We start from the raw sequence: 231375 nt of genomic DNA, 5'->3' as shown, positions 1-231375 counted from the left end.
ATGAATGGACAGAGTGTGCAGCTACCTCAAAAGGGGGGGGATACAACCTGCAGTCCTTGTAAGACTCCTAAGGGCATTTCTGACAATACCAGCTCCCCTGCCCCAGCCTTTCAATAAACAAAAGCAAAAATAACAAAAGAATCCATTTTCTCCTTTCCAGTTTTGCAATAAAACTAGATACATGGCTACAGAGCACTCCCTTGCTTTGCAGTTTTGCATGATTTTAAGACCTGTGCATAATTTGTGGGCAATTGAGAGGTAGACCAGCCCATAACAGGAACCACCCCCAAAGGTTTCATCTCTCTGATGGAAAAGCAGGGAGAGACCCAACCTCTTTTTGGAAGTGAGGGAAGGGAAGTTGGACAAAAACAACAACCTCAGACAGGCCAAGCATGTGGTCAGCAGGAAAACAACTGAAACACTGCAAGGGAGAGCATGCAGCCAAAGAGCAAACTGGGAGATAGCAAAACAGTCTCCCCCATTGCGCATGCAGCTTAGAGTTAATCAGCCACGTCTTTGGCTAAAGCTTCCAGGACTGCAAAAAGAGATGTGTGTGCAGAGCCATTGATACTTTTTTTGAGCCCTGGCTGTGGGAGAACATATGACTAGATGGCTGGAAAGAGCGGGGGGGGGGGGGGAGAGAGACAGAGATCGAGAAGGCTCTTGCAAACTCTGGGAAGAAAAAAATGAAACCTCAACTTTTAGTGGGCTGCAGTGGCTGTAGCAATAATTGCAGCCTTCAAAGAAAGAGGAAAAGAAAGAATGAGGGTAGGGGGAATGATCAAAACCAGGCTGTTATCTTGCCCTTAAAGCTATACATGTAAGGAATTTTAGATGCTACATGTTCAAGTAGCAAGAAAGGGGGAGGGAGCAAGAAGGGAGAAACTGCCAGGGTCTGCAAGAGAAGTCATTGTCCTCAAATACAAGGTCAGAGAGGTTCATCTCTTGGTCACAATAGGGAGGGGGCAGCACCATCAGGACAGAGACCTACTAATGGAACCTCCCTATGCAGGAGCATTCTACCATAGTCTTTTGAACCACAATTCCTAGCTTTTAAACAAACCAATATTATCACCATTATCAACTAGCAACTGAATCATTAACTTAGATGTGCTAAGAGCATTTGCATCCCACAATATTGCATTTTTTAAAGTGCTCGCATAACTTACTGTAAATTATAAATATAAGAAGATGAAGCCTGTAGATCTAGAAATGTATTTCCTATTCCCTGGCTGAGACCTGGGAACTTTGATATATTAATTAGAGGGACGCAGTACACAAAAGTTTAGCAGAAGCACCCCTCTTAAAAAATATTTTCAAAACTATATTTTGAGAAGGGACTCTATTTCAATTAGAAGAGCATTCAGTTTGGACTCAAGAGGTCATAGGTGCAGAAGAAAAGGGTAGCAAGGGTCTGGCAGAAGGATCTCCAAGGCACAGCTTGGAAAGGAATCTTGAAACCTGAACACCCATGGCTGCCAGACATCGTTGATGGGGTTTGGGGTTTGGCTTGGGATAAGGGCAGCTTCCTCTAATTTCTAAGACCCTAAAGAGGCTTGTAATCACAGCTTGGCTGTTATAAAGACGAGAAAAAGGCTCACACCTGCCAGCCACAGAGACAACCTTCCAACCCATCAGAACCATCATGCCAAGCTGTCATATCAAACCGTTCTAAGAAACTTCAGTGTTTTCAAAGTCATTTCCTCCTTAAAATGAAACAAAACAAACTGCAAACTCTTTGCTAAATCTTAGGACGTTCAAAAGCTTGGACGTATGTGACCGTTAGCAAAATGGCGTACCTGAGATAGCAATGACCTCCCAGTCAGGCCCTGTGAGGTGAGCGGCTGCTCTGACAGGTGGACTATTCCAGGCACTTCAGTGGCATGGCAGCTGCGGTGGAGGAGTAAGATCCTCACCCAGATTCTTGTGGACTGACGGCTCTGCTCAGCTGCAAAACATGATTTATGCAGCTCGGTCTGTGAGGTCTCCATGGGGGACTCTCGCCTGCTCTGATGCCTTGATCAGGATTCGAGATCCTAATGTGGTTCAATGCAGTCCATGTTTTGCTCTTCCTCTCCCATGTGGCTCTGTTTTTAAATATATATAAATAAAAACAGAATCAATGATTCTGGCCTACTCATGTATGTTTCATACATATACCAGGAGGACTTAAGCTTACTTAAAAAGGTCTTGTGGTCTGGTGCTGAATGAGCCTCAATGGAACCTCCATGCTCAGGAGCAGTTTAGCTGTATGTTCCAGGTTGCCAGGGTAGGGTATTGCCTACAAGTTCTGTTTGTTTGCTTCATGGAGGAAAGTGGCTGGCTATAAGCAGACTCTCTTTGTACGGGCCCTAAGCTCACACTTTTGGCCTGTTGCCAGGGTTGCTGTCATGCTAGTGCAAGGCTATTGTGCCAGCAAGTGCACATTTTCAGGGTAGTGCAAGGGTCTTAAGCTGGGACTCGAGAAATCAAGCCCCCTTCCAGGGACCAAGAAAGCCGAGCCTTCCCTGAGGTGTAAAATTCACTTCGGTGTTATTTTCTCTCTGCTTCGCCTGCCTCAGATGGTGGTTGTGAAGATCGAGTGAATAAGAGGAGACTTAAATGTTCAACTCACTGTAGGAAAGGTGATATTTAAACATGACAAATGAATAACTCAATAAATTCCCAGAGCCGGGTAAAAGGTCGTCCTTTGGACAATAGCCACCCAGGATCTCTCCTGCCTGGGAGATTTTTGCAGTTGTCCTCTGAAAAAGTACCTTCCTCGGACCAACACCATTTGCTCCATTACCTGGACCCATATGGGTGTGAATTAGGAAGGCAGGAAATATACTTGGGCTGGTTGATGGAAGGCGGCAGAGGTTATTCAGTCGGAGAACTCGAACAGAAGAGGTCCATGTGTCTGGAGCAATGGATATTCCACACACATACACACACCAACTTTTTCTTAGTAAAACTGAAAAGGGCCATTTGCCAAAGAAAGAGAGTTTAATGGAGCACATTTCTGTAGTCTTGTCAAAAGCTTGAAAAGAAATTGGTACCATGCGGAGGATGAACAGACGCCTTCTCAGGCATGGAAGGAAAGAGAAGGGTATTTGGGAACATGTAATCCAAAGGTTTCTGTGCTCCTTCTGGACTTATTATCTTCCTCTGTCTTTGCGGAATGACTTTCCAACACTGCCACCAGTTACCTATGCAACGGAGGGACTGGAAAGGCTGGCTCGTTCTGGGTGGAAGGACCCTCTAGAGTTAAAATGAACAGCAGTGAACAAGATGTAGAAATCTGGCTTAGGTGTCGCTTTCTGACAGCTTGCGTAGGAGCAGATCTGTAGGAGGTGGCCGCGTGTGTGCCTTATGCAAAGCAGCAGCACGGCCACCTGGCTAGTAGATGCCCGGTGACTCATAGCCTTGTTCTGGGCATGAGACTGCAGCCAGCGCTGCCCTAGAGGGAGGTTTGGTTTGGGTCCAGCAAAGCTGTTCCGGAGGTCTGCTCCGATGGGATGGAAGCAATTGAGCGGCATTCGGATAGTCCGGAGCCTGGAAATCTCCAGTCTTAGGTCGGGGGCCTCTCTGGGCGAGACGGCACAGGGGGATGTGGGCAGTTCTATCCCAGGGGCACCCCCTTCAGGCACGATCAGGAGATCCAGTTCGATAATGCAGTACAGCCCCAAGCTTGGAAACATGATTTTTTCTGGCTTTAGGACTGCAGGAGTGGTGGCAGGAGAAAGAGGCAGGAAATATCTGCTTGGCCAGTTGGTGAAGGGGTGGGCAAAACAGAACCGGTGGGCTGACTGTGGCCCCAGAGACATTTCTGGGGTCCAGGACACCCAAAAAGAACCCCCTCCGAAAAGAAACATTTGCTTTCCTACTCCTGGAAGTAATATAAGACAAGTCATCTGTTCTCCAAAATTCAGAATCAGAACTGGCCACCTGGGCACTTCCAGTCTTGCAAAACCTAATTATCCCCCCCCTCCCACCCATATTTCCTTTTCCCAGATCCAGATCTGCCCCAATGGGGTTGCTGGGCAGGGTGAGAAATTGCTCCCCTCCCTTGAACTGTTGGCCATTCCTGTCTCAGAGGCTCTATAAAGGAAGACCCTTTTTTTCTCAGGCTGGGGAGCGCAAGGACCCTTTTGTAGACATTACTTAGCCATGGTGTGCCCTGGAAGAATCTGAGTTGCCCTGCCAGGAGGCATTTGCCCATGGCATTAAATGCCAGAAGGCCTTTCCCCTTTCGGAGCTGGTGGAAAGGTGACACAAGAGGGCGACTCCCCTGCACCTTTAGGACACTTGTGGGGTAGATGAATCCCTTCCACTCTGTGTTGTTACAAAGGAAAATTTGCTGAATAAATTCCTCTCTGCCTCTTCCAAGCTGCAGGCATTCCTTCCACCAGCTTCTAAAGAGGGTGTGCTCGTCAACAGACATAAAAGGAGTCTGTTTGTTTCTTAAACAACCAAGAATATTTGAAGATTGATCCAAATATGTTTGGCTTCTGGTTTTTAATTCTTGTTTAAAATTATATGCCACCTTTCCTGCTGTGAGCTCAAGGCAGTCTCTCCCCATCCCTGATTTTGTTCTCACGACAACCCTGCAAGGAAGGAAGGGAGCTTCCTTGGGCTTGAGGGAGAGAGTGAAACGGGGCATCAACATCACCCAGTGGGGATAAGAATCCAACTGAAACCCCAGTCCATCGCTCTGACTGATTAGATTAGATTTGATTAGGAGATGATAACGCGTTATTATCATATTAGTGCCATGCTTGCAACATCAGCTTGCCTCTCGGTTCCCTCCCTGTAAGGGAAGCATCAAACAAAAAGCAAGTTACAATTTGCAGCTTTGGAAGCTGTGAAAGATATCAAGGGTTATTACGCCTCCTTTACTGCTTAAATTAGCTCTGCTTCTAACGGCAAAGCTCCCCATCACATCCATGTTGGGCCTGCTGGCAGTTTGACATAATCGAAGAGGCACAGCATGAGACGAAAAAGGAACAGGGATGGAAGAAGAAAGAAAGCACTAAGGAGCACTTCCTACGTGGGCTCATGGGCAAAGGTGATCCTGCTGGCTGCAGGATCCAGTAGCCACTGGGTAAGGAGAAGAAAACGCTCTCGGAATTGGCAGTAGGGGTGGGAGGTAAGGGGTCGAGACCTAGATTCCAGTTCACTGGCAGTTCCAGCTTTCATCCTAGAGTACCTACAGACACCGTGACCATCAGCCGATAATGAACGCGACAAAGAAGTTCCAAAAAGGCTCAAGGGTCTCTCTGAGGAATGGCTCTGCACAGTATTCCCATTTATAGCATTTGGCGTGAACATGCCACAAGTTTATTCAGCTTGAATGGACTAAAACGGATTCAAAGCTGGGTCTCTCTCCCTCTGCTGAAAGGGGGAAAAGAATGTTGAGCTGCATCTGGCCGCAGGGGTTGCAAAGCATTTTGGACAAGCTCTCCCGCATGATGATTTTTAAAGAAACAAAAACAAAAATAAGTGTTGCTTCGTTGTGCGGCTTCTGGCAAGCAGAAAGGGGGAGGGGGAGAAAAAGCGTTGGGGGGGGAGTTCAGTTGCCCCTGAAGTGCTGACCTAAAATGAACTTAAAAGTTTTTCTTTGGTAAATTCAAAGGGAAGGCATCTGGATGTGTGTGTGTGTGTGTGTGTGTGTGTGTGTGTGTGTGTTAGACTAGCATTGTTTCTGTATATGAGAGGGAGGGGGAGAGCCTGAATCACTCTCAGAATAGTGTACAATATATGCAAATTTAAGTACTTTACTGTGTTCGTGTTCTTAAGATCCACTACACAAAGATCACCATGAAAGCAGTTGTAGCCTTTACCTGTTCTTGTTCTGTGGTGGGAAGAACGACTTTCTGCATATGCTCATGAGCTCTTAAGCGCATCCCAAGGGGATGCAAGTCATCAAGTTACTGCCTCGTGAGATACAGTTCCTGCATCAATGAGAGCAGGATAAAGTGAGGGAAAGGACAGCAGACCAGAGAGCATAAAAGCAAGTGTATTTGCTTGCACACCTCATATTTCAGAAAGCCCTGCCCTGCCTGAAACTTCTCCCTTAGGAAGCCATCTCTAAAAGGGCTTCTGTCACCAGGGTTAGGATACTTTTCTCCTGCACTGTCTCCAAATGAAATTCCTGAAGCCGTAAGCTTTTTAGCTACTGTACATACATAGTTCCTGAGCAATTATTTCTATTCAACAGCCAAAATCTCAGCACTGGCCTGCTGCACCTTGCTAGTCTGACAGGGATATCAAAGACCTGAGTCTCAAGCTTGTTGTTTTATTAAGAGTCTATTTATTAATGACAAAACCCCCCAATATTGTTCCTATTTGTGCCTCTGGTGTACAGATGGAGAATGTACAGACCCCCCAAATGCAGTCGCTAAGCTGCAGTACTGCAGTGAAGAATCTGCTCACAACCTGAGTTCTGTCCTGGGTTCAAGTAGCTGGCTCAAGGCTGACGTGGCCCTCCATCCTCCCAAAGAGAGTAAATTGAGTACCCAGCTTGTGGTGAGCGAGGAGCAATATGTAGCCTGCGTAATTACATTGTAAACCACCTAGAGAGTGTTTTAAGTGCTATGGGACAGTATAAAAGCAGCAAGCTTTGCTTTTATCCTGCACTGCTGCTCATTCAAACCAAGGCTAATGGGAGTTGTAGTCTAATCATGTCTAAGCCATTCATTTTCCAGCCTGTCTCTAATAAGATTTTTTGTGTGTGAAGGATAAGTGACTGTATAATTCACCAACAAACAACCCAGCTCTACTGCTGCAATGCCAGATCAACCCTCCCCTGCCCCATTTCAATATTTTGGGACAGATTTAAAGTGGTTACATTTTATTAATAGATCCTCCCTGTAAGATCTAGCACTTAAGATGAATTGGTGAGAAGCAGGCCTCTCATTTAAAGCTCCCTTTTATCTCAGAGGCGGGGGAGTATGTCATTCTCACTTAGTATTCCTTCCAGGAGATTCATCTATCCTTATTTTATGTTTGGGTGTGATTTCTCTTTCTCTCTCTCTCCACTTCCAGTTTTAATGGCTTGAAAAGCCAAAACAAAAGAATCTTCCATTATGAGCTGCCAGTTCGTTGCCAAGCTGACACACTCTGTGTCTTCAAAACCATTTCCCCCTGACAATAATGGTGGCGAGAGATTCCTGGAGCACAAGAGTGTGCAAAAACAGTAAGGAACTAATGTTGCTGTCCCTCTCTGTTCCCTCTCCTTCGCGAATAAATTACACAGCAAAAAAAGTTGTTTGTGGTTTCTGAAGCATTTTATATTTATTTATTTATTTATTTATTTATTCATTCATTCATTCATTCATTCATTCATTCATTCATTTGATTTTTACCCCACCCCTCTAGACAACGTCTACTCGGGTAAAGTTCAGCTGATCAAGGCAAGGGGGGATAGATTCTGCTGTGATGCTAGTAGATTCCGGTGAACCTGGCCTAATAACTCAAATCTAACGGATCTAGTCTTCGTGAAAGTTATCAAACAGTCAAACAGCAAGGACTCACATCTGGCTTTAAGGCTTTAAAAGCTTTTGGATTTCATTTTTGCTCATTTTAGAGTGGCTGTGTGTCTTTTTTTACAGATTGCATTCCTCAGTTGGGGAGTATTGAGAAGGCAGTCCTCTTTTTGAAGGTGTTTTCTATTTGAAAGGCTGTGTCCAGCTCAAGTCTGGCTTAAAGACCAAGAATCATAAGGAGGAGGAAAATCAAGAGGCCTTGACTTTGCCCATTCATGTGCCGGAGCACTTGGCCAGATGTAGACTCAGCAAGTACACTACAGTAGCGTACCTGGGCACTGCCTCCCCCTATGCTGTAATTCCATTTAAATTCACTGACTTTTAATTCAGTTGCATTTTAATGTTATAACATTTCACACTTTCATCTGTATCTCTTTTTAAACCATCTTGCAAACCAGTTATAATGTTGGGACAGAAAAAGGGAAGACAGCTTTAAAAAAAAAAAGAGAGAGAGAGAATCACATCAAATTGGCCAATCAGCTACTAAAATAAAACTTAAGGAAGGGGGGCTAAGAGGATGTTGATAGTTTCAATCGTTTATATTTTTATTATTTTATTATTTTTATTATATTTTAAGCAGGAAGAGAGCACCAGAGGAAATCATGCCACAATCCTGCTAAAAATATGGAAGAGGCTTCAGCTCCCTCTAGTGGTCCACTTAAACTTTGTCAATATGCTCAAGCCAGCAGAGGTTCAAAGAGGAGCAGAAAATGTATCTCGTATAAAAACTGGTGGCAGGAAGTGAAAAGCTGCGTTGAAAAGCAATAATATCCGGAAGCAGAAAAAGATTTTAGTGCTCCAAAAGAAGTTCAGGTAGAAGCTCTCGCAAACCATGATGCATTTGCCTAAATTTTTATAATCCTCCTCCTCCTCATCATCACCTTAGAACTGCAGAACTATAAGTCACCCTATGGATCTTCGAGGCCAACCCATATCGAGGAGGCACAGTGGGGAATCGAACTCTTAACCCCTAAACCACTGAGCTATCCAGCAGTTTAAGGCCCTTCTTTGGAAATTCACTCAGCTATTGGACTTAAGTGCTGGCGGACACAAAATCTTTTCCAAATGGCCTTAGGCCACAAGTCCATCGCATTTGACATCCTGTCTGCAACAGTGGCCAGTCAGATCATTGCTGGTCCTTGGCCCCTGGCCTCTCATGGTCAACAGAAGCGTGCTCTTGAAGATGGAGGTTTCATTTTCCCCATCATGAGCAGGACATACTGTACCAACATGTGGCAGCTTCCAAAGAAAACAGTTATGCTTGTCTTGCAATAGTTCCACAGTATTCTTATTCTTGTTTAATTTTATTATTGTTTAAGTTTTCACAACAACAACAACCTAAAGGAAATGAAACAGAATATACTCAAATGATAAATATCAAGAAGTGAGAAAATAACTGGCAACCTTAACCTACCATGGCCACAGGGTTTATGAATACAACTTGTAAACTGGCAAGCAATTTAAATACACAAAGTAATTTTACTTTCTCTCTCCACACAGCATTTTAGGAAGTTTCTTTTTATTTAAAAAAAAAAATCCAATAACTGGTTCATAGCAAATGTTCACCCAAGACAAATCATGTGAATCAGAAAAACAGGAAGATCTTCCACTTAACCCACAGAAAAGGCAAATGTTGCAGAAAATATTTTAAACATTTTTGCTCTGATTGTTTTTGCCGAAGAGAGCAGGGAAGAGAAACGGCTGAGAAGCGTTGGTTTTATTTGGTGTTGTCGAAGAATGCTCCTGAAAAACAACCGTAGATTCAGGGACGCTTGTTCTTTCTAACTGGGCCGCTTTATCATTTCAGAAACATTCACATCGAGTCTTGCAAAAACCTCCGTAAAACAGATACCAACAAACCGCAAATAACTGAATGTTACAAAATAGCAGCAATGCACTATGCAACCATAAAGCCATCACACCACAAAACCAGGGGCGAAGAAAGGAAAGGGTTGAAGGCAGAAGCTTATAGATTATTTTTGAAGTCAACTTTTCCTCTTTAGCCACTAGATGGTGTGGCAGAAGTGAAATTGTAAATTTTGGGGACTCCGCCCCTGGAATCAACAGCTGAATGGTGAATCCACACACATGTAAACCCTAGCTATTTAACAGACCTACTCTGATTGGAGCACCAAGAAAACTGATAATTTGAGAATTTCAAAAGATAAAAAACATCCCCATTTCCGTCTATAAAATACCAGCTGTTCTGCCATTCTAAAGCTAAACGGGACCACTCACATTGGGAGAACCTCAGAGATGGTTCGAAACAAGTCACTCTGGATGTGTCCAGCTGGGGATGGGCCAGGCTCTACACAAAGGCGTTTTAGAAAAAGCCTTGGGGAACAAGACATTCTGCTTTTTATCTTGTGCAGTTTGGACTCCTGGACAGGTTACGAAACTCTTTGAACAGCCTTCCACAGGGTGCTTGATTATCTCTTCTTGAAGGCAAGTTTAAACAATTCTAGGGCCTTTTATAGTTGTTTGCTTAGTTATAGCCATGTTAGTTCATGCAAGCGGTTCAACATGAAACACAAAACAAATCAAACGCAGTAAAAGGGGTTGTGGCACCTTGAAGACTAGCAGCTATATTTTCATGGAAGCATTCCATTTGTGGAACATAGTCTACTTCATCAGACATAAGAATCAGAATACAGAGACTACATGGTAAAGCGAGGCTCTCAGATAAAGGTACAACGGTGTTTGGTTGCATTTCACACCTAATAATCATGGTAGAAGACCCCTCTTTGGTATTCAGTTATTTTGAAGCTTGGTTCTGTAAACAGCAACAATGATTAAATGAAATACCAACAGAAAAAATGGTAATGTACAGAAGGACAGACTTTACCTTTGAACCTTATTCTGAAAAGGTGAGTCTAGTTAGTTCATAAGGAAAATAACAGTAGATAACAACATAATTGTCACACTTTGCAATGACTGAAGAAACTTTGACTGATATTTAGCCCATTGAGATGGGTATCCAGCATGTGTATACCTATAATTTCATCTGCTTCCCTTGGATTCTTCCTCTCTAATTTTTTTTGGTCTCCAAGAAAAATCCAGAGGCAAACAGTTGAGATAAAAGATATACACATGCTGGACACCCATCCCAAATGGATTAAACATTAGCCAAAGTTTCATAAAGACAAGCTTTATGGTTTCAGTGCTTTTAGGTGAGAAGTTATTTTGCAACTGATATTTTAACCATTTTTGGGAGCTTGATTTAAAAGATACTTATGGTAAGCTTGCAAAAATACAGCCCCTGCCAGGAAGGGCATACATGTTGCTTCTGTTTTCCTTAATTAACTCCACATTTAAACAATGTATTTTAAAGACTGCATATGTATATATATTTGAAACACAGTATCCAACAACCAGTGGAACTTTAGGGAGGGGATCAATCAGCCAAAGGAGGCACAGGGGCTACAGCTGTGCACCCATTTAGCAGACAACCCAGAGAAGTGATGCCCGAATCCAAGGAGCAGTGGCATGCCAATTACCCCCGTCTAAAGGAGACCTGTCCAAAATAAAAGAGAAGAGTGCTCTCAGCAAGTGGATTCATCTTGCCTTCCTAGAAGTGCGCTGATGGCTGAGCAAGAGTCCCTCCTTGAATTGCTGCTTCTGCCCTTTGAACAATCACGAGGACAACTTCTAAGTGCTTGGCTTCTTCCCTGATTCCCCGAATGGGCATAAAGTCCCTCCATGTGCTTTTTCTCACTTTGTTTCTGCCCTGTGTCCTCATACACACATGTTCTCCCATGTTAGGAAGTGGCCACCTTCACAGCTGTTCACAACCCTGGCAATAACAGGCATGGAGGGCAGGCCCTCTTTCCTTCCTGTGTAACCCTCTGACCTCCACTACATGCAGCTGTTAAACACCAAGGCATAACACCCACCCACCCAAAAGTCCAGGAGGGATTTGCAGAAAAGGTAAGTGAGTTTGCGGTTTTTCATGTTTTATAGGCAGGTTGGGAGGAAGGCTTTTCAAGCAAGTATATAACGCACGGGTGACTCAGTGGTGGCGTCGGCAGTGCTCCCGAAGTGAATTTGCTCTTAGTAACAACTTGTTTCTATTTTGGGAGATAGCAAATCTTGGATATCTCTTCTCTTCCAGACTGCTGGCAGGGAAAGAACACTTACCCTAACAAATAATTACATATGTTGTGGGCTATAAAGAACAACAGCCTTGATTTTTAATGCAATCATCCTATCAAGATGCTTGCAGAAGAGCAGTTGCATTAGCCTGTCATAGCAAAAACAACCCAGAGTCTTGTGGCAGCTTGAAGGCTACCACCTTTTGTTTGGCACCAGATGTTTACAGGCAGCAGCCTCACTTCATCAGATGCACAGAATATAGCCTCATGTATATACAGTCCTAGAGGGCACAGTAGTTTATGCATTTATGCCACAACAGAAGAGCTTTTCTACTGAGATTGTGCAAACACTCGTTCCAAATAGACATTTAGGATGTGACAAGAGTATTGATTGTTTTTGGTAATGAGAGAATAAGTTCCTCCTGTTGTTTGTCCCGGCACTTAGGGGATAAACTGCCTGTTTGTAAAGGCTTATTTATTTATTTATTTATTTATTTATTCATTCATTCATTCATTCATTCATTCATTCATTCATTCATTCATTCATTCATTCATGTATTTATTTATTTATTTGTGTGTGCGTGTATGTGTACGTACGCACGCACGCACGCACGCACGCATGCACGCACGTACGTACGTACGTATGTATGTATGCATGCATGCATGCATGTATGCATGTATGTATGCATGCATGCATGTATGCATGTATGTATGCATGTATGCATGTATGTATGTGTTTGTGTTTATTTATTTATTTAAAACATGTTTACCCTGTCTTTCTCCTTGAAAAAGGACCCAAGGCAGCTTACAACACTGAAGACAATATTTATAGTTGAAAACAATTAGTGTACAATTGTGATTAACCTCTTTAAAAGACAATATTTAAAGCTAAGAACAATGAGTATAAAGAGGTGTCTTATGTCATTATAAGGCAATATTAAGGCTAAGAACAACGAAGCCTCGCCTCATGATCCTAACACCCCAGCCGGCTCATAATGGGAGACAGAGTCTTTTGAGATAGCTCAGAGCCAGGCCATTTAGGGCTTTGTAGGTTAAAACCAGCACTTTGAATTGTGTCTGGAAACTGATCTATTAAGACATGGGAGGCAAGAGCCAGCATTTCATGGTTTTGCCTAATCACGCCTGACTACCTTATAAGGAACAGCTAATACTAGCCTCAAGCTAATAGCAATGGACTGTTTGCTGCCAGAGACTGTGCTTTCCAAGGAAAAGGACCCTGGCTCAAGATCTAGGCAGCCCTGTGAGCAGAAGAGGGGGAAAGGGCTGCTGCTGAGCATCCAGAGAACTGAAAAATGAGTGGTTCTAGCACCCTGAATGTGCCCGGTCATTCTCTTCTGATTTCACAAGCTAAGATGGGTTGTGCCTGATTAGTACTTGGAGGCGAGACCACCAGGGAACAACGGGAGCTGTACTGGGGAGGAGGGCAGAACGTACTGGTAAAGCACCTGCTTTGTGTGCTCAGATTTCCAGGTCCAGTCCTTGGCACCTGCATTTATGAATGAAGTTGTATACATTAAATAAATGAACAATAAATTGGGAATAAAAGCCCACCTCAAATCCAGTTTGACAAAATGGGACTAGATGGTTCGGTGATGTGATTCAGAGCATAAGGCAGCTTCCTATTGAGCAAGGGGTAGCTTAACAATAAATGAGAAGGGGAGGGATACACTCTCTATACGGAGGACCTTATCCCACCCTGTCTTCTATGAATTTGTGGTGATTCTGAGATTTTGCCTGAAGATCCTCCTGAAACAAAACGAAATGTTTCACAGGCTGTGCCTTGTGGCACCAAGTTCTACACCGTAGTTTTGCACTACTCCACCACTTTCTTGCCCCAGTCAATTTGTCAGGTAAAACTCTGCAGTCTGTCCTCTTCCAAGAGACCAGAAAGAGGAATCTCTCCCTTGGTCTTTCCATGATATTAACTTGGAAAGGACAGGGACTGGTTCAAAGGATGTCCCCCAAATGCCCAGCCATGGCAAACGAGGATGATTTTGGATTATTGATTATCAGGAAAGGACTGTGCTATGTACAAAGAGAGATGTTTCAACGGAGGATCGAGAGAGAGAGAGAGAGAGAGAGAGAGAGAGAGAGAGAGAGAGAGGCCTTTTGTACAACTCAGAAGGAGGAAAAGTAAGAAACAAAAGAGTCAGAAAAGCTAAGAAGCCCCTGAGGGCCTGGCTGAACTTGCGCAGAACACTCCACCCAGGTTTGGGAGATCCTACAGCTGAGCCTTCCAAACGAGTTGACACCAGCCTGCCTCCAAGGCCTAAAGAGGTTTCCCAAGACCTGGGGCTTCAATAGCCGGAACGAACGTCTCTAACGAATGTTGGTTGTTGTGCCCTTCCCCACCCCTCCCAAGATCCAAAGATGTTCCAAGAAATCAGGCATGCCCTGGGGAATCTCAAGTCTCTTTTCCTCTCTCCTTTATTTTTTATTTTAAAGACTGTCCCCGTTAAGCGCTAGTTAGGAAAGTACTGGCCCTCGTTACGCACACAGGGCTGGGGCACTGGACGTTTCCTCTGGACCCTGGGCTGTATTGTTGTTTTTGGAGGCGCTGCCTTAAAACAACAGCTCATTTTGCTGTGGACTGGAGTAGGAAAAGGGTAGGTGGGGATGTGTAGCAACAGCAGCAGCAGCAAACACAGCTTTTGTTTCCGCGCTTCCTGGCGCAGAGAAGTGGTTCTACAGAGATCTGAGTGGAGCCAAGATGAGGTTGCAAGCCTAATGATAATAACATAATACAATGCGTTGGCTCAGAAATGCATTTAGCGAAGGAAGTTAATTGTTGAGTAAGACTAATATAGAAGGAAGAAAATCTACCACTGATGCTTGTAGAGCAAAAGATCAAGGCTGAGAGCCCCGATTTCTGGGTATAAGTATCATGTCTTCAGTAGGCTTGCAAGGGGGTCTTTGTAAAAAGCTCTCCTCTCAGTCTCTGGTCTTCCCCCCTCTGCAAATACGTGAGTGGCGATGCAGACCTGCTTGCCTCACAAGGTTGCTGTAAAAGATGACAGAGGTCAGGTCTGCAGTGTCCTTAGAGCTCTCCGTACAAACAATAAAGGCTTTTTGTCCTTATTAGAGAAAAGACTATTAATGTGTTTTATGAACCCTTTGGGACAAACAAAAGGTGTTTCTGAAGGAGGGCTCTGTCTGCGTGCACATATTGTAGTCAAGTATGAGAAGCTCAACCAAAGAGGGGTCAGCCCTTATATGTGTCAGGAACGCATACCCTTAGAATTATTGTATCATAGAACTATAGGGTTGGAAGGGGCAATTAGGGTCATCATCCAGTCTAACCCGCTTTCAGGACCACCAATCTCCTGCTCAAGCGTCCCTGACCGATGACCTCCAGCCCTGCCCGAGGCTGAGAAACACAAGAAGAATGAAAAAATGGCCCCATGTTCCTAAACTTTGCCTATTTCAAAAACCAGGGGTTGGAATTAAAGCAGCGGTAGCCGATGCCCAATAATGAGGAGTGCAGTTAGAAGAGGGAGAACCAGCTACACCTTATTTTTTAAAAAACCAATCCTTCTTATTAACTCCTCCAAAGTACAGTAAATACATCATATAAGTACACAAGCACCCTCCCATTTTCAGGTTTGTTTTTTTGAAGATTAGATTGGTCCAAGCAGGAGGACCACTCCCAGTTAAGAGAGAAAGGAGACCTGCTTTACTAGGCATGGAGCAGCGGAAAGGGAAATCTTCAAGAAGGAATAGCAACAGGAGAAAGAACAAGCTCAGCATTGATAGCAGAGGGGAAAGGCCCTGTGTCCATGGACAGGCTGGAGAGGCCGAGCAACCCTCAACAAAGCCCCTTATGAAGACAAGGAGCAGGATGTGTAAGGATCAAGTGATGGCCTTCAAAATCACTTTTGAAAAAGGAAAGGATAGCTCCCCCGTTCTAGCAAGGTTTTCTAATGTTTTCCGAAGAAATCCAAAGCCCTTTAAAGAGAAAAATGTAATGTCGGGGCATGAGTGGAAATAAACTCTTATGATCAGTCGAGGATGATATTTATTATATGTGAGGATGGCCCCCTCAGGGGAGCTGCTTGTTGTGGCAGCAACATTTTAAGGACATGTTCAAGGGAGAGAGGATGGGATTGAGATCGGAGCTTCAGAAGTCACCGTTTAAAAGCAATTAATTCCCACATAGGTATCTGTAAACAATCAAACAAAAAACAAACAAAAAAAACCACACCACACCCCATTCCATTCCTCCGTGCAGTATTGTTGCTTTCTATTATAGCGGGGATTAATAAAACACAAAATATGACCCATTTCCTCTAAAAATGTCTCCCAAGCTCTAGTCCAACACTCTCTCCTACACCACAGTGGGTTAAAGGGCAAAAAGGAGACCCTAGCCTTCTGTTTCAGACCAAGTATGTACTGTATGTCAGCTCATTTTTGGATATGGGGCCATCAAACACGTCAACTTAGGAAGAAAAGGATGGCAAACCCTTCCAACTGTAATGAGGAAGACAACCAACCAAGACCCATCATTTCCCAGCAAGTCACAAAGAGCAAACAATAGCTCTTCAACCATTGTTCCTTCTAAGCAACAGCTATGCTCTGGCCACTGAGTAGACTATGCCCATCCCAAGGGGCAGTAGGAAGCATGAGATACATACATAAATACGTAGTTTATTCATTTCTTTAGCTAAAATATTTTACCCCACCTTTCTCCTTAAGAATGACCCAAGGTGGCTTACAAGATTAAAAATTAAAAAAACAGTATATAAATACTAAAAAGGACCAAACAGATATCACACTAAAGAACAATTAAAAACAAAACAAAACACAAAATACACATTAAAAGTAGTAAGGCTACTTTAAAAGCCCCACTCAAGCAGCCAGTTACAGAGGGAAAGCCTGCTTGAAGAGAAAAGTCTTCGCCTGCTTGCAGAACGACAGCAAAGATGGGGGCAGCCTGGCCTCCAGTGGGAGGGAGTTCCAGAGTCTGGGAACAGCCACAGAGAAGGCTTTCGTGTCCCTACCACCTGTGGTGGGACTGACAGAAACGTGACCCTTATTAAACAGGCTCATAGAAGGAGATGCAGTCTTTTAGATAGCTTGGACCCAAGCCATTTAGGGTTTTATAGGTTAAAACCAGCCCTTTGAATTGTGTTCGGAAATAAATTGGCAGCCATTGGAACAGGGTGGGGTGGACGTTATGTGATCCTTGTGGACAGCCTCAGTTAATTGCCTAGCAGCTGTGTTTTAGACCCAGTGAAGTTTCCAAATACTTATAAACAAACAAATAAATTCTCCAGGGCTGGATCCATACTCTGCCTTGCCTCCATGACGGCAGAAGTGAGACGAATGCTTGGAAACAAACAAATGCTTGTAATTAGTTTTTTCCCCCCCGCAAGAAAGGTGCAACTCTGGTACATTCAGGCTGTAACTTCATGAAGGAGAAACCTCCTTTCTGTCCTGGTCTATATGTACCTTCCCAGTTACTGTTCTGACTCATGTGGCATGACTTCAAAATGTCGGAGGAGAAATATCGCACATTGAACATCGGGTGCCCTATGTGCTTTCTTGCAGGGGTTGAACCATGACAGGCAGATGGGATTTTGCACCATAGCCCAGTGACTTATAGCATTCTGGTTTTTGAAGACACTAAAAAGTTTAGGTCCTTTTAAGAAACAGGAATGTAAGGAGAGGCTTTTATAATATGTTTATTACTCGCCTTATCTGCCAGTGATAAAAGTGGATTACATATCTACCAGAAATACAGTACACCTTTATGATTATCACATAAAAACAGTTCAGTAAAGCAAAGTCCAACTACTCCCATGCAATGCTACTCAGAAAGAAATTCCAACAGCTTCCTTGCCCTTAATCCTAAAGGCTCCAAAGAAGAGTCCTAACCAGGATTTATTTAATAATTCAAATTTATTTCCACACCTGTCTTGCTGATTCTTTGACACTCGAAGGAATGGAAAAGATTCAGCAAGGATCTGAAAACAATTCAGGGGTTCACGCATACTTATTTAGTCTTGATGAGCAAGTGAATTTACAAGGTGCTGCGTTCAGCACTTTTCTGAAAAGACAAGTGTTTTTGTCACTTTCAAATTCTGTATTTGAAGGATGGTGTTGTTGTTCTTCCAACAAAGAAGCAGGAAGCTTAACTTCTGGGGTTCTGGTGAGCAGAAGCAGAAGCAGGTTCAAATTACAAAGAAAGGGATTTTCCTTGGCAAAAAAAAAACACTTCCTGGTGGGCTACCGCCTGGTCTTCCATGGAAGAAACCAGGGCAGAAGATGGCAGACTTTCTTCTTCAGAGGCTTTTAAATGCAAGCTAGGTGGCCGTTCATCAGGGTGGGTGGGTGTGTTTTAACTGTATATAGTGTTGCCTGAATCAGCAGGAAGCTGAACTAGAAACTAGTTATTGTTTTGATTTGGATTATTTTTTTTGTCTGCCTCCCAACTCTCACATTCTATGCCAACTTTCCAGATGACGACCTGAAATTGATTTTTCTTTTTCGCAGGGTGGGGTGTGGGGGTGAGGGAAGCGTTCTTACCAACTGGACAGCAACTTCTGATCAAATGGAGAGTAACTTAACTCCGAAACTCATCAGCTAATTTGCATTCACATTTTTTGAAACTCAGGCCTAAAGCAGGATCAGAGGTCACTTCGGCCCGCCAGAGGCAGCTCAACAGCGGCTCCTGGCTCATTCTCCCATGCCTTGGTAGTGGCTGGTGGGAGTTGCAGTCAACATCTGGAATTCTACATAGGGAAAGAATTTAAGCAGGGGGGCAGAATTTCCCATTTAAAAAAAAAACAGGCCTCTGTAATCATAGTCCAGCACTCTGTCCTCTTGTTCCCCAGGTATCCTTGGACTACAACTCCCAGCTGATGGTGAAGGCTTCTGGGAGATGTAGCCCAATAACACCTGGGGACGTAAGGTTGGGAACCACTGCTCTATACCACACCGATTCTTGATTACTTTATCAATCATAATAATCATGCACTATCAAGTCAATTCTGACTTTTGGCAATCCTCAGAGTTTTCCAGATAGTAAATCGTCAGAAATGGTTTACTATTCCCTTCTTCTGGGGTTGCCCGGGAGCGGGCAGCTTGCCCCAAAGCACAGGTCTCTTTACCTGAGAGCAGGGAATTCAACTCCCAACCTCTGGCTCCAAAACCAGATACCTAAACCATTGAGCTAATAGCCAAACTAAAAGTGTGGATGCTTTTAAGGACACTGAACCCTCCATCTGCCAGGTCTTACATCTTGAGGGACAAAGAGAGCAAGCATCTTCTCAAATACCTACACACTTGTTTTGTCCCTCCAGTAGGTCTAAGAAAAATATCACCACTGCCCTCCCTCCAATGGATTTTGACACGTGTTTATGGCCAACACAGGCACCTTGGCTATTTTATAGGTATTCTATTATGATTTCTATTATTTTAAAAACATATGGAGAGAAAAAAGAGAGAAAATGTAGTTGGGAGACACAAGAGGGCTTCAAATACAAGAAGGCATCATCTGGAAGATTTTATTACATGGCGCAAGGAAGAAATGAGTGAGGACAGCCGCCTTCTCACCTCAAAGCACTCAAGCTTGAAGAAAAAACTGAACAATCTGGAAGGGAAACAAAAATTCATTCCATTTCTCTTTTCGAACATCCAGCAACAGATACTCCCTCCCTCCCTCCCATATACACACACACACACAAAGCATCATCCCCCCCCCCCCCCCGGTCAAAACAGTATTTTCCTTCAGGAAGGAAAAGGCTCCACCTTCAAAACTATGTTTTTCCCCTCATCTCCGCTGCACCAATTGAAAAGCGATGGGCTCGTTCTTTGAGAGCAAAAACAAGGAAACGTGGCAAGCGGCAGCAGAAGCAGCAAGACGCGCAGCTACCACCGCCTAAGACAGAAGAGAAAAAAAATAAGGATCGCTCCTGGTTTTCTTCCTTCCACCGGTTTTCTGTCTCCCCCATCCACCCAGGTTGCCGATTTTTTTTAAAAAAAGCTCTGCCCTTCTTGTGGTTCTGTGGGCAGGGAGTCGCTCAGGATGCAGGATCCAGAAGAATCCCGCTTGGGAACAACAGGACGGGGCTTCGTTTTGACAGAAAGCGCTGGAATGGTCTCCTTTTATGCGAGTCCTGCCTAGTTCAGCAGAACATCAGCTGTGCAGGTTAACACATTTTTTTCCCTCCCCAGCTCCAGTTTTCCAACCCAGGTCTGGCAATACGGGTAAGTGCGTGCTTCGGCTTGTAAAAATTCTCCAGCTCACCCTTTCGAGGGAAGAAATGTCATATATATATATGATATACAAACTCGCACACATTAAATAAATATATTAAGTTGCTATGATCATGGTTGCTGCCGCTTTTAGTCGTTATAATTTCTCCTCCGTCGTTCTGCTAGTATTCAAAGCAGCTTGCAAACGTCATAAAAGAGAATTAAAAGTAGCAAGCGATGAAACCGTTACAGTCAGGTGGAAAATAGATTAAGTCATGCACATATAATGTGTCATTCTACTGAGTCATCCTATCAATATTCAAATATTTCCACTTTTAGTTAAAGTATGATTGTGTGCGCGTGCAAAATATACATCCAGTGTGTGAAGTTTTACTCTCGTGTTGCCCTTAAAAGCGTTTCAAAACTTGTCCAAAGACAGGTGTGTGTGTGTGTGTGTGTGTTTGCCCTTTAGCCATACAATATGATGCTTTTAAGAGATGTTTATCATGATGTATGTATTTCTTTATTTTAGTTCTAAGTTCCTTTCTGGTCAATTTTCTTTGATTCAAAAGAGCACTGGCTTCTTTATTTCTTTTTTTCAAGAAAGACTGTTGCATTGGTTATGTGAAATACAGTGGTGCCTCCCAAGACAAATGCCTTGCAGGACAAAAAAAACCTCGCAAGACAAATGGTTTCGCCAATGAGGTTGATGACTCGCAAGACAAATGTTCCTATGGCCGTGGTTCGCAAGAAGAATGTTTTCCGTTTTTTGTTCCTGCCTCATGTTTGCTGATTTTTAAATGTTTTTTCTATGATGTTTAAATAGTTAAAGTTTTTTGACTGAAATTTTTAAAATTATCTGCACAATACGTATGGCTTTAAAGAGCGCTTAATGAACCCTTTGTAAACCAAACTTGACTTTGTTCTGACTTTTTTCTTTGCCCATAGGAACGCATTAATTAGATTTCAATGCAATTCTATGGGAAAACGCATTTCGCAAGACAAATTTTTCGCAAGGCAGCATTAACCGCGGAACAAATTAAATTTGTCTTGCGAGGCATCACTGTAGTTTGTAGTGGCTGCTGATAAGTTTCTGCCAAAATAGCAGTTTCTCAGGGAAAAAATGAATTTGAGGAAGTAGATTGATTTCCTTAAGAATATTAAAACACATAGGACGGAGTGATAGGGACTGCTATAGATACATTTTCCATCTCTGGAGACTATTGTCTCCAGAAAACAGAAAATAAATGTATTTTATTTCATGTGAATATTTTTCTATGACGCTTTTTCCTTTCCAAGGAGCTCAGGCCCAATTATCTTTCAGACTCTCAACAACCCTGTAAAAAAGGCTAAATTGAAAGCTAGCAACCTCCACAGACTATCCTTAAGAGATGTGTAACTAATAAGACAGGAATTAAAAGTCATGTTTTCCAGTACTGTACTAGCTATTGGCTTTATCGCTAATACCTCGGTGGGTTGGGGGGAGCTATAGCAAAATGCTTCTTGCTTACGGACTTGGGTTGCAAGATTGTGGACCAAACTACAGTACTGCCTTGCAAGTTCCTTCCCTCGTCATTTGGGAAGCCTTAACTATATATATATTAATATATATTCTAATATATATTAATATATATTAGTATATATTAATATATTTAAAAAAATCAGGCTCCCCAAATGATAGGAGAAGGAACTTGCAAGGCAAGTTTCTTTAAATATATATCTTTAAATATAGCTCTCTCTCCCACCTGTTGCAAAAGTTATGAAAGGACAAAAGCAGAAAAGGCTGTGTTATGAGTTCTCTTTGTGTCAGGAATCTATCAGAAATGTAAGGCTGGAGAAGTGGGGCATGTGCACCCTTAGTACTTCTCCCCTTGCCAGGATAAGACAGGCCAAGCGGGCGAATGAGGAGAAGTGTGATCATGGTGCTTTTGTTCCACTCCTTGAGGTCTGCATGCCAAAAAAATAAGAGTGACCGTTCTCCCTTCTCTGTCCTTCCCCAGGGCTCTGCCTTTGTGACCTCTTTTTTGTGAGTGCTCATAAACTCGTCTGTTTTATGGGCAGCCAGCTTGTCTCCTCTCTCAGTTCACTACGAATCAAAAGTAAAACCTTAATAGCCTTGTCATGCACGCCGATTTGTTTCTTGGCTCCGTTCAACATAGGGGACTGGAATCTTTAATGGCCTAAAAGCTTGGAACCACAACATCTTCAGAATTTATTGTTTGTTACATTTTTAGCCCACTGTTCGTTGGGCGAGCTTTTGGTTGACATGCATGGTCCTCATCATCCCAACCTTTTCCTCACAGCTATCCTGCGAGGTTAGGCCTGAATGAGAAATTGCAACTGATCCAAGTTCCCTCTTGGCGTTTTATGAGTGGCCATTATCACATCACCTAGTCTCTCCATGGATTAGCCTGCCTGATGCCTGCGTTTTGCTTTCAAGTGTCCCCAAGTCTTGCGCACAGTGCGAGGCAATGTTAAAAACTAAACAGGCCCTTGAAAACCAAATTATATACGGACTAGAAAACAAAAACAAAGCCATTTGTTACCCTACCGCCTTGTGTCGTGAATAAACACAGCAGTGGAAATAAAAGTTTGTCTTAGACTGTAGACAGGGAAGGGAAATGATTGCTTAGCAAAATTCTAAGCAAATGAAGATTTTTGTCACCAGGAGTGTAAAACACGAGGAAGGTGGTAGGTAGGCTAGCAGCATCCTGTATGAAGTATTTCCAACAAAAAATATAGCAATGGAGCAGGGCCTCTGAGAATATATGTAATGTTTGGGAGGTTTTGATGGGTACAGAGACCCAGAAGGCAATGCATTCAAGTGACGTGAAATGGGCAAAAGAAAGGAGGGGGGGTGTATTGGTTGCAATGTTAGATTAGGACTCAGGAGACTGGGTTAAAACCCTCTCATGGAGTCATGAAACATACTGGGTGGTACTGGTGATCTATCTCTCCCTCTCTCTCCTACCTTGACCTACCTCACAGGATCATTGTGAGGACAACAGGAGAGTCACAGGCCATGTCTTGAGCTGCTGGCTAGGGAGTTAGAAGAAATGTAACATATAAATAAGTACAGTATATTGAATGTGGCACTTGGGGAGTCTTCCCTGGAAACAAAGGAGAGAGCCAGCTGTGCTGCACATTTTTGTTTGCAAGCTTGGATAGCATCTAAGGGCCTGGTGTGACTCAGAGGTATCGAAGCACGACAACAAGTGCCTTTTCACATATGGGACACCAGCTCTAGCCCTACCTAGGAGGTATAAGAGCTGAGCTTTTCAGAAGGGCGTGTAGAGGAAAGTACAGGACGTTGGCTGCTCTTAAGAACCTACCTTAATAGCCCTCAAGCAGGTTTAGGCTCAAGTCTTCTCTCTCTTGTTTAGATCATTGATTGGTGCTGGGAAATTGCAGGTGCATTTTTGTGTGTGTCCCTTTCTAAGACTGTGTGGAGTTTGTACTGCTTTATAATGGTTGTTTCTGGGGGGGGGGCTTGCATTTTTATATTGTTGTACAATGATTGTTAGTGGCCTTGTTGGGAAAGGGGAAACTTTCTGGCCTACCCAGGGATGTGTGTATGTGAGGAGGAAGTAAGGTAATGCTTAACATACAGCAGAAAAGGTGGATGTGCATTGCCAAAAGAAAAAAGAAAACAATCCTCTGAGAGATGATAGCAAATTTCATAAAGCACTGTAGTCCTGGCTAATTTATGGGTAGAGATGCAAAACCAGGAACAGTTTTTATAATCTAAGTATGATTACAATACATCTTTCCTGAATGGGGAAGAGAGCATCCGGGTGACCTTTGTGTCTTGTTATGAATCTGCTGCCCAGGTGCTGTTTACAGTGGAGGATGAGCAAGTTCCAAGCCTCTGAACCCTAACCCCTACCCCTTCTTGGTCTTTATGACAGAATGGGACTATACAGCTGGTCAAATAGGGGATGCTTCCAAAGAAGTAACCGCCTTTAGGCCACTAAAAGAGGCTACAGAGCTGCCTTAGAGAAGCATCCCCAGCTTACTTCACTACATTGAGACACATTTGTCACCTTCTGGACCATTTCCTGTGTTAGGAAAGCTTCTTTTGAAGTCTTTTGTAATCCCTCTTTACTACAATGAGTAAGGAATCCTTTTTATGTACTTGTTGACCTAGGTCCTTGTGAGCATGGTCTTTTGGCATCTTTGCAGAAAGACAACCTGCAAATACTGGAAATCAATCCCTATATCATGTTTTCTCTAATCTGCATGTGGAAAACGGTTGCCATAATGCCCCAATCAAACACAAAACAAACTTGGTGTTTGGGGGGGGGGGAACATAGGAAAAAGTCTTGCTGGCAGTGACAGCCCCTCAATTTTCCGTAACAATGGACCAAGCGAGATGTCTTTATAGAAAAGAAATTACTAAAAGCCAGAAGCAACCTGAGATGAACTCCTAGGAAGAAGGAAGCAACACAAAATGATTTATGAGAGATTTATATATGTCTCAACCACCGAGGCACCAGCTACAGCAATCCTGCCCTCTGGATCCTTATTAATTTATGAGACATATCCTTACCAAAGATAACAGTTAAAAAACAAGGTTGATGGGTTACATATTCTGCCTACGGCAATTTGCAAACTGTAAAATTTGGGCCAGTAAAAGACTTTCAGCCTACACGCCACCTCGCAGGGCTGTTGTGGGAAAACTGTTGGAAGGAACAGAGCCACGTAGAGTGCTTTGAGCATCCCCGGAGAAAAGGCTGGCATAAATACAACAAACATCAAGAATATAAGTGAAACGTACGCCTATAACCCTTTGTTTGTTAAATCTCAAAGAAGTCTATCTTTAAAAAGACCTTCAAAAAGAGTCTAGGAGGATTCCAGAGTTACTAATTCTATTATTCATTCCTGCTCTCATGTTTTCAGGAACTGTCCAGCATGCAAAAAAAAACTAAAGAGATTCTACTTCTTTCAGTACGGAGATAGAACGACCAAGGGTGGGGCTTCACCTGTTGGATTTCTCCAATGATGCCCCTGCACAGGAGCTGAGGTGGGAGAGGAGATGGCAACCTTGAACAGATCGCATTGTTAAAATATTAATAGGGTGGAAGGAGAGAGATGGCACAGCCTGAGGGCAAATTATTGTTCTGCATGCTCTTGGGCATGAGTCTGATTCAAGCTGAGACCCTGCCCCTCTTGGCATAGCTGCTGCCTTATGAACAGAGGAGCTGTGCAGATGATGGATTCATAACGGAGAGAAATCAAGCCGCAGGGGAAAGAGAGGAGCCAGAAAAATCACACTCCTATTTTTTTCTGGGAAAGGAAGCCCTTTAAAAGCGCTACACTCTGCTATACTTTGGGAAGGTGTAAACTAGCTTCCTTCAACCATGCCCCTTCTGGGTATGATGGACTGCAAGGCCCACCATCCATAACCAGCAGTGGCCAGGGTTGGTGGACATCGTAGTCCATCACATTTGAAAGATGTGTGATTGTGGGAGGCTGCCTTAGAGTAAAGACAGCCTCCCTCAGGCTGAAATATAGCTTTAGGCTCTGAGGTTGCCAACACCTTATCCCACCTAGCTGCCTTGTGCTTTGTCACCTGTAGCACCCCCCCCCCGTGTGCCTCAAGGGGTGGAATGTAGCTTTTCAGGTTAGCAACGTCTGCAGATACTGTACTGTCTTTTTACCCGTTGCCTGACCAATCCGTCCAGTTCTGTACCCAAAACAACAACAAAAAAGGCAAAAAAGAGGTCACTACAAATGAACAACACACTCCTTTTTTTGAGAGAGAGATGGAGATGTATTTCTCTCTTCACCTGGTGCGTCCCTCTAAGGACAATAGAACTAGACCTGGCTTGCCTTTGAAAAGCGAAGGAAAACAAAGAACATCAGCTGGGGACAGGTCTGATTAAGGCTAGAACCACAGCAGTGGTGTGGGTGTGGATTTAACCCTTCCTTCCCTTGCTATAATTCTGAGGAATATCTCAGCTCTGAACCAGATCCTTGCTCTGAGATGGACAGGTCAGAGGGAGCGTATCTCTCTCTCTCACACACAAACACAATTACAAAAGAGGGTGCTAATTTGCACAAAATTGCATAGGCTGATTTAAATGGACAGATGCAAAACTGAAAAATTATTTGTAGGGTTTAAGCAGAATTACAATCCATGTCATTCAAGCCAGGGAGACTGTGACCCAGGAGGGCTTTGTGCTCCTGCTGCTGAACATTTATGTTACACCATTCTAGCAGTTGGATAGCACTTCAGGGCTCATGGCATCATCCTAAAGAATCTTGAGTTTTCCAGCAGTTGTCAGAGAGGTCACTGGGTTTGCTGCAGCATGTACATTGAAAACAAAAGGAAAAAGAAAAACGGGTCTGGTGGTGCCTTCAAAGGTTTGTTTCAGTGTGACCTTTTTTTTGGGGGGGGGGGGGAAGAAGCAAAATCCTCTTAGACCCATGATTTGGGAAGAACTAAGAATTGCCTGCTGTAGTTCCAGGGAATCCACTGGGCCTCTGTAGCAGAAAGGTTCCCAAAGGACACATCCTAATATTCTGTATTTTGGAGCTGTGGTGACTAAATTGGGGTCAAACTGCTACCAGTCTTTAGTGGGGATCATTTCCAGGCACTGCTTGTGGTGGGTGGTCAGCAACAAAGTCTCCCCTCTCCCCCCCCCCGCTTCTTCTTTGAACCAAATTTGGACTAGCAGCCCTCTGAATAAATGGCACCTTTCAAAAGAGGACACCTCCCTTGCTGCACTATGAATAGAGAGGGTGGTGCTTTATCTGAGCCAGTGGTTCCCAGCCTTGAGTAAATTTGACTGCAACAGGCTTCCTTAATCCTAATCCAGTACTCTACCCTCTGGGTCCCCAGGTGTCCTTAGACTGCACCTCCCAGAAACCTCTGACCAGCACAGCTGGCGGTGCAGGCTTCTGGGGATTGTAGTCCAAGAACACCTCGGTTACCCAATGGTTGGGAACCGTTGAACTAAGCAAACCCTAGTCGGGAGGTACAATAAATACCTGTTTTGAAGGTGGGGCTTCCATCTTGACCAGAACTGAAGAGGAAAGCCTCTGTACCTATTGCGAACCAGGAAATCATTTGTTCTCCCCCCTCTAGCAGTTGCTGTTTATGTACCTTGGGACAACAATCTGGGCTCTTTTAAATGCAGGGATGGCATTTGATATGAAATGTAGTTTAGCCATTGAATAGACATGGTGTGAGATTTCTGAGCCATCATCTACACTCCCCCCCCCCCAAGTATGTTCCATAAATAGTAAGGTTGCCGACTTTAAAAAAAGGCAGAATAGTTTTGTGTCATTAAGACCAGCTGGAGATGCAGGAACGAGGCCGAGGGAAGCTTTCCCTTCTCTTAGCCATTCCCATCAGATAGTCTTCCATTACGTACGCAGGACCGGAGCCAATGACAGAGATCTGATCACGTGGGCAGAGATGTTGACGGAACGAAAAGAGACCCCCCTCAAAATAGAACATTTCTCTGTTTCACAGAAAGAGATGCAGGAGGTGGAAGTCAAGGTGATGGACAGCAATGACTCTGAGCACTAGAAGACCTTGGAAAAGTTTCTTTTTAATTTCGGGGTGACTATAAGTCCCAGAATCCTTTGTGGCTAACTGGCTATGCTAACTGGCGTATTCTGAGAATGGTTTTTTTTTTTTTTTTTTAAGTAACATTTCCAACCTCTGGGTAGCTCCTGTCTTATTTCAGGCTTTGCTGGGTGAGTTTCTCCTGTTCTGTTTTGAAAGTGATGCCAGCTTTCCAACTTCACCTTCAAACACTATAGCTTTGCCTTTAACTACCTGTGGAGCGGGGATTATAGAGGGAGGTGTTATCAAGGATCTCGGCTTGCATATGTTTTGAACTATGTGCCGCACACCAAGCATGTGTGGAGAGATAAAAGCTGATCCACAGGGTCTGCCCTCTTTCTGTGCATGTGAATGGCTGAGGCTTTCACACATGCGGTGGTGTGGAACTGCCATACTTTCTGAGCCATCAGACACCCCCAGGCCCACTCCTGATGACTCACGCAGAGAGAAATTTTTTTGCCAAAAAACAGGCCTTCAGAGACTCTCTCACTCTATGCTCTTCTTTTGGCTGCCTACCGTAAATGCCTGGGCTATCTCAGAGCCATCATCTTTTGACTGCAGGAGAGACTTCCAAGCAGTTTTGGCTGCAGTTCCCACCATTCCTCCCCATATTGGCTGTGCAACAAGGGGATTCTGGGTACTGTAGTCTAAAGCAGGAAATTTTCCCAGCTGTGGTATGTGGCTTCAGTAGTTAGGAGTGTTCTGTATCACGGCCGAGTGACTTGTAGCATCCTGATTATTATTATTTAGGTGATTAGAAAGTATCTATTTTAATTTACTTTTGAATAATAAGAAATTAATTAATTACTTTTTCGAAACCTGCAAGTAGCAAGTAACTTCTTTCATTGGGGTCTTGGAATGGTTACTGTAACCAATTACTTTTAAATCTGCTTTCCTGAGCTCTGATGAGTGCTAAAATTGCTGAATTTTTTTGTTTTTATCGTTACTCTTTTCTTATAGAGCAAAAAAGGCCAGTTACTTTAGCCTGCACCTGGAGATCGAGTAATTGATGTTGACATCTCAAGTGATAAGACCCCCACAATCAGCAAGAGGTAAAGTGTTTGCTTGGAATCGTAATAGCTTTTAGACACAAGAACAAGGACCTAAGATGGTTCAGAAAGGAGTCAAGCTTAGCAGCAAACCAAATATTTTGACCAACAGGCCATATCCAGTCATTCTCTCGCTTTCTCTTTGTAAAAGTTACAATCCTGTACATGCTTATTAGAGCCACCACCCCAAACCAACCACCTTCTAGAATTATATTTGTATATCTGTGTTGTTGTTATGGGCCATCAAGTTGCCCCTGACTTTTGGCAACGCCATAAAGGAACAACCTCAAAAATGTCCTGTTCTTAACAATGCTGCTCAGTTCTTGTAAACTCAAGCCTGTGGTTCCTTTAGGGAGCTAACCCGTCTCATTTTTCATCTTCCTGTTTTCCTCCTGCCTTCCACCTTTCCCAGCATTATGGTCTTTTCCAGAAAATCATGCATTCTCATGACATATCCAAAGTGGGACAGCCCTCAGATTTAACATGTTTCCTTCCAGGGGTAGTTCAGGCTTGATTTAATCTAAGACCCACTTGTGCATTCTGTATCTATACGGCCACCAAAAACTAGCTCTCAGGCTGGGCAGGTTTTAAAACTGGCTTTTAAATTCATTTTTCATCTGACCTTTAAAATGGCTGTTTTATTGCAAATTAAAAAGACATTCCCAGTGGGCAAAAGAGCAGTTAACAAATTACTTCTAATCAGTAACTAATAAACGTTGGATGCTCCCATGACGGAATTGCATCTCAGCCCAGAACCAGGTTATGGTCCCTGATCTCAGTTCAGTAAACTGTCATTGATTTCTTCTTTTTCCTGCTAAGGATGACACTCTCCAGGGGGAAGACAACATTATTATGGATTTTCTTCCTTGTGGTCTTATCGCTGGCAGTTTTTGCATACCTGGACAGGTAAGAAAGAAAGGGGAACCTGATCTTCTGGAAATCTCCTGGAATTAACTGTTCATGCAAAAAAACAAAACCAAACCTCCAGTGTATGTGGAGGGGAAGAAGGCGAAATTAAAAGAATGGAAATTTTCATTTAAAAAAGCAAAAGCAAAATGTGCTGCTTATATGCCACCCCATAGTGCTTAAAGCACTCTCTGGGTGATGTACAAGTTAATTATGTAGGCCCCAACCTTGGGCCTCCAGACGTTCTTGGACTTCAACTCCCAGAAATCCTGGCCAGCAGAGGTGGTGGTGGTGAAGGCTTCTGGGAGTTGTAGTCCTAGAACATCTGGAGGCCCAAGGTTGGGGACCACTGATGTAGCCTACGTACATATTGCCCCCCTCCTCCCATGAGCTGGATACCCATTTTGCTGGCTGGAAAGGATGGACCACTGAGTAAACCTTGAGCTGGCTACCTGCAATTAAATCCTGGGTTGTGAGCAGAGTTTGGCTACAGTAGAGCAGTTTAACCACTGTGTTACATTAAGAAAACCTCCTGGGAACTTGGAAGAGTTAATGTTTGAACTACACTGTTTCCCATCATCCCCCTCAGCTAGCCTAGCGTTCCAAGCTCAGGTTCAGACCAAAGCTTCCCATAGTTGCACAGACTACTTTTAACAGATATTATACATTTACAGAAAACATTCTGTGTGAGTAATCTCAAAAAACGCTCTCCTCTCTCTGAGCTGTCAGGAAACGGTGAGGTTGCCCTACTCTGGTTTCAGAGAAAATGCATGTGACTATAAAATGTGCAGTATTGGTAGAGATGTAATATCTTCCAACATGGCCTGATGAAGGGGACTTGTCCACAAAAGCTCACGTTAAAAATTATAAAAGTTAATCTTTAAGGTGCCACCATGTATTTATTTTCCAACATGCATGGACTACTGAAACCAGTAGCATTGGATGGGTTGTTCATACCTTTTTGATCAATCAGAATGTCCCATTGTGCTTGTTTTGGTATGGGTGGACTTAGCTTCACTAAGGAAAGGAGGGGCAGAAACACAAATGGAGCCTTTGTCTTGTGCCAGAGCTGAGGTTTCTTGAGTGAATCGGTGGTGGTGGAGAATGCTTGTGGGGGCTACGGCCTCAGCCACATCCCTCCTACCAATGGCTAAAGAGATGGCTTGATGGTGTTTGGTTGTATTGAGCTGATATTCAGGGGCACTCTTCACCTCAAAGGTGTTGACAGTGTAGAGCTGTCAGGAATCGTGAGTAACTGTTGACAGATAAATCCTCTATGAATTTATGAGATGTACTCATAAAGCCATCTGTGAAGTTGATCATGCAATCTTCTCTAATCAGAATTTGAATCTGTAGTGCGCTCTCTCTCTCTCTCTCTTTATCTATCTATCTCTCTCTCTCTCTCTCTCACACACACACACACACACACACACACCACACACATCCTGCTTAATCATGTGGATCCAAGCATGGATCTATTGGTTTTCTTGCAGCGGGTGTGGGGTGGGGTGGGGTGGGGTAGGGTAACAAGTCAATCCACTTGTTAAGAAAAGTAGTACAGCATGAAAAATAAAACCCATTAAGCTGCTATTTTGTTTGTTCCTCTCTCAATAGGGACAGAACGTTAACATGGATGTACAATGCTAGGTAAGCCACTGAGGTTAATTTTGCCTACTCCCTCTGTGGTAAGCAGAGAGGAGGGAAGCTTTTGGTCTCACGATTATCTGCTCCGACATGTGGCGCCTCTCAGGCAGAGCTTGGAAAAGGTTCTTTTTCAGACGACAACACCTAGAACCCACCCACCCCAGCCTACCTAAGAACTGCAGGTTTCCTATTTAACATATTGAGCCATTAGATCCACTTTGCCTCTTGAATACAGTCTGTGCTAAGCATTTTTTTTTGCCCTATTCACAAAATGCCAGGGTTCCTGTACATGGTGCATACTTGGCATTAACAGAGGCTCTGGCAAGGGTGGGGATGGGGAAAAGGCCAATGAATCAAACCTAGCAGGGCAGGATCTCGTAGCAAGCTGGGAATTGTCGTCTTTTTTTTTTTAAGAGATGAAACCTTTCCAGCTGATGCTGTGTCACAAGAGAAGAAAAACATCCGCTGCTGTTCCTCTGCAAAGACAATGCTGTTCTGTGGGTGGTTCCTCTTAACCCTAACCCTCCCATAATATACCGTTCCAGTGAGGAGGTGCACAGAGTTCAGCATGTCTTTCTCTAGATTTTTCAGGGAGGTAACCCTGTTCGTCTGTTTCAGCACGTTTTATATATATATTTAAAAACAAACAAAGAAACCCAAAGTATTCGGGGAGAGGTTTGTCTGCCCTTTCTCCCTTCAAGTCTTCAGCTTTTGTGGCTCTTTGTGCACTTGAAAACTCTACCCTTTTGCTCCTAACCTTAACCTTCTCCCTGTCTCAAGTGGAAAAATCTGTGGAGGGAGGGATTTTTTGGGGAGGCAGGCAGAGAGCTGGAAAGAAGGGAAAAGGGGGAATTTTTGTTCTGTGGACAGTTTTCATTTTTTAAGGAATAATGGGTATGTGAGGGTAGACATAGAATGCGAAGTTTGCATCACAGCTAGATGAGATACCCATGATTGCAGAGCGTAGGGGCTGTTGTGACATCTGTCATGCTCCGCCAGTGGTCAACTTGGGGCGCTTACACTGTATGTTGTCACTTCCTCTCCTCTGCAGGGCCTAACCGACCCATAGGCAAGTAAGGTGGCTGCCTTGAGCAGCTGACTTTGGGTGGGGTGAGTGGGCAGGAAGTGGTTAGTTCTTTACTCTGTGTGTGTGTGTGTGTGTGTTTGTTTTATACTAGAGATGGCAAGAGGAACTGGTTCGATTCTTCTGCCTTTTATGACAAAGTAACATGCCTGGTTTTAGAGTCTATGGGCCTTGATCTGTGGACATATATGCTCTCCCACACACTACATGTTGGTCCTCCTCAGGTAGCAAAATGCCTTAGGCTGCCTTTTGGACTACATCTCCCAGAATCCAAGATTTTGCTATAGCTGTGCTGTCAGTGGTGGTGGTGGAGCATCTGTAGTGCATAAAAGGAACCTTCTACTGCTGGGGGGCTTCATTCATGGGATGGTTGAAGGGTTCAGATTACATTGCTGTCCATTTCTGTGCTTCGCATTATTTCTTCCATGTGATGCTTTTGGGTCCCCTACCCTTCCTCCCACAAGAAAGAAAAGGCGTAATAGTTGCAGAGTACCTTTTGGTGCATAAGATAAGGAGTCATCTATCTAAGAGTGGCACCATGGGTCTGACCATTGATCCATTTTGCCAAGGGCCATTCTGTTTGACCAGGAAAATAACTCTCTGGGTGTTCCCAGACTAAAATTCCCTTGTAACGGAGAACTTCCAGTGACTCACCCTGAAAGCTTCTATTTGCGAAAGAACTAAAGGAGAGAGAGAGAGGGAGGGAGGGAGAAAATGAGGGGGGAGTGTGTGCCATTGAGATAGCTTATACCATCTTTTACAAGAGCCACTGTGATGTGATGATTAAAGGGCTTGACTGAACCTTAGAAGATCTGAGATCTAGCTAGTGTCTTTTTCTCTTTGTCTCCGCCTGACCTACCTCGCAGGGTTCTTCTGTGGATAAAAATTGGGAGGAAAAGAAACATGTACACTGTCTTGGCTTCATGGAGAAAAAGTGGGACGTATGCTACAATTCGTAATCATTGTCTTCATTATTCTGTACAGGAGCCTGAAGATTGCCCAGTTGAAAAACCAGACATATAAGTGGCTGGCTGTCCCCGATTGGTCTGGCTCAAGGTAAAACGACTTGCATAAAGGTTCAGATAAAACTGCAAGCCTGAATTCTAAAGCAGCCAGACTTGCAGGTGGAAAGAGAAGTAAACAGGAGCAGAGACCGGTTGCCCTGCATATTTGCACTGATGTGCAAGGCAGTTGACCAAATGTGTTTATTTTCTTGCTCTATCATCTTCTGCATACTTTCACTTCACTTATACCAGGGCCCAGCACCAAGTCTGAAAGGCAGTTCTTGGGGAGGGAACCCTGTACATTTGTTGGCCTCAAGAGAAGACCAAGATATATAGATAAACACATTTCTGAGAAAAAGCATTTACGCTGACAAAATGAAGCTATTAACCATAAGCAGTATTTTCCCCCCACACTTAAAAAAAATGCAATCGCTAGCACTGCAATTGCACTGTTTAAATTAGTGGCCAATTAGCCGCTTCCCGTTCCACAGTGACCAGCCTGGTGGTCAGTTTCTGTTCATAAAAAAGAGACATTTTTTCTTTGCTAAAGAAGGAAGGGATCAATTGTCACAGCTGCTAGAAAAGGGAAATTAGGAGGCTCTTTATTAAAGAATGTTATGCAAGGGAAATTATTTTGCTTCTTCCCTTGCATAATTATTTTGCTTCTTTATTATTTAATTTATTTTTGCCATCTTGTATCATATTATGTTGTTGTTATCTTATACAGCTATTGTTTTTATGAATTTTTTTATTAAGTTGCCAGAGTAGACTTCGGTCTAGATGGGTGGGATAGTAAGTAAGTAAGTAAGTAAGTAAGTAAGTAAGTAAGTAAGTAAGTAAGTAAGTAAATAAATAAATAAATAAATAAATAAATAAATAAATAAATAAATAAATAAATAAATAAATAAATAAATAAATGTTAAGCTTTGCAGGACAATCCAGTGCTATGTTCAGTGTCATGGGAAACCACTGCAACCACTTTTGTCCATTTGGGAAAGTGGATCTTACTTTCTGAGGATTACAGCTCCCATCATCCCCAACATGCATAGTAGCCACAATCTGTGGCGCTTGGCAGATTCTGAGAGGCTGCCTTCAAAAGCCGTAACGTCTATGAGCAGAAGCACCTTTTTCATTTTAAGCAGGAAGTTCTGCCAGGCTACAGTTTCCTGTTGTGCTTTTTTTTTTCTTTTTGCAGACAAAAATATGCAAATAAGGAACCCAAAGGGCTCTTGATGACAGACTGGTTTGACCCAAGGTAAGAAATGCACTGGGGGGGGGGTCTAGTGGGGAGGTGAAGGGGGTGAGGGGAGAGAAAGCACTTTCAATGCAAAATCATGAACCTCAGCTGCATGTTCAGAAGGAGACCATTCAATTCTATTAACTCCCTTTGAAATCTAGTGGTATAGTTAAAGAGAAGGAGTCACAGAAACTTAGAACTGTATGGTCATGAGGGTCCCCCCAAAGGTCATTTAGTCTGGCCCTTGCTGATGCAGGAAATGTGTAGCTGAAGCAGCCCTGACAGATGACCCTCTCTATGTGTTTAAGAATTGGAAACAAAGGAGAATGTGGTGACAAGACCATCTCTAGTTCTTCTAATCTTCCACAGTCCAGACCAACACCTGAAACTGCCCTACTTCTGCCCCCACCCTCACCCCTTTTGGAAATCATGCAACGAAAGCCATTTACAGACTGAAAGTAATCCACTACAGTATGCAGCTCCGGAGAGGAAGGCCACTCTCCCAGTGGCCAAGTATAGGTTCAGGCAGTTGCAAGCTCATAAGTAGAGTAGACTGCCCTCTACCCTGCAGGTTTCATTCCTAAGTTATGGTTGTCTCTATCAGCTGTTAACAGACCTGTTCACTAAAATGTGGTGTTGCAAAAACAAACCCCACCCCACCCCAAAAAACTGCAGAAAGTTACTTTTAAGGAGGAAACAGCTACAGTAGAGTTCTGAGCTTCCACCACCAAACTTAGTTTACTGTTGTAAGTGTTAAAAAGTCTTCACTCTCTCACATTTAAAAAATCAGTCTCTCAGGAGCTGAACCGTGGGCTTCTATGGACAAATCTGTCAGTTTCTCCAACTTGCAACTTAAAAAAAAAAACAGCTCAAGTCCTTTCCATCCTTGGTGCAACCTTATTTATTTTTTCAAAATAATGGTTGAGAACTTACTTTGGGTTACCATGGTGTGTCCTGCTTTGTTTCATATTGTTAAGTCAGATTTGTTCAGATTACGACTTTGCATATCATATCTACCATTTAAAGGTCTGTGATGACCAAAGTGAATTTCTCATCCATCCATCCATTCATTCCAAATAAGAAGACATTTTCAAATTCACACAAGCCCCGCCCAACTTTCCACTGAGGCTGTGTTAAGTATTTTTCACTTGTGCATCTTAAAACTTTGTGCCAAATGGGGATTACAGAGTGAGTGGTACTTTGGGAGCTAGGCACCTAGATGTACAACGTCTATCTGCCTGAGAAAAGTCTGAAGAGTTAGTCATTCATGACAAGCTAGTTTTTGATCTTCTTCCCATACTCCTAGTTCCAGTCTACAAACCATGAACTGAAGACTTCCCCATGACTACCCCTTTTATGCTGGGTGTTGGGTGCAAGCTTGAGGAAGTCCAACTAGAGCACTAGCAATCCTGTATTGAGAAATCCTCTCTCACGAAAAAGTCCCTGGAGCACATAGCATGAGAGGTAAAAAGTCACGTCATCATGTCTTGCAACTCCCTAGACAGTTTATAGTGGTATATTCAGGATGCAACATCCCGAATTCTTGCCCAGCCTATTGCTTTAGAAGAAGAACTTCCTACAAATGGTTCATACAGTTTGCATGTTGCATTATTCATGCAAGAGGAAGTTCCAGGCTAATGAAAATAAATAAATAAATAAATGTGAGGTTGGGTTTTTCATTATTAATGCGGTTTGTTCAGTTTATTAAGAACATCAGAAAGAACTGGCTGCATCAGATGGAATGTTCTTTTAGTCCAGCCAGTGCACAATTATCTGTCCAAACAGGGCCAGCCAGATACTCCGGAGAAGACTTCAGACTTCTTAAACAGTGCTCTGTTATCCTTGTCCCGACTGCTTAAGAGTATATACTGCCTCTAAACATGGAGGTCTAAGGGCTGTCAGCGATTCAGGGGCTACTCTGACTTTTCCATTTCATTCACCAAAGAATCTTTTCTGGTTTTGCTACAATAAACCCAGTTTCTGTGTTTTAACTGCCTATCATAAGTGGAATTGTTTATTTTATTTTTTTTTTACATTCTCTGCCTGGAAAACCCTGGAAAGGGTCGCCACAGGTCAGAAATTACTTGACAGCACATGATGATGATGATGATATTTATTTTTTTCCATTTTGTATACTGCCCTTGTATGATAAGATTAAGGGCAGCACAAAATCCCCCATTAAATAAATAATGCATTCAAAATTATATGCAAAGAGCATCTGGTGTCATTCTGTGCCAGGAACAGGTGCCCATTCTTGTCCTTACAGAGCTGAGAGGAAAGTAGGAGGCGTGGCACTTGGACGAGCTGGTTTTGGAGCCCAGTTCTGAAGTATTTATATTCCCTCTGTGTGTGTATGTGTGTGTGTGTTTGTGTCTATGGAAGATCTAACTTCTACTGGAAGACGAGGGGGCTCTAAATAGCTTGCTAAAATTAAATGCAGGCAAGGGTAGCCGGAAAAAAATGTTTTTAATGGAGGATGTTTTTGGAACATCTGGTTCCACTTAGAATAATGTATGACAGAAGTTTTGTGTTTCCTGCTCCTCACCAAATAAATGTTTTAACATGATTTTGGACTGCTGTGCCCAAGGCTTCAATTCAGAAAAAGAGCCTCTGCCCGTGCCTAACTGGACACATATACACCCTCTCTCGAGGAGTGCATCTTGACCGTTGGCAAAGAAAGGGTGATATTTATGGGCATTTACTATGGGACATTTGAGGGACCTGATGCTTGGAATAAGTTGGAAAGACCATTCAAACTAGCAAAAGGAAAGATGTTTATGATAGGAATTACTTTTCGCTCCATAAGACCTTTCCATAAGACACACCAATTTTTTAGGAGAAGAAAACAGGAAAATATAATCTGTTTTCTTCGCTCCATAAGACGCACAGACTTTCCATCCCCCTGTTTTGTGGGGGAAAAGTGTGTCTTATGGTGTGAAAAATACAGTACATCTTGAGATTGAAAGATATGGCGGGGATGATACTGTTAGCTACATCCCTTGGAAGGGAAGCGGAAAGAAAGAGAGAAAAAGTTGAGACCTAGAGTCAAACTAGATCATAAGAAGATTTTTGTATACTCTGCAGTTAGCCTATGTGCCTTACAACAAGGTTTTTTCAAAGATACTAGCCTCAGCCATCAGGCTTGCAAAATAAGTTCATGCTTAACTTCCAATGACTAACCAGAAAACAAAGTACTGCTAAGTGCAAACTAAGACACTGTTTCAGGGGAGCACCGATTCTAAGTAAATGTTAAGCATAATCTGTGGTTTGATCCTGAAAGAAAAAGAGGAAGGAAAGTCATTCTGGGAACATCAGTTTAGATCAAGAAGCCTGACGATGTATCCGATGTATCCGTAGGCAAGAATCCACACAACTTGCTCATGCATTCTCTCTCATTGCTGCTCCTTCAGGCATGTCATTCCTTGTGCCGGCGTGCATGGTTGCACTTTATTTCCAACAATGATTTCATCACACACGGGCCCAGTAGCCACATCTTTTGGCCCCTGAGCATCCTTAAATTCCAGCCACTCCTTAAATACTCAGAGTGATGCTTTGTGAGGAGCGAGGGGTGAGGGAATTTTTTTAAAACTTTCTTTCCAGCTCCCTGTTTTTCTTTTTCTTTTTTCTTTTCTTTCTCCACCTGGACTTCTCTGGAGTTCAAGAAAGAAAGAAACTTGAAACTCCACAGAACTGGTAAACATGTGGTGTTATCACCCGGTTCACATCATCTCAGGAGACAAACCAAATATAACCCTCAATGTTTACAGGAAGTCTCAAAGCAGATCTTCTGATCAAACTACCTGTGAAACTTTCCTACAGTACTGGTTGTTAGAAACATGACATGTTGTTTCAAAAGAAATGAAAGCAGCTTGGGCCCACTAAATAAAAGTATTGTTATGAATATGGTCATACCCGGAAGATATCTGTAAGCCTTTTCTTTAAAAGTAATAGATACAACCCAAAGCAGCAGCACCTCTTCCAAAGCCTGGGGATATGAGTCATAATTAAGCACAAGTAACGAACTTGACCAACCCTCTTCTATACACTAATGGTTCAAACATGTAGATAAGGGACTCTAATGAAAAACTATCTCTCTTTTCCTGCTGATAGCAAAGACATTATTTCACCTGGTATGCGTGGTAGCCTTGACAATGCAGGCTTGGTGCCAACGCCTTGCAAAGGGGACCAAGAGTTGTAAAGTATAGCACCAGGAATTTTTACTCTTTTTTTTGGAGGGGGGGGACTACAACTGTTGGGGGATTTGGGGAAGTGACATCCAAATAAAGAGCAATGTTTCAATGCTCTGGTCGAGCTAGGAGGGAAGGCTGACCATGAAGCCAGTCTCTTGCTAGATGGGTCACGCGGTTGTGCTTATGGCACAGGAGCTGTGAGGCAGTAAGAAACCAACAGTGATTTTGTGGTTAGGAAAGTCATGAGAACCAGGTGTGTTGTAATAGCTTACATCTTTGCCCAACCCTGGGGCCCTTCCGAGGCTGCTGGGTGACAATTGCCATCATCCCCAGCCATGCTGGGCAAATATTAACAATAATCATGTGCTATCAAGTGCACCCTGACTTATAATGACCCTTTCCAGGCTTTCCTAGATAGAGAATACAGACGCCATTCGTCATTCCCTTCTTCTGAGGGAGCCCTGGAACTGTGCAGCTTGTCCAAGGACGCTAAAGCTGGCTCTTCTCACAGGAAGCTCCGTGGGGAATGGAACTCCCAACCTCTGCCTCTTAAACCAGGGCGCAACAGCTGCCTTAAAGCCTAAGAATGTAACCTTTTAAAAACAGGTCCTGGCCAGGCTGGCTCAAATGTAGGCTCTGCCAGTTGCCATCTGCCGGGCACAGGGGGAAATGCAAGTTTAGGAGAAGGAGTACTATCCTCGATTTATACCAGAAAGGAGCCGTTTCTAATCTGTTGCAGCAGAAAAACAACACAGGAACCTTGCAACGGGTTTCAAACTAACAAAGTTTTACAGTATTTGGCACCAGTGCCCCTTCTGCATTATTTCCACCATTAACCTCATGTTGAATGTGTTAAAAAGTGCCAAAAAGTAATGTTAGTTTTGTTAGTTTATTTAAAGATATTTATTGGATTATTTATAAGGTTGATGGATCTGCACTCTGTTTGGCTGCTGTTTACATCTTAGCTCTTGGGTTTGTGAAATGGGGTTTCCCATCCCTTCCTGTCCCTGAAAAGCCCCTTTTATCCCTGAAGTAGGCTGGAGTAGTAACTAAATGGAAAATTGAACCTGGACTTCTCTCCAGTCCAACCTCTGGACTGGATGTCTCTCTCTGCCTCTGGAAGGTCCTCCCCAGGTATCTTTGACTCCTTCCTGTGCTGATATCCTTTTGGCATAAGGAACCATCTTTTAAATAGACTGTTCTATGGTTTAGACCTGTTTAATGCTCTTGGATGTATGGGTGGGCTTTTTAAATCTTCTTCTACATATGATTGTAGTAAATAGTATAATTTTTCTCCTTGCTAAACTGTCTTGAGAATAGGTTGAAAACTGTGAGACACAAATTAGAATGACAATGAAGGCTATCTGATTGAAATGAGCTACAGCCTGCAAACGGTTATTGCTTGTTTTTAGTCTTCAGGCAGCCCCAGTCCTTTTGTTATTTCTGTTGGGACAGGTAAATACAACAACCCCTTCCTCTGGAAAAATGAGGATTCTTATGATTTTATGATGTTCAGGCAAGAGAGAAGGTGAACACGTCCTATGCTTAGAGTAGGCCTTTGGCTGGATTTTTACCGTGTTGCACACCAAGCTTTTCTCTGTTTCGTTGCAGTGGGCGAACGGATTACCCAACCCTGACGTCTTGGTCGGCTCCCATCATCTGGGAGGGAACTTTCAAGAAATCGGTCTTGGATTTCCACTATAAGCAGCGCCGAATCACCGTCGGTTTGACAGTTTTTGCCATCGGGAAGTAAGTGCCGCCGAACAGCCTAGGTCCAGTATACCTTCTTCTCATGAGCAAGTTCCCCTCTGTTCTGCAGGGCTTACTCCCCCGTAAGGATCTGGTGGAACAGAGCCATAGGCCTTACTGCTAGTTCCACCTAAAACAGGTCTATTTACTCCATTGGTGAACAGTGAGTCAAGACAAACACGAATTTCATTGATTCTGTGGGTCTCTTCTAGCTGAGACAAGACTACTATGGTACCGTTTGCGCTCAGGCACTTACCTTGGTGGCTCCAGATATCTGCCGACTCTTGAGGGGGGTCACCTTCATGATGTGTCTCTGAATAATCTTCTGCTCTTCACCTGCTTGGTGCCGACCAGCCTGCCTCTTCTTCCTCTCTCTTTCTCCATAGGAAGCAGGCAGATCCATATATCAGTCTTTCTGCTGCAACAGAATAATGTCAGAATTTGCCCACTGCCTCTCTGCATGAGTCACAGTACTGGCTTTGCCTTATCAACCTTTGTTAGTGGGGAAACTAATTGTTAAGTATTTCTCTCTGTAGCAGTTACAGCAAGGATACCGGGGCAGATCCTGCATAAGGATTCCCATGGGAGTCCTCACTCTTGACTTATTTTTTAATCTAATGAGCAAGCATGACTATTCTTCAGTGCGACATGCCAGAAACTCTTGTGATGCCTTAAAATCTTGTTAGAGTTTTTTTAAAAATAGTGCTGCCCTAAAAATGAAAATGGCCTTTTAAAGTATGCCTTAGAGAGAGATGCATTAAAAGTGAAAGTACAATTGGAAAGTGATCTGTGAAGATAATTTACATTACAAAACCAAAACACCTTACGAAATCAAAACAACCAGTTGTTTTGGTATACAAAGTAACTGATAAGATAACAAAGTAGCAATTCCTTGAGTTTCATGCCAGTTTTTACAGTGAAAAAAGTAAACGATACGTTATATGAACAAAGACAGTAACAGAAGAAAAAGAAAAAGAAAAAGTAATTTTAATTGCCGCTTGAGTAGTGTTTACCATTAATATTAATTAACAAAGAAATACTGCAAATTGGTTGTGTAAACCTGTATTAAACAAATGAAAATAGCCATATATTCTATAATAGAAGTATTTACAGGATAGTGGAGAAAAAAGGAGAAAAAAATGAACGTTATTTTAAGCACTTTGTTTCGTGATAAGTATGTAGAGAAGAAAAACAAAGGTGCCATTTGGTTTATAAGGCTTTAGCCTCATTATTAATAGCAAGTGAGTTTTGAAAAGAGTATGAAATTATATATATTCTGTTATATTGATGAAAATAACGTGCAATTGTATTGTACTGTCCCACATATTGTATTGTCAGTGTATTATGTCAGTCTAGCCAAGGGAGGGGGAATTTTACTCCAACCTTGAAGGCTAGGCACTGGGCTTTTAAACAGCAAGCCAAGCCAGGAGCTTGCCAAGCCTAGTTTTTGAGATGCAGGAAACTGGGAGGAGAGAGGCTTGAGATAAGAAGCCTCCTGACTAAATAAGCACACATCAGAAAAATGGTGATTCGTTTCGAATCATGATTCATGAAGGCTGACAAACCACAAACAATGAATTTATGATTTTTTTCTAACAAACCGATTCGTTGATTCATTTTTTTAAACTTTAAAATCCTATAAAATGCCCCCCAGCACCTAGAGAAACCGAAGTTGCAGGGAAGCTTCCCCTGACTCAACCTCCGAGTTTGGTGAAGTTTAGATTTCGGACATCCAAGTTATAAACCCACACATTGGGCCCTAGAGGAAAATTGTCCCCAAGAATCTAGAGTCACCAAAATCACAGGGAAGCTTCCTCATCTCTCTTCTATAATTCTTCCAAGTTTGGTGAAGATTGGGTTTTGGACACCCGAGTTATACACCCACAAAGTGGGTCCTCCCCAGGAAAATGCCCTTTAGAAGCTGGCTTGAGGAAACTCAATCTTCACCCAAATTTGGAGGGATTGTAGAAAAGAGTCAGGGAAAGCTTCTCTGCAATTTTGGTGTCTCTAGGTGCTGGGGTGTGTGTGCATTTTATAGCCCAGCAAATCAAAAATTGCTAAAAATTCATTGATTTGTATTCACTGGGGCATTGATTCATATTAATACGAATGAACATATTAGTGGTTTTTGAACAAATTTAGTGATTCCTTTTTTAATTCATGCCCGTCTCTACTCCTGACCTTAAACATGTAGGCTTCCTATTGGTTGAAAAGTATAAACTCTGACAAAGTTTGTTTTGAAAAAATGACGTTTTACAAGAATATAAATACAGAGTTCTCTCCCAGAACTATAAAATTGAGAAGCATTATTTTCTGAAGGGAGTGGAGAGTCTGAGAGCAGCCAGGAGATAACCATGGGAACAACATAGCCATTTATTCCAACAGGCAAAGGGCTTATTGAGGAAATATTTTTCTGTGTTAACAACAGGCTTAGCACTGAATACTGTTTTTCACTTTGTATTTTCTTATTATAAGAACTCTGATGTTCTTTAATGTATTTTAAAGAAAGCTTTTAAAGCTTTTGGAGTTATACTGGTTTTTACTTTTAAATGAAATATTATAGAGATGTATTCTCTGCTTTTATAAGCTATGGGCTCCTATATTTTAATACTTTTGTATTTTGAGACAAACATGACTGAAGTTCTTGTCTGGATTTTGCATAGCTATAACCTTACAACTCAGATGTATCTTTTGACTTAAGTATTTGTCCACAGCTTAAGTTCAGTTTTTGTGATTTTTCAATATTTTAAGCCTACAGTCTTTGTGTAACTGTATGGTTTTTGGATTGAAATATATGTGCTTCCAGTTTTTCCTTCACAACTGTCTTTGATTATTTTTTTTTTTTTTGGACTTGCTGCTTTTAAATATGGAAACTAGAAATGATGTAAATAAATAGAATGTGTACAGAATTAACAGGTTCTGGAGTTGCCTGGAATTATTGCAACAGTGAAGACACATATAATGAGTTACTCAGATGAATTGCAAGATCTGAATTCTGATTTCATTCTGGTATTCACCCTTTACTGGGATAATGTCAGCTGTGACAAATCATAGGCTCTCTTCTCTTTGCCTGGGAGGTCTATACATTTCTGTGGGACTCCTGGGGGGGTCAGTTATCCTAATCTGGTTCTGACACTTTAAAGTTTTACATGACATAGGCTTTCACACACTATAGCAACCCCTTTTCACCAGCCGTAGCAGCTTGCAGTTCACAAAAGCTTCTGCCAAGTAAAATGCATTAGTCTTCAATATGCCATAAGTCTCTTTGTAGCAGAAATATTGGTGTAAAAATAGTAGCAGTGGGTTGGAAATCCAGAATTGTATTGGTGAGCACTGAGGGATCCTGGCTAAAGCATACTTTAGGTTCCTCCAAAAATAAAAATAAGGATATGGTAGGAAAGATGCTGTTTAAATGCTCCCATGTCTTTTCTTCCCACCCATTCCCACACCACCCCCTGCTTCTCAAGGTACCTGGACAAATACTTGAAGAACTTCTTACTGTCTGCAGAAACCTACTTCATGGCCGGCCACAACGTGATCTTCTACATCATGGTGGATGACCTCTCGAAATTGCCACAGTTCAAGCTGGGCCCTTTGCGGACGCTGAAGACCTTCCAGGTCAAACGGGAGAGCCGGTGGCAAGACATCAGCATGATGCGGATGAAGGTGATTGCCGATCTGATTGAGAGCCACATCCGCCACGAGGTGGACTTCCTGTTCTGCATGGACGTGGACCAGCTCTTCCATAGTGAGTATGGGGTGGAAACCCTGGACGAGTCTGTGGCTCAGCTCCATGCCTGGTTTTACAAGGCAGACCGAGATTCTTTCACTTATGAGAGGAACCCCGATTCGGCTGCATACATCCCTTATGGAGAGGGAGACTATTACTACCATGGGGCTGTGTTTGGGGGAACCCCGCTGCACCTCCTGAACCTCACCAGGCAATGCTATGAAACCATAAAAGAAGACAAAGAGCGGGGTTTGGAGGCCGTGTGGCACGACGAAAGCCACTTGAACAAATATTTCCTCCTCCACAAACCAACCAAAATATTATCCCCCGAGTATTGTTGGGATTACAAAATCGGAATCCCCTACGACATCCAAAATATAAAGTTATCCTGGATGCCAAAAGAATACGAAGCGGTGAGAAATAATTCCTGACTTGCAAAGAACCGGAGGTGCCGATAGGTTTGCTTCAGTTGAGAACCCGTTCCTTTCCAGGTCCGTGGTCTGTGCGGAGCAGAAATCAGCTACTGCCAAAATGTTTTCATTCGATAAACTGAAAGGTTCTCCTGTTCTCTCCTTAAAGAAAGAAAGAAAAGAAAAAAAGAAAAGTAATAGCTTTTTTTACAAGCTTGTACAAGCTTGATGTTAACAGAGTAATGTGTGGAAAGAACTGCCTGGTCTTTACACTGATCAGCTCTTGGACATTTAATCTCAGGAAATTGTGTTGATTGGGATGTTTGTGGAATTAAAACTGGTGTGCCACTTTATGGCCCACCTACAGTGGTGGTGGTATGGGCACATCAGCGTGGCCTGTGCTGGCCCAGAATGGCCACCGTGGCCCTCCTGTCAGAGGGGGGGGCTGGCAAACGAGAGAGGAGAGAGATGGCAGGCAGCCTGGGAGTGGTAGCCTCAAGCAGGCAGATGGGACCCCCATGAATGGAGAGAGGCTGATGACACTCACAAAATGTTGTAGCTGATGGAAGACTTCAGCAGAGGCTCTTAATCTTGTCCTGCATCCTGCCTGCTTGAGCTACCTGGTTTTCCACCCAAAACAAATGCACTTGATCTACCTAGAAAACTCTGGCAAAGGTGTTTCTAATTTCAGAATTGTGTTCATGTTCGTCGCTTGAAGGTCTGCAAACCACTTCTCCCCCTCCCCCATTGTTTGAAAACACACCGTCTTGCACACACACCACGTTCATTTCCTGAAAGAGCACTCCTTTCGTTACTTATAGCGCTGTTCTTTGGTTTTAGCTTCTATATGCCTCGCCCCCACCCCAACATTGTTTCATAAATTTTCCTTTTGCTGCTGCCTCCGACCAGGGCACCTTTAGCTGTTTAGTGCCTGCCATGCTATTTTCCCCACCCTGTTCGAGAAAAAAGGTGTTGTTTTCCTTGGGACAGTGTGGTGTGTGAAAAATGGGTAGTTTTCCAATTCATCGAGTCAGGGTGGTGTGCCGGTTGGACTAGGGCTCAGGAAACCCGGGTTCAAGCCCCCACTCAGCAAGGAAACTCAGTGGGTGACCTTGGGCTAGTGGTACTCTCTCAGACTGAGCTACCTCACAGGGTTGGTGTGAGGATGAAGTGGGAAGGGGAGCTCGCTGAAAGAGAGGCCATATATAAACACGATAAATACACGCCCTGTGGCCCCAACTGACTGACTTGGGGGACTCTGGGATTTGTAGTCCAACTAACTTCCCTCAGGTCTGGTCCATGTACTGTATTCTAAAGTTGCCCAACCTGGCTACCTACAGCTCTCCACTGCCAAAAGTGGGTTTTTCTAGTTGCTTTCTTTCTGATGGATTTTAGAGGAAATAATACGTCTTCCACCTTGCTGTGTCTTTTCCTCTGAGGGCACCTGAAGAGGCAAATACTTGTGCTCTTTTCGTGGAGCCTTAAATATTTCCCTAATTGTTGTCATGGATGCCCTGGTGGAGCCTCCATCTTCAGTGGCAGTCAACCTCCAAAGGGCTTTCCCCCTGCACTTCATGGCTTGCTGACTAAAATCCAGCGGTTGTCTTCAGTTCTTGGAGGGAAACCTCAGGATTTGCAGAGAATAAATGAAATTTTATGGGTTCCCCTCCATAAGATACAAATTCAGGAGGAGACACTCATATTTGATCCCCCCCCGTCAAAAATTTTTATAAATAAAGCAAAATCCAAAACTGAAGGTGCAAAAATAACCCCCTTCCTCACATATGGATCTGTCCTGCTGCCTTAAAATGCCACCTATGAGTAATATCTGAGGTAAAAATTTCTGTGGGGTGTATAATAAGACACTTTCACGCCCTTCAGAAACAGCTGTGGGGAAAATGTATTTTCTGTGGCAATAATTTTAGATTTTCCTCTCCTTTCCCCTCAAGAACGGGGGAGGGGAAAGGGAGGGATGTGTCGCTTCATGAAGGAGCCAAAATGATTAATTCATTATTTCTCCCCACCACCACCCTCTGAGGAGAATTTTAGACCCTCTCCTGCCTCAGAGACATAAAAGGATGAGCCTTTTTGACGAGGAGAGATTTTACATTATTATTTTTTTTTAAAAAACAGCACCTCAAAGGGCTTTTGCCAAAATTCGTGTCTCAACCCATTCAACAAATATCCTTCAGAAGCCCCATCAAGGAAATAAAGGAGGAAAAATGGAGTGGGTTTCTGCCATTTTCACTGGGGTGGGCTGGATTCTCCCCTTCCCATAGAAATTAGCAGGTGGTGGTGGTGGTGGTTTTAATAAAGTTTGGGAAATTTGTTCTCCCCCCCCCCTTCCCTGAGGCAAATATTCAGACACATCTGCCCCTCTCAGGATCAAGGAGGAGAAATGGAGGCATCCGCCTGAGAGATTTCCTGCCCCCTCCCCTCCCCCATCCTCTTTTATCTAATTTTTTGCATTTAAAAAATAGCAAATTTCCCCTTGCAAACCTATTTTCCTGATAAGCAAATTAGGATTCCCAAGCTGTCAACCTCATAGTCTATAAATACCTCAATAAGTCACAATTTCCCTTAATTTAGCCTTAGGGGAAAAGGGGGCTATATACTCCGACCAGGGATTTTGGACTACAGCTCCCATCATCCTTCGCCCTTGGCCAGGCTGTCTGGGAGATGTTGATGGGAAGAGATTCCTGGCCCACACTGTATCTAGGTTTTTTTCTTTTTCTTTTGAAACTGTTTTAAAAGCATTCAAAGGGATTCTGTTTCAATGGCTTTACACCTGTTTATCGCTGGTCCCCAGAGCTTTTGAGGCAGGGCCAGAGCTAAATATTTTTAGTAACTGAAATTGGCTTCGAAAGGAGGCGTAAGATGGAAGGGACGGGCAGAGTTTCCCATAAGTTACTTCTTTGGACCACGGCCCGGGGAGGGGGGGGGGATCTGAAAACCAAACCACCTTATTTTCAACCTTATTTTCAGAAACTTGTTTGCATGCTTACTTCAACCCACTTCCAGACTGCGTCATGAGACTTTTTTTTGTCTTCCCACACAGAAAACAAATATGATTTTTTGTGTGTGTGTGTGCGTGCCCTTCCTCCCCAGACAGAGAGTAGGCAATTTTGGACCGATTTATCTCATGTTCACCTGCATTCACTGTGGTTTGCTGTGCATATATAGCTTTCAAACAACACATGGTTTTAGTCAGACGTATTTTTCAAAGACGCAAATGGTTTTATGCATTCCCCCCCTTTTTTTCATTTACACCCCCTCAGAGGGAAAGGGGTATGTTGTCCTGTTGCTGGTCTCTGGAGGTGCAAAGTGGATATTTTTATAAGGAAGTTTAAAGCCAACATATATTTTTCCCCCCAGTTCTTGGTGACAAAATACGTACATAAGAACATTCCTGTTATGGGAAAACACAGAATTTAGCGGGGGGGGGGGGATTCTAACCAGAGTTCAAACATGTTCAATATTACTTTGAATTGCAGTTGCAGTTCAAAGGTTGTCAAAAATAATCATTTCCTAGGAGCACCATGGGCGAGGCTTTGCCTTTTCAATGGCTCTCAAGGCACGTGACCTGTTCGTACCTTCCTTCTTGTCCACCTGGACAGGAAGAAGCTTTTGCATGGTAATCCATAGAAGGGGCTTTCCTCCTTCCAGAAAAGCCACGGACCCATCGCCCTTTGCAGTCATGGCCCCTTTGCAATGGCAACGTTGCAGAAAGGGTAAATGTTTCTGGGCTTTTCATTTCCCCTTTACAGCTGCCAGACTCTTGTGGTCAGCATAGGTGCTGGCCGTGCTTCCTAGAGGATACTGGGAGTTGTAGTCCAAAAAAACCACATCCTCCCTCTCCGCTAAGATACATTTCACATTTCCTGTGGCACGCAATGTTCACTGCTCTTTTGTGGTGTTCCTATAATTCTTTTTGGGCTGTGGGGGTCCTACTTAGTTAGGCACATTTTACACCACAAGCTTATTGCATTTTATTCTATAATTATTTTTGGATGACTAAAAATGGAATTCTGTTTCTTTTCCTTCCTTTTTTTTTAAAAAAAAAGCACCTAACAGTAAACAAATGATTTTTTTGTTAACCTATAATGTTGCCAGTGATGCTGAGAAAATAAATAAAAGTCCTTATTTTGTTTATCTTACTGGGATCGCATGGATTTGTGGAAGGGGGCGGTGACGGGGAGGCCATGCTAAAGGATGAGATTCGAATTTCTGTCCCTAGCAAAAGGTTTGGAGGTTTAGAGCTAGGAGAGCAGAGCGGAGTTTAATTCAGAGGCAGGTCCTGGGGTTTTTGAACAGGCTTAACCCGAACAAAAGGTCGCCGCCATTGCTGAACTTTCTCTGCTCCGTCCCTGATGGCACAAGGACTTGAGCAGCACCCGGCCGCCCACCATGCTCGACACTTCTGTGCTACACAGTTTCGCAACAACGCGGACGGACAAAGGTAGCTTTTGAAACTCGGCAATGCCAGTGTCTGTCTGGACAAAGATGGACAGCGATGAATCAATGGGAGAAATGAAGGGGAAAGAAAAACCCTGGTCCTTCTCCAATGGCTTTCTGGAAAGACAGGACTTGCTTTTTCCTTCTTCTTTTGACACGACACCGGCTGGGCTTTGCCTGCAATTAATTTGACTCAATGAAGGGATCCGTTGCTGGGAATCGGAGAACAAGCTTGGTATCCCCTTATCCGCCCCTGGTTTTCTGCAAACTGCCACGACCTGGTATGAACCGCATCTGCCTGTTTAAACCCAGGCCCAGCGAGAGAAACGATTTTGAAGGGTAAAGGAAACGCCTTTATTGTTCTACTGTGTTTCATTTACGGTATCTCCTTCTATACCCTTACTGCTCCTTAATTTTGTCTCAGCATTGAGAATTTCTGAGCTAAATCCAATGATTTGCCCAAACACGATTAAGCTCATTGTACCCATGTGGAATGGTAAGTCAAAACTGATTCAGTGGGTCAGTTCTGTTCAGGATTAGGAACTGAATTTAGGGCTCAAAGATTTAGAAGGGATTGCAGCCCTCTTACTTTCTCATCTTCCATTGCCTCTGTTTCTTCCTCTATGGTCCTCAAAAGCTGGCAGTTGGCAAGGTAGTGTCAGAAGCCTGTTTTTTTTTTTTTTAATTATGACAAGGGAATTCTGGGACTTATAGTCACCCACCCCATATACAAGGGTTCTGGCATAGCTTAGCATGAGAAAGATGCCACCCAGAGGATGCTTTGAACTGCCTGTTGCAGTGATGCATAAGAAGTTCAAATGCAAGGTGTTCACTGGGCAGGAACCTTTCATACATAGGACCCGACAATGAGGGAGAACGAGTTTCGTACAGGGTTTGCCTTGCTGTGGTTCCTCTAAGGCTTTGCTCCGCCGCACAATTGTACATAGATCTATAGAAAGATTTGCGCTGCCTTTTCAAAACATTCTACTCCTGGCCTCTTTGCCATACTGTGGCAGCTGGAGGATCTGCACACTGCACCGGTTTCTGTTCCGATCACCAACAAGAGAAAGGGAACTGGACCAAATTAAAGGACAAAGAGAGAGATTAAGAGAAAGAGAGAGAGAGAGAGAGAGAGAGAGAGACAGCTCTTGGAGATGGAGGTTTCATTTCTCCAGCTTGCCCAGACAGCAACACACTTCCATTTCCATGGACTTGTCTAACCCCCTTTTGTAGCCAGCAGCCTTTACTGCTTCAAGTGGAGGTGAGTTCCCTAAGTAAATTCTGTACCAGAGGGAAGCAACAGTGGCTTTTTAAAATTGGTCTTGGATCTTCTGCCCAGCAGTTCAATGGAATGGGTCTGACTTCTCATGTCAGGCAAGGGGAAGAGAACATGCTCCTATCTGTACACAATTTTATCAGCCTTTGATGACGGAGTGCAAAGATTTCACATGTCATTTATTAATTTTTAGAGATGTCAGGTGGAATTATTATTACTTTTATTATTCTTCTTAGCCTTGGGCCACAGGAACCACAGAAATAAAGTCACGTTAGGCTAGCTGCTCAGTTCTGGGGTTTAGAACCTGGCCAGTAGGAGGTGCAACACTTCTAAAACCTTCTCCTAATAAACCCACCACCTCATGCACGGCATGGCAAGGAATGCATACCAGTTGCCCATGCTTTGCTCTCCAGTTACATCCGAGGAAGCAAGGGGTGCTTTGTGATGGCATCGTACCACCCTCTGAGCTTGCTTCATTACACTGGCTGCTGCCCACAGGGGAACAGGAACAATTTAGGGTGCAGTTACTCTTCTAATGTTTAGTTTAGTTTTGAGCCTAAAACTCCAGCAGCATATTCAAGTGGCCTCCCATTAAATCTGCCCATCAGCTCAGGTAGTGCAGGATCATTATCACTGACTGGCAGCACCTCTCTAGAGGTTTAAGTAGGAGTTCTTTTCCTTTAAAACAAAGTCTCTAGTCCTCATGGACTAATTAAGTAGGGACACAGGGAAGTTCCTTCTCCTGGGTTAGACCAAAAGCTGCTCAATCCACATCCTGTGATGTCATGCCACTGAACTGGAATACTTCCTGCATATACAGCAGGTTACAGCTGGACCGAGAACAGGGGATCTTGAGACTTAAGAGAGGTCATGTCACAGGTTGGTTATGACCAAAAAGTGTTCTAGAGTGGGGTGGCAGGGAGAAAGAGGGAGCAGAGCTGCTTATTTTGGCTGCCTTGTGCCTGTTATAAGGCCAGGCTCCAACCTCAGAAACAGAGGGAGAAGATTCCTTCAGTCCCACCCAAGGGAAGCCTGGCGCTGCCATTAAGCAGTAGCCTTCCTGCTTTGCCTCTCCCCTGCTGCTGGTTCTTCCCCTTTGAGAGAGACCATGCTTAGCCATCATAACAAAGGTGTCAACAGAGAGAGAGAGAGAGAGAGAGAGAGAGAGAGAGAGAGAGAGAGAGAGATGACACTGCATTAGCTCCCACATGTTCTGCAGAAAGAAATATTTTCCTCCATTTGCTGTTCGCCAGCTGGTAGGATGGACCTGGCAGAGAAATCATCAGCAGGACCCAGGGGACTACAAACAGCAAGACAGGCTGCTAAAGCATGTTGGCTAGGGACAATGGCAGGTTTATCTTTCTCGTGCAGCACCCAGCTTGGCTCACTGGCTTGAGTCATCGCAACGTATTTCCTTGGCAAGCGCTTGTACAGCAAGCAGAGGAAACATTCCTCCCAGGCCGGCGTGCTTGCTGCTTCCTCCTCTGTAAGAACCTGAAGCCAGATAAATGTTGTTTTCTCCGCCTTTAGGAGAGTTTGCAGTGGGCTGGGGTTGGAAGCTGGCTGGGCATGAAGTTGTTCCATCTTCCACGGTACAAATCTGGTGGAGGTGTGGGAGCAGGGAAAGGCACCCTTGGCACATTCTCTTGAAGGCCCTTCTCCCCACCTCTCACCCCTTCGTTCTGAGATACACAAGTCCATTTACAGTCCAGCGGCCACTGGTTGCTTCAACCTGGAGACTGGTTTTCTGTGGCGGACTCTAGATGCTCTGCCGTGTCTTCCAGTTCTTCCAGGACCTCCGAGAATGATGGACGCTTGAAGGCTTCCACCTGGAGCAGGAAGGGAAAATGAACAGGAGAAGAAAGCCATGATTGTTGCCACCTTGAGCTTCGAGGCGGAAATGCAAGATAGCAATGCAATAAATACAAGAAAATAAACATATGGACACTATGGCTTAAGCAAGGAGCCTATTGACAACACAGCATGTGTCCAGCAGGGGGTGTGTGGAACCAAGTCAGAAAACGGTCTGGAAACCCAGAAACAGATTGGAGGAATTGAGTGCATTAAGAGGAGATTTTTAATATCGGAACAAAGGTCACAAATGAGTGGAGCAAGCCTGTTTTCTGCCTTTCCAAGGGTAGAACCCAAACAACAAGAAAGGCGATCCTAATTAAACATTAGAAGGATCCTTCTGACAGGAAGGGCTGTGTGACCACTTCAGAAAATGGTGGTGGATTCACCCTCCCTGGAGGTTTTCAAACAGAGGTCGGATGGTCAGCTGCTAGGGATGCTTTCGCTTTGGCTGTCTTGCATCCCCAATGGGTCAGACTAGAGGACCCTTGGAGATCCCTTCCAACTCTACCATTGCACCATACCGTGAGACAGAAGCCGCAAGGCCATCATGCAACCGCAACAGATTCGAGAAATTAATTGTGCATTTTGTACAATGCCTCGTCTGTCCTGAATCTAACGCCAGTCCATTTAATCAGAGGCTCAGAAGCAGGAGCGAGTCCTTACCCTGCAGCAGCTGGCGGCCAAATCCAAAACTCGCTTAGGACATTCACCAATCAGGTCTTGGAAGGCCACCACGTCTAGGCCATAATCCTGGTGGAGATATACAGAAGAGATGAATCTTCTCCACCCAGTTCAAAACAAATAAATACATACATAAATAAATATATACATAAATATCAAATGGACACAGAAAGGCAGAGCGTTATTCTGAGTCCATGCAAATCATGTCCCTCTGTTGCTCTGTGCCCCAGATCCTGTACTCCCCTCTCCCCTAGGGTTTAGGACCCTGATACCTAACCCCCCTGAGTTCCCCAAATGGCCACTCCACCTTCCTATGGCACCAGTATCTGGGGTTCCATACAGTCTGCTTTCTCTGTCAAAAAGGTCAAAACACCTGTCCTAGGACTAGCAGAGAGAGGAGGAAGTTAAACTATGCCAATATCCTTGACTCCACTTCTTTTCCTCTTGACTCCACCTTCAACAGGAATGTGGTCCCTGAGATTGCCTCTGGAATTCCAGCCAGCCATTGCGCTGAAAGAGGTTCTCTACCGTTGCTTGAAAAAAACTGCTCTGTACAACCTGGACATTCAACATCTTGCAAAAGTGTGTGTGGGGGGGAAAGAGAATTTGGAGTGACCTGAGTCCGGGGCAGCACCTCAGGGTCAGCCGGGATCCTCCCCAGAATCTCGCACAAGACGATGCCAAAGGAGAAGACATCCACCTGCAGGGGAAAGGAGCCAAACATTAGCTGGGGGGGGGCGAGACTGAGCAGCAGAGGGAGAAAACAGTTGTCCAGGCTGACGTAATAAAAACACAAAGCAGCACAAGGAATGGAAGCTGGGAAACCTGATAGCCCACACCCTCCTTGGTCTGCACCTGTTGACTGGAAAGACACCATGTTCGCTGAAAAACAGAACTGAGATCCAGCAGCGTTCAAGAAATGGAAGCCAAATTTTTCAGTTGCCCTTCCCCCTTAAAAAAAAATACAGCATAAGCAAAAATATGGGTGTGGGTGTTTTTTAAAAAAATCAGCAGTGGGGTTTTTCCAGATTTGAGGTAACTTTAATCCTTTAGTTCCACATAATACGTGGAACAAATCTGCATTACTGCTACAAATAATTAATCATAATTACTTTTAACTAAAGTTAGTTTTGAAGGCATTCTTAGTGGACTGTGATGGGAGCTCCTGAAGTTACTGTATATGCCATTTTCTTGCTGATCTCAAGAATATTTTAAAGAAACAGACGTAACAAAACACAGTGACCAATTGGGTGAGTTACTCGTGGGGCACAGTTAAAAACTGGAACTACATGGTGGCAACGGATTACTTTTGAACACTGTAGTAAGTAATGGGAAGCAACTTTTCCAGCCATTCTTTTTACCATTTAAATGGATTCAAGCTTGCAGTTTTAGCGGGGGGGGGGGGGGAATTCTGACTTGAGTCACACTGGGATGTGCAGAAAAATTGTCAAATTTTATACATTTTGCAGTGAGCCAAGTTTAACTCGGGTAAAAAGGACCAGCAAGGACTTTGCATCAGAAGGCTCTTAGGAGAAGGACAGGCCGTACCTTCCGGTCGTAGGGTTCCCCTCGTAACATCTCGGGAGCCATCCAGAAGGCCGAGCCCACCAGAGAAAGCTTCCTCTCTGGATCTTTGGTCGACGGCTCCGTCACTTCTTTGGCCAAGCCAAAGTCTGTCACCACAGCCTCTCGTCCTCGTGGGGTCACTCGAATGAGGCAGTTCTGAAATGCCGTTGAAGACACATTTTTATACATGGATGTGTGAGCTTCCTGAATTCCCATGGTAGGATTCTAGGCGTTGTAGTAAAAATCTAATGTTTCCAGGCAATGCATGGTATCTGCCTAATTCCCCCACCCCACCCCCTTTTCAAAGCACCCAGGCAAACAGAACTCAGGACAGTGCGTTCTGTAAGTAAATTAGGGTGCTGTTTCTTGTGATTGGCCCACTTGTTTCCTGCTTGTGATCCTTGAGATCCCATATTAAGAGACTTCCCGAAAGACAGAGAGAGACAAAATCCACAGGCCAAAAATCCCATTAAGTGCTAACAAGCGTTAACGAGCATCTGCTTCTCCTCTAAGTGGCTTGGCACAATGACGACCCTGCCGTTCAGTTCATGAGCTCTGCCTTCGGGAAGCTAGTGGAGTAAACGACACTCTCCGGAAGAAACATCTCCCGTGAGAAGCCGGGCTGCTGGAGTTTGGACGATAAACCCACGCGCCCCCCCCCCCCAAGGAAACCTTCCACGTGCATTGATTTTGCACAGCTTCTTTGAGGAGTAACAGCTTTGCTGGATCAAAGGCCTAGCTCACAAGGGTGTTGTGGGGAGACGGCATGGAGGAAAAGAGGCCTGTGGAAGTCACCATAGGAAAGGCAGGATATAAATGTGACAACTGAATAAAAATCCCTCCCCACTTGTGTGCCCCTGGTAGATTTGAGATAAACTGCCACTGGCCACAGAGGTTCTATCTGGGCTATGAAGGACGCCAGGGAAACCCTGCTGGATCTTCTTGTCTGGCATCCTGCTACCTACAGGGCCAACCAGATTCCTCTGTGAAGCTAATCAGCTGGAAAACATCCTTCCCTTGTTCCCACCGCTCCCACCGCTCCCTGATGGCTTAACAGAGACAGACTGCTGCTTTCTGTGGAGAATCCCTCTGGCCTACTTTGGAGTTGAGGTCCCGGTGGTAGATGTTCTTGGAGTGCAGGTAGACCATCCCTCGGGTGATGTCCGAAGCAAGCTCCACTTTCTCCTTACAGCTGAGAGAGACATCTTTGCAAGACAAGAGTTCTTCTAAGCATCCGCCATTCACATACTGGGAGACAGAAAAGAGAAGATGCTTGGCAAGACCATTCCGCGAAGGGCACAGCCTATGCCTGGGCGAAGGCCACCGACCCCACCCCTCAAGAACGGCAGCTTCCACTACCCACCCACTCCCGCCAGACGTCCATCCAAAGTCAGTTAGAAGAAGGTGCTGTCTTGCTGGCTCTCAGCAACAAGGGAGCCCAAGACCACCAGATGAATCTGGTGGGAAGCAATCGGCCATTCCCCCTTCCCCTAGTTAATAAATTTCTCAATTAACACTCTTTGGAAAAAAAGCTCAAAATCTTGGAGATTCTGTTTGGAGGCAGAAGTTCATCATAGGATATGTGTGTGTGTGTGTGTGTGTGTGTGTGTGTGTGTGTGTGTGTGTGTGTGTGTGTGTGTGTGTGTGTGTGTGTGTGTGTGTGTGTGTGTGTGTGTGTGTGTGTGTGTGTGTGTGTGTGTGTGTGTGTGTGTGTGTAAAATGATGACTAAAGGCACATCTTTTTTTCCAAGGTTTATGACATTAAAAGCAACCACAGCTAAATCGTTCCTTACCTCCAGAATTGGGTATAACTTGTCATCCTTCACACAGATTCCAAGATACCTTTTTTCAAACAAGAGACCAAGAAATATTTATTATAGTTTTTCTGCCTAGTGAAGTTTCCATCAAAACTAAATTAAAACATTCTTTTTTAAAACAGAAAGAAAAAGAGAGTATGTAAGAAATTCTAGGAATCAGCATTCTTTAAAGGGAGCTTGCTAAATCTGAGAGGGTTTGGAGGAAGTCATACCATCCATATATCTCTTTGAAGGGCCAGTCTTTCTACCTGGTTTGCAGCAGCTCATGGTCTCCCCACCCCGGAGGAGACTCACCTGACAATGTTGGGGTGGGAGAGCTTCTGGAGCAAGCTGATCTCCCGCACAATCCCTTCCTGGTCCGCGTCGTTCTTGTAGATCTTCACCACCATCGCTTTGCTCCCAGCGCTTGGAGCTACCTGCAAGGAGCACAGAAGTAAGAGCACACCTCATCAGATAAAGACATCCGTGCTCCGATCCAGGACCAGGTCAACTGCCAACCGTTCTGCTCGCTTTTCCAGACCCACAGGTTGCCCTTTACCTAAACCCCCCTGGGGAGTGGAAGACTGCCTCCAGGAGAGCAGGCCAAAAAGGGGAAAAGAACTTTGTGTCAGGAGGATGCAGTACAGGGTGAGACAAGGAAACAAGAAAAGGAAAAAGATGAGGGAAAGCCTATTGTCAATATCCTCAACCAACCCATAATGGCCCATCCATTCCCTGCCATCACATTACTACTCCAAGACCTTTTCCTATCCAAAAACTCACTGCCTCGCTTTTTTCTTGCACAGGGCAGACCCTACTGGGTAGCAGGTGACATGTCAGGAAGTGCCAAGGGATTAAAGGGTGTGTGTGTGTGGGGGGAACAGACAGAGGCAGGGAAAATATGTTATCTGAATGGAGCAGCATTAAAGTGTTGCTACGAGAGGCAAAGGGCACCAGACAGGCTTCATAATTCAGCAATTTTGTGACTTCCACACGTTGATAAGCTTCTCCTCCACGTCTTTAATAATCTCCTTTCAAAACTATCTAAGTTGGCCAATGTTACAACATTGAGGCAATACACTGCGTGAAGTTGTACTTTTATGCAGGGGCCTGTATTTTTCTAATCTGTATACGGGGGTGGGGTGGGGTGGATATTGTTTTAAGAAGCAGTGGAGCCACCCACACCCACCCCGCCACCAAGGATATCCTCTCCTTCATAGCTCTTGTGACGCCCAGGAAGTTCAGAGCAAAAGGAAACCAACTGGTACATGTTGGGTCCTTCCGTCAACAGCCACTGTTTGTTTAAACTCCGCTTTCTGTATTGCTGCCACTGGCTCTAAATGATTAAAAAAAACTGACTTGGAAATTGTGTTGAAGCACACACCAGCTAGAGACCTCTCCACTGAAGGTCCCTGAGCTGGCGTGAAGGACACCATGTAAACGCCAAAGCTTGGAGAAGTCACTCGTTGGGCTATAAACCCCAAGACCCCTGAGCCCTGGGCTGTAAGGGGCTTGGAGTTCTGTGTGGCCTCTCCATCTCTTCCCGGTGTCAGCGAGATGAGCCTGCAGGAAGCTGCCTGTCTCTTGTGACCGTGGCAGGTCTAAATTCCATCCAATTAACCTTCCTTAACTGGAAGAAAACATTATCCATTAGGCAGCTGGAACAGTTCCAGTTCTACAGCACAGCTGCCGCAAGGCTGGCTCACATTCAGAGTTTCAACGTATCCGTAGGATGGGATGTCTATACTGTAAAACAGAATACACTGCTTGTGAGGAATAGTAACTTCTCCGGATTGCAAAGATTTGTACCTTCAGAGGCATCTGATCGTGAGCTGGCGTCTTTCTGAAAAAGTAACTAAATCACAAGGTAGAAACATATCAAGTCTCTCCCAGTATCACCTTTAATGGCAACTGAGTGGCAGCTGTCAAGACTATCAAAACATTGGATTAATCAACTAGAGTTTTAATTGATCAATCCATGGGATGGACAATATTTTGATCAACGGAGCTGTGTGTTATTCCAGGTACCTTTATTTCAGTTCTAGGACAGGGAACAAACATGCTGAAGAAGGTCTCTGTGAAAACAGGGAGGCAGCATTTATCCATGTATTTACGAAGCGGTGCGTCATCTTTTTTAAAAGGCGAGTAACCTTTTTGAAAAGGCGGCTCTACTGAAGAGGCAGTAATAGGCGCATGTTAATATGATTTAGATGAAGACCTGAAAGACCTCCTAGTCACTGTGCTGCAGGCCTTTTCATTGATAAACGGCCCCTATTTATCACTCATGTGGGAGAGCCTGACCTTCATCTTTTTCTCTTCTCCTTTGACTGAGATCACTCTTCACTCCAGGCCTCTGCCACCTTCCTTGCTTGGGAAAACAGATTGATTGCCACAGCTCAGCTGTTCCGGTGCCATAAAACAGACATTATGGCACTCCTAATGCATGGGGAATGGCGAAGTAACCTTTGTAAACAGAAGCCCCCGCCACACCCGGTTCCTGCAAGGCAGCCTTCCCTGTTTTGAAAGCCTTGTGTTTAATTCCTCCCCTCCCTTCTTCTTCTTTTGTCCCCCAATTTTTGGTTAGCTCCCTTTCCACCGGCATAGTCCTGGCAGCCGCTGGCTCTTGGCCGACTCCTTTTGTACTGGATGGCTGAACATCATCAAGGCTCCCGCCTGGGGCGTGGAGAGTTAGAAGTCACCAAGAATTTAGACCAAACCAGTTTTAAGCTTTGTAAAGCAAAAGGTTGATGGAAGGAGCCTCAAATAGGCATAAACATCTCCCTTAATTCTTCTCTCCCTCTGGCAAATTATGCAGAAATACTTTTGGGTGGGGCGGGGGGGATAAGCAGGTCTGTGTGCGCGCACACACTAGGTTGAATTACAAACACTGAATTAAACATCTAGAACTTGGGTTGCATGAGAGGTTTTCTAGGTCAGACACACCCAAAGCTGGCTGGCTCCTTCTTTCCCTCCACCACGTGTCTCGGACAACATCTCCCATTCCCTTCTTTGCCACCACATCTGGAGAGCATCAGGGTAGGGGAGGTTGACTTGTGTTGACTTATCAACACAGATCTGAAACCTGTGGGTGGGGACCCTTGTGTGTGGCTACACATCAGGGGGTGGGATGTACCAGGAGCCAAAGCAAGCAGAGGGAGCCCGCTTTCAGACTGGGATGGGTGTGTATGGGTGGGTGTGCAAAAGCATGAGGTCAGCCTCCTTGCAGCACAAGCACATCCTAGTGACGGATGAGGCCAAAGGCATAAAGGGGCATCAAAAGCACCAGAATCTTTCTACTCAAGAGTTTTCACTGCTCCCATAACTAAAAGCCACAAGAAACTTATTTCCAGCTTCCACAAGGGCTGGGGGGGGCACGTCTTTGGTCAGCTGGTCTCAGAGCCGGCCTTCGTTTTTAAGCTGCTTGTGGCTGGTGGGCTTAAAAAACCAAAACCGATGCAGCCAACCTGAAACCTTTTCCCCTCCTTGCTGCCATTTCTGAGGCAGACAACCAGCACAATTCCATTTCTTGGAAACGAAAGAAAAGAAAACCATCACATAATAGATGGATAAAAAAAAAGGTCACCTTGCAAAGATACTCTCAGAGCAGCCAACTGAGGCTGGAAAACACTGCTGTGCCTCATCCCAGCTGCATGCCAGGCTTCAGTCCACTATTTGGCTTTGCTTTCAGACGGCACTGTAAACTCTTTTTATTTTTATTATTTTTTAAAAGCAAAACTGCAGGCAAAACTCCTTTGCCAAAACTCACCAGTGCAGCAAACTTACTGTAATAAAAAAATCCCTGCCAAGTGCTGTTCTCCTGACAGCAGAAACTCTCTCTCTCTCTCTCTCTCTCTGTGTGTGTGTGTGTGTGTGTGTGAGAGAGAGAGAGAGAGGGGGGGGAGTGTTTCCCTCTTCAGGATTGGTGCTGGTTTCTTCTGGGCCGACGGGAACCCCTATCCTAAAGAAACAGGGCTTGAACCCAAAGGCAGATCTGCTGATAACTGGAGCGACTTGGCTGGTGTTGTAACAAGGAAAACAAGACTGAATCAATGAACTCCCCCCCCAACCGGTGGCTGATGACGTATTATCTCACCTGTTGCTTTTGGACAAGAACAAAAGGGATTTACGCACTTGCCGAGGCCGGCCCCAAAGACAGAGGAGGACAGCAAGACAGAGGATACAGCAGCCAGACTCTAAGCAAGCCTTTCCTGGTCTGGTGCCCTCTAAATGCCAGCTGAAGATTACAGTAGTGCTACACTCTTGGTGAACCACGTGGCACCAAACCTGGAAGGTTCCCCATAGCTAGCCGGCTCCGACGATACATCAAATCCCTGTTTATTTTAACCTCAAGGCCCTGGCCCAGCCTCTGTGTGTGTGTGTGTGTGTGTGTGTGTGTGTGTGTGTGTGTGTGTGTGTGTGTGTGTGTGTGTGTGTGTGTGTGTGTGTGTGTGTGTGTGTGTGTGTGTGTGTGTGTGTGTGTGTGTGTGTGTGTGTGTGTGTGTGTGTGTGTGCGCGCGCGCGCGCGCGCGCTTTGAAATGGCACATGGAATGGGGGGGGCAAAAGAGAAAGGCAGAGACTGAGAAGGTAGAGAGGATGGCCTGGAAACCAGCACACCATCTGCCACGGACGGGGTGGGAGTGGGGAACACACCAAGGGCTCCCAATGCAAGCAGGAGGTCCTAGTTTTTATGGCTGGTCTGCCTCACTTTGGATGCTAACCTTGTGCTTTTGTCCAGGAAGACCCACGACAGAGTCTTACCCGTTGGTTTCTGCGAGCCGTTAAGACTCCAGACCGACATGCTGGGTGGAGCAAAGAGCTAAGAGAACCCAGTGTCTCAGTTTGAGGAGACACTCAAAAAGAGGACTCCCCTCTGGCAGCCCTTTAAGCGGAGAACTGCCCTCTGTCCGAGTAAGTGAGAGGCCACCTGAAAACCTCTGGAGAGTCACCCGCTCCTCACCCTGCCCCACAGCTTACAAGTCACTATCCTCAAGGCTACCAGAAATGAGGGGATGTGGGCTCTGACTTGCAAAATAGCCCCCCCCCCCGATGCCGTACCTTGTACACTCTGGAGAAGAAGCCGCTCCCGATCAGTTCGGCGTCAAAGTTCTCCCAGAATTCCAGCCTTCTGACCGCCGTGCGCAGCCTCTGCCACCGGTCATCCTGGCAGTAGGCGTCCGGCGCCTCCTTGTAATAGGTGGGGGGACTTGACAGCTCTGGGGAGACCAGCCCCATTTCGCACATGGTAGGGACGGGGGCTGCCAAGAGAACGAGAACGAGAGAGCAGGTTTCGTTGCTGGCTCCGAAAGAACGAGGCAGAGCTGAGGATGGGGTGAAGGGGGACCAGACCCAAAGAGGCTGGCCGTTTTCATTCTCAAATCACAGAGAGTGAACTGAGGCCGAGAGGCAAAATTTCACCCAGGCCAAACAAGGCGTCTGCAGCAGCACAGAGGCAGAGCTGAGTAGCAGCTTTCCATGGAGAGGGTTTATTTAAAAAAATCAAATAAATAAAAAAAATGAAATGCTTGGTGTTTCCCGCCATCCCAGAATACAACCCATGCAGGGCACAGCAATTTCTAGCAGATGCTGCAGGAGACACTCAAGGGAATACGTGAGGGAAGAAGAGCCAAAAGCGACAGGTGTCTTTTGAGCCAAGGGCTGGGAGAATCACTTTGGTGAAGTACAGTGCCCATCATCCTCAGCCAGGACGGATTCACGCTCCCAAAAGGGTTAATGTTTTCCAAGCTGAGGTTCAGGCACCTTCTTCTGCCATGGACTGATTTTGCCAAAAGACAGTGCCATAAAAGCCCACAGGTCCCCAGAGTTTCAGCATGGAAACCAACGCGCTCAAGCACGAAGGCTTGGCCTCCAGACATTTGACAGGGAATATCTGTCATTCCTTGCTCCTTTGAACCCTTTCCCACGTTCAGTCCTTGAGTGCAAACCTTCAATGAGCCCTTTGTATGGAAGGGCGTTTATACCACCCTCCCCCATCTCCCTCTCTGCCATTAAGAGACAAACCCATTAACATCAGGGCAGGGGCAGAGACCGGTCTTTATAAATTGGAGAGATTCTTTGTCCCAAGTACTAGCTGATGCCAGGACTCGGTGGCAGAAGAGAGAGAGAGAGAGAGACAGAAAGAAAATGAAAGCAGAGAAGAACTTCCTGAAAACGATCAAGTTTACTGCGTGCCTCTGGAAGTACACTCTGGTTCCTCTGTTTAAGCCCATTGTTAAGCGAGACCTTTGTGTGCATTTATCTTGCTGGTAAATGGAATTTTAAAAGGGTTTGGGGAGTGGGGGGAGAGAGGCATCCCAGTCTCCCAGTTTAACACGACAAGAATGCATTGCTTGCATCCAGACAAACAGAGAAAACAAGGAGGACCAACAACCAGGAGGCAAAATGTCAGCTTTTAAGAGATGCTTTTGCTGATTTTTCTTTTTCCATCTGGGACACTCTTTGTGTTGACATTTTTCTCTCACAAATGATGAATTATTCTCTTTTTTTTTTCCAGAAAGCAAGCATTGGGCAGTCTGAATAAACATGCAGTATGATGGCTGGGGTGTTTGGGGGTTATGTATGGATATACTTGGGTCCAGTCCTAGCAACATTTAAATCTCTGATAGTGATTTTTATGCAGAGATTTGAACAGCATCCCTATTCTTCTCCCAGTGAGGCAGGTAAAGAACCACCTAAACCAATGGCTCCCAACCTGGGGTCCCCAGATGTTCTTGGACTGCAACTCCCAGAAGCCTCCACCACTAGCTGTGCTGGCCAGGGATTTCTGGGAATTGCAATCCAAGGACATCTGGGGACCCACGGTTGTGAAGCACAGACCTCAGCGACTCTTCAAATGACTCTTCTTCTTCTCTTCTCCCCCCACCAATTAAAAAAAATTTAAAAACTTAGCCGTCTCATCCTTTCTTCTTCTCTTTCCCTGAAAGGCTGAGCAAAATTTCCATGAAACAGGCGAAGGGCATCCGCATTCCTCTTGAGTCCCCCTCACCAGTTTGAGTGCATCACTTCTTCTGCTTTTGCTAAAACTAGCAAAAGAGGTTGGGCAATTTGGGGGCTCTTGAGAATCCCCTGGACTGCAAGGAGAACAAACCTATCCATTCTGAAGGAAATCAATCCTGAGTGCTCACTGGAAGGACAGATCCTGAAGCTGAGGCTCCAGTACTTTGGCCATCTAATGAGAAGAAAAGACTCCCTGGAAAAGACCCTGATGTTGGGAAAGTGTGATGGCAAGAGGAGAAGGGGACGACCGAGGATGAGATGGCTGGACAGTGTCTGCGAAGCAACCAACATGAACCTGACACAACTCCGGGAGGCAGTAGAAGACAGGAGGGCCTGGCGTGCTCTGGTCCATGGGGTCACGAACAGTCGGACACGACTAAACGCACACACAATTTGGGGGCGGACAAAATTCCACAAAAACTGGTGTGCTGCCTCCATCAGGGCAGGGGCCTCTGCATGAGACACGGCTGTTGAAATAGGCAACTGGGAGGTCCTCACACCTCTGCCTCTCCTTCACTCCCTCTGCCCACACTCTGAGGCTATAAGAAAGCTCATAATGGAATTATGTGTGGGGTTTTTTTTGGGGGGGGGGAGAGAATAGCAAGCTTGTTTCTCTTAAAAACAACCCTCTGGGTTCCAGTGATTTCTGGAATCAATACAGGAGATCTTGTCTGGTTGCTAGGAAACGGCATGCATTCTTGCTAGAATCGCAGGCGGGCTGGGGAGGCGGGGGTCGGAAGGCTGTCTAACACACCCTCCCAAGTGGGAGGCAAGGGCCCCCATCCGCTAGTCTCCATCACAACCCAGACCTGGACGTGGACACATGCCTCAACACGCAGCTACATCAGAGGAAGGGGACTTCAACCCAATCCAGCACGGACTCCTCCTACTAGCTGTTCCGGACTAGCGCAGGATTCCTCCCCCGAGAGCCACAACAAAGCTGAGCGAGCACTTGGCAAACTCGAACAAGCCCTGGCAGCCGGAGGAGAAGGCTTTCTGCCCTGACCGACCGGAAGCCTCGTAGCCAAACCCGGGTCCCCGCCCTTTGGAGACTCACCAAAAGAGAGAAGAATTGAGGTCATGTTATTTTCAGCATCTGTGCCCATAAAACAAGAAGTCAAGAGAGCAAAACCCACCCAAGGTGAGACACCTGGCTGCATTTAGGAATAAACCCAGAAATGACAACAGGGGCAAGACAGTTGTGTTTCCATCCTGCTGTCCATGGGGCAGATTTGGAGAACAGGCCTTCAAGGAACTGAAAACCTATCACTTAACAGGGAAACAATGCGGGTAGGGACAGAGTCAGGTGTAAAAAAAGAAAAGAAAACCACCACCACCACCCCAAGTCCTAATAACTCATCCCACTTAAGACTACTCTTGTGTCTCCTTAGTGCTCCAGGTACCACCGGTCAAAAACCTCTGGAATGGGGACCTATGCCTCCCTCTGGACCAACGAAGGTCCAAATGGCTGGATGCCACCTTTCATATCACAACTCAAGACATTTCCTTGATGGATGTTGGGAGGGAAGGGAAAGAAGATTGCATGAAGTCAGCTTGTGATCTTTATCCACCTGTGTCTGCTTGCTTTTAAAAAGGGGGAGAAAGATGCTGTTGAGGGTTTCCCCTTTCCTAGGAAACCAACCTAGCCCAGGCTGGAGGCTTTTAAAACCATGAATATCTTACCTGGTGGAGGGAGGTGGTAAAGAGAGTCCATGCCAGCAGAATCTTTCATCTTCACCCCATCCCTGCCTTACTGGAGGCAAAACCACTGGTCCAGAAGGAAGCGCATATGCGGAGACTTAATGCCTGGCCACTACCCTGACGCATCCTCTCTCTTTCCACGGGCCTGGAGGTCACCCCCAAGCTGCCCCACGGTATCGGGACCTCCCCTCCTACTCCTTTGCAGGCAAGCGCTGGGGCTCCAACCGCATCCCGGGTCCTCCTCCCCCCGACGCTCCTTCGGAGCCGCTGAGCGGAGGGAAAGGGCTCCTTCCGACCCGGGCTCCAAGGCAGTCAGTCTGCCTGCCTGGGGGCTTCCCCCTCACCTGTTGCCGCCGCCGCCGCCGTGCGCCCTCGCTCGCTCGCTCCCGGGGCCGCCAGGAAAGGCAACTGGCTCCGGAGTGCCGGCGCATCCGCTGCCCGGCGCGGGTCCCTCGGCTCCTCTTCCCCCGCCGGTTTCTGGCCGGCCGGGGAGCGCCCGTGCGTAAAGGCGCAGGAAGAGCCGCCGCCGCCGCCGCCTTCGCCGCCGCCACCGGCTCTCCAGGCGCTCTGCGAGGCAAGCGGCGCCCTCCCTGCCTTGCCTTCGGCTCCCGGGGCGGGAGGCGAGGTGGGAGCCGGGCCGGCGGCCGACGCTCAGCGCCGCCCTCCGGGCAGAGACAGGAGCCCCGCGCCAGCCCCCGGGGACGCCGCAGCCGGGGCGGGAAGGGGGGGAACCATTCAGAGCGGCAGAGGCGGAGGCGCCTGCCTTGGATGCGCAGCCGGGGGGGGGGCGGCGGGCTGGTCGCTCACCAGAACACCTCCGCAAAGCCTCCATGGCCAAAGGCAGTCTATCTTCAAAAGCCACGCGCCATCAGAGTTCGGGAGAACTCCCAGGCACAGGATTCTGGGCGCAAAATTCCTAAGTTCTGCTTCTCCATCCTGTTTCAGCTAGCTCCGTGACCTGTTGAATTCCTACCTGAAACCCAGATGTGGAAGGGCTTTGGAGAATAGGAAGACAAGACTCCAAAGGAAGACGGGCCCTGTGTGATGCTTTCAGATGTGGCTAGACAGCAATTCCCATTACCCCCTCACTCTTAGCTATGTTGGTCTAAGGCAGATGGGTGTTGTAGTGCTTGCCCACGCTGGCTGAACCATTAACTGGAAGGGAAATCTATCTGCAATTCCGGTCAGTTCAACACAACTGGCTTCAGTAGTAAAAGCAGAATTTGGAAAAGTTCTGGCCACGCTAACTGGGGATTCTGGGAGTTGTTGTCCGAGAATACAGCTTTCCTAGATTCTCCTATAGCTCACTTCCATTGGCCAAAAACTGAGTCAAGAGAGCTTGTTAATAATCAGCCAAGGAAATTGATTAGAAACATAAGATACAATATAGATTGAATAATAAAACGTGTCTACCTTCAAGAACATGGAAATGCGCTTTTCTTGTGCAACCAAATGCTGCCCTAAAATTGATTATTAACTGCTATTTTTAGATACTGTAGTTGAGTGGAAGCTCAGTTCAGCAATTATGGGCTGGCTTCCGTCATAGTTGAAATAGCATATCTCCTGCCCACATCTTCCCCATTCTTAAGTGCGTGGAGAGAGAGAGAAAAATCATTAACTTGAAAACCATTTCACAGAAAACAAGGAGTTAGGTAAGTGGGCTGCTGGAGGGGGCTTGGCAGCTCCTGAGCCACTTCCCTTCCTGCTGACCAATGTTATTTTACTTCGCCATTTCAGCTGTGGTATTCTATGAATGGGGTGCTGTTTAAGTTGCCAGCATACATTTCGGATTGAATAAGAGGAAGAAGGACCTTGTTGAATCTTGTAGATTGCTGTCATACCCAAAATTTAACTGTTTGGCAGCTTCACCATTTCTCTATATCTGTGAAGATTATCAGTCATCAGTGAGGTTATCTGGAAGATGAGTCATAGTAAATGGACTTCTTATTGGGCTGAAACGTGGATAAGTAGTGAAGCATTTCAACCTAATAAGTCCAGTTGCCATGACTCAACTTCCAGATACCATTTCTCTGGTATTTATAACCTGCTTAGATTCAAAAACTGCAAAGTAGAGCACAGCAATAATAAAGCAATGATTTACAATACACAAACAGAGGATGCAATGCAAAAGGACATTAACATGCAATATTTGTGTCATCCTGGAGATAAATGCTAGTTTCGGCTATATGAAAAAGAGCTAAATAAACAAGAAGGCTTTCAACAGACGCCTAAAACTAAAAAATGTAAATGCCAGCTGAATTTGAAATATGATAAGATAACTAAAGAATTGATTGCCAATTTATTAACAGCAGCTAGATTAATAATAGCTAGGCAATGGAAATCAAAATCTGAATTTCGAATGGATGAATGGTATAATGAAATATGGAATATAGCTATAAATGATAAGCCAACTTGTAATTTAAAGGTTAAAAAAGGAGATTTGAAAAAGAATAATTGTTATATATATGGGACAGATTTTTTGAATATGTATTAACAAGAGGAAAAGGGAAAGTTCCAAATCAAGAATCAATGCAGTTCTGGAGAAGAGCACAATAATAGAAGAAGCATATATATGGAGGAGGAGGAAGATTGTTGCAAGAGGTCCTGACTATGGTGATGGAGAACACAGTTAATTTGTATTTTGGTTTATGTATTTTATGTTTATGTTATAGTTAAATAAATCAAAGATTTTTAAAAAGCCCAGTTGCCATGACTCAACTTCCAGATACCATTTCTCTAGTATTTATAACCTGCTTAGATTCAAAAACTGCAAAGTAGAGCACAGCAATAATAAAGCAATGATTTACAATACGCAAACAGAGGATGCAATGCAAAAAGACATTAACATGCAATATTTCTGTCGTCCTGGAGATAAATGCTAGTTCCGTCTATATGAAAAAGAGCTAAATAAACAAGAAGGCTTTCAACAGATGAAAAATGTAAATGCCAGCTGAATTTGCGAGGGAAGGGCATTCCACAGAGTGGGCCCTGAGCTTGGACACATCACTACAAGTCCCAGAATCCCCCATGCTGCTTCCATGCATTTGGGACTGAACAAGAAAAAAAGCAAGTGGGGTGGGGGAACCTGCTGGAGCCTAAGGGATTTCGGGAGTGGTATGTAGTCCAAAATCAGGTTTCCAACCTCCGGGTGGGTGTCATAAAAACAATCCAAGAGGCTGCCTTTGTTTGCTTGCTGCTTTTCTCCCAGATTTTAGAATCCAGGCAGCAATTTGTAAAACTGGTGGAAAAACAGCTGAATCCCAGTAAAGACTCAAGCACAACAGGAAGTTAATGTGTTCAAAAATGCTACATACAGTTATGCACGAAGATGACAACATGGTCCCCTTTAATTAATGGATTAAAGGGGACCCCTTTAATTAATTAATTAATTATATCTGCCTACCTAGCTAGCTTTCCTCCTAGATAAAAATAAAAAATAAAATAAAATACCTACCTAGCTTTTCTCCTAGGGATGCCAGGCAGCCTTCCATGGAGCTTCCAACCTCTCAATTTCTTGGGGGGGGGGGTGTTGTTTTCAGGCCTTGAACTCGCCTGGGCGCGGGCTGTGACAAGGCTGGGGACCCCCCACCCCCCCCCACCCCAACCCGCCCACCATGAGGGACCTCCATGGAGAATGGGCAAAGCCTGGGGGCTGCTGGCGAGGCATCAGGACGTCCCCCCCCCGGGCAAGGGTGGGCACTTTTTTCCCCACCAAGAGGCTTCCTCAGAGCTTAGAAGACTGAGGGAAGGCTGGGAACTTTTCCAGGCCCTGAACTCAAAGCCTCAGCTGATTGGAAGCAGGAATAAACCGAAGAAGGGGCCACTTGAGCATGTGTGGAGTGCCTTTTGTTAAGGATATAGTGATGAGGGGGGCCTGCCTCTGAGCATGTGAAGAGTGGAACCCTCCCGGGGGGCGGGGGAGCGAGCGTTCTCCGAGGCAGGCCAAAATGGCGCCGCTCCCGTAACTATGGCGACGGCCGCCCAGGCCTGCCCCCGCCTCCTTTCGCGGGAGAGCACGTGACAGCTCCCCCCCTCAGCCGGGGGCCGGCTGAGCTCACGTGACCGGCCCCCTTTAGAATTCGCCGCGGGAGAACCGGCTCCGGGGGTGAAATGGTTGCCATAGAAACGGGGGCTCTACCCCGCCGCCTCTTCTTCTTCCTCCTCCTCGCCCTGTGGCTGCTGGCGGTGGCCGCCGAGGGATCGCCCGCAGGTTTGCGCAGAGCTTGGCCTCTCCCATCGGGAGGGGAGGGGAGAGGAGAGGGCAGACTTTAAAAAAAAATTTAAAATAAAATAAAAATTGGACTACAACTCCTATTATCCCCCAGCCAGTAGGGTCCCCGATCCTAGGAGATGCAGTTCCCCAAAAGCACCTTTTGCAGTGGGTGGGGGTCGTTGGACCAGAAGGAGACTCTGGCTGGGTAGCATGCTTCCCACCACTGAATAGCATCATCGTCTCTTAGGCTTGAAAGTGCCACGAGATTTATTGTTTATTTTACTGCAACAGGTACAGACTTAACACAAGCACCCTGTTAATCAATAACATTTTTTTACAACACCCCCCCATCCCCAAGCTGCTATTTGCAAACTGGCTTTAAAAACATAACTGCTCTCCCACTTAAACTTGCAATGAAAATATACATTGCATTTCATGGTTTGCCTAACAATATAAACACTGGCCTAGGAAGCAAGGTAATTGCAGGAAGCGAAGGGAGTGAAATGCAATTTATATTTTGGGGTGGGGGAAAAAAGGTAAAAGACCACTCCTTAGTGTAAGGAGAGTGAGGAACTGAACTTGGTGTGTTTGCCCAGTTAAGTGTTGGCCTTTATTTGGCTGCTTTTACTTTAAGGGGAAAAAGGATATTGTCCTCTTAAACTTCACTCCAAGCTTTAAAAATGTACTTCTTTCCCTCAGGTGACAGAACACCCCAACCGGTTTTTCAAGAGAAGTATTTCGAGCAGTGGTTGGACCACTTCAATTTTGAAAGCTATGGCAACAAAACCTTTCCCCAGAGGTATCTCATCACAGGTACGCTGTCCGTTGGAAGCAAGGAGGGGGGGAGAAAGATGCATTGACTTATAGAACGTAAGATATCGTCTGGATCAGATCAAGGATCTTGTGAGAGCAGAGACCACATTTCTACAGAGGTCGACGTAGTGCCTCTGAAAATCCCCACCAGCTGCAAAGAAGTCCCAGGAGGTCTCTATGTTCCTCGGAGTCAGTGGTTCTTAACTTTTCGTATCTTTCTCACCAGTCATGTTGTCAAAGAACGGGAGACCCATCACCACCCTGCTTTCCTCCCAAATGGACATTGATAAGTTTTATGTAGCATTGGTTGCAGCCGCTGGACTGAGTTCTCATAAAGCGCTTCTGCTGTCTCTTTCATGCACAGATAAATTCTGGGAAAAGGGAAGGGGACCCGTCTTTTTCTACACCGGGAACGAAGGAGACGTGTGGGGCTTTGCTCAGAACTGCGGCTTCATCCTGGAGCTGGCCGAGGAGCAGAAGGCCTTGGTGGTCTTTGCCGAGCATGTGAGTGGTTTTGTCGACCTTGTATGGTCAAGGGCATCCTGTGGCCTCTTTGATGTGGGATACGTCGGCATGACATGTGTCCTGTGCTTCTTCTGTACCTGGTTTTGCAGAGGTATTATGGGAAGTCGCGTCCGTTCGGAGCTGCTTCGCTGGAAGGAAAAAACGCCGGGCTGCTGAGCGTTGAGCAAGCCCTTGCTGACTATGCTGGGCTCATCACCGAGCTGAAGAAGCAGTACGGAGCAAGGGACTCACCTGTCATCACTTTTGGAGGCAGGTGAGTTGTGTTTTTGGGGAATCAAAGGCCAAAAAGTTAGCGAGAGGGAACCCCTGGCTGTTCTCTTTCATCTGAGCAAGAAAGCAGCTCTGCGGAGTCTCTCCCCCTGGTAAGAACTACGGCCCACTTCTGTCCCTCTTTTTTCCCTCCCTGCAGTTATGGGGGAATGCTGAGCGCCTACATGAGAATGAAGTATCCCAACCTTGTAGTGGGCGCACTGGCGGCCAGTGCCCCTGTGCTGTCCGTGGCTGGGATCGGAGAGTCCAACCAATTCTTCAAGGACGTCACGGTGGTAAGTGGATGTTTTGGTTGGCTCTGTTGCCTCTTGGATGCCAGAAATCCCACGTTTCCCCCACTTGCCGCTGGTTTTCCTTCGGAGTTGTGGATAGCAACAAGATTTTCTTTTCAGGCAGCCATCCTCTCCTTTAACTGGCCGCTCTCGATCTACAAGAAAAGAGAGTTGGTGTTTGTATGGAAGAAGCTTCCTCCCCCACTTCCCTATTCCTTTGATCGATGCGCTGGTAAAATTAGCCCACTTCAGAATGCTGAGGGGGGGGAGGTTGATTGGCAAGTGTAAGTAAATTACAGTGGGGAAAGTGGCCATTTAGTGGATGAAATCAAAATAGCTGACGCAGGATCGTTTATATTCATCGGTGAGGCTGAGAAGTCACCCTGGCCTCCCTCCTTCCTTTGGTGGGTTTTCGTTGAAGGAGGGACTTGGCCTTTTTCTTTCAGGATTTTCAGAACTACAGCCCAGATTGTGCCCAGGCTGTGAGGGATGCGTTCCGGCAAATCAAAGACCTGCTCCTGGATGGAGGTAAAGTGCATGCACGCACACGTACACACCTCTGTTGCGAAGCACCCTTCTGAACAAGTGGGGTTTTGTGTTTGGAGCTCATGGGACTGCTCTTGTAGGCATCCTTCAGTCTCAGGAGACTACGGTAACGTGTTCTGAATAGAGGACTTGGAACAGGGTCTAGTTTGGCTGAGAAGGCCAATTCATGAGTGAACATCCCTTCCACATTGAGGACAAATCCAATCTGTCCCCTGTCCAGCTCCCCAGTTTTGCTGCTTTCGGGACTGCCTCTTTGCCTCAGCCTGCTGGACAAGGGTTGCTTCAAATTGGGAGAGGCCGTGATGCACCGCCTGCCTCCAGGCTGAACGCTCAGATGTCAAGGTTACCCATCTGTTGAGGTCCATTCCTAAGGCCTTCAGATGCTGCTTGCTTGCAGATGTCCTTGTGGTCTCCCTCTGGGGCAATTTCCTTGCACTCATTCTCCATACAGGAGATATTTTAATCTAGACTGCTCTAGATTAAAGCCATTGCTCTACTGCTTTATCTAGGAAAGTGACGTTCTGGAGGGTTCACAGAGGACCGTATTAAGAATCTTAATGCTGAGTCTGATAGCTTAAATGAGGACAAGAGGGAAGCTGTGGAACAGATGTCAGATTTCGCCTCCAGGGAGTTGAAACAAAAGCTACTCCTCATTTGAAGAAATCTTCCCAGTGCAATCGTGTGCATCCTTACCAAGAAGTAGACCTACTGGGTCCAAGGGGGCTGACTCCATGTTAAGTGTGTGTCTCTAGGGAGGGTAGACTTACAGACCTAAGTCCAAGGGGGACAGCCGCTGAGTGAGCACGACCTGGATCACGCTGTGTCTTTCCTTCCTTTTTTTGCTCCCACATCCAGCTTACGAGCAAATCGGCAGCAAGATGTCTACCTGCCAGAAGCTTTCCTCGGAAGCCGATGTCTATCAGCTCTTTGAATTTGTCCGGAACGCCTTCACCATGATCGCCATGATGGACTATCCTTACAAGAGTGATTTCATGGGCCACTTTCCAGCGAACCCTGTCAAGGTAGGAGGGTGGGAGAGCTCAGGTGCCTTCAGCTGTGTGTGTGTGTGTGTGTGTGTGTGTGTGTGTATGAAAAGCCCCCTCCCGGCTCCCCCCTCCAGGCCCCCACACCCTTGCCCACATTCAGCTCTTCACTGCTGCCTCAGGCACCCGTTCTCCCGAAGACCCTCCTACCAGTTTTGGGTTGCCCTTTGCATCCCCAAGAACCTAACCCAGCGGGGCCTCTGTGTGTGAACCCAGGTCGGCTGTGAACTGATTCTGGCAGACAAGGACCGGATCCGAGGCTTGGCGGCTCTGAGCGGTGAGTAGGAAGCCCGCATCAAAGGCTGCATCTCCTCCCCAGCTTTGGGTTTGACCCTAAGCTCACCCGTGTTTAACGATGATGGGGGCTGCTTCCCGATGATCTGTCAAAGGTTCTCAACCTTTAGCACTCCCGGTGTTTTGGGTTTCAAGCTTTAGGAAACCCCGCTCAGCCTGGAAGCGTTGAAGTCCAAAGCAGCAGGAGATGCCGAGGCCGAGAACTGCTGGGACTGTTGGTAGCGTCTAGATTTTCATTATAAGACTAGTGGGAGGAAAGCTGTGCCATGAAAATCACAATGGAGAGGGCCCAGAACAGCTTCCTTAAGAGGAAGAGAGAAGTGTGCAAAAAAACCCTTTCCCGATCCTTGGGAATTGGGGTTGAAAATGTCCGGTTCTGCTATACAGAATCCCGTTCTGCGCTGGAAGTCCAGAACGATTCCAGGGGTGCAAGTATTGCTTTAGTACCATTTCACAAACAGCCATAAACTTGTGGTTTTTAAACAAGAAACAGCTTCAGAAGAGGGACTGGGAACAAGGATGATGGCTCAAGTCCCCTCTCACGTGGTCCCCCCTCGTGCTCAACGGCAGCTTTTCCCAGGAGCAATTTACACCCAGCTGGTCTGAAAACTGATAGTTAAAATACATTGGCTACGTACGTCCCCATCAGATGCCTTGGCTGGTGCTTGAAGCCTCCCTCCCTCCTGAGGGAACGTGCGTGCTGGTGATGAAGAGGTTGAGGGTGGACGTCTTCTTGATGGTGACTGAAGCCTCTTCCCTCTCCTCCTGCTGTTCACCCGTGATCCAGCAGGGCAGCCGCGTGAAGCAGGAGGCGTGGTCTGCCAAGGCCACCGGAAGGGAGCCCGCCTTCTCCCACACCTTCTCGCCCGGGTCGCAGATGAAGACGCCGTCCTCTTTCGTCCTCCGTTGCAGGGCTCCCCCGCCTGTGATGTACATTTGCAGCCGGTGAACGGCAAGGCCAAACTGGCAGAGGTCAAAGGCCGAGAGGTGGAGCAGGGCCCACTGATCAGTGGCCGGGCAGTAGAACTCGGTCTGGTTGACAGGGACCCACTCCCCAGCCTGGAAAGGAATCAACAGCACAGACGGTCAGCGGGCCGAATCCAGCCCTTGTTCGATGAAGCTCAGCAGCCTTCAAAAGTCAAGTTGCCTAAGGAGCGAGCCCCTTGTATGAAAACGGGATGGGGGAAAGGAGCTTGGTTGCTAGAATCGAGAGGATCTCATAGACTACAGAGACCCTGAACAGTTGGCCTGCGGCCATCGTTTTTGTCTTGAAGACTATCCAAATTCCAACCTACGTTTGTCAGAGCCCTTCCGCCGACACAGAAGATTCGGTCCCCGACGGTTGCCATCCCGTGGTCGCACCGGGCAAAGGTCATCGGCCGGTTCTTGATCCACCGGCGCAGGCGAGAGAGGTAGCTGTATGTCTCGCATGTGGTCTTGCTGGCTGAGAAACCCCCTGATGCAAAACAGGAAGAAAAAGAGGGCGGGCAGGGTCAGATCTGCGCGCTTGCCTTCTTGGGGGTCTTTTCCCTAGATGCTACGAAGTAAAGGAATGGAAAGTATCGCATGTGCCACTAAGCTAAAAGTTCCCATGATGAAAAATCAGGTGGTGGTCGTGAAAATAAAAGTTGGGGAAAATCCAACAGCCCAAAGACCGGATGCCGGCTCTGCGGTGACCAACGGGCAGAACCAAAACGTACCTGCTGGTTTTAGCTTACAGCCCTCTCTGCTTCTAAGACTTAAGGCACGCATTTCAGTCTTTTAAGGGATGCGGAGGGAAATCTGTGAGAAAGCTAGGAAGCCAGTAAATGATGGTGTCACGGGGAAGGGGAGAGCCCTCGGCGGGAGCCAAAAGTGCCAGATTGGGCGGTAGATGTCAGCGGCTGTTGATGGGCTAGGAGTGGGTGCACCTGGCGGCCCACTCTGCAAGGCGGGAGGTGGTGGTAAAAGTGTTCTCCCCCAACAAGGCAGCCTCTAGGCCAGGTGGAAGCGGCTCCCTCACCTGCCACGTAGAGGATCCCCTTGTGGCTGGCCCCCGCATGGTCAGCCACGGGCGCAGGGAAGGGCGGGAGGGTCCTCCATTCGTTGTCCACGGGCTGGTACTCCTCCGCTGTGTCCGTGAGGGTCCCCAACAGCGCTCCTCCCCCCACGGCCACCAGGCGGTCGTTCAGCGCCCCCGCGTGGAAGCGCGTCCGTCGTCCCTGCATGCTTGCTACTTGCAGCCAAGCGTTCTGCCGAGGATCGAACCGGAACACCTGAACCCGGGAGAGTGAAGGGTGTGTGTGTTAAGGATTGTCATGCAGCAGAATTTATTTAAAGAGGAAGCAGATTCCTTGGCGAGAAATCTGTTCCTCTTCTCTCCCCCCCCCCCCAGCCCTGTGCCTTTGATACCAAAAATGGCTAACTCTACATGGGCTGTAGTAATAGTGTACTGAACCCCTTTCAAGTGAGGGTCGGCTTGTGCACGTCCTAGCCACTGTGGACTTCTCTTAAAAGGTTTGCCATGGTGCTCACCTTGTTGGAAGGGCACTGTCCTGTAGGATCAAACCTCTCCTGGCCGCCCAGCACAAAGACAAAGTCTCGGAGCACAGCCACGCAGTGGTTGTACACCGGCCCGTGGAGCTTCCCAATCCTCTTCCACGAACGGCCACTCGGATCGGCCGCCCAGACGTCGTCACGGAGGGCGTTGTCTGCGGACCTGCCGCCGAGGACGAGCAAGGAATCTGCGCCGGCACGGACCTGCGTCCTCTCACTTTGAAGTACCGGCTGCGCGTACGGCTGGGAGTGATAATCCAAGGCCTCCAGAAGGTACCGCCGGCAAGCAGGGTCCGTCTTCATGAGAGACACGTTCTGTACAAACTTCTGCAGATCTCGGAGGGGTATAAGGGGAAACCGGATATGTTGCAAGACAGCAGCTGCGTCCTTCAAGCGTGTGCTGTCGTGGTGCAGCCAGCACACTCCTGCGTGGAACAGCTCCCGCTCCGTCAGATTTCCGACCTCAGCCCCATCTAGGATCTGGCACAGAGTCGCCTCGTCTAGCTCTCTCAGCCGGGCCGAATCTGCCAGGATTTCGCTGCCGTGCCTCCTGACGCAGCGCAACGCTTTCTCCACCAGCTCTTTGGGCCCGAGACGCCTGGAGACGTGGAGGATCTCCAGGCAGCTGCGCGGATTCAAGCCATCCTCCAGAAACCGGAAGCAGAGGGTCATCACCTCCCGAACGAGCAGCCCCTCGGCCGCCCTGAAGGTCTCCTCAAGCGTCGGGAGAGTCAGCTCCAGTCGGTTGGAGTAGAGGAAAGAGAGGACATTACGCAGACCCCGCGCCGTGACGCCAACCAGCTTGACTGGAGCGTCGGGGCCCGCGCCGTCGCCCTCGAGGAAGCGCATCTTGCAGTAGCTGCTGGCTGCAGCCAAGACGGCCTTGTGCGCCGGGAAAGAGACCTGCTCCGCTTCCAGGGTCACGTCACAGAGCACGTTCTGTGAGCGCAGGCTCTCGAGTCCTTCCAGGAGCCTCGGTAGGTAGGTGTCGGAGGCAAGACTCTGGCCCTGGGGCCAAACCGGGTCGCCCAGGGACATCCTTCCAGATGCAAGTGCGTGGTAGTCCTGGGGGCGGTGGTGGTGTTTCAAGCTCACCACGAGTGTCAGGGACTCCCTTTCAAGTCTAGAGGCATTGCTGTTGAATTTGGAAACGGAGTTTTTCCAGCCGCCACCACTAGCTGGACTGGACGGGTTTGTGTTTGGCCTGCTGTGTTTCTTCTTTCCCCCGGGCAACTAGGGAGAGCAGATCAGCTGATGTGTCATTTCCAAGACACCCCCGTCCTCCCCGGGGCCTATTCATGTCCACAACCGGTGCAAGTGCCTGCTCAGCTTCCCGGTCACGCTTGAAGGGGGTTTGTGGCACGGCCAGGTCACAAGCCCGGGCTTGCCTCTTGTTCTTTCAGAATCCTCGTTGCCTCGGGAGCCGAGGATTCTGACGGTGTCGGTGCCGAGACAGGCTGGATTAGGTTATGAGCAGCAGCTAGGGGGCAGCACAGGAAGGATCGGACTTGGCTTTCAGCTCTAGTGTCAAAAGAATTTGCAAAAAGATATGGCTTTTTATACCTTACAGCTCCTGCAACCCTTTCCCCAGCCATCGCGGCCACTGGGGGATTTTCGGAGGGGGTGGTGGCTTTTTAAATCAGTGATGGGATTTGTATTCCAAGATCCCAGTGGAGGGATCCGGGCTTGTGAGATGGAACAAACCCATCATCCTGCTCTCCTGCTCCTTGCGCTGTCTTTGAAGTCAGCCGTTCCTTTCTCGTTCCTTTCTGGAGAAACAGGCTGGCTGTCAGTACCGAAATCACCCGTGTCCCTCTCTGCTTTGTTTGCCTAGGATTGTTCTACAACGCCACAGGGGCGGCTCCGTGTTTTGACATCTACAAGCAGTACCGGAAGTGTGCCGACCCGACCGGCTGTGGTACCGGCTTGGACGCGGAGGCGTGGGATTATCAGGTCTGTTTTTGGGATTGGGGGGAGAAGGATGGGATTTAATCAGAGCAGCCCTTTGGGCCATTAAGAGTGCTGTGGCATCAGGTAGCAGGGAGTGGCTTAAGATATGTGCTGCATGAAGAAGCTCAGAGCTGGTGGGGCTTCACCGCTTAGGGGCTATGAATCTTTATGGAGTCCCCTTCTCCTGCTCCTCGGTGGAACCTCCCTCTGCTGCAGCATCCAGACAGACTCCAAGAGACAGAACATTAGATCCACGTGAAGGAGACAGAGCCTCACCTCTCTGTGGCAACCGAGACCCTTCCTCCTGCGTTTTTTCCAGGCTTGCACCGAGATCAACTTGACGTTCGATAGCAACAACGTGACCGACATGTTCCCAGAAATCCCCTTCCCCGAGGCTGCCCGCGAGGATTACTGTTTCCGCAGATGGGGGGTTCGCCCCCGGCCATCGTGGCTGCGGACCAGCTTCTGGGGGGACGGTGAGCCGTGGTGTCTCTTTTCTTGGTTTGCGCTCTCTCTTGGAGCGGGGACCACAGCTGGCTAGTAGCCCGGAGCCCTCCGAGCCAATCCTGGCCAACTCCTTGGTCCGGATCCGGAGGGCAGAGAAGGGCTTTGAAGAAAGAACAAGGCCAGTCAGCCTGGCAATTCTGCACTCATTTTCCAGCTGCACCTGAAAAATTCTGCACTCATTTTCCAGCTGGCCATTGAGGCGTTTTCTGTCCAGCTCAGACGATCATCCAACTCTTTTTTTTATGTTGTCAGATCTGGCGGCTGCAAGCAACATCATCTTTTCCAACGGAGACCTGGATCCCTGGGCTGGTGGAGGGGTAAGGTTTCTCAACCGATGCGTGCCGAGAGGCCCTTGCTCCTGGCCTGTTCACTAGACCCTTTCTCATCGCCCAGCTTCCATGCAGCAGTCCCCAAACTTTTTGGGGCTGCAGACTGGCTGTGGGGAGTGAGCTCCATGCACGGGGGGGCGGGGGCACATCATGCTCATGTGATGTGTGTGTTGTGCTCGTATGCATGTGTGCGAGTGCAACACACCTGCTGTGCGGGGGATGGAGATCCGTATTTGCGGCCCAGTTCTGGCAAGCCCATGAACCGGCACCAGGCTGCGGACTGGGGGTTGACGACCCCTGCTTTAAAGGGCTTCTGAAAATTCAACTTTCCGACATGTCTTGGCAGGTTAGAAAGAACCTGAGCCCCTCGGTGATTGCCATCATGATTAAAGGAGGCGCCCATCACTTGGACCTCCGGTAGGTATCATAGAAATCAGGAGGGGCAGGAGAGGCAGGGCTAACCCCCTGTGGGGGGTGGGGCTGAGATTGAAGGGTGCAAAGGAACAGATCCCTTCCCTGCCTCCAGAGAGGCCAGGATTCTTTTCTTCTCCACAAGAATGCTAAACACACCTTTATCATCTTCGCCTCCTTCTTTTCCCATGTAAAGATACTGCAGCATTTCAGCAGGTAGCTGGATAGCTAAGAGAGCCTCCGTGTTCAGAGGCAGGCTACCTTGGAGCACCATGTGTTGCGGGCAGACATTTTGAAGAAGAGGAAAGGCTGTCACTTGGGTGTCATTTTTGTGTGTGTGTGTTTCCCACTGTGGGGAACAGGGCACCCACCTGCACGTCCCTTTCTATCTGGAGTCCAGCAACGCTCCTCTTCTTAAGGGCTGAGCCTCCTGCCTTATCATCACTCCCATCTCCTCCAGCAAGACCAGATCTCTTAGACTGCAGATCCCCTCGCTTCTCGATTCCAAAACGTGACCTCTTCTCTGAGTTGGGGTGGTTGCTCGCCTGTAAAGGAGGGGGTGACCTTCGCAAACCCCCCACCCCCACCCGCTATGCATGCACTCCATACAGCCTGATGTTTCCACAGTGGCTCCAACCCAGCAGATCCGCCCTCGGCCATAGAGGCTCGCCTGCAAGAAGCACAGATCATCCTTGGCTGGGTAAGATCCACCCGCACCAAGAAAGGCTCCCCGGGAACTCTCCAGGGAAGGATTCCCCATCACCATCCAGCCAGCCTTTAACAAGACGCACCAGTGCCAGCGTTTTTGTGCCTAAACTAGCCGGATGTCCCACCGTCTGCCCGCCATGAGAACTGGGTCGTGTCCTGTCCAGGCAGTGACGCTTCTGTGAGTCCCAGTGAAAATAAAAACTGGAAAAGACCTTCTTGAAAGCTGCCTCCTGCTTGGTGTGGGTTTTCTGAGGGGTTGCGAAAACAAGCAGCCCCTTTGGCTTGCTAGAGTCTGGGGTTACAGCTCTTGTCTTTACAGAGATCAGCGTTCCCGGGTCATAAAAGGCAGACGCCTAGAATACTGATGAGAAACAAACAATAACAAAACGCACAAGGTCATAGCTTATCATTCAAGTTAAACTAAAGTGGGAAAAGAGGTGAAAAATCATTCTGAAGAGAGAGACCCGTCAATACCACTTGGCATTTGGGCCCTGGCTCAGCCTTGGGGGAGTTTTTCATCAGAATCGGGAAGAATAAATCTAGGGTGCTTACCCCCCACCCAGAAGGCACCGCTTTTATGGTATTCACAAGGGGCCAAAATGGTGTTCTTAGCCACAGCTGTCGGTCTGGAGGGATCTCGGCTCTGCTTGGACGGGAGACCATAGGGATCTCCAGGTTGGCCTAGGAAGAAATCCAGTGGCTGCTGGCTGGGCGGACCCAGAGGTATCTCTCATTGCTCTTAAAAAAGTGAGCCAGTCATCTCTCCCCAGTAGGCTGAGGCCAGGCCAAGGGGAGGGCTTTACTCTTGCACTGCCAGCATCTTGAGTTAAGCAAATGACTCCTGCACATCCTGGTCAGAGCCTGGCTGATTTTGGCACATCAAGCTAAGCCCGTCTTGGCGCCCCCGCCCAGAGATCAATCAGTGCACAAGCACGATGAAGCAAGAGAGGACACTGGGTATCAAAATAAATTACAGGTTTATTAAAGTGGAATAGAACTCTGCACATTCGCTCCCGAGTAATACAAGAGGGGATCTGACTTGATTTCGTCTTCTAAATCTTGCAAAGGTGAGGTACACTTGAAAAATCTCTTGCACATTCGCAAAGGAACTTGTGGTGTATTCGCTTTTGAACAAATCAAACCCACCGGATAAAAGGCCAAGGAGGAGTCAGGGTTCAGGAGGAAAGGAGGTTGGGTTTTGTTTTGTTTTTAAAGCAGTTCTGCAAGAGAAGCAGGTGGGGTTGCTGGGGAGCAATACAGTGAGCTTCTGTCACCGCAGAGGAGCAAACGTAGCAGCGTGAGATGGTGGGGGCTGTGAAAGGTCTCTTCCTGTCCCCCCTCCTGCCAAGTATCCAAAGAGCTCCTTGTTGCTCAGTTTTTGTGCCATTGTTTTCAACAGAAGAGCAGAAGCTAAGAGATGCTTCTTCCCCCCCCCCCGGGAGAAAACACAGGAGGGTCAACCCACAAGGTTCAGGGGCTGTGCTAACCTAAGACGTGTCCTTAGGACTTGATGCCACATGTCTACCCCATCCTCAAGTGCAGAAAATGAAATGCTTGTAGACGTGCCAAGCGATGCAGGGCTAGGCAGCCGGAAAGCTTCCCGTGCTTGAAAAAAGGGAACAGGAAAGGAAGCAGAACGAACAAGCAAGGCTTAACCATTGCAGGGAAGACACAGCGGACGTCCCTGTCCAAGCCAGACGCGTGAGGAGGGGGCTCAGGATTTTGCACCCCTCAAAAACCATTCTGCAAATGGAGGGGGGGCCGTTTAGCTTTGAGCCTCGGGGAAGGAGGAAGAGACTCGCCTGCACGCCTGCCTCCCTGCGAGCCTCTTGAGCCGTGCCCTGGCTTCTGCCAGCAGCTTGGAAAATGACTTTTTGGACATAAGCTCCCGGAAATGGGCACTGCTGGCAGGAGCACCCGGAGATTTTACTGAGGCTTGGCTTCCGCCCGCCTGCAGATGGAAACCCCTGCTTCTGTGCTCCAGCAGCTGCCCACCCTGCTTCCCTTTGGACGCAGAAGGCACCGGTTCAAACGAAAGCGTAGGCCTCCCAGCAACAGGGCAATTGTCCAGCTTAGAGAGTATGGCTTTTAAATTCCAGAGGGCAAAGTACACAGCTTGGGGAGGGGGGGGTGAGGGAGGAAAGGAAGGGGAAACAGAAGACACAGAAAACCACTCTTTGTTCCATTGATGCTTTTGTGGCCCCGTCAAACCAGCCGGGGTACAAAGAGATATCGGTCGAAAGAAAAGGGCATGCAAGGCGTTTCTCTGAAAGTCCACAGTTACAGGAGGAGGAGGACGCGGAGCGTACATAATCATTAGAACTTCTATTGCACTTCGGACACTTGTAGGCTCTTCCCCCCCGAATCCTAACCACACTGCGGCAAGGCAGAGCCAGCGTCACTATCCCTGTGCTTCTTGGGAGGAGGGAAGAATTGCCATGACTGATCATGTTGGCAGCAGGGACGACCAGACCCCGGTGGGCTTTGGGGGTTCACCATTCCACCAGCCCTAGGTACCATGTGCTCGTGGACGGCTCAAGCAGCCACGCCAACCTTGTCAGCTCCAAAAGCTTGACTTTTTGGATATCAAGGCTGAAGATGCTCTCAGACAAAAGGCATCTTTGATGACCTGCCGTGCCAGAGTGACAGTGTCCACCCTACGGGGGGGGGGTCCCTGAAAATAAGGGATAGGCAGCTTCCAGTTGCCCCATGTCCACCCGAGCACAGCTCTCTGATGTGGCTCCCCCACTTTGCAAGAGGCTGAGTCTACGCCAACATCCTGCTGATTCCCAAGCCCCCTCCCCCCCGCTCCCCATTTATTTAAAAACCGCGTCCTACCCCAGTGGTCCCAATACACGTTTGATGGGCGGCCCAACTTCACAAATAGAAAGGACGCAGGCTGAGAAAATCCACAACAAGCTACAAAAAGGCGTGAGTAAAAGAGGCCAGCGCCTCCCCCCTTGGAGGCTGTGCCCCCTCCTGCTCAAGGAGGGCTTCCCCTTGGCAGCGACACAAACGAAGAGCTAGACGAGGAGGAGAAAACACAAGAGCTCACAAGCAGGACATCAGAAGTGGGAGGAGGAAGCCCGGCTATGCAGGCAGAAGCGCCTGGAGACAGAAAAGCACAGACAGACAAGACGGATGGACTTTTTGGAAAGGGATCCTCTGAAGAACCCGACGGAAGTGACTGTACGAGGAGGGAAGGCCGCCCAACCAAAAGGTCCAGACACAAAGTTTTAGGGAGAAGGAAAAACCAGCCGCCACTCGTGTTCTTCCTGCAGCCCCGTTATTGCACACAGCTCTGTTACCAGTTCCGACTAACCGTACAAGATGAGCACCAGCACATCACAAAAACATCCGAGACGAATTCCGTTACACAGCCACGTAACAACCAGCAAACCTGCCACATCCTTCAAATTACTCCCCACCACCACCATCAAATCCTCAACATCTCGGCTCACTTCGATCAACGGAGAGCTCGCCCCCCCCCTCCTTGGGCGTTGGCAGGCCTTTTAAAAGACACCAGGCTGTTCTCTTGAGTCCTTATACCTCCAGGTCTATATAAGGCTGCCTGAGGGGAAATGGATCGGTGCCCTGAACGAATTCGTTCTCCGACACAGGCATGACTGACTCTCCTGCGGAGAAAATGCCTCTTTGACCCCATCACAGAAACGGGACGCACAAAATGCTCGAGACACAAGACAAAAACTCTCCTTTAGAGAGAGCGAGAGAGAAGATCTAGCTGGATCAACACAATACAATGGCAAAGCCAGCCACCTCATTCATTTCAGACATGAGTCCTGATCCGGAGGAGGAAACGGTGGTGACCTATCATTATTCCGGTCTCCGGTGACCTCAGGAAGCAGCTTTCAGTCCAATTACCTGAGCCAAAACATTATTTATATTATACGTAGAGAAAATCCTTTGTAAATAGCCTTCCCTCTGTTTTTTCTTTGAGGGAATAGGAATCTTCACATTGTCTTCCTGCATTTCTGCAGACGTGTAAAGGGCAGCCAGGTTGCAGTGGGGAGAGAAATACACAGCTATATCGCAGCACACCTACGCTGCTCCCCACCCAAACCAGCAACTTCGACACTTGGCGTCCCTACGACGCACAACCGGTGACAAACCCCCACACCATTTTTTTTAAGATGGCTCCGTCAAAACTGAGACACCACCCAGAGGTAACACTGCTTAAAAGGGGAGACATTTTTCGTTGCTGCTGTTCTGCCGGTGGCAAAGGCCATCAGCAATCCCGTGGAGAGCCTACGTTTTAAACTAAGGGAACCTGCGGGCCGCTCCTCTTTTGCCTCAACCATCCAGAAACGGCGCAGGAACATCTGACAGAATCATGCACTCATGGATCCGGGGACGTCTGGGCTGGCTTTGCCAAGAGGAGGGCTTTGACGTGGGCTAAAGCTGCCACCACACAGTGGATCTCGCTGGGGCTCCTACCTTCTCCTCTCTGCCAGTGAAGGCTTGGCCCAGCCATTAACTACTGCTTGCCCAGCTCTGTCATGGGCATCTGTGTCCTGGTGAGGAGGGGGAGGTGAGACCTGTGCGTGAGTGTGTGTGTGTGCACAGATTCCAGGCTGAAGATTTCCCCTGAAGTAATCCAGGCTCCCTTTCTGATTAATTTCTGACTGGCAAGGAGAGATACCGTACTATTCTACACAGCCCAACAGGTGGAGACACGATTTGAGACTGGCCATGGGGTGGATGGACCTCAGCTGCCATTTATGCCGATGGCCAGATAGGAAAAGGGTGAGCCTCCGTGTTGAAGACGTATCTGTCGAGGTTTATCAAGTTCACGTCGTCCGAGAAGAGCAAGAAAAGGTACTTGAGGGTCTCTCCCAGGAAGAAGCTCTCCATCTTGTCTCTTGGCTCAGGGTTGCTGGGGTTCTGGACGTTGTTGATGGACGTGTAGCCGCCCGTTGAGACCTGGAAAGGAGAGTCCGAGGAGCAGAGATGTGTGTGAACAACAACACAGGAAGGGAAATGCTCCTTGTGCATGTAACTAGACTGTGCACATGTCAATACAGTGGTGGCTCGCTTAACTGTGATAATCCGTTCCAGGAAAATTGCCGTTAAGCAAAAACATCGTAATGCGAAAAAAAACCCCACTGAAACCAATGCATTCCAATGGGGTCAAAACTCACACTCCAGCGAAGATCCTCCACAGGGCAGCCGTTTTCGCTGCCTGTCTTGCGAGGAATCCATCCCAGAAAACAGCAGGGAGCCATTTTGTTTACCCAGCGGCCATTTTGAAACCTCCAATCAGCTGTTTTAAAATCGTCATTTTGCGAAGAATCGGTTCCCGAAGCAGGGAACCGATCATCACAAAGCGGAAAAGCCCCGTTTAGACCATCATTTTGGCAATCGCAATTGCGATCGCAAAAAGATCGTCATAATGCGGTTTCGTCGTAATGCGCGGCAATCGTAAAGCGAGGCACCACTGTATAAAGAGCTCCCCTTCTGTTGGAAAGTTCCATTAGTTCCCTTATCACTTGGTTTCAATTGTTGCACCTGACTGCCATGGTTCGATGTGAACCACTTGGAAAAGCTAATGTGAGCTGGAAAAGTGCATGAAAGTGTAAGCGAGAAAGGAAAAGAGAGAGAGACTTCTAAGGTAGACTGACTCTAACCTGGAGGTTCCACTTGGCTAGGACTAAGCAGCAGTGGAATAAGTAACTATCCTTTTCATTGCTGATTTAGTCAACACACAAACACACGCACTATCTCCACCCTGGAGTACTCCTGCCAGGTGGGAAAGGACAGGAAAGCCGAGAGGACTTTCCCCCGGCAGCCCCGAGGCCAGTTTTACCCGTGTGTATTGATTGAAGCTTTGCAGGATCTCCCAGCCCCAGTCCTGGTACTTCTTATCGCCCGTGAATCGATACAGGTAGAAAAGGCTCTCCACGGTCTCAGGGCGCAGGAGGTTATGTCGGTCTGCAGTCTGGAGACAGGGAGAAAGAAGGTGAGACCTGGAGAGGACACCAGAAGCAGCACCTTGGGCCAAATCTTGAGCCCAGCACAGGTTCTGCCCACCCATCTCCAGGCCCCTTCTTCCAGTCTTGAGTGCACCTGCTGAAGGGCTCACCTTTATCTCGATATCCTTCCGGCCCTTCTGCGCGTGCATGTTGAAGTGGACAATCTCCGGGCTCAGGCCTGTCTCGACCTGGGCGTACATCTGATAGCAGGTTTCGGCCAGCTCTGCCGCCAAGGTCATGTGATCCGCCGGAAGCCCGTTGTGGGCCCCCAAAGCCAGGGCTCCCGGCAAGAAGCAGACCAGGTGATCCTGCGCAAGGGCAGACAGAAAAGGGCTTGGCAAGGGGCCTTTTCGTGTTGACTCCTCGGCTGAGGCGGAGCCTCCGCTCTTTTGGTGCAGAACCTCAGATTTTGGGAAACACACACGGACGCACACCCCGGCTGTACAATCCATTCACATTGGGCACTGCTAGGCAAACCTGCTCAGCTTCTGGTGCTTGTTTGCTGCCCTGCCCTCAGTACCCTGCAGGCAGGCTTTGCTGAACAAGGTAAGGGCATACATGATCTCAGAACCATGATAGAGATTTTTTAAAAGGAAGGGGAGCGTAGAGGAACAGTGCAGACAAACCTCAGCCCCATCTTTTCCCCACGGCTTTCTCCCTGTCCCAGTCCCCTACCCCATACCTTTAAAAAAATGGAGCCTACCATTTTATTACTGAAGCGACCATGGGCCAGCTCCCCAACAAACGTCAGCCCTTTGGGCTGGGATTTCCGGAGAAGGTGCATCTTCACCCCTTCGATGCCCTTGACGTAGTCCTCCAGAAGCCTGCCATTCAAAAAAACGCAGGTGGTTAAGACCGCTTTTTTTTTTACATTCGCCCTCAGTGCTTAGCAGAAGTCAGGGACGCTATGGTTCCGGAAAAAAAATGCGCGCTTTCGAATGCCACGGCGCTTATGGCCTCAGGTCAGGTTCTATGTCCTGGGAGATCTCCTCGCATCTCTCCTCGCAGAGATCCCAGCATTAAAAGGCAACTTTAGTTTGCTTCACGGGCAGGGTGTTTCAGCTCACTTCATGACCTACCATTTTGTCGTGTCTATTCCCAACCTGAACATTTCATCACCTAAGACACGGCACTCTTGCCTTGCACGCTTTCATCCTCCTCCCTGCGTGAATCTGTTTAACCAACGCCAGGACGTCCTTCTTGCCTCCCAACCACCAACACCCCCCCCCCCGTAAAATGTTCACTGCAAACCTAAGTATCAACATCTGCAGTCTGATAATTACACATTTCTATTCTACCTCCGCCTCCTCGCCTGTTCCAGCATGGGGTATAAATAACGGGTGTGTACTCAAGCTCGGCTCTGTCTGACTCACAAACCAGGCTGAAAGCTACGTGGCCTTAAAAGTGCCAAAGGATGAGAGGGACCATTGCGACCCACACTTGGTTATTTCGCCGCCCTGCCTTTACACCACCTAGCATGCCTGTGGCAAAAGGCTGAGACACAGAGGGTGGGGAGGGGGGGGACGGCTCCTTTAGGAAGCCACAGGAAGTGCCCCCTCCAACCCGCTCCCCCAGGGTTAAGTTCAATCTGTCAACTTCTAGAAAGGCAAAGGTTGGGGGCAGAGGGGGAGCAGAGAGAAGCCCACTGACTCGTCTTCCTTCTTGCCTCCCTGGATCCACTGCTTCAGCAAGTACTCGTAGTAGCTGTCTGCGCGGGCGCCGAGCGTGTAGACACCCAGGTGGGTGAACTGCCCGCTGTTGGTGTTGATAAACATGGGCACCAGGCCGTCGTTCTTGCCGGCAAGAGTGTGGACGTGTTTCATCACCCGGTCGACAGCATCCTGCGGGGGCAAAGAGAACAAACAGGAGAGTCTCTTGGGGGGGGCACTACCCTCCTCCGAGGGAAAAACCACAAAGCGGGCAAGCCAAGCATCAGTTTCCGAGTTTCAAAATCATGTAACACAACATCAACAACTGTTCTGCCCTGGGTTTGTCCTGGGAACACCAGCTGGGCCCTCTCAGCCTTTGAGGGCCATCCTCCCCCTCTTTTGATTTGACCCCGGTGAGAGGGCCCTGAGAGGCAGGCCGTCTTTGAAACAGGAGGACCCCATTAGCAAGGATGTCAAACGGACTCTGGCGAGGCATCTTTCTCCTTAGGATCAGTCGTGGAGGGCTCTTGTGGTTACCCCTCCCATAAAAGGTGGGTGAGCAAAAGATAAAGGGACTTTTTCTTCTTCATCATCATCATCATCTTCAAGCTGCAGAGCTGGAGGGGAGACCCTATGGATCATCAAGAGGCCCCATGGGGGAATCAAACCCCTAACTTCTGGCTCTGCAGCCAGATGCCTTAAACCACTGAGCTATCCAGCAGTTCTCCTGGGGGTGGCTCCACGGTTTGGGAATGGCTTACAACAGGCTAGGTGGAGGGCTTCCCGAAAACTTTGCACGGTTGCTTCCTGAACTACATCTCCCAGAATCCCCCATCCTGTAGTAAAAAAAAAGAAGATAACTTTTTTAGGCTGTTTTCACTTGGGACAGTCCAGCCTACTTTGAACCATCCACGAGCCATTAAGAGGAGCCTTTATGGCTGGACAGTGCATGTCTGAGGCTAATGCTTCAGCTGCTTGGAGGCCTGAGGGCTGCGCGAGAGGGCAGCACACCGGAGGAGGAGAGTCGAGAGTTGAGCGGGGGCTCCACCCCCAGGAATACCTTGTATTTCGCTTCCCCTGTCAGTCGCGAGAGCTCTCTGAACTCCAGCTGGATGCTGGTCACTTCGGCCACAGTGCTGTCGGAGGTCCATCGGGGCGGGTGGGCCGTGCCCCGGCCAATGTTGACATCTGAAAAGGGAATCTTCGAAGGGGTGTTGAAGGCCGGCATGAGCCTGCTCCCGATGTCTTTCTAAACAGCCAGGAAGGTGCGACATGATGGGGTGAGGAGGAGAAGGAGGAGGAAGGAGCGAGAGGGAAGCAGAGGCAAGAACAGTGTTTAGAAACTGTGAGAAAGAATGACAACAATTACAAGCTCTTCTAAGACTGATCTCAGTGCTTCATGCGGGGCGGGGGGGAGGTCTGTCCCACACACTCGTTCACACAAATTAGCTTCCAAGCTTTCCAACTTAGCATTGTACTTTTCCAGGAAATGTTTTCCAAAGGGGGGAAAAAAACACAACCATCCTTGCATTATAAAAGATTCTGGGGCATGCTTCAGGTCAGTGAGGCCAAACCCGCTGAATCTTTCCGTGACTCTACGTGCGTTGAAGAATGCATGCAAAACATGGCGGGAGATGGGTGGGGGTTGGCCCGCCCTCGCTTCGAGGAAAACCCTCTTCTCCCATCCTTACAAGGTGCTGAGAAAGACTTCCTGGTGAGTCTCTGATGATCTGGGAAACAGTTGTGCTGGAAACAGGGTTTTCGGGGAAAGCGAACCCTATCGTAGGACCACGATTAAGCAAGGATCACTTACAGCTTTTTCGAGGAATAGACTGTCCCCCGATAAGTGGTAGGTGCTCAGCAGGCCCCCCAGGATGCGAATGGCACTCTCAAAGAGGTTGACGTCCACGTTCTTATCAAACCTGAGCTCGGTGGCGACCCACTTCCTGGCGTCCTCAAACTCTATTGTCAGGGAAGAAAGCTAGAGATTAACAGCGCACCCTCGTTTTACGTTTTTTGTTTTGGTGGGGCTTGGAGGAGACTCCAGAAAGCGTGCATTCCTGTGACACACAAGGAATGAGCGATGGGGAGAGAAGAGGAAGAATGTCTGAAAGTTCAGCACTTGTGAGAACAGGCGGGAGGGAGATGGTTTAGGCAGGAAAAGCTTTGTTGACATGGTAGCGCGCGAAGGGCTGGTCCTGAAACAACTGCCAGGAGGAGAGGAACTTCCTGAGCAGAAGAGGTGCAGGGCAGAAAAAGAAGCCCTCCTGATGAACTGAGGCAGCTCATGGCCAGTAAAGCCTCCAGCGGGAAGTGGGCCCACCCTGGACAGATTTAGCACCCTGGGAGCTGAAACAGGTGTCCTTCTCTGCCTCCCAGCTATGGAAGGATAAGAGACAGGGCCTTTCTCTGTGGTGGCCCCTGAACTGTGGAAGCACCAGGAGGAGGACACTTTAGCCTCCACCGGAGAAGTCACCAGGAGAACAGTGGAAACGCATCCCAAAGCGACAATCAGAGAGAAAGCCAGGCAGACCTTCCTTCAAGCCTAGGATCCACATGGTGTCCAGGGCGTCGATGATGGTCAGTCCCAGGCCGAACCACTCGTTGAAGGACTTGGAGATGGGCTTCAGCTCATCGTGGCCCCACGCGAACTCCTTGTACCCTTTCCAGGCATGGCGGAAAGCCTCGATCACAGCCACCTGGCGCTCGTTCAGGGGCACTAAGAACAGGAGACCAGAGTTTGGCCTTGGCAGGGCAGTGACGCTGATCCCCCAAGGGGCCCTCTGGACATCAGTTTAGCCCCAAAGGGAGGAGGATCACCGTGTGTCTTTGCTAAAGGGGGGGAGGAGAAAGGAAGCCCAAATGAGCACACCCACCAACGTATCTGGACTCAATGGGTGCCTCCGACATGCATCCATCTGCTGCTCTTTTTTTTTTACTTTCGCTATCTAATTATTGAAATATTTCTAACCATGCTACACTGCAGGATTTTAGGGCAAGGCACAAAGGATAACAAAATGTGAAAAGAATCTAAAACAACAGGAAACATTTGGGAAAGAGTCTAGAACAACTCCAAAGTTCAGCAGTAGCACTCTAAAAAGAAAGGGCCCTAGAACTAAACAGCTGAGGGGTTAAAAAAAAACTACCACTTTCCAGATGCATGGAACTACCTCTCCCATCATAGTCAGTCTGTGTTGCTTGGGGGATGATGGGCTCTATAGTCCATTCAGATTGGCTGCCCAGTGGGGATAAGAATCTGCCTCACGGAAGCTGAACGCAGAGGGAAAGGGAAGAGGGAGAGGCGTTGGCATGCAGGCCCCACCCTCACCTGGCTCTTTCTGGTCTTCAGGTTCCACCAGGATAGGCTTGCCAGGATCCTTCCCTTGGTGGGAAGGCGGCTCCGGGCTCTGATCAGGCTCAATCATGGCTCCTCTCCAGCTGCAAAAGGGGAATGGCTCCAGTCAGACCGACATTCGTTACACCGGCTGGCCGGAGATGTGGAATCTGGCTTTTTTTTTCTCTCCCAAGCTTTGAGCTTTGCAGAGCTGCTCCTCAAACAGAAGAGGAGAACTCTGCAAGGGTTTAAATCTTGCCCAAACTTTAAAATCTCTTCCCCACTTTGGGAAAATCTGAACCTCTTTCAGCCCCCACTACCTGATGACAGGCTTCTCCGTTTTGAGTCCCTTATCGGTCTGGCCAGGCCGTTCCTCAGCGTCAACCGCTCTGTCTTCTGACTGCACCCTCGTCTCTCTCTGGGGGGCTCTGATCTGCAGGTTAGGAGGCCCCCACCGGACAGGAGGAAGCCTTGGAGGTTTCTGAGGAAAGGAAGAACGACAAAAAAGCCTGTCTGCAAAAGCAGGATTTGATCAAGTAGACTCATTTAAAGAGCCACACGCTTCCTTGCTTTAATAGGGAAAAATGGCAGGCAAGCAAGGAACACACCGTTTTTTTTCTCGCCCCCACCCTTACTTTTAGAGTGCCAGGTCCCTAGCTAACAGATAATCTGCTCAAAAGACCCCCACCGTGTGCCCCCCCCCGGTTCCTAATACTGGCTAGGGGATCTGGGGTGCCCCAGTAAAAAATGCTTCCAAGACTCAAGTGAGAGAGTCGGCAAAACAAGGGATGTCAAAACAAGGCGCCCAGCACATGAAATAAGAGGAAAGCTCCCTTCTGCCAACCATGCAGGGGAAAGATTCCGTTTTATATTCTGACTCCCAGGGCACGGCCCTTTGCTAGTCCAGGGGCTTCCTTATTTCTGGGAGAGTAAAAGCCGCGCGAGTCTATTGTGGTGAAACCAACGAGGAGACCAGTAGGTTCCTTCAGGACCAAAACTTTTTATAGGGCACTGCAAGACTTTTCGTTGAACTTGCTGGAGGATCAGCGTTTATTAGAAAAAAACGGTTTCCCTTCTACAAGGAAAACTGGGAAGATGTTAACTCATCAGTAATAAGGAGCAGGCAGTGGATAAGGAACAGCGTCATGCAGCAGGCAAACGTCCTGATCTAACAAATGGTAGTAACTAAAGCCCTCGTGGAGGCAGGGGGAGCAATTACTTGAAGCGAGACGTCTCCCGGGTTGGTGTCGGCTTTTTGGGGTATGGGGAGAATGGCCTGGTTTGCCGGATTCAACCCGGGGATCTCCAAGTCGGCCTTCAGTCCCTCCATAGATCTGTTGCTGGTACCTGTGGGGAGAAAAACACCAGCGGTGAACACTACCTGATGCAATGCCATGAAATTAGAGGCAGAGTGTGCGTAAGGAGCTCATCCACGGACTGACAGTCATGGGCTTTGAGAAGGGAGAAGGGGAGGGGAGGGAGCCACTGGAATCAAAAGGGTTGACTTTTCTATCAAATGGTTCTGTTTCCAGCACCCCAAAACTGGCAGCCAGGGATATATGCTTGAGAGCTTTGATACAATCCAGCCTGAAAAACTGGGGCCAGCGTTAGTAGTTTAACTTGTATGGCAATAACAGAAAGCCTCCTGAAGCGGATGGAAGTGGGTGCCCTAAATTTCATGGTGCTGATTCCACTTTCCCTCATTGCTGGTTCAGCACCCCTCTTATTGATATATGAAGCCACCTATCAGAAAGGCCCAGGAGAAGTCTCTGTCCCGAGGGGCTTCCATTAAGTACTACAGGCTGCCTTCCTATACCTGGCAGTGAGACCCACTGAACTCTACAGGGCTTCCTTCTGCACAAACATTACACAGAGAACTGGGCGCTGTTAGTGCTTTGAAAACCACCAGCGACTCCAGGCCTTTGGTAATAACGGCAGCACACGAAAAGAGACCTACTTTTCCAGGGTTCGGCCATGTTCGCGTAAGTGATGACTCCGCAGACGGCCAGGAAGGCAAACGTGAAGAGGATCACACTCCGCTGGAGACGGGACAGCTGCTTCCATTTCTGACAACGAAACAACATCGTACCAAATATCTTTAGTCTGTCAGGTGAAACACACCGATACACGAGAGGTGGCTGTCATGAGCTCTCACAAGCTGTTGCTCAAAGCTGCCAGGCTGGTACTCCGTTTCTCTTCTCGCAGGCCAGATACGAGAGGCAGGAAGACGTGTTCCGCTCTGATAATTTACACAGCGTTTCTTTAACATACGTGGCATTTTACAGCACGCGCGCACACACACACACAAAACCCTGCCAGAAAGGATTTAGCTGCTTGGGAGGCTGAGAAAGAAAAGAGGGCAAGCCAGCACATCTACAGACACTGCGAATGCGGTGCATTGGGGGGACGATGATCAGGAACAAAGGAGGGCATTGGGAGGGGGGAAGCATAAAAGACTTCAGGTTGGATCAGACTGCTGGTCCTGTTCTCTCTCCCCATGTTCAGCAAGACATCCTCAGGTTGCTCACAAGCAGATCAAGAAGCCAAACTGACCTTATTGTAGGATGTCTCAGAACTTGGTAGCTGACAGGTAAACTGCATTTGGTTGGGGAGGCTCAACACACACAGCCAGCATAACTACTGATGGACTGGTAGGTTTTATACAGGAACACAAAGGGCATGATTCAGCTCAGCAGTAAATAGACCATTTTAAATGCAACAGAGGCAGACTAAAGGGGACCTTTTAAATCCCAAAATGGACTTTGTTTTGTTCCTCTGAAGCCTGTGTTCATTCTCAGCCCTTGGTTCTTGTGCTTGGAATGTAGACGTTATACTGACCCTTATCTCTTGAGAATTGAGGTGTGCCAAAGGTTCAAATGCCGGTGGCCGAAAATGAAAGACCTTAGAACAGTACTTAAAAACAACAACAACACACACACCTCTGTTGATCCTACAAGCCTGAAAATCTACCCAAGCCTTCTGTAGGCTCAAGGAACACAACAGTCATATCTGAGACACCTACACACACAGAGAGAGACACACACACACAGAGAGAGAGAGAGAGAGAGAGAGAGAGAGCAGTTGCCTTGTACTCTCGGTGCTGCCAGCCTTCGCTCCTGCCTTAATAACAACAATAATTTAAAGAAAAGCGTGACTGTTCTTACGCACTGCCTGATTCATCCGTTCTGTCCCCAGGCCTCCCTGCGACTCTGCCCACTCCTCCGCGATTGTGGCTCAGAGGCGGTCCCCAAAGCAAACAGCCGCCACTTAGCTGCTGCTCGGTGTTTCGACTTTTCGAGGGGGCGAGGAGGCCTGCCGTCTCCCTTGGGGAGGGTTTGCGGGGGGAGGCGAAAGAGAGGCGCAGCATCTGACCCTTTGAGAGGGGGACGCACCTGCTGCCGCGGAGGGTGTACACAAGCTGCCTGCGGAGCAAACCTTTTGCCTCTCGCCTCCCTCGCTTTCTCTGGCCCCCTTTCAAAGCCGTCCAAGCTGGCAGCCATCGCCCGCTCTTGAAGCCCTGCTGTGGGAAGGATTTCCGATGATTTGTCCCAAATAGGCCACAGGCAGGATGGCTACCTCTGAGTATGGATAGCTGGGGAGCAGCATCCACAGCTTTTCCATGCTGCCTGTGAGACAGTGGGTCAGCTGCTATGGGGAACAGGATCCAGACCATACAGAGGACCCTCGTCCTCATCCAACAGGATCATCCTGCATTCTGACTTGCTGTGAGGAGGCAGTGTAGAACAGAAATCTCCATGTTCAGAGCCCTCTGCCTGCAGAGACCAGGCAGGTGCTGGGGGCAAATATTGAGAATCAATGTGGTGTAGGACTTAAGGGGCTGACCTGAGACTTGGGAGGTCCAGCTTCCCAATTCCACTACACTACAAAGTTTCAACTGGGTAGTCTACCTTGCAGGGCTCGTCTTGCGAGACAAAATTGGGGAGAAATCAGACCATATACACACCACCCTGGCCTTGCTGGAGGAGGAAAAGTCAAGGATAAAGGCAACGAATCATGAATAAAACAAAGGGGGCAGAATTGTGAAAGGCAGCAGCCTAAAACTGGCAAGGTGCAACCAGCTGTTTCAAGGATGGGAGGTTTAGGGCTTTGCCCTCGATGGGAAACACAGTCCCAAAACATCTGGAAAGCCCCAGGCATCTAAATTTAAACTCAGGGCTTATGGCTTGAAAACCATTCCGACAGATGTTATTTTTGTTTCGTTTTGAATCAAAGAAGAACACTGTTGTTTGTTTTTGTCTTGTGTTTTCTGTCCCTATTCTCTGAGTAACAGTCAAAAATAAAAACCCCTTTATGTGTGTCATCCATAATGTCACCATTTTAAAGGAACAACACACCTTTAGCCCAGTGTCAGCAAGCACAATAATAACAAACCTCACCAACAACAAAACTCCAAAGCATTCATTCAGCCGGCTGTTGCGGCTTTCCAGGTGCATCAGAAGGCGGGAACACAACAGGTACAGCTTTTCAAGAACTGTAAGGCGGGGGCAAGGGCTGCGATCCAACGGGTACAGCTTTTGCAGAAACTTCATAGACATGTAACAGGGTAAGAACCCAACGGCTGCAACTTTTATAGGGGCCCACGAGGGCAGTGACTCAACAGGCACAGCAATTTCAATGCCCAGCCAGGCAGCAACCCAACAGGTGGAGCAGGAGGGCAATGCAACAGGAGGGGCAATGCAATGGCCAGGGAGGGCTGGAGCAGCCTCCTTGGGTGCCCTTTGAGAACTCCAACACCCATAATCCCCTCAAGGCTTGGAGGGGGGGAATTTCAACCTGCCCCTTCCCACCCTCCCAAAGCCCCTTCCTGCCAGAATGGCTGCACTTCCCACCCCCGCCTGCAGAGGGCGCGCCCTCCCTTCTTGCCTCTCCCGCAAGGGGGCGCAGGCGCGCCGCTCTACCCCTCCTCCTCCCCCCGACTCGCTCACCCGCAGGCAGGAGCGCCTCCGCCAGGCCTTGCCGTTGTTGTAGCCGCCGCCGCCGCCGCCGCCTCCCGCCGCCTCGAAGCCTCCGGCGGGGCTCAGCGTCACCGAGATGAAGTCCCGGCGAGCGGACGGCAGGAGCGGCTGAGGAGGAGGCGGCGGCGCGGCGGCAGCAGCAGGAGGCGGCGGCGAAGCCGAGTACATGGCGGCGGGCAACAGTCCCTCAGGAGCCTCCGCGGCGAGCTTCCCCTCCTCCTCCGGCCGCCATGATTCTTCCTCGCTCCCGCCCTGGGCATAGAGAGGAGGGAGCAGAGCGGCTGCTTCCGCAGGACCCGTGCGCTCTCTCTCCCTCTCCGGGGAGACTTTGTAGGGCCCGCCCTAGCAACAGCGCCTGTTTTAGGCCTCGCTTAGCAACGGGCAGAAGGGCGCAAATAAATTCAATGAAACGAGGATGGAGCAGCGTAAAAAATGTATAAATAAAAGTTGAATTATTTCAGCAGTGATTACTGATTGCACCCCCACCCTCAGGCCTCCTTATACAGAAAGGGGCATACATACCTGAATAAATGAATAAACATGTATGTGTGTGTGCTTTTATTTATTTATTTATTTATTTATTAAATTTAGACAATTCAACTATGTGTGTGTATATTGCTGTCCTTTTATAACAGTCTTATATACACACTGAGTTGCAACCCAGATATTTTCGGGGCTCCGTGGCTGTAAAATTAATATGGTCGTATCATTAAAACCCAGCAGCAGGGCTGAATAAAGCAAAGCAATGTGACTTCCTTTACAGTGCAATCACAAAATGGATGGACCTGACATCTTAAGTCTTTTTCGGAGGACTGGACCCAAGTGTGCTCCTCTTGCACACACTACTGGGGCAACGCAGCTCAGAGCATGGAATGGCGTCCAGAATCTGCTCTCTAGGAAACTCCACTTGGGAAGCTAGGTGCCTCTTCTTCCAAAAAACCAGCTGCCATCAAATTATTGCACACACAGACAAAAAGAGCATGCAACACGCACCCTGCATTAATTAGCTGGTGGGCAGAGCCCCTCTGCACAGCAAAACATGCACAAAACACCAACCTTACTTTTAAAAGCACTTTAATGTGTCAAAATGATGAACACGGAAGATAGAATCATCCATGCTTTTCCAGCATTATCCGATACTAGCAAAAGGCACTTGCGAGAAAGAGAGATAAAGGGGGGAGGATGAGGGGGGGTCATAGTCCAAGATTCCTTCAAGGTCCCAGCTGGGAAAAGAAGATTCCCTTGTATGGCCGCTGGCAGGTCGTTATCTTGGTTAACTATTTCTAGTTTCATCCACAAGCCTTCTGGTTATAATGCAAAGAATGCTAATTAGACAGACCCCGGCAGAAAGACCTCATTCCTATCTAGCTATGTTGCAAACCCTCACCCGCCATACACAAAAAGAGTTAGGCAGAATTAAGACTTTGGCTTCGTATTACTGTAAACATAATCAGTTCCTTCTGCTGGTTATCAGACCACCCATCTCCATTATTTTCTCCGTTTGTTTAAATAAATGGAGGCCCATCTTCCCAGCCAGTCCACCTTCGTTCATGCTTGTCTGAGCGCTTCGGCTTGGCTTTCGTCGAGAAGAAGTGGCGACTGGACTTCTTTGGCATTCAGGTATTGTTCGAGATCCTGGAGAAAGAAAGAAATGATTATGTCAATTCACAGGGCAAGAGGGAGGCAACTTATTGTAGCGCTTTAAAGACAAACAGATTTATTTCATTGTGACCTTTGGTGGATCAAAGTGGACTTCTACAGACACTGGAATGCCAATACATGACCTGTATATTTAAACATCACCCGCAAGTCCTGATGACAAGACAAATAACAGGTCAAGTGGCACTGGTGTGTTAACACAGGAATGAAAGTCACAGAACTGTACATTAGCAGGCCCTAAACATTTCTAATTTCTTTGGAAATCTTTTATTAGAGAATGTTCCCACTGATAAAATGTCCATCCATCCATCCATCCATCCATCCATCCATCCATCCATCCATCCATCCATCCATCCATCCATCCAAAGATTCAATACATAAATCTGTGGGTACTCTCACCTCCCCAAAGTAGGAGACTAGAGGTGAAATCTCACACACGGCAGGCGGTTCTTCATCTCCGGATAAACTAAAGAGAAAAAGAAAAATGCAATGAGCTTTTATCAGCAGGCATGCTGTGTGCTATCTGTAGCACCAGAGCACGTGAAAAGAGTTCTCCCCACAACGCTCAAGAACCTGCCACCAGGTCCAGCATATCTGAGACAGAAAGGGATGCTGGATCAGGGACGATCTCCCATCTAACTCAGAACCCCCAAATCTCTGTGTTCTGTTATTTGACTTTAAAGCGTTTATGCCATGACTGCTTAAAGGGAAAAAAGGATTTGGAAGGGAGCTTTAGAGCTTAGTCATATATTTAGGACAGAGGTCACGGAGCAATTGTAAGACCAACTAGTGTTTACTTTTCTTGCACTTTTGTGTGTCCAAAACTCCGGCACATATAATTCTAGAAACTCATTTGTGGCAAGATTAAAGGAGAAACGACTAGAGATACAAACAGACCCTGGTAGACAGACAGACGGCAACACAGCACACTGAAAATCCAGTGAGCAAAAAGCTGGGCAAAACGTGGCCCTGAAGATAATGCTGGATTGCAAGTCCCATCAGCCCCAGCCAACGGTTATGAACGCTGGGTGTTGTAGTCTAGCAACCTCACGAGAGTCACACTTTTCCAACCATCGTATTCACCTCCGGGCTTCTTGGCTGGACTACGTTTCCCACCATCCCTTGGGCCATGTCCAGGATTGTCATACCCACCTCTGTATCTCAGGAATCGGATGGCCTTGGCTGTCCATGAACCTGGCCCCTGCCTTCTGGGCCCAACGGTAGTGCTGGGAGAGGAGGGATCGCCTTGCAGTGGTGGGGGTGTCCTTGCTGGCTGGGTCCGCGTTTTTAAGAGGGGAAAATTCCTCCTCTCTCAGAACTTCAAAGGCAACAAAGTTCCTGCCACCAAAGGGGAAAATGCTAATTGAAAACAGCAATATGCACAAATCTTATACCGAGGGCAGGATACCCGGTTGGGCCCAGGAGCTGAATTTAATTTTAGGGGAAAAAATTGGGGGGGGGGGGAGAGGAAGGAATGTACTGATGGTGGCTTGAGTTTAAGGAGAAAAGGATGGGACCCAAAATATTGACCTATTTTAGCTTAAACCAAGTCCTGCTGGCAATACGGAAGATGCATTTCAGACCTTAAGGGCAGAAGCCAACAAAGAAGGAGCGTTACGGGAAAAGGGGGCATGGGCAGTCTGTACAAGCTCAGAGGGCTGTGCTTGAACCCCCGGCTGGAAGGTTCCTACCCAAGTCCTATGCATACGAGAGGAAACCATCAAGACAACGGTACATTTTGGAATACAGAGAAAGCTAACGTGGTAGCACTCGGCCCTATTAGCTGCTCTGTGTGATCCGCCTCCTTCCAAATTAGTGGGATTCCTCAGATCAGCAACCCCATGGAAAGAGCTGTTTCCAAAAGGGGATGATGTCAATCTCCATCATCCTTGATTTTCAGCCACATCCACAGGGGCCGATGGGAATCAGGATCTGACAACACAGTGCCCCCCCCCGAAAGCCTCCCCCACCTTGGTTCTAAAACCCACCCCACCAAACGAACAGAAAAAGAAATTATTTTGCAAAAGAATCAAGAAGAGACAGGGGAAATAAGAGAAGACACATGTGCCACTAACTTAGAAAACTGGAACACATCAAACACAAACTTCTCCAGCTTTATCCCATTGGGTTTCAGCGGGTTTACCCGATTGCCCACCTCGTCCACAAAGGGCACCTTCTTGATGGCCAGGTGGGATTTCAGCTGAGGCTCAAATTTCCTGCCGGGAGGGAATGGAAGAGCCATCAGCAAAAACATGGAACTTTTATAACCTTTTAGGGGCTTCTTAGGCAAGAAGGTGTCTGACTGCCAGGGTGTTTTTTGCTGGTACACATATGGGGAGACATGTTAGACTACATCTCCCATGATCCTTCACCCACTGGCTGGGGGATTGTAGGAGGTGTAGTCCAGAAAACTAAGGGCTCTGAGTATTCCATGCACAGAAGGGCCTTCCAACCTACGAAGGGGTCACGTGATTCCTACAAACTGGCTTGTCATCTTTATTTTTGGCAAATTGCTGGATGCTTCCTGGAAATATTTTGAGGATGATTTGAGCGATGCTATCACGGGTGTAGATTGTTTTGAAGTAACTTGAAGTAACCTTTTTATTTTTTTACCTTTCTACCACATTTTAAGGCAGGCTTTGGTCTTATGGGACCTCATGAGAGCAGCAGGGGGGGCTTACTGTGATGAAACCATCGGGCGCTAGAAATCAATCAAAAATCTTTGACGGCTGCTTTTTTTCTAATTGCATTTTTAGCAGACACTTCTGCAGCTTTATCTGTACATAATTTGTGATGTGTGATTTATATATAAAAAGTTAAATGCTAGCTGCTCCAGGTTCTCATGAGGAAATCAAATCAATATATCTCAGTTAAACCCACGAATTGTGATCATCTACAGTCACAATATATGTATAAAGTTAAATGTATATAAAGTTAAATGCTAGCTGCTCCAGGAAATCAAATCAATCACCCTCATTCTCCTTCACGGTCCTTCTGCCCCAGGTTCAGACACAGTATATACAACAGCCTAGACATTAAACAGAAGAGAAGCTACAGGGGTTGTGGATGATGACATTCTGAGTTGCAATTCCCAAAAAACTTTTTCAAACTTTTCCTGGGACTAGAAAAAAAAGTCCATTTTTAAGCTCCTGACCACAGAGATCCGGTGTATGTTTCAAATGCAGGGTTAAGACCCTTTTCAAAATCATGTTCTCATCTAATGTATCCCCTTCTCCCCACTTCTGCATCACTCTCAAATCCAGCCATTCTAAGCCCAGAAACCAGAACCGAACAGGAGAAGCTAGGACAGGTGGCAAGGGGACTTACTCTGCTATGGTCTGTAGGAAGTCCAAGGTAAAGAAATGGTTGCAGATATTACCCGCGCTGTACGTCAAGCGGCCGTCTGGATTCCGCATCTCTGCCACTTCCGAGGGGATCTCGCTGTACTCCACCACCTGGTACACTCCATCGACACTACACACCACCCCAACGGGCTCGGTTGGGTAGGCCTTCTCCACTACCTATAGACACAAAATTCGGGAGGTCGAGTCCCAGATGGGATGAGACGCTCAAACATAAAAAAAGGAAGGACCAAGAGAGAGAGTTCGATCTGCAATGTTTGCATACTACAGTGGTGCCTCGCTTAACGCGTGCCTTGCTCAACGATGAATTCGCATAACGATGGCCTTTGCTGGAAATTTTGCCGCCTCACCTAACGATGTTTCCTATGGGGGATTTTCACATAACGATGTTTGGGACCTTGCTTCACTTAACGATGACAGTTTTAGGTCCCCTGTTTCGCTTAACGTTTTTTTTTTGACAGCCCTGTTTTCGCTATTTTAAAAATATTCTAAAATGTATAAAACTGTTTTAAATGCTTGGAATCCTTAGTGCACCTAATAAAACCTTCATTAAAGTAATTTGGCTTCATTCTGAGTCTTTTTGAATTTTTGGTGATTTTTTTTCACCATTGAAATGAATTGAATAAGCTCCTATTGAAACGGATTAACCAGTTTTCAGTTCATTCCTATGGGAAATGGTGTTTCGCTTAGCGATGTTTTCACATACCAATGTTTTTAATGGAACCAATTAACATCGTTATGCGAGGCACCACTGTATGTTGAATCAAAGTCTATGCAATAGATCCCAGAAACGGTGCACCTTCTGTTAACTTTTGTAACTATATCTCTGCTGTTTCGGTACATTAATTACCAAGTGTTTGTCATCTATCATCCCGCCTGCCTGCCTTCTGGGGCAGTGCCCGGTGCTGCCCAAATTAAACAGGTTTCCCATTATAATCTTCATTTTCACGAGAGCATGAAACCTGTTTGAAATAGGTTGGGTTGTATCTGCCGGGCCAAAGTGTGGCCAATGGGAGTTGTAGTCCAACCCACGGAGAGAGGCTGCAGGTTCAGATTGCCTTCCCTCTTCCAGCACCCTCCTGGCCTGGCTGAAAGGAGATCACGGGCTCCCAACCTCCATTTTCTGTCCCCATTCACCTTAGCACCGCAGTCGGCCCCTTTTGAGACGCAAAAACCAACGAAGACTGGGTCCGCCATTTTGACGAGGATGTTGTCCACGCAGTAGACGTGGATGTACCGGATGCCACGACGCTCCATGTCTTCTAGGATCTTGTTGTCTGCCAGGGCGCGATACAAACCACCGTTCCCATCTGCGGCACAACAAGGAAAAAGCGAGACAGAAAAAACGCCTTTGGCGGAAAGCTTGGACATCGCAAATGAATAAATAAACAAATGCTGGCGATTGAAAACATGGCTTGATGTCTCTTTGGCTACGATTTTCACCCAAATACTGTACTCCGAAACGTGTCAACCAGATGCTGCCAGGAAGCAGGGCTGAAGAGCAAAGCGCTGTTACTCTTTCCGGCGCATGCCCACGCCCAGCCCCCCGGTGCCACGGAAGGTCCAGACCCCCAGGGGAAGCCGGAGGGTTACCTGGGGCCATGGCCAGCTTGCCCTTCCCGTCCAGGATGGCCTTTCCGTCGAAGGTCACGGCCGGGAGCATCCGCTGCTCAAACAGGACCACGTCCGACTTGGCCAGGTGAAAATAGTCGTGGTCCCGAAAGAACGCCTCGGTCGGCCCCAGCGTGAACTCACTCGTCATGATGTACCTGGAGGCCGCAAAGCTGTCGTTACTTCCGGCAGTGTCCTTCTTTCATTTTTAGGACACCGTCCTAAAGCTTGGAGGTGGGACAGCAGAAGGTCACATAATTCCGGGAAAGTCTGTGGCGCTTTGACCCGGCGAGGCCTGGTTGTGCCAAGCAACTGCTGTCGACCCAGGTGGGCACCCACTGAGACCTTCAGGGGAAAATGCCCCACCTCACCCCCAGCCCTGCACTGGGCTCTCTTTCCAAGCCCTCGCCATCAGCTTCAGCCCCCCCCCAGGGCCACACGCCACCCACCAGGGGACTTTACACGACGTGCCGAATTTCTCGCCGGCCAGCTGCGCCACGCGGCGAATCCGCTCCGCCTGGAGCTGGTAGAGGGTCTTGCGGCTGGGCAGCCCCACATCGTACATGCCCTTTGGGTACGGCACGCCCAAGCGGGTGCCTTGCCCGCCGGCCAGGAGGAGCACCGCCACCTTGCCCTGGGAAATCTGGCGGAGGCCTGGAAGAAAAGCAGAGAAGGGTTTCGCCAGGGTTCGAAACCGTCAGGGAAAAGAAAGTCCTAAGCATAGGACCCTGGCCTGAGAAAAATCAATTAAAGCCAGTAATATCGGCTAGCTCCTTTTTAGGAATGTCAAGGCATGGGGTAGACTGCGCTGCTCCGGGAGGTTCCACCACTGGAAGTAGAGCCAAGGAGGTTCCACCACTAAAAATAGGGGGGCTGCTGCTGCTGCTGGGGGGGGGGGGTTGTCAGGGGTTCCCTTTATCTCTGATCTCCCCCCCCCCCCGGCCTCGCTCACCTTCCTCCTCCCAGCGCTCCAGGGTGGCGGGTTCGCTCCGGGCCACGCTGCCGAAGAACTCGGGCGGGACGGGCTGGAGGCGCCCGGCCAACCCCTCCGGGTGGCCGCCAGCCTCCTCCTCCTCCTGCTGCTCCCGGGCGTAGGTCTGGGCCGCTCGCCGACAATGCGCCCCCAGCTCCTCGGCGCCCAGCGCCCGCAGCGTCTCCGCCAGCGCCGCCCGTTCCGCCGGCTCCAACTGGGGCCAGAAGCGCAACAAGTGGGACTGCCCGGCCCGCGCCAAGCCCGCCCGCAGCTCCGGCTCGTCGTCCAGCGGGGCCATCGCCCGGGGGCTAGGAGTCGCCCAAAAGTGGCGAGCAGGAAAAAACACAACCAGAGAGGGGAGGGAAGGAGAAGCCAGAGGCGCTCCCCCGACGCCGGCTGGAGAGCGCGCAAGGCTCCCTCCCACGTTCCTTCCTTCCTGCTTAAGAGGCTTCTGGATCGCGGAGGATCGCAGCTGGCCCGTCGCCTCTTCTCCACCCCCCTCGCTGGTTGGCCTCCGCCTCTTCCTCCTCCTCCTCCGCGTTCAGACGTGCGCCCGCCTCTCCCGGGGACACGCGCTCCTCTGCCCGGCCCCCGCTTGCTTCCCTTCGCCCGGACAAAGAAGGAGCCGAAGCGAGGCGGAGCGGGAGTCGGGAAAGGCGGGGCGGATGATCTTCACCCCCACCCCACTCCTAACCCCATTGCGATGTCCTGCACGCGTCTTAGGCTGCCCCCCTCCCTGCTCACGGGTCATCCTTGTCCTGAGAAAGGACGTAAAGAAACCCCCCCCCCCAGGAGCTTATCCTGCTCAAAACCTCCAGGTCTTTCTTCCCAAGAACCGGATAGATATTTTTGTTGCAGCCACCTTTTTTAAACACCCAAGCTGTTTCATGCAGCCCCCCCCCCAAAGATGGGCTTTTTGCTCCCACCCCTCTTTTCTGCAGGAAGGATCTGTGTTGATCAGCTGTTTTTCTCCCCCCCCCCCTTCTAGCACAAGCCAGGTGAAAACCTTTCAGAAACACTTTAGAGAATTAATCCCGTTGAAAGCCAGATTTGAAAAACAGCTTTAATAAAACAGGCCAGGTAGGGAAAAAAAAGATACTGTTTTAACTGCCAGGTGGAGACACCGGGATTATAAAGTGCTGGGTTCAGGAAACCAGGCTCGAATCCATGGAAATTCATGGGGCAGAGTGGAACAGGCAAAACTACCCTTTAAATATTCCATTTATCTTTAATTCCCTGTTTGGGTCACTATAATTCATTTCCACCTTGGCAGCACATAACTTTACCCATGCACACAGATACAGATGTGCACACTTTTATAAAAGTGGCTAACAAACAGTTAAGTATTTAACCCGAATGCTTCAGCTTCCGCCTTTTTCAGCTGGTCTGGTAAAAGTACAGTTTCCTGGTGGTTTTCCAGCTGCTTTGATTGGGCGACCGAAGGAACTACAATCAGAAAGGTTTTGTTGAAATACTTTGGGTTTTTAAGTCACTCTCATAAATTTATATATGCACATGGTACAGACATAAGTATGTATATCATGGCCATTGTTTAGAACTGTGGATGAACCTTCTTGGTTATTTTTTTAAATGGTGGATTGAAGAAGAAGAAGAATTGCAATAAAATACTGTATTGGAATTTGCCATGGTTAATTATTGTCACCAATCAAAAGAAGGCCAGAAATGCTTACTAGAAAAGGGAGAGCTTAGCTTTATTCAGTGATTTGAAAAAAAAACTTTTTAAAAAGTTTTTAAAAAACAAAAAGGGGTTTGGTATTCTTTGGTTTTGTGTTGTAAGCCGCCTTGGGTCCCCTTCAGGTGAAAGGCGGAGTGCAGATATTTTAAATAAAATGAATAAATAAGAATTCCTTTTTTTAAAGACAGAACTTCGGAAAGTTAGTTCTTGGACCACACACCTCCCACCGCGCTCCCGGCCGCGAATGTCCTCTGAGGAGGCCTTTTGGGGGGGATACTGGGAGTTGTAGTCCGAAACACCCATTTTCCCCTAGCTGCGCGGTGCTTAAGAATTCCTTCGCCGCGGGGATTTGGTGGAAACGGAGCGGCGAGGAGGAGCAGGAGGAGAAAAATCAAACCGGCTGGCGGGGCGCCTCGGCCAATGGGCTCCGAGAGCTCTCCCCGACGGGCCAATAGGGTTCGAGCGGCGCTGACGTCACGGCCGGGGGGGAGCCCCCATTCAAGCCTTTGGAACGTTCGGCGAACTTTACTATTTTTGCTCCCGGATTGTTTCCGCTCCGAATTTTTGCATCGGTTTTGCAGCGCTCGCGGGGGGGGGGCTCTTCCGATGGCGCCGCAGCGCAGCGGGGAGGGCCGCCCGCTGCCTCCCGCCGCCCCCGTCGAGGAGGGCTTGCCCCGGGCTTTCTTGCAGAGCCTGCGGACCCTTTTCGACATCCTAGACGACCGGCGGCGGGGCTACGTCCACCTGCGCGAGATCGAGTCCCGGTGGCTCCAGCACGGCCCCCCCGAAGCCAAGGGGGAGCTGCCCTGGGGGGTCTTGGAGGGCCTCCGCCGGGCCGCCCCGGCCAGCGGCTACCTCACCTTCGAGAGGTTCGTCCTGGGCTTGAGAAGTTCGCTCCTCAGCCCGGAGAAAGGCAGTCCCAGGGGGGCGGCGACGGCTCCGCACCCCGCCGCAGCCCCCCTTTCCAAAAGTCGAGGGGAGATCAGGGGCCCCGATCCGGAGAGGGTTGCTGGTAGAGGCGGCGCGGGCGCTGCTTCTCGTAGCCTCGAGAAGATCTCCGTCGAGGGAACGCAGGACCCGATCCAGAGCAAGCGAGCCGGTGAGGAGGAGGCTGGAGATTAGAGTAGACCTGCCCCCGCCCCCCAACCTCACTTTGTGTAAGGGGCGACTCACTAGCTGCAGGCACTTAAGCTGCTCTCCTCTGCTTGGGGTTATCATTGGGTTTTGCCCCTAGTTTGATTTGAATGCATTCATGTGTTGCTTTGTAGACAGCACCTCTGAGCGCATGCAGAGTCCCCTTTTTCATCCCTGCCCACCTGCTCTAATAAAGCAAGGCCAGGCATTGCTTATTTGTTTAAAGTACCATTGTACCGTATTTCTGACTGGCCCTATAGCAGCAGAGCTGAGGCTGACAAACCATCAGGATTTTTTTACTCAAGAGATAAAGCTTTGATTTCCTTAATAAAACTTGTTCCTCTTAAACAGGAAGAATGCCATCCTCCTGGGTTCCTTCTCTGCCCCCAGAGCATCCGTGAGGTCCCTCTAATTGGGTCGTTTCTCCTTTAGCACCTCTGCACATCCTCGGATCTCTGTGTTAGCATTAAACTGGCCACAAGTGGTTCAGTGTATGCCAGTGTAAACCTAATGCTTCTCTTCCTCACTACCCACAGATTTCATGCAGGGCTTGGGGTGGGGGAGAAGAGGATTGGAAAAAGATTGGAGGAAAGTTCCAGAAACCATATTTCCTTTGAGGGAGTTTATTTATCTAAAAACAGATTCAAGTTTCTAGTCCTTGTGGAGAACCAACAACCAACTTATGCCTCGATAGAGCATTATGTGAGGTCACTTTGGTTGGAGTGGGGAATCCGTTGGGGTTTCTGGAAGATTGAGGTTTTTGTCTTGAGTAAATTGCCAGTCTTACCAGATGACCTAGCACCTGGGTCTCAACCTGTCCTACCTCACAGGGGTGTTGTGAAGAGAAACTAGGGAAGAGAAAAAGCACAACCCCAACCTTGAAGGAGGTGTACGCTGTACATAAACACTGTTCTTTGTGCTATCCCCTGAGAGATTTGAGGGTCGTAATCTTAAAAATGAACTTTTCCAAGCTGTAGGGTGGAGCACGTGTTGTCACGCTCCTGCTGGTGGGCCGGGTGAGACACTGGGCTTCTGTCTGATCCGTCAGGGCTTCTGCTCCATCTACAGCAACTGATTCCTGTGGGATCCGGAAGGCGGCAGGATGGTCGCAAAATGAGGGCGCGACGAAGGCCGCAGCAATGGAAGCACGGAGGCAGCCCCGGAGCCGAGGTGAACACCGGAGGCACACCATCACCAACGGTGTAGACTACAGTGTGGTACGGAAATCTCGTGTGACGCTCGGGGGTGGGTGTCCATGTGTGAAGGTCTGGCGTCTCACCTTTTGCTCCATGACCTTCATGATCCTTGAAGTCACTGGAGAGGAAGATAATGGCATCCATCAATTGGTTCTTGCAGGAAGTCCCTCTTGAGCTGACACAGAAAATATGTGACTACCTAACGCCACCTGGTCCATTGTTATAGCTCAGTGAGGACTAGAAGCTTGGATCTCCTGTTGTATGCTTTTTTAAAAAAAATTGTGGGGTGGATTTTTCTGGAGGCTTTCTGGCAACATTTGTGCAAGGACCAGAGATGGCGGAGAAAGAGAGGAGGGGGAATTGTAGAACCAAATGAACCCTCGAAAACCGTAGTCTAAGAAAAGGATTTCTTCCAGCCTGTAATCTGTGCAGCTATGGGGAAACGGCAGACTTTGAAGCCCCACTTTCAGCTTTATTGGAAATTGAATCAAAGCGCTTGGTTTCAGGCTCGTAAAATACGTTACGGCAGTGCAAAGCAGCAATTAGAGAGGGGTTTGGCTTGGTGAGGGTGGCTGGAATGGAACCTCTTTGTCCAAGAGCAGTCTACCTGTGAAAGGGCAAGCTTCTGTGAGGAGGTGGCCGTGTGGAGAGCAAGGCCTGTTGTCTTCGTGGCCCCTTTGTTGCTGGGGGGCCCTGCCTCTGTGGGGTGAAGTTTTGATAGGCAGGCGGGCATTGACCCCATGTTCTGTCTCGGCAGCTGAAGCAGATGAAGGAGGTAGAGAAGGCGAAGGACGTCCTCCTGCAGGGGCTGGAGCTGGTGGATCGGGCCCGAGAGTGGTATCACCAGCAATTCCACCTCCTCCAGGAGCACCAGAAGCAACTGGGCAGAAGCAAGACTCCCGGCGTGAGTTCCTGTTATTTGCTTGTCCAAGGTTTCTGTCTAGGCAGGTGACTCCGTTGCTTGACCCAAGAGTGCTGTGACGCCCGGAAGGATAGCACATTTTCTTGGGCGCAAGCTTTCAGGAACCACAGCCCACCTCTGCAGAAGGAGCAGCGTGGGCTGCAGTCCATGGAAGCTTGTGCCGAATAAACATGTAAAGGCAAATCTTTTTTTAAAAAAATTATTTTATTTTATTTTATTTTGGTAACTTAATTCTGCTCATCCTGGGGAGCAGTGCTCAGCCTGCGCTCCTATATTTTTCTTTTCTTCTCCCAGGACTTGCTAGCAGATGGAAGCCACCTCAGCCACCTCCTGCCCAAACTCCAAGACCTGAACCGCTGCCTCTCCGAGCTGCTGTCTCTTTCAGCAAAGGTGAGACCCAAACGCCACCCTGGCCAGGTAGGCCGGTTGCCCTGCAGACGTAAAGGTGGGGAAGCTGGGAAGGTAGCAAGGAGATCATCCTGATGCCCACTTCTCTGTCAAAACAGTTCGCAGTATTACAGCTCTACTGGGCAGTATGATTGTTTTTGTTACTTAATTGGGATGCATTTTTTTGCCATGCGGTTTATGTTCGGTAGCATCTGAATCCAACTGCCATATTTTTCTGTGCATAAGACTATAGTTTTGTCTAAAATCTCTAGACTAAAAATTGAGGGTCGTCTTATACACTGAAGTAAGGTGAGGAGAGAACAAAAACAAGTGGAGGGGAAAGCAGGGATCAAAGCGATCCTGCAGGGCTTTGATCCCTGCTTTCCCCTACACTTGCTAAGCCCCCACTTATATTTCTTAATTTGGGGTTAGAAAAGTGGGGGGCGTGTTATACATGGCAGCGTCTTATACACAGAAAAATACGGTAAACAGAAAATATGTGAGGGCTTTGCAAGGGAGGCTGCTAAGGGGCTTGGGTATGGCAGCCTTTTTATTTGTGAGTCTATAAGGACTAGAAACTTGAATCTGTTTTGAAATAAATAAACTGAGCTTGGACTTCCAGTTAGCTACTGCTAGTGGCAGTTTCTGTGAATGCCTGCTGCTGTTTGGGGGTCTTCCCCCACCAGCCCTAGAAGAGGCTGGCTTTAATTCTCTCTCTCTCTTTTCCCCTCTCCGAACAGCCGCTGAGCCCGTGTCCTCCGGCCACAAAAGGCCCCACGCCGGCCACCACAACCTCCCCTCCTCTTTCTGGGCCACAGCAGACCATCAATATGCTGAAGGAGCAGAACTGGCTCCTCACCAAGGTGAGCAGGGAGGGAGAATCAGATTCCGTCTGCCTTCTGTTTTTTTTTTTTTAGGGGATTCTGGGAAATGTAGTCCAGCAAATAAGCTGACTCCTATAGGCTGGTCAGCAGGGGAGGAGAGGATTCCGAGTCTGATGCGTTGAATTTCTATCCCACCTTTCTTTCCGTGATCTCAAGAAGGCTCTTTTGTATTCTTCCAATAATTGGGACTCAAGGCGGCTCATGATATGATTTTTTTAAAAAAAATCTGATGTAGTTAAAAATACAAATTGTGTTTTCATCTTGTGGGTTTGTTTGTTTTTTAGACAGGGAATTATTTGTCCCACAGTGCGATCAGTAAAATAAATTACAGTGGTGCCTCGCATTACGATGTTAATTCGTTCCAGCGAAATCGCTGTAGAACGAAAACGTAATGCGAAAAGAAAAAAAACCATTGAAACGCATTAAAACCCGTTTAATGCGTTCCAAAGGGCTGTAAACTCACCATCCAGCGAAGATCCTCCATAGGGCGGCCGTTTTCGTTGCCTGTGCAGTGAGGAATCTGTCCCAGAAAACAGCGGGGGGGGGCATTTTGTTTACCCGGCGGCTATTTTGAAACCGCCGATCAGCTGTTGGAAAATCGTCGTTTTGCGAAGACTCGGTTCCTGAAGCAGGGAACCGATCATCGCAAAGCGAAATTCCCCCATAGGAAACATTGTTTTGCGATCGCAAAAAGTTCATCGTAATGCGGTTTCGTCATTAAATGGGGCAATCGTAAAGTGAGGCACCACTGTATCGTGTTAAAAGAAGTGCCAGATTAAAATTGTTTAAAAGCACAAGACAGGGGGAGTAGGATAACTTTTGCTTCAGGCTCATTGCCGTCTAAAAAGAAAAAAAGGAACTTTTTCCAGCTCCGAAAGCCATCTAGTGTATTTCCAAGAAATGGGAAAGGGAGGATGAGATTTACAGCCAGCGCTGGGTTATTAACCCAGCTTTTCCTTCCCTCTGCAGGAAGTAACAGAGAAAAGCGACCGGATCACCCAGCTGGAACAAGAAAAATCCACTCTGATCAAGCAGTTGTTTGAAGCGCGAGCACAGAGCAACCGGGAGGCCAGTCAGCTGGATTCCACCTTCATCTAGGGGGGGCAGAGTTTCGGCTCTGCACCGGGGCGGGGTGGGGAGCATTTTGTGCAGAGGACAACAGCACCCCCCTTCCCAAAAAACTGTGGCGATGGCTCTTGGAGAATCTCGAAAGCATTAGGTTTTTCACTCGACTTTTGCACGCCAAGGGTGGGTCGCCGAACATTCTTAGACCTTTTGGGGTCCACGAAGGACCGAAGCTGTAAAGGAGGAGGCTGCGCTCTGCTCCCCACCCTCCCAATTGGCCAGAGAAGGAATGTGAAGCCGAGCTCTGCATTTTCCCGGACGCCCCCCCCCCCCCGTGTGCCATGCACAGAAGTTTGATGCCAGTTTGATGATGTCGCTAGTGCTTTCTTACAGAGGGAGCTCTTGGTTCCTGACTTGCCCTTTGATGCCCTTCCAGGACGCCCTGCGTTTGCGGGGGGGGGGACACTGCAAAGCAGCTCCTGTCTGCCCCTCGGGAAAAGCCGCTCCTCCAGCAAGGAAGGCGCATAACGGCATTTACCTCTGGCGTGCTTGCCCCCTACCCGTGACACTCCACAGATGCTCGAGCATCCCACATTTCAGAGAACTTCCAAGGTTGTGACAGATGTCCAGGAAGGGCTCTTACTTTTCCTTTTTTGTGGGGGGGGGGCTCACATGTGACCCATCGTTGATTAAGAAGAGGGTGCCTCTAAGCCTATGCGGTCCTCATTACTTGCTGTTCAACTTCCCCACACCCGCTTCAAAAACTTGGAACAGCTGTCCTGGATGTGGAATTGTGTCTTTTATCTGATTAGAGATCACAGCATATGATGCTCCCAGGCAACATGCAGGCGAGGGGGGGGCTCATTTTCCATATTTGCAGTGCGGTATAGTGTTTTCTTTTTAAATTCCCTGCCGCCACCAGAGGGCAGTGTGAGACCAACCTTCGGGGAGGGGGGGCTCCTTTTTCTTCCTGCTGTGGGTCCAGAGCACTCGGAGGGTGCTGTGCATCCTAGCCCGGTACAGATTCTGTCTCCTGAAGAATGCTCTTTCTCCCTCCCATGCCACACATTTCCCAGGCTCTGGGGATGAAGAACAGAACTGTCCGTCGGCTGTATCCCCAACAATGGGGTCTCGGCTGTCTCTTCCCTCCTCCTTCCGCTTCTAATCCATTCATGACCCCCCTCCTTGTGCGATCCTAGGCTTGGTTTGTTTGGGGTCTTCCTGATGGACCTCGCCATTCATTCTGCAATGGCTACAGTGGCTGATCCTTTCACACTCCCAATATTTGGAATGTTTGTGAACATTCCATGGCGTCATAGCTTGTCTATGGCAGTGAATGGGCTCAGAGACAACTACCAGTGGGTAGATAGGTAGGTGTGTGTGTATGTATGTATCTTGTTGTTTACTTTTATAACGGTGGTTCCTTTACTTTTGTATTTTCTAGGTACGATGTTGGGTGTATAGGGTACAGGCTCGTAGCTTGCGGCATATGTATTTTTCAGAGAACCTAAAGAGTAACTTTCTGTTACTTTTAAATAACAAGGAACTGAAAATGTAACTTTCCGTCCATTGCAACAATAGTAACTCACAACTAGTATGTGTGTGGGGGGAACTAGAACTGAAATTTAACTACCTGTTTTTAAAAAGGAATGGAGGTTTTAAGGGCTTCCTTCATCCCAGGGAGGAGGCTAATTTAATCCCTGAGATGTTTTTAGGAAGCCCCACATCCTGTTTCCCACCCCCAAGAGCCCCCTATACTGACAATGCCAGCCTCATAGGTACGCTGTAGAAAGTTGTGTGTGTCAGTGGCTGCTTCAAAATGGGCCTTTGTTTCCCTTCCAGATTTTTTTGGTACGAAATGGTTGTCGCCATGTTTACTTGAATTTTTTTTTTATCTGGACGATGTCTGGAAAGAGCTGCTTGGATACCTCTCTCCTCTTTCCATCATCTCCGAGGGGCCTTTTGCGGGCATTGATCCCCCCTGCCTTCAAGACGTTTACAACTGAACTCCTGTCGGTAGCTTTCGCCTTGTGTGTAGCTTTTCCCAAATGTTGTCTGACGTTTGCCCCCCCTTTTTTATACTTGTAAACATTTTCTGTTGACGGAGGAGCCTTCCCCTCCCCAAAAATTAAAAAACAACTCTGAAACAAGCCAGAAATCAGCTGCTTCGTTGAATTATTATCATAATGTATTTTTTTAAAAAAAACAGGTGCACCATGCGCCTTAAGACACTCAGAAACAGCTGTGCTGTCCGGGGCAGATGGGAACTGGAGTGCAATGTCAGGGAGGCCACGTTGCTTTCTACTGGGATAAACCCATTGTGCAAAATTAATAACGGGATGAAAGCTGGGTTTGAGCAAGATATTGAGAGAAAGAGGCATAACACATGTTTCGGGAGCTCAAAAAGGAACTGAGGGGTGAAAAGTCTGAGCAGATCTCGTTTTTCTGCATCGCCTGCAAAAGCAAGTAGTTTTTTTTTTCCAAAGCACGAACGTCGTTTGGCGCCGCCTCCACTTAAGGCAGCTTGCCGGCACTGCCTCCTTTCCCACCTTTCTGCCCCAACAAGCTCTTTCTTGGCATGGGCAAAGGAGCTGCCAGCCCACAACCCAGAGACCGGATCTCTCTGCCAAGAACAGCTTCTTTTCTTTCAATGTCTGGCACTCCTAAATCCGTGTCTTATTTTGCCTTTCTGGCAGCAGGGCTCTGTCTTAGAGTGGGGGGGGGGGATCACAAACAAATAAAGCATTTGCGTAAAAGACGCCGGCTTCCCTTCCCTGCCTCAAGTAGAGTTGGGTGATCCGTTCTCTGCAATAGTTGTTTTCCCCCCCCCATTAGAACGACAAACAGGATTCAGCCGTTTCTGTCCTGCAAAACCGTTGTCATAAGCATCGACCTCCGGTCCATGCAGATGATTGCTCCAGCTAGGCCAGGATAGTCTGGGCCAGATTCCCCAGCCTCCTGATGTTTTGGACTACAACTCCCATCATGCACAGACAATGCAGGCATCCCGCCCTAGAGTGTGATTCCGTTTCATCCTTGCAGGAAAGCCAGCCCAGGACAGGGTGGAGGAGTTAAGAAACAGAGACGTGCGTCTTCATTTTTCTTCTTTATCTCCTTTTTTGTTTTGGTGGAGGAAACACGACTTGTCCTCTGAACTTTGGACCGCACAGGATGTCCCTGGGCTTACCTGGGCTTCTAATCCGACCGAGCTGTGGAGCCAAAAAGGTTTTGGCTCAAGAATGCTTCCGCCTTCCATCGGAGCGGGCAAGGAAAACACAAAGCAGGGACCTCTTGTGACTGGTTTTGCCGCTTTCCGCTGAAATCTCTCCCGTTTTTTTGGCACCAGGGCTGTGCCACCCGGGGCCGCCCCAAGAATCTCTGCTGCCTGAGGCAGAGGGCAAGAGGGACCCAGAGTGGCGTGTCCCCCTGTGTACGTCACAAGGATGAAGAATCGGTCTTTCTTCCTCCCCTGAACAGGGTTTTGTTTTCGAACTCAGTGCTTTGAAGTCTCTTCTCCATTTTCCACTCAAGGGCTTTGAAGTTCCCTTTTGGGTTGGACGGAGAAAACCTTTCCTTGCCCCTGGGGTTTTCACTTCCTCTGTGGATCGCCCCCGTTTTTTTGTTTTGCTGTAACCACAAGGCGTTCCTCCTGATGGTGTGACTCATGGGCTTCTCATCCCCCCCTCAAGAATGGGCATTTCATTGCCTCTGATGCTCAGCATTTATTTTATTTATTTGAAATATTTCTATTCCGACTTTCTCCTTTAAAAAAAAAAAAAGGGTCCAGGCACTCCAGCAGAAGCCCAATTGCAGTGGGGTGAAAAATACCTTCAAGAAATGCCATCTAGGACCTGCTCCCCCAAATCTGATTTTCTGTTCCATGCCATGTTTGAAATTTCTTCTGCATGGCCCACCTCTTCCTCTTTTGAGCCACACGGCTGGGCAGAGGGGAGAGGAAGCATCAGAAAACTTTTTTCCTTTTGAAAGGATCACCCACATCGTCCAGTGCGGTTGACTCTCAGGCCACAGAGATTATAAGACTGTGGCTCTAAGACCCTTTGGAGGAAAATCGGCTCTTAAGCTAGACAGGAAAAAAAGCTGACAGGAAAAAAACATGGATTTGTTTGAAATGTTGGCCCCAAAGGAAAGCTTGGTTAGAGACCCTGGACTGTCAGAAAGACAAACCAGTGGGTTCTACATCAAATCAAGCTTGAACTTTCTCTGGAGGCAAAAAAAGGATGAAACGGAGGCTGTGCACCTCACGAGAAGGCAGGATTCTCTGGAAAAGGCAATCATTCTGGGAAAAATGGGAGGCAGCAGGAAAAGAGGAAGACCCAATAATACAAGATGGACCGACTCCCTCAAGGAAGCCACAGGCTAGAGCTCGTCAGAGCTGAGCAGGGCGATTGAGGACACGACATTTTGGAGATCCCTCATTCATGGGGTCATCATGAGCTCGGGGCCACTGCACAGAAGGAGAACCAGGCTCTTTATAGTGGCATATACGTTGTCAACAAAGGCGAGATGTAATTTGGACACCCAACCCCTAAGGGTTTTCCATGAAATGAATAATTGCAGAACTCTAGAAGATCAATCTATTTAGCTAATAAACAGCGTCCATTCATCTTTAAAACCCAACACTGAATGTACGAGTTTATTGGGGCTGTTTTTGTCAACGGCTTCGCCCGTCCCTTTTGATCTGCTTCGTTCTTTATTCGTGATCGTGAGCATCAACACACACACACACAAACACACAAGGACTTTGCCAGCCTTGTCAGGACAGATCGTTTTGTTCTTCCAGAAGAGCCGGGTGTGGCGCAAACAGACCTCCTCGTCCTCCCCCCTCTCTTGGCCCGGTTGGGCAAATCCTCACCGCGTTGACAATGGCTGAGCTCAAGCCATCATCCTCCCTCCCAGCGCCTGCGTTCCAAGGCTCTTCAATCTGTTTACAATGAAAACAAATAAGCACAAGGATCCAGGCTGGGGAGCCTTGCCTAGCCCAGAGGTGGGTGAAGCTATGCGGTCAGACTACAAACCCCATCATCCCCAGAAAGGCCTGCCAGTCACTGAAAACAGCACTGCTGGCATCCTCTTTTCTTTGCAAGCAACTCCCCCATCTTCTTATTTTTGCACCTCCTCTAGCTATTTCTCCATTCTGCTCTCGTCTGCCTCCGAAATCAAGGTCAGGAGAGTATAAATATTTCAAAGGAGACTCGGCTTTTTGCTGATGAAATCGCAGGCAGGCCATCTTCGCCGGGGAGGCTGCCGAACGAGACCGGACGGGTGCACTGTGATTTTTTCACGAGCTAATTGCCTATGGATAGCAGCCCCGGAGTTTTGAAGACTTGAGTTCTCATGCCTGGGAGGTAATGAATTTGGCAGCCAACCTGCAGACTTCGGAGAGACACTGTAGCCTTCATCAGCCGCTGGCTGCTAATGCTCCAGTCCTTTCCAGCACATTTACAGCTGCTGGAACGGTACAACTGTCTGTTTGTTTGTTTATTCAAAATATCTCTAAGTGGCTTTTTTAAATCAGTTTATGATACACTCAATTTAATAGGCACTATAAATATGCAGGCATAATCTCGGTCAAAGAAATGGGCTAGCTTTGCTCTGCAGAGTCCTACCTCTGGACCTGTCTCTCCTCTCGCAGCCCATTCCCCCCACTAAGACCCCCCCAAAATAAACTTTTGGGGGCAGCCGATGAAGAATTCAGTGTGACTCAAAAACCTGCGCATTGGAGTACCGAGTGTTTTCACGCATCAAGACCCAGGCCCTCGGGGTGCGAGAACCGATTCTCCTGTTAAACCTCAGCACGCCTTATAAAGAAAAATAAACATCTCCACGCCCTAAAAAAGTTCTCTCTTAAAAATCCAGCTGTGCCGAAGCAAACCGCTGATCTTTGCTTTGAGGTGGAAGCGGAGCAGCTGGTGTGGAAAGGGACAGTTCCAAAAGCATGCACTTTCCGTGTGAGAAGGAGAAGCAGAATCCATCCCAGGGAAATCCTCCTGGCAGCTTTATTTTCCCTAAGGTGTTGGAAGAATGCTGTTAAGCCAGAGTTGGCTCAATTATTTTTTTTTCTCCGTTTCCCCCTCTGGACTCTTCCTGCATTCTCTCTCTCCTGCATGTTGTTAACTCTTCTCCTTCTTCCACGCTAGATACTTTGCACATGCTCTGGGTCCAGAATCCCCCTCATTGCCTTGACACGCTTTGTGGGCCACGCTGCGGCCAGGAACCACATGTCCCAGCCTTCCTCGCCCGCTGGGGTTGATGGAGGTTGTAGTCCGACAAGAGAGCAACCCACCTTCTGATCCTGATCCTGCATTACTAGGGACTGCAGGCAAGCCCTGCTTTCCATGCCCCTCCCGGCTTCTCTGATAGACTTTTTCTGGCCATGGAGGTTCTGCTGAGCCATCAAAGAACCAAAGTTTGGCTGAAGAGACCCTTAAGTTTCCTGCTTATCTTATTTAACCTGATTTATCCCCCTTCCAACACCAGGAGCACCGCCCTTAAACATCTGGGCGGCTTGGCCGGAGTTAGCCGTGACCTCAGGTTTTCTGAAACGTGGATCCCTCCGCTTGAATCTCTGGGCTTCGAATGCGTCCATGGATTTTATAGATCTGTCACAATGGTTTGAGTTTCAGCATTTCCTCTTCTTTGGCTTAGCCTCTCAAGACCTCTCTATCCCCCAGCAAGATTTGGGAAATGATCTACCACTCGCTTATGGTGTTGGTTCGTTGAACACCCCCTGTCTCTCACAGTGCCGGATCCAACCCAACCCCTCTCTGCCTGCTCCAGCATTTGGGTCTTGGGGGGGCGCATCCAGATGCCCAAACAGGAGGTTCACCAACCAGAATCTTGTGGGCAACAGTGTGTAAACCGTCCAGACTTTGCGCAGCCTGTGGACCTGATCCACTTCCTTCAAGAAGGAATCTGAGCCACATTGGGGGCCACGAAGAAGTTAAGCTCCCCAAACTTTGATCAGGGGGGTCACACGACCTCTTTCCAAGTCTGGATCCCAGACTCTTTGCCCCAATTTTTTAAAAAAAAAAATCAGTAAAAATAATTTAACCTACAGCGATGATTAAATGATCCTTTAGATTTCTGTCTGTCTGTCTCTAGATCTATTTGCGTGGGGTTGATTTTAGGCTGATCTGTGTTGACTTGATTCGTGATAACAAAGAAGCCCCACAAATGGAGGGTCAGATTTTGGGGACCACCACGATGTGCCACGCCTAGGGAAGTCGGGGGGTCCCTGGAAACGAACCGGCACTGACCACTGTTGGGGAAAAGCACATGGGAGGCAAATGGACATACCGGTAGATGATGATCCCATCAGCCATTCTTCCATGCTTACAATGATGCTCGGTGGGCGGAGCGACAGGAACATCTCTGGACACCCTTCAAACAAACTGTGCTGAGTTTGGGGCTGTTTTTGCTGCCAGGCCCCCCTGCGCCAGATGGCCTGTCTGTTTTCTGTGCAGTGGGACAGGGAGAGCCATTGTCTCCCAGCCCGGTCTGGCTGGACCCTCAGGACCTTTGGCTGGGGTAAAATGCCAGCCGTGGGACACACTGCCCAAGTTCGGAAAAGGTCTTCCTCCTTGGCTGCCGACCAGTTCTTTCCACCCCATGCAAGACTTCAGGGACGCTATTTGGCTGGTGCATTAATTGTGGAAGACCAAGGAAAGAGACCAAGTTGATAAAGAGACATGGCTATAATTAGTGACTTCATTAGACACCAAACCCCACCGGAAAGGGGGAGCGGTGAAGGGTTATTGAGTATTTTCAAAGGGTTTTCTGTTCTCTCTTACCAGTTGGGTGGTATGAGGTCTCTAAGTGTTGCTTATTCCAGCTGAAACACAGAAAAAGAAAATTTCAACATTGTTGCATGGAAAGTCAAAAGACTCTCAATCCGCAGGCTTTAAGACAATCATAAAGTTCCATGGGAAGTAATACCCTATGCACCCAAAAGCTTTTTTTTTTGGTGGGGGGGACCCCTTCCATTCCAGATTTCCCTGCCCTTCTAAAATCATAGGGGGAGGCGATAACGAAGGCCCAATCTTCATTAGTCACAGCCCCTTCCTCATGGAATCCTTTTCCTAAGTGAAAAGGATAGGAAATCAAGAGCTAAAAGGGCCCAGGCTCCCTCTCTCCAAATCTGGCCATGGAGGCGGGCGGGGGATCATGGGCATTGTAGTCTAGGAAATCAACACAGCCCTAGCCAATGAAAACTCAGCTGACTGGGATTTGTTTGATGGTGTGGTCCTCTTTTCTAGAATCTATCCCTTGCTTCAAAATACGTTCTTTAAATGTCTTTAGGTTTTTAGTCTTTTGCACACACACACAAAAAAGACACAAAATGATCTATGCCCTTATGGTCACAACACTTTGGAGATTTTCATGGAACGTAAAAATGCCCACGAACGATGAGGTTGGGTCGCTGTTGAGCGTTTCGGATCTGCTTTTCCTCTTTTTTTAAAAAAACCCACAGTATTGGGCCAGTTCCTAAAAGTTACTTCATAGAAAAAAAATTTTTGTCTTAGAACAGCCGCTTGGGGAGGGTGGATTTCGGAGAACACATCTGGTCAGGGGAGGTCAGTGGAATAAAACTGAATTTCCCGAAGCCTAGTTTAACCGGGGACAAAAGGGGCTTGGTTGGGGGGGGATGGTGAATTTTATGGGGACCCTCATTGGCAGCGGTTGTAGAAGAAGCCTGGAGCCCTGGAAGGTTGAAGCCAAATCCGGTGGATGATGCCTCTCGGGGGCCACAAGAGGCTCGGTTGGTGTGATCTCTCTGGGTTTCTGTTCCAGGACTGAGACCCCCCCTCCTTTCCCGATCTGGGGGGGAGGCAGCCTTCCAATTTGGCTTAGGCTAGAATCGGCTTTGCGGAAGCCTCTCTCTTCCACACCCCCCCCCCCAGCAGCGTCATGGAAAGATCCGACCCGCTTCGCTTTCCCTTTTTCGTCCCCCCCCTCCCTGCCCGCCCCAGGGACGCTTCCTCTTTTCAAGGAGGAGGATGATGACATTCCCTGGCGGCGCTCGACGCCCACCCGCTTCCGAAGAAGGTCCTTGTCTTGCCAGCGCCCACCCGGGGCATCCTTTACAGGGTCCGTCCCTCGCACCTGGCTGGGTCCGCCTCTTGCCCGCCCGCCTGCCCGGCCACCTCCCCTCCTTGGCGGGGGTCTTGCGCCTTCAGCCTTGGATGGGGTAGACTTCTCCCGCGCGGGGAGGCTCGGCGCGCCCTGCAGGCTCCTCCCCCCGCAGTTTCCGAGGAGGAAGGCGGCAGGATTCCTCTCCGGAGCTGATTTGCCTGGAGGAGGAGGAGGAGGAGGAGGCGTTGCTCACCTGCACCAGCGGCGGATCAGCCCCTTTGCGACGAGTCACCTCGGGGCCAGGAAGGGAGGCGGAATCCCTTCGGATCTGTCCCGGCTGCGGTGCGGCAAAGCCCGGCGGCGATCCTCCCGGCGGGGGCGGCCAGGATGGGGAGCGGCTCCGCCAAGAAGGTGGCCGCGGTGCTGGGCGCGCTCTGCCTGGCCGCCGTGGCCGGCCTCCTCCTCCTCTGCCTGCCCACCAAAGACCTCCGCGACCCCCCCTCCTTCAAGGTAAGCCGGCCCGCCACCCGTCCTGCGCCCCGCGCCGGTTGAGACCCCCCTCCCTCTAAGGCTCGGGACCGGGGGGGGGTCTGCGTGGGTCTTTGGCGTGTCCGTGGGGAAAATCTTTGGGTCCCCTAAGATTTCCCGCAGAATCTCCGGCTTTGGACTACAAGTCCCAAAATCCCCTGACTAGCCGGGGATTCTGGGAGTTGTGATCCAAGGAATAGTTTGAGGCGTGCTGGTTAGAGGGGGGAAGGACGGAATTAGGCACGGGAAAACTCCCCCCCCTTTTTTTAAACGCTCCTTCCTTCGTCTTGGCCCCCCATCCACCCAGGAAAGGCAACGGGAGGGTTAGGGTTGACCGGAAAGTGGGAAGTCCAGAAGCTAGTCCTCATTAAGGCAGCAAAACCTCCAGGGTGATCAGCGTCCCTCTCAGCCTCGGGGAAAAAAAATCTCCGCCAGCATGAGCTACCTCGCAGGACTGTCGTCATTCTGCAGCTCGAAGGGAATGGGGGAGAGGCAGGCACCGTGGACTCGTCGGGAAGAAGCTGGAGGAGGGAATGAAGAACCGTTAGGGGCACCCCTAAGCATGTGCAGAGGGCCTTAGGTTGCAGGCTGGGCGGCTGGAGGGTTGGAGGCAGTAGGGCAGAGAAAACTGGGTCTGAGTGGACATCACAATTCATCCTCTTCCCCTTCATTTGTCAGTTTGGCCCTGAAATACTTTGCTTCCAGGAAGGTATAAAAAGCAGCATCTGGGCATGGACAGAGGGCTTTTTACGTCCAATTTGGATTGCCTCCAGGATTCTCTGCCCGTCTGGGGCTTCTCCGCAGAAAACTGCCCAAATACACCTGGGGCTTTTTTTTTACCCTCAAAGACCAGAAAGCTAGAGAAAGCATTCCCCCCCCCCATGATGATAATTTATTGGAGGTAGACTGCCCTTCAGTAGGGAGGCTCCACTTGGTCTGAGCCACAAAGCATGACATGAAGGAAAAACAAAGGAGGATATGGATCCCCCGCAGAGTTTAAAAATAAGTTCCTCCCCAGCAAGGACATTAGGAGAGGAAGAGAGGGGTGATTTCCTCAAATCCGAGAATAGAAAGGCTTTTGACTCCTGGGTCAAGGGGCTAGCCCTCATTCCTTTCCTCTCCTTCTCTGCCCTGGCAACCTGATTTTATGAGCCTCTGTTGTGTTGGGGCCTCTTTAAGGAATAACAGCCTTTAAACCATTCCAAAAGTGGTTCTTTTAGAAACACCCAATTAGAAAGCATTAGTTAAATTTAAAAACAACAAGCCACCAAAGCATTTTAAGTGCCAGAGGGCACTTGAATTTTCCCCTGGAGTTTCGTCCTTGCATGAAGGGCAGAGGAGTTACAGAAACGGCCCTTCCAGACCCATGCTGGGCTGGAAGACATGGTTTCCATGCTCCTGCTTGCAAACCTCTGTTGTGGGGCAGCCTTTCCCAGCTTGGACTAAAACTCCCATCCTCCCCAGCAAACCCAGATGGAGCCAAAAGGCCAGAAGTGATTGGGAGCGCCCCATTGTGATGCTCTTATCTTCACCCCATTGTGATGCTCTTATCTTCTGATTCATGCCTATGGGGCTTCAGAGATAGCCCTCGCCCCTGATCTAATTTACGGGTAATCTTGTCTTCATTGTGGTGAAATACTTAAGTTTCTGATGAACGGGAGAGATTGTTCTCCTGATCCTTTTCTGGTCTCCCACAACCGTTCTGTTTCCTTGGGGCTTAATCTGAAATCCAACCCCAGTCCCTGGATCCTGTTTCCGGCGCTGAGACTCCTCAGCACAGCTGTTGGGATGGACCCATTTCCCATAAAAATGCGTTCTGTATCACTTTGAAACGTCCTAATACAAGCTGTCCAAAAATACTAATTATACTATTTCTGAATCCTGAAGATTCTTGTTCTTGAATGCGAGAATACGGGTTTCGTTCTGTTTTTTTTTTGTGAAACTCTTCTCCCTTTGCTTCATTAGTGCATCATTTCTCACTGAACGCAGACTCTTAAAAAGTTGGGAGGGCACCTTAAAGGTTATCTAGTCAACCCCCATTGACTGCCACTGTTTGGGACATCATGAAACAAATAAACAAACAATGACGAAAGAAGCAAGGTCTGTTTCTCCACTTCCTTTTCTTGAGTGCCTTTCAGGTTTCGATTCAGTCTCCCCTGCCATTTTGGAAGGTTTGAGGGTGGATGATCATGGTAATATTCGTAGTTCACCCGACGCTTAACGAAGCAAAACATTAACTTTCTTTAATGGCAAAGAGAAAACACGATTAACTTGTCCAGAAACAGTTCTGTAGGGCTTAGTCCAGCCCACCCCGTGTTATTTTCACAACACCTTCATAAGGTATGTCAGGTGAGGAGCTCACGGACCCAAATCACGCAGCTTTCTAGGCCAAGCGGTGGGATTTGAACCCAGGTCTTCCGACTCCTCGTTCAGCTCTCAAACCGCTACAGCGCCATGGCTCCCATCTGTTTCATGTTCACAAAAAGTGTGGGGCTGGAACAGTACCTGGGGAGACAAGGCATCGTTTGGCCCAATAGGGAATGCCCTCTGAGTCATCACCGTGGTCGGATCTGCTTCCAAACCCACGACTTCTCGTTCCCTGCCATAAATGTTTAGGTGGATGCAGGTTAAACATTAAGAACGCCGGCTGCAGGGCGGCCCCGGAAGGAGTCTGCGGACGGACGTTGTGAAAGATCCTTCCTTACTGGTGGTTATTTTCTTCTTTCCTTTTTAACATCTGTCCACGACAGATAACACAACCTGGAATTTAAGAAAACATCCTTCCCTCTGCTGGAGACCAGGAGGGGAAAGAGAGAGAGCAAAATGGCCAGCGCTTTCTTAATGTCTTGTCATTTTTAGGTTGTTTCTGCTGACTAAAAAACATGGCTGTCGAGGCGGGCCAAATTCAGCCTGCGGGAGGGCCAGAATCGCCCATAAGGCCGCAGGTTGCCGACCTCTGCCGTGCAAAACCTTCTAATGACTTGGGGGTTTCAATAGAGTCTGTTTTGGGGCCATCTTGCAACTGCCTGTTCCCCATCTGGATGTTCTTCCGAATCTTAAGAGCCCTCTGCTTTCTCTTATTCCCTTTCCTTGAATTACGATTCCTGTCACTGGGGAGTTACATAAACGTCAGCCGTTCTTCTTTTCTTGACTCTCGGTTGGAACGCTCCCCGGCTGTCCTGGGAAGCATCCAGGTCTAACATCATGTCCATCTCCCATCTCTGCCTGCTTCAAGACAAGAAAACAACGCCGGCGCTGGAATCCTCTCGTTTTAAAAAAACCGTTTACCCCACATTTTTCATATTTACTCTAGAAGAGGGGTAGAAAGACTCAGTGATGGGAAAAGTTGCTGTCTTAAAAACCACAGCTCCCCCCCCCACAAAAAAAACACCCAGTCACTATGTTTTTCTGGCTCAATGCCCAAAATCGGATGAGAGTATTAATAGCCCATAATATGCAAGCAATTTTTTAAAAAAAATTAGGGTAAATTAAATCTGCACAAAAGAGCCTGCTGGCTTTGGGGGAACTCTGGACCTCATCATTAGGCTCAAGGACTCTCTTACCATATTTGATCCCACCACATCCCTGCACATGGCTGGCCCCAGGCTATCCTGTCCGTTTCCTGATCTACCAGGTTTCTGCCTGACACTGGCCTGCCCCCCTCCACTCCTGCCCCAAATGCTGCCTCTCTTCCTTGCCTCCTGTTCCATCTTCAACACTGCACTGAATTTTAGACTGGAAGCTGCTTGGGGCAGGGACCTAGCCTCTGGCACTTTCTTTTAATGAGCCATACAAAGGGCTGGAGTTACCAGGTAGAAGTAATAGCAGCCATCATGATGGATAAGAGTTGGGGTTAAATCAGGGCAGAGACTGCCGGCATAATTCTGGGAAACCTGCTATTGTTCACAAACTCTGCTCGGCTCCTGGCAGAACGGAAACCGGGAGGGAGGAGAGAGAGAGAGAGAGAAAGAGAGAGAGAGAGAGAGAGCGAGAGAGCTGCCTCCTTCAAAACAGGGCCCACAATTAGTTTGAAGGACAAACCCAGGACTCTGGAGACCCGAGTTCGAATTCTCTCTTGGCCATGACACTTCCAGAAGCTCCACCCACTGAGGAGTTTATTCCCTGTGTCTCTGCGCGCAGTGTGTTCTGGCCGTGCCAAATCTATGTACTCCTTTTGTCCAGCGTGTGAAACCCGGCTTTTGTCCTGTGCATCTGCTGGCTTCCAGCAGGTCGCAGCGACGGAATCCTCAGCAACATTCCACCTGGTGCAGCTGGATGCCTCAGCAGTTGACACAGAGAGGAGTGAAAATTGAATTTGGGAAGTGGTGGAGGATTCAGAACAATCTAGCCGAGATATCTATTTATCGCTTCCCTTGTTCTCCCGTTGCTAGGAAGCAGGAAACAGAGGGTGCCCTTGTGCGCAGGGCTGGTTTCGTGGGGGGCCTCCTTGGCAACGGGTCGAGCCCTGTGGATGCTGGAGCAGCGAGAGAATCCTGGCGCCTGCTCGGTTCAGGAATGGTTCAAGTCGGAGTAAATTCCCAGAAAGAGCTTGAGTGCCCCTCCCTCCTTTCCTTAGGAACAGATCCTGGACTGATAAACGCTGAGATGGGTGTTCTCTCCCCAAGGCTGTCCCCAATCAATCTGTTGCCTGAGGCAGGTCAGCAAACTGGGGGGGGGGAGGCTCCTCTTTGCTGCCTCCTTTCCCCATTCTAGCCAGGTCATTTTGATTGCAGAGGCAGAACAATCAAAATGACTTTTCTCCTTGCTATTGAAAAATGCAAGCAAAAAAAGGGGGAAATCATGATTTCCTGAGCACCCACTCCAAACCTCCCCCCCCCCGGACTTCCTGGTCTGCCCTGGGGCACTGGCTGGCTCTCTCTCTCTCTCTCTCTCTCTCTCTCTCTCTCTCTGCAGGGGCTTGGCCTCCCCATGCATCTCAATGAGTCACGGTGGAGGTTTAGAGCTGAGTTCCTTAACAAAATACGCTAAATAAGGACATTCTCTGAAAGGGAAACAAGCGAGAGAGCAAAGCTGGCAGATGCTGGCTTCGCCGTCCTTTGCTTCTGTCTTCTTTCTCAGCTGAGCAGAAATATGCTTTCAGAGGCAGAGGGCCAGAAGATGCAGGTTGGGGGTTCGTGTGTGTGTGCGCGCGCGTGGGCGGGGGTGTTCGGTTGTTTTTCCAGAACAATTAATGGTTTGCAGATGCCTTCCTCCCCCCACCCTCCACCCTTCCCCATCCCAGGATCCTTTCGACAGGAGATCTGAGGCTGATCTAGGCAGTGTGGTGCAATGGTGGGCGTTGGGGAGACGGAGACTCAAAAGATCCGAGTTCGAGACACCCCTTGGCCTCCTGCAAAACAAGTCGGAATTTTGTCTGATTCTGGAGTTTGGGAGTTCGTGGGCATGTCTTCAGCTTTCCCCCTGCAGAGATGGCCCCTTGCTTGGATTTCTTTCTTTTTCTATTTTGAAAAAAAAAAAACGACTTCTGCTTTTTCATAGCATTTACTGGGAGGAATGAAGTAGGTGGAGGGGGGATATTTGTGTGTTTGTAGGTGCGCACATGTGTTGGTCACCGATGCAGACAGTGTGAAGGGGGCTCTTTCTGGCTCGTTGTTGTTGTTTAGTCATTAAGTCGTGTGTCCGACTTTTCGTGACCCCATGGACCAGAGCATGCCAGGCCCTCCTGTCTTCCACTGCCTCCCGGAGTTGGGTCAAAGTCATGTTGGTCGCTTCGGTGACCCTGTCCAACCATCTCGTCCTCTGTCGTCCCCTTCTCCTCTTGCCTTCACACTTTCCCAACATTAGGGTCTTTTCCAGGGAGTCTTCCCTTCTCATGAGATGGCCAAAGTCTTGGAGCCTCAGCTGCAGGATCTGTCCTTCCAGTGAGCACTCAGGCTTGATTTCCTGGCTCTTTAGCCCCCAATTCTGTTTATGGAAAAAATGTGCGAGTGTTGGTTGGCTGTGCATCGGTTGCTAACTATTCCCATGGGAACCAGTCTTGGAAAACAGAAGGAGAAAAGATGGGAAGGCGACAGCAGGAACAGGGTTGTGACAGATGCGTGGAGGGAGGCGGGCGAGCTGATCCAAACAGGATGATTTTAGAACCGATTTGAGCTTGTAAAGTGACTGTGCAGCTTCTCTCATCAGTTTGATAGAACAGGCGCAGGCAGCCAGACGTACACACAGCCCACGTCGACGGCTGTTCATCATCCTCACCTTGGTATGAACTGCCCTGGAAGGGGCTAAGAGGTTTGGACGTGTGACGCTTACTTGGCTGAATTCATTCCCTCTTTTCCATCGGGCATCTCTGAGACATGGAAGAGCAATTGTTCCATCCCGTGCGATTTCTCCCCTCCATTGCAAGAGGAAGACAAGCGCTTTTCTCCTCTGCTGGTTTTGTGCAAAACTGTCTTTGGGAAGCTAAGCATGCACACGTACACAGAGGAAGACTGGAGGATCAACTTTTTAAAAAAGAGAGATGACCACACGCTTCTTCTAAAGGCCAAATCTCCGTGGAACAAGGCGCCAAGGGCGTCGCTTGGTGCCATGTGCAGGACCTTTTGCTCGGCTTTTGCAAAAAATGGTTCTGTGGCAGGTGCTTAAACAATTCTTGAGACCCCAGAAAATATGTCACAGGCGTGGAGAAAATCCTTGTAGTTGCTCACTCTTGTGCAGGAGGCGGTGACCAGCAGGATTTTACAAGATAGCACATCTCGCCTCTGGCGGGAACTTGTTGCCACTGTCCACGTGCCACTAATGCAGGGGCCCTCCTCGAAGGCTATGGAATGTTTGCAAACATTCCTTCTGCTCCTTCCCAGAATGCTGGCCAACAAGTGGAACACCTGTAGCTTTGGCAGGTGGCGGGTCTTCTCAAGTGAGAGGTGGATGTGACCTGATGCAGGAGCCCTCTAGAAGAAGGCTTTTTGACAGAAAAGCCATTTTTTAGTTCCAAAAACGAAAAAGAAAAAACTTAACTTTCAAAATAATCCTTCTGTTTCGTTTGGTTAAACTGATCCATTAGCCTATTTTTGTTCTAAACTTTTAAAAAAAAACTTGACGGTTGTTGCGGATGTTCTTTATTTTGTTATTGGTATTCTTGAAATCATTGCTCTTTTCTGCATCATCATCATTAAAGGTAAAGGTAAAGGTTCCCCTTGACATTTAGTCCAGTCGTGTCTGACTCCAGGGCGCGGTGCTCATCCCCGTTTCCAAGCCATAGAGCCAGCATTTGTCCGTAGACTGTTTCCGTGGTCATGTGGCCGGCGCGACTAGACATGGAACGCCATTACCTTCCCATCGTGGTGGTACCTATTTATCTACTCACATTTACATGCTTTTGAACGGCTAGGTTGGCAGGAGCTGGGACAAGCGATGGGAGCTCCCTCCTTGATGAGGTGAGGTGGTACCTAGAAGGTCACGAAGCCCTGGCCTCACTTTGCAAACCATCTCTGCCTTTGCCTTTCTCAACAGGAGCACATTTTATTTTTTAAAAACCCAGTATCAAGCCTTGCATCTCTTCCTTGGCAAGGAAAATAGAGTCAAAACAGGCTCACGTGGGAAACAAAACTTTCTGGGGACAGGGATCTGTCATGGAATTGCTTGAGGCTGGAGTGGGTGGGGGTTATAGCCAATGCCCACCCCTTTCTTCCAACCAGGCAGGCAGGCAGGAAAGATCTATTTATAGCGTGTGGCTGGTGAAGCCATAGATGGTCAAACAGGGGATCAGGGTGTTTGGGAATCCCGTTCGCCTTTCCCAGGGCTGTGCTTTGCCCGGGGGCCCTCTGCCTCCCCCACCCAGGTGACCCTGTCTGCCACGTATCCTGCAATGCACAAAGTTCCTTGAACTTAGACAAACGACCTTGATAACCCCATAGAAGAATCCAGGGCTTGCAACATCCTGTTTTTTTAAAAAATAAAATTAGAAAGGAGAGAGAGGTGCAGGTTTGGCTCCCTTGAGCGCTGGATCTGATCTCAGATAGGGGAGGGTGCCTTCAGCCCAGGTGTGGAAGCCCTCCGGACATGGAGAGCCTTTTTCGGGCCCTGGCCCAGGAAAAAGGGGGTTCAGCCTTCCTTCCTGCCCCAAAATTCCGCCACCTACAAGCCGGGCTTTTCTGCTCCGCTTCTCCGAGTGGGCGCAGACTGGGCCCACGCGCCCGTTCGCTGGGAAAATGTCAGAAGCTTCCGAGACGCCGAGCGCTGCCTACACTTATTGCCATTTAAAAAGTTTTTATGGGAACGTAGGAACTGGCGTGTCGGATGCAACGAGGAGCAATTAAAAACTGACTTGTATGTACATTTTAACAAACCAATTCCGTCTGGTGGGCTGGAACCGTCTGTCATTCCAGGGGCCTTAACGAGCGATAGATTTATCAAGGGAGGCTGCCTGACAGGAAAGCAGGAGAGCTAGGCTTTACCACCAACCCCCCCTCAGCTCCTGCCGCACCTTCGCAGCGACCCTGCGAGGTGGTTTTGTCGGCGATGGACGACATCTCTTTACTCACAGTTACTCTCGTCAGTTTAAAGTTCGGTTCTTGAATGGTCCAGAAGGCTCCCTGTTTAGACCCGAAACAGTCCCTAATCTGGGGACTACAACTCCCACCATCCCCAGACACATTGGCCGGATGATGGGAATTGTAGTTTTAAAGAAAAAGTTGGGGGGGAAAGACCGCGGTCGCCGGGATCTCTCTCGGCGCAATTGCCCGATCTCAGTGACTTTTCTAAACTAACTCTCCTTCCCCCACCCCACCTCTTCCCCTTCTTCTTTCCTCCCCACCCTGATTTCTGTCTTCCCCAAGCGCAGTATGGAATTGTTCTGGATGCGGGCTCTTCCCACACGGCCATGTTTGTGTACAAATGGCCGGCCGACAAGGAAAACGACACCGGGATCGTCAGCCAGCATAGCATGTGCGACGTCAAAGGTAAGGGCCGGATTGTCCTTCTGGCATTCGTTCCCTCTCACACACACCCTCAAGCACATCAGTTCTGTCTTACCATTAGCAGAACATAGGTTCCAGGGGGAGAAGAGCCCATGGCGGCCTGCCACAACAACCCTGCAGGCGGGCAGAGGATCAACCCGAGCCCTCTGTTGCTTGCAAACTTGGCTGGTTTGTCCAGCTCAGCTCTCCGGTGTGGCCAAGCGCCGCCTGAACGTGGAGGACCTTAGAGCTGAGCTGACGAGGCGCTTGGGTTTACCTGAGGTCCCCTAGTCCACGAAGGAGCGAGTGCGAATCAGGGCCAAGGTTGCTTAAAGAGCAAAAGGACTGACCATCTGCAGAGGGGCAAAGGAAGTCAACTTTATTATAGGGTCTCCATTTAGGACACGGCCGTTGCATAACGAGGTCCTCTTGCTTGCTGCTTTCGATGGAGGAATTTGTGATGGGTCTAATGGGGATAGAGAGTGGAGCCATCTTTTAGAGCCTTGGTTTCCACCTTAAAAACAGCCAGGTAGGCCTAACTATCAGGTTCTACCAGTCCCTTTAAAGAAAACAAATGTGGCTTTCCTTCCCCATCCCCCAAATCCGTATGAGAGAACAGCGACTCATGACACGAGGGCCACTCGTTAGTAATCTTTTAAGCTGGTCCATTCCTCAAGTTTGGACCTGACTCAAAAGCATCTGGAGAGGAGAGCAATCTGCAAATGGCCGAAGCTGTTTGGCGAGAAGAGAACAGGGACTCACAAAGAGGTGCGACAGGCCACCTCCTCCGTGCAGCTGAACTTTTCCTAACCACAAAAACATCTGCACTCTTTCCTTGGGCCAAGTGGAGAGCGGCTGGTTCACATCCTATTGTCACCCCGCCTCTTTGATCCAGATTTTGGGCCATGGCCGTGCCCTCTGAACAAAGGAGGTTTGCCAATCCCACGTTTTATTTTTCTCCACTACCGTGTGTCATGCAAAAGAAAAGGCCTTTCTCTCACCCGGTTTTGAACCCGCTGTGCCAGCTTAAAAGAGAGGCTGGCGCGCCCTCCCCTACCGAGCTGGCATGAGTTGGGCATCGCTGCACAAATGCGCCAGGTGTTGCTGTTTTGAAAACCTGCAAAGAATAGGTTGAAAGGAGACGGACGGTTTGCCGTCATGGGCAGTTGGGTGCCCACCCCAAACTGGCAAAAGGCCTCGGGATCTGGTCTGTGCCTCCCCCGGGGCATGTTTAAATGAGCTTTCTCTTGGCGGTTTCCTTCTGCCTCAGCTGCAGCAGTTGGCTTATCCAGCAAGGAATCAGGACGTGGGGCAGCCCCACCCCCGGAAAACCAGAATAAAACTAAGGGTCGTTATCTGCACCTCTTCCGATTATTCCCTACGCGGCTGGCTGGGGGTGATGGGCGTTGGAATCCGTGCGGTGATGGTGATGTCTTTCCTTTTGGGTCTGCAGGGGGAGGCATCTCAAGCTACTCCGATAACCCCCCGGCTGCCGGCGAGAGTTTGAAGACATGTCTGGACCAGGCGCTGAGAGACGTCCCGAAGGAAAGGCACGCGGCCACCCCTCTCTACCTCGGAGCCACGGCTGGCATGCGGCTGCTCAAGTGAGGTTTCGTACTGGCCTGGCCCTGCCTCGCTTCGTTTTCCAAAATTGTTGGAATTATTGGCTTGTCCTTTGACCCGGTGTCGTAGCTGTCCCTTCTCGTTGACGGAACCCACTTTTTTGTAAGAGGGAGGTTCGGGTCCCATGTCGTACAAACACTGCATTCTGCCCCAAAGCCACTTGAATGTGTGCTACTGTGGTAGGATGCTGGACTAGGTCTTGGAGAGACCTGGGTTCAAATCGGAGCCATGAAACCCATTCCAAACCAGTAAACCATTTCCCGCAAGCAGGATATGAGAGGCAGAGCCCTCACTGGTCAGAAACCTGGCCTTTGGACTATTTTGGGATGGGAGGGATTCTGAGATTTGTAGTCCAAACCCTGACATTTCCAAGCACTTTGTTTCTACTGCCTGGCATTCAGAGACAGACTGCTCTTGAAAGTGGAAGTTCTACCCGAGTTAACCCAATTTTGGTGGCAACAGCTAACTTGGTTAAAATGCTGTTTCTTATTTCTTGCGCAGTCACACCAGCCCCCAGGTTTCGGACGACGTCTTCAGAGCCGTGACCTCGACGCTGAAGCAGTACCCTTTCGACTTCCGGGGTGCACGGATCCTGAGCGGAGAGGACGAGGGTGTCTTCGGCTGGGTCACTGCCAACTACCTTCTGGAGAACTTTATTAAGGTAGGAGACTCAATGGGCCGCCATCTGCCAGAGGCAGTGACCCCAGTCTTTAGTACGTTATACCCGATAAACCCTAAGAACATTCTATTTTAATGGCTACTTAGGGGAATATGAATCTTTTAGCACTGGGTAAAATCTGTCCAAGAGTTGGCACACTTCCATAAGACGATGTCCCAGGGAAGAGGTTATAGGCAACTCCCAGAAGGCCGGATCTTGCTCCAGGGCCTGAGGTTTCCCACCCCTTCTTTACCCACCAGACCCTACTACCTGCTTTTACACCTCGCTTAACATTACAGTGCTGCCTCGCTAGACAATGACAATCCATTCTACTGAAATCGCTGTCTAGCGAAATCATGGTCTAGCGAAAAGCAAATCGTCGTCTAGCGAAAATCGGTTTGCGAAGCAGGGACCAAACATTGTCGAGCAAAATTCCCCCATAGGAGTCACTGTTTTGCGAATTGCTATAGCGATCGCAAAAAGTCAATGTCTAGCGAAAAAACTGTCATGCGGGGTAACTGTCTAGCGAGGTTCCACTGTCCGTAGCCCTGCGATTCTGGTGGAATCTTCCGCTGTGCCCCACTCCTGCCCGCCCTGAAGCTACAGCTCCTCCTGTGTTGTTCCCGGGTCAGTAAGGCAACCTTTAAAAAAACCCAAATGGCCAGAAAGCCTTTTAAAAATACTGTACAAAGGGCTTTCCAGGAAGGGGAGGCTGTGGTTAATCCTGGGGCTCGGGGGGGGGAGGAAAAGATGTTACTCCCTTACCTTTGATCGCTCTAGCTTTTGAGTGCCAGCTTTTCTGAATGGCCAGGTTCTTGGTACCCAAAGGCATGAGAGAGAAAGAGAGAGACAGAGAGAGAGAATGATTTGGGCTGCTGTATTGTGGGATTCATTCCAGCATCTCAAGATGCAGCTCCTCTCCAATGTTAATGGGTTGGCACGATGCCTCGGAAAACAGCTTGGAAAAGTTCCTTTTTGAGTTCTCTTTTGACCACGGCTCCCAAAATGCTTCTTGGCTCAGATAGGAAGAGCTGGAGACGGGGAGGGATGTTGTCCAGACAAAAGGCCGTCAATAACAGCCATCATCCTCTTGGCAAGGCAGCGTAAGAGAAATTGTGGAAAGGGCGGTGGCTGATTGCCACTCCTCTACAAGGTGCGGGTTGTGTGTCCCTGGGCATGCACAAAGAGCAGGGCCTCTGAACGGCTGGATAGCTCAGTGGTTGAGGTCTCTGACTGTGGAGCCAGAGGTTGGGAGTTTGAATCCCCCTCTGGGCCTCCTTGACAGGGGCTGGACCCAGTGATCCATAAGAGTCCCTTCCAGCATTGCAGTGCTAAGAAGATGATGATGTTGATTTAGGTGCTGTGAAAAAGGGAAAAAACAAATCCACAGGGGTGCAATTGACCCTGAACTGTAGTTTGAGTCACCGTTGGTAGCTGCTGGTGTCCAGGTCTCACTGGCATAGCTGATGCTGAAGGATGATGGGAGTTTGGCATAGCTGATGCTGAGGGATGATGGGAGTTGTAATGCCACATCTCCAGGGCCGCCAGGTCTGACATGCCTGGCTCCCGGGGGCCACCGCTGACCCTTCCCTCTCTGTTTTCCACATCCCGTTCTCCTCGTCCAGTACGGGTGGATCGGGCAGTGGATCCGGCCCAAGAGGAACACCCTGGGGGCTATGGATCTCGGGGGAGCCTCCACCCAGATCACCTTCGAGACCCGGGAGGAGATCGAGAGCCGCCCGGCCAACGAGGTGACCTTGAGGCTGTACGGCCAGACCTACAAAGTCTACACCCACAGCTTCCTCTGCTACGGCCGGGACCAGATCCTCAAGAGGCTGCTCTCCAAGGTGCTGAAGGTGAGGAAAGGGGCCAAGCTGGGCGTGGAGGAGGCCTTCCGGGCGGGTTTGGCCAAAGGGCCCACACATTTCAGTGGAGGTGCAACCAGAGAGGGCTTTATCCCTGGGGGAGGGTCCTCCAACCTCAACGTTGGGGCCCAAGTATGGTGGACGGGCACCCCGTTGCATTGCTCCCCAATCAACTTTGCAAGGAAGAGAAGGGTTGAGCTGAGTTCAAGCGAAACAGGCTGGGTTTTACGTGGTCCAGTAAACATCCTTCCCCCCCCTCAACACCCCCCCATAGGCAGAAGGCTACACCCTGAAGGTGGACAATCCCTGTTGGCCGAAAGGCTACCGGCAGAACTTCACCATGGAAAGTATCTACAACTCCCCCTGCACGGCTTCCGAGAAGCCCACCAACTATTTCTCCACCGCCATGGTGAACATGAGCGGCTCCGGCGACCCGTCCCAATGCCGTCGGCACGTCGCCAGCCTCTTCCAGTTCACGGACTGTCCGTACACCCGCTGCTCCTTTGACAGAGTCTTCCAGCCAAATATCGCGGGACACTTTATCGTGAGTAAAATGGAGGCACTCAGAATTTGGTGACCGGATCGCAAAGGGTGTGTTTGTGTGTGTGTTGCCGATCTTTGAGTCTGGGCATGAGAGACTTATTTTCAGATTCTGGAATATGTGAAATCTGAGTGGAAACGCGGGTCTCTGGGCATGTGCAGAATGCAAGCCAAGGTAATTCTTCTGAGCCAGATGTGGCACATCAGGAGCTTAAGAGAAGATGTTTCTGTTTTGGATAGCAGGGGTCGGCAACTTGAGGGGATCTGTAGCCATGTTTTGGCCCCCAGCACACAGCAGAGGCTGGAAGTGACACAATAATGACTCCAAACATTTAGATTTTGGAAAAATTAATCAAAATGGGATGATGGAGTTCAACATGCTTTCCTGCCCTCGGATGGCAAAGCTAGGAGACCTACCGCCCCATGATGGAGATGCTCCTGTAGTGTTGAATCCATCTGGGGGAAGCACATGCCTCCATCGTTAATTAATTAAGCTTTTGTTGTGTTTGCAGAGCTCGGAAAATAGTGCTGTCGCTAAAATGTTTAGTAACAACTAAGTCACAAGGCCCATTAATTCTTATTGAAAAGACTGCTAACATTTGGTAATTAAAATAATGTGTGCCAAAATTGTTGATGTTTCTAACGCAGGATAGGGTGACGCATTCATTTTCTAACAAATTATTTCCAAGCCTTACATTTTGTTTCACTTAGCAAAAACAGTCATTGATCTGGCCGTCTACTTCGTTGGCCCTTGAATAATGGGCAAAGAGAACCCTCCCCCCATTACCTCCTCTCTAGACCTGTTCCCAAAATTATCATCTTTTTCCATGTATAAGATGCTCCCCTGTATAAAACACCCCCCACTTTTCTAACCCAAAATTAAGACATCTAAGTGGGGCTTAGCAAGTGTAGGGGGAAAGGGATCAAAGCACTGCAGGATCGCTTTGATCCCTGCTTTCCCCTCCACTTGTTTTTGTTCTCTCCTCCGCTTACTTCTGTGTATAAGACAACCCTCAATTTTTATTCTAAAGATTTTAGACAAAAGTATAGTCTTATACACCAATAAATGTGGTTTTTATTTACTTCGGTTAAAGATTTTTTTTACATGATGGAGGGAGAGAATGCCTCCATAAGCAGAGAGACATGCATGCATGGTGGATGTGAATCAAGGTTTCTGCAGCGGTTTGGCCTGAGGAGGAAGCAGATTGCAACTTCCCTCTTCCCCAGTGGAAAGAGCTGATGGGAGTTGTAATCCGTGAGACTGGCACCAGATTGAGGGGGCTGGCTGTAGTGCAATGGGGGAAAAGGTCAGTTCATTGGCATCCCCTGCCCACCTCACCTCCTCTTCCTCCTTTCTCAGGCCTTCTCGGCTTTTTTCTACACCGTGGATTTCATCCAGTCGGTGATGAAGAGACACGTGGCCACCCTGAGGGACCTCGAGGCAGCGGTGGAGGAGCTGTGCAACGCAACATGGACCGAGGTGGGTTGTTCCTTCCCTCCACGCAGAGATCTGCGTGACTACGTTGGAACGGCAATTATTATTGATACTGTATTGGTTCCAGAGATTGCATTATTTTTTTTCCAAGAGAATCTCCCCATCGCCAGCCTTCCTGGGGGTTCTGGGAATTGTAGTCCGCCAGCAGCTTTTGTGGGGTGCAGCGATTCTGCAACTCAAGGGGTGAACATAAGCACGAGACTGTTTCAGATCAGGATGCAGAACGCACTCTAGTGGGCTGCAGGTGGGGCATCTCTACCCTCAAATATTTAGGAAGATGTGCCATGAGAAAAGAGCATTTTTCAGACAGGTCAGCCCCCTTTTCCTTGCTTTTTGACCCAAACCTTATTATATGGCCCAAGGGAATGGAAACAGGAGACTAACTCAATCAGCTGAATTGTGGCTTGGAGTAAATACAGGGTGCTTTGAATCCAAGCAGGAAATAAGTGCTTTCTTGCGTTCTCTCCATTTTCCCTTCTCTCTCTCCGTTCCCTTCTATAAATCCAGCTGTACCAGAAAGCACCGAATCTGGAGAAGCGGCTGTCCGATTACTGCCCAACGGCCACCTTCATCTACCTCCTCCTTCAGCAGGGCTATCAATTTAATGCCACCACCTTCCCCAACATTGCCTTCCAGAAGAAGGTAAAAAAAACGGGTTTGATCTGGGGCTGAAATGGGGGAGGCAGCTGTGTGTCGGGAGGGGGGGGGCGCTCTGTCCATCCCAGGGCTAGATTTCAACTTTAGAAAAGTTCTCTGGTGTCTTGAGTTCTGTTGGGTATTTTTCATCTCTTGCGCTCCCTGCCTGAAGCTGAAAAGTATCCCCATTGTTTGGAGTGGGTGAAAAAACTCTATCACTATACAGTGGTGCCCCGCTGGACGATTACCCCACTTGACGACGATTCCGCTTAACGATGAACCCCAGTGGGTTGGGTTTGGATCCTGGGTGGAAGTGAGTGGCGGAGAATGGAGGAAGCTCCCTGTTTTGCCTTCTTATGAGCCTCTCTCACCATCTTGTCTCTACAGGCAGGGGACACATCTATCGGCTGGGCCCTCGGATATATGCTCAACCTCACCAACATGATTCCGGCCGAAGCGACCGGTTTCCGGAAGGGCACGGAGTACGGCCCCTGGATCGGCCTCGTTCTCCTCTTTGTCAGCATCTTCCTGGTTTCTCTGGTGACTCTCGTGTGCCTGCTGAGGCCTTCGAAGGGACGAGGAGTGATGTAACGGCAGTACGAGAATGGAGGCTGGCTGCGTTTGCCTGAGAATGGGGGGGAGGGAGAGAGGGGCAAAGTCCCTCCACTCCCCTGTTGTATCCCATCATCCTCAGTGGTGCCACTTCGCAGCTCGACTTCTCCTTGTGGGTCCTCGGCTTGGCTCCTCTGCGGAGCTCACACCTCATTGCCCCGTGGGGCAATACCTTGAAATAAGAGGGGGAATCGCTCAAAGAACAGACACCACACAACGCTCTGTAAAGCATTGGGAAGAAGCCGTGGATCCTCGAAATTTGTGGTCCTCTCTGGACTTTGTCTTCTGTCTCTCGCCTTCTCAAAGTGATCAGCAAATATCTCGTTCGGCAGAAAAGTTTTGTCTCGTTGTGCGGAAAAAAATCGTGGATGTCCACAACAATTCTGTTTTTGTGCATCTGTTGCCAAAACAGATAGAGATACTGGGATTGTTCATGGTGGGGGCTTTGCTTTGAGTGTCAAGAGGCGGGCGCAGCTACTTACAGGGTTGACAGCGTCTTGGCCAATGGCCACCTTCACAAGTAAACAGAGGTGCCTTTAAAAAAATAATAATAATTGAAGACTGGTTGCTTCAGGTAAAAAAGATCAGGCTGATTGGGCCAGGGTGGTGTATGTGTTTCCAAATTATATTGGATATTCAGGCACAGAGTGGGAGGGAAGGAATACATTGAATTGGCATTCAATTTGGTGTTGATCTAATTTGACTCAGTCGCTGAATCGTGAGTCATCATTTACGGAAACCCTCTTAGGTGTTTAACTGGGATTTTGGGTGGGATCCAGGACATTGTTTTCCCCTTGAAGCCTCCCAGATCGCTCTCTATCTTATCTGTATTTCCCATCCTCGCCCGAAAACCAATTTACTTTGACCTCGTGGGTCCAACATTTAATCTCTTCTTTGGACGTTGAGTCATGGCAACTGGACTTCTCCCTTATTAAGTTGAAATGTTTTGCTACTCCTCTGAGTAGCTTCTTCGGTCTGAGGAGAGTTGGCAGGAGGTCCCTGATTATCTCCTCCACTTTAGTTTCACTTCTCCCTGGTCTGAATAGGCTCCTTAGAAGGACAAAGGACTGGGTGGTGAGGGATAATCTCACTTCTGCAGTCCTTCTCCACTCATTGTCATGGGTCATTAAGGGTCGTTAACGGTGGCCTTTCTGCTGTATGTGGTCCTGATCTTTCTGGGGAGGGATGAAAGGGGAGCTTGATCCATAGGAGACAGCTTGGATCTAAGGCCTCCACCCCTGTTGAGTGAGGGATTTCCTATATGCGCATGGATGGCCTCCCTGACCCCTCTCTCAAACCAACAACCTTCTCGGTCCAAAATGAGTCCATCTTGGTCATCCAAATGAAGGAACGCTGCCGATTGTGGTCCTGATCCATTGCCCCTCCTGTGCTGGGCCATTCTCCAGTTGAGCGGCTGTTTGGTTTCTCCAATGTAGACCTTCGAACACTGCCCTTTGCATTGGACTGCATATACAGTGGTGCCTCACTTAACAACGTTAATTCATTCCAGTGAAATCGCTGTAGAGTGAAAACGTCGTAAAGCGAAAATTAAAAACCCATTGAAACTCATTAAAACCCAGTTAATGCGTTCCAATGGGCTAAAAACTCACCGTCCAGTGAAGATCCTCCATATGGCAGCCATTTTCGGTGCCTGTATAGCGAGGAATCCGTCCCTAAGCACAGTTGGGAGCCATTTTGAGCACCGGCCATTTTGAAAACCCGACGATCAGCTGTTTTGATCATCGTAATGTGAAGAATCGGTTCCCGAAGCAGGGAACCGATCTTCGCAAAGCGAAAAAAGACCCATTTAAAACATTGTTTTGCGAGCGCAATTGCGATCGCAAAAACATCGTCGTGAACCGGATTCGTCGTAATGCAGGGTAATCGTTAAGTGGGGCACAACTTTACGCTATTCCTCCTGTTGTGTTTTGGTGTCTGGTCTTTTGAGTGGACACCAATATCTCTTATTGTAGAAGGGATCTCAGCCCCATCATTTCCCCCAGGAGACAAAGGACATCACCCCCCTTTCCCCAGAATTTTATTGAATAGTAATAAAAAATTGCTCAGAAAAGTTAGCTTTTTGGACTGTTCTCGGTTCTTTATTAAGATGGATCATGCTCAGAGGTAGCTCTCACAATTCAACACGGATCCAGAAGTGAATGGGGACAAATTATAACCCATCCTAATCCAGCTAAAAAAAAAAGATGGGGGTCCCCTTCTGGCAGAAGGAGCTGAAGCACGCTGGCATTTTGGGGTCCACTCCGAAAGGTGTCTGAAAATGGATCCAGGCCTTGAGCTTAGCTTACCTTCACCTCAACGCACATACCTAGTAGTACATTTGAAGGGACATCCTGGGGAATTTACTTCTGAGTAGACCACACAGGCTTTCATTGTGGGTAGCCCCATTCCTGCTCTCCCTGAACTCCGGGGTATCAACCTTTTCCTTGGGAAGGAGCTCTGAAAATGTAATTTCAGGAGATTTTGGGGGAAACCCATGGAAAAAAAGGGGGGTGGAATAATAACGAATTCTCCTGGAATTTTTCTTGGCCAAACTTTGGAATTGGGAGAAATGGGTGGGAGGTGTGGGGGGGGGGGAAGGCCTGTAAATGTGCCAAGTGGAATTGAAATGTATATATTTTCTCATAGATATCTGTGTTTTTGATCTGATTTTCCTTGCATTTTCTTTAATTTCTACACACCCGCTGCCACATCTCTTTGATGCTCTGTTTATATTCTTCAAACTGTGTGCGCCTGTACAATGGGCTTCCTCCCCCTCCTACTATTGGACTTTTTGGGGGGAGAGATTATGATGCTTGGCTTTAAAAAATAAAATATGCCATGTGGATATACCAACGTTTGGTTTGTGTGTGTGTGTGTGGTTTTTGCAAAGGGGGACGGCTGGGCGTTGTGGTTTGCCCAGGGATGAAATAAAGGAGAAGTTCGTAAAGTGAATTTAATCATCTCAGATTCAAAGACGTTCACATTAGAAAGGGGAATGAAAACGGATCCTTGTGGTGCTGATGGCGTAAGGGTGATGAGGAGATGAGTCGGGGGGGCTCTCCATCACCCAAAAAGTTATTTTGCCATCTCCCCAAAGGGGTGTCCCACATTTCCTGCGCGTGAAAAAAGACTAAGAGACCCCCCATGGACATTTCGTCGTTTTGCGAGCCTGGAGCAGCGGGCTAGTGCTGAGCCTATGGCTGTGAAACAGGGACAAGCAGCTTCCCCCCCCCCAAAAAAAATCATAACTGGGGTAACTATAGCAAAGTCACTTTTCTTGTTTCTGCTAGACTGGAAGTAGTTTAATTCGGCCTCAGGATGGCGCCCTTTCGCAGGGGAAAAGAGAGGATGGCGGAACGACCACAAGATCGGATACTGGGGGTTCTATTTGGAAGGGGATCTCTCCCTATTCCTGCGCAAGAGCTCCCCCCCCTCTTTAGGGCGCGCAATTTGTGCATTGCTATATCGGAAAATGACCAAAGCTTGGTGCACACCCACCTACCTATACATTGATTTCTTTTTTTTTAGCTCACCTAATCAAACGGAATAAGAAGAATAAAAATGTAGCCACTGGCCAGCTTCAAAAGGATCCGTTTTTGCTTTATTATTATTATTATTATTATTATTATTATTATTATTATTATTATTATTATTATTATTATTATTATCATCATCATCATCATCATCATCATCATCATCATCATCATCATCATCATCATCATCATGATTATTCAAATCCTCCAAAGCTGGCACAGAAATTCTGGATAAGCTGCGGAGTGGGCGCACAAAGAGGCGCAGAGGCGGCGCGCAGGCGCAGTCGCCCGCCTCCTCCTCCTCCTCCGCCGCCGCCTCCAGCGCACCTGCTGCGCCCGGGCGGCCAGGTGGGCGTCGCGGGGCGGGGCCTGTCCCGGCAGGGCTCCCTCCCCATTGGCCAGCCCCCCTCCCCGACTGGCCCCGCCCCGCCGGGCCTCGGCCCCGCCCCTCCCCTCCGCCCGCGCTGCCTCCCAGCGCCTCCGCGCAGCCCCCGCGCAGCAGCCCCAGCAGCTGCCGCATCTTTTTCTCGCCGCCGCGGCGATGCTGCAGGGCCTTCCTCCGGGCCGCCGCCGATGAAGGATGAGCGCCGCGCCCCGGCCCCGGCTCCCGCGCCCGCTGCTGCTCCTCCTGCTCCTGCCCTGCGCGGGGGGCCTCCTCCTGGCCAGCCCCCTCGGTAAGAGAGAGAGAGAGAGAGAGACCCCCCCCAGAACCCCAACCCTGCAGGGTAGGACGGCCCTCCAGCCCCAAAGAAGAGCCAGATCTGGGCTCTCCCCAACTGGATCGCCCTCCTTTCTTTGCTCCCCCTGCACTCCTCCAAACTGGCCAAGCTTAGACCAGCCCCCCCCCACGGGGCTCTCTTAATCCGGATTCGCTCCTGTTCCTTTCCCTCCATCTCTCTCTTCCCCCCCCCCTTCCTCCTTTTCCTAGCGGGTCCTTCCCCCGCTCATCATCCCTCTCTCTCCCCGGTGAGCCCCCTCGCTTTTCCTTCCCTCCGCTGCCATCTTTTCCCCCTTGGGTCATCATCATCCTCTCTTCGAAAATCCGCTTTAGCCCGGCCACCTCCTCTTCCGATCTTCGTCCTGAAGCCTTTCGGCGCCGGGCTGGGGGGGGGGTCAGCCCCACCGCGGGGCCAAGCCTCGCTTGGGGGGGGTATTGATGCCTCCCGCGCATCGGGTGGCCCCCCTTTTACGCACCAACTTTGATCCTTGGCGGGGGGGGGGGTCCGTGTCTCCTGCACCCCAGAAACCCCCTTTGCAAGTTCTCCATAGTTATTCCTGACCCCCCACCCCCGCAAAAGGACCACCACTTTTCCCTTACACCCCAGATTCAGGGAACCCCTCCTTACCTGTCCTCCCTCTTCTCTCTCCTCCACCAGCAGCCTTGATGTCTGTTAAATGTCCTTCCTGGGCTATGCTTTCCTCTCTCTCCTTTTATTCTTCACCCCCCCTCCCTCGATCCTATATAATGCCCTGACTTTGCTTTGATCTGCTTCTCCTCCTTCTGGACCCTCTTCCATCCAGCGCCCCCCCCCTTCCCCGTTTCTTCCATGACATCATTCCTGGGAGCCTCCTGGATGTGCCACTTCTTCGGGGCCTTTCCCTTCCTTTCTCTCTCACCGAAGAAAAACAACAACGGTAGGGAAGGGTTGATGATGGATGATAATGGGGCAGGGGGATCGGCACCCACCCATGGGGGGAGATCGATCGGTCGGGTGGAGGGAGAGAAGGAGAGCCAAGCTGTCCGCCACATGAGAGTTCGGGGTGATGGTACACCCCTTCTTTCACAGTCCTTGGGGGTTTATCTTGGTTTTTATTTTTAAAGGATCGGTTTATTTTAATTTTTAGTCCTTTTCCAGAGTTGGGGAAGCCAAAGGCGCAGAGGGCAGGCCTCTGCCCCAAGGAGCATCCAGTTGGTATAAAAGGAATGCGTTCTTGGGGTTTGCGTGGCTGAATTTCTGACTGTAAAAATAAGAGTTAGGTCAGCAGTCTAGGATCGCCTCTCTTTCTTACACCGTTTTAGAAGGGGAAGGGGAAGCATCCAGGAGGACACCCCAGCCCCCCCCCCCAAACAGGGAGACCTCCCTCACACTCCCTCCCTCCTCCATCTTAATGTTTGCAATCCTGGCCAATTTCCCGAGAGGCTACTGGCCGTGGGCCGTGTCAATATGTGGTATGTGGATCATGACCACAGCATAACTCAAGGAAGTCTGTTGGACGTGCAAGGCCCTGTGTCATATTTTGGTGTCCAGCTTCATGGATTTCTGAAGCACTTCTGCTGACCCTCTCCCCACCGTGCTCCTGGGGAAGGAGGGCCGTGATCCATGAAAATTCACGTTGGAATAACTCAGTCTTCAAGAATCTTAATTTTGGTCACCCACGGACTTGGTGGCGACCTCTTGAGAATAATAATCTTAGATTTGCAGAACCGGAAGGGACCCCTAAGGATCATCTAGTCCAGCCCCTATCAAGGAGGCCCCGTGGGGGGAATTGAACCCCCAACCTCTGGCTTCCCAGCCAGAGAGGCCCAACACACCGAGCTATTCAGCAATTCTAGAACTGAACTGAGGTTTCTGCCTTTATTGTTGATTTTTATTTTGAAAAGTCCTCTTCCGAAGCAGATGGAAAAGTTACTCCTCTTTTTATCCTCGGCAGTTTCATGTCACGGTGGTTTTGGGACTGGGTGGTGGATTCTTTTTCCCCCCCGTCTCATTTCAGCCCCCCACCAGAGATCGGAAGCCCCCCCACTGCTACCGTGACTTTGATGGTGGCGCTCTTGTTAATGTACAGTTTTATCTTGCCCATGAAAACAGACCCGTTTCTCAATTAGCTTTACTGCAGAGCATGGGGAATCCCTGGCTAATCCTGTCCTGCTTTATATTGCTGGTATTTCACCGTGCTTGTTTTAAAATAAGAGTTCCTCCTGTCCTTTTAAAAAACCTTTTCCCCAAACCAGACCCACAAAATGGTTTTATTGACTATAGTTCAGCAGCTGAATCTCTGGTCATGCCTCAGATTGTGCCAGCCATCATATACGAGCAAAGATAGAGAGGGGTGTCTCATCTCCTCTTCCCCAAGCTGGCAGTCTTCAGGTTGAACTACAAGGCCTATTATCCCCAACACTGGACCCTGCTTGGTGGGGAAGGAGATGATGGGAACTGCCCTTCATCAGGAGAGTAGCCCTTTTGAGGAGGCCGTGGGGGAAAAAGGTTGGAAAATTATCCAGTCTTGGGGGGGGTGTTGTCGGTCGTGCCTCTGTGTGAGTCTATGATCTGGACATTTCAAGAGAAGGAGGTGGTTGCAAGGGGCAGGGAGGGGGGAAGCTTGGGAGGAAACATGTCATCATCCCTGCCTTGAACGGAGTTTGAAAATCTAGCCTCACCGCGCAAGAAGAGAGCGGTAGAGTTACATTCTCCCTGCGTTTTCATCCGATATAGGGAACGACATCATCCAGAGACACCCCGTTCACCCTCGGTCAGTGACGCATTTTGGATGGGTTGCTTTGAGTTTGCAGGACCCGGTCATGGTTCCAGGAACTCCTCTATCACCTCACAACGGGGCGGTCTGGAAACAGAGCCGCAATTAATAAATAATAAGCTTTTTGCCCTTCGGCTGCTGGCACTACGGGGCCGGCTGTGACTTTCACCTGAGCAGGTGCTATTTTGACGCTCTCTTCCAAGATTTCTTTGCTGGGTCATTGGTTGGCCGGGAAAAGCCAAAGGGTTTGGGGCTACATCCCCTGGCCTCGCTCCATTCAGGGTGGCAGAAATAGCCAGGGGACTACGCTGTCCAGGAAAGGTTTAAGCAGGGAAGGAGGTGGATGTGGCCCCTGCTAAATGGTGTTTTTTCTCCAGTGTGTACCCTTGATGTTGGTTCCACCCTGCCAGGACATTGATGCCTTGACTCCATCATGACCAAGGCATACCTTAAAAAAAAAAAAACAGCTTGCAGAATTAAAATCTGGAAAGGCTTATTTATGGCTGAGAGACCCTTGAAGTTGGCGGCGAGCTAAAAACCAGGTAGCTACCCTCTTCCAAAAATGCCGACGGAGACATGCTTGGATTTGGCTAGTCTGAGAGTTGAGTATGCCTCTGGTGTCTTTTTGGGTGTCTTCAAGCGACTTAGAAAAGCGACTTTTGGGGTACAGCCGCTGTTCTCGGCATCTCCTGCCAGCCTGCCACCCACGTGGCTTTTTATGTGGTGGGGGCGCATCTGTTGTCTTCTCTCCCCCTGGGGCTGTGTACTCTCCGCGTTGGAAAGAAAGCAGAATTTTGACTCGAGGAGCGCAGAATTCTGTGCTTGCCGGAGGTCTGATGCCCATCTGGCGTCTTTATTTTGCATTTAAAATGGGCTTTTGTTGTGGGGAGGGGAGGAAGGAACCAAGCCTTTGACCCCCTTCAGCTCACTGACTGCTCCTAAAGTTTCAGAGGGATCTTGGCAGCCCTAAAAGAAGGGTGATCCCGGTGCTGTGGCATCTGGTCACTGGTCACAGAGGGGTATGGTCAATTTCGTCTCCTGCCCATCTCTCTCTCTCTCTGTCTCTCTCTGTCTCTCTCTCTCTCTCTCTGTGTCTTCTGGAAGAGGCCACGTGGCCACCCTCGTTGCAAAGGGCTGTTGGCTTCATAACGAAGGAAGCATCACTCATTCTTGAGAGCCTCACTCGGCTTGCGTGCCGCTCAACACTCTTTTTGACTGGGTGATCCCCCCCATCCTTTGGGGTTCCCTCGTTTCCAGCAGATCTTTAACCTCCTTTGCCAGGGTGTCAGGGTGTCCCCCATGGAAGATGTGGATTGGGCTGCCCGGCAGGCGTTTTGCAAGTTGGGAGTGGCCGTGTGGAGCGTGTGCGTGCGCCCTCGGGTGACACCGCGCCTTGGTGCAAAGTGTCGTGGCTTCAGGCGTGGGAGGCTCCGGCCACAGCTTTAGCCGGAGGACTGTCGGGTGAACCCGGTTGCTGCAGAGATGCTTTGCGAACAGGCCAATCCTGGTTTGCTTCCCGCACAGCGGGGGCTCCTGTCTGTTTCTGTTGTTTCGGAATCCTTAGAGGAGAAATGGCGATTGCGTTATTTTATTTTTATGAACTGCGTTTTGAATCCTGCTCGCTAAAAAGGGTACTCAACACAGCTAATAGATGACACCTACGGGAAACTTTAAAATTATTGATTGTTGATTTTTTTAAAAAAAAGGACCGGCTCATACAGAAGATGATGATACAGTTTGAAGACCTAGTGTAAAAAATTAGGAATATAACACGATACGGATATTTCAGATAAGGTGGCTAAGCGTACGACTCTAAAGCTGCATTTCTGATCTCTGGATCTAAATTGGTGGTGGGGAAAAACGGTGTGATCAAGAGTAAAAAGCATTCTATAACAAAACGTATTTTCCACCAGGGTGGCTGCTGCTTGAGACGGTGCTGTTTAAACATAGCGGGAGAGGAAATGAAAGTTGTCCCAAGAAAGAGAGACGTTTCTCTGTGTTTCTGACATTAAAGTGTCGTCTAACCTGCTTTTCCTGAATGTGTCTCACGGGAGGTCAGAGGTCCGTGTTCCAAAACATCGCAGACGTATGTACAATTAACACAATCGGAGAGGGCAGGGAGGCTGTGTTAGCATTATTTTCAGAAATTTTCAATGCCCCTAGTTCAATGTTTGGCTGTCGGCTTGTCTGTTTCCTGATCGCTCTTGGTTATCTGGCAAAGAGCAGCCTGGAGGAAATATCAGGGCTCCTTTCCCAAGAACAAGGGAAGGCCTGTAAATCAAACAAACGGAAGGAAAACATCTCCAGGTGCCGTGGAGGAGAGAAAGATAAAACCGGGAGCGGTTTCAAGTCCTGATTCTCCCCCTACCCCAGTTTTTACATTAGAGACAAGTTTTCTCTCATAGAGAAGAAAGAACCCGGAAAGTTTCTTCCCATTGAAGTACAGTCATGCCCCGCTTTACGATTGCCCTGCATTACGACAAAACCGAATTACGATGACGTTTTTGCAATCGCAAAACGGTCTGCATAGGCTTTTTTCGCTTTGCGATGATTCTTCGCAAAACGACGATTTTCCTACAGCTGATCGGCGGTTTCAAAATGACTGCCGGGTAAATAAAATGGCTCCCCGCTGTTTTCTGGGACAGATTCCTCGCAAGACAGCCACCTAAAATGGCCGCCCTATGGAGGATCTTCGCTGGATGGTGAGTTTTAAGCCCATTGGAACGCATTAAATGGGTTTTAATGTGTTTCAATGGGTTTTTTATTTTCGCATTACGACGTTTTTGTTCTACAGCGATTTCGCTGGAACGAATTAACGTCGTAATGCGAGGCACCACTGTAAATATGGAAACATTTAAGTTTAAACAGCACCATCTCAAGCATGCCATTTGGTTTCCCAGGTGGATCCAGGCTTAGCAAATTTAATGCAGAAGAAGGCTTTGGGGACCAGCTCTGAAAAGCTTCCTCCCTTCATAACCTTGCAAGTTTTTAAGACGCCCCCGAATTCGTCATTTTTGCTGCAAGAGATTAACTGGATGACTTTTGGGGAATCATTTCTTTAAAAATTAAAGTTCCTTCCCACGTCTTCCATCCGCCCTGGATCGATGGAGAAAATCTTGGTGGGAAGGATGGGAATCCGGGTACGGAAGGACGACAGATCAAGCATCCTGGAAAAATTGATTTCAGGCAGGGCAGGTGAAGAATAATATGCAGAAAGGGCATCCCAGCCTGTGAAAAAGAAGACTGAATACTTTTTGCTGTCTTTCCAACATGAAATTGACCATACGAGGGTGACATTGACAAAGCAGTTGGAAGATTTAAGATCCTTTGTTCCTATGGGGCAGATGCAACCATAAACCATGATTTTGCACTGAAGGAATTAAATAATCTAACAATGGCTTGATTTTAACTGCTTACTTTGTCAAATTGGTGCTAAGGAAAGCGGAGAGGATCTCTTCTAGATCCTACCCTTCCTGTTGCTTCTCTGTTCTCTCTCTTTCACGCACACAGGCATCGCCTTACTCTTGGCACAGCGGCCGGCCGGTTCTTTCCTAATAATCCTTTAAGCAGGCTAAACAGACGCCTCGCTTGGAGGTCTCCCCCCCCCCCACAATCCTGGCTTCTCTGCAAACCGGTTCTAATCCGGAGCGGAGGGTTATCTCGTAAATCCCTGCATCCTGGTGCTTGCTTTCGAGAGGCCAGACGGCTGTGTTTCTAGGACGGGTCTGTAATCCCAGGAATGGCAAAGGCCACCCACCACTGCCACCGTTTCCCAGTCTTCGAGAGACAGTGTTGAGACTGGTCCTTTCAGGAAAGGAGCAGACAGATATTCTTGCGACTCCTTGAGAAGGGGACAGAATTTAACCTCACGCTTTTCTGAAGTGTGTGTGTGTGTGTAAGGGTGATGTAAATATTTAATTATTGTTATTATTACTACCGTATTTTCCGTGTATAAGACATCCCCATGTATAAGACACCCCCACTTTTATAATCCAAAATTTTAAGAAATCTAAATGGGGCTTAGCAAGTGCAAGGGGAAAGGGATCAAAGCACTGTAGGATCGCTTTGATCCCTGCTTTCCCCTCCACTTGTTTTTGTTCTCTCCTCAGCTTACGTCCGCGTATAAGACAACCCTCAATTTTTAGTGTAAAGATTTTGGACAAAAGTATAGTCTTAATACATGGAAAAATATGATAATTGTACCCCCGCCTATGTTTCCAGGCACATGATAAAACCAGAAGACCTGGAATGGGGAGGAAAAAGGGGACTCCTTTTTTCTTGAATGTTTTCATTTCCCCCCCCCCCAGACCTTCACTCCTCTACCCCTATGTACACTAAATCCTGCAAGATTGAGAGATTTACTTCACTGTTTTATTGCAACGGGGGATTTGAATGTGAATCTTGCTTGCTTACTTCTCTTTTCTGGGCTGCATCCAGACCTGAAAAACTTATTTTTAAATATGAAATAGTGGTGGTCCAATAACGGCTGGTTTTCCTCGTGGCCGGTGTGGCTGTCTGCACTGCACAGTTATGGCCGTTGGAGGTTGTGTTAACCACTGTAGCGGCTTCCACTCTGCAATCCTGGGGTTTGTAGTCTGGTGAATTTCAACCCTCTCTCTGCTATGGTTCAGGGAGAGCCCAACTGAAGCTTTTGAGCATCTCAAGTCCTTCCTGGAACTACAGCTCCCAGGATTCCATGGGACACACAGCTGTGGCAGATAAAGTGATGGGTGACTTTGTAAAGCAGAGAATCCCAAGAACTCCATCCAGACCCAAATTCCCGAGCTTCCAGAGGTTGGAGTCAAAAATAGCACCCAGCTGTAATGTAGAGACTCTCCCAAAGTTTATTTCACAGGGATGCAGATGTCCCTGAGAGATTTACTTCAGCTGGTTCTAGACTACCGCGCCCAGGGTTCCCTGGGCAGCTTGGGGGATTCTGGGCATTGTAGTCCAGAAACACAAATCTGCACAATCCTAGCTTTCTTCTTGCGTTCTCTTAAAACCATTTGCCTCTTCCTTCCTTCCTTCCTTCCTTCCTTCCTTCCTTCCTTCCTTCCTTCCTTCCTTCCTTCCTTCCTTCCTTCCTTCCTTCCTTCCTTCCTTCCTTCCTTCCTTCCTTCCTTCCTTCCTTCCTTCCTTCTATCCATCATCAGCTCCTTCCTTCCTTCCTTCAATCCATCATCAGCTCCTTCCTTCCTTCCTTCAATCCATCACCTACCTTCCTTCCTTCCTTCCTTCCTTCCTTCCTTCCTTCCTTCCTTCCTTCCTTCCTTCCTTCCTTCCTTCCTTCCTTCCTTCCTTCCTTCCTTCCTTCCTTCCTTCCTTCCTTCCTTCCTTCCTTCCTTCTATCCATCATCAGCTCCTTCCTTCCTTCCTTCAATCCATCATCAGCTCCTTCCTTCCTTCCTTCAATCCATCATCACCTTCCTTCCTTCCTTCCTTCCTTCCTTCCTTCCTTCCTTCCTTCCTTCCTTCCTCCCTCCCTCCCTCCCTCCCTCCCTCCCTAGCCTGGACTACAGCCTCCATCATCCTCAGCTGCCATGGCTCTTGAGTCGAGGGAGGGGAGGCGTCTTCAGAGGCTGCAAAGCCCCTGGCTTGGTACCATCTGCAAAGTTGCCTCCCTGCTCCTCATCATCCTATCTCCCTTTTAGTTAAGAGGAGCCCTCCTGGATGGCCAACAGCTGCTAATGGGATAACGGACAGTGAATGGGAAGCAGGACGCCTGTCCTTAGCCATTTCCCTCTATCTCTGGGGCCCGTAATGAGGAAAAAGAGAAACACAGAGAGAGTTATGGACACAATGGGACTTGTCGGTGAGGGCAGGGTATTGCGCTCAAGTGTGTGTGTGTGTCTGGGTGGATTCGCACACAAGCCGGAGTGTAAACAGTGTCCTGAGCTTAAGCAAATATTGACTCGGACGGAGCTACAATGCTGTAAAGGGAGCCAGGAACATAACCTTGGAAGCAGCTGAGAGCTTCTCGCCACAGCGGCAGGCTTAAAAATAGACACACAAAGGCCTGGTGCTTTGCTCCCGGAACAGAGCCCATAAGCAGTAGGTGAAGTAGAGCTTCCATGTTCCTAAGCAGTGTATCTGAGAACCGTGTTCCTTTCTGGGAAATCTAGCCCAATAAGGGGGGGATAGTTTTCAGCGAGCTGTTAAGAGCCAGATTCAGCCTGATCAGTTTAACAGTGGCTTTTAAAGTGGCGATACGTGAAACCTGCAACAAAATATTGCAGCATTATGAAGTACTTGCTCAACGTTTTTGGCCAAGCCTGGCCCCACCCCAATTTTTATTTTAATTATGCAAATGTTGGCGTTCTCTTCAACTTCTGTGACGCTTCCTTCTTGACTGCCGAAGCCACCTGAGCGTCAGAGACAAAGAGGAGAGGATGGCTGAATGGAACCGCCACATTCAAATGGAATAAACGTGGAAAATGTAAAAGGGAGGGAGGGAACAGAGGGTTTCGAGAACACACACCAATGTAAATACACAGTGTTCTTCCCTTGAATTGGTAGCGTGGTTGGAAACATTTTGGACTCCAGAAACCAGAATCCCCCCCATTCAAGACAGCCAGACTGGCTGGGGCATGCCAGGTTTTGAAAAAAAGGAAAAAATGTTCCCACCTCCGTTTTCTAAGTTCATTGACACTGTCCAAAGAGCCAGCTTCCTTGGAAATCCTGAAGGTTACCTCGAGATCTCTGTGTTGTTTTTCTCTTCCTTCGGGGCCGCCATGACTTGCATGGCGAGGGCCATCAATAATTCAAGGCGGCTGACGCCCTCCTTGGCAAGCAGGCGGAGGCTTAAAAGGGGAGCCTTTCCGTGGCTTGCAAAGGACAAGGAGTGCCTGCCTGCTCATCGCGATCTGCCAGCTCATCATTCTTTATAGGGCAAGAGCCCTTTCAACCTCTGGGCCCGCCAGCTGTTTTGGACTACAACTCCCATAGCCCCCAGTGGTTGGGGATTCTGTGCCCTGGAGTGCAAAGCCACTGGAAACGTGAAGCACGGCTTTATAAGGACGTTTATAGCAGGAGAAAAACCCTGTCGGATCAAGCCAACAGCTTGCGTTGTCTAGAGGTCTCCTCTGTTTTGTGTCCCAGCGGCCAGCCTTTAAATGCGTACTGCTCCTAAACATGCAGGTTCTACCACTCATTTTGGCTAGCCGCCATCCGTAAGACCCAGCTTCAATGCGTTTGTCCGATCTTTGCTTTCAGGCAGGGGTGGCCGGTCTGTGGCCCTCCAGATGTTTTGGGACTGGAACCCTCCAGGTCTGTCATGATGGGCGAGGATGCATGAGGGGATGAGGGGTTCTGGAGTCCCAACACATTGGGAAGGCTGCATTTGACGCCCTGTGCTTCACACTCCGTAAGGTGCAGTTGGTTGCGAGATACAAGAGGCTTAAAATTGCTCTCTTTTTGAGCTTTTTGAGAGGTGGAAAGGGTCCGGGTGAGCCACCCTGAGCTTTCAGTGGGCCTTTTCTCGATCCACCGAGCTCTCCGCCCTCAGGATTATTTCTCTGGTTATGCTAACCCAGGAGAGAGAACCTCTGTGTGTGTTTGTGTGTGTGTTTTTAAAAAGCGGTTGTGGACCTTCCTTATGGCGCTGGACAAAGCCATAATCTCCTCTGGGCCCTAGCAATTTCCTGGGTTCATTTTTCCGGTCCTGCTGTGCAGATGCATACATGCGTAGAAATAATTTTTTTTAAAAAGCCTGCTGTATTTCTGGTTTTGGAAAGCAGCATCCCTGTGTGTGTTTGTGCCTATTTTTCAAAGTTGGTTATTTTAGTTCATCTCTGTCTCCTGAAACGGAGGGACCTTAAGCCTCTGGATTTGGGGGGGACACCCCAGCAAAGCGCAAAAATCAGTGCATAGGTGCCGGGTGAGAATCCTGCATGCGAATGAATGTACCAGCCCTCGTGCAGAGGTCTTCTTTCCAAGATCCGGCCCCTGGAGGTCCACAGAGGGGGCTGGAGACCCTGTCCTTGGTTGGCGTGCAGGAGTTCTGGATTTGGCCCCTCTCAATGCCGGCGCCGAAACTCAGCTGGCCCGAGACCAAGGATGAAGGGCGAAACCGAATTAGAGCAGGAGCGGGAGGGTTTGCCAGGCCCGGCTGCCCACACGGAAAGCTGTCGGCTTTGGAGCCTCCTTGGCTGCCTCCAGAAATAGAGCCGTCTCCCCTGCCCTTCTAGCGGTGCTGAGACGGTGCTGAGCGTGAGATGGATTCCGCCCGCATCCATTATTCAAAAGGCGGGGACGCTCTGCCCCGTCTCTGAAGTGCAGGCTGCGCGGATGAAAGGATGTCTGGGGCTTGCACATATCTGGGGCAGGAACAGCAGTGAGGCTGAGGTGCCCGACTCCCCCCTCCTGTCGTAATGCGTGTGTACACGTGGCTGGAGGAGATTGGGTTCGTCTCTGTCCGTGGTCAGCAAAAGTGAGGCGTAATATTCTCCCCTCCATCTCATAGAGACAGTAAGAGTTGGCTTCCTCCTCTTTCCCACGTTTATACTCTTTCCTGAGTTAAAGCTGGGTTTTTCCCCCATTATTCTTACAACAGCCCTGTGAAAGGAGACTAGGGGGGGGAGAAAAAGAGAGTCGAGGCCAAGGTCATCCGGTCAGGGCCTGTCTTGTCAAGAACAGGGCTGCCAGAGGCCCCCCTCGGAATCTGTTTTGACCCCCTCCTTGGGGTGCAACCCAAAGTTTCAGCCTTGACGGAATCCTGTGGCAGGGAGTTCCGCCGGAGCCCTCTGTGGAAAGAAGCCCTTTCTCCTGTGGAATCCACTGCCCACCAGTTTCTCCACCTGACCCTGAGCTCTGGTGTTATATATCGGGACCAGTGGGGTATGTGTGTGTGTTGAATTCCTATTCACTGGCTTCAAAGCGGCTTCGTCCCTCCTCTGTTGGGTGATTTTTCTCTTCTTTGCAAATATCTCCAGCTTGTTTGCAGGGTTCTGGCTGGCCAGGCAGCTCCCTTGGCGATAAGCTGGCAGGGTGGCCTCTTGCTTTGTTTCCCCGGCTTGCTTTTGGGTGCTGACGTGGCCCGGTTGACGTGGCATCTGCCGGATTCCTGGCGGCTTTATCCTCTCCTCACCCGGACTGTTTTCCCCATGCTTTCCCGGTCCTGCCAAATCAAAGCAAGGCAGTTAATCCCACGGGATAGAAATGTCATGAAGGTATTCCTCTTCGATCCCACCTTTCATCGTGAGCACCACCGGGGGGGTGGGGAGCACTTACCCCACCTCCTCCACCCCCTACTGTCTCCTCAACAGCCCTGCGGGGCAGACCAGGCTGAGAGAGTGCCACTGCTCCCGCAGTCCGAAAACTTTGTGGCTGGGTCAGGATTTGAATCCAGGACTTCTGAGCGCTAACCGTGATATCACAGTTCTTGTTAGCTGGGAGTTTGCTGCTTCTGTTATGTGTATATGTGTGTTCGAGGAAGACAGATCCTTGGACCTCTTGAGAAGTAGATAGGGTGGGGAGGTTTTGCCCCGGCCCCCTCCCTCCCTCCGACGGAGGCCTCTGGAGCCACATAAGAGCTTCAGCCGGCTTTCTGGAGGGCATTAAAGCTCTTAGCGGTTCCGGCTTCACCCTCCCCTTCCTCCCCAGCATCCTGGTTATCCGTCGCAGTGATTATATAAGCCCCTTGGAAAGGCAGGCAAGCCGCTCCGAAAGAACCCTTTTTGCCGGTTGCCGGAAGATGGCCATATGCCAAGGGGCCCTGCCCTGTCTTGGTAACCCCCCCCCCCAAGAAGCCGGCCAGTCGGGGAAGGAAACCCTCCCTGTTTCACTACAGTATCTGGTCTGCAGAGGTAGAAACCTCAGTGGGAAAGCTTTAATGTTTATTATTCTAGTTCATAGGTTCTTAACCTGTGGTCCACGGACCGCCGGGGGGGTCCCCAAATGTCCTCACAGGGGGTCCCCGAAGGCGTGAAGAAATGTGATGATCTTTCGCCGTGAAAACAGAGAGAAAGAATGAAAGCCAGCCGGCGAGCAAGGACAGGAAGCGCAGAGCAAAAACTTGACTTCCCACGCTTTTCTAACCTCCCGCCTCCATGAAAAACGAACCCAAGTAAAAATCGGTTATGAAAATAACCGTTTGACAGCAAATATCGCTTTCCTGTTTCTGCACATGGTGAGAACGTCCAAGTGAACGACGCGGCGTGGCTGAGAGACGGTGCGTGACCTTTCTTGCTCATGCGCCGACGATCAAAAGCTGCGGGAAGAGAGAGTCGGAGTCAGTCAGTGTCAGTGCGAGGGACCGTTTGGATGGACTTCGCGATCGTGTGTCTTCTTCAGTTTCTCCCAATAAAACCATTGGGTTATGACAGGGCAAAGTGACTTTTCAGTATCATCGCAGCATCGCAGCGAACTTCGTAACAATGCATTTTGGCTGAGCCTCTGGGTGGGTCTTCGGCTGAATCTGAAAATGTGAAAGAACTGATGCTCTCTTCCTGCCTCATTACAACAGCCCTTTGAGGTAGGCCAGGCTGAGAACCCAGATCGTCGGTGGTCTAAATAATTACATTAGCCTGTCGTATCTTCTTTCTCTTGTGCTGTTTTGTGGCCCTCAAAGCAGCAGGACTGCCAGCTGACAATTCCCTATCCTCAAATGGGCCGGATCCAGACCTGCGTAGTTTCAGAGCCTTTGCTGCTTCACATCCCCAGCTCTTCCTCAATGAATGGGTAGTGTGACTAAATGTGGGGGAGAAACCTGTTTGCCAGTAAGGGCTCTTAATTCCTCTAATTAGGACGTTAAAACGTTCCTGTTTACGAAATCTCGGGGATGCTAGCAAATCTGTTCTCGGCTCCCTTCCCGCCGGGAGACTTTAATTCCCAGGCGTATGGATGTGAGTTTAAGGGCTCAACAAGTAGCCGTACCTTGTGGTGGGTGCCGGAGGCCGAGCAAACCTTAATCAGAATCTTAATTAGGCTGATAAAGCTCTCTACTGGCTCATAAATCCAAATTAGCGGGGCATTGCCATACTTGCCAAGGGAAACCCAACTCTTTTGAACTCAAGGCTCTGAGAAATGAAGTCGAGTCCGTCATTGTAGAAAGTTATGCTGTAACCATTGAACACCCACCTCTTCCCAGCTTCATGAGCATGACCAGTTTGAATTATCTCTCTTTAGAGGATGATTTTGCTAGCTCCTGTCCAAAATCTGCTTGGTTGCAGCTTCCTTCTTGAGGTTATTTTGCAGATTTAAAAAAAAATCGGTTGGCTTCTCTGTCGCCTTTCCCCTCCCCCTGAGTGGGGTGGAGTAACCTAAGAAGGCTGACAAATTATTAAAAAGAAGTTCAACCAAAAAGTAACCACACAACTGTAAAAAACTAAGTCACAACATTAACAAAAAACATCTGACAACGTTAAAAGGCTGCTGATTTCAAAGCACAAAAAGTGTGCGTACACATCAGGCTCATTTCTCTGTGTCCCGGTGGAGGTGGTGGACTCTGAATCATTTCCACACCAGCCGGGGAAATCTTGACCTTCCTCCGATTTTTCTCTTTTTCCTGTTTCATCTCTGAGCACCAATGTTCTCTCGGATGCGCGCCAGGCGTTTCCATGAGCCGTTTTAATGTTATTTGCAAAACTAATTAACTCCCTCTGCAATGGAGTCCCCCCTCCCTTTCCCAGTTATCTCTGGACAAGATGTAAGGGGAGGTCTTGGCAGAACCAAACCGTGGACAGATTAACAGCCGAGTCGGATGAATGTGGAGGCTAGGAATCACAACAAATATTTTCCTGCTGCTCTTGTTTCGTAGCGCCTTTCTAAAGTGGCGCTCTTTAGATCAGGAGTAAGGAGCCACCTGGGGCCAATCCAGATTCAGGACAACCCCAAAAGGCTCTCGCCTCCGTGATATCATCGTTAGGCGGTTTCCTAGCTTTTCTACATATATTTTCCCATTATATCGGGGGGGGGGGGGGACCAAAACAGCTATCTAGCCAGCCTTTTTAAAGAACCACCTTTGCTAATTTTTTACGGTCCGGAAGTTATCAAAGTTTGGAGCCAGCCGTGCTGTAAGCTTTGATCGTTATGCTCCTCTTTTAAGTCTTCACAATGTTCTTCTTAAATGCTTTCTGATCACTCATCAGCCCCCAACAGGCCTGTTTCTTTCCCCCCATCCCACGGCCTGTGGCACGCAGGGCAGGATAATGATATGGGCGGCTCGTGTCCTGCTTGTTTGCTTTCCAGGTGGGGGTGACCGGCATTTAGCAAACACTTCCTGGAAAGAATCAGAGGAAAGACAGCTTTAGGCGATCTTTGAATTGCGCCTTCTGCTGTCTCTGTGTTGCTGGTGCAGCGTCGGGTTGACGTCCAACAGGCAAAGTTGCAGGACGTCGTTAAGTGACAGCTGGGATGGAGATGACCCCTATGGTACTTGGTGGTGGAAATATAGGTTGTAGCCCTGGTAACTGGAAGATGATCTGATCTTCTGGGCCTGCGCTCTCCAGGAGAACGCTGCATGGAGTGACTCAGACCACGGAAAGACCATGAAGCGTAGGAGGGCCACTGAACGAGGGGTGGTTGAGTATGTGATGATATGGATTTTTATAAAACTATGCCTGGTGCAGAAAAACTGGGCAGACTCCTGCCCCCTTGGAAGCTGAGCATGGGATTGTTGGGCAGAAAATAAAGGAGTAACTGGGAAAAAGGATTCTGGGGCAAAGGAGACACATGCACTTGTGGAACTCCCTGCCACTGGATGAGGGGAGGTGGCTTTTTAAAAAGGAGAGGGAACTGCTGAAGGGGGGTACAGGAGAGGCTGGAGGAAGCCCCTTTATGTTCTCCTGGTGGGCTTCTGAGAGGAGCCCGTTGGCTGCTGTGGAGAATGGGTATCGGAGTTGATGGAGATGTGGGTTTTTGCAACTCTGCAGTCTTGCAAAACATCCTGATGTTTTTTCCCTTTTTTGTGTTTGCTCTGAACAGATTCATGTCCCCGGAGCTTGGACTGCACCCTTCAGAGGCGAGAGTTTTGCCCCCCAGGTTCTCACTCCTGCGGCCCTTGCCTCTCTGCGTTTGTGGAAGATGAGCAAGGCAACTGCATCTTCCGGAAGCAGACCCCTGGCGGTACGTGCGTTGATGCCTTCCACCCATTTGGTCCCTCGTGTATCTATGGCATTTTTTTACTCAACATCTCTCTTCTCCCACATCCAAATCTCTTTTCATAAAATCTGGAGAATTGGGGTCTCTCTTTTAAACCAGAGTGCCTGCTCCCCCCAACTCCAGGAGCCTTGCTTTGATTTTTTTTAAAGGATGAGAATGAGATATGTGTCCCCCCCCTCCAAAAATGAGGAGGGGACCCCCGGTTACTTCTGATTAGAGATAGGAAAGCCTGGGGGGGAAAGCCATGGAAAAATTGGGGGGGGGGGAAACCAGATTTTCCACCCCAATTATTTTCCAAAACTGTTCCCCCCCCCGAAAAAAGTGGAAAAAAACCCATTGTGGAATAGGTTCTTTTACAATGAAAAATAATATGTATGTGACATGGTATTCAAACTACAGTGGTGCCTCGCTTAACGATTACCTCATTAAACGATGAAACTGCTTGACGAAGTTTTTGCAATTGCAAAATGATGTTTTAATGGTAAAAATCGCTTAACAATGATTGGTTCCCTGCTTTGGGAACCGATTTTTCGCTAAACGACGATTTCAGCTGATCGGCGGCTCTAAAATGGCCGTCCGCTGTGCAAAATGGCTCCCCGCTGTGTTTTCAGGACGGATTCTTCGCTTTACAGGCACCGAAAATGGCCACCCTATGGAGGATCTTTGCTGAGGCATTTAGCCCATTGGAACGCATTGAACCGGTTTCAATGCATTTCAGTGGGCTGAAATGCATTGACGAGGATTTCGCTTAACAGCGATTTCAACAGAACGAATTATCCTCATCAAGCGAGGCACCACTGTATATAACATGACCTTAATGAAAGACTTCTGAGACTTTATGTATTTAAGTTCTCTCTAGAGACGTAACATTTCCAGCAATTTCCTTTTTTTCCAGAAAAGGATTTTTCCCTCTCCCTCTGAAAAAAAAATATGGAAATTTTGGGGGAATTTTACATACTGACTTCTGATTAGGGCGAGAGAGGATGAATGTGGTGGGCGCATTGGTTTTCGGTCCGCACCCGTTTTGCAAGGCGAGGTGCACCGCTTGCCTGCAGCATAGCTTTGCACAGAGCGAGGGCTCTTGAGTGGCAGATGGGAAGGTTATATAACAGTTGTGGCTGCAGAGGGACTGGTCTTGGGGTCGCATTACAGTCACCAAAAGATTATCTGCTAGGAATGGTGTGTCTTTTTTCCCCCTCTTTAACACCACAAATGCCACGCTGTTCACGCACAGCAATCTGGAGCTCTTGACCAGGTCCCCAGCACCCCTGCGACATTTTCCCAGACTTAAATTTTGCAAACTGCAAAGCCAGCTCCTGGCTTTTAAAAAGTCTTAAACGTTTTCTGTCCCTACGATCTGGATCGATTTTTGGCATTTCTCTGCTGGGAAACAGAAGTGCTGCTTCATGATGTAAAAAGAGAGAAAGATTGAGAGGGGGGGGGGAGATTATAAATCCGGTTTGTATTCATTGCACCCTATCCGGCGCTGCATTATTAAAGACATTTTTCATGTCCCGAACAATAAAACACAGGGAAAGCCGGCAGGGTCATGAAATATTAACTTCCAGAAATGTTTAGGCGGCTGGGATGTTTCCAGAGAAAATCACAATGATGCTCACGATGGATCAGGTCGTGTTGGAGCTGAAGGCGAAAGGAAAGACTAGATAGGTTTCTAAGATAAGGTATGCATAACCTCTGGTGTCTTTTTCAGGGCGATCCGCTGTTCCCAACTTAGACGAAGAAATTGACTTAGTGGCAGGCGCCATCGCGCACCAGAACGACGCTCATCTACGCCTCGCTCAGGATGGTACGGACGCCCTTGGATTGTAAATTTCTCCCTTCCTGCTCAAAAGGGACGTGTTACTGAAAACTCACTGGCTTCATTTTAAGGCTGGTGGCGCCATTTATGCGGCGGCCAGCTTCTGCCAGAGTGTGGAAATTATTTATATATAAACAACAACAACACGCCGCCCTAATTCACGCCATTTTCCGGCAACCAGCTTAAAATTCGTCCTTCTAAACCATTAAAACTCCAAACAAGATTGTTCTACCCTATTAACTTGCTTCGCCGCTGTCAATCATTCTGCGAGAAATTCTGATGTTTATTTTAAGGGATGGGTCAATGAATGAGCAATGAATTCAATTTCTTACCGTTTAAAGATCAAGAAACGAAATTGGTCTTCCGTAGTTTAATTTTAGCAACATCAGCCGCCACCTTCTGGCCAGGGTGCCGTTAAAACACGGCTGAGAGAATGAACCCTATGAAATCGGAGATGCCCACATCTTTCCTAAAATAATGCTTATTATTTTAAGGAGTTAAAAGAGGGGAAATTGAAATTGTGATGTTTCTACATACAAGCCTTCCTCTTTAAGATCTAGATTCCCCGCCCACCCCTTATTTTCTTGCCTCCTTTATATATATGTCATGAATTAGGTGACATCATTTTTTATTTAAAAAAAACTTTTAGTTGTAGTCTACATTATTTAGCCTGTAACTCCGCTTCTCTCCTCTCTGACCTCTTACTCTGAAAAGAAGCCCCAGCCCTTACTAGCCCGCACTCCAGGGTCGGCGTGTCAAAGGCAGAATCCTCGCAGAGAAGCCGTGCGGGGCACTCGGAGGCCACCCCGCGAACAGAGACCGTCCAACGCTCTCCTGTGGAGTCCCCACACATGTCTTCAAATGATGCCCTTATCCTAGGTAAGTTTTTTTTTCCATCCTCATGACAGCATCCCTGTGAGGTAGGCAAGGCTGAGGTCCTGAAGTCACCCCATTGAGTTTCATGGTGGAGTAGGAGGATTTGAACACAGTTCTCCTAAGTCCTGGTTCAGCACCCTAACCACACTGGGGTCTTAGACTTAAAAGTACAGTGGTGCCCCGCATAGCGACGTTAATCTGCCCTGCATGCGTTCCTATGGGGAAAAAACTCACCGGTAAGCAAAGATTCCCCCATCCGGCTGCCATTTCCGCTGCCCGGTAAGCGAGGGCAGGGCATGAAAACGCTGCGGGCGGCCATTTTGCTGATCCGGCGGCCATTTTGCTGATCCGGCGGCCATTTTGGAACCGCCGATCAGCTGTTTTCTATACATCGCAATGCAAAGATCGGTAAGCAAAACGCTTACCGATCATCGCAATGCGATGTTTAGCCTAACTAAACATCGCAATGCGATCGCATTAGCGATCGCAAAAAACGCGTCGCTATGCGGATTCGTTGTTAAATGGTGTGCTCGTTAAACGAGGCACCACTGTATGCTTTAAATCGCTGTTGTCCCTTGGAAGGAGCTGTTGCTTTCTCCCCCACTGAGGTAGTGGGTGTGGGGGACACTGATATCCTGGGCTAAAGGGGTGCTCCCGGTTTTTCGTGTGAACTTTAAAGGAGACACCCACAAGGCTGAACCTCCCGTCAGCTGCTTCCTGCCAAAGGATCGTAGAGGAGAGGCCTGTGACAAGCTTGCTAGCCCTGATGAGCAACTTGAAGAAGTTACCTTTTGGGGGGACTCCCGTTCCCAGAATCCCCCACGCCAGTGTGCGGACCCCACTGGCTTCTAAATCAAGCCCAGCAGAGCAAATACCTGCCGAAGGACCCCCCCCCCCAAAAAAACCTCCACTCCCAGTGGGCAGGTCGTTCCAGGGGGAACGTGGCTGACCGTCTTTTTCCGCCTGCTTCGGGCTCTTTTCTTGCAGGCATGATTGTCGTCTGCACGGCGGCAGGCATCGCGGCTCTGGTGGTGGCGGCCGTTTGCTGGTGCAGGTAAACTCGGGGGGGGGGAAGATCTCTGTTTTGGGGTGGGGGTGGGCAGGGGAAGGCCCAGAGGCTGCACGCCAGCCATTCCCAGATGCTGCCGCCTTTCCAAGGAACACCCATGTTTAAGAGCAGTCTATCTCTAAATACCCAATGCTGGGGACATGCAGCAAGGAGGCCATGCCCCGTTTGCGGTTTAAGCAGGGGCACCTGGCTGTCCGAACTGTCAGAAGCAAGATCCTGAGGTAGAGGAACTCTTGACGTGATCGAAGAGGCTGTTCTCGTGTGTTTGATTTTCCTTTTATTTTCCCTCGCCCTGGCAGGCTGCAGAAGGAAATCAGGCTCGCTCAGAAGGCCGACTACCCGTCTCATAAGCTTCCGGGCCCTCCGCCGTACGACAAGATCTCAGTACGTCATTTCTCCTTACATGCACGTTGGTGTTTATGGGCTCTGTATTTCCCTACCTTTAACGGGAAGAGGCAATTCCCAACCCTAGTGCTGTGATAAAAAATTACCTTTATGCCTAGACGTAAACCATGGGTGGGGGACTAGAGCCCTTGAGCTGGATCCGGCCACTCTAGATGCCTGCCAGGGAAGGAAAGCCTTACTTGGTGTCTAGATACCACCCACAGGGCAACTCCTTGCTTCTGAGCCCATTGCATCTCTGATTCCCATCCCATGAGAGTGGGTGCACCAACCTTTCCTTCTCCCTCCTCCTCTCTCTTTCCTCTAAAGCCTGGAGATAAAAAGTTGGCTCAGAGCGCTCAGATGTATCACTACCAACACCAGAAGCAACAGATGCTCTCCATGGAGAAGTGAGTAACTTATTTTTTTGGGATGTGTGTGTGCTTTTATTCAGTGTTTCTCCTTTCATCTCCATTTCCTCTATCGTGGCAGCCACAAAAAGCTTTAGTCCTGCAACAGAGTGTTGCACCGCTAAGAGGTCCCATAGCCAGCCCTGACTTAAACACGGTGCCTGTACAAATGGCCAAGGGGAAGGTAGACAACAGGTTGTTGTAACCATGTACAGTAGGACTGCCATAATGGCGGTTCAGCTTATCAACAGTCTGAAAAGATTAAAAATATTAAAAGAAAAACAGAAATAGGTATTTCCACAATGTAGTTATCAGAACTGGCCACTAGAGGGAGCCAGAGACAGTGTTATGTCTGGAGTTCAGTATTATCCATGGTTTTCAGCATCCGCAGGGAGGTGTGGAACCAATCCCTCGCGGATAGATGAGTCCTACTCTGTTGCAATCTCACTGGGAGGAAAGAGGGTCAAATACTCTGAACTTGGAAGCTGTGTGTAGTCAGTATGTTGTGAGCTTCCATCTTATCATCATCAAAGTGGGTGAACCTTTCCGCCTCTGTACCGCTTTCTAGGCAAAAAGAAGAGGCCAAAGCTCCTGAATCGGCGTCATCGGATGAAGAAAACGAGGATGGAGACTTCACAGTGTATGAATGCCCTGGGTTGGCTCCAGTACGTTATTTATTCATTATTTTCTCATTTTTATTGTAACTGTTCCAGCCCTCTGCGCTCCTCAAAGGCTGTGTCCTTTTCCTGCCCAATTTTTGCCAGTGACTCTTACCTTGCCTATTTTATTTTATTTTTATGTCCTTTCCACACCCCGTCACGTCATTTCTACGGCTGCCTTTCTCTGCTCAAGAGACTCCGGGCGGCTCTCAGTTTGTTAAAACACATCAGACTTAAAAAGACAAAAAATAGACAAGTAAAAAAGAGAGAGAGAGAGAAATGAATATAAAAACGGATCATGCAAATGATCCGTTTAAGGAGCCGTGGATGCACACTCGGCTCTCCGTTGCGGTGGCTCGGCTTCTCCCACGTCCTCACTCTTTCTCTTTTGAACCCCTTCCCCTTTTCCCATCATCCCCACGTCGGGGGGGCTGATGGGTCGAGATTGGCTCTAAGCATCGCAGTGTCTTGTGTATGTAGATTTTAACGTGGTGGCTTCCCCACCGGACGAGCGGAGCGGCACTTTTTGCAACACCCAGCGTCAGTGCTGATGGTTTTCTCCTTTCTCTGTTCTTTCCCCTCCCGCCTGCTTCTCTCGCCCTCCCTTTGCCCCGAAAACGCCCCTTTGGGCTCAACTCCAGACGGGGGAGATGGAAGTCAAGAACCCCCTCTTCGACGACGCCTCGTTGCGCCCTCCGCCACCCCAGCTGCATCCGTGACTGTGGCCGGCTTGGCCACGCCGTAGACTCTCGATGCCAAAACGCCGCACTTCGGAACGCCCCTCGCGCCAACCTTCTGCACACACACACACACACCCTTGGAAGGAGGAGCGCCCGCTGCACCCCGCCCGGAGGCTGGACTGTCGTGTTCTTCACCCGCAGCATCATTATTTCCCGAATAAAACACCACCTTCTTAGGCTTTTGGCCGCCTCCCCTTGCGCGCCAGCATCGTCTTCGGCTTGGTTTTGATGCTTCTCGCCCGTTCCAAGGGCCAGACACCTGGATATCTTTTTCAAGGGAGGGGGGACTTGGGATGGGTGGTGGGAGAGGGAGGGAAGGAAGGGGCCCAGAGTTTTGCTCGGTGTCCTTCTTTGGCGGCCTCTCCCCACGCCCCCCACGTTCATCACAACGCCGGACAGTAAAGCAAAAATCGAAATCGGGTTGGCTCCGTTTGGAAGCTTTGCTTTCAATCCAGCGCTGTTTATTTTTCCACCAAATGAGGAAAAAATAACACATTAAAACTGGAACACAGGAGTGACAGGGGAAGGGGGTTCACCGATTCCTCCCCCCAAAAATTTATAGCCTTTCCATGTAATGCAGCTGGACCTGAACTGCTCGGTCCAAAGTCTCGCTTCCTCCCCCCTTCAAACTGCTCCTTTGTAAAAGCGTGCCCATTTTTTACAGCTGGGTGGGAGAGCAAAGTGAGGGGGGAGAAAAGTGGAATTTCTAGCCGGTGAAAGCCGAGGGAAGCATCGCGCAGAAGGGGGCACTGTTTCACCCACTGTTTCTTCCCCTTAAAAAATCTTGAAAATTGTCGTTTGGCTTTGTTTCGAGTAAACGAAGTGGATTTAACTGGGAGGGGTGGGAGACACCCCTGCCTCCCCCCCCCACAGGTTTGGAGAATTTTGCTTCTGGGTTATAGAGATCCCGGAATCCCTGAAACAGCTTTGGAATTCTTAAAAATATAGCCCGCCCGCCCCTCTGCCAACAATATTTCCAAGATCAAGGTAGATCAGAGCTTAAAAACTACAATACAGTGTCCAGGCAGGGGGTAACCCTGACCCCAAGGTGTACTTATGAGGCACAATACATTAAAAAAAAATCAAAGATGGTCCATTTGACAATTCTTTTTTTCTCCCATATGATTTTTTTTGGTCCCCGACCACTTTTCCTTCTGGTTTTGGAAACTGCTCTTTTGAGTGTTTCACAACAGACCTGCAAGGTTAGACCCCTGTTTCCAAATAAGAATTCGCCCCCGCCCCCCCAGTGTCAGGAGTCTGCGGAACTCGAACCCAGATCTTGCAGGTGGGAGCCCACGTTTTTTTTTTTAAAATCCAAGCCGGGTGGGCATGAGTAAACGAATCGGTTCTCCCGGCCTTGGATACTTGAGTGGGTATTTTACTGTTTGAACTTTGAGCCTCTTCGGCCCGACCCGAATCTCTCAAATCTTGGTAGAACCGTGATTTCCCCCCCCCCCGCCTTTCCTGGCTGCCAGTCACAAAACCCCTTACCCCAAAATTTGTTTGGGGGGTGGGATGAGCCCATGGAGAACTCTGTAGGTCTACGATTCCTTATTTTTTTTTCTCTTTTCGTTGCGGTCTGCTACACGTCACTCCCCCCCCCCCGCATAACGATTCTTGTATGGACTCTCTTTAGTATTCCTCCACAAGGAGCAAACTTTTATTAAACGACCAAATTTCAAACTTGACTTGTGACTCCTTTTTTTTATTTTTATCCCTCCAGACTCTGAAACCTCGAACATGGCAACTGGGCCTGCCAGAGGTCTTGCGCCGGGATTCCCATGATGCTTTAACATGCTGGTTGGGGGTGATGGGTACTGTAGTTCACCTGTCCTTGTCAGGGTGCGGTGGATTGCTGGAAAAACAAGTACCTCTCTGATGCTCAGGTTCAGCCCATTGCAAAATACCTGGAAGTAGGAGATCCCCCTTTGAAATATTTGTGGGTGGAATTTGGGAGCGATATACAGTGACGATAATCCGTTCCACTGAAATCGCTGTTTAGCGAAATCATTGTCTAGCGAAAAAGATTTCCCCATTGGAATGCATTGAAACCTGTTTAATGCATTCCAATGGGGAAGAATCGTCGTTGTCTAGCGAAGATCGGCCATAGGAAAGCCGCTTTGCGAACTGCCAATCAGCTGTTTAAATTGCTGTCTTGCGAAGCTTAGGTCCAAAAAACACCTGTTTTGCGAGGACGGAGGGAGCTGTCAAAACCGTCATCTAGCGAAAATCAGTTTGCGAAGCAGGGACCAAATATTGTCCAGAGAAATTTCCCCATAGGAATCACTGTTTTGCGAATCGCTATAGCGATTGCAAAAAGTCAATGTCTAGCGAAAAAACTGTCATGCGGGGTAACTGTCTAGCGAGACACCACTGTAAAAGGTGGGGAATCAAGGGGAGAATTCAGACCGCTGGGGTGGGTGTGTTCCTGAGCCCCATTATTTCTCGCCGGTTTAATTCTCATGCTCCCCACCCCACCCCGAGAGAGAGAAATCCTCAATTCTTCCAACGCTCAGTCATTATCTGCGGCTCTATCAGAACCAGCCCGAGGGCACCGTGTTTTTCTCGCAGATGGGTAGCATGGTTTTTTTTTGGCATTCAGGGTCTGGAGCAAACATTTCTGGGGATGATTCATTTCTTACTTTCCGTTCCTGACAAGCCGAATGCGCTGAGATTTCTTGATATGACGAGGTTTCAGGGCGAGGGAGATTCTGAACGAGCCAACCTGGTGCCTTCATGTGCCATGATTTATTCATGACTCCTTTTATCCATCCCAGCTTCCCTCCAGCGCACTCGAGGCGGGGTAACGTTGACGCTCCTCCTCACGACAACCCTGCGAGGTAGGCCAGGCCAAGAAGAAGAAGAAGAGAGCGACCGGCTCAAGGTTACTTCTGGGACAGGTGGCGGACGGATCTGCCTCTTCCGTGTTCCAGCCTGTGGCGCTAACCACTAGGCTACAACTTGCTCCTGTCAGTATTTGCATGGATGCATTTCAAGTATTCGAAGAGCACATTTGTGAGTCCAGCAATGTCGACAACAGCCTGGCAGTGTAGGCTGGTGCGTTGGTCAGTTGTGCGTGTCCCGTTGATTGGTTCATTTGCCACCGTAATCATTTATTTAGTACTGTCTAAGTAGACCAGGAGCGAGCAGTGAATTGGCTTTCTGCATGTTGTTGAGCCACAAGTCCCATCATCCCTCATGACTGGCCAGCCTGATGGGAATTGGAGTCCAGCAGCCTCTGAAAGGACTCCTAGATCTGATGGAGAGGCGGGCTTTACAAACACAATTAGCACCAAAAGGCTTGAACTGACTACAAAACCCATGGTGCTGTGGGACCTCGGAGAGGTCCTGCTCTCCTCCCCAAAAGCAGGTGGACTGTAGGTGGACCACCGAGCGTCGGGGTGGCTTTTTACGAAAACACTTTGGATCTAAATGAAGATTACAGCCACTCTCTGGAAATTTTAAATTTTTAGAAGTGTGTAAGAGAGAGAGTGCATGGGGGGGGGTCCTCCCTTTCCGGCCCACATCTTCACAGCCCTGAAAGCTTCTGTTGCATAAACAGGAAGGGCAATGGGGGGCCTTGATGCCAGGCTGGCAGAGCAGGCTGGCTTCCTCTCCCTCCCCCCCCCGCCTGGCAGCAACGAGGGGCAGATTTATTGCTCTGATTAGCTTTATCTGGAGCATCTTGGCTTCTGGCTGAGCCCGCGAGCCTCCATCCACGCTTAATCTCACCTCTGAGCTAGCCGGGCCCTGGCATCGCCTTCCGACCCATGCTTGCCCGCCTTTGCAACTGTAAGCTCTTTGGGGCAGGTTCTGGGCAAGGCAGCGTTGGCCCTGGGGGCTGAAATTAAGACGGTGCCAATGTTTGCTGCCGGAAAAGGGGCGCCAACCCACAGGCCTCGGGGTGCGTGTGCGCATGCCGCCTCCCAACGGCTCCTTGCCACAGAAAAGGGAGCCTAAGACAGGTATGCGCAGGGGCTGCGTCACCCACTGAGATGCAGCCGTGTGCGCGCGCTCCCAAATGGCACGGTGCCCCTGCCGCGGACGGGGAGGGGATGAATTTGCACCTCGTGGCCTGAGTCCAGTTTGGAATCTGGAGGCTGGTTGACATCCGACAGATGTTGTGGGTTCGAGAGAGGTGATTGCAAGCAGAGATGGGAAGGGGTGTCTGCGTGTTTGTGTCTCCATCTCTCCTATGCCTTCCCCCATGATCCTAGATGGTAGGAGAAGAGGGTTTAAAATTGAGATTGGCGAATAGATAAGCTCTAAAAAAATTTAATGCTGCCAGGAACAACTTTGGAAAGCAAGCGAGTGTCATTTCTGGAACCCCCTCTGGGCTTTCCCGAAGACCCACCTCGAGCGCAGGCCTCCGGAGAGGTGGCAGCGCTGACGAGAACCCCAAAGGAAGTGGTTTGCCTCGGGCATCATCATCATCAGAGGAGGAGGTGGCGGAGAAGAAGGAAGGGGCCTTTTTCCTGCCCGAGAGAGGAGGAGGAGGGAGAGGTGACGTGGTAGATTGTAACCCACAGTGGGGCCGGTTGCAAAATAAATCAGGGGATTTATTTTGGGCTGCTTGGGGAGCAAAGGTGGGTCTCCCCTCGCTGGTGGATATTTGGGTCTCACCATCGAATTGCAAAGGCGTAGAACCGCTCTCTTGCTTCTGGTTAGTCTCCCAGCCCACCTGAACACCTAATCCCAGAACCAGCTCTTCAAATCAGGATAAACTTTTCCTCGGGGCAGGTGGGGGTACCGCCGGCAGATGGTGCAGAAACGCTCCCGCCAGTCGTCGTACAGCTTGACGCGATAGCGCCGCTTCCACGCGAAGTAACGCCGGTAGTGGCTCTCGTTCATGTGGGCCAGGAAGCCGGCCAGGTCCTCCACGGAGCCAAAATCTCGGACGTGGATGAAGGCCTCGGCCGGGATGAATTCCTCGTAGTTGGCCCGGGGCGGCCCCAGGACGATGGGCACGGCCCCCGCGAGGAGGCTGTTGCGCCAAAGCTTCTCGGTGATGTAGTCCCGGTGGATGGAGTTCTCGAAGGCGAGGTAGAACTTGTACCGGGCGATGGTCGGCAACAGGCAGCCCGGGCAGAGCGGTTTCTTGCTCGCCTTGCCGTACACGTCGATCCGGAGGTGCCGGGAGAGATTCAGGGCCAGCTGCGCTCTCTCCTGGTGATGATGGAAGTTGCTGATGACCCAGGCCACCAAGCCGGTCTTCTCCGGGATGTCCACCTTGTCGTCCGGCGTGCGAGGGACGAGTTCGCCATAAGGGACGAAGATGTCAGAGTCGCGCCTGTAGGTCATGACCCAGTCCCATTCTGTCCCGTTCCAGCCGCTTAAAGCATCGGAGTGGCTGGGGGACTCCAGGGAGACCCACACCCACTTCTGCCCGGGATTGCCCTTTGCCCTTGGCAGATGGGCCCTGTCCTTCTGAAGCTCCCGGTGATGGAACGCCACCACGTCCGCGTCACCGTACAAGCGGCGGTCTCCGGTCAAGTGGCACCCCTCAATCTGGTACCTTGTGGCACAGAGGTCGCCGGTGAGGTTCAGAGGCCGCCCCTGGGGCCAGTCCCAAATCAAGACCGTCAGGGGCGGCTCCCGGGGTCGCCCAACGCTGTCCAGCCACTGACCGAGGAAAACCACGTTCCAGAGCACGGCAAAGAGAACCGCCGTGCCCACAAACCTCTTCACCGGGCTGGCGACCATCCTCCAGAGAGCGGGCCACTCCTCGCTCCGTCCCCAGCAAGATCAGCTGATTCGAATTCGGGACCCAGGCTTGGGGTTTCTTCGTTTCTCTCTCGGAGCAGCTGTAGGAAGAGAGAAGCAAGAGAGAAGACAGTGAGCCTCCACCTCGGAAGTGGGGAACCAGCATTGCGCAAGGCGATGGGGTTTTGTCAGGTTTGGGTTGCTCTGAGAACTTCGATGAGGCAAAACTGGATTCCTTCTCCTTTTTTGTTTCTAAACTACAACCCCCAGAATCCTTCAGCCAGCCGGAAAGCCACCCTGGGCTCAAGGATGCAAAGAGGCTCTTTTGCAAAGAATGAGCAACGAACCCACATCTCCCTCTTGCAACAGACATGAGGCCTCACGCATGTATTGCAGCGTTCCCTTGGGCGGCTGGACATCTATTTCGTCAGAGGCATGAAATGCAACAGCCGAGGGCGTTCCATTTCATATATGCATTTTTTTTTTGTTCCATGCAAGCATTTAGGGGTCGCTTTCTGGAAGCAGAGAGCTGCCTCTTTGTTCACCGATGGGCAAAGCAAAAGCAATCCGGTCGTGTTTAAGCAAAAGACCGACGCAAACGTATTTTCGCAAAGCAAACGGGGGCATCGTGAAGCAAATCTCGAGACGAGCGAAAATAAAAAGCCATCTGTTGCAGTGTTACTTCCAGTCACTCACTTCTCTAAAAAAATTTTATGTCAAAACACTGCCCGGAGAGGATTGGCTGGAGGCTGGCTCTGGGTGGGTGGGTGAGGGTTGTAGCCTCTGAGCAGCGAATATTTGCACCCTCACAAAACTCTTGGGTCAAAGCCCCCTCTGGGCAGCCTAACCTGCCCTATTTATGCCTCTGGTCCTACTCTTGCAGATTTGTTCTTGATCAGTTCTCGGCTTGAACGTCATAAGGAAATTCAAGGTTTCTCTGGAAAGGTCAGACTTATGCCCAGGGCTTCTGGCAACCTACATGGATTTTGCAAAGACTAGCCGGCCTGAGGGGATGCTGATGAAAGGCAGGCAAGGCCCGGGCAGAAAAAGTGAGAGGTCGAAACTGCCCCCCCACCCCGTTTTTTGGGGAGCCAGGGTTTGGACATGCAGCCCACTTTTTATTTTTTATTTTTAAGAAAAAAAGGTGAATTGCATGTTTGCTTAATGGAATACAGAGGAATAAAAACGAGCTCATTGTGCATTAACAACAGCACGGCACTATTAAAACATCAAGGAAACCCAACTCAACACAATCTATAAAACGGAGTAGAATACATAAATAAAAACGTAAAGGAACCAACAATCGCTCTGTCTTTGCTTGCACCGTTTAAGGCATGTCGGTGGTGAGATCAAGAAGTTTTGCTATAGACGTAGGAGTAAAAATAAGGGGAGTAGGGGAACATGGAAAAAGAAATCATTGCTTCTTTTCCAGGTCTGGTTAGTAAACAAGAGATGAATCAGAGAACAGGGTGTGTGTATGCAAAATGCTGGTGGTTTAGGCATCTGGTTGGGAGTTCGATTCCCACCAGTGCCCCATTCAAAGGGCTGGACTCAATGATCCCTTAGGGTCCCCCTTCCAGTTCTGCCGTTCGAAAATTATTTGGGTGAGAAAAATGGGGGAAATGCAGAGCTCATAAGGAGAGAAAAGTAGGGGAAGGGATTGACTGGAATATTCCTGCAGCAGCAGAAATAAATAATACATAAAATAAGTGTATTTCATTTCCATGTCTGCACTAGATTGTTGAGTTTTGTGTTTCTGGGTTTTTTTTTTTTTTTAAATACTACTAGCCCAGAATTTTACACAATGTTTGAGTCATGGAAGTTTCAGAAACACAACATCATAATACATAACACGAAAGAAAGAAAGAAAGAAAGAAAGAAAGAAAGAAAGAAAGAAAGAAAGAAAGAAAGAAAGAAAGAAAGAAAGAAAGAAAGAAAGAAAGAAAGAAAGAAAGAAAGAAAGAAAGAAAGAAAGAAAGAAAGAAAAACTCCCTCCGTGAATCAAATCTTGCTTTATAGCTGGAAAAAAAAAGTTTAAAAAAAAGACAAAAACAGGATGGCACCATAAAGACTAATTTATATAAAGTCCACTTCATGAGACACAAGAGAAGGAGATATAACATGGCAAATATTTATACGTGGCATCAAAGTACAGAAATCAAAAGGCAGGGATCGGGCTGGGTTGGTAAGAAAGTCAGAGTGTGTTAAACCTTGTGATGACAGCATCTTTGATACGCAGGTCCTTAAAAAACAAAGACTGCTTAAAATTCTGGGCAAGAATTACTTTTGTGGCTTTTAATAAAACAACCTAGCAGAGGCACGCAAGTGAAATGTTGCTTTTATTTTATTTACAACGTTTTGCCCTGCCTTTCTCCTCAAAGGAGTCTCTCACCTCAACAAACGACAATATTCAAAGTGACAACTAATAGGTATAAAAATATTTAAAAGGATCAAACACTATCCTAAAAACAGCAAGCAACATCAAAAACATATTCACAGTTTGGGCTAATCAGTGCTTAAAAGACAAGCTGGAATTTTTTTTAAAACGTCTTGATCTTTTTTGGAAAGATGCCGTTTCCTTTGCTTGAAATGATTATTATTGGCATATTTATGAAAGAAAACATTCTCTGAAAACCATTTTTTTTAAAAAAACTTGTAGCAAACTTACCTTGTGGTCTTCTGTTTCCTCCTGGAAACGATGGCATTAACCCCTGAGGATTTCTGGATTTGTCGTCCTTTTATTTTATTTTATTTTATTTTATTTTGGGGGGCAGGAGAGCGGCAAACGACGGAACAGCACCTGCGGTTGCTCTCTCTCAATTCTTCTTCTACTTTGGTCAAAACTTTATCACCAGCTTTTTTCACACTGGCTATACAGCTGTTTCCTGCAAATCTGTGTTGGTTTTTTTAAGTGCACCTTTTTTTTGATATACTTTTGCTCAAAGCTAGGATGAAAAAAAATCTTACCTTCCTCCCACCCCCGATAGAATTTGCCAAATTTCCCAGATATCACAAAATAATTAAATTTAATTATTTAATTAAACAAAAGAACACTTCCGAACTCTTATTCTGGTTGGCACCTGATTTGGAAAGCCCCATCAAGTGCTAATAAAGCAACTGAATAGATGTGGTAGATTAAAAATGAGGGTGTTCTGTTTTTTGTGGGTTTTTTTTTTTAAATTTGAAGATGAGAGAGAAGTCAAGGTGAGGTGGTTTCTTCCTCCCCACTTCTCCTCTTCCACACTGCTAGAAGCAATGTGTGCTGTGGATGCAGGAAGGAGCTTCTTCAGAAGATTCAGTTTTTAAAAAAATGCTGTCTTCGAGGGGGGAAATTGTTTTGCCTGCGGAACTCCTTGCCACAAGATGGCATGATGGCTACCTGCTCAGAGGGCTTGGGCAAGGGAGATTAATTGTGCTGTAGAACTGCTAAAATAATTTTATTTCTTTATTTAGACCATCATTGGGGGCAAAAGTTTAGATAAAACAAGTTTTCTGTTTTTTGGAACCACCAGATCCCAGAATCCTTCAAGCTAGCCAGGTCCCGGGGCAGGTTGGTACCGTGGCCATTTCTAATTCCACCCCCACCCCACGTGGCCCCCAAAGCAGTGAGGTGGGCTCAGTTTCATAACCATCAGACTCTGTACAACAATGGGAAATTCGTTCCTCCAGCCCCCCACTTAAAAAGTTCCTTTTGCCAAGAGCCTGCAGTTCACCTAGTTTACCCCCAGGGGGCGCCCTGAGACCAGGCATTGCTCAAGCAGGGAGGGGGAAGCTGGGTTTCTTAAAGCCAGGGAAAGTGGATGTAGATTCCTTGTTTTCTGCACACAGAGATGGTAATTATAGTAATATAATGGTTAATTCCAGTTTCACCCTGATCTTGCCAACCTGTGTATGTTGGGCATGATCAGCCTGGAATGTTAAAGCTCTACACAGGGCTTTTCAGGAAAGTGGCTCATAGTCCAGGAAAACCAACAGGTGTAAACCTGCAAGTCTTCAAGGATGCAAGGAGAAAATTCCTTAAAGTCTTGGGTCCTCTCTATAAGATAACAAGGCTGATGATGGGATCAGCATCATTCTGGGCCTAGAACACTGGCATTCGAAGGATGAAGTCCTGGAAGCCGTCCACCATTCACCATAGGGGTGTGTGTCACCCTCCCCCCCCCCCAGAGGGTGGGCATCATCCTTTCCTGCATAAGAATCCTAGCCTGGATCTTTTCTGGTCTGGTCCACCCATTCTGACAAGCCTCTCAGCTTCCCTGGGGGTTTGGAATCACAGACTTGACTGTCCCATTTTGTATCTCCGCGAAGCTGCTTCTTTTCCCAGGTGGGGAAGAAAATTTTAAAAAGCCAGCCGGGGGCACTTTTTAGGTGAAACACCCCCCATCTACAAAGGAACTTTGAATCAGAATAAATTTTTGTACTACAACACCCAGCATCCTGCCCCAGGCACCTAGTGGGGACTACAACACCCAGCATCCTGTCCCAGGCACCTAGTGGGGGATTCGGGGGTGTCGTCATTTCAAAAATAAAATACAACTCAAAGCTGCTGCTTCAAGAACCACAGGTGGGTCCAGCCCATATAACAAAGCAAGCAAAGTCATTCAATCTTGTGCTCCTCCCCCCCCCCAAAAAAAACGCTTTGGGAATCCAAAAATTAATTGTTTCAAATTGTCCGTTTCCTATTGCCTTGGTCAAACCTTGGAGGCGGGCCCAGGGATCTTCCGAAAGGCTGGCCAGGAGATATTTCAAATATAAATGAATCCCACGAATCAATGAGATGAACCGATGCTGCTTCGGGCTGATCCATGCGGACTAGCGCCTTGAGGCTGAAAGAAGGTTCTTGGGATCGGCAGAGAGGGGGGACTGGGGTGGTGGTGATGGTGGCTTCTTTTAGCCCAAGGGAGAGAACTAGGGCTGGGCGAGAAGCGGATATGGGGGGGTATGTGCCATGATGGTGGAGGGTGGGGGAAGAAGCCCGCTTGGGGGCGCCGGCACCCCGATCTTCTCCCCAGCCCCCCAAAATCCCAGCCAGCTGCCTCTTTAAGAGTCCGGGGCCGGCCTGGGCGAGGGAGGCGGGCGGAGAGCGGAGCGGAGGCTGGCGCTGGGAGACGAGCCGATGCAGTACCGGGAGAAGGAGGGAGGATCGCCAGGCAGGCAGAGGTGCGTCCGGTCGAGCCGGTGGCGGAGGAAGACCGACCCCCCTTCTTGGGTCGGTTACGCACCGGGGAAGGCGGACCAACCCGGCTTTCTTTTTGGAAGACCAGCCCCTTTGGCTCCGGCTTTGCGCCGGATCGGGACCGAGCCGGCCTCCTTGCCTGCCCGCCCGAGGGCGCCGGCAACGCGGAGGGGCGTCTCTAATTGCCCGCCCGCCTGCTTTTCTCGCCGCAAAGGGTGCGAGCCAGCCGGGGCGAGGATTTGGAGCGGAGACCGGCTTTTGGCCCCGGGTGGGGGCTGGAGGGAGATGCAGGAAGCCAGCTCGCTCTAGGCCGAGCTCCTCCTTCCCTCTGCCCATAGCTTCTCCTTCTCCCCCCCCCCAGCCAACATCCTCCCCCCCTCCAGATGCTTTGCCGCTGATGCATCGCCGGATCCGGCAAAAAGGATGGGTTTCAAGATGGGTTTTTTGCACCAGCTCTACCTTCTCCTCTGGAAAAACGTCACCCTCAAGCGACGGAGCCCGGTTAGTGCCTTTATGGGAAGGATGATTGGGGGGGGGGAGAGGAGATCTGGGTCTGTGTTGCCCCCAACCCCCGTGGAAAATGGGATTTCCGATTTTTTCAGATGCAGAAAATAACGGAGCGATTGCAGAATCTGGCTTGGATGATTTGAACAAGGGTTGTTCTGAGTCTTGCCAAAGGGGAGAGGAGGGCCAGGTGGGGGGCTATCTTTTTGGTGGGGGCTGGAGCGGGGATCGGGCCCTATTCCTTTGATCTGGATCCTTTCCTTTCCCTCCCACCCCTAATGCAGCATCTCCCAGTAGAAGATGCTAGGTGAGCAGCTCAGATTTGCTGGGGGTCCTCTCTTTCAAAAGGGCGGGGGGGAGGGAGAGGAAAGCCCCCTCCCTTTTATACAAGGGGGGGCAAATTAGAGGTGATCGCCCCCCTCCAATTACCCAGCAGTAATTGATGTAAAGATGAAACTCTTCCCCCCCCCCGCATTAAATGGTCCATAGGTTGCAAGGAAGATGTGTCTAAATCTTTCAGCAGTTTTTGTGCAATTAAAGACCCCCCCCTTTAAAAAAATTAGATAAGTGGGAAGTGGTGCTGAAGGAATTCGAGAAAGGCTTTCTCTCGATTTGGGGGGTGGTGGATGAGGAAAGATGCCGCCTCCCTTTCCGGCGGCGAGTTGTTATTGTTGTGGGTGTCGGTGTCTGTTGTGTTGTTCGTGGGTGAAATATTAAAAAAAAGGGGGGGGGGAAAGCAGCTTGCCACTCCAAAGCTCCCTCCTACGTCAGCCGAACACTTTCCCCCCCCCAGATCTGGTTAGATTTATGCATTCCAGCTGGCTTCCGAGTGCAAGATCCGCAAAGAGGGGTTTTTGGAAAAAGAGTATCCATCTGTGCCAGATTGGTTGGAGCAGGTGGCTGCCCTGTCCAGGGGCCGGACGGACACACACATACACACACACACACACACAGAGAGAGAGAGAGAGAGAGAGAGAGAGTACATCTGATTTCTACTTTCCGAGCAGGTGCCCAATGGGCAACAGGTTCAAAATGAAGGCCCTTGCTTCATAAGAGGCAGTGGAGGTTTTTAGCCGGTGGAACTGCTGGCCCCATGATACTAAGGCTGTGTTGGCTGGTTTGGAATTCCGCCTACGGATTTTCCTGTATCTCCCCCCCCTTTCCCCATTATGCTCATGAAAATCCTGTGTGGAGGTCTTACATCTAATGTGCAAGCCTCCGAGGAAGTTTTAGATGAATATGGAGGAGATGGAAGCTCTCTGCGGCGGCTCCTTGTGTAGCTGCCAAGTCTGCCTCATTTTTTAAGAAGGATATTTATCAATTCCAGAGTATCCAGCACAGCTCTTTAACAAGGACAGTTTTCAGTTAATTTAATGACATGGGTGGGTGGGTGAGGAGAGAGGCTGAATTCTCATTTCCCACAAGCAGGTAAAGCTGCCCGGAGCCTTGTTGCATCTGGAACCTTGTGATACTGGTTGCCTCCCTTTCCAAAGTCTTAATACCTTCATCGTTGTGCTCCGACAGTGTGCGTCATAACTTAGAAGGCTGGGTGGAAGCTGAGAAAAGATTTGGATCCTGTTTTTGCTGGACCGGGTTTACGATCGGGGAACCACTGAGTGGCGGAACTCATTGCCACAGGATTTTGTGATTACGTCCTACTGAGAGCCAATTTTGAAACTCAAGGGCCTGTGCTTTCATAACACCCTTTTGACCACCGGCCAGAAGCTGAACAGGAGATCTGGGCACCGAGGAAAAAGTGGGAAGCCAAAGAGGTGGGTTCCTTATGACCCACACAGATGTCTGGGCGATAAAAGGACTTTGCCGGGATAAACACCAAGCAGCTGCTGGTGATGATGCATCTAACCCTTTCTTAGAAAAATAGCAAAATTTCCAATTCAGGGTTTAAGAGTGAGGCTATAACAAATAACTAAACTTTCCACATTAAAATGGATATTAAAATAAGTGAGAACGCTGATGCCCGACGGCGGTGCTCAAAAACTTCAGATTTGCAGAGGCGTTGGGGGGGGGCAAAAAAAAAATAAGATTTATGCCGAGAAGGGCCGACTGGCTCCCTCCAGATCAGAGATGTGAATCGTACATTGATTCCCGGGGTGAGAATGAAATGAAATTAAAGGTTTTCTCTCTGCTGGGTAAAACTGCATGAGTTTTGGCCTCTGTTTCCTATTCCAGGGCTGCTGGTGTGTGTTTTAGTGAAAAATTCATGGAAGTGTTTTTTTGTGCGTGCACCCATAAATTTGTAATTTCTCCAAGAAAAACGATTTTGCAAAAAAAAAAATGGTCTAGTTATCTTTACAGTCTGCCTTGATGGGCTGAGCCCTCCGTTCATCCCAAGGGCGATGGAAATGGTGATTATTTGTTCACATCTGTATTCCAGAGGTTGTGGGCCGGTCTCCTGCAGAGACTCAGCCGGCATCCGCAGGGCTGGAAGGACTGGTGGTCCATTCACAGCTGGAGGGCCGGACATCCCTCCATCCAAGCAATGACCCCCCCCAAATTAGTTTTTTTAAAAAAGATTGTTATAAGGAGGTTCTCTAAAAGGTGCAGATCCCCGTCTGCTTAAGGCACAAGACAGCCCAGTGTTTCGAGGGGCAAAGTTAGGACACGGATGCATTGGGAATTTTGGGGAGGGGGGCCGACCAGAGAGGGGCGATCCTCCATGGCGCGGGATGAGTTCCCCAGCTCTTTGGCCTGACACCCACTCTCCTGCGCCACCCTCTCCACCTGCCAAAGCGTTTGACCCCCTCTTCTCCGCCAAACCCCTTCTCCAGCTGTGGCTCGGTTCGTGAGCGGGGGCCACAGCTTGCACCGGTGTCTTGCACGCATCCTGGCGCTCTGTGTCGGCCCCTCCCCGCGCTGATCTTTATGTGGGTCAGGTCCGTCTCTCTCTCTTTGAATGCCTCTGAGACTCTTATTTCTGCTTCTTGGGCTTTGCTGAGCTCCAGGAGGGGAGGAGAGGGAGAGATAAACAGACAGAGACAGAGCTGCAGGAAAGGGTGGACGTGGGTCACCCCGTTCTCCCCCACCCTAGATTTCTCTCTGTTTTGGCCCCCGACACTCGGCCACACGTTTGTTGGGGTTAATTCTGCAAAGTTGCTGGACTCTCCCACCCGCCCTCCTCTGGAAATCTGCCATCTCCTGGTCTTGCAACTGGTCTGAAACTTACACTATGGCGCTATTTTAGTTCTCCACCCTCTTTATGCCTTTGGTTCCAACCACTAGGGACTGCTCTCACCCACCCCAAAATCCAGAGCTTAGGCAAGACAATGGGTGCGTTGAGTCCCCAGTTTGGCCTCTGGCTTTGCAATCAGTTTTCTCATCCCTTTCCCCCCCCAGATGTTTACACAAAGAGTGGAAAGCGGTGCCGCCTCCCACTACAGCTCCCATCATCCCCAAACATCAAAGCGAGCCGCAAGGCATCATGGGAGTTGCAGTCTGACCACATCCAGACCATGCAATTTTGCTTGGCTGTCGACGGGGAAGCTGGAAAGAGTGTCTCTGAGAAAGGCACTCTGTGCATGCACAGAGGCACTGTTCCTGCTTTCTGGCCAGTAGGAAAGATACCCTACTGGCCGTTCTTCTCTTGGCTTCTCTCCTCATCCTTTCCTGCGTGGACGTGAAGTCCTGCCCGCTGTCTTAGCTTGACCTTCTTACCGGCTGCACCAGCTTTCTCTGCAAGAAGCATTTCTCCCCCCCCTTCCGTTATTTTTCTATTTAATTTATGTGCATTATAATGAAGGAATAGCGCAGGATATTTCCAGGACTCTCAAGATGTAAGACTTTGGGATTAACACTGCAGAAGCCTTTTGAGTATTTGAAGAAGAAAAAAACTTGCATAATTTGAATGGAGGGTGAAGGCCTGCCTGGAAGCCGGGACGAAATCTTGATTTTGATGCCGGGATGGTAAGGAGAATGTGTCCCTGTGCATACACAGAGTTCTTTTCCCTCAAGTGGGGATCATGTCTCGTGAAGATTTCTCGCTCCTGAAATTTTATAGAAATGGGAGAAAGGACCCAAAAGGTCCACCCCATGCTTTTGTAGAAAAGCCACACGCTTCACTTCTGACAGGGGAGCGTCCAGCCTCTCTCTCTTTAAAGCCTAAGTCTGTCTCTGCCTTCTTATGCTTCGACTTCACTTGGGCCGGTGGAACTACAGGAGACAAGTTCTTTCCCAGCTCCGTAGCTTTTCTAAGGTGGGTAGCCATGTCAAGCGAGGAAAGCTGCCACGTTTTGTAGGTGGACATCCACCTTTTCAGACGCGCCTGAGGGAGTGATATGTGGCCCAGAAAAAAAGCTTAAGGGTGGCGCAAAATCCCTGGATACATGTTATGTGCGTGCTCCTGCTGTTTTTCCAAGCAAACCCACGCCACCCTGCTGCAGAGCCGTGGGTTTAAATTTTGATGGGGCTACAGATGCTGAACCCAGAACTGTCCCCGATGCATCCTTTGGTTCCCCCTCTTCCAATTTTTCAAAAACGAAGATGTGTCGCTGGCTTCTTCCCGCTTCTTCTCCTCTGCAGACAAAGCCGGGTTTGTTTTCCGGGCGGCGCAAAGCCCCCCATGGCAAATTCTTAGCCTGGCAGAGTTTGCAGGGCGGCTGGCGTGGGCCATCCAGGGCTTGTGTTTGTTCTGTGGGTTTTTAATTTTCACCATCTGTCTTAAAGCCGTTACGAGCTTCTCTTTGCGGCCGCTGCTGAGCTAATTGTTATTAAGGTACACACCGTTCCTTAACCGTGGGATGAGAAGTCATGCTTCTCAACCCCCCTTTCCCCCCCCTCTGTCTGGAGAAAGCAGCTGTTCTCGGTTTTAACTTTAGCGAGAACGAAGGAAGGGAGAAACAGGGCAAATTATGGGTGCAGGATCAAGATATCTGGATTTTTGGATTAGCTCATTCCTCTCCAAACGTCACTGCAGTCTTCACGATAACCTAAGATTTGGGGTCCGTGGAACTCTGTTGCCATGTGAAGCGTTTTGGAGTTGCTTGGTCTGGAATGCGCAGTTAAGAGCCATTATCTCTACAAAACACCCGTTTCCCAAGGAAGACATGAATGGCCCGAACTGCTTTGTCGGGAGAACCAACGCACTAGCTATACGTTTGGAGACTCCCTGGGTGACACAGTGATAGAGACTTCCACAATAAGCCTTTTTGTCTGGAACGTCTATAGCCTTGAGAAGACCATCTTGATACACTGGCTTTCTACATGCAAGGCGGTCTGTCTGTTTCTCTCTCTTTCTAAAGTTTTGGTATGAAGGGGCATTGCATGATACCTTGGCATTTTCCGCTCAGTTTGGACTTTGCTCCGGCTACTTACTTTCTCCTTTCACACAACAAAAGGATTAGTTAAGCGCACACACAAAAAGCAAAAATGCCACTGTTTCTTTTTTCCTTTTCTTTAGAGTATCTTGATTGGGTTTACTTGCAGGGCCAGGAACCTCTGATTTAGCTCCAGGAGAGAACAGGGGGCATCGGGTGGGTGCTTCCTGGCTTAATGCCACCCTTCCTGCAAATTAATCCTCTCCTCTCCGCCTGCCTTCCAGATGTGGGAACGTGGGACTTACAGCTGATAGCATTAGGAGGTACAAAATGATGCCCAGCTGGCAGTGGAGACTGTGGGCGTTGGTCTGGAGAAAGGAGGTGCCACCCTCCATCGCCAGGGAGTTTTTACAAGGGGACACGACCATCTGTATACCAGGGAGGGATGGCGAGAGGGCACGCAATCCGGGTGAAAAGACATGCCAGCGTTGCATAGAAAAAAAAAACATCAGCTGCCCACAAACCTGTTTATATTCGTTCTGAATTACTCGAAATCTTTGGTGCAGGGTGGGAAATTAGGAGTGGATCATTAATTTAAAAACGGGAAGTGTTTCCGGTTGGAGAAAGGGTGCTCACTTGTCATGATCTGAATAGGGGGGTGGAATGGCCATGTTAGTTAAGAGACTTGGCTTGCATCTCAGAGATTAATATGTTTAATTGGGCTTGAGATGCACCAACAGTGGGTTCCAGATAGTTGCCGGGCAATACCTATATGTTTTATCTGACCTTTTTTTGTTTTGGAAAAACTTCTCATTTCCTTTTGCATTTGAACCCATCTGTAACTTCTTTCCCTCTAGGAAATAGGCTCACCTCTCGCCCCATTAGAAGGGTGTGTATGTGTGTGCGTTTAGGACACAGTGCATGGGAAGCAAAAGGCAAATGAACCAGGAACGCACAAATCAGAAAATGTCTCGAATTTCCAAGAACATCCATCTGGCTGCTGAGCTGCAGGTGGACTTTGACCTCATGTATGGCTTAAAAAAACCGGAACAAAAGGGTAAAAAACACCCATTGCTTTTAACGTCCTGCCTTCAGTCAATAAACAGGCGAAATTGTTGGTGTTGCAAAGCATGGAAACAGGGTGGCGGATTGAGGTTTTTGGAGTGGGGGGAGGGAACTAAATCCAAACTGGTCCTCATCCTGCACCCTTTCCTTCCTCACTTTTGTGCTGTGTTTCTATGGGGCTCTGAAAAACCAGCTCATCGCTATGTGGGTCACTTCGGCCGATGCGTGTTGTTGTTGTTGTGTGTGGGGTTTTATTGAGGGGGGGGAAAGGAAGGGAGTCGAGGGGGGAGGATGGACAGCCACAAAATGGTGTATCTGCCTCTTGCCATGCGAAACCTGTTTCTGTTGCTATGGAAACGTGGCCAAGAAAATCTTCTTTATAAGGCCGGGCCTGGGTTTTTGCTGTGGGAGAGGCAGAAAGGAAAAAAAGGGGGGCAGAAGGAGGGCAGATGGGGGTGGGAGTGGGAGAGGCAATGGGGGGGGAGAGTGATGGAGGTTGGAGTTGGCCCCTCATTGGGTCTGCTGGCATCACAGGGCCGTGTTTTGATCCACGGACATCATCACAACAATCCCTGGTCCAGCTTACCCAATCTATGTGCAACAATATTTTCATTTTGGGGGGGTGTGTGCATGTGTACAGTATCCGTTGTTTTGTTCCATTCCCAAGCAATGTGCCCTTTTTACCTGCAATTTCCCAAATATCCGGGAGTGCCAGCCAGATTTCCTTGCCTTTTGAGTGTCGAATGATTAAAATGCTCATCGGCTCGCTTAAAAGGCTGCACCCCACGCGATCAAGCGCTCGGACCTGTTCGGTTCCCCCTCAGAGTTTGGGAGGCCGTGGTCCCCCCCCTCCGATCTCCGGTGGGCGATTGAGGCTAACGCCTGCCCTGCTCTGATGTTTAGGCCGTGGGTCTCAAAGCCTTGTCGTGCTGCGTGGCTGGATGTTAAGAGCACCCCTCGGCCGTGCCCACCTGTCGAAAACACCCCCCCAAAATTTCCAAGGGTCTAGCCACCACCGGCAGCCAGCTAAAGTGTAGAGGGCTGTGATTTTTTTTTCCCCATTTATGCCCTTCTGCGCTTGCAAATCTGGCCCGTCTGGCGACTTCCTAGCACGGACGTCATGCCTGGCCTTCCGTCCCTGGCATTTTATGCACAAGGGAATGTGGGTTGGAAAAAAAAATGAAAGAAATTGTATTTGGATGACGAGGCTACGAGGTATAGTGGAGAAGGCCCCTTAACAGCTTTTGGTTTGCCTGACTTAGACACGGCCCGTTTCCCCCCTCTCCAAAATCCCACGTGGCCCGCCTTACAGGTGTGTTGTTGGCACTGCCTTGGGAGCCTCCCTGGGTCCTCCCCACCCTCCCCAAAAAGCAACAGTGAAAATAGCGATGACGTCTCCGGTTTCTCAAAGCGAAAAAAGAGGGCTGGCCGGCCCCAAGCCGAGCTTGGCACGGACTGGCAGAGAAGCTGGCAAGCGACGTGGGTGTTAAATGTTTCGTGGTGACAAAGTGCCGATTGTTGTTAGAAGGAGGGAGGGGGGAAACAGAGAGAGCTTGCACGGGTAAACAAGGAGGCGTGCAATATATGGGACAACAGCAGTGAAACCTAAGCTGGGGGTGGTTGCAAGGCGAAAGGGCCCCTCCCGAGGGCCAGCGTTTACGCGGGAGGAGAGAACGAGGAAGGGATGAGCCCGTGGCTGGCACGTGGGCCGGGTGAAGGGTTAGGCGCACTGTGCTTGCAGGAGAAATGTGGTCTTGGTTCTCCTCCTTTCCTGCCTAAATCTCTTTCTGGGGTTTAAGGTATTGAGTCTGAAAGGCTTAGAGGGACCGGCCCTGGGCAGAATCGGTGCAGGAGAAAGATGCCCGCATTTGCTTTTCCTGCATATATGGCTAGCCGGGCATTAAGACGTTTTCCTAAGCCAGGCAGAAGTCATTTGGGGTGATTTTTTTCCAGCTGCATGGCTGTAGGAAGGGCCAAGACTTGAACCCGGTGCCACGGATGCAGAGAAATGTCCGGGGTTCCTCGGCATTGAGAAATTAAAATGCGGTTTGCTTGGTGGCAGCGAGGAAGCATCCTGCTCCCCCCCCCCCGCTTATGTTTGCCTCGGAGTACCAGCAGCCGGTCTCAAGGGCACTGAGAAAGGTGGGGAACGGCTTTGAGCACAATAAATAAAGATTTATTGTGTTAGAAGGCGGTTTGATTTCCAGCGCTCTGCGTGGCAGCATGAGACGGGCGTAGGAGAATGTGCCAAGTCATCTCGGCAACGTGACCCTACAGAGTCGAGATCTGCCTTTTTCTCTTAAAAAAAGCTGAATGATGTGAGCACCTCTAAAGAAGAGCGCCTCGTTCTTTTTCTCTCTTGCTGACGGTCGTTTCTACAAACACAAGCTGGTTCTTTTTTTCTCTGTCACGTCCGCTTCTGGCCGGCCCCAAAATCTGACCCATTTTTTTTAAACCTGGGAGCTGTATCCTGTCGGTTTCAGGACCCATGGTTTAGAAAACCCCAGAGATTTGAAAATAAGGGAGGGAGAGACAGACAGACAGACGCCAAGGGGATAGAACAGTGTAAAGATCTAGAAAGTGCAAATTTATCACCGTTTCTGGGGGGGCGAGGGACAATCAGTAAAGCTGCATCATTGACCAAAAGGGTGCATCTGGTTCATAGACGGTCAGCCAGGCTGGCCTAAGGCAGGGAGGGCATTTTTTCTGCATAGCTGCGCTTGACCTTTCCGGGCAGACATCGTCCAGCGCTGGCTTGAACTTTCGAGACGCGTTTCCACATGCCTGGGGTGTCTGGCGGAGCAAGTGCGGGTCCCTCTGCACCATCTGTGGCCAGCCAGGAAAAAAAAAAAACTCAGGCGTGTGATGCCCACCACGGATGCCCTTTGGCTCTCTCAGGGCACCGTGCCTGTAACCAATATAGCAATTCTTGGCTGGTCGGAGTCGTGGTGGGTGGGAAAATTATCCGGCTGGAGCGTTAGCCTCAGAGGTCCCATTTTTCCGGAGGTTAACAAGGACCTTGTTGGTCGGTGCCCCTGGCTGATTGATGGCACAGCGGTGCCCTGAGTTTGTGACAGTTGGCAGCAGATGGTGAGACCCCCACCTAGTTCAGCCCTGGTGGGGGTCTCACTCGGGAGGACCTGGGGGTGTCGATCGGGAAAGCTTTGAATGGGGAGAAGGTCTTAAAAATCATCCGTTCCGGGAACTCTCATTATCCTAGATGGAGATGCTTTCCTCGGATCCCTCCGTAACGCTTTGGGGCTGCATGAATGGCGAAGCGGAGGCTTCTGATTGGGAATGGAGACAGAACTGGGTTAATTGCAGCTCAATTAAAATGAGCATCGAGGCAACATTTGCTCGCCGTCCTGAACAATGGCGGGTTGCTTGATAAAGCCGGAAAAGATTGGTTTTTTAAAAAAACCCAACAAAAAGCAGACAATTCCAGAACTTATTGAGACGAGAGAAAAAGAAGGCAAAAGTTTTGCTTTGTGATTCATTATTTTTTCCTTCCAAAATTGCTCTTTCGTGTGGCGTCCCTCCTGGTTTGATGTTCCACCCATCTCGGCTTTTATCGGGTGGTTTATTTATGCAGGCTTCTAACGGTGGTGAGATGGATAGGAGACTTTACGCATCATCTGTTTAGTTATTTGGACTCTTCATTATTTATCCCAACCCACCATCCAAGTGACCCCCCCCAAGGAAGGTTTACAAATTCAGAAACACAACTCTCAACAAAAATCACAACTGAAACAGACACATCGGCTAGACGAGTACCAAGAGACGAGGCTCTTGGGATGTTTGAAAGCGCAGCAAATACGTGCAAAAACTGAAAACCAGAAAAGCTGGATGTGTTGGCTGCAGATTCTGGACGTTGTAGACAATTGCCAAGGGTTGAAACTGGTAAACATTGTCCCATCTTGTGGCAGTGAGTTCCAGAGGTTAATATGAAGAAAATGCTTCCTTTTCAATCTTGCTAGTCCATTTCCCTGGGTTCTAATAGAACGAGGAAGGGGAAAGAGTGTGTTTATGGTATGCATGTGTGTGTGTATGTGTGTACAGTTTGTTTAATTGTATTTTTTCTAGCGCATCTCTAAGGAGCTGGCGAACCTGTCCCCCGTTGCCTCTCCGGAAGCTTTCCCATCTTTCTGACTCTTCTATTCTTTCCCCCTCGGCTTTCTCGTCCACAGTGGGTGCTGGCTTTCGAGATCTTCATCCCCTTGGTCCTCTTCTTCATCTTGCTGGGTCTGCGGCAGAAGAAACCCACCATTCCTGTCAAAGAAGGTAAGACGTGGACTGTGGCTGGTTAGTAGGGAAGGCAACCCTGCTCTACGGAGGCTGAAGCTGGTTCCACATTTAGCGGTCTCTTCTCCGGCTGGTGCCAAAGCGAGAACAGCCCCTTTTACTGCATTTATGGATTTGTTGTCTACAAAAGTGATAAAACTGGCCAGGAAAAGTCTGATGTTAATAGCCCAAATGATGGTTTTAACGATGCTTTGCTGTGATTGTTGCTTGTATGTTGTTTTGATTCTTGCTTGTCTAAGAGTTTGTGAGCCACCCGAGGTCCCATTGTAGGGAGAAAAGTGGCATATAAATACAGTTTTAAAAAACACACACCAAATAAAACAGATCCACAAACGGGTGCACAGATTGGACGATTCAGAGACCAAGGGCTATTCTAGATGTGGGATTTTCAGTAGTGTAGTCCAAAAACAGAGCGTTCCCAAGCTGATCTTAACACATCTCCAAGCTAGCCCGGTGGAAACCAGATGGCTAAAAATTACTCTTAAAGCAGCTGAATTACAAAGTATGGACACATGCTGCTAGGAAGGCTTCTTTTAAATGATGTTGTCGTAAGCCCCTTTTAGGGGCCACCTTTTGTGCCTCGGTTGCCCAAATGTAGCTGCCTTGCAGGGTAACTGCTTGCAGCAAAAGTTCGAGATCAACCGCTCATTGTCACATTTTGGTTACGTCTCTGTGTAGTCACCATGGTCTGACATTTATGCTTTGAGTTGTGTTTTTCTTTATTTCTTATGCATTCTTTTTTCCTTTCCTTCTCCCCACCCTTGTTTTTTTTTCCTTTCCTTTTCTGTTCTTTCTTTCTGTTCTTTCTTTCTTTCCCTTTCATCTGTCTTGTTTGCATTTCTTTGCCACGTGACTCCTGTTGCCTTCCAGTCTGTAAGTTCGATTTGCCTTTTTTTTCCTCCCCGTTTTGACCTCGAACAATGCATTGTGGGGGAAAAGCAGCCCCATTAACCTAACTGTTGGGACTAATCTCTTCCGGTTCTTCATTCGGACCCTCCCTTCCTATCCCTTCCACTTTGGGTTTTATCTTACTTCGAAATCCCTGTGGTGTGAACTTTTTTGTGCATGTTAAAAAAAAAAAAGACGAAGAAGAAACACCTTCTGCAAAAAGTTGAATTTGGAGCAAAACGAAATCCCAATTTTCTTTTCGTTTGCAACGGGAAGCTCCAAAAAAATTCGGCCATGCTGGTGGAAAAATGGAGGCTTCGAAGCCACCGTGCACAAGACAGTTTAGATACCACGCTCAACCACCACTGCTTTAGGTTAATATTTGGCTTCTCCCACCCTTCATTTCGGTTTCCCATCCTAACTTTCTTTCCTGGCGAGCTGCAGTTTTGGGACCTGAACAGGAATCGATCGAAGGCTGAGCGTCCAAAGCGCGTGGGGTCAGGTTGACTTGTTCTATGCTATACTCTTAACACGGTCTTATGGTCTTCTCTCCCTCACTGCCCTGGTTGCTGTGATTTCTTAATCTACCTTTCCCTATGTAGAATGTACAGTATGTTTAACTGGCTGCTAAAGCAAAACAATGTCTGATAAAGGAGAGAAAGGTCATTATTGGCATGGAAACAGGACTTGGGAATTCAATTTATTGTTATTCTTATTCAAAAACACCAGGCATAGTCCATCAAAATTATAAAAAACATGGACACAGGTTTTTTAAAACCAAAAATCTAAGTATCTGTTAAATATCAACGTAGTGTATGTGCTGTTCCCAATATTGCCGTTTTTTTGCACCTCCAACGATGCCACTGCCAGAATCTGCAGCCGTCCGCAACACAGGGTGAAATTTTCCAACAATGCTTCCAAAGCCCCAGTGACGAAGGGGACCACCGCTGAAGGATGCTGTGTCCACAAGCGAGGTATCTCAGTGGCCCCTGTTGTCATCGGGGCCCCAGAAACAACGTCAAGAATTCTCATACTACGCAGATTCCAGAAACGACGCCATCAGAGCTACAAAAAACGGTGACACTAAAAATGATGATGATGGTGACGACGCACCAAATTTTGAAATTCCAATTGCAAATTGGATTTTTTTTCCCTTTCTTGGTTTCCATCATCACACTATGGGAGCAAGAGGTTGTGTCCAAACTAAACTACCTGATAATTGAATCATCTCTCTCTCTCTCTTGGTTGTCAGTGTGGCACAGCTTTTCTCCAACGTGCCGGCGCTGGGTGGGTTTGGGACGACAACACCAACTCTCACACTGGCTGGGGATGACGGAAGTTGTAGTTCAACTTCTCTGGAAGTTGCCAGCCATTGACCGTTCAAAACGGCCTATGACCTTTCACCCCTTAAGGACAACATCTGTGTTGGATTTGATGGAGGGAAGCTAACGAGTCAGTAACGATAGTGTTCCAGCCCTTGCACATCGCTCTTCTTCGAATCGGTTGTGTGTCTTCTCCCTGTCCTGTTCCTCTATCGACCTCTCCCTCCTCTTCTTCTTTCTGCTCACGATCTTCCCCCCGCTCTCTAGCATACTACACGGCATCACCGCTCACCTCGGCCGGGATTTTGCCGGTGATGCAGTCCTTGTGCCCGGACGGCCAACGTGACGAGTTCGGATTCTTGCAGTACTCCAACTCCACGTAAGTCCCCTAAGTTTCCTTGTTTGACACAATGCTCCAGATGTAAGGAGCATGGGACTCCCTTTGGAATCGCATTCTTTGCCGTTTTCGTTGTGCGGGAGATCTTTGGCTAGGCCTTTTCGGGAGAGGAGACTGTTAACTTGATAAGTTGATCCCCGTCTACAGCGACATAAGAAGCCATTGTCTCTATCTGGGCCCGCAGGAATACAGTTAAACTTCGCTCTTAGCAGAAATTCAGCTGTTTCACGCTGGGACCATCCCTTTGCATTCTTCCACCAGACAAAGGCAACTCTGCCCCCCCCCAACCACCTGATTTGTGGCCCAGCTGATTTGCTTCCACCACGTCCCTCCTGGTTGACACCCTTGGCAAACACACCGCTCTCTTGTGCTTCTTCCCTGCAGGGTGACGCAGCTGCTGGAGCGGCTGAACGAGGTGGTGGAAAAAAGTAACTTATTTGATCCCGATCATGCCGGCTTGGAAGAAGAGCTGGAGTCTTTGAGGCGCCACCTGGAGTCGTTCGGCAGCAACGAGCCGGGCACGATGGAGACCCACTTCAGCGACCAGGCGGGTACGCTCCCAAGACTGGCGCTCAGGCTGGAAGGAGCAGGCATGTCTCGCTGGCGCAAACTCCTCTTTAAATATGGAAATGTGACTCCTTGTCTAACTGGAGTCACTGTAAGCATTCTCTAGGGCAGTGGTCCCCAACCTTGGGGCCTCCAGATGTTCTTGGACTTCAACTCCCAGAAATCCTAGCCAGCACAGCTGGTAGTGAAGGCTTCTGGGAGCTGTAGTCCAACATCTGGAGGCCCAAGGTTGGGGACCACTGTTCTAGGGTATCTCAGAAAGAAGGACCTTCTTTAAGACCATCTACCAGGTCCTTGTCTAACAACATGTCCAAGGGACCTGGTAGATGTTCTTAGACAAGGTCCTTCTCTTCTGGAGACCCTAAAGAACACTTCCTTGTCTAACTCAGGACAATCAGGCCAGTTTGAGGTGGGGTTTTTAGAGCAGTGATTTACCACTGAATCCTAACAGCTGTACACAGGAGAGGGGTGGTCCCTATAGATCCAGGAGGGCCCGACTTGCCCCCCCCACACCTACCAAAGTAACTTGAGCCCAGGGCTAGATTAATGGATGGGGTGCCCGGGAAGAAAACGTACCCTTCACTCCTCCCATCTTGGCTAGATTGGAAATCTGTATGATTTTCCTATTCCTGACGAGGCTGTCAAAGAATGTTCACAAACATTTATTAATTGCTGGTAGCATGCTGACGGTGGGCACAACAGAAAAGTTACTTTTTTTTTAACTGCTGTGCTTTAGAGACACCACCCCACTGCACAGCCTTTTCCTCCTTTAACTAAAGATCCTTTAGTCTTTCTTCCTTTAACGATAAGATCTTCCACACGGAAAGCTGCTCCTCAGCCACAGAGGCAGAAACCCCGGCCCCTGTTTCCAGGCTCCGACCTCTCCCAGCTTCATCCTGTCCCCGTTTTCTCTTCTTCCCCCCCCCATCCTCCCGGCAGCTTCTGGCTTCACGCTGGACTCTGTGGCCAAGGACCGAGCCGAGTTCCACCGGTTCCTCAAGCAGAACCTTTCCTTGTCCAACGAGACGGTGGAGATGCTGACGGCGTCCAGCATTAACCTGAAAGAGGTACCTGAATTGGGTGTGGTGCGCACCTGTGCGCAGGACGTGAAAACTAAGAAACTGAGGATAGTTGTGATGGATCAGGCCAGCAGCTGGTCTGTCTAGTCTAGCATTCCATTCTCCAAAGTCTGGAATGAAGCGTTCTCTGAACCGGATTCAAGTTTGTCCACTTCCGTCAAATTTCCGCTTCTTTGCCTTTCTACTAAGCTTTCATAGGCCCACAGACCATGTCCCTTCCTCACACTGGAGTTCTTTCGCCTCTCGGATCCTTTTGTTGCCGTCACGTCTGTCGGACCCCCGCCCCCATCCTTCCAAAACTGTCCCGAGTGGGCTGCGGCTCCCACGTCTAGTGGCAGGGAGTCCCGCCGTTCCACCGGGCAACGTGGGAAGATGCCCTTTGTTTGACCTGTCCAGAATCAATCCCGAAGGAGCAGCACCATGAGATCTCGTGGCTTCTTTCCCCCCCCCCAGGTGTACCGGTTGTTCTTCGGCACCTCTCCTGCCTCTGCGGAAGGTTTTCACGAGCCCTGGGACCGATTTGGCACAGCAGAGAAACTCCTTCACCTGGAAGTAAGACCCCCTCCTGCCCCTTCGTGGGTGTTGCGGCAAAGGTGGACAGGAGGCAGGGCGGAAGGGTGGTTTCCTGGGTTATTTTCTTGCCTTTCCCTTTTCCTTCCCTTTTCCTTCCCTTTTCCTTCCTTCCTTCCTTCCTTCCATCCATCCATCCATCCATCCATCCATCCATCCATCCATCCATCCATTGACTAACCCATCCATCCATCCATCCATCCATCCATCCATCCATCCATCCATCCATCCATCCATCCATCCATCCATCCATCCATCCATCCATCCATCCATCCATCCATCCATCCATCCATTGACTAACCCATCCATCCATCCATCCATCCATCCATCCATCCATCCATCCATCCATCCATCCATCCATCCATCCATCCATCCATCCATCCATCCATCCATCCATCCATTGACTAACCCATCCATCCATCCATCCATCCATCCATCCATCCATCCATCCATCCATCCATTGACTAACCCATCCATCCATCCATCCATCCATCCATCCATCCATCCATCCATCCATCCATCCATCCATCCATCCATCCATCCATCCATCCATCCATCCATCCATCCATCCATCCATCCATTCTATTTCTCCCCAATGTTCTACCTTTGGGTGGCATCCGAGCCCCTTCCTGCTCTCTCACAAGCTCCCTCCTCCTGTCTCCTGCAGGAAAGCCTTCTCGGCAGCCTGCGGACGGTAGAGGATGGGCTGGTCCGGCAAGCCTTGCGTCACCCCCAGAAGAAGAGCCCCCCCAAAAAAGCTCTCCTCCATCTCCTCTCTCAGGCCTTGGGCCTCACCAGTCCTGCTCCGGAGCCGTCCAGCTCTTACACCCCGGAGGCCTTCGTGAAGGACATGGAGGTGAGGGCCTGAGGACAGTCGCCGTGCCCCATGAGGGGGCTGATGCCCTTCCAAAAATGTTTCCGGGGTGTTGGTCCAAGGGTGTGGGTTTTTTTCAGCCTGAGGGCCAGATCTGGTGTCTAAGAAGCCCCGAAAAGAGTTGAGGAAAGTAACTTTTTCAGAACCACTTTAGAATTGCCAGAGTTGTCCTGTGCCTACATTTCAGGGACCTGTCATCTAAAAAAAACAACTTTTCTAAGATCCGAGTATTCTGGCCATCGTGGTTCCCTCCCTCAAAGCCCCTTTCCCCAAATTCTGTATTTCCTGAGTCTGTCATTGCTTTTCCCAGAACGTCTTGTTCACGCCGGCTGTGCTGGAGAGCCTCACCTGCCAGCAGCGCCAGGACGAGCTGAAGCAGATCCTGAACCTCCCGGAGAGGCAACGCCCCCTCTTGCGAGCGTACCAGGCCGCCGTCTGCAACAAGAGCGCCAGCCGGCACAAGGACTATTTTGGGCAGCTGGCCTCGGAGCTGAAAGACCAGCTGGACGCAGAAAAGGTCATCAGGAAGGTCAGCAAGGGAAGGACGATAAGGAAGGAGGAGTCTCTGAATTGCTGGGAAGCGATGCCAGTGGAGTTCATGCCCAGCTAGTCCGGGCACTTAATAGTTGGGTTGCAATTGACCGCCTGCCAAAACCACGCAGGGTGGCTTGTTTAACTGCATCGGGAAGGTCCTTAACCTTGTTAACGGGGTTGGCATTCTGAACCCGGGCGCTTAAGTTTCTACCAGGTGTTGCTGAAAATGCACAGGGCATCAAGAAATATGCAATGTAAAAAATGTTGCAGTGCATAATTTAAATGCACCATTTAAAAATATAAAGCAATGCACAGATAGGGAATACCAGTGTATGATTATTTAGTATCTGACGTTGTAGAGAACCTTTTTCTCTTAAGAATTTGTAATGCAGTGAAATGAGGGTTTTGGAAATGATTTATTCATACTGGCCAGGAGAGACAGCTGTAGACACGACCCACAGTGGGTATGTAAAAACAGTCTACTACAGAACTAAAGGCATTACAAACCCATATGGGAAACACACAAAGGGCCATAAAACAAGTTATTTAAATTGGTGTTCCTTTGAAGTTTCCTTCCCAGGAATTTCTCAGGATGTTCCTTTCACATTTCTTTCTAAGTGATAATTCTTTGAAATTCCTTCGGAAAGAAGCCTGTTTTGTTTTATTGTTTTATGATTACCTTCGCTCAAGGTGGGGGGAATGGATGTTAAAAAAGTAAAAATGAGGACGAAAAATAAGATAGAATTGAGGATGAGGAGAGCATCTATTTCAAAAAGTAAATTTGCACGATACCATAGTCTCTCGAGACTGAAGGATGCCTAATCTAAGTAAATTTAAAGCATACGAATGGTATGTTTAGTATAAAATGTAGAGTTGTGTACAAATATCAGGTGTCTCTGAGATGCGAGAATTGTACGTAAACTCACTTCTGTTTTCATTCTTCTTCTTTATCTTAATTTTTTTTTAAAAGTGGGGAAGATGGCTGTGTTTCCAAAGTTCATTGAAGAAAACTAGATCCAGGACTTGGCTATACATATGAAATTCATTGGCTATCTTTATATAATTGATAAATCCTAATATATATGGTTATATTTCAAAATTGGGGGCTCCATAACGTCACATAGACTGTGGTGCCAGCTATGAAGTAGCATCAATGAATGCTTTTCAGGTTCAGAATTGTAGTCTAAAAACCATATTTTGACTCAAACTGTTGTTTGAGATATGACTGTTCAGGTTTCCTGCAGCCCCTTTGAGACTGATGAATAAGAACAGGCTCGTAGCTGGTCGCTTGGTAGAAATGCCGAAATGTGTCCATGGTGTTGCCGGAACGCGTGTCCTTCTCGCTGCAGCTGAAACTGGACGAGGTGAACAGCACGGCCGCCCGGAATCGTCTCCACGCCCTGCTGGAGGACCTGATGGAGATGCAGAACGTCTTGAAGGACGTGGACATCCTGTCGGCTTTGGCCAAGCTGCTCCCCAAGGGGGCCTGTTCGACCAAGGCTCCCCAGCCGTCCGCTTCCAACGCCACCACCAGCTCGGCTGGAGGGAACTTCACCTCCAGCACAAACTCCAGCACCGAGGACGGTGTCAAGGGGGAGAGCGAAGCCCCCGCCGAGAACCCCCAGTGCTCAGCCTTCGTCCAGCTTTGGGCCGGGTTGCAGCCGATCCTCTGTGGCAACAACCGGTAAGCGATCGGTCAGCCTGCTGTGATTTCTCTGGGTGGTTGTCCGTCGTCCCCCCCTCCAGGAAAGATCAACACGAGATTTGATTTTCATTGACTCTTTCATAGGATCCCTGTTAACTTTTGTTTTTGACGGCTACACCCATCACTCTGCCAAATTATTAAAACAGAAGGGCTTGAGTGCTAAATGAGCCATCAAATCACTTTAGAAATGATATTGGAAGCTTTGGGGGGGGGATAAAAATTCATTGCTGAAGAAAGACGAAAGGTGTGGGATGGAGCAGGGGATAAATTTGGCCCACGCGTGGCAAAAATATGAATGATCGGAAAATAGATTTTTATGTGTTTTGTCCCATTGGCAAGGATCTTTTTAAAGATGGGCAAACTCTTAAAAAAGGAAAAGCTATCTCCTAGTACATGTTGATATGTGTGCAGTCATGGTGGCCTTCAAATAAAGCTTATATTTACAGGGCTTTGTCATATTGGATTGTTCTGCACTGTTGCTTTTAAATATGTTTTGAGTATTGATTTTATTTACCATTTTAAATATGATATTAGTTTAATTCTTTTTAAAAAATATGTGTATACTTATGCTTTTAGCTTTTAAATAGTGTCCTTTTAATGACATAAGCTGCTTTGGGTCTTTCTAAAGATGAAGGGAAGGCAGAAATATTTTGAATGAATGAATGAATGAATGAATGAATGAATGAATGAATGAATGAATGAATGAATGAATGAATGAATGAATGAAACTTAATATGAATACCTTGACTTTCTTATCTCCACAAACTTGTACGGTCCAGAATACAATGTCTCCTACTATGAACCCTTCCCAATCAATTAATTTTTATTTTGATTTGGTTTATTTCATTTATATCCTGCTTTTCTTACCAGTTGGGAACACAAGGCTGCTCACAGCTAGAATTAAATGCACCCCCCCCAATGCCACAGCAGGATCAAATTGGAGAGAATGGTCCACCCCGTACCCCTTCCTCCTTGTGCCCCCCCAATCATCCCTCGGTAAGGTTTAAGGGCTTCCCCAATAAGATAAACCCTCTGTCTCTGGTTTTCTAAGCCTTCAGAGATCAGCCGTTCTGATGATATGGCGAGGGTGGTACTGTATTTGGATTTTGGCTTCTGTCTTTCCCCCACTTCTTTCCTGCCAAGCCCCTATTAAAGAGGAAAAAGCAATGTTAGCAAAAAAAGACCCACCTTCTGGTAGCATCCTATACAGTGGTGCCTCGCTAGACAATTACCCTGCATGACAGTTTTTTCGCTAGACATTGTCTTTTTGCGATCGCTATAGCGATTTGCAAAACAGTGATTCCTATGGGGGGAATTTCGCTGGACAATGTTTGGTCCCTGCTTTGCAAACCGATTTTCGCTAGACGATGATTTCGCTAAACTGCGATTTCAGTGGAACAGATTACCATCATCTAGCGAGGCACCACTTGTATCTTTTACGCCTCTTTCTCCTGCAGAACCATCGAGCCAGAAGCTTTGAAACAGGGGAACATGAGTTCATTAGGCTTCACCAGCAAAGAACAGAGGAATCTGGGCCTCCTCGTCCACCTGATGACCAGCAACCCCAAGATCCTCTATGCGCCCGTGGGCACTGAAGTCGATAAGGTCATCCTGAAGGTGAGGCTCCCGTAGCAAGCCGTGGCTTGGGGAGACCCAGTTTTCTGCTCCCTTTCTGGCGAAAGCCATTGCAATTTCTTCACCGTGGCCACGCAGAGACGGTGGGTGATTTTCTTCCTTCCTTCGCCCTCTGTTCCCGCTCCGCAGGCCAACGAGACCTTCGCCTTTGTCGGGAACGTGACGCACTACGCTCAGGTGTGGCTCAACATCTCGGCCGAGATCCGCAGCTTCCTGGAGGAGGGGAAACTGCAGCAGCGGATCCTCTGGCTGCAACAGGTAACCTGGGGGCCGGCCGATTTGGGCCTCCTCTCCCCGAGTCGAACGGTTAGAACAAACAGCGAGAGGTGCCGTTGCGTGGCTGCGACGGTTTGGATCCGAAAGGATCCTCAAAGCTCCCCAGTGAGGCTTCTATCTTTGATGCCCAGACGAACTGCTTTTCTGCAGTGGGAAACCCCCCTCTCCAGGGCTGAAACATCATCTTTTGGCCCCTATCAAGTGGGGTTCTTAGAACACAGACCCAGTTGTCTGTCGCAACAGATGGCGTTCACGCCCTTTCTCTCCCACCCACCCACCCACCCCCCGTTTGCTCGCTACCTCTCCAGATCGCTGCGGATCTTCACAAGCATCCCGAAATCCTAAATGTTTCGGACAGCGACCTGCTCCACAACTTCATGGAGAGCAACTTCTCCTTGTCTAACGCCAGCGCGCTCCTCCAGCAGCTGGACACCATCGACAACGCTGCCTGCGGTTGGATCCAGTTCATGTCCAAGGTGGGTGGGTACCCTTGGGGGGGGCGTTGGAGGCTGGCTTCTGAAAATGGGCTCAGTCTCACCTCCTTGGTGTTTTCATGCCTCTGACCTTGATAAAGGGGCATTTTGTGGACTACAAATCCCATGACACCCAGGCACCCTCCTGGCAGTGGATTATGGGTGCTGATCTCTCTCTGTGTGTGTTTTAAGGAACTTTCTGTAACTTTGCAGTTTTTGCTTCCATTTTGCTGTCTTTTGACAGCTGGCAGGGAGGACAGATTTGGGGAGACCAGCAGGAGGAAATTGTAAGCGTGCAGATAAAACCCATTAACATTAAAAGTCCCATAACATTCTTTATTGTCTTTGGCGCAATACATTAGCCTGATTCTTAAAAAGCAAGAGGAGAGGGAAACCTTGTTTTCACATTGGCGAGAAACTATATTTTGTGTTTTTAAAATATTGGAATCCACGAGCACTCTTCTCTTTAGGAGAATTCTGATTTTTTTAAGAAACACAGTTCTGAAAATGAAACAAGAGTCGTGGAGTCCCACGGTGGGTCTGAATTAGAGTAGACCCATTGCCTCGATGGGACTTGTGTCACCTATTGATTCCGTGGGCCCATTTCAGCTGGGGCTGAGCCAGAGTGTGGTCTTGGCCTTTGAAGTGAAACAGCTTCTGAAGCCGCTGTACTCTTGCTCACGAGGAGAAGCTACCCCAGCCTGATCGCAGGTCTTAAGATGAGGAGCCTGCTTGTGAACTCTCTCTTCTCTCTTGCAGGTCAGCGTGGACATCTTCAAAGGCTTCCCTGACGAGGAGAGCATCGTCAACTATACTCTGAACCAAGCCTACCAGGACAATGTGACGGTCTTTGCCAGTACGGCCCCTCCTTCTGTGGCCTCCCCCTCCCTGCGCGGACTAGGGCGCACGTCTTCTCGGTCATATGACTGTCTTCTTCAGTCACGTTGGACCGCCGGTTCCTTTAACCTCATCTTGGTCCTGCCCCCAGTCCTTGTCCACTTACCCTGGCTGGAGAGCTCAATGGTTCAGCCAGAGGTTGGGAGTTCGATCCCCCGGTGGGCCTTCTTGGCAGGGGCTGGACTGGATGACCCCAAGGGGTCCCTTCCCAGCTCTGCCCTTCTAGGATGTCCCGCTTGAGGTCTTTAGCGAAACAGCACCGCGAGAAGCAGCAGAGAAAGAGGCCTGACCCTCTTCTCTCTGTCCCTCCTTCCTCCTTCCTGAAGGTGTCATCTTCCAGACCAACAAGGACGGCACTTTGCCCCCGCACGTCCTCTACAAGATCCGGCAGAACTCCAGTTTCACAGAGAAGACGAACGAGATTCGCCGAGCCTATTGGCGACCTGGCCCGAACACGGGGGGACGATTCTACTTTCTCTACGGCTTCGTTTGGATCCAAGGTGAGAGCAGGGTGGGCTCCCCATGGGGACCCACTCCTTCGCCCTCAAGAAGAGGAGATGGTGGGAGGCCATGACTCTTGTTGCCCCTGTTGACTTGGCAGTTGCAATCCCCCATCTGGCCACCTGCAGTGGTGGCGCTGTAGAGCAAACCAAATATCACCAGAGCAAGCACCATGTGATAACAACAGAGAAGAACGTTTCTAAGTCCCCCTATGGAAACTACAGTTTGAGACCCCCAGATTGTGTGGTTTAAGAGCTTCTTGTAGGTGCCCAGAGGAAAGTGTTGACAGATCTTAACAGTGGTTCTTCCCTCTCTCTCCTTGCCCCTTCAAAGATATGATGGAGCGAGCCATCATCAACACCTTTGTGGGCCACGACGTGGTGGAACCCGGGAATTATGTACAGATGTTTCCGTATCCCTGTTACACGCGTGACGAGTGAGTACTAGCGTCCTTGAGAAACTCCAAGACACGGAGATGCCGCGGGCGATTCGGATGGCCTCGTGTCTGGAAGCTGTCCGGAAATTCGGCTTTATTATAAATTCTCCAAACCCAGTTCTGCAAGAAAAAAAAATTGAATATCTCCCTTATGGGAACTGCTTGTCCCATCAAATCATCACAGAAAACTCACATATTAATGTTGAGATAAACGAACGTTGTTTTTTTATTTTATCCATTAATTTGTCAAACAATTGATGCTGTTTTTGTAAATCAAGTTTGCTGAATGGCTTGTTGATAAATTAAGGTGATGAGAAACACGAATCATTGCTTAAAGCAATGTTTTAGTGATTCAAGATTTTAAAGTTGTTTATTGAAAATTTTAAGCAATTCGGGCAACGCGTTAATTTGTAACAGATTATTTCCAAGATCTGGGATGGAATTTGTGCTCCTGTGTGGCTCTTAGATTGCCCCAAACAGTGGGTTTCCTCTGAGGACCCCTCGCCCTGTCTTTTCAATGATTTTCTGCCTCTTCCTCCCCTACAGCTTCCTGTTCGTTATTGAGCACATGATGCCACTCTGCATGGTCATCTCGTGGGTCTACTCGGTGGCCATGATGATCCAGCACATTGTGGCCGAAAAGGAGCACCGACTGAAAGAGGTAAAAATGTTCATCGCTATGGACTCTCCCCCATTCCCCGAGGCTGGTGGAGCTTCCATGTTCAGGAGCAGTCTATCTCTAAATGCCAGCTGGCAAACAGTGGAGAAGAGTCGTTTCTTTCAGTTCTGGCCTTTCCAGAGCAAATCCTAGCTGATTGTTAACACACTAGGAGCCTAGGTAGGTCAGACCAAAGAGGTATTTAGACCGATAGTGAGGTCACACAATCTTCGCAACTACAGGAGTGACTAAAAGAGAGTTACAGTTACACAGGCAAAGAAGTAACTGTGCTTCATTACTCTGCAACTGCAGGGTAAACATGAATTGTTTGCAAATGCCATTGTTTGTAACAAGTTATTTAATCAAAGTACAAGGGTTGGAATCGATAAATACAGAAAGATTCTCGCTAAGCGTAAGATGGTTTTTAGACAGGCTTTTACTTTGTGTTTATTGTTTTCGGGGGGGGGGGAAATTGGTTAGTATTTCTGCAACAGGTTCTTTTATGCTAGGTGGTGGGGGCAAAGGGGAACCCTAGTATTTATGTGATCTTTCTAAATATAAAAATGGAGGGGGGGAAAACGCCCAACAACACCAAAATGTGACACATTAAAAAAGTTGATACGTCACTTTGTTCATAAGGAAAAATCGGTTAGGAGGGACAGACACTTTTAAAAATGCCATGGAATGGGCTTGTTATGAAGATCAGGACAAAAGTTATAGAGAGAAAATCTCTATTTTTTTTTTTAACTTCATGTCGTGAAAAAGTTTTGCCCAGAAAATGTCCCCCCCCCTTTTTTTCTTTTTTGGATCTTGGCCATGCCCGCCTTTTCTCTTAGCCCAGCCTGGCTCTCTGCTTAACGAGACCATGATGAACTGGCCAGGGCATCAAGCCAGCCACGGCTGCCGGTCGGATCCTGGGCTTTTCCAGTGCCCGGGCACTCCGCTTTCCCTTGGCCAACATCAGCTGGCAGAGCGTGCCAGCTGCTCGGAGGGGTTCCCTCTGACTGCTGCGCAGGACGGTGAGATAAGCCGCCTGTAAACAGAGACGGGAGGGGAGGGCTTCCCGATGGGTAGAAAACAAAACATCTATAAATGCAAAGCAAAAACCTGGTAGTTAAAAACACGGCAGTATTTTTCAACAGCAATAATAGGCTGGGTCCTTAATAAAAGGAAGATCAATAAGGGAACAGAGAAAGTCCTAAATCAGTAGCTTAAATGCCATTTAAATGAAATGCACACTAAGGGATGATACAGCAATTACAAGCTCGTTCCTTAATAAAAGGAGTCAATAAAGGGAAGATGTGGGACCGATTTAGTCCAGGATCCTTGGTACAAGAAGCTATGATTGAAAAACATTTCCAAATTCCAGCAGTAACGGAGAAAATTAGACATTAGAGACCTTTTTTTATTATTTCATTCTTTTAAGCCTGAAACTTGGCAGTAGATTAAGTTACCGAAAAGGATACCATCTGTTCAAAACTGCATAACTGTCTTCAAAACTAGGTTACTTTGGGTTGGAAAAATATAATTGATATTTTCCCCCTCCCCTCTTTCCCGAGCCACTTGGAAAAAGTGGATTGCCACCAACCTTTTGAAAGCCAACCCCCTTCCTGGCAAATTGGGCTACAATGCCCATCATCCCCATAGGCCTGCAGCAGGGCTGGCTCAGGCTGGAATGGTCTGCCAAGAAGGGGGCCAGGCAAGGAACAGCTGTATCCTATTTTTGTACTTGGTGAAACAGGTGGCGCAGGTTTGTTCTCTTTTGAAACCCTGCCAAACCTGTTCGACCGGAGATAGAATCAGGGCAGGAAGCAACGAGCGTATCTGTTGCTTGGAAGGGAGAAGAACCTTTCCAGTGCTCTTGAAAACAGTGTTTCTAAGCAAAGCATATGGAAAGGTGCAACCCTTTTTTTTTCTTTCCCCAAATAACACCCGATTTATTTTTATTTTTATAGCAAATGCTTCTGCTGGCCAGTGTTGCTTTCTCCTAGCCCAGGATGTAAAGGCTTGCAGATGAAAAGTGTAGAATGGGGGACAAGGTTTTAAAAACAGGCAAGCGCCCATGTATAAATGTATTTTTATTTATCTTTTGGCCAAACGGTCCCCAAAATGCAATAATAAACCTTAAAGTAATATAAAAGGCACAATACGATCTGTTAAATCAGAACCATGAGATGTAATGCAATAGGAGAGCCATTAGGGCTCATCCACGGGGCGCATGCACCACAATGGCTCTTGCGCATGATTCTTCAAACATTGGTGGAGGAAAAAGTGTCCGGTGTTGAAACGCTCCTTTGCCGTTAGCTGGTTGGGCTCTCAAGACCTCCTCTGTCTCTTTTGCACTATCCACCCCCCCCAGGTGATGAAGATGATGGGACTGAACAACGCCGTCCACTGGGTGGCCTGGTTCATCACCGGCTTCGTCCAGCTCTCCATCTCGGTGACGGCCCTGACCGCCATCCTCAAGTACGGGAAGGTCCTGATGCACAGCGATGTCCTGATCATTTGGCTGTTCCTCGCCGTCTACGCGGTGGCCACCATCATGTTCTGGTGAGCGGGAGTGGAAGTGGAGAAAGAGGAGGACGCCGGGCGTCTGCGCAGCCTCGGATAGGCCTGTGCGCGCCTGCCTCCGTTGTAATGGAAAAGCTGGGTAGCCATGACAGGCGAGTCTCTTTCCGCCCGGCAGCTTCCTGGTCTCCGTGCTGTACTCCAAAGCCAAGCTGGCTTCGGCGTGCGGTGGCATCATCTACTTCCTCAGCTACGTCCCCTACATGTACGTGGCCATCCGGGAAGAGGTGGCCCACGATAAAATCACCGCTTTTGAGAAGTGCATCGCTGTGAGTTGAGACCCTTTTTTTGCCCAGGCTCACGTTGACCCCCTTTTTGGGACAACGGGAAGACGTTTTCTGAGGCCGAACCTTCTCCTTCTCTCCTAGTCGCTCATGTCCACCACAGCCTTCGGGCTGGGCTCCAAGTACTTCGCGCTCTACGAGGTGGCGGGCGTGGGCATCCAGTGGCACACCCTCAGCCAGTCGCCGGTGGAAGGGGACGACTTCAACCTTCTTCTCTCCATCATGATGCTGGTCGTTGATGCTGTGGTCTACGGGGTGCTGACCTGGTACATTGAGGCCGTGCACCCAGGTAGGCGGAGGCTGGCGCGCAAGCCGAGCCACGTACATCGAACTTTTGGCACGACGAGCCAAAACAAGGGTCAGCAAAATAGAGGACAATAAGAAACATTTCCCAGTGACACATCAAGGTCTGCTGCAGGACGGCAGCTGGTGTGATATATAGACATACAGTGGTGCCCCGCATAGCGAGGTTAATCCGTTCCGGAGTAACCTTCGCTATGACGAAACATCGCTAAACGGGACGGAAAAAGCCATTGGAACACATTAAACTTAGTTTAATGCGTTCCAGTGGCTTCTTTACTCACCATTATGCAATGTTTTCTCATTGCGACGCCATTTTCGCGCCCTCAGTAAGCGAGGGCAGGGCGCGAAAATGGTTGCGGCGGCCATTTTGGGTCGCGCGGCGGCCATTTTAGAACCGCCGAACAGCTGATTGTCGGGTGTCGCAATGGAAGATCGGTAAGCGAAACGCAGTGTGATTTTCGCCCATTGGGGCCATTGGTAAGCGATCACATTAGCGATCCCAAAGTTATACGGTGCGCTCGTTAAGCGAGGCATCACTGTATTCTTATTTTCCTTGATGGTCATGTGTGTTGCTTGTTCGTGAGATGGTTTTATGGCCACAGCCAGTCCTACTGAAAACAGAGCAGCCTCAACGGTGGAATAGACCACTCAGAGGCTCTGAAAATCCAACTCTAAGAACATGGATGTGGTCGGTCGTGATGGGGGAGGGCTGTGGTCACGACGCGTGGCCTTGCCTCAGGCGGGAGAAGGTCTCGAGCTGGCCCCGTTTGCAGCGCTCCTGACTCTTCTCTCTTCCTCCCCCAGGAATGTACGGCCTCCCCCGGCCCTGGTATTTCCCCCTCCAGAAATCTTATTGGTTGGGAAACGGACGCACCGAGACGTGGGAGTGGACGTGGCCGTGGTCCCGGACTGCCCGCTTGAGCGTCATGGAGGAAGACCAAGCATGCGCCATGGAGAACCGGCGGCTGGGTAAGAAGAGGGGGCGGACGCCCGGCTCTTTCTGAAGCTCTCGGGGAGGGGGGGTGTCTGGCGGTCCGGCCACCTTTCCCATCACCATCAGGGGGCGGGTTGCGTCTGGTTTTCAAAGCGAACAGAATAAGCTTGCAGAGAAGCTCACTTTTTTGTTGTTTAATTCTGAAAAATGGTGGTTTTTCAGAGGAACGGCTCTCCATTTCTTGGAGGAAAGCAAAATATAGTTTCTGGGAGATGGGGGGTGGCCCTGAATTTGCACCGGCCTTGTTTAAAAAAATGCCTCTGGGGATGCCACGGTGCTTTTGTGGGGTGGGGGCTCCGAATCCCCTCGATCTGGCAACTTGGGGTGTTGGTCTTGTGCCCAGAGGAGTCCCGTGGCATCGAAGAGGAGCCGAGCCACCTCCCGCTGGTGGTGTGCGTCGACAAGCTGACCAAGATTTATAAGACGGATAAGAAGATGGCCCTGAACAAGCTGAGCCTCAACCTCTACGAGAACCAGGTGGTCTCCTTCCTGGGCCACAACGGAGCTGGCAAGACCACGACCATGTGAGTGAGGCCGCTGGGATGGGGAAAATGGGATAGGGAACACACACTCCCCGTTGGGATGGGGAAAACGCCCTCCTAGCCCTGGTGTTTCCCCCTTGCATGGATGGAGGGGAGCTGCGTCCATCTCCAGGGCAGTAACATCTTGGGAGATCCTCTGGAGGAAAGAATTGGATTCTGTCCTTTGTGGGTCACCTGACACCGTTTCCACCCTCCTTGAAAGTGGGGTGGGGGCATTTTTCGGTCTCCTTTTGGACCAGCCTCTGTGTCCTCTTGACGCTTCTCGGGACCCCCCCCCCCCTTTTCCTGCCTCTTGGTCGGCGGGCGTTCCTTGCGCTCACCGTTCCTTGGATCTGCCTTTCCTTCCTCCCGACGCAGGTCCATCCTGACGGGGCTCTTTCCTCCCACCTCTGGCTCGGCCACCATCTACGGGCACGACATCCGGACGGAGATGGACGAGATCCGGAAGAACTTGGGCATGTGCCCTCAACACAACGTGCTTTTCGACAAGCTGACGGTGGAGGAGCATCTGTGGTTCTACTCCCAACTCAAAGGCATGGCCGAGGAGGAGATCCTGAAGGAGATGGATAAGTAAGGGCGCCCGGCTCTCTCTCTCTCTCTCTCTCTCTGGCCCACATCCCGGACTCCCTTCTGGCCACTCATAAGCCCCTCTCCCTCGTCTCTCTGCCCTCCGTTTCTGTCCCTCCAGGATGATCGAAGACCTCGAACTGACCCACAAGTGCCACTCTTTGGTGCAAACGCTTTCGGGGGGTATGAAGAGGAAGCTCTCGGTGGCCATCGCCTTCGTGGGAGGGTCCCGGGCAGTCATCCTGGACGAGCCCACGGCTGGCGTGGACCCCTACGCGCGGAGGGCGATTTGGGACCTCATCCTGAAATATAAGCAGGGTGAGTGGGGGAAAAGAAGCAAGGGGCCCCAACCGCCCTGGGCACCCGGGATATGTCAACCGATCTCCCGGCTCTGATCCTGGACCCTAAAGCGCCCCACCTCTGATCAAGAACAGGGTTTGGAAACCAGGTCACCGAAAACGCCCCGTTATTGAGCAAGGGTCTTGCTCTGGAGACGAGCAAGATGCAGTTTCTAGCTGTGCCTTTTTGGCCTGGATTCGTCCTGGTCTTCAGTCCAGCATTCAGTCCAGGGGTTGGGAAAATCCAGACTGGGCTTCCGTTCTGCCCATCACGACTGAGACGGTGCTGGAATCCCGTCGGTTCCCTCCGTCTTGGTGCCTTCGCATGCTGGATCTGGGGTCCTGGTGATGGTGGTGGTGGGGGGACCCCCGGCCCTTCCCACCTTCACAGAGGGGCTCCCCCTTGGTCTTTCCCCGCAGGCCGGACCATCCTGCTCTCGACCCACCACATGGACGAGGCCGACCTCCTGGGCGACCGCATCGCCATCATCTCCCACGGGAAGCTCAAGTGCTGCGGGTCCCCCCTCTTCCTCAAGAGCACCTACGGCGATGGGTACAAGCTGACGGTGGTCAAGAAGCAGTCCGACTCCTGGACCAACGCAGGTCCGTGCCGGGCCTTACCCGGGCTGCTTCCTCTCCCTGTTGAGTGTTTCAGAGGGGGTTGTAGCCCCAAACTCTGCTGGATTACAACTCCCATCATCCCCTAGACAGCATTGCTGCAGACTGTGGCGTTTTCCAACCTCTTGCTTCCAGTCCAAGACTCCCTAAGTTCTGATTTTGGCTTAGCGGTTTGTGGGTTTTCCCCTTGCAGGTTGTTTTCAACGATTCCCCTTTCTCTCTCTTTCTCCCTCTCTCGATCTTTCCTCTTTGATTTAGACTCTGGACAGACCCACAGCAGCCCCTCCGGCCCCTCCTCCGTCAGCCCTTGCTCCGAAGCCCGAGTCACGCAGTTCATCAAGAAGTACGTCTCCTCGTGTCTCCTCATCTCCAACACCAACACGGAGCTCTCCTACATCCTCCCTTCCGAGGCGGTGAAAAAGGGCTGTTTTGAGAGGCTCTTCCAGGTAGGTTCCCCAAAATCTGTCTTAAACTCAGGCTAAGCTGTGCACGTATTGGCCCCATTCTTGTGGCAGTGAGTTCCGCAGCTTTAATCCTGGCGCCAACTTGCAGTGGGGGAGGAAGCCACGCTGGGCTGCGCCAGCGAAGAATCCAGGAGTCTGCCAGGGCCAGATGGGCAAATGATTTAGCCCTCAAGGTACTATGTCTTGATGCTACAGCTGGGAAAAGTTACTTTCTTCCACTCTCTTTGGCAGCACCTGGAACACAGCTTAGCCGCTCTAGACTTGACCAGCTTCGGCCTGATGGACACCACCCTGGAAGAGGTTTTCCTCAAGGTCTCGGAAGAGGACCAGTCCCTGGAGAACAGCGATGCGGGTAAGAGTCGAGGCACACTGCCTCCATTTGGGGTTGGACTAGATGGCCTTCAGGCTCCCTTTGGGACTCAGACGTCCTGCTGCTTAGGGTCATGTGTCACGACTCGGAAGAATCCATGGACATGGTGGAGAGGTTGATTCCCCAAATCCCGACCCGTTCAACGGCTCCACTCGAGCTGTGCCAATAGAAGGCCAAAGGGACCCTAAAGGTCATCTAGTCCAACCTCGGATCGACACAGCGCTGCCCACCTGAAATCCTCCTTCCTCTGCTCCTTGCAGATGTGAGAGAGTCTGACAAGGACGCCTCGCCCCTGCCTGACCCACCCCTGGCCCCCAAGCCCGAGGCCAACGGAGAGGCCCGGCGGGGCTCCGGCGTGCCTGACAAGGCGGAGGCGGACCGAGGCAGCTTGCTGGGCTGCTCCCAGTTGGCCCAGTCGCAGGCCTCGCTGGGGTCGCTGTCGTCGTCTTCGGCCGGCTCTGTGCGAGGCGATGAAGGTGGGGCTTATTCGGAGTTCTACGGGGACTATTCCCCATTGTTTGATAACCCGCAAGACCCCGATAACGTCAGCTTGCAAGGTGCGTGGCGCGTGACACGCCCTCGCGTGTTCCCTGGCGGGGAGGGTCAGCGGGAGGGGTGCCCCCGGCCCTTCGGCCCTGCCGCCTTTTGCGATCTGATGGCGCGCGCGGCCGCTCCGTCCTGCCTGGTGTCGGGGCGTTAAACCCAAGGAAAACAGGAAGTTGTTTTTTACTGTAAACCAAAAAGCAATAAACACATACATGCCGAGGATCCTCGAATCCAAAAGCTGACGGTGGTGAAGAAGGTCAGAGAAAGGGCAAGAAGTAGTTCCGAAAAGTTACTTTTCAGGAGTGTAAGAACTACCTCCCCTCCTGTCTGTGGCTGGTTGATTGTCGTCATTCAGAAGAGTAACTCTAATAAGTTTCTGGGTGGCAAGCGATCAGATGAGAAGGGAGGTTAAAGAGGTTCCACTGATTATTTTTTGGAGACGGTTACTGTTCTTAGAAGCCCTCGACTTCTCCGTTTTTTTGGGGGGGGGCTCTTTTATTTTAGGTTGGGGAATCAACGTCTTCCCCTTCTAGTTTGTGGGGCTATATGGAGTCTCTGGTGTCTTGGTGGCTTCAGGAAAAGATCTGGGTGTCTGTACGGCACAGATAATAACCGCTGGATCCTGCTTCAAGTGGAATGCCTTGACCATCTCAGGAAATCCCGGGATTTCTAGTTAGAGAGAAGACTTATCCTTCTCTTCTCGAGGGCTGCCTTGTATTGCTCTTTTTTATAGCAGGGAGTTTTATAGCCTGAAATGATGGGAGTCCTGGAGTCTTCTGCTGACAAGCACCTCGGTCTCCTCTGTGTCTCTCCCCCGCTTTTCTCTCCCTCTCCCGCAGACCACGAGGCCGACACCGAGGAGGACGAGCAGGCCCTGGCTGGCCAAGGCAGCGTCAAGCTGGAGGGCTCGTGGCTGAAGCTGCGCCAGTTCCATGGGCTGATCGTCAAGCGCTTCCACTGCGCCAAGCGCAACACCAAGGCCCTCTTCTCCCAGATCTTGCTGCCTGCCTTCTTCGTCTGCGTGGCCATGACGGTGGCCCTCTCCGTGCCCGAGATAGGTAGGGGCCGTACCTAATCCAACCATCCCCGCCCGTGCCGGGGTGAAGCGTGGGGAGCCAGCTCAGCGAAGGGACGATGCACCCTCTCCTCCCTCTCTTAAGACTGGGAATCTGGGCAGAATTGCAGCAGCTGTAGAGTATGGGTTGCAGAGCGTGGACACTCTGTTAGAGGAGTACGACAACGGGAATCCGGGATCTCGAGAGGCGTTGAGCGCGCCAACCCTGGAGGTCTCCAAGAGAAAATTAGACTGACAGCGGTCCGATCTCCTTGGGTGTGGATTCCTGCCTTGAACAGGAGGAGGAGGGACCCGTAGAGGCCCCTTCCAGCTCCATCACGCGAGGTTTCTGTGGTCTCCCTGGGGTCTGTTGCTTTTCCCAATGGCGTGTTTCAATATGTTGAGATGCCCCCCTTTTCACCCAAGGATGAAAAAAAAAGGTGTGTATTTGTTAAACTTTAATGCTGAGGTTTGCCTTGTCTCCCCCCCCCCAACCCTGCTGTCTTGTTCTGCAGGAGACCTGCCTCCCCTCACCCTCTCGCCCTCGCAGTATCACAATTACACCCAGCCGAAAGGCAACTTCATCCCGTACGCAAATGAGGAGCGGCATGAATACCGGTGAGGGGCCCAATCCGATCTTTCTCTCTTTTTCTCTCCCTCCTGATAGGACCCCCCCAAGTCCAGACTCAGGCAGACTCTGGGGACGTTTAGGGGCCTCTGGAGGCCACCCACTTTGGGGCAGGGAGGGGGAAACATAGTCGAGCCTCCAGGTCCAGGAGCAATCTACCTCTGAGTAGAAGGGTCCACCTAGTTGCATGGTTTGGATGTTGTGTTTCGGAGCAGCCACAAATCCATATACCCCATAAATCTTGCGACCTGCTACGAACGAAGAATGGGAACAGAAATACAATGGATCTTGAATTGATTTAAATCATTATTCCGCCCCCCCACCCCCTCCATGGGTTAAATATTTTTGGCTGGTTCTATCCTGCCCAGAGGTCTTCTGATCTGGGGGGCACAAGGTTCCGAAGCCCATCCTTCCGCTTGTGCTTCGCAGGCTGAAGCTGTCCCCGGATGCCAGCCCACAGCAGCTTGTCGGCACCTTCCACCTGCCCTCGGGGGTGGGGGCCACCTGCGTGCTGAAGACGGCCTTCAACAGCACTCTGGACCAGCTGGTCCAGTCCCTCAACCTCAACAGCAACGAGTCGAAGACCCTGGCCGCCAAGTACTTTGACGCCATGTGTGTGGACTCCTTCACCCAGGGCCTCCCCCTCTCCAACTTCGTGCCACCCCCACCGTCTCCCGCCCCCTCGGACTATCCCTTCTCCCTGGACGAGGGGCTGCTCCGGGCCTGGAACGCCACCTCCTACCCCTCGGCCGCCAAAGGTAAGGCGCGGGAAATGCGGGGTCGGCAACCCACCCAGACGTGCCCGAGACGGGGCCAGGTAACAACTTCAAGATCGGGGGGGGGGGGACTGCTAATAATCAGTTCATTTGAATTCTTGTGGATTAAACAAATACAGTGGTCCCTCGCTTTACGATTGCCCCGTTTAATGACGAAACCACATTACGATGAACGATGGCAAAACGATGTTTCCTATGGGGGAATTTCGCTTTGCGATGATCATTTCCCTGCTTCGGTTTTAATGCATTTCAATGTTTTTTTTTCTTTTTGCATTACGACGTTTTCTAATGCGAGGCACCACTGTAGTAAGAACAACAAAGGGCAGCAATGCTCCCCGACTCTCTTGAGCATCTTTAATTAATTGAGGCTGCCATGCAGAAGCGGGGGGGGGGGAGCTGAGTTTGACGAGGGAGACCTCCGCATTCGAAGTTCCGCCACGGTGCCCTCTCCTCCTCCTCCCCCCAGGGACCGTCACCTCCGCCCCGTCTTTGCCCAGCGTGGTCCACGAGCCGATCAAGTGCACTTGCTCTATGCAAGGCACCGGCTTCTCTTGCCCGAGCGGCGTGGGCGGCCACCCGCCCCAGATGAAGGTGGTGACGGGGGACATCCTGGTGGACATCACCGGCCGCAACGTCTCCGAGTACCTGCTCTACACGTCGGACCGCTTTCGGCTGCACAGGTGCGTGCGTGCGTGTGCAGGAGGGGGAGAGGAAAACCGGGCGGGGAGGGCCAGCGTGGGGAGGGATGGCAGCTTTTCTTTGCCATCCCAGGGTTTCTTGACTGGAAGAAAATCGACACCCGTTTCTCTGTGTCTCCCTTTTGCAAGTTTTGAAATCATCCCCTCTATAGGGCCTGATTTCAGCGCTTTTCTTCCACCTCCTTGATACACACAGGTATGGAGCCGTGACCTTTGGCAACATCCAGAAATCCGTCCCAGCGTCGTTTGGCGCAGAGGCCCCTCCCATGGTGCGCAAAATAGCCGTCCGGAGAGTTGCCCAGGTAGGAGAGCCTGGTTGCGTTTCTGAACGTTCGCCTCCCAAGCTACTATAGGCAGGAGAGAAGAGTTCACTGCGTCACCGATGGGAGGGACGGGAGACTGGACTGAAAATTAGCTGGGATCAAGTCTCACCCTGGTGACAAAGCCCATGGACAAGCAAGGGAAATAATTTTCACCTTCTCGCCTAGCCTACCTCGCAGGGTTGTGCGTGTTCAATGTTTCCGTAGAGGCATATATGCCTACTGTGTTTCACCGACCCAGATTTAATTCAAGCAAAGATTTATCCACTGTGTTTCAAGAGTGGGAGATTCAATCAGAGGGTCCAAATTTGATTACAGTGGTGCCTCGCTAGACAGTTACCCCCGCATGACAGTTTTTTTCGCTAGACGTTGGCTTTTTGCGATCGCTATAGCGATTTGCAAAACAGTGATTCCTATGGGAGAATTTCGCTGGACAATGGACAAACCGATTTTCGCTAGGCAACGATTTTGACAGCTCCCTCCGCGCTTGCAAAACAGGTGTTTTCGGGACCTAAGCTTTGCAAGACAGCGATTTAAACAGCTGATCAGCGGTTTGCAAAGCGGCTTTCCTATGGCCAATCTTCGCTAGACAATGACGATTCTTCCCCATTGGAACGCATTAAACAGGTTTCAATGCATTCCAGTTGGGAAATGCTTTTCGCTAGACAATGATTTCGCTAAACAGCGATTTCAGTGGAACAGATTATCATTGTCTAGCGAGGCACCACTGTACAGAGAAGTTCTCGGGGGGCCTTAATGTAAGGGAAGGCGGCCGACGGCCAAATTTCAGCTCAAAGATCTTGCGGAGAATGTGGATATAAGAGAGGCACTCCAGTCTTTTGGAACAGGGAAAAACCCATTTAAAAGCTGGGGTACCACCAAAGATGATGTAACAGAGCAGGAAAGCATGAAGGATGGGGCCCGGAGACGGCCCCAGCATCTTGAGTTTTTCTTTTCTGGTCTCTTTATTTATTTATTTATTTATTTATTTAATTTATATGCCGCCCACTCTACCCAAAGGTCTTCCTTCTTCCCTCTCCAGGTGTACTACAATAACAAAGGGTACCACAGCATGCCAACGTATCTCAACACCCTCAACAATGCCATTCTTCGTGCCAACCTGCCCAAGAGCAGGGGGAATCCGGCGGCTTATGGTACGACCCCGAACCTGGTTATTACTTTAACAGTCTGAACGGACAACATGGCCTAGAGACTCCGGTGGTTATTATTATCATCTGAATCAAATTCTGGAGCAGTGGTCTGGAAAAATTAGGTTTTTCCAAGGTCCGGTGTCGTCTACCCATAGATTTGGATGGTCTCTCAGCGGGAAAAGAAGCAGCTTTTGGGGATGCAGAGATAGTAAGCTGCTAAGATGGGAATCCACAGGCCCAGGTTTGTTCTGGCGGGAGGCTCAAATTCTGGGAAGTAGGACCACTCTGGCTTACATCCTCTTATCCGGTGGACCGAGAAGTCCACCCAAACCATGAGAAGACATAAGCAAGTGTTGGTTTCAGAAGCCCCCCCCCCCCAGATTCAATGGGTCTACTCTAGTAGGGAGAAGTTTAGCTCCTTCGGGTGACCCTGTAAAGACGGCGGCTTCCAGGTGGCCCCCCTCGGTTTCTTTCTAAATTCTGAATGTCCGTTTTCCTTCCCCTCCAGGGATCACCTTGACCAACCACCCGATGAACAAAACCAGCGCCAGCCTCTCCCTCGATTACCTGTAGGTATCTCTGCCTTTACAACCCAATTTTTTGGGAGGGTGACGGACAACGGGAGAAAGGAGATGTCCTACAACCAGAGGAACAAACCCTGATATTTTAAAAAAAGCAATGGAGACTTAGAACTTTTTAAAGCCTTCCCTGCCTAAACACGAGGTGGAAACTTCCAAGAAATGCTATTTTTATTTTTGTAACCCCTCCACAGAGCAGTGGGAGGGGATCCCAAGAGCCAGAAAAACAGGGGGTGGGGGTCTAGACACGGCCTGTGGGTCATGTCGGTCTCACCAGTGACTTAAAGACCTGTTGATCTTCCTGACCTGTTGACTTTCTTTCTCCATCTGACTGTAGCCTCCAGGGCACGGACGTGGTCATCGCCATCTTCATCATCGTGGCCATGTCCTTCGTGCCGGCCAGCTTCGTGGTCTTCCTCGTGGCCGAGAAGTCCACCAAGGCTAAGCACCTCCAGTTCGTCAGTGGCTGCGACCCGGTCATCTACTGGCTGGCTAACTATGTCTGGGACATGGTACACGTGGCGTGTTGGGGAGTGGGTTTGTTATTTTAGTGGAGGATCGGGGCCATGGAGGCACCATCCTCCCATTTATCCGGGGTGGGGGAGATGATTTGGGTGCTGGGTGTGACAAACCCAGACCTACTGGGATATGCCACACAGGTACACTAAGCTGCCACCAACCATTCCCTATAAGAAGTCACACAGACCAGGGATGGATTTTTAAACAATAAAAAGAATAAGGTTTATTTTAAATACACACAGGGAAAAATAAACAATCAGGTGAATAAATAAAGTAACGTGGCTTATTCTCACTCATACAAGCATACAGTTTGGTTCCCCCAGAACCCTTAACTTGAAGCACAGACCCTGAACCTATCAGTTCTGGCTAACCAACAGACACCTGAACCTATCAGGTTGGTACTCTGACACACAGAAGTACCCTGTCTGACACACAGACTCCCACAACAGCTTCTTCTTCCCAGCTGCTGCTTCGTCACAACCCAGTGTCTCTCAGCATCTCCTTTCACCACACAGGCTTCACATATTTATACAGTACAGCCCCTCCTCCTGATGTCCCGCCTTCCACTCCCCATAGGATGGAACTTTCCCTCCAAACCCATGACAGACAGGTAACATCAGTGCTGTATGTAACACCTCCCCTCTTTATAAGTTGTTTTGTAGGGGGAAAGCTAAGGTGCTTTTCACCAAAAAACAACCTGAATAAAACACACAACAACATTTATACATACCATATTATACTTACTTAAACTTACATTCTAAGTTAACCATAGCAAATAGGCATTTAAACATTTACCATATACATTACATCAATTTACCTTTATTCATACAAACCAAATTCAAAACCAGGTACATTTAACTTTTTGTCATCATTATATACACATAGTCCATGTTCTTTCGCCGTCTTCATTCTTTGGGTCTTCTTGATAAGGCGTCAGCAACACAGTTCACTGACCCTCTGACCACCTTCACTTCAAAGTCATAGTCCTGTAGGTTTAAAGCCCACCTCATAAGTTTGCTATTGTGGGTTTTCATTGTCTTTAACCATTGCAATGGTGAATGGTCAGTACACAGAACAAAATGTCTTCCCCAGATGTAAGGCTTGGCCTTCTGGATCGCGTAGACTATGGCCAAACACTCCTTCTCCACGGTTGCCAAATGTCTCTCACCTTTTTGAAGTTTCCTACTCAGGTAGGACACTGGATGCTGGTCACCATTCTCATCCTCCTGGCACAGAACTGCTCCTACCCCGCTGTTAGACGCATCGGTGTAGATGATGAACTCCCGGTCGAAGTCTGGAGCACGCAGCACAGGATAGTTGATTAACGCCTCCTTCAACCTCTGGAACGCCGCCTCACAGTCGCTGGTCCACGGGATGCAGTCATCAGCCTTCTTCCTCGTCAGATCGGTCAGCGGAGCCGCAATCTCGCTAAACCTCGGGATGACCTTTCTGTAGTAGCCCACCAACCCAAGAAATGATTTGACCTTTTTCTTGGTGTTGGGTCTAGGCCAATCACGAACAGCTTCTATTTTGGCCTCCAGGGGTTTTATCACTCCTCCCCCTTCCATGTGACCTAAGTATTTTATTTCTGGGCTACCCAGCTGACATTTGCTGGCCTTTACTGTTAGCCCTGCTGCACTTAACCTCTGCAGCACTAATTCCAGGTGTATCAGGTGATCTTCCCAGGTATTACTGAAGATCCCTATGTCGTCAATGTAGGCCACTGTAAAGTCACTGAGCCCTGCTAAGGTCTGGTCCATCAGCCTTTGGAATGTGGCTGGTGCATTTCTGAGACCAAAGCTCAGGACTCGAAACTCATAGAGACCAAAAGGGCTGCAAAAGGCAGTCTTTTCTTGATCCCTGGGATCAATTCTTAATTGCCAATATCCCTTTACCAGGTCCAATGATGAGATGAACCGACAACCCCCTATGGTTTCAATCAGGTTGTCTAGCCTGGGCATTGGGTAGGCATCAGGAGTGGTTACACGGTTTAATTTCCTGTAATCGACACAAAACCTAATGCTCCCATCAGGCTTGTCCACAAGGACTATCGGAGAGGACCAAGGACTAGAAGAGGGGACGATTATGTTCTCCCTCAGCATCTCGTCCAGCTCCTTCCGCACCTTGTCCCTATAGGGTCCCGTTACTCGGTATGGGGATACTGCCTGCGGGGGTGCATCCCCTGTGTGGATCCGATGCATCACTCCCTTCACTATCCCCGGCTTGTTGGAAAACACCTGCTGATATTTACTAAGCAGCATTTTTAGTTCTTGCTGCTGGTCTTGGGTGAGTGCAGGACTGATCTTTACCTCCTCTGGGTTGTATTTTACTTCCCCTCTACCCTCCCAGAAGGGTAATTCAGCTTCCTCACTCTCAGCTGCTTTTATCGCGAATAAAACCCTCTGTTCCCCTCTGTAGTAGGGTTTTAGGGCATTCACATGAACCCCCCTCCTTGCCTGGTTCTCCTCCTGCTCTATTAGGTAGTTCAGGTCTGACATCTTGGAAATGACCCTATATGGTCCTGCCCATTTGAGCTGCAGTTTATTCTCTCTGCAGGGCCTAAGCCAAAGCACTTCCTCCCCTGGGTCAAAGTGCCTCTCTCTAGCTTTGTGGTCATACCATGTCTTCTGTCTGACCTTCTGAGCTTGCAGGTTTTCTGCTGCCAGCTCTAGGTTTCTCCTTAGGTCATTCATCAAGGTGTCTATGTATGTCACAACGTCTTGTGGGTCATCCTGGGTGATCTGCTCCCAATTTTGTTTGATCAAATCAAGGGGCCCTTTCACCCCTAAGTGTGCAGCCAACATGTCAGAGTGCCCCCTTTGTAAGATCATGGGGCGATACTTTTCAGGTACCACCAGCTGACTTCTGATCCCATCTCCCCCTTTTGAGATATTCCTCAGGGTTTCTCTATATAAAATCCCCTTTTTCTCCAGAAATCTCACTGGGGTTTCAGGTGTTAGCTGGGCGTCAGTCACCTGTTCAAAACACTTTTGGAGAGTGGCGTCTGCCTTCTGCTCCTGTCCAAATCTGCTGTCTGTGGTTAAGGTTTCCACCACAGCTTCTGAACTCCCCTCTGCTTCCGCCTCTGGCTCATCATTACCCCCCTGAACTGTCCCTGTGGTGGCTTGTGAGCGTGTAATCACTAGCACCCGTTTCACATGTTCAGCCAGGTCATTTCCCACGAGCACGGCTGCTGGCAGAGTCGATGAAATCGCTAGCCTCCAAACTCCCCTCCAGCCTTGAAAGTTGACAGGTACCTCTGCTACTGGCAGAGAGATCACCTGCCCTTCAATCCCTGCCACCTTTATGCTCTCATTTGGGATTATAAACTCCCTAGGGATGATATCTGGATGGCACAGGGTTACCTGGGAACAAGTGTCCCGCAGCCCCCTATACTGACGGTCAAGTATTCCTACGTCCACCCCTGCTGTCTCAAACAACTGAGAATCTGTTTTTATCAGCAAGCAGCGCTTTACCTCCACAAGAGGACCATTTTCCTCAGCCTGATCAGCAGAGGTAGCTGTTCCAGACTGAGTAGCCATGGCAACAGGCTCCCTCAGTGAGACTGAGCCTTGCTCTTTCTGGACACAGAACACAGCTTTTGGCTTGGTTCCACTAGACTCCTGAGGCACCATTCCTTTTAGCTGCTTTAATTTCTGACACTCTGAGATTAGATGACCCTTTCCCTGACAGAAATAACATTTTCTGGTGTATTTTGATTCTCTCTCATCTTGTTTTGGTTTTCCCTCCAAAATCTGAGGTCTTTGTTTCATGTCTGAGGGCTTCCCTTCACCATGGGCCCCTCCCCCTTGCTGGCTTTTCCCTGGTCCCTGAGAGTACTTGCTGTAGGTTTCTTTGGGTTTACCCACAGATTTCCCCTCACCCAAGGGCTTTCTTATTTGGGAAATAAAATCTGCGATCTCTGCGGCTGCTGCCACAGATTTCGGTTTCCTTTCCCTCACCTGGAATTTCAATTCCCCATGCAGGACTGAATAGAACTGTTCCAGTGCTATCAAGTCTTTAAGCTGCTCATAGGTCTCTGTCCCCTCCTGAGATAGCCATTTCTCAAGCAGCCTCACCAATTGGGCCCCCACTTGGGTAAAAGTCTGTTCTGGTTTCTTGGTGAGGGACCTGAATCTTTGTCTCAGCTGCTCCGCATTTATCCCATGTCTGGCAAACACCAGTTTTTTAAACTCTGCAAAATCTTTCATCAGTTCCTCAGGCATCTCGGCATAGACCTCAGCCAGGCTACCACTGATTAAAGATCGCATGATGGTCATCTTCTCAGTTTCCCTCACTGAGAAGTCCACAAACGCTCTTTCCACTAGGGAGAAGAACACCTCAGGACAATCTCCCTTGTGGTACACAGGGAATTTCTTCAGGTCAGCCTTAGACAATTGGCCTCCCTCAGAATCCCTATTGTTATTATTGTTCTGGTTCATCAGTTCCAGTTTTCTTAATTCAAACGCCATTCTCTCTCTCTCCAATCTTTCCTCCCTCTCCATTCTCTCTCTCTCTCTCTCTAATTCAAATTGCCGCTGTTTCTCTCTTTCCCTTTCCTCCATTTCCCTCACCCTCAGTTCATGCTGTTGGGCTATGAGTATTTTTCTAAGTTCTGGGTTCTGCTCTCCTGTGCTGTCACCTTGCACTGAGCCAAATTCATCCTCAGAACCTTGGTCAATCTGGGGGTCTTTCACATCACTCATTTCTGCCATCTGGCTTCGAGTCAAGGGCATAACCCCCCCCTCAGAACAGGCTGCTTTAAAAAGTCAAGCCTCAGAATAAAACGACCACTTTTTTCCTTCTTGCCTCAGAACCAGCTTTCCCTAGAGATTGCTGCTGTTCTTCAGCACTTAAATTGCAACAGTATCGAGTCAGAGCCTACCCCCCTCTGCTGGGCCTCTCAGCTGGCAGGCTAGATCACTGTTACTACGCAGTTTTGCCTCAGCTTTTTCCCGCCAAAACTAGGCTGCCTCAGAGCACCTTAATCTAAGTCTCCCCAGTTGGCACGTTCTTCTACTAGCGCACCTCCCCGTGAGGTACACCTAGAAGATTACCTACGCGCCTCAGACTGTCCCTGACTAGACCCCCCTTGCTCTGGGCACACTTGCCAAGGCTTTGCTGGACCCCTGGACAACTGGACCAGTCGTATCCCACACGCTGGACACCAATCAATGTGACAAACCCAGACCTACTGGGATATGCCACACAGGTACACTAAGCTGCCACCAACCATTCCCTATAAGAAGTCACACAGACCAGGGATGGATTTTTAAACAATAAAAAGAATAAGGTTTATTTTAAATACACACAGGGAAAAATAAACAATCAGGTGAATAAATAAAGTAACGTGGCTTATTCTCACTCATACAAGCATACAGTTTGGTTCCCCCAGAACCCTTAACTTGAAGCACAGACCCTGAACCTATCAGTTCTGGCTAACCAACAGACACCTGAACCTATCAGGTTGGTACTCTGACACACAGAAGTACCCTGTCTGACACACAGACTCCCACAACAGCTTCTTCTTCCCAGCTGCTGCTTCGTCACAACCCAGTGTCTCTCAGCATCTCCTTTCACCACACAGGCTTCACATATTTATACAGTACAGCCCCTCCTCCTGATGTCCCGCCTTCCACTCCCCATAGGATGGAACTTTCCCTCCAAACCCATGACAGACAGGTAACATCAGTGCTGTATGTAACACTGGGGGTAGCAGACCTGGCATTGGTGGTCCATGGGGATTCCCCACAACCCTCCCCCCCCCCGAAATCCTGAGAGCTTCTTTCAGTCCAGTTGATGGGGCCTGATCCTGTAAGCCCCTCCTCCGTCTGGATGCTGACCTCTTCACCTTTTCCTTTCCTCTTTCTTTGTCTTCCCCCAACCCAGCTAAACTACCTGGTGCCGGCCACCTGCTGCATCATCATCCTTTTTGTCTTTGACCTGCCGGCCTACACCTCGCCCACCAACTTCCCAGCGGTCCTCTCCCTCTTCTTGCTCTATGGGTACGTTGGCCTTGCTCCAGGCGACAGGAGGGGGGGCCGGGTTGGCCTGGTTTGGGAATGGCGGATCTCAGACCAAAGGAAAGAGGGGAAGGACGAGGGCTGGTCTAGATGACCTTTGGGGGTCCCTCCCAACTCTGCCCGTGTACAACACTGTGGTTCTGTCTGTGGAGGAACGAGATCACACAGCCTCTAGCGTGGGCTGTGAAGGGCCCAATCCAGAGCCTCCCTGTTTAGGAAAAATGTGTGTCTATCAGCTGCAATAGGTAGGAACGAAACCTTTGCGTTTATCTCGCATGTTCAAATGCCGGGAACACAGGACTTTTATACCTAAGAAAACCAATTAGTCTTTAAGGCGCCATAGCCTTTTCCTTAAAGGCCTTTCCATTAAATATTTATTTTGGAAATTTTAAAAAACCCTCTTGGCTCGCCATTGCTGGAAGGAGGAAACTGGGTTCAAGCGATTCTTATCCCCGAACGTGTTGGAAGTTCTTCTCCTCCCGGTGCCTCCCGGGACAGATCCTAAACTTAAATGGCCTTCATCTCCCCCTTCCTTCCTTCCTTCCTTCCTTCCTTCTCCTCATCCCTCCCCTCCCTCCCTCCCTCCCTCCCTCCCTCCCTCCCTCCCTCCCTTCCTTCCTTCCTTCTCCTCATCCCTCCCCTTCCTTCCTTCCTTCCTTCCTTCCTTCCTTCTCCTCATCCCTCCCCTTCCTTCCTTCCTTCCTTCCTTCCTTCCTTCCTTCCTTCTCCTCATCCCTCCCCTTCCTTCCTTCCTTCCTTCCTTCCTTCCTTCTCCTCATCCCTCCCCTTCCTTCCTTCCTTCCTTCCTTCCTTCCTTCTCCTCATCCCTCCCCTTCCTTCCTTCCTTCCTTCCTTCCTTCCTTCCTTCCTTCCTTCCTTCCTTCTCCTCATCCCTCCCCTTCCTTCCTTCCTTCCTTCCTTCCTTCCTTCCTTCCTTCCTTCTTCTCATCCCTCCCCTTCCTTCCTTCCTTCCTTCCTTCCTTCTCCTCATCCCTCCCCTTCCTTCCTTCCTTCCTTCCTTCCTTCTCCTCATCCCTCCCCTTCCTTCCTTCCTTCCTTCCTCCTTCCTTCCTTCCTTCCTTCCTTCCTTCTCCTCATCCCTCCCCTTCCTTCCTTCCTTCCTTCCTTCCTTCCTTCCTTCCTTCTCCTCATCCCTCCCCTCCCTCCCTCCCTTCCTTCCTTCCTTCCTTCCTTCCTTCCTTCCTTCCTTCTCCTCATCCCTCCCCTTCCTTCCTTCCTTCCTTCCTTCCTTCCTTCCTTCCTTCCTTCTCCTCATCCCTCCCCTTCCTTCCTTCCTTCCTTCCTTCCTTCCTTCTCCTCATCCCTCCCCTTCCTTCCTTCCTTCCTTCCTTCCTTCCTTCTCCTCATCCCTCCCCTTCCTTCCTTCCTTCCTTCCTTCCTTCCTTCTCCTCATCCCTCCCCTTCCTTCCTTCCTTCCTTCCTTCCTTCCTTCCTTCCTTCCTTCTCCTCATCCCTCCCCTTCCTTCCTTCCTTCCTTCCTTCCTTCCTCTCATCCCTCCCCTTCCTTCCTTCCTTCCTTCCTTCCTCTCATCCCTCCCCTTCCTTCCTTCCTTCCTTCCTTCCTCTCATCCCTCCCCTTCCTTCCTTCCTTCCTTCCTTCCTTCCTTCCTTCCTTCCTTCCTTCCTTCCTCCCGACTTCTCTCCCTCCGCTGCCCTCCTCAGCTGGTCCATCACGCCCATCATGTACCCGGCCTCCTTCTGGTTCGAGGTGCCCAGCTCCGCCTACGTCTTCCTCATCGTCATCAACCTCTTCATCGGCATCACGGCCACCGTGGCCACCTTCCTGCTCCAGCTGTTTGAGCACGACAAGGTGAGAGGAGCCGAGGCGGGGAGGCCCCCCCGGTCCTACAAGAGACCCCCCCTTTCCTCTGGGCTCCCCAAAGGCAACCGGCAGAGGGCTGGGCAGGGCAGAGTAGGGCCTCCTATGGCTTGACTCCACTTTCCGACTTCTTCTGACCATCCTCTTTTGGTAGGACTTGAAAGTGGTCAACAGCTACTTGAAAAGCTGTTTCTTGATCTTCCCGAACTATAATCTCGGCCACGGGCTGATGGAAATGGCGTACAACGAGTACATCAACGAATACTACGCCAAGATTGGTACGTCGCCACCCTGATTCCTTGGCCAGCTGGCCCATCTCCTTCCCTTACCCTCTTCCTCTTCCTTGTTTTCCTCCTTATTAAAACCTATGAGATGACTTCTTGGCTTTTGAAAAACCAGGAAGGGAAGGCTTCAAAGCCGTCCCACGGCATCGTCTCTTCCTTCCTATCTCCCTCTAGGGCAATTCGATAAGATGAAGTCGCCCTTCGAGTGGGACATCGTGACGCGGGGCTTGGTAGCCATGACCATTGAAGGCTTCGTAGGCTTCTTCATCACCATTATGTGCCAGTATAATTTCTTCCGGAAGCCGCAGTGAGTGTCACTGCATCTCTCTCTCTCTCTGTATGTGCATGTATGTGTGTTGGAGCGAAGCTTTCCCTAACGGGGAGCAAAGCAAGGTTGAAACTTTTGTCTTAGATGCAGAGTATTTACGAGGGTCAACCAAGAAGTCTTGGCGCCTACAGACAGACTGGTTGGACTTTGGAGAATTCAGATTAGGCACCAAGGGGGTGGGGTTGTCTGGGGTAGACACCCTCCTTTGTAGCCCCAGTGTTACAGGAATACAAGAGGAGAAGTTCACGCACCTTGAGGGGCCTGGCAGTGCAAAATACAATGAAGAAATGGCAGTATAAGGAAAGGAGGGCGATCGAGGCAGGGCTGAACAAGGGTTGACTATTTGCGTCTTATCTATGGCGTGATCTTTGGGTGAGCTGAAAGTTGGAGGTGGTTGGGTCAACATTTTTGGTAGATGAAATGCTCTAGGTGTGCGTGTGTTTGTGTGTTGTGATATGCGTTATTTGAAAGAACAGCCTCAGTATTAAAATGGAACTTTTTCTCCTTTCAAAAAAAAAAACACAAACAAAATGTGTGTATAAGTATGAAGATTTGAAGGGGGAAAGGGTTTTATGTGTATCAAAAAGAGACTGGGTTTTTAAAAAGCTGGGGAAGACCACTAAGGGTGATGATTCCCAGGCTGCAGAAGATGTTTGGTCTCGCATGTGGCCAACATGTACGACTTCTGTGTTTGGGAGAGTGGCTTTATCTCATTCTCTGTGTGTGTGTGTGTGGCAAGATGGGGGTAATTTTGGCATTCCCCCTATAGCCTGACTCTACCCCACTTTTCTCCGGTCCAGGCGTCTTCCCGTGTCGACCAAACCCATAGAAGACGATGTGGACGTGGCCAATGAGCGGCATCGAGTCTTGCGGGGAGACGCCGACAATGATATGCTCAAAATTGAGAACCTCACCAAGGTGGGGACGGCGCTCCTCCTCCAGTTTCCACACTCTGTCCAGCGGGTCCAGCTCATGCTCGGAGTCCTTGCGGGTCTGATCCGAGGGCTTCAGGCACAGGGGTGGCGGTGTTCCTAAATGGGCAGGAATCAGATCCCCAAAGCCTCTTTAAGTGGGATCAGGGAGGTCAGGGATGGGTGCGTGGCCAGAAACAAGCAGAGGCCGAGATCCAATATATGTTGAGAGTATCCTTAGCGAGATAAGACGAGATTTCCATCCGGGGAATTAGGGGTTGTTGCTGACTGTGCTAACGACACTTGGATGTAAGGCCTAAATTGTCATTTGGTGAGTGAAGTTGTTTTGTGATGGTGGGGTTGCCATACAAAGCCCAGAAGCTGGAAGGACCCCTGACAAGGGAGAAAAACACCCCCATTGCTTACCTCCGCTTCCACCCCGTTGTGCTCCAGGTCTACAAATCTCGCAAGATTGGACGCATTCTGGCCGTGGACCGCCTCTGTGTGGGGGTCCGGCCAGGAGAGTGTTTTGGCTTACTCGGGGTCAACGGGGCCGGGAAGACGACCACCTTCAAGATGCTGACGGGGGACGAGAGTACAACGGGAGGCGAGGCCTTTGTCAATGGACACAGGTGCGTCCACAGCGAGGCTGTAATCCCAATTCCGGCTGGAGCCGGGGAAAATCCCCTCTCTTTTCGGATTACAACCCCCAGATTTCCCTAGCCAGTTTGGCCAGTGGGGATTCTGGGATCTGTAGTTCAACTGAATTATGCTTTCAAGTTCCGGTTCTCATGCCCATGAGTTTTTTATCCCTTGCTCCTCATCCTCTTACGTGGGCCAGAAGCAGCCAGTTGCTCCAACTGCCCTCAATCCCTTCGTGCCTCCCATTTTCTTCATGCCTTGTCATTTCCTTGGGAAACTGCCTGCCACAAGGTCAGGCTGTGGTCCTTGGCTTAGATGAGCTGCTTATTGATTAAACCAATCAACCCTAATCTACAGTGGGGTCTCGACTTACGAACTTAATCCGTATTGGAAGGCAGTTCTCAGGTCGAAAACTTCGTAAGTCGAATCTTCATTTCCCATAGGAATGCATTGAAAACCATTTAATCCGTATCTGCTCTTTTCGTCCATAGAAACTAATGGGAAGCTGCTATTCTGCCTTCTGCCACTAGAGGGGGATATTTTTTTCTTTTTTCCTTTTAACCTAAGATGACTTAGCTTTTTAAAAAAGGGAAAAAGAGTTCGTAACTCGAATCTAAGCTCGCAAGTCGAGTCCATATATTCCTATGAGAGCGGTTCGTAAGTCGAAACGTTCGTATGTCGAGCCGTTTGTAAGTCGAGACCCCACTGTATTTTTTTAAATTAAAACAGCATTATTTCTTTCTGAAAGGTATATTCTCATTTTGACAAAAGTAGTTGTTGTAAAAAGAACCCTAAAATAAAATGCAGATTGGCCAGCATGGTAGAGCAGTGAGAGTGTTGGGCTAGGACTCGGGAGAGATCAGAGTTCAAATCCTGACCAGCTCCTAGGCGATCCTGTTTTGAATCCTCTCACTGGCTTTCTCCCTTTATGCCTGAGCTGGGAAGTATTTGCGTATCGGTCCCTTGCACCAGAGATGTTCCTTCATCCAAGGTCACGTCCTTGTTTCTATCTTTCCGTGGTGTTTCTTGCTCCGAAATGCATGGAATTCTCCATGGGTCGACCGGCTTCCGTTGGTTGATCGGGAACATTCTCCGCATCCCTCTCTCGTCTCCGCAGCATCTTGAAGGAGCTTCTGCAGGTGCAGCAAAGCCTGGGCTACTGCCCCCAATTTGATGCCCTCTTTGACGAGCTGACGGCACAGGAACATCTGGAGCTCTTCACCCGGCTGCGGGGCATCCCCTGGAAGGACGAGGAACGGGTAAGAAAGAGGCCAAACCAGCGGGTGGGTGCATGGACGCCTCTCATCTCTATGGCCCAGAAACCAAGATGTGGCCGGGATTTTGAGAAAAGACTCATATCTTCTATGTTTTGGCCCAACACAAAATTCTCTTGCGGAACTCCCAGCCACAAGAGGCAACAGGAACCTGCTGGGGTTGCTGAGATTGGAAAGAAAATTATTTCTAAAAACCTGGAAGAAGACTTATCATGATCTATAACAGTAATTCTGTTTTTTTGGCCTCCCAGATATTTTGGGCTTCAAAATATCACCGACGTTTGGCTCTGATGGGTGAGGGATCCTGGCAGTTGACGTCTCCCAGCCCATCCTAGTAGCTTTCCCAATAGATTTTGCTTCCTTTCTTGCTCAAGAGTTTTCCAGAGTCTTTGGCCTCTGTGGGAAGCCAACTTGTGAACGACAGAGGGACCTTGGGTCGGATCCAGCATTACGTGTTGACATGACTGCACCTTTTATCTGTCCCAGGTGGTGAAGTGGGCCCTGAAGAAACTGGAGCTGAGCAAGTACGCGAACAAGCCTGCCAGCACTTACAGTGGGGGGAACAAGAGGAAGCTCTCTACGGCCATAGCCCTGATTGGCTACCCGGCCTTCATTTTCCTGGTGAGGAGCAGCAGGGGAGGGGAGAGTGCAGGGCGGGCGTCCTTCTTTCCCTTGGCGTTGGTGCCGTCTCTGGGCGCAAACTGAATCCAGCGGAACTCTGTCGGCATCTAGTGGCAGAATGCAAGCATTGCAACCGCGAAGAACAAAATACCTCTTTTTCCTCACTCGCGACCAAAACGGGCTTGCAAACAAGCCTCTTAACTACAAAAGAGAATTGTATCAATAATTGTAAATATACACTAAGTACCGTATTTTTCCGTGTATAAGACTATACTTTTCTCTAAAATCTTTAGACTAAAAATTGAGGGGCGTCTTATACACAGAAGTAAGGTGAGGAGAGAACGAAAACAAGTGGAGGGGAAAGCAGGGATCAAAGCGATCCTGCAGCGCTTTGATCCCTTTCCCCCTGCACTTGCTAAGCCCCATTTAGATTTCTGGAGGGGTGTCTTATACAGGGGGGCGACTTATACATGGAAAAATAGGTAATTAGGCTAATTCTCTCCCCCCCCCCTCATTTTAGTGATTTGGTTTTCTAAGACTTGTAGTGGCTGCTGCTCAATTTCATGCCGGGCAGACGAAGTGATGCTTAGGGGCACTCATGGATGATGGCTAACCCTCCCCCCTGCTTCTGTCTATGGGCAGGACGAGCCAACCACAGGAATGGACCCCAAGGCCCGACGTTTCCTGTGGAACCTCATCTTGGACATCATCAAAACAGGCCGTTCGGTTGTGCTGACCTCACACAGGTGAGCCGAGAGGCCTGTTCCTGTTCTCCGAGGCCTAGACCGTGAGGAGAGAGCAGGGCCATGAAACCAGGCACTGAGGGAGCGACACCGTTATTTCTGTTTTTATGCACAGCATGGAAGAATGCGAGGCGCTCTGCACCCGTCTAGCCATCATGGTCAACGGACGCCTGAAATGTCTAGGAAGCATCCAGCATCTCAAGAACAGGTAACCAGAAAGGGGAAGGATGGGTCCTCTCACCTCTGCTGGTTCTCGGGCTGCTGTGTTGGTTAGGGTGGGGTGGTGGGGACTGTGGAGGAGTATGGGGAAGAGCGGGCTCTAGGACGGGGCTCCGTATCCGCTGTTTTAAGATGCCCGCATTCCCCGACGTGTTGTTGCTTTTAAAATTAAAGCTGCAAAAAGAGCAAACAAAATTGACTGCCTTTTTTCTGTTATGTCCTTATTAATAATAATAGAAAAGAGAAGGATTTAAGAACTCTATCGACATCTAGTGACAGAACCTAGGCATTACAACAGCTGGAAAAAAAGACCCATCCGTCTGCATGGGGATGGTTCAGGGACATTTCTTTTATGAAATGAAACATTTTGGGGCCTCATGAAGATCCAGGCATGAATGCATTTGCAGAAATGCATCGTGAGCGCTGTGGGTACAAACCAGCCCCACCCAGCTGTGTCTTGCTTTGAGGGTGGAGGGATAAGGAAATGCAGGGCGGGGTCGGTTGGATTCCTCACCCGAATTCTCTCGATGCGAACCAGGTTTGGGGACGGCTACATGATCACAGTGCGGACGAAGTCGAGCCTCAATGTGAAAGAGGTCGTGCGGTTCTTCAACCGGAACTTTCCAGAAGCTGTGCTTAAGGTGAGAGGCATTCGGGGGGAGGGGGGAAGAAGGACCCACAGCTCGGGGGTTCACTTGCAGATCTGAGAAATGGAACTGAGTTTTTCAGACCGCTCCAGGGCAGAACCCAAGAGGCAGGAAAGGAGATGAGGACTAAACTTTAGCCAGAATTTCCTAGTGGGAACTGACGCGGATGGAGCCGCCTCTCCAGGACTCCTCGGCGGTAGACCCTCCTATACTGGCAGAGCGTCAGAAGGGGTGATCCTTGGCAGATCCTTTCGCTTCTGCACAGGAAAATATCCTCTGCGCCTTGAGCGGGCGCCTTCTTCCATTTCACCCACTTTTCCTTCCCGAACCTAGGAGAGGCATCACACAAAAGTGCAATACCAGCTGAAGTCGGAGCAGATCTCGTTGGCCCAGGTCTTCAGCAAGATGGAGCAGGTGGTGGACGTCCTGGGCATCGAGGATTACTCCGTGAGCCAAACCACCTTGGACAACGTAAGTCGGGCAGCAGGAAAGAGCAGCCTGGCCATGGCTGTTCCCGAAAAAGATGGGGCTAAAATATATATATATATTTGCTGCTCCTGATGGACACGTGTGGCTCGGAGAGGTTTGGGGGGTGCAACTGAGCAGGTGGGGGGTCTCCCGATCGACCCCTGGACCCGATCCTCGGTTGACCATGTGACTTCCCCCTGGATCTTCTCTTCCCTCCCCAGGTTTTTGTGAACTTTGCCAAGAAGCAGAGCGACAACCTGGAGCAGCAGGAGGCGGGCAGCCCGGCCTGTTCGATGGAGTCGCCTCTCCAGCGGCTGCTCAACCTGCTCCGGCCCCGGGCGGCCCCCACGGAGCTGCGGGCCCTGGTGGTGGAGGAGCCCGAGGACCTGGAGACCGACGACGAGGGACTGATCAGCTTTGAGGAGGAGCGGGTGAGGGGCTGGGCAGGGGTCCGTCGTTCCCGTCCCCCCCCCCCTCGCCAGGATGACCCAGCCGGGGCAGGACAGGGAAAACAGGGATTTGGGGGGAGGAAGAAGGGGGGAAACAGGGATCAAGGGCCAGTGGGGCCAGGGGTGGAGGCTGCCCCTCTGAATCCTGCACAAACACAGTGAACACGCAGGACTCCACGCCTGAGTGTTGAGGAATTGAGGACGACAACCCAAATGCTCCCGAAAGGTTGGTTCCTGGGTGGTGAGAGATGTAGTAATGGAATCGCTATGCGTGGTGGTTTTTTTAGCCCTAGAAATTAAAAAAAAACACTCTTAAGTTTTTTTCTACTCCAAACTGGGGGGGGGGGAAATATGGAAAACATTCATATATCCACATGGCTAACACTTTGCTTTCCACCTTCTTGCCCTCCTTACCAGGCTCAGCTCTCTTTTAACACGGACACGCTCTGCTGAGGGGGGGACAGGCGAGTGGCCCCCACCCTTGGCTTCCGAGCCACGGATGCCCTCCTCCAACTGGAAGACCTCTGCCTCCCGTTGGCCCTTGATGCGCCCCCCCCCTTGAACCTCCGCCGCCCAAGGCGCGAAAGACGAGGCGTCCGAGGGGTCCCGATTTCTCGGCGTCTGGTCTCGGTGGTTTTGCCCCACGGGGCCGGGATGGTTCCGTGTCGGCTACCGAGACCCGCAAAAGAGATGCCAGCCGGCCGCACCGGACCCTCTCTGGAATGTGGACGGCAGTGCCTGCATGGGAGCAGGAGGGTCTACTTTAATGCAGGTTTGCTTCTCGCAGAGGCAACCCTCTTTGTAAAAAAATTTCACCTGGAAGGTGAAAAAAAGCTGGCTTATGGCAAAATCTTAACTTTTTCGGGGGGGCCTCTGAAAAAGGGTCACCATAAATCAGAATTGACTTGATGGCACAAGGTGGTGATGATGATGATGATGATGATGATGATGATGATGATGATGATGATGATGATGATGATTACACTGAGACGGAACTGCAAAGAGGAGGGCTGCTGCGACAAACGTTTGACTTTTCCCGTGTGGGTCTTATGTCCGGGACCAGGGAATCGAAGAAGATGGGGTGAGGTTGTGTGTGTATCTCTGTGTGTGTGTGTGTGTCTAATTGTGCCCTGGCTGCCCCTACTGGGGGAAAAAAACCACATTGGCTGATTATGAAGCCCGGTTTATTCCTTGAATGGTTGGAGGAGACCACAACTTTACAAGTCTAGTGGATGAAACCATTAAAACTGGGTCTGCATTTTAAAGAGGGCATTTCCTGCCCCATTTCTGCGTCGTTCCCTGCGAAAGACCCCTTCCGCCCGCCTCGGCGTTTGCACGGAGGATCCAGCAGAAAATAACTGCCTTTACCTCGGAGTTACACCAATACAACATGCCGGGCGGAGGCCTGGAGACCCCCTTGCACCAGCAGTTTTCAACGGATCGCTCCGGCTAGCGCCAAACCCAGGCAGAAGACTTTCGCCGGAGTTTTATTCCCAAGGCTTAGCGAATGACGTGCGCGAGCAAGAGCAGGAGGGGCGGAAAGGTATACTGCTTCAGACCATGGAAGCTCAGCCGAGCAGCCGCAAGATCTTTTCTCTGCGCCGTCCCTGGGGGGGGGGTGCAGAGAGCTCCCTTTTAATGGGAATTTGAGGAGGATTCGTTTCCCTAACGAGAGGAACCGGGGCACCAACCGAGCCATCAGCTATGCATGAAGCAGAAGACGACGCCATGATTTCTTAGGTCTTTTCTCGCTCATCTGGATGTTCGGCGTTCTTCCACGGCCATTTAAACACACAGCTGCCATTTGCAATTAATGACGGCTTCCAGGGAGGGGGGGGGATGGTGATGATGTGGGGAATCTGGGGATTGTAGTCCAAAAAGAAAGAAAGAAAGAAAGAAAGAAAGAGCTTTTTGAGCCTCTTAGCAGCTGTTGGGTCCTATTCCCCCCCCATCTTGGTCAGTATTTGCCAGGCCTGGGGAGCAAGTCGCCTTCCTGACACTATTGGGCTGGAGAACTCCCATCGGCCCCAGCCAACGGAGCCAGGGAGGGGGATGCTAGGAGTTGTAGTCCCATCTTTTGGCTGGAGAGAGAGAGAGAGAAATAGAGAAATAGACTGGCTGATTCAGAGACAGCTTCCCACCTTTTTTCCCCCTGATGTGCCAAACAGAGCTATATTTAATCAGAAAACACAAAAGTATTCCGTTTTGGACGCTGGGCTGTTTGGGGGGGGCGGCGGCACTGATTTATGTCACAGACTGTTTTCCCTGTGAGCAAGCACATGGTATTTATTTATTTATTTAGTGGAAGGTGTGTACGAGCGTCTGTTTGAGTAAGATCAAGGTGTGTGTGTGTGTGTGTCCATCCCCCCCCCCGACATCCAGGTGAGAAAAGAGATGGGAGATTGGAAAATTTCCTGGGGGAGGGGGGATGCTGGATGTTGTAGTCCAGAGAGAGAGAGAGAATGGATCTTTTTTGAGCTCTGGACAGTTGAAAAGGGTGGGTTTGTGCGCTTATGGAAGGAATTTCCCTTTTTTTGTGGGTAGCTCAGCCGTTGTAAGCTCTGGGTAAGGAGAGCCACTTATTTCCAAATTCTTTCAAAATGGCATTTTTCAAATTTGGAAAGGAAAAGGCCTTCACCCCACCAAAAAGGAGTCAAGACACCCACCTTGCCTTGCTTGGCGGGATCCACATTTCTTCCTAGCCTTAACAAACCGCTTCTCCCCCCCCCGCACACACGCACACTCCCGACCGGCTTTCTTGGGGTGCAGCGCTCCTGCACCCCCCAACTTCTGGACATTCTGTGCCTGGCGTTCCTCCAGTCATCTCGGCTTGCCGGCAGCTGGACGAGCCTCCGGCCGGCGCCTTAACAAGAGCCTGTATATTGCTAGCAAAAAACAAACAAACAAACCAACCCCAACATCAACAGAACGAGAGACAAAAATAAATAAATACATAAATGTGAATATAATTGTTTTAATAAAAACATCGTAATAACTAATCGGGGATTGTCTGCTGCTTTTGAGGGGCTGCGTCTTGCTCTGCCGTGCATGGAGGCAGCGGGAAAGAAAATTTTGAATAATGTTGCCGATGCTGTGATGTATTTTACTTCCTTTTGCACTGCATTCTTAGCTTCATCCCCAGATGTTTATTTACTATTTCACATTCCTACCCTGCCGCCGCCTTTAAGGAGGTCAAAGCCATATACAGTGGTGCCTCGCACAACGAGTGCCTCACACAACGATAAATTTACACAACGATGGCTTTTTCTGAAAAATTTGCCGCCTCACACAACGATGTTTCCTATGGGGAATTTTCGCACAACGATGTCTCTTTTCACTCATTTAAAAGTGCCTTAAACTGTTTGAAACCTGTTTTAAATGCTTGGTATCGATAGTCCAGCTTGTGAAACGTAAGCAATCTTAATTTGGTGTTGTTCTGAGTCTTTGTTAATTTTTGGTGAATTTTTTTATTCTCCATTGAAAGCCATTGGACGGACTGTTCAATGCATTCCTATGGGAAATGGTGTTTCACAGAACGATGTTTTCACAGAACGGGGTTTTTTTTGGAACCAATTAACATCGTTGTGCGAGGCACCACTGTACTGTAGATGACTTTTCTTTTACCAGCCTTACCCTTCGTTTTATCGTTCCTGGAGGTGGGGATTGTCACCCTTTGGGTTTCAAATCAGACGAAAGCTGCCAATAAGGCAGGGCAGAAGAGCCGGTTTATATATAGAAGGAAGGAGTGTCAACATTCCAGCACAGAAGAAGCGTTTTAAAAAATGCAATGGTTTTTTTCCCTTAAGGAAAATTCGGAATGAGCAAAAAACAAAAGCAAACTTTCCAATGGGATTCCATTCCGGCGATTCCAAGGAGGATTAAAACGGCTCACCGTCTTTCAAAGCGTTTAGGGACGCTTCCGAGCGGAACTGGAGCAGTGTTTGCAGAGTTCAGACTATTTATACTCAAAAAGCCTTGGTGGAAGTGTCTCTCTGTATGTTTCCTATTTCCATTTTTTGTTTTTTTTAAACTGCAATTATGAAAGAAGGGGGGGAAGGAGGATTCTCTTGGCAATGAGTTCCAGAGTCCCCTAAAAAGATCCACCCACTATTTCCCCCCAAACTATACTTTGTACATTCTTGTGGCGATGTCAGATCCCTCCTGTCTGGGTGGTGGCTCACGGGGAAATAATTTTGCAGGATTCAGAGTCCCATGATCCTCCAGTCTTTAAAAAAAATGTGTGTTTTTTCCTGGAGTTCTGGTCTCAGTGAGAAATGGCGTTTAAAAGAATCAAAGATTTGTGTTTAGAAGAATCAGAGTCCCAACGGCGATGTTTTGCAGGGCAGAAGGATGCCCTAGATGGCTTGGAAAGTTTATTTATTTAAAACATTTCTATGCCACCTTTCTCCCCCCCAAAAAAGGACTCAAGAGGCCGGTCATCCATCACAAGGAGCACCCTGGATTCAGCATTTTTCCTCCGCCACGAAAGTTTTCCATCTATATCTATCGCGTGTGCAAATTCCAGTGGGCAGTTGGCTGCAAACCTGTGTCGGCTTCGTTTACATCCCGGGCTCACAGCACGCTGCCCGATGGTAGGGCCGTCCCGGACAGGAAGCCTGCGAACTATCCTCTATGTGTCTCGCTGGGGACCACATCCACCCACTTAGCACTCAGATGGGCGGGAGGGCAGGCCCTGGAAAAAGACAAAAATAGTTTCACCCATCGCCGAAGGCCATTCGGGAACTCGAACCGGAGCTAATTAACGCCCTTCATTTTCCTCCAAAATATGAAACCTGAGCCGGGCTTGTAGACCAAGCTATGATTATCCTGGCTCGCTTCCAGTTTCCGTTGCACCCGGCGGATTTTCCAGGCAAGTATATTTTTCAGTGCGGGATCAGGGAGGTAGTTTTTCCTTGACGAAACTCAGGGTCAGAACTCATCTCCTGACAAGAGGTGATATTTGGAGCCTGGTATCCTGACACTTGGAGAAAAAAAAACAAGCTCAAGGATTGCATGAGGCTCTATCGAGGTACAGTGGTGCCTCGCTAGACAGTTACCCCCGCATGACAGTTTTTTCGCTAGACACTGACTTTTTGCGATCGCTATAGCGATTCGCAAAACAGTGATTCCTATGGGGGAATTGCGCTGGACAATGTTTGGTCCCTGCTTCGCAAACCAATTTTCGCTAGATGACAATTTTGACAGCTCCCTCTGCGCTCGCAAAATGGGTGTTTTCAGGACCTAAGCTTCGCAAGACAGCGATTTAAACAGCTGATCAGCGGTTCGCAAAGCGGCTTTCCTATGGCCGATCTTCACTAGACAACGATTCTTCCCCATTGGAACGCATTAAACAGGTTTCAATGCATTCCAATGGGGAAATGCTTTTCGCTAAGCAATGATTTTGCTAAACAGCGATTTCAGTGGAACGGATTATCATCGTCTAGCGGGGCACCACTGTATTACATTTTTTAAAATTTTTCTTAATGGACGGACTCTATGATTTACTGTGTCTCCGGATTTTAACTTTCTGTTGAGGAAATAGCTCAACAACTTTGGTTCTTGTGTCATGAAATGAATGTGGGAAACCCAGTACATTGTGCATGAGAGAGACAGAGACAGAATAGGGCCTTCTCCTTTCAAGGTTATAAAATTCAAATGTTTCTTTCTCGTGTTATCCTCCAAAGCTTGCGATTCCCACCATAGGCAGCTCGGTAAGCTCTTACTGGCCCTCGTTAAGCTCTTAGTGGCTCACCGAGAGATTCACCAACAAAATATGGAAGGAATGACGGTTCTTCTGCTCCCTAAGTCTGAATGTTTGTGAACATTCTGTGACACCAAAGAAGCAAAAGGCGGCAGGTCAAGTCGGACAGGCTGGATGTTGGCAGCAACGCATGCATTACTGATCATCCAAAAGCTTTTGGCGTAGCGTTCCATCGGCTTGAGGGGGCTACACAGAAGTCTTCCTCCGGCTGGCTGGGAGCAGAGCAAGGGGCGAGAGGGAGTTTCATCTGGTCGGGCAGCTGCAGAAAAAGGGCGTCGAGAGGAGACGTGGAATGCAGTCGGGGTGCTTTGGGGAGGGTGTGTCGGATTTATAAAATAAGACGGCGATGGAGGTGCCAGCGCTCTGCACTCTGTTTTTCTCCCGGGACCTGAGCAGGATGGCCGAGAGCTCGAAACTCCAGCTGTTTGTCAAGGTGAGACCTCGGAGGGACTGGGTTGGGGGGGCTAGGTGGGGTATGGAGGTGCCATGACCAGGCAGGCACTGTCCCCGTGGACCATCGGTAGGGAGCGTGGCTTTGTGCCAGCCGGGGATAACCCCACGAAGCAACACCAGAGGTGGCTCATCCAGATGTCCAACGGTGGAGGATGCAAATGGATCCAGATGTTGCTGGACCACTTCTTCATTCCTCACCCTTGGTTCATCTGTCTGGAGCCCCAAATCTAGGAGCCCCAAATCTAGAAAGCTGAGCATCACCCGCCCCAGTGTCGCCCATCACGCTGTCATTCCTTCCAGGAATACCACGAGCCAGGTGGACAAGTAACACCATTTCCTGGTGTCAGGGCCCTATAGCTGGTATTTGAAGATAGACTGCCACTGAACATGGAGTTTCTCCTTCCTGATCTCGCAGGGAGGGTTTCGATCACTGTCCTTTGAGAATTTTATCTAATTCTTCCTTGAAAGCCTTCAAAGCCGCGGACAGGAAATTCTGCAGGTTATTTAAGAATCCAAATAATATGGCT

General features: G+C 48.9%; 11 protein-coding genes and 3 long non-coding RNA genes across 27 annotated transcripts; 7 read left to right on the top strand and 7 right to left on the bottom strand.

Annotated features, from left to right (window-relative positions):
- Nucleotides 1-4937: 4937 nt before the first annotated feature.
- On the top strand, nucleotides 4938-7946 carry LOC144585116 (uncharacterized). The gene is made up of 2 exons (XR_013539620.1): nucleotides 4938-5083; nucleotides 7027-7946. It is a non-coding gene; the product is annotated as an uncharacterized LOC144585116 (long non-coding RNA).
- An 11226-nt stretch (nucleotides 7947-19172) lies between these two features.
- GLT6D1 (glycosyltransferase 6 domain containing 1) lies at nucleotides 19173-52094 on the top strand. Of its 3 annotated transcripts, XM_072984623.2 has the most exons (9): nucleotides 19426-19846; nucleotides 28371-28462; nucleotides 29279-29365; nucleotides 30980-31012; nucleotides 33078-33149; nucleotides 34293-34352; nucleotides 40136-40273; nucleotides 43741-44021; nucleotides 51929-52094. In XM_072984623.2, the coding sequence occupies exons 3-9, from the start codon at nucleotides 29280-29282 to the stop codon at nucleotides 51961-51963; spliced, it is 705 nt and encodes a 234-aa protein (XP_072840724.1). In that variant the 5' UTR covers nucleotides 19426-19846; nucleotides 28371-28462; nucleotide 29279; the 3' UTR covers nucleotides 51964-52094. The 3 variants fall into 3 exon arrangements, with proteins under 3 accessions (XP_072840722.1, XP_072840724.1, XP_072840723.1); XM_072984621.2 differs by lacking the exon at nucleotides 51929-52094 and having other exon boundaries at nucleotides 19173-19846; nucleotides 43741-44641; XM_072984622.2 differs by lacking the exons at nucleotides 29279-29365; nucleotides 51929-52094 and having other exon boundaries at nucleotides 43741-44641.
- On the bottom strand, nucleotides 40829-43186 carry LOC144585115 (uncharacterized). Its single transcript, XR_013539619.1, has 2 exons — nucleotides 41901-43186; nucleotides 40829-41656 (listed from the first exon to the last, which is right to left on the bottom strand). It is a non-coding gene; the product is annotated as an uncharacterized LOC144585115 (long non-coding RNA).
- On the bottom strand, nucleotides 50303-68357 carry LOC110078848 (dual specificity testis-specific protein kinase 1). 5 transcript variants are annotated; one of them, XM_072984619.2, is made up of 9 exons: nucleotides 68212-68357; nucleotides 61098-61297; nucleotides 56357-56478; nucleotides 56039-56087; nucleotides 55344-55493; nucleotides 54228-54401; nucleotides 53296-53379; nucleotides 52662-52748; nucleotides 50303-51973 (listed from the first exon to the last, which is right to left on the bottom strand). In XM_072984619.2, the coding sequence occupies exons 1-9, from the start codon at nucleotides 68246-68248 to the stop codon at nucleotides 51872-51874; spliced, it is 1005 nt and encodes a 334-aa protein (XP_072840720.2). In that variant the 5' UTR covers nucleotides 68249-68357; the 3' UTR covers nucleotides 50303-51871. The 5 variants fall into 5 exon arrangements, with proteins under 5 accessions (XP_072840720.2, XP_020649049.3, XP_020649046.3 ...); XM_020793390.3 differs by lacking the exon at nucleotides 68212-68357 and adding an exon at nucleotides 65102-65376; XM_020793387.3 differs by lacking the exon at nucleotides 68212-68357 and adding an exon at nucleotides 64740-65004.
- A 441-nt stretch (nucleotides 68358-68798) lies between these two features.
- DPP7 (dipeptidyl peptidase 7) lies at nucleotides 68799-79395 on the top strand. Its single transcript, XM_020793394.3, has 13 exons — nucleotides 68799-68967; nucleotides 69670-69783; nucleotides 70148-70287; nucleotides 70398-70561; nucleotides 70718-70853; nucleotides 71297-71378; nucleotides 72252-72418; nucleotides 72656-72716; nucleotides 77103-77221; nucleotides 77538-77694; nucleotides 77978-78042; nucleotides 78401-78471; nucleotides 79093-79395. The coding sequence occupies exons 1-13, from the start codon at nucleotides 68868-68870 to the stop codon at nucleotides 79244-79246; spliced, it is 1530 nt and encodes a 509-aa protein (XP_020649053.3). The 5' UTR covers nucleotides 68799-68867; the 3' UTR covers nucleotides 79247-79395.
- On the bottom strand, nucleotides 70872-76490 carry LOC110078850 (kelch-like protein 9). 2 transcript variants are annotated; one of them, XM_020793393.3, is made up of 5 exons: nucleotides 75248-76490; nucleotides 74736-74988; nucleotides 74029-74189; nucleotides 73372-73792; nucleotides 70872-71005 (listed from the first exon to the last, which is right to left on the bottom strand). In XM_020793393.3, exons 1-4 carry the CDS (start codon nucleotides 76304-76306, stop codon nucleotides 73379-73381), a joined length of 1887 nt encoding a protein of 628 aa, XP_020649052.3. In that variant the 5' UTR covers nucleotides 76307-76490; the 3' UTR covers nucleotides 70872-71005; nucleotides 73372-73378. The 2 variants fall into 2 exon arrangements, with proteins under 2 accessions (XP_020649052.3, XP_078238785.1); XM_078382659.1 differs by lacking the exon at nucleotides 70872-71005 and having other exon boundaries at nucleotides 73152-73792; nucleotides 75248-76448.
- A 2636-nt stretch (nucleotides 79396-82031) lies between the features above and the next one.
- Nucleotides 82032-95385, bottom strand: MAN1B1 (mannosidase alpha class 1B member 1). 2 transcript variants are annotated; one of them, XM_072984615.2, is made up of 13 exons: nucleotides 95093-95385; nucleotides 92104-92212; nucleotides 91366-91493; nucleotides 90467-90627; nucleotides 90141-90250; nucleotides 89346-89531; nucleotides 88626-88774; nucleotides 87873-88061; nucleotides 86814-87004; nucleotides 85867-85987; nucleotides 85274-85471; nucleotides 84998-85129; nucleotides 82032-84114 (listed from the first exon to the last, which is right to left on the bottom strand). In XM_072984615.2, exons 1-13 carry the CDS (start codon nucleotides 95288-95290, stop codon nucleotides 83911-83913), a joined length of 2076 nt encoding a protein of 691 aa, XP_072840716.2. In that variant the 5' UTR covers nucleotides 95291-95385; the 3' UTR covers nucleotides 82032-83910. The 2 variants fall into 2 exon arrangements, with proteins under 2 accessions (XP_072840716.2, XP_072840718.2); XM_072984617.2 differs by lacking the exon at nucleotides 95093-95385 and adding an exon at nucleotides 93315-93469.
- Nucleotides 95386-96179: 794 nt separating this feature from the next.
- Nucleotides 96180-103358, bottom strand: UAP1L1 (UDP-N-acetylglucosamine pyrophosphorylase 1 like 1). Its single transcript, XM_020793441.3, has 9 exons — nucleotides 102707-103358; nucleotides 102204-102408; nucleotides 101737-101912; nucleotides 101281-101453; nucleotides 100109-100302; nucleotides 98857-98997; nucleotides 97934-98119; nucleotides 97181-97247; nucleotides 96180-96757 (listed from the first exon to the last, which is right to left on the bottom strand). The coding sequence occupies exons 1-9, from the start codon at nucleotides 103023-103025 to the stop codon at nucleotides 96671-96673; spliced, it is 1548 nt and encodes a 515-aa protein (XP_020649100.3). The 5' UTR covers nucleotides 103026-103358; the 3' UTR covers nucleotides 96180-96670.
- A 1541-nt stretch (nucleotides 103359-104899) lies between these two features.
- SAPCD2 (suppressor APC domain containing 2) lies at nucleotides 104900-112169 on the top strand. The gene is made up of 6 exons (XM_072984584.2): nucleotides 104900-105522; nucleotides 106626-106774; nucleotides 107511-107657; nucleotides 107970-108065; nucleotides 108803-108925; nucleotides 109916-112169. Exons 1-6 carry the CDS (start codon nucleotides 105030-105032, stop codon nucleotides 110042-110044), a joined length of 1137 nt encoding a protein of 378 aa, XP_072840685.2. The 5' UTR covers nucleotides 104900-105029; the 3' UTR covers nucleotides 110045-112169.
- LOC140702892 (uncharacterized) lies at nucleotides 111855-117859 on the bottom strand. Its single transcript, XR_012082185.2, has 2 exons — nucleotides 117329-117859; nucleotides 111855-114953 (listed from the first exon to the last, which is right to left on the bottom strand). It is a non-coding gene; the product is annotated as an uncharacterized LOC140702892 (long non-coding RNA).
- A 1433-nt stretch (nucleotides 117860-119292) lies between these two features.
- ENTPD2 (ectonucleoside triphosphate diphosphohydrolase 2) lies at nucleotides 119293-138829 on the top strand. Of its 3 annotated transcripts, none has more exons than XM_020793302.3 (9): nucleotides 119293-119614; nucleotides 128433-128550; nucleotides 130001-130151; nucleotides 130672-130831; nucleotides 132454-132684; nucleotides 132968-133237; nucleotides 134594-134713; nucleotides 135236-135370; nucleotides 135752-138829. In XM_020793302.3, exons 1-9 carry the CDS (start codon nucleotides 119492-119494, stop codon nucleotides 135953-135955), a joined length of 1512 nt encoding a protein of 503 aa, XP_020648961.3. In that variant the 5' UTR covers nucleotides 119293-119491; the 3' UTR covers nucleotides 135956-138829. The 3 variants fall into 3 exon arrangements, with proteins under 3 accessions (XP_020648961.3, XP_072840661.2, XP_072840662.2); XM_072984560.2 differs by lacking the exon at nucleotides 119293-119614 and adding an exon at nucleotides 124640-124756; XM_072984561.2 differs by lacking the exon at nucleotides 119293-119614 and adding an exon at nucleotides 124654-124763.
- Nucleotides 138830-139966: 1137 nt separating this feature from the next.
- NPDC1 (neural proliferation, differentiation and control 1) lies at nucleotides 139967-163723 on the top strand. 3 transcript variants are annotated; one of them, XM_072985002.2, is made up of 9 exons: nucleotides 139967-140183; nucleotides 155905-156045; nucleotides 157793-157888; nucleotides 158618-158779; nucleotides 159764-159830; nucleotides 160145-160229; nucleotides 160557-160636; nucleotides 161205-161301; nucleotides 161937-163723. In XM_072985002.2, exons 1-9 carry the CDS (start codon nucleotides 140090-140092, stop codon nucleotides 162012-162014), a joined length of 900 nt encoding a protein of 299 aa, XP_072841103.2. In that variant the 5' UTR covers nucleotides 139967-140089; the 3' UTR covers nucleotides 162015-163723. The 3 variants fall into 3 exon arrangements, with proteins under 3 accessions (XP_072841103.2, XP_072841102.2, XP_078238783.1); XM_072985001.2 differs by having other exon boundaries at nucleotides 139969-140183; nucleotides 158615-158779; XM_078382657.1 differs by lacking the exon at nucleotides 139967-140183 and adding an exon at nucleotides 140851-141144 and having other exon boundaries at nucleotides 158615-158779.
- Nucleotides 163724-166585: 2862 nt separating this feature from the next.
- FUT7 (fucosyltransferase 7) lies at nucleotides 166586-170528 on the bottom strand. Its single transcript, XM_072985000.2, has 2 exons — nucleotides 170407-170528; nucleotides 166586-167839 (listed from the first exon to the last, which is right to left on the bottom strand). The coding sequence occupies exon 2, from the start codon at nucleotides 167736-167738 to the stop codon at nucleotides 166725-166727; it is 1014 nt and encodes a 337-aa protein (XP_072841101.2). The 5' UTR covers nucleotides 167739-167839; nucleotides 170407-170528; the 3' UTR covers nucleotides 166586-166724.
- Nucleotides 170529-172806: 2278 nt separating this feature from the next.
- Nucleotides 172807-227630, top strand: ABCA2 (ATP binding cassette subfamily A member 2). Of its 2 annotated transcripts, XM_072984998.2 has the most exons (50): nucleotides 172807-172898; nucleotides 173276-173415; nucleotides 183941-184034; nucleotides 186533-186644; nucleotides 187047-187213; nucleotides 188169-188296; nucleotides 188762-188860; nucleotides 189546-189734; nucleotides 190063-190281; nucleotides 191636-191970; nucleotides 193449-193608; nucleotides 193756-193884; nucleotides 194211-194378; nucleotides 195135-195231; nucleotides 195599-195772; nucleotides 196107-196209; nucleotides 196756-196870; nucleotides 199227-199417; nucleotides 199554-199704; nucleotides 199804-200008; nucleotides 200827-200991; nucleotides 201360-201540; nucleotides 201916-202128; nucleotides 202247-202443; nucleotides 202884-203066; nucleotides 203340-203527; nucleotides 203777-203897; nucleotides 204176-204472; nucleotides 205301-205519; nucleotides 206031-206133; nucleotides 206573-206901; nucleotides 207386-207599; nucleotides 207814-207919; nucleotides 208980-209091; nucleotides 209597-209657; nucleotides 210004-210178; nucleotides 216075-216190; nucleotides 217892-218039; nucleotides 218203-218326; nucleotides 218507-218639; nucleotides 219461-219578; nucleotides 220025-220203; nucleotides 221331-221472; nucleotides 221974-222108; nucleotides 222751-222854; nucleotides 222967-223059; nucleotides 223609-223711; nucleotides 224051-224188; nucleotides 224407-224616; nucleotides 225052-227630. In XM_072984998.2, exons 2-50 carry the CDS (start codon nucleotides 173338-173340, stop codon nucleotides 225085-225087), a joined length of 7557 nt encoding a protein of 2518 aa, XP_072841099.2. In that variant the 5' UTR covers nucleotides 172807-172898; nucleotides 173276-173337; the 3' UTR covers nucleotides 225088-227630. The 2 variants fall into 2 exon arrangements, with proteins under 2 accessions (XP_072841099.2, XP_072841100.2); XM_072984999.2 differs by lacking the exon at nucleotides 172807-172898 and having other exon boundaries at nucleotides 173161-173415; nucleotides 204176-204391.
- Nucleotides 227631-231375: the final 3745 nt, after the last annotated feature.

Source organism: Pogona vitticeps, chromosome ZW-PAR (genome assembly GCF_051106095.1).
Source record: "Pogona vitticeps strain Pit_001003342236 chromosome ZW-PAR, PviZW2.1, whole genome shotgun sequence".
In the NCBI taxonomy this organism is placed as follows: domain Eukaryota; kingdom Metazoa; phylum Chordata; class Lepidosauria; order Squamata; family Agamidae; genus Pogona; species Pogona vitticeps.
The sequence above is the reverse complement of the archived record's forward strand: the minus strand, read 5'-3'. Positions and strand labels throughout refer to the sequence as shown.

What these genes read in the sequence shown, in the direction of transcription:
- GLT6D1 (XM_072984621.2), top strand. Translation starts at nt 29,280, where the DNA reads ATGACACTCTCCAGGGGGAAGACAACATTATTATGGATTTTCTTCCTT. An exon ending in ACATGGATGTACAATGCTAG is followed by an intron (nt 31,013 to 33,077) that starts GTAAGCCACTGA and finishes TATTCTGTACAG; the next exon opens with GAGCCTGAAGATTGCCCAGT. An exon ending in ACAGACTGGTTTGACCCAAG is followed by an intron (nt 34,353 to 40,135) that starts GTAAGAAATGCA and finishes GTTTCGTTGCAG; the next exon opens with TGGGCGAACGGATTACCCAA.
- LOC110078848 (XM_020793387.3), bottom strand. Translation starts at nt 64,788, where the DNA reads ATGAAAGATTCTGCTGGCATGGACTCTCTTTACCACCTCCCTCCACCA. An exon ending in TTACCACCTCCCTCCACCAG is followed by an intron (nt 61,298 to 64,739) that starts GTAAGATATTCA and finishes TTCTCTTGGCAG; the next exon opens with CCCCCGTCCCTACCATGTGC. An exon ending in AGTTATACCCAATTCTGGAG is followed by an intron (nt 55,494 to 56,038) that starts GTAAGGAACGAT and finishes TCTGTCTCCCAG; the next exon opens with TATGTGAATGGCGGATGCTT.
- DPP7 (XM_020793394.3), top strand. Translation starts at nt 68,868, where the DNA reads ATGGTTGCCATAGAAACGGGGGCTCTACCCCGCCGCCTCTTCTTCTTC. An exon ending in TTCCAGCGAACCCTGTCAAG is followed by an intron (nt 72,419 to 72,655) that starts GTAGGAGGGTGG and finishes GTGTGAACCCAG; the next exon opens with GTCGGCTGTGAACTGATTCT. An exon ending in CGGAGGCGTGGGATTATCAG is followed by an intron (nt 77,222 to 77,537) that starts GTCTGTTTTTGG and finishes CGTTTTTTCCAG; the next exon opens with GCTTGCACCGAGATCAACTT.
- LOC110078850 (XM_020793393.3), bottom strand. Translation starts at nt 76,306, where the DNA reads ATGTCCCTGGGCGACCCGGTTTGGCCCCAGGGCCAGAGTCTTGCCTCC. An exon ending in GACAGTGCCCTTCCAACAAG is followed by an intron (nt 74,989 to 75,247) that starts GTGAGCACCATG and finishes TCCCGGGTTCAG; the next exon opens with GTGTTCCGGTTCGATCCTCG. An exon ending in GGGGATCCTCTACGTGGCAG is followed by an intron (nt 74,190 to 74,735) that starts GTGAGGGAGCCG and finishes GTTTTGCATCAG; the next exon opens with GGGGTTTCTCAGCCAGCAAG.
- MAN1B1 (XM_072984615.2), bottom strand. Translation starts at nt 95,290, where the DNA reads ATGTACTCGGCTTCGCCGCCGCCTCCTGCTGCTGCCGCCGCGCCGCCG. An exon ending in CAGGGGAAGCGAAATACAAG is followed by an intron (nt 87,005 to 87,872) that starts GTATTCCTGGGG and finishes TTGCCCCCGCAG; the next exon opens with GATGCTGTCGACCGGGTGAT. An exon ending in GCTTCAATCAATACACACGG is followed by an intron (nt 84,115 to 84,997) that starts GTAAAACTGGCC and finishes TCTCCTTTCCAG; the next exon opens with GTCTCAACGGGCGGCTACAC.
- UAP1L1 (XM_020793441.3), bottom strand. Translation starts at nt 103,025, where the DNA reads ATGGCCCCGCTGGACGACGAGCCGGAGCTGCGGGCGGGCTTGGCGCGG. An exon ending in CAAGCTGGCCATGGCCCCAG is followed by an intron (nt 101,454 to 101,736) that starts GTAACCCTCCGG and finishes GTTGTGCCGCAG; the next exon opens with ATGGGAACGGTGGTTTGTAT. An exon ending in GGGCCGACTGCGGTGCTAAG is followed by an intron (nt 100,303 to 101,280) that starts GTGAATGGGGAC and finishes TTGTGTCTATAG; the next exon opens with GTAGTGGAGAAGGCCTACCC.
- SAPCD2 (XM_072984584.2), top strand. Translation starts at nt 105,030, where the DNA reads ATGGCGCCGCAGCGCAGCGGGGAGGGCCGCCCGCTGCCTCCCGCCGCC. An exon ending in GATCCAGAGCAAGCGAGCCG is followed by an intron (nt 105,523 to 106,625) that starts GTGAGGAGGAGG and finishes CTCCATCTACAG; the next exon opens with CAACTGATTCCTGTGGGATC. An exon ending in ACGGTGTAGACTACAGTGTG is followed by an intron (nt 106,775 to 107,510) that starts GTACGGAAATCT and finishes CTGTCTCGGCAG; the next exon opens with CTGAAGCAGATGAAGGAGGT.
- ENTPD2 (XM_020793302.3), top strand. Translation starts at nt 119,492, where the DNA reads ATGGGGAGCGGCTCCGCCAAGAAGGTGGCCGCGGTGCTGGGCGCGCTC. An exon ending in GCTGGCATGCGGCTGCTCAA is followed by an intron (nt 130,152 to 130,671) that starts GTGAGGTTTCGT and finishes TTTCTTGCGCAG; the next exon opens with TCACACCAGCCCCCAGGTTT. An exon ending in GCAACGCAACATGGACCGAG is followed by an intron (nt 134,714 to 135,235) that starts GTGGGTTGTTCC and finishes CTATAAATCCAG; the next exon opens with CTGTACCAGAAAGCACCGAA.
- NPDC1 (XM_072985001.2), top strand. Translation starts at nt 140,090, where the DNA reads ATGAGCGCCGCGCCCCGGCCCCGGCTCCCGCGCCCGCTGCTGCTCCTC. An exon ending in CCGGAAGCAGACCCCTGGCG is followed by an intron (nt 156,046 to 157,792) that starts GTACGTGCGTTG and finishes TGTCTTTTTCAG; the next exon opens with GGCGATCCGCTGTTCCCAAC. An exon ending in AATGCCCTGGGTTGGCTCCA is followed by an intron (nt 161,302 to 161,936) that starts GTACGTTATTTA and finishes GCTCAACTCCAG; the next exon opens with ACGGGGGAGATGGAAGTCAA.
- FUT7 (XM_072985000.2), bottom strand. Translation starts at nt 167,738, where the DNA reads ATGGTCGCCAGCCCGGTGAAGAGGTTTGTGGGCACGGCGGTTCTCTTT.
- ABCA2 (XM_072984998.2), top strand. Translation starts at nt 173,338, where the DNA reads ATGGGTTTCAAGATGGGTTTTTTGCACCAGCTCTACCTTCTCCTCTGG. An exon ending in CGATAACGTCAGCTTGCAAG is followed by an intron (nt 204,473 to 205,300) that starts GTGCGTGGCGCG and finishes CCTCTCCCGCAG; the next exon opens with ACCACGAGGCCGACACCGAG. An exon ending in GCCTTTGTCAATGGACACAG is followed by an intron (nt 220,204 to 221,330) that starts GTGCGTCCACAG and finishes TCGTCTCCGCAG; the next exon opens with CATCTTGAAGGAGCTTCTGC.